Consider the following 288,358-nt stretch of genomic DNA (forward strand, 5'->3'; position numbering starts at 1 on the left):
GAACTGTAAATTTACACTTAAGCAAGAAAATGGCTTTGCATTTAGGTTGAATCTCGTTCTCACACTGCGGCTGACAGAACCAGTCATAACCGCAAGCCCCCAAAGTAATATGGGCAAGCAGAATCCCAAGCGAGGTACGAGAAAATAATACAAATCACGGACATCTGCCATAAAATCATTCTGCTGGTCTCTTAAGGTCACACTGGAGAACATTATAACTCTTAAACCTGTCTGTGTCCAATCCAAAACAGGGGGAAAGAAATAACATTAAGTACTTCTGGCTATACTGGCTGTGTTGAAATCTTAACATCTTGGGTTTGCACCATCTGCGATTGGTCGGAAAGCGTTTCAACACTCGAGAGAGAGGCTGTGGAGTTCAAAGTTCAATTCTCCCTTGTGCCAAAGAAAGTACAAATCGGAGCCAAGAAGTGTGTGGTGAAACCTATATCCCTCAACGGATTCATACAGCCGCTATTTTCACATGATATTCTTAATATGATGTGGGTGACTGTTATACATGAAGCGTAAGCTGTTAAATCGAATGTATGCTTTTGCATTAGAAAAGAATATTGCAATATCGTGAAATAGATGAGCTGTAGTATGAAGTTTAAACCGTAGTAACTGCCACCTACTGCCCCACTGCGCTCAAAACATTTATTTCAAGAAAGTGTAGCGCCAATACCAGCACCAGGCAGAATAAGTTAAGAGCAGATAAAAACAAGGTAGAGCCAATGATGTCTCAAGTCCCCCCTCCCGTCCTGGAGGAGCCTCAAAGCTCAGCCTGGAGCCAGAAATATCTGTTGAGTTCATGAAGCCTTTGTGGTGAGGCAAAAAGTCCTCAGTACAAATCACAGACTGTACATTAAGAATGGACTAAGTGATGGTGGCTTCCCCCATAGCCATAGGGCTAACTGAAGCTCATTCATGCTAACAATTTGACTGGTGTTTGGAGCCAGCTTTAAAGGCCACAATGAAAATAGCAAAAGGAAAAAAAATGGACGATGTTGCGGGTGTGTGACAAACACGTGGAGGTCAGAATTACTTAAAAGTACACTGCTTAACATTTTGGACTATACTGTTGCCATCAGTACAAAACATTCTCCTAATGAGCAGCTCGGCAAAGAAAATGCTATTTTTGCAGTGTGTAATCAAAGACTGGGTTTGAATGAGAACCTGTAGCTTGTTTCAATCTAAAATTCTGCTGACTTTAGTTGACATCTCCATGGCAACGAGCTGAGACGTACCCACTTCAGGTAAAGTTATAGTCATGTCTTTGGAGAGCTAAGCCGCTCAGAGCAAAATTACATGTTTGTTTGTATATTTATAAAATATGTTTCAATGCTGAAAATATCTGTCATAAAATAAAAGCTTATATTTCAATTTAATTTTTTTGGTAAAATTCTACGCGGTGTGGCTTTAAAGAGGGGCAAAAGGTTTCAATGGAAAGTCCATTAGCACGAGGGACTTGGAGCCTGTTGCCATTTCCTTACAGCTTCAGGAAGCAGGAGGAGAGGTGAGGGTGTTGGGCCAAACCTTGACCAACTGCACTGCCTCATCGGAGACAATGAGCTCCTAACCCTAACAAATATTAGACATCAGTTCTTAAAACAATAACACTTTAAAGAACAATCTTTATCACTAGTCTCCAGCAGAGCCACAAAAAAGTGCACCTTTAAGTCATCACCATTTCATGCGATCTGAATATCATTTCACATAGTTTTCCCTCTGACTTTGTATGAGAGATTGTTGCATTTTTCACAGCAGACATCCAAACCTATAAGTGGCGGCGGCTAACATTCTTGGCAGGCCACTTTTGGCAGATCAACGCCGTCACTAGCAGAAGCAGTAATTATATGTGAATGTGCTGATGGCCCCACATAACATATTTGAGTGGAGCTCTGGGGCTCGACTCAACGTTGCCTGGTCGAGAGTGCTCGGATCTCAATCTTCGTAGTTTTGATCATTGAAAAGCAAAAGATTATAAAGAATTGCAAAAGGAAACAAGACGTGTATCTGTTGTTGGCTATTTCTAGCTATTTGATGAATGGATAGACAGACCTCGGGACATTCTAGTAAAGAAAACATAAAATAAAATAATGCTGGCTGGAAAATGTCACTCAGCCCTATTTTGCAGAAAGTGCTCAATGTTTATTATGTTTTCTTTATGTTGGCCGTACCTCATGACAGTAAATTATCATTTTTGGAAAATGACTTTGCAATTTCCCACAGCATTCAGTCATGATTAGTGCACTTTGGGCTGTTGAATGAATTAGTTTTGTTGGCTCCTTTCCTTTTCAGCTTCAAATAATACATTTCCTGGAATGACCTGTCCTCGGAAAGTAGTTTAAAATTACTTTCTTTAACTATATGGTCTGTATGATTTAGCTGTGCAACTAAATGCATGTGTTTTCTCTTATTTATTTAGACTAAGCTATAAGTGTTGTTAAATGCTTTGGCATTTTGTGGGATTGGCATGGATTTCCAATGCATTTCCAAGCCAATCAAAAGTGAATAATGTGAAAGTTTGTAAGGTTAACAATGATGGGGACCTGGAGAGGACCTTACAGGTACCCAGCTGGATAATTATTTAGTTTTATGCGACTGGAGTAAAGTAGAGAAACATGGAGAACATGCAAAACTCCAGAGTCAAATTATGTTCCAAACTGATAACTGGTAAATTTCCTTGTCTTGGAACACCATTAGAACAGGTAATCACAACTAAACTCGGAGATGATCTGAGTGGTCCCAGTTAAAAACAGAAACAAAAACACTGCATCAGTGATGTGAACATAGATAGGTTATACTGCAATGCATTGAACCCAACCTGGGGACAAATCTCCAGATATGGAGCCAGGCTAATAGATACAGACGGCATTGTGTCATAGAAGGGGGCGTGGCTTCACTGAGGGGGAAAATACAATCTTCTGGGAAACACAGTTTGCATTTTCTGGTGAAATATTAAATTATTTATCCCATACAAATAAAGTAAAGTCTAAATCGGGTCCATATGGATGTTTATTCACAGCAGATTGTTCAATAGAAGCAAAAAAACGGCAGTCGTAGCTAGCTTTTTATCTTTATTTAGTAGAAAACTATATTCTTAATTCAGCATTTGTTAAAGTAGTTTTTGAATAATTAGAGAAAGTGTAGATTTTATTCCAAATTGTTTTCCTCCTTAGCTGTTCTCAAACATTACCAGATATGGGCAAATCCAGAAATGCCGTCTGTATCTATATGGTCAGAAGCACCAAGCTGGAGGATTAATCTATTGTACATGTTTTTAGCAGTTGGGGTACCGGAGAAGAAACCGGGAAGAACATACAAACTCAGCACAGAAAGGCCTCCTTCAGCCAGGGACATCAAAGCTGCGAAGCATAAGAGCTAACCACTGCGCCACCGTGCCGCTTGTCAATATAATCATAATAGTAATGTATAATGCTATTGATAACGTTTCGAATTATATCTGGTGCAAAGAAAAGTTTATATAACGTCAGCATGTTTTTGGCTAACTGTTGTAGCATTAAGAGTTTTGTTTACGACTTTATTCAGCTGGAACGCTCTGAGGTCGTATTATGATTTTAAAGTGGGAAAAATCACATTCATCAGTCGCCTGAAATGCAAAGTTAGAATCACCTTGATTGTCATTGTGCAGGCCTATTGCTGTACAAGGAAAATTCGAGGCAGGAGATGAAATAAGTATAACACAGAGTATAAAAAGTACTCCTTTGAGTATTACCTTTCACTGGCTGTCATTGAGTAATATAGGGGACATGTTTGCCCATTTTCCAAAAGGTTGCCAGATGGTTTTGGCAATGCTTACTGCTATTCCGTCTTTGAACAGGACACTTCAGCCATCTTGCCTCCAGTGTCTTCAATCAATATATTTACATAGACAAAATTATCCAGCTTTACTCCCTGATTATTATGGAATTTCTAAACCATGATTATGTAGGTCTGCTGAATATTTGGCATTTGGAGATATATCTTTGAGTTCTAATGCTTATTCCCCATATAGCTTTATTAATTAGGACTTTTTCCGCTGCATGCTTGTAGATTGAGACAAACGGTTTCTGACCAGTTTTCTCAAAATATCAAGTCAAGCATAGTCAGAGTACCATGTGTGATTTGGTCGCTGGATCTTAAAGAGGTAGAAAGGTGCCACAATGGCTTAGTTTGTGTCCTGTTCTCCCAAATTCTCTTGGCCTCATTCGGTGACACAGTTCTCCTCTCAATGCTCTCCACTTGCTTCAAAGATATGAGATCAGACAGCTGCATGTCACACTCATTGTCCTTTGTTAACAAGTCTAATTTGTGGCCCATTCTGTCGACCGGCTCTTCCAAGATTTTTCAGACAATGGATCTGGCTCCCAACGGGAACTGGAGAATCACGGCTGCTGGCAGACATATTTGCACCATCTGTGACGGAGAGCTACGCGCTAACAGATCCTTCACAAACATGCACAATAACGCAATGTCTATAGAAGTAATAACATGCCGGTGTTGAAACAATAAACGGAACCTGCTCAATACGACTGCGCTCCATTTTCCTGCAGCATGTTTCAGTTGTTTTCTTTTTTTTTTTTTTAAGCCAACAATTGGGAGCTTGTTAGAAAGGGGTATGATGCTAATCAACTTTTTGAGCTTTTGACCACGTTACAGTGTCGTTCTCTCATCAAAAGCATACCTGGAACTGTGTTTTGACCCACTTGCGCATCTTTGAGTAATCTTTGGCTCTTCACCAATGGCCATTTTTTTTGAGACGGCTGCTCATCGAAGGGAACCAAGGGGAGGAGTTAGTGGGAGGGGTTTATAGGAAGATGCTGTTTTCGGTCAACATTGCATTTTCCAATCAACCAAGTGTAAGATAGTGATGTGTGTTTGACATTATTACCAAATACCCGCAAAAAGCAAAATACCCCCTTTCTAAGTTTGAATTGCTATCAAAGGGATAACAATATGTTCATAGAAACCTTTAGAAAACTTTTAGGTTCTTGATCGCTAAAATTGCCATATCTCTCACTATTTTTTTTTTAACAAATATTACTTGAAATATGTGAAAAATGTACCTATTACTCCCCCACCTGAACCGGGCGCTTTGTCTCCAGTTCAGCTTTACCCAAGTCTAAAAGCTTCTTGACTGGAGAACATTGTTAATGCCTCATATGAAAGATCTACAAAAGTGATTGTATACTTTATTTGTCACTTTTTTGTCATATATTTGTCATGTTTTTGTCACATTTTTGTCATGTTTTTGCCATGTTTATTGTTGTATTTTTGTCATTTTTTTGTCGTATTTTTGCCATATCTTTGTCACTTTTTTGTCATATTTTTGCCATATTTTTGTCACTTTTTTGTTGTATGTTTACCATGTTTTTGTCCATTTTTGGTTTTATTTTTGCCATATTTTTGTCACTTTTGTTGTGTTTTCACCATCTTTTTGTCACTTTTTTGGTACTTTTTTGTCCTGTTTTTGCCATGTTTATTGTCGTATTTTTGTCATGTTTTTGTCGTCTTTTTGCCATATCTTTGTCCCTTTTCTGTTCTACATTTACCATGTTTTTGTCATGTTTTTGTCCATTTTTGGTTTTATTTTTGCCATATTTTTGTCACTTTTGTTGTGTTTTCACCATGTTTTTGTCACTTTTTTGTCATGTTTTTTGTTGTATTTTTGTCATGTTTTTGCCATGTTTTTGTCATGTTTTTAACCTTGTTTTGGTCACTTTCCTGTCTTGTTTTAACTATGTTTTTTGTCACTTTTTTGTTGTATTTTCATTGCATTTTCGTTGCTTTTGCAGCACGTCTTTTGTTGCTTATTGTCATGTTTTTGTCTCTTTTTTGTGTGCGTTTTTCTGTCACATTTTTCTTGCGTTTTCATCCTCCTTTTTTGTTACCATTTTTATGCTTTTTTTTTAGGCTTTTAGTTTTGGGTAATGTCAAACTGGAGAAAATGTACTAAGAGGTTAAACCTGTGACAAAACATTCATCATGCTATTTTCCTTCATATGTTTTGGCATTAGAAGAGACTTGAGGAACAATCTAAATACATTATAGTCAAATGCAGTGGCAATAACTATGATTAGAAACGCACTGGTTTGTTTTGGTCTGAAATGGGAGCGTGTGGGAAGGTGTCTCTGGGATTTGTTGTTCCGATGTGCATGTATCTTTTCGATCACTTCTTGTAAAACGGCGCCTCGTAACAAATTGAATGCCCCATAAAGTGACTCAGATGTTTTTACACGTTACTTACTCATCAGTCTGCCATTAGACTCGATGCCACAAATTCCATGCAAGTATTACACAATATTGTAGTACATTTTTGGAGGTTTATTTTGATTAGTCATTAACACTTCTTTTTTATCCATCCAGAAAATAGATGACTTCAAAATAATCCCGTTTATTGGGTCATAAATATCATCAGCCTAGTCGACATAAATTTGTCTCGAATGTTTGCGGCCGAGAGCTTGTTATTCCACATCTGGTGCGGCATATTTTGGAAAATGGGTGCTCATGTTTTACTGCTGAGTGGAAGTGCTGTGATCAGTGGTATGTCCCGAGTTGTGCATTTTATTAGTTTTACTTGATCAGATTTATAGGAGATAAAAGAGTGGTCCCATCTCTTGTCAACAACATAAAAGTCGTTTATACTTTTTAAACATAATAACCCACTTAAGGGCGAGACACGGCAGGTTTGAGACAGTTTTCTCCTTTAACATATACATAAGTTTTAATGTGAGAGTAACTCACCGTCAATGATGCTTGTTTTATGATGTTTTGTCTTCTAGCGAGCCGGAGATTTCCCAGAAATATTTTTAAAAAAATATCGCTGCACACTGGCCTGTTTCCCGTGCAAATTAATTCACATATATTGACATGTCTGGTATCCATATGAAGGCGACCGAGATGACACTGAAATCCAAATATGGTCATTTCCTTTCTGGGAGACCGCCATGGCTAAAGACGGGAGAAATACGTATACAGGTATATGCGCATGCATTACAAAACTTTAGAGCCAGTTTCTTACAATATCTCCACTTATGTAGCTCTAGGGGCGGATCTAGGAAAAACATCCCGGGGGGAGGTCAGGGATCATTTCTGGGGTGGTAACACATTACAATGTTGAATGTTTACACCGGGGGTACGCAGGTTTTGCTTGATCGCATGGCAATTTTTTTCCGTTAAAATAGTAGCATTGTGCATAATATAAGTAGGGGTTTCCTACTCAGGTAAAATTAAAACTTTTGTAAAATCATCATCTTGGGCCCCAAAGGAGTTGGCACTTGGCTCCTTATTTAGCTATAAAGTACATCTTTGTCCCATCAAAAAAGTAAGAAAAACAGAGTGTGAGCCTCTGTAAGCACCCAAGTAGCTTCTAGCACCCAAGTAGCTTCGTCACCAATGTGATGTTTCACATCTACATTGGTAACAACAACAAAAATCAATCAAACAGGCTTTGAAGATCTGGATTGCAATTAGTTCTTGAAACAATGCATTTATAAAGTGCCAGGTTGATGACTAGAATTTAGACAGTTCCAGACAAGGACAAAACCTGGCTGAGATCAATGGGGTGCCACCCCCTCTAGGTCCGCCCCTGTGTAGCTCCGACAGACCCCAAACTTTCAATTTTGTACATAACATATTTTGAAGGATATTTCTGAGGCCTTATTTTTATATTAAAACATAAAAAAACATACATTTTTGAAAAAGGTTCATACTGTCTTCTTAGTCTAAACTATTACAGATTGTTCTTTTAGTAAACTTCTTACTAAAAGAACAATCTATAATAGATACAATGACATCATCCTCATATTCATATCAGTATCAAATGGATATCTCAAAAAAATAATCCCCTAATCACCCTAATCGCCATTATAGTGTACAATATTTAATTTGAATGCGGTGTGAGAGTAAAACTATCTTTGAATCACATGATACATCTCTACATTTACAGATGATGTTATCCCACATGTTGTCCGTGGCAACAAGAAAGTCCCAAATTCGATGCCAATTGGGTTCTGATAGAGTTTTCATATTCTCCGGTTTCTCTGGGGTCAGGACTTCACTGGAAAGAGATGCGAAATCTCAAAGGGAAGGGTCACATAACAATCCTTCTGTTTAAATATGTACAGTGTATATAGTTAAAAGACTAGGATTTGAGCCACTGCTTCTAAGTGTGTGGTCCTCTTCCACAAAGGTCGACTCAGACAATGAAGATAATTCCCATGAAAGTGAAAATGAGGCACATCTTGTACTTGTTATTTCTGCAATGTTGTAATTATTGGCAGTGCATTAAAGTTTCAAATACAATTTATGTTTTATACACAGTGACTTTTGTTGCTCTTGGAAACGGCGACTCACGAAGATGTGTTTAGAAAGGCAGACTCCTATTATTGTCATTTGGGTGATGATTACATTAGCCACCACCAAGTAACTGCTGAGGACAAAAGGCTTGTGTTTATTCCAAGTACAAACCACTTAGCACACGTCGACTGAAGTTCTCTTAAAACATGTTGAATATTGAACTATTATATCTTACTGGTGCCATGTCCATACCATTGGTTTGGTCATAAATGCAATAAGGAAAGCTACAAGGTCATGACCTACTTTATAGTGTATATTGTCAACTTGCAAGTTTGAGTAATGATACTCTAGAATCTATGTCCTTTTCATGTCATGTATGAATTTTCTGTGGTTTCTCTATCATGTACATGTTATAAGATGATGTTTTGTGGGCATTGGATGTTTTTCTGACCCCATAAAAAGCAGATACTTAGAAGAATATGATTTTAGTTCAGAGGCCATCATGCTACAATCTAAAGAAAACATCTCAAAAGATCTGTATTCAGTAATGATTTCTTTCCAGCTCAAAACATCTGGATCGTTCATCATTTGGGATGCTTTATGGCTAAATGCTAATGTTTAATTGAAAAAGGTATCGAACAGCGAAAGGCTTCCCGGACTAGACAGTTTGCTAACTGTCCAGATGTGTGGTGGTGCGTGTCCGGTGTCTAATGGGCTCGACACACGGGAGGCAACAAACGACAAACTGGCGAAACTCATTGCCCCCCGAGGTGAAAACCAACACACGGGACGCGACAAAACTGCAGCGGCTAACTGAAGCGGCTAATGGCAGCGGGTAAGTGAAGCGGGTAAGTGAAGCGGCTAACAGCAGCGGCTAACGGAAGCGGCTAACGGAAGCGGCTAACGGCAGCGGCTAATGGCAGTGGCTAACGGCAGCGGCTAGCGCAGCGGCTAGCGCAGCGGCTAACGGCAGCGGCTAACGGCAGCGGCGAATGGCAGCGGCTAACGGAAGCGACGAACGGAAGCGGCTAACGAAAGCGACCAACTGAAGCGACATATATCGCGCTGTATTCCTGCATGGATCACAAGTTTATACAGATTTGTTGAGCTATGACGGTTTACGGTATTTTAGCTACTTTGTGTAGATATGATGGAACATATAATCATTGATGATTGTTGCCTGTCGCTTAGCGGGAGGAGGGATGGCGATTTTTGCCTTGTCACGCTAGCTCCATTGGAAATTAATTGAAGAGGAGCGATATCGCCTCCCATGTGTCGAGGCCATAACCCATAACTCCTTGCAGTGGGAGGCAGGGAGCTAACCACTCTGCCACCATGTTGCATATATAGTCACCCAAATACTTGAATTGCTTTGGCCTTGGTTGGGGGTGTTCTCCTTCTGTGTTTCAACTTTCATGTAAGCTAAATGGCGAAGAATAAAGTTCAGACGTTGAGTTCTGTTATCATCATGACTGCGTAATAGTCTTGGCGAGGTCACAACAGTCACTGCAGAAGAATGCGCGATAGCATCTGAACTTACAAAGTGCACTTGTAAGCATACATTTGTTTGGGTATGTGGCTGACGTAGCTCAAACAATAGTCTTTGTTTTTTAATGGAATCTGGGTCAGTGTCTAATCTAGGCATGCAGACTCTCACCCTCCATTTCTCTCTCCCTCTCGCTTTCTGTCTGAGGTTCAGGTGGTTCTAATGATCTCTTGCCGTCATCCCGTTCCAGACTTCGCACTGACTCTCTCCTACACGGGACACATCACACTGATATGACTCAGCACAGTGGACTCATGGACCACACCCATTAAGATATTCAAAGAGGGTGTGAAGCAGTAGGCCCCACACACTCTAGAGAGATATTTGGTACTTACTGTTGTTACATTTTCCAGACCAACAGTTTATTTTGACTCCGTTAATTCCTGATTTGATTTTTATCTTCTTTCTATCTATATACTTTGAAAGTCAGATATTGCATGTGGTGCATTTGGTGTGAAAAGTTTGATAGTTAAAAATCTAAAGGCCAGAGAATATCCCGAACTGCATGCCTTTAGAAAATGTACCCCATTGAAGGGGGGTATTATGCAAAATCGACTCTTTAGAACTTTTTACCTTGTTTCAATGTCAATGTCTTTCGTCAACAAAATAAACAGAGTTGTGCTTCAAGCCGCTTGCCCTTCTTTCAGTAATCTTTGGATCTTCACCTGTGGCTATTCTCCCGACAAGCTCCTCCTGAGGTCCTACGTATCAAGGAACGCTTAACTTACCTCCCGATCTCTTTCTAACTTTAATCCTTTCATTGCAAAGTGAAAATACTTGCTATCGCTTCACTTGCCATTTCTTAGTAGTATATATGATTCTTTTTTTGCACTGTATCGACAACAAATCCAAGGACACAAAAGAAGTGTCTTGGAGTCATGCCCCATTGTCCTCAACTATGGAACGCAATTGTTCTTATTTCTTCAGATGAACAAACCGTGACTGAGGTAGTTTTTGGTTCTACTCCTCTATCATTCAGAATTTTGGAATCAAAAGTCACTACTTCAAAGAACTACCCATAATGATGGCATTTAAATAGAAAGCACCCCCACATTAGTCTGGGTTCTGCACCAACTGTTCCTTTTGGACCTGGATGGTGGTGAAACGCTCTTCAGCACATTTCCTCCTCGGCTAATATCTTCTGGACAGTGCCAGAGCCAGTAAAAACACGCTCATGATCTGCAGGCCTTCAGGCTGGGTCACTTCCAACGCTCTTTCACAATTTATGGAAAAATATAAGTGGAGGTATACCAGGAGACAAAAACGGTTTAAGCGCTTGCACTGGGTGATGGTATTTGACTGGCACAAAAAGCGAATGTAGCTTTCAACTTTGGCTGTAATAAATCACAAGTGCAGAGGAGAGAAATTGGACTTCTCTGAAATATCTCTCTTTTGACAGAGTGTGAGAGCGAGATTTGTTCCAAAGAGTTGTCATGGCTGCTGGGGCTCCATTGAAAAGATGGTGTGCGGCGATTTTTATAGAAGCTTTTTGCAAACTGCAGAGACAATGGCACTTCATAGCAGTCATGAACGGCATGCAGGTATTTGGCCAACGAAACAATGTTTTTACATTTTTGTCCGTAAAACTCAAGGTGACCTATTGAGGGGAGACACTGCAGATGTGTTTTAACGTCAGAATAAAAAAGAAACCAAACTCACCCTTTGCGATGCTTATTAATGTTGTTTTCTTGACTCGACCGCCATAGTTTATCAGGATGTCAGTACCGCTATGCTTACATTCATAAATATTTACATGTTTGGTATCCATGTGTAGCACGAAAGGCAATCAAGATGACCCTGCAATCCAAATATCCAAAAAAGAAAGAAGATATGGTTGGTCACGAAGATGCTTTTTGCACTAAAATCCCTCGGTAAAGGTTGAAGCAGTACTAAGTAACTCTTGCCCCAGAGGCCATAAGCGCAACTGCAGGTGTCGTAGCAAGTTGCGATTTTTTTTTACTTAGTAATTGTTTTAGAGAATAAATACTACGCTGACAGAAAAGGCGAAGGGAGAGAGGGATATTGTACATCCAATTATACAATGGAAATATTTTTTTTCACTCAAACTTTGCTGTAAATACTGTTTAAAGTGAGGTTAGCCCGCAGTTAGCTTTGCCCGTTAGCCTGTTAGCTTCTTCTTCGTGATTCTATTAGTGTGTATTGGTGGCTCCGGTCCGGTGCCAGTCAAGTTGCAAAGATGGTTTTCTGGCCAGAGACACCAGGGGGAGATGAAAGACCCCCCAATCATCCCATAAACACTTGTACTACCCCCACAGGGACTACGAAAATAATAAATAATAATAATACATTTTATTTGTATTGCACTTTACACATGAAAAACACATCTCAAAGTGCTACAATTGCCACAAAAAAGGATTTACTAAGGTAAACACATTACTTAGTACTGCTTTAAGTGAAGGAAACGACACACTTCTATAATATTGTTTCCATAAAGAAACATCATGACATAAAAGAAAAGAAAAAGTAGAATAAAATGGAACCTTTTCTCAAAACTCAAAATCATCCAAGCAGTTCAACATTTTACATCTAGATCATCATTAAACTTTGGAAAGCTTCTTGATTTTGGATGGAAGATGTCTCAATGGATAAGCCCTTTCTATACTGGTGTTCTCGTTACAGTCTTCATGATGTTTTGACATCAGAACCGCGCTAAATGAAACCGATCTCTCGTCTGTTTGGGCTCTCGGTGGATGTGTTGAGAGCCACAGCCCAGACCAGATTCCCCATAGCCAATGCACAGACCTCTACTGCTTCCTTCCTGTCTCCTTGTTTCCTTTCCTCGCGTCCTCCCAGGGACTATTGCGCCACTGGAAATCCCCGTGTCTGTTGAAAGACAGCTTTCATCAAAAGAACACGGGACGGAGACTGAAATGAGGAAAAGTATCTCAATTTTTCAAAATGGCTCCTGGAGGAAAATGCTGTGAGAGGAAGAAAGGAATAGTTATTCTTATAAAGGATAAAGGTTTAGAATGCCCAGTAATACCTGACAAGGGGGGCTGATGATAATATTATAGCAAAAGAGACTTTAGCACATTTGTGTACAGTCAACTTCTTTTATGGTCATTCTGACTGGTTTGGAAGGAGTACATTTATTTACTTTATTTATTTATCTGTCAAAAAGGAAACATATATATCACAGATTGAGAAAATGTATTACAATAATGATAAAAATAAAAATAAATAAAAAGCTCTTTATAGTCCAAATGGCTATTTTTAGATACTGATCCTTAAATAAAATACAATGATTCAAACTGTCCTCGAGCACTTGAGAGACTTCGAAAAGTTTTTGTTTTTTTTATTGTGAAACTAGACACTCTAATACACCTTGTGTGGTTTTGGTAGCTCTGTGATGAACAGAAGTGAAATAAATGACGTCTGGTGTTGCTTAGGGAACAGCTGTAAACCTGACACTTCTCTCTCACTCTCTGGAGCACGTTAGACAAAGCAGAGCAGCTTCCCATGGAAAGATCGAAACAGTTGAGATTTTAAAGTTTCTCTGAGTTTTTAAATTGTTACACTCGGTCCAAGGACGGCTAGAAACATCCTTAGATTCTTCAATCCGAGAACCAGGCTGTTTAAATGCACACGCGATAATGATCGAAAGCGATCGATAACACGCACTGTTTCAAAACGTGTGCAATGTTGTCCTTGAAAATTGACTTGAAACGAATATATTTAGGTATTTGCCGCTTCTTAGTGTCTGTCCAGAGAGGAGAGAGGAGTTAATCAGAAAGGGGAGTGTTTCATAAAACTCCATAGCTGTAACATAGAATACGCTGTGGGGCTACAAATATCATGAAAAATGGTCTGGATTGTTGGCACTCAATGTGTTGATATACCTTGAAATGGAACCGAAGAAAATCCAATAGAATTGAATGGAAACACTATTTGTCTGATCCACTAAAGTGACAGTCTGTAAGATTGCAAAGTGAGGAAAGAGAAATTTCAAAAGTAAACGATCAAGCTCCCACCCCCTTCCCTCCTGATTGGACCTGACAGACCGGTTCACAGGAGAGCTCGTCTCATTGGTTAAGGCACAAGGATTAATCAAATTAATCGCCAAGATCAGCAAAGGAAGGGACGTAATATAATTGTTCAATATTTGCAATCTTTTCTATGTGTAAAACATTTAAGCTTACAGACTATCACTTTAAAAACAGAAAATTGTCACATCGGTCCCAAAACACTTAAAAACTGTGTAACACAAACAAACAGAAGAAACTGAAACAAAATCCACTGGCACTGCCAATCACTATAGCCAAAACTATTCATAGGTAGATAAATATCCACCCTCAAAAAGAGAAGTTATCCAATACAGGCAGTATGTTAGCAGGTTTGCTTGTCAAGCCGACGATAACTCAAAGTTTTTGTATTTTTACAAAATGTTTGCTCTTTTCATTGGTGATTAAAGAATAAGTGTTGTGTTGTGACATCTTGTCATGAAGCTGAAATGTGTTTGTTGATGTAGCGCGTTTTCAGAATGTTTGAAATTGAATTGGCAATTGACTTATTTTTAATTCTAGCAAGTTGCTTTTTTCATCTTTTTGCAAAAAAACAACAACAATATTGTCCAGAATGATCTATTGTTGGCAACCAGGGTGAAATATCAAGCCTATCAGGGTATGTTATTCACGTTTAAGTGCACTTTTAGCATTAGCAAAGTGGGCGAACAACCAACATTCCTACCTTGCCATTGAGAAACGAAAACAGAACGGAAACCACTGACTAATAAAACGTCTGCGGCGGAGGGAGCAATGAAAGCCTCCGCGTTTATTCAGCGTAATTAATATAAAACTATATGAGTATCTGTGACATGTGCCGATGCTGGGCCATAACTTCGCAAAGTCAGTCTCGGTTTGCACATTATTTCAAATTACAGCTTATATAACGCTGTTTACAATCCGCTTCCTTTATTTTACGAGCCGCGGTATCGAATAGCTCTGTCTGTCTCCGTCCTCCAAATCTGGTCTTTATGGCCAAAGCTTTTGCACTCAGAAGAAGAGCGCACATTTACCAAGATTTGCTCAATTATCTTTTGTGGAATAAATAGCACTTACGACAGACATTTGATCAAAACATCCTTTAACCTCAACATGTCTTTTCATCCTTTCAAAGAAAAAGTACTCTCATTTAGTCCCGGTAGTGCATATTCTATGTTAAAAGATGTATACCGACCTTTGCTTTATCTCGTATTTCAAATTACCGTAGTTTACCTCAACTCAAAAAACAACTTCACCTCCATTGCACTTTAAACACATTCTAGTCTGAATGATTAGATTAGATTATCCTTGTCTCTTTACTGAGACCTCTATGGACTTAGAAAATATTTGACTTCCTTTGGTAAGTCTAAGCGGATCATTATCATATCCAAGCTGAGGTCCCTTAGTTTTCGTTTCTTGCGCAGCACATATGGAGGCACATTGGTTTGTGTTTTGTGAGGCCGATATCGCGTGGCAGTGCAGCAGTAGCGAGGTGGCGCCCCGGAGTGAGACTGTGAAACGTTATTACGTAGTTCCATTCCAGTGATCAGTGAATGTGTGAAGGACAGCAGGGCACAGGGAGGAGAGGGGGGGGCGGGGTAGTTCTGGACTCATGGCGGTCATTGTGTGCATCGCCACAATGTTCAGTTTGTCCATTTGACCCATCCTTCGGTGTTGTTGACGATTTCCAAAGTACGCACTGGTTTATGCTGGTTTGGATTGGTTTAGACCTGGCTTGGATTGGTTTGGACTGGTTTATGCTGGTTTGAACTGGTTTAGACTGGTTTAGATCAAGTTTGGACTGGTTTTGATCAAGTTTAGACTGGTTTATACAACTTTTAGACTGGTTTAGATCAGTTTTAGATTGATTTAGACTAGTTTTGGACCAGTTTGTCTCCCAAATGGTTAGAAAATACTTAATACTTAATAATTATTCAAAAACCCAAACAAAGACAAACAAACAATATGCAACAATTTCAACAGTTACAATATATTTGAGAAACTAACTCCAAAACAGAATTACAAAACAACACAAAATACAGTCTTGACTAGACAAACAAAACAGCACTTCAGCACAATGCATTCCAAAAATGCATTTCTTTTGCCTGACACAAAAACCAACAGAGCTGTGTGATGATGTCATCAGACCGCGCAGCTCAGTTTGCTTGCGCAGGTGTGAGGGCTGGCCAGCAGGGGGCAGGCGTGAAACAGAGACCTCTCCTCAATCGAGGCACACTTGAAATCATTTGTACTTTTATGGCTGTTCAGAAAACAGAAAATATTCAGCATAGATTTTGAATAATACATAAATAAAGTAAACAGAGACTTTTTTTTTTAAAGGTAACAAATAATCGTTTGAATAATCGTGATTTCAATTATGAGTAAAATAATCGTGATTATTATTTTTTCAATAATCGAGCAGCCCAGAAGTAACCAAACAACTACAGGGACAGCGTGCAAACTTCACATGGAAAAGCCAAGACAGGTCCAGGAATTCGAACCAGGGACCTTCTTGGTGCGAGGTGTGAGTGCTATGGTTCCATTTGTCAGTATTGTGGCACTATAAAACATGACTTCAATTTCAGCTGCTTAGCTTATCTGGCAGTAGTTCGATTGGTTCAAAATGACTGTTACATAGCTTCATGCCTTGTCTGCATTCATTTTACGACACACGGCCGTTAAAGGGACTATACAGAGTTTACATTTTTTTAAATTATGTATTTTCCTCCCCCTACATTTTCCAGCCATGTCCTAATGTGTAGAATGAGCCCAGACCAATTCGCCACAACTGCCTCTAAAATCCTGCACTGTCACTCAAAAAGGTGTTAATTCGGGTGCCGTCATGCATGAGCTTAATATAGAAGCTGCAGTTACGCATGAGGCCTGAGATGGCAGTAATGAGTATAAAATCACGAACTTGGATCTAGCCCCTATAATATAATGGCTGATTTACGACGTTCGACATGGAAATGAAGTGGCGATGGGCGCCCTGCAGATGGACCTATTGTTTTGGATTATGCAGACAAATTTGAGCTTTGCCAAATGGATGCTAAAAATTGCCCGACCAGACGAGTGAGAATCATTGAATAAACAGTGTGTAAGCACGGCAAGTTCTATGACAGGAGGATGGAGGACATGTTTATTCTGTGTGTTAAAGTCGGGCTGTGAATGTTGCACTCCTTTGACATGAACCACGTGTTATCAATTGTGTTTGGCGCGATAGATTCTGTCCGCGTTTGCTTTGTGTTACACAGTGACAGTAGGATGTTTGGGGTTGAGCTGGTGTCACAGTCCAAAGGAGGCTGGTGTATTTGGTTTGTGTAACCCTGTCACGCACTGATATGACCTCGAATAGAGTTTGTTGACGGTAGAGGTTGGTATAGGTGCAGTTTGCTCAAGACTAGGAGATGTAGGGAGTATACAGGGACATCATTATATATCATACAGTTTCAGCAATATGAACCGTTTCAATGCCCTTTTTGCAACGTGGGATGTACCCTGTTGCTTGTGTGGAGTCAGAAGCATGTCTGAAACAGGGGCTGATTAGAGCAGAAGACTCATGGCTGTGACCCCAACTAGGGGATTACAATAGCCCCATTTCGACAGGACCAGACTGGAATGGACCGAGTTGAAGGTGTTTCCACAGCCAAAAGTGAACTGCTCCGCTCCAAAAGGGGGTCCAAAGCGCTCCAGTCCCAGACCACTTCAGCCATGGGGTCTGGAGCGGTTTGCAAACTAGACCGGTTTGGGAGGATAGAGGAGGGGGGCCTGTCACCACTCTGATTGGTCAGGCCAATTGTCAGCTTGCATATTCAAAGTTTCTTTCTCTTCACGAGGCTCTATCATGACTGGTTCACAGACAATATAGTCATTTTTTACCATCTCTACTCATAGCCTATGCCTGAATACATTATATATTTTCCCTCATATTTATGTCAGCAATCTACTGCTCAAGTTTTCAAGTTTGATTTTGCACAGTTTTTCCATACATTGTTTCTTATTGCCCAAATTATTTTTCTTTTTTCTCAATAACTGTTCCTCTGGCGCTTGAAAACTGTTCAAACACTAGAGCGCTCTGTCCCTCCTAATGGCCAAAGTTTGCATATACAAAGGTGTTTTGCTGCAGGACTAAACCTCAGTGATATCAGACTGTGGTTGTTACCTGTCACATGAATATGAATGTCCTGGGCCACTCCCATAACGACCCAGACCGCTTTACCCTAAAGACACTTGAAACAGAAACTTGCGGGCGATGCCCCCCCCTAATCGAACCGGTCTGAAGTGACCCGAACTGGTCTAGTGCTGTCGAAGTGGGGCTTATGCGAGGATCATCAGACCTACAGTGATCTCGGTAAAACATGTAGGCCAAGGCTATGTGATAATACCTGGACACCTTGGCCAACCCTTGCAAAAATGTTCTGGCTCTATACCACTGTTACTCTAGTATTACTGAGATATTAGTTGTCTTGTTGTTTTAGCTCTTCTTGCCATTGCCCTCTGTGATTCTATGAACACCTGGTCAAAGTTAGTGCTGCAACACATATCAAAATGTTTCTTCTTATTTTTCTTCTGCCCAAAATTGCCTGATTAAAAAAAAACTTTTCCCCACTCTCCTTACTACTATTTGTAGCGTAGGATCATGTTCCCAGTAACCTCTGTGGTAATAGCGCCAATAACTCACCATTAGCCACAAGTGTTAGCTGCACTCCACCAGCCCTGACTAACTGTACTTGAAGGTGGAGTTTCAGTTTGAGGACAGATCACGGCTAATGTCTGCGGCTAAGCACACTGACACAATTACTTGAACCATTAAGGCCGGTGTAGGCTTACACTACAGCGGTGATTAAATTAATGCTCAGGGAGACGAAGGCGAAGGAGGGGTGGGCGTCTCCTAACTGCCAATTACGGCCCACTCGAACCACTGGACCGCATTATCTAATGAGCATGTATTTGAAAGTGACAAAACAAAAAGAGAGGTGAGCGGTCGGCACGTGCACCACCAAACTTTAACTTCCTGGAAAAACACTGGTGACAGGCTGGGATTTATACATATTTTTGTAATATTATTTTATTTTTTATTGCACATAAAATAGTTTGTTTTACTTGTTTGGACATAGTAGTAGTAAACACACAGTTTAAGTGCACCTCATGTGAGTTAAATGAAGTTGAATCTTCTTTTGTATCCTATGGCAGACTATATAAATATGCGTATATTAAGAATCTAAAAAGAAATAGAACTTTCAACAGGGCAAATTGATGAAGTTTGCAGACTTCCCACTCACAATTATTTTGAGATCATGAGTGTCAAATCATAACTGCATTGCGTATTCACATTCCAGTCAAATTAATTCATGTAAAATGGTTCCAGTCTTATTTCCCAGTGATACAAATCAGAAAACAGGCAAAATTCTAATACTCTAGAGTGGAATATGTATTTTTGCATGTTTTAGGTTATTGATATGATCTAATTTATTATTTGATTTGGAAAAAATAAAAAATAAAAATCTGAACGTAGGCTCAAATCCTATGACCGGTCAGGAGGCGGTGTATATATAGAACATGGAGAAACTTTGTAAAGTTTACACAATCAGCTGCACAAAAACAAAAGTAAAATAAATGACAAAAAGCTCTTATTAAAGTAAATTGAACCCGTGTAGTGCTTTTCAAGATCCTCAAAGTGCTTCACATTCCCCACCTTCAAACAGATGAGGTGGATGAAGTGTTTTGCCCAAGCATACGACAGTGCGCATGGCTCTCAAAGACTATGTGTTGCCAGACTGGCCTTAAATCAATATTTAGACGGGAAAAAATTAACAGAGCCTAAAGATTCAGCTTCTAGGGAGGAAGGAGGTTACAACATTTCCTCACTCTTGTTTATTCTCCATCTATTCTGCTCAGAGAAGTCGTCTGGACACGCTGAAGTTGAAGCCGTTTGAAAAGGCGGGCCTGACATGCACAGACTGACAGTGAATTAAACCATTTTTGGAAGTCAGACCCCGGCAGTAGACATCAGATATATGAATTAAATGTTAGTGTGGATGGGCAGGTTAGAGTTGGAGATGTCTTCCCCCGGAGCCTGGACACTGGTGGTGGCATGAAAGGCCTGAGAAGGATGCAGTAGGGAGAGCCGTAGACTGAAGAGGCGGAGACGGGGAGGAGGTGGGTCGCAGCACAGCCGGGTGAAGCGAACGAACCATGAATGCCGGAGGCTTAAAAGCAGAACCGAGGGTTATGATTGGCTGCTACGAAGGTGTGGCTCTGTGCTGATAGGCTGAGATCTGATAGACACGATCATTAGCTGGAGGTAGGTGATGCTGGAATTGGTCTCCCAGGTTGAATTTACGCCTATACTTCATTTTTGATGACGTTCTATATTGACTATGGACAAAATACACTGCCTGGGGAAAAGGTGGCCACCTGGGTTTAACATTTTATGGTTCAGCAACACAATGTGCTTAGAGAATGAGATCAACTGACTGAACTAGGGCTGCTCGATTATTGAAAAAATAATAATCACGATTATTTTTGTCATAATTGAAATCACGATTATTCAAACCTTTATTTGTTGCCTTCCCTTTTATTTATATATTTATTAATAAAAAAAACTATGCTGAATATTTTCGGTTTTCTGAACAGTCATAAAAGTACAAATGATTTAAAGTTTGCCTCGATTAAGGGGAGGTCTCTGTTTCACACCTGCCCCCTGCTGGCCAGCTCTCACACCTGCGCAAGTAAACTGAGCAGCGCGGCCTGATGACATCATCACACAGCACTGTTTGTTTTTATGTCAGGCAAAAGCATGAGCCATGGCACATGAAATGCGAAGGGAAAATAATCCCAGCACCTTTAAAAAAATGCAAGTCTACTTTGCAAAAAAATAAATAAAAATTAAATACAAAAAATAATAATTTGAAAAACAACAAAACAATCGTTTAGTGTAAAAATCGAAATTGTCATCGAATTTTGATTAATTGCAAAGCCCTAGACTGAACATACTGAAAGAGGTTATTTCATCAATGGATTTCTTCTTCCCTGATGGCACGGGAATATTCCAAGATGACAAATCCCTGGATTCATCGGGCTCACAGTGTGAAAGAGTGGTTCAGGGAGCATGATGCATCATTTTCACACATGGATTGGCCACAGAGTCCAGATCTTAACCTCATTTTGAGTCGGGATGTGCTAGAGAAAGCTTTGCACAGTGGTCACACACCCCCAGCATCAAAACAAGGTCTTGGTGAATAACGTATGTAACACTGGGTCTTTTGACATTGCAGAAGATTATTGAAACAAAATATTAGAGCAAACTTTTTTTACCGGTCAGGCAGCGTATGAAAAATACTACCATTGGCCTGTAGTACTCTGTAGTGACTTCCCACGCACCACACACCCACTCGCATGTGCAGAGGGGTGTATGATCGTTAAACATGGTGTTCATTAGCGCTAATAGTATCTGGTTTGAGTGCACACTTGATATGAGGAGGCAGACCACGCTTCACCTGCGGGCCCCATGCTCACAGGCTCCGGGTTCACGGTAATGGAAGCAGGTCAGTAGTTACAGGAGACATTTTTAAGTGCACAATTTTACAGGGTCGTAACGGGATACTGTGGTCTAAAACAGCACCCGGCAATGAGGTACAGACAAGACCTGGTTTAAAAGCAAAAGCACCTCTAAGAAATTATTAGCTATCAGGTGTTTCGAAAAAGTTAAAGGCCCTGTACCTTATTTATTTATTTTTCCAGTGGTGGAATGAGGAATGTGTTTCATCCACTTAGTAGTATTCAATAAAGGTTCTTGAGTCATCTTCTGTACTCTGTAGTTCAAGTGTAGAACGTTTCGCCTCTCATCCAAAAGGCTTTGTCAGCGACACTAAAGTTTAAAGCAGTACTAAGCAGCTTGTTTACTTTAATAAATCCTTTCCGTAGTCCCTCTGGGGATAATACAAGTGTTAATGGCATGATTGGGGGGTCTTTCATCTCCTACTGGCCAAAAAAACACAATTGCAACTTTGCTGCCTACGGGTCGAACTGGCCAACACACACTAATAGAATCACGAAAAAGAAGCTAACAGGCTAATGGGCAAAGCTAGCTGCGGGCTAGCGCAGCGTATTTACATTTCCAAAAGTATCTCCATTGTGTCATTGGACGTACAATATCCCTCTCTCCCTTTGTCTTTTCTGTCAGCGTTGTCACACCTCCCACTGTGGCTGAGTTTTCCTCCCTCCGAGTGTGTGTGTGTGCATGGGCGGAGTTTTCTGGATAGCACCTGCGAAAGATCTGCAATCAAGCTGATTCAAAGACCATGCTCTCCAGCAAGACTCTGCCAGATTGTTCCGTCCTGTGAGATGGTGATTTTTGATCGGCTACTTTAAGAGATTCTGAATACTTACCTGTTTTGTGATACTTACCTTCGTTTCTTGTTTTTTAGTTCACCACCTGCTCCGTACTGAAGACTCCAGTCCAGCTTTAAATAAATCAGTTGCATTTTTGAGCTCTTGTGTCTATTTTTTGGGTTCTCCATTTTGAGCCGTAACAAGCGTAGTATTTTCTCTCCTGGACAATTAATGAGTCAAAAACCGTAACATGCTACAACACCTGCCTCTAGAGGCATGAGTTACTTAGTTCTGCTTTACGCTCAGCCCGCCAACTAGATATTGACCACTGGGAGGAGTTTAGCTTGGCTCCGTCCCTCCCCTCTATTAACGACTACTCTCACCTGTAGGTAAACATCTGTATGGTTCTAAGTCCTAGTTCTAAGTTCTAATGACCTAACTCACACCTGTTCGTATAATAATACTGTGCATTTAAAATTAAATGTTATTTAATGTTAATAATGTTATTTAATGTTGTTAAATAACGTACATGTATGAACTGGCAGGCTAGATTTCTGGCATTTCTGTGAAAGTGACCCTGAAAGTTGTTAAACGGGCTCAGAAACTCCCTGTGAAGAACTGTGAAGTTACAAATGTGTTAGGAAATGTACTGGTCCCTTTTTCATTGTTTGTTATAATTATTATTTTTAATTTCAACTTGAATTTCGACATGAAGGGGAAAAAATGTATTGTTTTGCCTTAGCGCTCCATATTTCATACCGTAAAGAGTAATGAATGAAATAAAACAAAATATCTCAGAGTTTCAATTCCTGTTTTTTACACAATCTCAAAAATAACTCATTTTCGGAGCCCTCGATAATGGATGATGGAGAAGAGTCACAGATGGCCCAAAGGTGTGCACATAGCTCCAGGGTTGTTTTTGAGGAGAAAATAACTTTGTAACAAAGTTTTAAAACGTTAATTTTGCTTAATACAGTCCTTTTAATATAGTGTATTTTGTTGGATAACAGTTTCAGGGAAAGCTTGGATTAGCTGCTTCCTCCCTGGGTTATGGAGCTGAAGTGGCTACTGTACCAGTGACCACCTGTACACCCATTAGCCACATGACGCTAACAGATTCAGAATTTGATTAACAAAACTCAACTGCTGGTTAGTATTGAGATGCAATGTTCTGAGATCTTTGAGAATTAGATGACAAACACAGGATTAGACATTTGAGAACAAAACCAATCAGCAAAACCAATCACAACCAGTTTTTTTTAAACAAATGCTCTGAAGTTCAAAAAAGTCTATCCAGCTCATTTTGTACATCTTTAAGAACAATAGCGGCTTAGATGGAGGTCCATATGGTGCGTTTTCTTTGTTGTGGAGCCAAGTCGGAGAAGCGCTGGACCACACCGGCGCTAATCCCTCGCTTGCAGCTACCGAGGATCCAAGATGTGTGATGAATGGAATTAATTTATTTCTAATCGCTCACAGATCTAAGTGGGGAGGGATAATGAAAAGTGATCAGGCGAGCCGTTCCAGCCGACCACATCAGTAACAGGGAGGTTGGCAGCCTCTGTACTCCTGACAAATCTCTAATGCCTCGTCTGTTCGGTGGTACCTGGTGCAGATTAGGAAATCTGGCCCTGCATGATTAATTATGGGATTTAGAGATCACGTCGAGGAAAAACCAAATGAGAAGACTCTATCAATCATGCAGCAAGTGATGACGATGGTGCTTGTGTAATCTGGAAAAGACTCTCCCAATCAGGATTTTGTTGGGTTATAAAGAAACCGCTTTGATTATATCTACTAGAATATTTCAGAAGATCGAGATTTTGTATTATGCAAAGAATAAAAATGGCGGGATTCTCCGATCCTTGATACAAAAAGACAATACGTAATGCAGAACAATATCAAATACATGTACATAAACAATAAGGGGAAGTATAGAAAGAGGGAAGGGAGAATTCATTGATCTAGACGAAAGGGCACTGTCCAGATCATTGTTGAGCCAAAAGCACATGTCTTACTTGCACAGTCCACTGAGAAAAGCATTGTCCAGCTTGATATCTGCAGAGCGTAGTGGCTTCTACATTAGGGATTGGTGGCTTGTGCAGATTAGCCTGGTCTGAAAAAACGTACATCCTCAGTTTACTCTCACTGTTTGACCAATGAATGTTGGTCAAACTGTTTACTTAGTACTAAGTAACTTGTTTACCTTAATAAATCCTTTTCGTAGTCCGTCTGGGGATAATACAATTGTTAATGGGATGATTGGGGGGGTCTTTCATCTCCCCCTGGTGTCTCTGGACAGGAAACTACAATTGCAACTTCCCTGCAATTCACACTAATAGAATCACGGAGAAGAAGTTAACAGGCTAGCGGGCTAAACGTGGGCTAGCACCACTTAAACAGTATTTACAACCAAGTTTGAGTGAAAAAAATTATCTACATTGTGTAATTGGATGTACAATATCCCTCTCTCCTTTTGTCATTTCTGTCAGCGTAGTATTTACTCTCACAGACAATTAATGAGTAAAAAACCACAACATGCCGCGACACCTGCAGTGGCGCTTATGGCCTCTAGGGGCACGAGTTACCTAGCTTTACATCATGGTTGCTGCTGTCATAATCTATATCCTCTTCTTATCAGAGTAGAATGTGTTTTTATGAAGCAGCAGAAGAAGCGTATGACCACTGTGTGTGAGTGAATGAATAATGTGCTATTGTGAAGTAACTCATATTGTGTCCAAACTGCAGACTACAAATATATTTACAGACAGCGCAACTGTGAGGAGATATTTATCTTCCAAAGGCCAACCTGCTACGCCTTGTCAATAAAGGCTATTGGCATTTTTCTATTGACATGCTGAGGCCACACTATCCCATATCAAAACATACAGTCAAGGTGGAGCAAAAATCTATTCATTGCTTCTAAAAATGCTACACGCTTGACATCATTTCAAACCCCAAAGTTCAGAACGTACTGTATAAACGAGGGCATATACCGTAGTGTGTGGAAAAAGAAGCACAAAGAATGAAAAAAAACCTTTTTGGCACCAGGCTCATTTTTAAGTTGATGTATTCAGCACAGTGATGTGATTACAGAGTCCCATCTCGCTCCTCCAGACCCTATAAATACTGATGTGTGACTGCATGGCCCAAGGTGAATGTCCCAGAAATGGCCCCAAAAATACACTCTTTTGCACAGCGCTGCGGATTCCGTGGGCTCCTGAACGCGTCGGCATAGGATTCCACACATATTTCCCATGGTTTTAGCCGAACAAAGGCGGAATCACATGGCATTGCTTGGCTGGAAATAAAGAATAGCTTGATATTGACCTGTCTGCGCGTCCCCGAATAATCCGTTATGCCTGGGCTTTGTTTGAATTTTGATAGAATTTGCTTCGGAGGAAAAGAGAGGACACCCACTAGGTAAAGAGAAAGGGAGTCAGCGGGAGTAATCCACAACAAAAGCTTCACTTCTTGACCTTGACATGGATATTACTATAAACAGAAGGCAGGGGAAGACGGAGAGGGGTTAGGGCGAGGGCAGACCCGCCAGTGCCTCATGGTCACACTGGAAAATGACCATTACTGCAACAATAGCTGTCAGTACATTACTTTTTTTATATAGGCACATTTTCAAAGGACATATTATGCAGAATCAACTTTTTAAGGCTTTTCAAAGACGCATCAGAGGAGACCCACTCTGAGCAGTTCTGCACCCAAACTATGATTATGAGCTTGTTTGTCTTCCCCTTTCAATGGAACCAGAAACAAACAACAATATGCAAACCAACAAGGTTTCTGGTGATAAAGTGTCCTTTCTATACACAGAAATAATTTTGAGTGATTATAAAACGTAAATTGTTGGCAAGTCCCATCTCGCAGCTGTGGAAACATTGGTATGACTGCCTCTTAAAAAGTTTTTAATATTTGTTTTTATCTGTTTGTTTGGACCAAGAGTCTGTAATAAATCTATCTTATCTATGTGAATAGGGAAAATATTACGTTTTGAGATATCAATTTGCCGTAAATTACTGATATGAAGGAGGAAAAACTGTATTGTAAGTTTTCTGTTATTTTATGTTTCCATATGTGACCTGACGGGGGCGCAGGGGGGTGCATTATCTTACCATGATGTTACCATTTAAAACCAACAACGCCAGCCCAGTGTTATACTGGGCAAATGAAAGTATTCCCACGCTTAAGGCACCACAGGTTCGTATTAACTTGGGACAGAGACAGTAATACAGTAGGTTAATTTATTAACGTTTTTGTTGCTTTGCTTTTAAAACATAGTTGTCCATAGACAGGTTCACAGTTTCTTGATTTACTGACAGGTATCATTTCATGTTGTTAGTCAGTCCAATGCACAATGTCCATGTTACCAGTCCGATAAGAGTCTCGACCACCACGAGACGCCGTGTGGCGGAGGAAGGACCAGGTGACAGAAACGAGACAGAGAAAGGGAGGCTCTCCCGCCGACCAGCAGCCTAGGAGGTTACAATATAATTAGTCTAACAGTATAAATCTACGTACATAACAGGGACAGTAAACGTGCACATAGCGGGTGGCTGTGACACATCCAGACACACACACACGCGAGGGCTACAGCCGCGACGCCGACCTCGCACAGCCGAGAAGCTACAAACAATGCTAGTGTTAGCTCAGCGCACAACTGATAGTTACGAACAATAATGATCTCATTGCCACTCACCGAGAGCACATGCTACACCGCATGCTCCGAACACTGGGCTTGACGCCTTGAGACAGTGACATTTCCTCTTTCTTAGCGACAATCTTCATACATGTTACACGAAGCTCTGACAGCCATGCTAGCTCCTGGTCGGCGGGTGACGTCACGGAGGGGAGAGGTCAGGTGGGACGAACAAAAGGGGAATGCTGCCCTATTTATACCCCGCAGGCAACCACGCATCATTCATACTGCCACACATATATATATAATATATATTTAAAAAAGGCATTTTATATGATAATATGATTATCTAATAGATAATGAATCGAGCCAGTTTTATATTTATGGTTGTATTTTTTCAAAATATTACTTACAAAGAGTGAATTTTGGATATCGTGGGACACCACGTAACATTTTGGACTATACTGTCGCCATCAGTGCAAAATATGCTCCCAATGACCGGCTCGACACAAAAAATGCTATTATTGTAGTGGGAGATCAAAGCTGATTTTAGTCACATCTCCATGGAGACGAGCTGGATATGTACCCACTCCAGGTAAAGTTACAGTCAGGTCTTAGGAGAATTGAGCCGCTCACAGCAAAGGCTCATGTTTGTCTATGAGGTATTTTTCAATGATGAAAATATCTGTCATAAAATACATGGTTCTATTTCAGTTTTATTTATTGGGTGAAATTCTGGCGGGGTGGCTTTAAGTTAAGTAAAAAAATAAATAAAAAAAAATCATGATTTAAAATTAATCTGGAGAGGAATTAGATATAAAAACTTAAAACTTTGTTTGAAAAATCAAAAACGTAAAGCATTGTTAAATACAAGGCTAGAAAGTCTGGAGTCTGCAGGAGCTTCTAAAATGTAAATATTGTTGCAAGAGTGAAATGAAAACCTAATGTTGAGAAAACAGGACCAAAAATGTTCAAACATCAGCACATGTGCATGTAAATCGCTGCCAGTTTGTTTTTGGGGGTTTTCTACCACTCTGTTTGCCAGTCTCCCAGAAAGGAAAAGGAAATGACCATATTTAGATTACAGCATCATCTCATCACCTTTTGTGCTACACATGTATACCGAACGATATTTGTGAATGAATGAGCTTGGAAAAAACTGGGGAGTTGTTGTAGTGACTTCCTGGAATATACAGAAAAGCTTAACTCAACAAATCGTCATAAGTGAGCAGTGAGTTTGGTCTATTTTAGTCTGACACTAAAACTAAGATGTTAAAGGGATATTTCAGGATTTTTGACATAGGGCCTCATTCCCTATAGTTATCCAGAGTGTTGCTGATTTCTGGAGATGTTTTTTTTTGTAATTCAAGCAGTTCTTATATACGTGGCGGTGCAAAGCTAGTTCATGTCTATGGTATCAGCTAGCCTGCATTAAAAACAGATGCACTGTGGCATAGTGCACCTGAGGCAAATCACTTATAACGCCAGACTAACCATATAAATGTCTGTGTCGATAGAATAATTTTGACCATTTTGCATTTAAAAGAAGTTATATTTGAGCAGCATCAGCTTCGTGGTTGTATAAGCTACGCAGCGGCGGAGTGATCTGCTAGAAAATAGTCCCTCAAAATGCGATCATTCATGTGATGCAAGGTCAGTTATATTCCAAAAATGATTCTATCGACACAGACGTTAGTCTGATGCCACAGTGCATCTGAGGCAAAGTGATTTGCCTCAGATGCACTGTGGAGTGTGTCAGACTGTTTTTAATGCAGGCTAGCTGATACCATAGACATGCACTAGCCTAGCGCCATTTGAAGAGTTAACTTCAAATATAAGAACTGCATGAATTACAAAAATAAAATCTCCAGAAATCAACAACACTCTGGATAACTAGGAAATGAGGCCCTATGTCAAAAATCCTGAAATATCCCTTTAAGGGAGAAAACTAGAAACAAATCCTGTTTTCAACTGCCATGTCTTAATGCTACGAGGTTTCAGAATCACCTAAATAGGTCAGGTTTAGAATTTACTCTTTAGATTTCTATATAGATTTGATAATTTATAGATTCTGAGACATTCTAGATAAAGACATGATATTTCATACAATATTATAATAAGTATGACGAGTTACTCCCTGTGGGCCATCATGTAACAGTAACACAGAGAAGCATTTTCCCCCATTTTAAATTTCTTCCAACAACAATATTTATGCAACAGTTCAACCAGCGCACGGGTTAAGGAAACTCTCCTGTACGCTCTGTTCTCGCACAGAATGAGGGCAGGAAAAGTGGTTCAAGGGCCTCGAGTGGTCTCCTCCAGTGAACAGCCGTACACATCTCAATTAGTCCTACTTGACAAGGCCCGGAAGAGCGGGGCTAAAAGCAGTGGACTAAGAGGAAAGCATTACAAAAAACCAAAATCAAAGACGTTTTCTGGTGGAAGAGCGGCCTCACCGTACTTCGACGTTGTATCCTTTTATAGCCGGGCGTATATCTCGGATACATGCTCGGAAAGCCTTTTACCTCGACATGGAAAGTAGATTCGGCAGCCTGCGCTTCTAATAAGAGCCACATTACTGCCATGGCAACCTGGAGCCGAATATAACGCAGGGAAACAATACGTGAGTAAATAATTGAGATCAAGGACGAATGGAAAAAAAAGAAGGAAAAAAAAAGAAAACATGTTCCCTGGACGGAGCGTGTCATCTGAAGTAAAAGAAGTTTGCGGTCTAGTGGAACCCGCAGGAGCCTATTAACCACATAGAAGACGTATGACTTTCCCGTTGAATGATGCAGGCGCACACTGGTTTCTGGCTTTTAGTACAGTGAGACTTTCCGCCATGTGCTGCCGTGGCGCTAAGCTGACATGATGAAGTGTCACGAGCGCTCGGCTGTGGAAAGACACCCAACTGTACTTCGCTGAATTTGGAAATGTCGTTTGCCAGTTTTAACTCGCCGCGACATAAATCCAATAGTACTTTCCCCCCTAAAGAATTAATATTTGACTTTGTTGACCTTGTACTTGATTTCATTACTTAAAAATACATATATCCATCCATCCATTTTCTTCCGCTTTATCCGGGGCCGGGTCGCGGGGGCAGCGGTCTCAGCAGAGATGCCCAAACTTCCCGATCCACACACACTTCCTCCAGCTGTTCTGGGGGGACCCCGAGGCGACACCAGGCCAGCTCGGAGACATAGTCCCACCACCGTGTCCTGGGTCTTCCACGAGGCCTTGTCCCACTAGGACATGCCTGGAACACCTCCCGCGGGAGACGACCGGGAGACATCCGGAACAGATGCCCGAGCCACCTCAGCTGGCTCCTTTCATATATACATATACGATTGGTTAAATATTAGGGCTGGGATAAAATATCGGATCGGATTTGGATCGCAATACTTTGTGCTGCAATACCAAGTATCGATACTATATCATGTATCGCAATACTTGTGTTTGAAGGTATTTTTATCATAAACTCCTTTGTTTATCAGTAACAGCACATTGTTACATTTTGTGTTAATGCATTTTTCAATCTTAACACTTCAATAAGTGACCGTTTTCTTTTTACACAATTTAAGATAAACATATTACTTGATCCCCTCCTGGAAGCGCCACCTTAACGTGGTGGAGGGGTTTGATCACCCGAATGATCCTGGGGGCTCTGTTGTCGGGGGCTTCGTGCCCCTGGTAGGGTCTCCCAGGGCAAACTGGTCCTAGATGACGGGTCAGACAAAGAGCGGTTCAGAAGCCCCTTAGGAGAGACCAACAGGCCCGGTCAGAACCGTGAGGCCGTCCTTCTGTGGACCCACCACCTGCTGGCTCCTCCCGAGCCATAAGGGGCTGGTGCAATGTGATTTGGGCGGTGCCAACAGCTGCCCCCACGACCCGGAAACGGAAAAGTGGAAGAAGATGGATGGATGGATGGATGGATGGATGGATATTACTTTATTATCATAATTACTTACTGAATCGTGATACATATCGGATCGTGATAAATGTGGATCGTTCCAGCCCTATCAAATATTATTCCAATACAAGTAAAAGTTGCTCTGGCCAATTATGTGAAAGTATTTAGTACGTTCACTTAATTGGCCGGAGCAACTGGCCAATTAGAAAATACTGTAGAAAATACTGTACTTTGTGAAGTATTAGCAAAAATAATGCTACACGTTCAAAAACACAAAAATGAGAACGGCAACGACGTGGACAAACTTTCTTCCTTGCTGCGAATCAGTGGTATTTCACTGTACGCCTGCACAGCGCCACCTACTGTTCCGGAGTGTGCCTTATTAGGTTTTAGAAGTGAACAAAACACATGGGTAAATTTAGCTTTTTAGCTTTTCTTTATTTACCTCTTCACCCCTGCCTTAACCAAGCACATTTTTCCTGTTCAGCTTTACCCAAATCTAAAAGCTTCTTGAAAATAGTCACAAAAACGAGGAGGGAAATGCAATAGAAAATTGACAGAAAAAGAGCAAAAGAGCAATAAAAAAAAACACGAGCAACATAAAGACCACAAAAGAGTGACAATAAACGTGACGAAAATGTGATATGCAGATATTATCATGTATCTTTTAAAAGTATCAAGTTCTCAACAAAAAGACTACTCAAGTAAAGTACTACAAGTCTACTTCAGTACAGTACTTGTTACACCTCTGAAACCATGTTATAAAGTTTTGCTTCATTCGCACATATAATCCAGTATATTTAGCCTGTTTTGCATTCAAAAGTCCAGGCATCCCACACTCAAGAGTACGTCACGCAGAGACTTGAACAAAGCTCCTCTATATGTTTTAGTAAATCGAAACTTGTTCTGATCATTTTTATAGACACATTACCTTACCTTAGCTTTGGAAAAAAAAAGTCAACTTACAGTATTTTCATTCTTGTTTTAAAATAGCCTTAGTTCAGTCTATTATGTTTTCATCTTTGGTTATCATCATGGCACTTTGAAACCCGCTCATTTTCTGTGGTGGTTTTCGGTGTGAAAGATTTTTAAAAGCCACTGCATTAGACGGTCTTCCAACAGTTTCCAGTGGAATGCGAGATTGAGACTTTTATGGCCTCTATGGGAATGGGTTGTTTGGACGGTTGATCTTAAATAAAGCCTTGCTGCTATGAATCAACAGTCACTATGCAAAGATTTGGCAAAATGTCGCCCGGTAATTGCTGTGGAAACACATGATTACAGTACTTAGATTTATTTCAAAGTCAAGGAAACGCGCAATTATAATAATATATTTTGAGTTGTGTTCCAAAAAGCCGGGATTCGAGGTGAAATATGCAGCTAAATGTTGCATCCAGAGACCAGTCGCTTGGCTTCTGGCTGTTGGACGCTTTCCTGGCCAGATGTAAAAGTGCCACTAAAGTTGAAAGGTTGGCAGTTTTGCAGTGGGTCTAATAAATACACGTTCTTTGTTGATCCATAGCTTGTGTTTAGGGAAAAAAAGTCCAACAACATATGGCATAATTGCAAGATATTAAAACAAGATAGTGTTTATAAATATGCATAAGGAGGGGTCATATACAATGGTCTTATTGTACTGGGGTCATGTCTCCTGCATTTATCCAATCGGATGTAGGTGGTTTGCTATAAATGAACCCCGTTTTTCCATATCTGACCTCCCCTCGCTCGTCACATCCGCCATGCAGCACTCGAGCTAGTCCTGCAGTGCGGAGTTGTTTACAAGTCATGTTGGAGCATCAAGCCTGCGGCTAAAGGCATAAAGGCCAGAAACTGCATTAATAGTTGTAATGTTAGTAGTACTCCATATATATTTTTCGCTGATGTTGTAGTTGCCATTTTGACAGCATAGAATATTTTATTTAGATATTTTGTCTTTGGATGCACTCGAATCATTTCGAACTTCAGTCTGGGGACCATGGCTGAAATCTTTGCATGGATTTGGGGACCAATCACAGAACGAGAAGGAACGGCAAGACGATGACGCACTATTCGACATACGGAAGCTTGTAGTTTGTTTACGGATCCAACATGACAGCAGTTTAAGTTTAGCTCGTAAGTCATCGGATACAATTGATAAGATTGGCTATTTCTATGTGCAGACACATACGATAGACATTCGTAGCCCAATAAACAGCTATGGACGATCGTAAACCACACCTCTCCTACGAGAAAATGAATTGGTGGTCCCCTAGTGTCCTGCTGCGTCACCCGGTAAAGTTAACCAGATTCAGAATCAGAATTGTTTAATTAGCATTGTCATGATCAGGTTCACAACTAGGAATTTTTTGCAGCTCAATCGTGCAACATGAAATGAAGCTTCTGCGCAAATTCGACTTGGAAGACCTACCAGCTGCACCATCACCAGCAGCTCTCTCCAATCGTCCAATCACAGACCCTGGTCAAGCCGCACCGTCACGACAGCCAATCACCGCAGCCGCTCATCCCCGCTCCAGCCGCTCATTGCTCAGGATCCCCTTTTAAAGCTCCCCGGTCAATCACTCAGCCGTTTCCCAGCCACGACCCTCCTCCACTCCTTTTGTCCGCCTGGCCTCTCCTCGGCTCTGCCCGTCACCGACTGGCCAACCCTGGTCTCGTCTTCTGCCACCGCCAGGGTCCAGCCTCCGGGGAAGATTCTAGCTATAGGACTATAAGGGCATGCATAAGAAGATTCCATGTAAACTATGATAAAGACAACAACGATTTGAAATGGAACAACAGCGTGAGTGTATTCACAGATGTGCATTAAGTGTTGAGTGTGGACATGCCACAGAGTGCAATAGAGCAGCGCAAATGTAAACTACATTGATTATGGAGTGGGTGTATATATATATATAAGGTTCCTTGCTTCAGCCCACTACTTTTGAGCTTCCATAACTGTATAATGAGAAAAGTAAACAAGTACTATTCAAGAAGTGCGTTCCAACTCATGCGAATGGACGGATTCACCTGAACTGATGCTGACGTAAATGACTGGTGTGAGACCATGAATGACCAGAAAACTTCCAACTCCAAAAAATGTTTATATATCGAATTGAGCTTAACGTGAGTGAATGAACCTTGTTGGCGTTGTTACAGGATTTGTAGGATTTCAGCAATTACGTGGTGCGTTCAAATGATCTACCTGTCCTCCCCCTCGATATGCCACACAAGTGAAGGCTTTCAAAAGTACTTTATAGCGGTGAGCCATCCAGATATTAGGACATCACATCACAAAAACTCAGTCAGAAGCCCTTACAAATTACGAAATCACAGCGCTCCTCTTTCCCTGACTGTCGCTCGTTCACAAAATGCATCTGCAGAAAGGGAATCAGAGTGGGGTAATATCATCATTTACATTCAATCAAAAGTCTTATCAAAACAGCGCGTACGAACCGGCTCTTCTCGCGGCGCCACGTAATCACCGAAAGCAGCGAAAGGCGAGGAAAATCTGATTTGTATTTCAGATCTGATAACTCAAGCCTATTCGCCACACTGTACGAGCGACTGGGCCGGATTATTGTGGCGCACTGATGCAAGATGGCTAATCTGCATTTATTATTACTGTCATAAAGAAGCCATGTATCGCTGTATAGATAGCAAATCCACTAATGGAGCTCCGGCAGCTCATTGTTCATGTATCAGGGTTTTTCATAAAGACTGACAATGGCCCACAATGCACTGCAGGGTTGACAATAAATACAGGGAGAAAATATTCAAGGGCCCATGTAGTGTGGTGTAGTGCTAAATCTTTGAACCTTCATTTTGTTTCTTTTAACCCCCACCTTAAAGGAACAGGCCACCGTTTTTTCCATACTGAGATATGTTCTTACCTGAGCTTAGATGAGTTGATGTGTACCTGTCTGGTCTTTGTGCGTGCCCGTGGAAGAGCGTGGTAGCTTCTAACTTCATCCCGTTTGGAGCTATAGGAATACATTAGGAGAGGACAAATGCTAGCAACATCTTTGGTGGTTTTGCGTGACTGAGGGCACGCACAAAGACCAGACGGGTACGCATCAACTTGTCTAAGCTCAGGCAAGAATATATCTCAGTATGGAAAAATGGTGGCCTGTTCCTTTAACCAAGTGCATTCTCTCCAATTCAGCTTTACACAAATCCATAATGTCACAGTCTATAGCCCATTTGAAACCTACAAAACTCAAAATATAAATGGGTCTTTGCCCTCGTGTTGTCGTCACTTTTGATATATATATTTTTTTTACGTTCTTTTGTCATTCTTTTGTTGCATTTTTGTCATATTTCTGTCACTTTATCGCAGTGGTTCTCAACCTTTTGGAGCCGCGACCCCCATTTTAACGGTTAAAGGGGTTCGTGACCCCCCGCCTGGGTCACACCGTGAGAAATCGGAACATTATTAGTCTACATAATTCTTAAAAAAGAAAGAAAAAAACATGGCTAAAATCAAATTAATAAAAATTATGGTAAAATAGCTCACACATGCGACAATAAAATATTATAATACGCGCTAATAAAAATATGTATATTTTATCTACATGATCTGGCGACCCCCCAAATTTGTCTCGCGACCCCCTTGGGGGTCCCGACCCCCAGGTTGAGAACCACTGCTTTATCGTCACGTTTTTTGTCTCTCTTTTGGTTCATTTTTGTCACTTTTTCATTGCTTTTTTGTCATGTCTTTGTTACTCTTTTGTTGCATTTTCCTCACATTTTTGTCACTTCTTCAGCGCCTTTTCCATCACATTTTTGTCCCTTTTTGACACTTTTTTCAAGAAGCCTTTAGATTTGGAATAAGCCAAACTGAAGAAAATGTGCTCAGGGTTAAAGGAACAGGCCACAGTTCTTCCATACTGAGGTATGTTCTTAACTGAGCTTAGACGAGTTGATACGTACCTGTCTGGTCTTTGTGCGTGCCTGTGGAAGAGCCCCTTTGGAGCTATAGGAATACATTGGGAGAGGCCATCTTTGGTCGTTTTGTGTGTCTGAGGACACGCACAAAGTCCACTCGTCAAAGCTCAGGTAAGAACATATCTCAGTATGTAAAAACGGTGGCCTGTTCCTTTAAGAGGTTAAAGTAAAGTAAGTGTTTTATTGTACAAGTGTACAACGAATAAGTGTTCAGGTGTCAGTCCTGAGCTGCTCCGGCTGAGCCGCGCTGCCACATTAAAATGATACTCCTTGTGTTTGACATGCCAGGTTATGCCCTGGCATGGAGCTAAAGTGCTCCACTTTGTTTTCCTTCATCATTCAGTCATTTCAGTGCTACAAGTGCCTGCAGTACAGAACTTTTCTTCTGCTAATATCTAACAGCTATTGTTTTTAACCTTATTCGACTCACTGTAGTTCAGTGCCCTTTGCAACTATGGTGTTTTGTGTGCACGGAAATTAGGATTGATGTATTATTGTTGTATTATTCTTATTGCTGTGTTGTATATTCCCTTTGAGTAATCTTTGAGCATTATGGAAACAGCAGCTCCCAACGTATCAGGATCAATATTGCATTTTCTAACCAACAAAGTTTTTACATGCATTAATTGTTCACTCACCACACTAGTAAACTATAGCCGCTGCTGAGACCAAGGCTACCAATCTGTGCCACAAAACCAAGCTATCTGGTGTTCCCTCACAGTCTCCCAACTTCCAATTGCTAACCAGGCTCAGTCCCTCTAAGCCTCCGAGATCAAAAGAAGCTGGTAGTCGTTCATATTACATGTTGAATCCTCCAAATTTGTCCACTCACCCCTTTACTCTTTTGCCCGGGAACGTGGCCAGCTCTTTCCCTTTATTTAACCCATAATCTCCACTACGATGCCTTCTTCTCTTGGTGCACTGGAAATACACCATAGCCATTAATCAAACACTTCACGTGCTATGAGGGGGGGCAATAGAAACAGATGAACTGAAAACACTGTTAACAAGCAGAGATGACAAAAAAACAAGCAATTATTTTTATTTTGCCAGCTCACACTCCGTAATGGTGCTTGTAAAGTGATTATTCCTCTGTAATCCTCCGAGCTTCAGGGGCGTTTTAAGGCAGGCCTGTTGTTGATTATACCCCACACAGGCGGCGCTGCCCAAAACATGTGTTCAAACACTTCACACAGACTTTCCATGGCAGCAAGATGAACTGCCATTCCGGCTTTTTTTTAATGCGCCCAATAAAAATTCACAGTAGTCCATTTCTCAGGAACGCCGGTGCGGCTGGCGCGGCCCGATGCGTGCCACACTGCCCTGGTGGATTCCACAAAGGCATTTTTCCCTCATTAGGCAGGACATATAATGGCAATATGTTTCTGCTCAAACTATTCTCTCGTCTAAAGAGGCTCTTCTGGTTATATTGGGCTGCTCTGGCCAAGTCCGATATTTAAAACTTGCAAACAACTGTTCTCTCAATTGGCAGGGTTTGCACATTTTATTTCTTCATTCTTAAAATTGTGTCGATCCGTGAGCAGGAGTAAACTGTAAGTTAGGATGAAACGAACATCCTCAGATAAGCAACTGCATTTGACCGTTAAAACTGTACAGTGCTAAATCAGGTAACTTAAAATGCAGGCCGATAACATAATAATATAATATATATAATGATATATATATTATAGATAATTTTGCCGTCCCCTGCTCAATAAAGGACTTTTATCCACCTGTTAGAGTGCCTCAGACATTGCATTTTGCCTCTCAGGCCATATAATAATATAATTTGATTTACAAATATCTACTTTTAAAATTTACTGACTGGGGACAAAATTGTATTCCCAAAGCAGGAAAAATTCTCGCTCAGCTCGTCAGAAGGCAAGGCAAGGCAACTTTATTTATACCGCGCATTTCATACACAAGGCAACTCAATGCGCCTCTTGAGCCTCTTGGTTATTAAATATGCCTCAGAATTGGTTCCCACTCTGTTATCATTGATAAACTAAACCTGGATAAACTGATCGCTTCTACAAACATAAATGAAACAAACTAAACCATTCTGTTTTTGTTTGATACTTGATACTTCTTACCCCACTTATTTATTTATATGTTTATTTGATGGGGACAGAACAAGAAGCATTGTTACAATAACCAATGCCATGTTCATAGGCCGTATAGCTAAAAGCTAGTTCGCAGACCTGGTCCCTAACGGTTGAAGCGAGTGCATTTTCTCCAGTTCAGCTTTACCCAAATCTAAAAGCTTCAGCCTATAGGTCTACAGTATAGGCCTCATTTGAAAGCTAAGACCTACGAAACTGATTACAACTTTTTTGGCATGTTGTCGCCACATTTTTGTCGTGTTTTCATCTCTTTATTTGTGATGTTTTCATCACTTTTGTGTTGTTTTTGTGATGTTTTTTGTTGCTTATACGGCACGTTCTTGTCACTTTTATTGCTTAGTAATGTTTTATTTATATTTTTTTAAGCTTTTCGGTTTGAGCAAAGCCAAACTGGAGAAAATGTGCTTGGTTCAGAAGGGGGTAAACAGATGAAGACTCTTTAAAGCAGAACTAAGTAACTTCCATTAACTAGCATAATAAATCCTTCTCGTAGTCCCTCTGGGGGTAATACAAGTGTTAATGGGATGACTGGGGGGTCTTTCATCTCCCCCTGGTGTCTCTGCCCAGAAAACCACAATTGCAACTTCACTGCCTACGGGTCGTAGGCCCCAATACACACTAATGGAATCACGAAGAAGAAGCTAACAGGCTAATGGGCAAGGCTAACTGTGGGCTAGCGCAACTTAAACAGTATTAACAGCCACGTTTGAATGACAAAAATGATCTCCATTGTGTAATTGAATGTACAATATCCCTCTCTCCCTTTGTCTTTTTTGTCAGCGTAGTATTTACTCTCACGGACAATTAATGAGTAAAAAAAAACACAACATGCTACGACACCTGCAGTGGCACGTATGGCCTCTAGGGAGTTACCTAGTACTGCTTTAAGTGACTCTTGGTCATCCTCACTGAACGTAGGTCAGCACGTTCCTCACACAACAAGACGCCCACTTCTCCCCCTAACATGAACTAATTCTGTTCTAATTGATTGAACTAATACTAGTGAGATGTATTTAATAGCAAAATCAAAGCTGCCCAATAAAAGCAGTGCCATGATGTCACTTTGATCAATACCGTCTCGACTCTGCCTCTGAATTAAAACAGCTTTACGGCGTTTTGGAAGAAATAACATCTCGGGGCACTTTGCCATCCACATATGGGTATTATTCATGTTTACTGCAATGGCTGCTTCAGTCATATATTCATTAAATAAACGCTTGGACACGGAACAAATTCGAAACGGGGCTATTGCATTTCCCTTCCCTTGCCAAAAGGTTATACGACTTCTTTTTTTTTTGCTCCCCTCCTTCATTTGAAATTAATAAACTAAAAAGTGACGGTGAAATAGGACAAAATCAATATTATAATTCCGGAGCATTATTTAGAAGGAGAAATACAAATAAATCAACCACTTGAGTGCGCCGAGCCGAGCCGAGCGATAAAACTGGCTGACGTCAAGTGTATTAACAATAGCCCCGCCACACTTCCTTTTTTTTTTTTGTTTACGCTATGCAAATAAGACGCTGAACTTGGCGCGTTTCCACCGACTTTATATTATTTATTACCCATTATCATTATGATCAGAGCAGCGGCAGTCCTGTGAGTGGGAAATAATTTTGCCGCTAAATGGGGTTGCTCGCCAAATAGACGTAACCAGGTCCGCTCGCGACTGGAGCCGGGTCGTGCCAAGGCTCTGATAGGGGTCGCAGGCATAATTCAAAATCCCCACTTAAGCAACGACACAGGCCGCGCAATGACAAAAACACTTGACAGTCTGGCGGTACATACTCCATGCACTGGTAAGAGCGGTTGTTGTTATTACTGGATTGGTTTTCAATTAATTTGGTGAATGGGGTCTGACGTTGGTTTTATGATCTTTATTAGAACTGCTTTCATAGATTTCCGTCCACTATCGAGTTGCAAAGACGATGGTTATTAAATATTGCAGGGAGCAGCTGCTGTCCCGGCTGCGGGGATAATAGCTCGGATTTTTCCGTGCTTGATAGGAAATGAGAAATTGCATGTGTTTTTTTTAATTGAATCTTGACCTTCGTGTCAGTGAGGCATGGGTCAACATTTTGGGTCAATCCAAGCTTACTGATAGGGGGGTTAGGGATGGGTGATACGGGTGATTTTAGTTTCGATCCAAGGTCCAATTAATACGAGAGAAAGTCTGGTATTTAAGAACAACAAAGCGTTTTACAATAAGGCGAGATACGGCTTATGAAAAGACTGAGGGGTCAAAGTTTTTTGGGGGGGTCACCTTCCTTGCACGATTTATTGAATTTTCAACGCCAAGAAACAAGGCCACATTTTTACAGATTTGTTCTATATAAGCTTATTCAAAAACTAAAGAAGATATCCAAGATCTCCTCTGAAAAATCTAACTAATATCAACATGATGAAACCATTTAAACGTCGATGCTGAAAAAAACAAGGTGTTAAAGCAGTACTAAGTAACGTGTTTACCTTAATAAATCCTTTCCGTAGTCCCTGTGGGGGTAATACAAGTGTTTATGGGATGATTGGAGGGTCTTTCATCTCCCCCTGGTGTCTCTGGACAGAAAACCATGTTTGCAACTTGACTGCCACCGGACCGGAGAAAGCAATACACACTAATAGAATCACGAAGAAGAAGCTAACAGGCTAATGGGCAAAGCTAACTGCGGGCTAACGTCACTTTAAACAGTATTTACAGCCAAGTTTGAGTGAAAAAAAATGTTTCCATTTTATAATTGGATGCACAGTAACCCTCTCTCCCTTCGCCTTTCCTGTCAGCGTAGTATTTACTCTCCAAGACAATTAATAAGTTAAAAAATCGTGACTTGCTACTACACCTGCAGTTGCGCTTATGGCCTCTAGGGGCAAGAGTTACTTAGTACTGCTTTAAGGTAGGGTAGCGGTTAGCACTCATGCTACACAGCTAAGGTCTCTGGTTCGATTCCCAAAAGAAACAGGTCTGCGTGGGTTTCCTCCTGGTACTCCGATTTCCCCCACCACTAAAAACATGTACAACAGGTGAATCCTCCAGCTCAGTCTGGCTGAGGCAGGTCCCCGGGCGCGGTACTGCAGTCGTCCACTGCTCCCTACAGCGTCGAAGAATGGGTCAAATGCAGAGGACAAAACATTGTACAGTTGTTGTATAACGACAAATAAAGCACCTTAACCTTAAAGGGGCTAGATGCAAGTTGGCCAGTTTATACTCACTACTGCCACCTCAGGTCATAAGTGTAACTGCACCTTCTATATTAAGCTCGTGCAGGACGGCACTTCGGACCCGAAGAAGCACATTCTTGAGTGACAGTGCAGGATTTTAGAGGCAGATGTGGTGAACAGGTCTGGGCTCATTCTACCCACTAGGACATTGCTGGAACATATAGGGGGAGGAAAATACATAATTTTAACATGTTTAAACTCCGTATAGTCCCTTTAAAGCCATTTTATGCATAAAGTGCCTTAGAAAAAATTGTATCAGAAATCTATAACAAATGCTTCAAATTGATATCTTTACATTTAACTGTTTTTTCCCTATTTGCACACAGTGTCTCGTCTTACATTGATCATCATATCTCAGTCCACACCTTACAATTATTGAAAAGAAGTAAGTGAAAGTTTGTCCGATACACTAAACACAGACAGTGAAAAGAAAAAAGAACAAAGGAGATAACAAATGAAACTCAACGATTCAATACATTTTGACGTGACTCATCTTTAGATAAAAGAACAATGTTGTCATGACAATGTGCGTGAAATACAAGCAACAAGAAGACGGTTCAAATTCCTCTTTGTGACCGACAAGCGAGCGCCGCATTAAAATGCAGTGTTTCTCGTAATCTTAATTGCTAATCATATTGTTGTTCCCAAAACCATTTCCCGCATCACCAAATGTTACATAGTCAAATAAAAACCTGCTCTCTGTGAGTGGCTAATTTGAAACAGGATCTCTGGTGTTTTTCCCCCTCAAAATGCTGTGTGATCTACAGCGGCCCATATGATCCTGGCATGGGCCTGTGGTTTGAGCCTCCCATTAGTGCAGTTTGCAGCGCTTTCATCTGGAATTAGTAGCTAAGCCAGACCTAAGAGGTGGTTGTCTGCCTGATTAAAGTATATCACCCTCCACACCTTTGCTCTGTCATCGTCGGCCGAGCCACCAAAGCCACAAGCATGCAGCTCCAGACGCACACCCCGCGCTTCACTCAACGGCCAAATTCCAGGTGGGTTAGTTAATTTAATTTTCAGCGTCTAGTGGCTCGAGTTCTCTTTTGTCCTTGACCTCTTTCACTGCTGGTCCGTCGATCCTTTCCTTTGTGGGGGGCCGCATAACTGCCCGCCCGGCAGTCATATTTATATCCAAGCCCGGGAACAGCAGCACGGTGAGTGCTAAGCTAACGCAAATGTGCAGCATCTGCCAGGCGCCATTCCATTTAAAACAATTACACTATATCTGTGGATGCTGTAATGGAGCAAGATCTAAGGAAGGTTGGGTAATCAGTGTAACAATACAGGACAATAAAGCATGTATTCCTATTTCCTTTGCAAGTATTTGGCAACAATCTGTTTATCATTATATCCTTACTTTGTTGGTTAGAAAAGGGAATATTGATCAAAAGAATTGAACAAAATATCCAGTCGTTTCACTTCCTGATTTTCAACCGATTTCACCATAAACTCGGGCATTAGCAGACAAGTCGACCTCATTTTAGAGTTGACTAGTTGTGTGTTAGTCTCTCCTTCACTCGCTCTCTCTGCCTGGTTTTAGATAATAAGCTAAGAAAATAAGCTGCAAAACCTGCTTTCATGTGAGTCGACATTAAAACATGAGGGATTTGGACGTGGACTTAATGCACTCGAGGTAAATATGATGACGTCATCACACCACTATCAACTTGACTTTGACTATTTTGAGTCGACCTTTAATAATCAGTAGTCGTTAATGCCCTTCCGTAACCCAAACCAAAATAAATAAATAAACAATAAACACAAGACAATTGTATTATTTCAGCATTTAGGCAAACAAAAATGTATAGGACAAATTCCCTACGGGGACAATAAAGTATACAAACAAACAGCTTGATATTAATGTTGACCCAAAAATAACCTATTGATTAAAAAATATAATGTTTGGGGAATGAGAGGGACTTTTGCAAATTACTGCGGTGATCCAGTGAGCATCTATCATTTTTATTTCAGCATTTCCATGATATTTTAAAAATGATTTGCCAATTTAGGCATTTATTTTTTTATTTGGCAGATTTAGTCCCCCATAATGGAATACTGTTTTGTTCAGCTATTGAGGTGGTTTAGTGTAAAAAAAAAAAAAAAAGGTTGGTATTGGATCAAATCCAAAATCATTTGCAAATAAACAAATAAGCTTTTTTTCCTCATTCATTGTACTTATACTGGGAGATTAACATAATTCAATTCAATTCAATTTTATTACGGACTCAAGGTCCAAAGAGACAGAGTGACATCTAGGGCTGAAACGACTAATCGATTAATCGATGACTAATCAATTATTGAAATAGTCGACAACTATTTTAGTAATCGATTAATCGTTTTCTGGTTCACACAGACTAAAATGAAGCAAAAATGACATAAAAATGTAGTATTTTTTATTAAATCCTACTTTATTGTTTATATAGTGTCTGTGTACATTTTGTTCATTGTAAATTTCATGAATAGAGCCTCCAACAAACATTTCCCTTTAGTTAATTCCATCAACACATCTTCAAGCAGCGCCACTTAAGCTATTTGTGATTAAATAAAATAGAAAAAATACAATTTTCCTACACCATTCACAGCCAAACGATTTCTCGATTAATCGTAAAAATAATCGATAGATTAATCGATTACAAAATAATCGTTAGTTGCAGCCCTAGTGACATCACAAACAAACTTTGATTGATCAGTCACTTTAAAAAGACAGCTATACCAGTGCTCGACTGACAGCAAATGGCACTACAGGTGACATCAACCATTGCCTGTTTTTAATGTTGCCTGTTTTCTATTTTTTGTTACTGTCACTGTGTAATAAAACTGATTAAAATTAAATCTAAAATACATCAGATTGCACTAAAGTAAATCTGATCAATAAAAAATGTTCCTGGGGGAGGGCCTCCCACACCGACCACTAAAAAACCTCACTATTTCTAAAATCCTGGCCACGGCCCTGCCAATCGTCCAGTACTCCAGACTACGGGAAACTCCCGTACAATCCTGCCCAAACATATCACACGCTCACATGACCGATGACTCACAGCCTGTGAACAATGGCACTTTTAGGACAGACACATTGCTGACAATTAGCACTTAGTGATTCATTGGTCTTTTACAGGAGCTGTAGCTTTGGCGTCCGTCCATTTCCAAATTATTCATGAAAAAAAAAACAGATTCAGTTTGATTCTCATCGATATATACATCCTCAAACAGCTCTATGCTTACACACACTCCTAACACTTCATCGCAGCTTGTAAACAAAGGCATTTCTAGGGCCGATACTTCCTGACAATTAGCTTTTATTGTTTTCCACACTGCAGGCCAGGTGTCCTATTAGATCAACGCTGTAAAATCTCAACAGGACTTTGCCACCTACACTCCATCCGGCACTTGTGTGTGTGACCAGGAGGCTTTCGTCATGACAGGTATCCGAGTGCAGCCCATTACCTCACACCACGTATGTAGACTCCTTGTCATATCGGCGGCGCACACACACGCTGAGCCGGGCCTACTGCACCTGTCTGATAACATCTGTTCATCTGTTTTCTCCTCCTCCTCGGTCTCACTAGCGCCGCTGACAGAAAGGCTTTAGGATAGTCAAAGCTTTGTTTTAGCAACACCAGATAAGGGGGATTTGTGTCGCAGTGAGAAAAAGTGTAAGAGATACTGTTGGTTGATTTCAGACTGTGATGTCATGCCATCAGATAGGCCTCTGGAGTCAGTTTTCCTGTATCGATTATGTGGCATTTTTATCATCTCCATCAGGAAGATCTTGTAAAAATGCATTTTAAAAAATCTATTGAATCTATTTCTGAAGTGACAAGGCATATTGTTCTCTACGTCTTTACCACCAGGCGTCAAAAGAGAGCCACGGCACATTGATGTAAGGCTTTGTTGTGCCAAGGAAAACAGAAAAGTGTTGGTGAGGGGTAAATAGCGCCCTCAGATGGAGTTATTAATAAGGAATGCCAACAATGGGCGGCATGAGAGGTATCCGCTGTGCAGGGGGTAGAAAACTCTCTAACATGAACCAAACCAATTATATGAGAAGTGAACCAACACTGCAGCACAGTGGAGGTGCTATAGAAAGAGGAAAGAGGAGGTGGAAGAGCTGACCAGTGCAGGACACCACGCTCTGAAACGGGGACAAACCCAGGAGGTGGTGCACTGTTTCAGAGGAGCACTGAGGGCAGCCAGTCGGGTTTCCTCCGGGTGCATCAGGTTGACCCACTATGGTGGCGGGCAGCAGCTTAGGACTAATCCAACTTAAAGGAACAGGCCACAGTTTTTTCCATACTTGCCTGAGCTTAGACGAGTTAATACGTACGTGTCTGATGTTGTTAGCGTCTGGCCTCTCCCAGCATATTCCTATAGCTCCAAGCGGGGGTGAAGTTGGAAGCTACCACGCTCTTTCACGGGCACGCACAAAGACCAGACAGGTACGCTTCAACTCGTCTAAGCTCAGGTAAGAACATATCTCTGCATGGGAAAACGGTGGCCTGTTCCTTTAACATGACTACAAACAGCTGAGACCCGCCTCATGCACTGGCCTTGTCAAAAAGTCTGTTGTATTTCACCACGCGGTTGGGGAGGCTAAAGGAATGATGAAAAATGTAGACTTTATTGACTGGACTTGCTATTTGAGGATAAAATGTAGTAGGCAATGGCTCTAGTGCAAACAACAACCTCAGATTACACTGTTTGTGTGCACCTTATCTGCCCCACACACTTTTGTGGTGAAAGCATTTCAGGTTACTGGTAGCACTTCTGGTGAACAGGGATTTCATTTGTCGTCTATCAAAAAGAGTGACGAAAATAAAATGGGTGTAAACAGAAAAGCTCTGGAAAAAGCTTAATTGAGATTACTTTGCCCGTGCCTAAGGCTAATAAAAGAGTGCGAGATGGCATGAAAAAGTGCCTTCTGTTGTTACGCTGCATTGAAGGCTTGGCAGTGAGGATCTAAGAACCGAAGTTAAACAATTTATTTACACAGCGGTATGTCAGAAATGTCACATGTTTGATCGATATCATGATGACGCCGGCCATTACGAGTTCCTGAATGAGGTGAAAAGATTGCCGGGTTTGTCGCCCATCACACATTGTGGGGTTTGCGCTTCAACTGCAGTTCATGTTTTTTCCTCTTAAAGCAGTACTATGTAACACTTGCCCCTAGAGGCCATGAGCGCAACTGCAGGTGTTTTTTTAACTTATTAATTGTCCTGGAGAGTAAATATACGCTGACAGGAAAGGCGAAGGGAGAGAGGGATATTGTGCATCCAATTACACAATGGAAATATTTTTTTTCACTCAAACTTGGCTGTAAATACTGTTTAAAGTGACGTTAGCCCGCAGTTAGCTTTGCCCGTTAGCGTGTTAGACACTTCACCCACATTGCTCCCAGTGTCTGCGTACATTGGTGTATGAATGAGAGTATGAATGGGTGAGTGGATCCTTGCTGTAAAGCGCTTTGAGTGCCTAATGTAGGTGGAAAAGCGCTATATAAGTTGAGACCATTTACCATAAACACTTGTACTACCCCCACAGGGACCACGAAAAGGATTTATTAAGGTAAACACGTTACTTAGTACTGCTTTAATATTGTGAGAATGAAAACTGTTGTTATTTGCTTCCAGGGAGTGCAAGTTGCCTCTTCATCATTATTAATGTCATATGAAATAGCCTATCATCTAAGGAAAGATAGGAAAACATTTGCCTTATCAAATAACTGGCTCTGATTTGTATCCATGCCAGAAATAAATTGTTTCTCCGAAGTCTCCATGTAATGTTTTCCGCACAAAAGAAGCTGTTGTGAATGGACAGACTGTGGTGTTGCCCTGTACGTGAAAAAAGTTGCTTGCATTTGTGTCATTTCAGGTACAGGCTCCCCAGAATCCAAACTTCGATGTGTTCTTTGGAAGATGCTAAGAGTAGGGTCGCTCCAGCTGCTAATGAATGTGAAATGTTTACTTACTCCAAACACACTCTCACTTGATATGCGTCGCACTTTTAGAGACTAAATAATGCAGTGTAATGTGATGAAATGGTAATTACTCTGTTTCAACAAGCAGCGCGCAGCCTTGCAAGTGTCCGGACATAACCGCTGATAATTGTGTCTACTCAGAATGGCTCCAAACAGTTCCTTTGCTGCGGTTGTTAGCAAAAATGGCCTTTAATTTATTCCTGCCCGAGTTTATCGCTATAGCAGACAGTTGCTTTCTCGTTACGTGCAGAGCTGTGTTCAGTCTTCATAAGGGCCGCTTCAAAGAACTGTACAAGAAATCTTCTGCAAAACTTTTCAGGTCTTCTGCGCTCGATTGTAACAGGAGAGCTTGTAAACGCTCCGGTCTCCGTTCTTACCAGTGGTTTCATCAGCCTTACCTTCAGATTGAAGAAGTGCATTCACTGCTTTTAATAAGAAGTGGACAGGAGCGCATTTATTCAAAGTGCTTAAGAGATTGCATGTGGGCTTGGACTGTCTATCTCGCACAATATTTCTGCCAGGCCAAGATGCATGACCTTGGGTGTTTAATAAAAGATGTTTTCTTGTAGATAACTGGAATTTTCTGAAACCAGCTAACCTTGTTAAGTAGTGTGTTCCTGACCCTTAATTGGCATTTTTGGGTGCTTAGCCTATGATAGACTGGTAGAGACTTGGAGATTTTAATCCTTTGGTGGTGTTATTTCCTTTTACAAAACATCCCTGGAGCTGGGGTTATGATTTTCAGTTTTTCTGTTGCATCAATTTCTTCACTTCCCCTGAAAGACATTTCATATGCATACTGGGGCTTAATAGCATTTCAATCTTCTCTGCCATATCCTGTGTGAATGCAATGCTAGGGCACATCTTCTGTGATGTTTCCAGGGCCCATGGGACCCCGGCCTGTGCCCGAGCAGCAACCCCCGGATCTTCCCTATTCAACCGGAGCCACCTGGACGTTCATTCCACTGCGTCTGTGGCAGTGGAGATGGCTCTTGATTTCTTCTGCCCCACCAGGCCAAGTGTAGTGTATGCCTTACTGAGTGAATGCCCCAGAAAGCCACAGCAGCCGACCTCGACGGGCCCAGCCAGCCTCTGCTTTGGCAGTTGGATTTAAGGTTCTCGTACGTGTCCCTCTTCCTCCCATGGTCTTCATTCTCAAAGGGTTTACAGTAAATATAACTGCTTTAGAGCTGTAAACAAACATGGTGGCTTGTATTTTCTACCATCCCTGGAAAAGTAATGATTCTAATGAGCACCATCACTTTTGTCAAAGAGGAGGCGAGAGCAAGGCAGTAGAGAATTCCATGCGCCAGCTGGAGGCAGACCTGGACAAGCAGCTGCGGTGTCCACACCACATCACAGAGACAACACCGCGTCCATGAGGGTGGACTCATCAAAGCAGGTCCTCTCGATAAAAGTCATGGTACCATGGGGGTACCATGACACTAATCCGAATCCATGTTGCCACCAATAAGACGAGCTTTTCTGTGAACCTGTCAGGGCCAATCAGGAGGGGAGGGGGAGGGAGCCTTACTGTTAACTTTTGAAAATGAATGGCAAACTAGTCATTGTAATTAAAAATCGTGCTCATCTCTTAACCCCCGTCTTAACCGCATTCATTTTTACCAGTTTGGCATTAGTTGAATCTAAAAGTTTCTTGAAAGAAAGACTCAAAATAGCGGCGAAAAACGAGATGTAAACAAGGGTGAAAATGCCACGAAAAAGCGACAAAATAAGTGATGACAAAGTATCAAAAAAGAGTCAAAAACGCAACCAAGACGTGACAAAAACCTGACGAAAAGTGACAAAAACGCAACAAAAAGAGCGATGAAAAAGGTGAGGAAAAACAACAAGAAAGCGTGAAAAACGCAGCCAAAAAGTTACAAAAGCAAGACAAAATCTTGACAAAAAAGCAATGAAAAAGCATGCGGCAAAAAAGTGATGACAACGTGGCAACAACGCAAGGAAAAATCTTAGCTCACTTTGTTAGGCCTTAGCTTTCAAATGAGATGTTCCCCTGGTCTAAAGGCTGTAAGCTCCAGTGAACCTTTTACATTTGGGTAAAGCCGAACTGAAGGAAATGTGTTTGGTTAGGTGGGAGTTAAGAGGTTAAACTCAACCGGCCTAAAATGGCAAAGTAAAATGGTTATTATCCAAATAGCAACTGCATTATCCATCCTTATCACTTCTGTTGTGTATTGATGATAAAAGCACATGCTGCATTCGTTTTCTCAAAAGCTTAATCCAGTGTGTTCAGAAAAAATGAGACATAATATTTTATTTTGGACACATTCACCTTGGCAGTTCATACATGGACCCACTGACCGCTGACATTTCGGCGATAACACAATAGCGCCTATAGCACCAAGAGGTCAGCATAAAGCTGCACTTATGTAAGCCCAACATGATGCCACGACCGAGGGCTGGGCTGTGGGGGTCAATAAGCCTGCGTGAAACCCAGGTTATGGTTTCTGTTATGGCTGTGAATATTAAACTAAAGCAAGGGCCTGATCAATATCATCGATTAGCATTGGGCTTTCAGATGGTATACATTACACAGATGAGTGGAACTTGGCCAAGGACCATAGGCGCACGAGGGCTATTAGACTCAAGTCATATTTGATTTGAAACAGTGGTAATGTAGATTTAGTTACGCATTATTTATGTTGCATATTGATTTAGGAGAAATGAAATGAATTCGAAAGGGTACTGTGCTTTTTAGGATTGAGATCTTTCATGGTATGACAGTCATCCACTTTTTATGGTTTGGGAATTGGATGGATGTATCTCAGCTTCCCTTTCTGGGGATAATGCTGAGCAAAGAGCTTTTTCCTAATCATATTGTCATGAACTGTATTCGCTGCTGTAACAGGGAAAAATTGGTATGCACTGCCACTTTCATTTTGGATGTGATTTTCCTCGCGTTCTCTCCTGTTTGGTGTTTTCTAGGTCCGTTTTCGAGCAGTACTTCCTCTCACTTATTAAAGCAGTACTAAGTAACTCTTGCCCCTAGAGGCCATAAGCGCAACTTCCGGTGTTGCAGCAAGTTGCGATTTTTTAACTTATTAATTGTCTTGGAGAGTAAATACTACGCTGACAGAAAAGGTGAAGGGAGAGAGGGATATTGTACATCCAAATATACAATGGAAATAATTTTTTTCACTCAAACTTGGCTGTAAATACTGTTTAAAGTGACGCTAGCCCGCAGTTAGCTTTCCCGTTAGCATGTTAGCTTCTTCGTCGTGATTCTATTAGTGTGTATTGGTTGCTCCGGTCCGGTGGCAGTCAAGTTGCAAGCATGGTTTTCTGGCCAGAGCCACCAGGGGGAGATGAAAGACCCCCCAATCATCCCATAAACACTTGTACTACCCCCACAGGCACTACGAAAAGGATTTATTAAGGTTTAAAGCAGTACTAAGTAACACTGTACACTGTAATTATTAACAGTAGATTGTAATTTGACTGAGGCTATTTGGTAAAGTTGGCCAGCACTCATTCTCTGCTGTTTGGAGTTCTCAAGATGCCAGGCCAGTCTGAAGACAAGTCGGCTGCTCCACTGTGACTGGGTTGTAGTGCCAGATCAGTGCAGAGACCAGAAGCCAAGGGCGGAGCAGCCACTTCCAATCGCTCCATTGATAAGGACTCTGACACTTGATTCTACTGTTTCAAGTGCCTGCTGCTGCTTCTCCTCGTCGCTCCAGCAAGCCCTGTTAACTTTGAACCAAAGATTATAAGATCAAACGTTAAACCTTTACAGACACCATCGTCTCAGTGCAGCTCTCTGGTGATGTAGCTTCTGAAAAGACTTCACACTACACCAGGTAATGTGCACGGAATAAATATGGCCTTTATTTGGTCAGAGCCGTGCATGTTAAGGAACACACATGCACTCAAAAAAATGATTCATTGGACTAACTCAATTTAATTGTGGGCAGAAGTTCCATCCAAAAAATATATTTCAACTCAAACCAAGTTTTTCTGTATATGTTAATATTGTTTAGTTTGACCAGAACTATATTTCTTCATTTGGCTGACTAAAAGGAAAGGCTTTCAAGTAAATAAAATGAAATGGGTTTGGGCAATCAATTTTTAACAATTAATAGCTCAACTAAAAGGTTTTTATGTAAATAATTATAAATGAGTTTGGTCAAGCCATTTTTAATAATTATATCTAAAGCTATTTTATATTCTAAATGTATTATAATTTGTGGTTGTTCAACTCAAAAGTTTTCATTCTAAATAAAACATACAAATTTGATTCAGACAACCCTATTTGTTCTAAAAGATTTATTTCTTTTAACACGTTAAAACTTTACTCTTAACAGTTTCTAAAAGTTGTTTTTCTTCCAGAAAGTCAATTTTACACTTAGACATTAGAAATATGAGTTTCTAATCTAATAAAACTGTATTCTGACAAAAATGAATTCTTAACAGTCAGCGTTAAATGGAGCGAGAATCCCCACGAGGACGGCATTTTTATCAGAACTAGTATGAATGCCAAAGTCACACTCTCAACCTTGGAGTTGTTGTATATTTGACTGATAATTAACGTTGCTCATGTCCAAACCCTAGTAACAATTTGGCTTGTTGCACAATGTGGCTACGCTAGTTCCTCTGAGCTGAAGTTGTAGGCGCTAGTACGACCCGTTCGAATCATCCTATTTCCTACAGGTTCTGTGGTGGACAGTGAGTTCCTGGTAGATGATCACTTCCTGCAGGTGAACGACTTGCTGTACAGTGTACAGTGTAAATGTTTCCGTAGAGGAGAGGTCTATGTTCATAAGGATTAGCAAGTTTGTCTTGAAGCTTAAGGCTAGCATTAATTTCATGCATTATACAATTTGAAATAGTATATAGCATGCTAGCCTATAGCTTCAAGACAAACCATCAATCCTTCATGATCACAGGCGTCTCCTCTGAACTCTACATCAAGATTTGAACACGCAGTAAATGATCATCTACTGGGAACTCACTGCCCACAACATAATCTTAAGAAAATATGATTATTATTCCAGGAAAAGAATACAGACAGGAAGTACTGGCGCTCAGAGGAACAAGCATAGCCATATCGTGCAACAAGCCTGCAGACTTCTAGTCACATGCTGGGATCCAGAATAAAAAGTCCCATTCTTTTTTTTTTTTCGTTCTTCCAAAAATACTAGCACAGAGCAGATTAGCCGGCGCGGTGCTTTTAGACTCAAACATTAGAATTTTCGAAACATTAATGCAAATCAAAGAATCAGATGTTTTCTTTCCGGACCCCAACATGTGACCACAAGTGGCTGGGAATGTTGAGCTCTATAATCACTGTAAAATCCATTATTAACAGGTGACGTTTTGAATGGTTACAAATGAATCACAATATCTTTTCAAGCAATATATGTCGCCATCAACATGGGATCTTGTGTATAAAATCTCACTAGCTTATGTTCAAAATTTACACAAATTGTAAACTCTCCCTTAAATTTTCACTGCTCTTGAACAAGTATAAAATTAGCACAATTAACAAAATATTTTAAAACAAATCATCTTAACAGATCAGTATTTCCTGTATTTTCCAGTTGTTGCGAACTCTGAATTTTTTTGCCGCAGTTCAAGTTCCACCTCATACGGAAATTTTGGGATGACGAACACTCGAGGCCAGGTCATTCTCAATTCTGGTGATGAATGGGGAGTTTGTAAAATGATTGTGTCATTGCTGCAGGATGAAACAAGGGAGGAAACTGTTTCAGGTCTTGAAGTGCTGGGCGTTGATGTCAATACTAGATCTGGTGCGTTTGTCATTTCCACAGAGTATAGCGTGATTAAGGTATCCTCGGAAGGTAAATAGGCCTCTTTTATTGTGGCCTTGGAGCTGATTTCAAACATTGAATCCAAGTTTATATATGCATCTAAGTCTGTGTCCATATACTGGATTCTAAAAGGTCTGTGCACTTGAAAGTCTTTAATAACTTCGTAAAGCTCTTCGGTTGTCCCAGGAATTCCTGACAGTAGAGTCATTTTTCTGGAGTCTGACTCATCTCCAAATAGGACACTCAGAACGGCCGGAGACGCCATCATACTCCTTTAATCTAGAAAATAAACAATTGACAAAAAACAAAATGAAATTCTTTCATTATTAAAGAACTGCAACAGTCAACATACAATGTTTGGCAAGTATATACCCTAAAAAGAAATACAAAACTAAAGGCCCATATCAAGACCTGGAGACTGATCTGCTCAAGGAGATGTTCCAGAGACCAGGTAATCTCGGTGAAAATGAACATCAACTTTCGATTTCAGCGGAGACCACATGGAGACTTGACAAAGTCTCTGCATGACCTTGAAGAGGTCTACGCGGTCTCAAGCAGTTGTGACAATGTTGTGAATACTATTTGTTATCATAAACCTGTGAGACCTCTCTGTGATGTCCCCCCAAATGTCCCCCAGACCCTTCGGATATCAAGGAGATCTCAAACAGACTCCACACGACTCTTTGATATCTCCTTTGTAGCCGACATGTCTAGGAGACATTGCGGGGACGCCACAGCTAACATTGAACTGGTTGATTTTCACCGAGGTTACCTGGAGACTCGCCTTATCTCCAGGGGAAGTCTCAGAGACATCTCCGTGACCAGCAGCAACTCTAGTCTCTAAGTAGTGTTAAGGCCGGTAACATAGGCCCTTTGAATGCGCGCAATCCAAGTTTCAGAGACGTTGCAAGTGCAACATCACGAAATCCTGGATAGACTGACTCTGTAATGCAAGTTTTTTTTTTAGAAGATAATAGAACCCAATGAAATGTAATTGCTAGATATTTATTATTTGTATCCCAATTTTTATTTTAATGACTGAACTTTGTAAATGTATTTGATTAAATCCAGAATTAAACAAAGTATTTTCTTTATTTAGAATTTTAGAGAACGTTTACATTCTCAAAACAGGAAGAACATGTTTAAGGTAGACCACATTTCATACCCCACTGAGAAAATTGTAATGTTTCCTAAGCCACCACGCCCATTTTAAAAAACATACCAACCTTCAACAATGACGAATCTTTTCAACATCAACATGCGCATGCTCCCAACCAAAAATAGCTTGGTAACTTGGTGCGGCAAGCGGGGACAGCCTAAAAAAAGAAGACAGACATTAAGTACAGATAATAATAATATCACGTTTGTCAAATCAAACACAAAATCCGCTTGGAAACAGCATTACAGTTTTTGCAAGGCCATAGTCTAATAATTTGACATGCATGCTTTCAATTTAATGTGTAAGTAGTAGTTGTTATGCTGGTAACATTGTAACAAAGTATGTCATTTAATGCATTGTAGACCATAATTTTATAATTTGTTTATTTAAACATTCCTTTAAAAAAGAGACTATACGGAGTTTAACAATGTTAAAATTATGCATTTTCCTCCCCCTACATGTTCCAACAATGTCATAGTGTGTAGAATGAGCTCAGACCTGTTCACCACAACTGCCTCTAAAATCCTGCACTGTCACTTAAAAAGGTGTTACTTCGGGTCAAATATCCGTCATGCACAAGCTTAAAGGAACAGGCCACAGTTTTTTCCATACTGAGATATGTTCTTACCTGAGCTGTGACGAGTTCTTTAGGACCTGTCTGATCTTCAGTCACGTAAACACAGCGCAGATGGCGTTAGCATTTAGCCTCTCCCTCTCTCCTCTATAGCGTTAGCATTTAGCCTCTCCCTCTCTCCTCTATAGCGTTAGCATTTAGCCTCTCCCTCTCTCCTCTATAGCGTTAGCATTTAGCCTCTCCCTCTCTCCTCTATAGCGTTAGCATTTAGCCTCTCCCTCTCTCCTCTATAGCTCCAAAACAGGTCAAGATAGAAGCTACCAAGCTCTTCCACGTTTTCCCTATTTAAATATGGTTACGTGAAGTGTTGCACTACAAAGTATAATTACACACAATTAAACAATGTGGATTTTCTAAGCGGATAAAAGGGGGAACTATATTGTAAGGCGTAATAATACCAGGAGTAGTTCGAAATCCGCGCAGTAATCTTCACTTTACTGCGCAGTAATCTTCACTTTACTGCGCAGTAATCTTCACTTTACTGTGCGGATGCCAAATTACTCCTAGTATTACTACGCCTTACTATATAGTTCCCCCTTTTATCCCCTTAGAAAATCCACATTGTTTAATTGTGTGTAATTATACTTTGTAGTGTAACACTTCACGTAACCATATTTAAATAGGGAAAACGTGGAAGAGCTTGGTAGCTTCTATCTTCACCTGTTTTGGAGCTATAGAGGAGAGAGGGAGAGGCTAAATGCTAACGCCGTCTGCTTTAGGACCAGGCAGGTCCTAAAGAACTAATCTCAGTATGCAAAAACGGTGGCCTATTCCTTTAATATACAAGGTGCAGTTACACGTATGACCTGAGGTGGCAGTAGTGAGTATAAAATGGCTAACTTGCATCTAGCCCCTTTAAATGGCATTTGTGGCCTTAATTTTTGGCCCAATTGGTCCAGGAATAATTTCAATTTGTGATTGAACTGAAATTAACATTGTTCAAACGTCAATGTAGATCAAGGTGTGATGCATCTCCCAAACACAAATCATGACTTGCCTTTACAGAGCTTTTACTGGGATGAGCTTTGTACTTGTACACGGCAGGAGAGATCTGCAAAACAAAAACCCTCTTTTAGCTCATGCAGCTCATACAGAAAAAAAGAAAAGTACAATGAAATGTAGTTAACAGACATGCAAACACATACATAGTAAAAAAGGTGACACTTCACGGTCCGTGGCGGAAAGCGCGGTTCGTGGGAATTTTTTAACAGAACATGTAGATTCTACATTAATTAGCTCAACAATCCACTTTATGTAGTGCATATGATGGACAACTATATTAATTGAACACTGAAGTTCCACTAAAGTTTTTATTTAGAACTGTAGTTCTACTTATGGCTTCAGTTTAATCACAGAGTGAATAGAGTAAAGGGTTTGTACATAATGTGGGATTCCAAAAAGGTTATATATATATAACCTTTTTGGAAAAAAGGTTATATATTTAAAAATTTTCAATTTTTAAATCTGGATTTTAAACTTGTATTGATTATTTATAGGAATATAGCATACACTTCAGTATAAAATGGTATCAGTTTGTTTTTATGGCTACAGGGGCTACTAAAAGTTTACAAATGGTTTGGCATATAGTTGCAAGTATTTTTAGACACGTTCAGTTTTAGTAAACTTGCCAACGTTAACATCTCTGATCAGCAGAAACATATCTGTGAGCACCCAATGACCACACGGTCCACCTGAGGAGGTCAGCCCTCTCCTCGCTGACCACACGGTCCACGCGCATCAAACCACGACGTGCTGCCTGCAGACCTCCACTGCACTCAAACGAGCGCAGAGCGTGCGCAGAACCACGGGCACTTGCCTTGTCAATTTAGCCTCACAGTAAATGTAGCTGTTAGCTTTGCAGGTTTTAGCTTGTAGATCCTCTAATGTTTCACGCGGGTATTGTCAAATATGAAAACTACAGTCATCACAAAACTTGGATTAGTTTTATGCATAGTTGCGCACTGTATAGTTGCGCTTTAGCCGCTACCACTATAACTACGAAGTGAAAAGCAGTAAAAGTGCCCATATACAGCGGTATAACTTTCACCTCAGCGTCAGCGCGATGTCTCGTGCGGTTCATCGCCCTCAGTGGTGCGTCTGTTGGACCGGGGTTAGCGAGTAGACGAGCCTACAGTCAGCCGGCGGATGCGGGCGGCTGTTGCGCTGCCCAGGTGAAGTGAGCGAGCGCACGTGGGGCAGCGGGGCTCACGCAGCCTCGAGCTGGAGGCTCCTCCAGCTGCAGCCACGGGGAAATGGCATATTTGGCGCAACAGCACCAGTGAACATTTAACAAGCCTCAGCCAGTGCATAGCTTTACACGCCATAAACCCCCTCTCCCCTTATTTTTTTTTTTTTCTGATGACAGATCTTTACGATTCACGTGAACGGCGAATATCTTTGACTGACTCACGTTACTGCGCGAGCCGCAGGCGAGAAACTTGAGTTTGAGCAAACGGCTGGATAATGATTTTAGCTGAACACTAAAACAATGAGCAGCTAAAGCGTCTGTCCAAACGTGTGGCCTGACCTGATATACATCTTCAAGACGGACCTCGTCTTGCTTACATCCAAAATCTGGAATGATTAGCTTGACTTGCTTGTTTGAAAAGTTTAGTTTGTATCATGCAGCCTGAGCTAAATTATCAACAGAAAGCGTCTTACCACGAGCGAGACAATTACTCTTGTACAACGACCTATATGAGTTTTCATAATGCTAAATACATTTGCATATTCGTTCATTAAAAAAAAAGAAAACTTACCATTTGGGCATCTGGCCTTGCCTGCCAACCGAGTCCAACGACGCACATGGTCAAAATGGCCGGTGATCTCCTGGAAGTGAAAATTCAAATCCCGCCCTCCTCGCCCAATCTCTTTTAAATGTGTTGGGGCATGTCCAAAGACTCACATATGAACGTATTTTAGGTTAGAATTATTTAAACTATTTAGGTTTTAATGAAAAGTGTTTTATGTTTGTTAGGCAAACTATGTGTGAATGTGTTTAGCCTGATTGATAATGAAAAACGTTTTGGTTACACGGATTAACACTATTTGGTTATTAACAAAATCATATGTTTTCTTTAAGCAAATGAATGATTAATGTGTTTGCATCTAAGAGGGGCTCATTTAATGAAAATATTTTAGGTTACATTGAATACACTTTTTCGGATGCTGCCAAAATAAATGTATATGCTTCAGGCAAATAAAATATAAATGTGTCACCTCAAAGATCGGCTGAACAAACAAAAATAATTTACTTTACAGTGAATAGTTCTTTTTAGGTTTGGGTTATACTTAATATAGTATTATCCAGATAATTAATGTTTAATGTGTTCATTTTAAGAGTGGCCTGAGTCCGTTTTTTGAGTGTGGGATTCATGCATGTAATCCATCCACTGTCCCCCACTCGCACTCTCAAACACACTCTCGCTCAGACTACCCTATTGTACTTGTTTTTAGTGGTGGGGAAACAGGGGTACTCAGAGGAAACCTACGCAGACACGGGGGAACATGGAAACTCCACACAGAAAGGATGGAACCTGAGACATTCTAGCTGTGAAGCACCAGTGCTAACCGCTAACATAACATAATAACGACTCAGATTAAAAAACAGAAGAAAAATTAAATAAATGTCAAGCCGAGCATGTTCAATAAATTGTGAAACAATTTTACCATCTTACATCTTTACCAAACTTAAGCCTTTAGCTTCAAAGCTATAACATCTACATGTCAGTATAAACACGCAAGTATCCAGTGCAGCATTTGCATCTTGTGTTAAGTTTTAAATGTGTTGTCAGCAATTATTAACAGCTGCATGGTTCCTGCCATGTGCTGTTTAAATATATATTTATTTCAACAAGACAAGAACAAAAAACCGTTACCCCCGGATGTTGGCAGGAAGTTGCTATGCAACATTCCATACACAGCCTATATACAGTATATGTAGTCTATTTAGGGATGTAGCGATGCACGCACATCCTTATTCAAATGGATTTTCGATTTTAGGTTCCCAATTACAATTTTTTAGATTTTTTACCTATTCTTTTACAAAATTGATATCAATACAGTATATAAATTTATATGACTCATTGTGTAACCAAAATATGTACATTTTTGTCCTTGCAACAATTGTCAACTATTTTTACAGTGTATTTATTCATTTTTCAACATTTTTACAGATATTCATATTTTAAGCAGTAAATAATTGAAATCAGTTTTAAATCAGTTTTGATGAATCATTGCATCCCTAAACCTAATTTTTATTTCCCAGTGTCCACAGTGCCCTGGCACCCGGCCTTCTCCAGATCTTTGTCCAGAGTAGAGCAAACTCGAGAGGACTTGGTCCAGATTTACAAATATGTCCCATCAGTGCAGCTGGGACAACTTGTTCGGAGCAGTGGGTGATCGCTGTGCAGTACCCGAATATTGTGAGTTATAGATTCTGGGTCATGAAAGTACCTTTTTAGCCTATTACAGAAGTTTTGAGTTGAAGAAACCTTGCAAGACTGAAGGACAACAAGCAGGAAGGCTTAACACAGTTCTGGAATCAAACCTGGGACCGTTTGTGAGGCAGAAGTGAGACCTTTAATGCCGCAAACTGGCCTGAATATAGATTATTGGAATTTGAGCTGTTTCCCTGTCAGTTACTGATAAAAAAACATAGTACAATAATATGCCCAGACTATAATATGTGGCAATGCACAATTAGCTTATTCTTCTCTGCTAATTAAAGCTGGACTGTAGCACTTGTGAGAAATGACACTGAACAGGGCCCACAAGTGAAGAATATTAGTCCTGGTGTATAATTGGACACATTACCATATCCGACTCATTTTAATTTTTCATTGCCCAGCGTTAAGGCCAATAAAAGTGCCATTAAAACCATGACTTTTATTAATTGGGTAGAAATTAGCAGTATTAATAATTCATATGGAGTGGCTGCAGGTGGATGATGATAGATTTGTTTGCTCATTTGCTTCCTTCAAATGCTGCAAATGGAACTCAATATGGAGCACGGTGATCATCATGGGCGGGTTATATGAAGTGATCAGTGCCGTGCAGTCAAGGCCAGCAGGAACTTCTCTGTGGGTCTTGTTTGTAATCAAATGTATTGAATGTCATGTCCTAATAATATATATAAAATCTTACTTGAGGTACTGAAGAGACTGAAAGTGAGGCCCGCACGAATTCATCAATAAGATGGCACTTGGAAGGAAGCTGTTATTAAAGCGCTTATTTTTACATCTTGGAACTAAAAGCCTTTGTCCAGGCGGAAGTATTTGTTCAAAGGATGCAACTCAAGATGTCCCTATAGCTACAATATGTTCAGGAACAGCCTTCTGAAAGGGTTTGTAGATTCTTATTTTTGAAGGAACTGAACATACTTATTTCTCAGACTCATTAGCCAAAAATGCCGCACCTACTGCTAAAAAAGTATTATTTACTAAAATCGGTACTTCCGGTTTTGCGGAGATAAATGCTAACGCCGGAGCAGCTACGCTAACCCCGGAAGTACCGACTTTACTTTTTTAGAAGTAGGTGCAGCATTTTTGGCTAATGAGTCTGAGAAATAAGTAGGTTCAGGTACTCTCCGTTGAGTTTCAGAAATATTGATTGTTTTATTAACAAGTTTTTAATGGTTTTTTTCTCGCATATTAGCCAGTATGCTACAGGCAGTATAGATACAGGCGGCATCTCGTCGTAGAAGGGGGCGTGGCTCCACCGAGGGGGAAAATAGAATCTTTAGAGAAACACAGTTTTTCACTTTTTTTAGCCATTTTCTGGTGGAATATGAACTTATTTATCACATATAAATAAAGTCAAGAGTAAATCGGGCCCATATGGATATTTTCTCACAGCAGATTGTTCAGCAGAAGTGAAAAAACGGCAATCATAGCTAGTGCTAGCTAACCGTTAGCATTAGCCCGATGCTAACGTGTACCATCATGTTAGCATTCTCTGTTATTTATGTATTTATGGGCAGTTGAACCACTTTGCTCCTGTCCATGTCTTTGTATCTTTATTTAGTATAAAACTATATTCATAATTCAGCATTTGTTAAAGTAGTTTTTGAATAATTAGAGAAAGTTTTGATTTTTCTCCAAATTGTTTTCCCCCTTAACTGTTTTCAAACATGATCATATATGGGCAATTCCAGGGATGCTGTCTGTATCTATTGTAATATGAGACTTACGCTAAGAAGAAGCTCTGTAGAACAAGGTCATCTTGGTACATTCAACATAAAAAAGGACGGCCTTCGTAAACAACACTCGAGGCCCGTTTTCACCACTGAAGCACAGGAGGAGACACCTTCAGATCTCCAGTTTGATGAACGAACCTCTGGTCACTAAAGGAAGTTTCACAGTAATCTCATCGGAGACACACAATCTTACCACTTCCAACTACAACGCGCCGCCATCACCTCCGAAGCAATAATCCCAAATGCGCCCACTTGTGAGCAGAACTGCTTTGAAATATCGACCCGGGGAAGAAATCCTGAATTAAGAATCGGATTAAAGTTATGGCGAGCCCCATGAATAATGCAGCCGCGCTGTTTATTTCCGGGGAAGTCGACTGTAAAACATTGTCCCCCTCGCCAAGTTCTCCGGCGCTCTCTCCCACTCCCTACTTTCATCCCGCGGCGCCGGTGATGGATGGCGTCCTAAAGTAAACTAATTAAATGCAAAAAAGAAAATGAATTGTGACGATATTTCATCCAATCAACATCGTAATGACGAGAGTGTCAGCCTATTTCATGCCATCAAAAAATTAAACGCATACATCAAAACCTTCTGCGAGTGTGGAGCGGGGAGAGTGGGTTTGGAAAGTTATTGTATTAACAGGACGACAAAATCATTAGGAACAAATTTATGACCCCAAGGCCTGTAGAGTTTGCCATGATCTAGTGCTGGCATGTGGCTCTAATATCCCTGTCGTCGTTTTAAGCTCATTCTTTCGATGGGCACTGGCAGGAAATGCACTCATTTTGAGCGGCACACTCACCGAGAACAGAGGGGCTCTCATGGTCGAGACCCTGCCCGCGGCTAATGCTGGAGCGAGGAGGCAGAAATATCATTTGTCCTTTTAAGACATTAAGAGATAGATGTGCATGGCGTAATCCAATTATTACTTTGTGCAGTTCAGAGCAAGTGTCATCAGCGCGGAGACATGTCCTTCCGACTTCTAAGACAGTTAACTTTTTACAATTTGACTTTTGGCATTCAGTGTATGTTTGATAAAAAGAAAACATTATATTGTGTTTTAATTTTATTTTACTCACTGCTATTGTAATAAGCAGAACACTAATCTTCCTATCTTCCACATTCACTGAGCAGCCATGTTAATTTCACAGACCACTCGGGATCATTACTATGAATGGGGCTGAAGAGATAATCATCGATCACTTTATCTATGGCTGTGAACAGCGCAGACTACAATGAGAGCTTCCTCTTTGCTCTCCTCTTCTCTACTTTAACATCGTGTCGCGCATCTTATTTAGCGATTTCAGGACAAACTACAAACAATTTCTCCCACTGTGAGTTCAATCAATCAAAGTTTTATTTCTTAAGCTTTACAGCCACCAAAGTCGAGCAAAGTGCTGCACAAACAGTGCTGGGGAGTAACAACTGTATTCCGGTACAGTTACTCTTTAGTCAGAGGGTATTTAGAATACAATTACTTTGCTTATACCAAGGGAATACATATGTTGTTAAAATGTCATCATCCGATCATACCGCACGTCAATAATAACAAAAAGAAAAAGAGAAAATGTTAAATTGATCTAAATAAAGGGGGGGGAGAGAACCCACAAGGTATAGTGACAGTAAATTTACACCAGATATCAATTATTATACTAGCACATTTCTACACCCTTTACTTTTAAGGTCTGGACTTTTATTTTGAAATGTATGCACAAATATGACAGTTTATGGATAATCGTCAATACCTTCTACATTTTTTACTGTAGTGGCACCAAATTTATACTAGTTACCAATTATCATACCAGCAACTTACTACAACCTTTATTTTATGGATCTGGATAATACGTCAAAATATGACAATTTATGGATGGCAAATGACTTACCTTTTCACTGTGTTTTCAATCATTTAGAGTGAAAGTTGGTTGTTGTTGTTAGCAGAAGCAGTAAGCTATGTTACCGGGTCAGCCGCTACAGGCTGCAGTTTGTCTCACATTCCCAAACTCCGCTGTCGAGTGGGATGCAAAGTAATGCAGCAATTTTCCAATGGTTCATAAAAAGACTGTTCTCCCAACATAAAAATAAAGATGAAATGTAAAATCTGAAATAAACTGCTGTATCTAAAACATTTCTTCTGATGCCTGTGATTTCATATGGACAATATTATAAATGAATATGAATAATTATTCAAAATAAATGAATTGGTCATCATAATCATTCTATGTGTTTCTGTGCATGGCCTAAGGGGCTAAACACATAAGTGCAGATTTAAAGGTAAAGGTGCTTTATGTGTCAGCATTACACAACGAAATGTGTCCTCTGCTTTTGGCAGATGCCACTGGGCATCGAAGGACGATTCACCAATTGAAGATTCACCTATTGTGAATGTTTTGGGGTGAACATAGGGAGAACATGGAAACTCCACACTGTAAGAACCAACCACCGTGTCGCCCATTATACAGTAAATCATAGGCAGAGCATACTGGAATATTAGGAACATATACTGTAAGACCTTTTGAATCAAGAAAAGGTCTGTATCATACTAAAAGCTTCTTTCTGATCTGTTTTGTGCCTTCAAGAGCTACAGGGACAAATGTGATCATTTAGGACAGTGCAAGTCAGCAGTAAAAAAAACAAACAATAAAAGCACAATCTTTTCTCTTTATGTCTAAAACTGCGCAGAAGTCTTGTCTAACGTCTGCATTTGTAAACGCAAGATCGGCCCAACAAACTACATTATTATGTTATACCCTCATCAATAACATACCAGGGCAGGTATGTTGCAGGTATGTAGCATTTTGGATTGGTTGGTGGCACCTAAATCTTTTCAATTGGGTGCACCAGGACATAATGAGCACTGAAACAGTACTTCAACAAACTCTGTTACTGACCACCTCTGGTCTTAGATGCAACCTACCATCTATTTGAGATCACAACATCAAGGGCACTAACTAATGAGTCTGTGACACAGCCCAGGTCAGGACAATACATGCTTAATGAGCACAGAGTTGTTTATACAAAAGGAGACCATTGAACTAGTTGAGGACTGTTTCCAAAGCGGATGGATGGTGGATGGATGGATGGATGGATGGATGGATAGATGGATAGATGGATAGATGGATAGATAGATAGATAGATAGATAGATAGATAGATAGATAGATAGATAGATAGATAGATAGATAGATAGATAGATGGATGGATGGATGGATGGATGGATGGATGGATGGATGGATGGATGGATGGATGGATGGATGGATGGATGTATGTATGTTAGTTTTGAGAGGAAGGGTAGGAAAAAAACTCTAAGTTGGCATTGACAATTGTGCTTAGATAAAGATAAGAATAAGAATTCAAACCATGTTCGATCAATTAACTATCTTTCTCCTGTGTCTTGTGGCTGAAATACATCCACTCAGAAGTAGATACCTTCCACTTGGTAGCCAGAAGCCAAACCCACTGCTCTAATATTGCCTAAAATGACACATTATAAATGATAGCATACATAGCATAGACAAGACAAAATGGCTTGATCTGTCAAATTCATGCAGAATCAAGAAAGATCTCCGTGCCTTAATATCCACAATACATTTGCTATTCATGACGGCATAGTAATGAACAGATATTGGACTTGACAAACAGTTTGACTGTTAATCTCAGTGGTTATTTTTCAAAGAGAACAAGCCTGCCCTGTTCCCGCTCTAATCAATGCTTTGAAAGCGAGTTTCTCCACGGCATTAATATTTTCACAGTTCCCCAGGAGACGTGTTGTCACTTGAAATGTGGAAGCCGTCAGTGGATGTGTGTGAAGAGACAGAGTAACACGTCGGACTGGTGTGAAACGCTGTGCGAAAACCTGCTGCTTCCAGCTCCTGTCCCCGAATCCTCCCCAATTCCATTAAGCGTAATCTACTCATGACACGTTCTAAACATAAACGCTTCTAAAACAAATCAACAGCATAATTATAAGGCCTAAACTGCAGAAATATTGATAAAACACACACATACAATAATGATTGGATTGGAATTAAACCTGCATCCAGGATGTACCTCCAGCCCTTTCAAGCAGCTCATGGGCTTGATGATGTTTGTGTGCACCAAATGTTTAAGTTATGAGAAAGTTGAAAACAATCTTAAGTAAATCTAGTAAAGTATTTAAAGGACTTTGTGTTGAAACACTATATCTAACTGCTGGGTGTACTTTGCCTAAGACCCATACCAAAGTATTCGCTCTCCATTATTCTGTAAAAGTGTCTCATTGATAGAAAATTGTTACTCCATCCATCCATCCATCCATCCATCCATCCATCCGTGGGTCCACAGGAGGATGGCCTCGTGATAAACCGGGCCTGTTGGTCTCTCAAAAGGGGCTTCTGAACCACACTTTGTCTGACCTGTCACCTAGGACCTGTTTGACATGGGAGACCCTACCAGGGGCTCAAAGCCCCCGACAACAGAGCCCCCAGGATCAATTGGGTGCTCAAACCCCTCCACCACGCTAAGGTGGCGGTTCCAGGAGGGGATTGTTATACTCATGATTGTTTATTGTAATCTTTGATAGTTAATCCATATCACAAAAATGGTTGGCTGCTCAGACCCTGAAGATTGGACGGGTCTGCCATCTCGTCGCCGTGACGACATCTATCAAGCCCCAACTTTGTCCCAAATAGATATTCATTGTATTAGAAATTGCCGCCATTATAATATCGCTCATCAATTGTAGGCTATATTTTTGAACATTCTGATCAAGTAATTAAACTGTCTACGTTATGGTTTTCAGATCGATGCCCTGGTGTTCCTTCATTTACACTCATGGAGAAAACAAAGTTGACAATCCTGAATCAAGATGCATGTTTTGAAAGTCATCTCAAGTAAATATTTCTTGCAGTTTGTTCCATTCGAGTGTTGCGGCTGATAGTTTGCAGTGGCGTCACATCTCGGGCTAATCCTGCTGTGGATTGGCTGCAGCCGCTCATCGCTCAGGCCTGAAGGTCAACACGTGACACGCATCAGTAAAGGAAAATGACCCGGGCACTCACCTGTGGCACGGAGACATATAGACACAAGGAAGCACTATTTTGTATTGATTTTGAACTCACAACAGTATCACAATGTGTGGCTTACTCTTTGTGCCCCAATGTTTTTTGGACAATGTATTCATATTCCAGTGAAAAGTAGTGTGAATTATTTTCTTTCTACACTTAAGTAGCACCTTAATATAATGTACCTTGAGATGACTTCTGTTGTAATTGATGCTTTACAAATAAAAATTGTATTAATTACACTCCATATGTCCAACACGGCGATCCTTTCATGCACCATCATTTATGACCTTCAGCAATGTGTTTACATTACGCTCCTCGAAAACACATTGTTTAGGCCTCATCAGTTATTTTTAGCTCCAAACTGGCCCCTCCCCTCAGCAACTCATACTATTCTCAATAAATACAGGGTTGACTAAGTTGATATGCCTCTGAGGCATTTTAAATACTAACCCCACCCCCCAGCCCCGAAAAAAATATCTCCTCTTACAGCGAGGCCTGGTAATTGGCTGATTTATGACCTTTTCACACCACTGAAGCGATTAACTGAAGACATCATTCGCAGCTGTCACTCAAACTGATTGTTCACATGGAAACCAAACTGCACACGGCCCCCAAAAAAGGCAGCGGCAACAGTGGGTGACTGGAGAATGATGCGTTCAAAAGCCTCTGCCTGAAGTGGCCTCTTCTGGAATGTCAGCTGCACTGTAGCCCTGTGTAAGATAGCGTTTCAGCGCAATTACTGAATGTTGTTTTCGAACAGGACTGTGATGGTGATGGCTTTGGAGCGGGACATGAGTCAGTGAATGACCCATCGTTGAATATTGGACAGCATGACAACCTGAGATATTATTAACTGCATTCATACAATTAAGGCACTCTAGTACTAGACAACTGCACGCTTTCCTACTCCATATAGAGACTTGTAGTTCATCCTCATGGACTTGAATGACTGGTGGACGAACGAATCAGAGAAATGCATGTTTCGTCCATAACAAAAGAAACATGGCTGAAAATGCTGAAAGCCTGGGGTGTTGCTGGGTCCTGTCTAAGCAAGCACGTACTATCATTGAGTCAATGGGCAGAACATGTCAACCATTATTGCACCACAAACTGACATGTATTTAGCCCACTAAATAAAAGCGAACCTTTAACTGCACTAAGGTCAGTGTACCGCTGTCTACCACTGAAACCACACTCCCTCGCTCTAGACATCTTTAATGCACAAAAGTGGAAACTTGCTCGTACTTTCTTTCCAACTAACCAGTAAATAATCCAGTATCAATACTCAATTCTGAAAAATATTTAGTTAACTTAAAAAATCCATTTGGAGTGGAACTAAAACCGCTGCATTAGCGTCAGACTCGGAGAGCAATAGCAAGAGGCTTTTTGTAGCATGTCTGATGTGATGCCCACAAACACTCTGCTCACAGCTCCATTCTCTCTCAATGGTCCACATGAGAGCCATCTGCACACAGCCTCCATTACTCTGCTGTAACAACCGCGCGCTGCCATTTGTCTTTATAGCTCCTCTCTCACAAACTACCTGCATCTCCAGGGCCTTCACTTGGTAAAAACACGGGGAAAAAACAACTCCATGCTAATTGGCTTCTTCCATTCTGCGTCATCCTGCTTCATTTTGAGCAACCAAACCCACCCACTTGAACTAACTCAACGTCAAATGGCTCCCCGTGTCTGCGCAGCTTTTCTCCAGGTGCTCCGGGTTCCCCTTCCACTAAAAACATGTACAATAGGCTGGGATAAATCAGAGTGTGTATGAGTGCGCAAGTGCGGGACAACGGATGCAAATAAACCCAAGGCTCATTCACATGCACTGTCAATCTCTCTATAACAGAAGGGCGTGGTTGTTTCTGATTTCAACATCTCACTATTTGACATACTTAACAAACTTTTGAATGACTTTATATATATCTCTGACAGTGGCCCAGTTACCTGCTCGGCCCAGTTTAAGCCCATAATAGCACTGCCAGCCTAAAAGTGGCCCACCAGGACTCTGGCCATGACTAACCACCAAACCTTTGGATGGGGAGACGTTTCATGCTTACCTCGTTGTCATCATGCAAACTTCACATATCACACTGTACTTTAAAATGTCAAGAAAACTGAACTCAACCAAATGGGGGCTTTTCCTGTCTGCTCCTTGGGGCCCGCAGCCTCTCAGTGTAATTAGTGGAGATAATGGAGGGTGAAGCTAAATGGCACTGATGGGGTCCAGCAGAAGGTTATTAGGTGTCCTCATTAGTGGCCGATTGAAGTGCGAGGGGTTTTAAAGTCTTATTCTGATCCTGATGGATGGTCTGCAGCCTGCGCAGGCAGGTGGGATTCGCTCACAGGGGAAAGGCGAAAACAACATGGTGAGTGGTGTTAGCAATCAATTTAGCACATTATGAAGATGATTTCCGCATGTACAGCAGGAGTGTTACTATCTGTGATGTGTAACTTAGCAACGGAGTTTGTGCTCATGGACAACACTGTCAGTCAGGGTAAAGCCTGAGCTGTTTCATTTTGCAAGATCCAGTTAACTTATCAGGAAAGTCTATGTCACGGGAATGCATGTGCTAAAAGGCCACTTTGTTTTTCAGGTGCTTTCATTCAAATTAAGTTTGTCTGAATAAAATGGTTGCAAGAACTTCGCTACAATGTTCTGCTCAAGTTTTTCAGTATGTTTAACACTTTACAGCAGGGGTTATCAAACTTTTTTCTCTGGGGGCCACATTATCGTTCCTGACTGTGATGGGGGACTGGGCCGGGTTGGCTACAACATAGAATTGTATGACCCAGAGAAAAATGCAGCAGGCGTCATTGTGAAGTAGAAATTACTAGCCTGGCACAGTCATCCCCACTACTACTATTTTCAAGTAAAACATCATTGCGTAATATTGCGCTTTACAAGCCTGCGTCACAAGTTTCTCGGTAACTCTTTATAATAATGGTACATGAGTTCATGTATGATTTTCATGAAGTTATGTATGAATTAATGAAATGATCAACCAATCATGATCACGAGGCTCATACATGAACATCATGACTCATATGGAGGAAATCTACTTTTTTTCTCAATTGGAATTTTTGTGTGAAAAACACAATCAAAAAACTTTTAAAACAAATTATTACTAATTAGTACAAGTACAGCATCACCAAATAGGATCTCCAGAGCTGGTCTTTAACAGGTTAAAAAGTTTAGGATAGTGCACCACCTAAGTTGAGGGGACATAATCATAATGAAATCATGTTGTATTAAGGATTAGCAAATGATACATTCATGATTGCTATAAATTGTATCCTATAAAGTAATACTTAGTGTTTTTGCCCATAATTTGTAAGTTGATTTCCTCCATATGAGTCATGATGTTCATGTATGATCCTCATGACATGATTGGTTGATCATTTTATTTTCAAGTCATTGCTGTTTTAGTAAATTCATGCTATTCTTATGTGATCTAAATGTTCAGATTTTCAGATTCATTACAGTAGTTACACGTTTAATTCAGGGATGAAGTCATCCATGAACCAACATGTAATCATGTTTGTTCCTGAGAAGTCATGATTTAGTAATGCATGAATGTATCATGAATTCATTAATTAATTCATACATAAGTTCATGAAAATCATGCATGAACTCATTATAAAGTGTTACCAGTTTCTCAAAGTTCACTGTAGTCATGATTCATTCACTCCACACTCTGTGGTGGTAAGCTTCATTTACCACGTGGCTATAATGTGTTGTTTATATCCTGATCTCTTATTATGTCAGTGCCCTCTTTTATATTTATTTAAGTTGCCCCCTAGTGGCTGGAATAAGTATACTGGTTATTTAGTTTAAAAAAAATCATAACTCCACACAGGAATGGCCTAGAGACTTACTTTTTTTAACATACTGATTTGTGCTCTATAAGTCAAGGGCCAGGTTAAATCATCTCACGGGCCGGATTTGGCCCGTGGGCCGTAGTTTGAGGACCCCTGCTTTACAGGCAGAGGCAAAGTCAAACCTTAGTCCGTTTTCAATCACATAAGCCCACTGAGCTCGTGAATGGATAGAGATCAGTACATTTTCCACCGCTCAAAATTATAATGGTCCGACCCATACCTTTAAAATAGCTTTTCTTAATGATATTTTGGCACACATTCTCCCTGACAAAAACTCACACTACAGCGAAGGATGTGGGTGTGGCCAGGGAAATTGATGAATGCCAGCGAGGTCAGTGGGATCCTTGAGGCTGGGGGTGAACTTCCGTTAAAAAAAAAAAAAGTAAAGCACACAGACACAAAGCAATGTATTTCCATTTTATTGTATTACTCATAGTAGCTCAGACACGTGTATATACAAATACAGATATTTTTTGTCATTTTGTGGTTTATATACTGTAAAAGAGCAGGTTCAAAACAGACCCCACCAATGGCAAAGTGGGGGTTTGGGTTCAAAACTGACAAAGAGGAGACGGCAGGTGGCGTTGGTGGAGGTTATACAAGCACGGGGAGAAGAATGGTACGCTGTAGGTGCCCTAAAAGAAGTGGCTCTTGCACAACAACAAAAAAGCGAGGGGAGACCAAGGGGGCAGCGGCCTTTGAGCTCAGCACCGAAGGATGGGCATCGCCCCCGCTCAACAGTCCGCTGTCAAATTTTGGTGGAACAAGAGGCGCGCTTAATCCTTCCAACTGTGCCCAGGGCGGACATACAAGCACAGGGAGAAGCAAATAAAGAGGGTTGTTTAAAAAGACAAAAAAAAAGACGAGGGGGGGAAGGTGGACGGCCCTGTCTGTAGTCTCTTGGACGCCAGCAACCGTTGAGTGTAAAAAACAAATGGCAGAAAGCATCTAGTACACAATCGTGGCTGCCAGGGTTGAGGCTCAAGGGCTAAGGCATGGGAAACACTCTTCGTTGCCAAAGAGGGTTGCCGCTTCCCATTCACTGCGGCGACAGCAAAATGAGACACACACACCGAAAATCTAAAGAACTCACATGTTTTTGTTAGTTTTTGTTTTTGTTTTGTTTTCCCCAAGTTCACACATCGATGTCTACGCGAACAATGGGACACTGGAGAGAAAGACAGACTGGGGATGCGTTTAAGTAGATGGGTACAGAAAGGGATCATCGGTAAGAAAATAACTACAAGTGGCCAAACCCTTTTTCCAGGAAACATTACAATGGATTATGTTATGTACATTTTTGACATTTGTCACGGCACAGATTTTATGACACCACTCGAATGGGGGGGATGCAAAAAACACACACACGCACACACACACGTAGAGTGATCTAAACTTGAAAAACCCAAATGGAAAACAGAAGGAAACTCCTAACATGTCATCAAGTTCATGCGCATGCCACAAAATGAAAAAAATAAAATGACAAGATCCTTCGGTTAAGTCCACTCCGCGGCAAAGCTCCCGACGTGCTTTCAGACTCTCAAGGCAAAACAAGAGAACAAAAAAAAATAAAAATAAAATCCGCCAATATTGTCCCGGTTTTTTCGAGTGTCTTTGCAAGGCAGGATCCTTTTCGTGAAGATATGTCAGAGGGTGGTTTTTTTGAAGACATGGAACAGGCGAGACACCCTCCTCCTCAAAATGTCCAAAACTGTCTGCACCATATTGCCATGTGCAGCTCCCCGACTGTACAATAGCTCAATAAAGTTTTAGTAGGCATTGAGGATATACCATACCATTTTTTTTTTTTTTTTTAGAAAAGACATAAGAACCAAATTAATATCTTAATATCAAACACTATTTACATCAAGAACTTCTCCTAATAATAATAGTCATAATCATCATAACAATAATAATTACACTTTTTAACAATGATGTATCTTTTTCTATTTTGTCTTCCAGAAAGGTACAAAACGGATACTAACCTAGCTCTACTTGTTTTTATGGTTGACTACCTCAGGATACACGGTATCCACTTAAAAATTTGATCCTCATTTCCCAGTTGAATAAACCATGGTGCATTAGCGATAATGGCAAATATTGGTAATTAGAATAGAGTACAATCAAAAAGGCTGGTTTTTCCGAAGCTGCTGACAAGTGTCCATTTTGATTTCGGGTTGCGTTCCCTGTGGTAATCTCCTGAAAATTAGTACCGCATTAAAATGGCCTCATCTCCAGTTACCGTCCACGCAGCTGAGCCACTGTTCCACTGTGATAGCATTGTTAGCGCAGAGCAAAACAACAAAACCGAAGACAAAGTAAAAAAGAAAAGAAAAAAAAAATAGTCGAAGGCAGTCCATTGTTAGATTTAAAAAAAAAAAAGGCAGCTGGTTAAAAACTATTTTGTATGTCTGAATGATCTCCCACTGGGGTTTAGTTTAGTTTAGTTAGGCACTACATCATGGGTCTTTGTCTACTCTTTCCATCTCCTCCACTGGCAAATCCTCTCAAACTGCAAGGTCACTGGTGCTGGACCCACGCACGATGGAAATCTACACCCTCCCCTCCCGAGACCTCCCCCCGCAAGCCTTCCACCATCTATTTTTAATACGAGATATAGCTCCATCCCCCCCTCAACCCCCCCCCCCCACCGTCGCCGCGACATGGGGTTCGAATGCCGGTCATTTTGAACCTCATTAAAGAGCGACTGAAACCGAGTAACGCAGGGAGTCGAAGTTACGTCATTTCCGTCGCATCGCGGGGCAAACAGGCGACCTGCGGAGGGGGGGAAAAAACAGTAGGGCAAGTCTATCTTACTACAATGGAACTAAGATAATGTGACTGAGAAAAAAGTCTCAAAGTGGATGTGAAAAGTTGGCAAAAAATTGTTAGAAACTAAACTCATGCGATATGTCCTAAAAAGTTGTATTTACAATAAAATTACATTAAATTAAATAACTAATAACTAGAGTTTTGCTAACTATCTGGATGCTGTCTGCTACGATTGTGTACTTTACTCCTCCCCGATTAACAATAACTTAATTTAGATTCACAACTGACGTTAGCTGACAGTGTTCTCTGCACCAATAACAGTTGTGATAAATAAAGAGTGAGGCAACCGCTTTGTAGGTTTGGCAAAGAAATATACTGAATATACGAACGCTCCAATGTTCATTTTGATAGTGAGAAAACCTCTGCTTTTGGAGTTTTGGCATCACTGGGCATTAAGGCGACACACAGCAGGTGAAAAGGGAGAAAGAAAAAGGCTTTAGATTACTCATATACATTTTAGGGATTTTGTTTTTTCTATCACTTGATGTTTTCATATAAAATCAAATATTTATGCATAAAAATGGCCAAAATTGAGAAAATGTTTCAGCAAGGAAATCTATATAAGAAACAAAGCCAGGTTTAAATGTATGGTTTTATTTTGTTGATATATATAGGCCTATAGAGATCTGTTCTGAGGGAATTTTGGAGTTTTTGAATAAGCTATTCATAGGCACACTTAATTTTTTTATTATTATTTTTATTTATTTGACAGGGACATTGCACAACAAAAGTCTTATAATATACTTATAATTTGATCTTTTCTTGACTCTGACATTAATACTAAAGCAGTATTAAGTAACCCATGCCCCTAGAGGCCATACGCGGCACTGCAGGTGTCCTAGCATGTTACGTTTTTTTACTCATTAATTGTCCGTGAGAGTAAATACTACGCTGACAGAAAAGACAAAGGGAGAGAGGGATATTGTACATCCAATTACACAATGGAGATCATTTTTTTTCACTCAAACTTGACTGTAAATACAGTTTAAGTGGCGCTAGCCCGCAGCTAGCTTTGCCCGTTAGCCTGTTAGCTTCTTCTTCGTGATTCCATTAGTGTGTATGCAAGTGTGGTTTTCTGGCATCAGGGGGAGATGAAAGACCCTCCAATCATCCCATCAACACTTGTATTACCCCCAGAGGGACAACGGAAAGGATGTATTAAGGTAAACAAGTTACTATTTAATTTTAGCACTGACCAATGTGTAAACGTCGCGGTTTTCAGTTTTTCACCTGCCGTGTCTCGCCTTAACTGTTAAAGGAATAGGCCACCGTTTTTACATACTAAAATATGTTCTTACCTCACTATAGTCGAGTTAATATATCCCCGTCTGGTCTTTGTCCGTGCGCTCTGTCACGCAAACGGAGCACATACGCAGCCTCTCCCACATGTCACATAGCTCCAAAAAAGCTCACGATAGAAGCTACCAAGCTCTTCCACGTGTTCCCTATTTAAATAAAGTTACGTGAAGTGTTTTCATGCGAAGTATATTTACACAGAAATGTAACATGTCGATTTTATAAGCAAATAAAGAGGGGGACTATACTAAAGGATATTGACGGAAGTGAGCGGGGGAAGTCTTTAGGAGTTACTGCGCGGACGTTTTGCTCCTCGTATCATTACGCCTCACAATATAGTCCCCCTCTTTATTTGCTTATAAAATCGACATGTTACATTTCTGTGTAAATATACTTCGCATGAAAACACTTCACGTAACTTTATTTAAATAGGGAACACGTGGAAGAGCTTGGTAGCTTCTATCGTGAGCTTTTTCGGAGCTATGTGACATGTGGGAGAGGCTGCGTATGTGCTCCGTTTGCCTGGCAGAGCGCACGGACAAAGACCAGACGGGGATATATTAACACGTCTAAAGTGAGGTGAGAACATATCTTAGTATGTAAAAACGGTGGCCTATTCCTTTAAGAGAAACCGAAATGAAATTAAGTGCTTTTCAACATTTTATTTATCTTTTTTGTATCTGTGGCTCAGTGCAGTGCCGGCTCGCGTTCTGAATTTACTCCAAGCCAGGTTATAAAGTTTGACGCATGTGGCCCGTTCAATAGCGCCTCTTAATTGGGTGTGTTGGCACGTGAAAAAAGGGGGTTGCTTTCGGAGACAGCCTCTAACATTGCTAACTGTGAGCGTAAATGGGAATTAAAGATCATCAAAACACAGTGTATTCCTTTCATTTTAAGTGCTATCATAAAACTGACCACACTACATAAAGCTAAAACTCCATTGCCAGAAAACGCATACTAAATATTCTGAATGCTGCACTATAGTTGTGAATGTGACTAACGTGGGGATCTAGTTCTATTGGACTATATCATAAAAAACTTGCATTTTACTGTCATCTATAAAACAGCGCAAAAATGCAAAGGAAAAAAAGGGAGAAAATACAGTGTCTGCAACGCCGTATAATTTAACGTTCTAGAAAAATATAAAATGTCCAATTGAGCGTTTAACCGCGAAAGTATGCAAATGTTTATGAAGTGTTAACGTCGGCTCCGGTAAACATTGGCTAAAACGAATGTGACAGACGGCGTGAAATTGTGTGATCGGCTTTCAAAAGATATTGATCCTTCATCTCGGGCGGCTTGCCGAGTCAGTTTACAGAACCGGCTTACGCTTCAAATCTCGAGATACGCAACGCTTATCGTCCTTTTATACGTATATGCGCTTTCAATTCAAGGGGGGACGTGCGCGCATACCTTTTTTTTTTGCATCTCGTAAGGTGCGTGTCTTTCAGTGTTGACCTCGGCTCTGAGCCATTATTCTTTGAGCTGCGCCGGCGTTTGGCCAAAATGGAGGCGCAAAAATAAATAGCCTCGTGCCCCAGCAGCAGGCCTCCATCAAATGCTTATATAAAAGGCTTCATGAGAGGTCTCGGGATAACTTTTCAATGAGTCTACACAGGCATTTTGAAAAGAGCTAAAGTAACGCTGCTACTGTATAGGCAATGGACAATCTCTCTATGGGTTTTTAGTGACCGGGCAACTTCTATGTATGCTGAATAAATGCCAATGGTGCAGGGATTAAGAATTAAAAAGGATGTGGAAAAAGTCACGGGAAAATAAGAATCACTAAGTGTCAAAAAAAAAATGGCATTTGGCATCTTAGTTTGAAGGTTTTACAAGGGGGGAATTGTCTCTCCCGCATCCAACTCGAGAACGGAGAAAAAGACCACCGAAAAATCTTTTTGAACGTTGGAATAAAGTCGAGGGTTCCATGAGAAGAAGCTTGTTCTGACTCTTTCCAATCAGGCTGGCACGCTCCACCCAAATCCCGCCCCCTTTCCCTGCAGAATCAGGCCACGCTAGGTGTAGTTTCCCCCTTCAGGAAAAAAAAGGGGGGGAGGCGCTATAACGTGTAGAGAGCCGCTGCTAGGCACGCCAACGACGCGGCCAGAAGGGGAGTGGGTTTCCGGAGATGTGACGCAGCGTTTGTTTCTTCGCTTCGAGAAGGCTCGGCGGATTCGTGGCTGGTGTCGTCTGCGGAGGAGAAAGAAAGCAACACAGAGTTTTGAGATGTGCGCGTCAGCTTGTTTGGAAAATCTGTGAAAAGTTAGGAGCCATTAGATGCATATCAAATCAAGGAAGCGAAGTCTTTGTAGCCATATGAACTATCCCGAATGTCTTTTGGTGTATTTACTACCGTGTCACAAGGAGCGAGCAGCTGAGCATGCACAGCCAGAAGCTAAGCGAACACTTCACACCAAAGCATCAGCGTGCAAGTGCAAAAGAAGAATCACACAAGCTATGCACAAGAAAAAGAAATGACACTTTGTGCGGAACACTTATGAGCCTTAAGGGAATGGAAATAGATGCCACTGAGAGACTTTTAGTTTCCAGCTAAACAGTGAGCTAGTAGCTTTTTTCTTTCCATTGACATTCATTCCATTTCAGTGTAGAATTTTGACAGTTCTGGTAAGGAAATCAATTTAGAAAAAGTACTTCAGGAATAAAATGTCACACATGCCGTAAATCACGATGATTTATGAGAATGCATGTTTGGATGGCTCATGATCTATGTGTTAATCAATAGAACTGCGTGGAAACACTACAATATCAGGGCCAAATTTGATCATGATTTGAGGAAATTCTTATTTATAGTCGGGTCATGCCTTGTCACTGATGGTCGGTATTACAGATAAACAGTAAAAGCATTTACACATTCATTCATAGATGATAATGCATATCCATAAATGGGACACCCTTGAAGCAACATGTAGTTTATATATAGGGCCCAAGATGATACACAATATTAAAAACACAAACATACATTAATAACCAGGGATACATATTGCCTTAAATACCTACCAACTAACCTTACCTACTCTAATTTAAAACTGCCTTACCTTACTTTTACTAGCTTAGAAGTGCATACATTTTACATAAAAAAAGGTACATATCTTTTGCTTACACACATAAGTGCATAATTACTATCAGACATGAGTCAATAAGTCTTGTTAGAAATCATCAGCAAGGATTTATTAGAAATTCCTAGAAGCTCAATTTTTCTTCAATTCTTCTTTTTTAAAGTGGCCAGAGATGTTGCGGTTTTAATGTTAATGTTCAGCTGGTCCCAAACTTGTGCACTTGAGGTATATATTAGACAAAATGCATTTAAAATGAAAATGCAAATGGGTGATTTGTTTTTTTGCGATGACAAAACAAACATTGAAATCATTCTCAGTCAGGTATGCAGGGAAAACAGTGGATTAGTCAAACTAATGAAACATGCACAGCTTTGCAAATACATGCATCATTCATGTAGAACCCCAAAACCAACACTACAAATCAAGCATTCACATTGTACGTTGTAAATGAATTTTCTTGGTATAATTTGAAAACAATAAACACTGTATCACCACAAACAGCAACCAGCAAATGGAAACGGGACACACGGCACAACAGACAGACGAAAAGGATAAAAAAAAAAGCAAGAAGCCATACTAACCTCGTGGTTCTAATGTATTGTCTACTTTGTCGTTTACGTCAAAAACGCGGTCATGTACACCTATAGTTTTGATACAGGTGTCTACAACAAAGAAAGATAAGAAAATAGATTAGCCAAAGTACGTTAGTCACATTTAAAGCTCCCCATTCCCAATTTTTCCACATACAGTAGCAACAGGCTCATGGCAACATTCAAGGGAGGCGCATTTTAAGTTCAAACACATTGAAGCTATTTTTATTCTGAGATGGCTAAAAGACAAGAGAAGCGGATTTACATTGTTTGGATTTTGTATGTCGGAAAGCTGCAATTACTGTGCGCTCCGAAGCCTAGAGAGGTTCGCAAACACTTACTTGATGGTCGAACGAAAACTTTGAGCTTCAGGCATGTTTTCCTCCCATCCTCAGCAATGGTCGACGCTGCAAAAAAAAACATAAAAGGGAGAACGTTAAGATGTTGCAGATCTAACAGCAAGAAAATATGTGACATCAGACGTAATGAAGGTACAGTCAACATGTTTATAGATATGTTCTCTGAGGGAAATACATTCTTTTGATAAAGTTAAATGGAAGCCAAATACAGATCATAACGAAGGTGTTGGATTCAACTTGAAATGGTAAAAGTGTCAGTGCCCAGACAAAAATTATCTTAGTTTAAAGGGACTATACAGAGTTTAAAAATGTTTTTAAATTATTTATTTTCCTCCCCCTACATGTTTCAACCATGTCCTAATGTGTAGAATGAGCCCAGACCTGTTCACCACAACTGCCTCTTAAATCCTGCACTGTCACTCAAAAAGGTGCTAATTCGGGTCCGAACTGCCGTCATGCACGAGCTTAATATAGAAGGTGAAGTTACACATAAGACCTGAGGTGGCAGTAGTGAGTATAAAATGACAAACTTGCATCTAGCCCCTTTAATGTCTTGAACTATTTAGTATATTTGGCCATGCAGTTCTTAAAATTTTGAAAATACAGCCAAGAATGCTATGAATTTTGTTTTTTTGTCTTAAACATTGCTTTATTCAAACATAACTAGTTCACATGTGCAGGTCAGATCACAGCTGACCTCTCTCACATTCACTGTTTGACCTCCTCTCCTCAGGCTGGAGGCTACAATCCATCCAGACCAGAACCTCTCACCACATGAACAGCTTTTTCCCCTCTGCCATCAGACTCATCAGCACTAAATAACTCATGAACATGTCGTGCAAATGGCACTACCTGACGTGTATGTTCACCTAACATCTGCTGCTTTTTGTACATTTGTAAATCCACCATTCGTGCCGGATGTACAGCGGGAGGAAAAAGTGAGTGCACTGTCTGGAATTTCTTACATTTCTGCCTGAGTTGGTCATAAAATGTGGTCTGATCTTTATTAAAATCACAAGAATGAGTGAACAGTGTCTGCTTAAACTAATACCACCCACACATGTACATTTTATCATATTTTTATTGGCCATAACATGTAAACATTCACAGGACAGGGATGAATAAGTGAGTACACCGTTAGATTCCTTTGGCCGAGACAATGCTTACTCATTCTTGTAATTTTAAAGATCAACTCACTTCTTCCTCCCACTGTATATCCCAAGTTCAGCTCATTTTACCGTATCATTTTACCATATAGATTTACCATACCATATTGTTTATTTTTATCCTATTTTATTTTTTGTTTGCTCATATATACTTACTATTTGTTTTATGTTGGACAGAAACTGCTTGTGAATGTGATGATAAAACCTATTCTAATTTTGATTATCTTAAAGGGGCTAGATGCAAGTTGGCCATTTTATACTCACTACTGCCACCTCAGGTCATACGTGTAACTGCACCTTATATATATTAAGCTCGTGCATGAAGGCACCTGAAGAAACATCTTTTTGAGTGACAGTGCAGGATTTCAGAGACAGTTGTGGTAAATAGGTCTGGGCTCATTCTACACCTTAGCACATTGCTTGAACAGGTAGGGGGGAAATACATAATTAAAAAAAATATCTCTGTATAGTACCTTTAAAATAATGTATGTGTCAAGAAAAAGCCCCAATATACAAAAGTAGTTCTACGGAAAAAAAAAAAAAGAAACCCAAACTAGCACATTAGCCTAAGTAGCGCTCTTGAAAAAAAACCTAATTGCCCACTTCTTAGAGCCCAGATCCCTTTCCACATGTTGTTTACTGTTCTTCCAAATGTACAGCCTTGAGTGCTCCTTATGGGACACAGTGTGCATTTGTATACGGGCCTGCGGTTACTTCCAAGAAATAGATCCCTTCCTGCCGGGCCCATGGGGTGTGAATCTCAGAGAGTTAGGGACCCAAGCGCTCGTATCTGGGCGCCCTAAAAATAACCCGCATGGGCCGAGTGTGTTGATGTGTTTGTCTGGCAGAGCACTAATGGTGTCGCAGAAGGGGGACCAGGTGCCGTCTGCGGTGGACAAAGCATAGGGGTCAACCGCATGTCACAGACAACACCCAGACCGCTATTATATACATCCATCAGCGCATGTAGGGACGAGTGTGGAAGGTAGTGGCACTAGTGAGATCAGGATTGTGTCATCGTAACGGAATCAAGAGTCCCAGTCAGTGTGATGTTAAAAAGAGACAAGCAAGCAATGTGTCCATACATTTAACATAGATACAGACGGCATCTCTGGAATAGCCCATACATGGTCATGTTTGAAAACAGTGAAGGGGGAAAACAATTTTGAAAAAACTTCCCTAATTATTCAAAAACTACTTTAACAAATGCTGAATTATGCATATGGTTTTCTACTAAATGAAGATACAAAGACATGGAGAGGAGCAAAGTGGTTCAACAGCCCATAAATACATAAATAGCGGAGAATGCTAACACAATGCTACATGTTAGCATCGTGCAAATGCTAACGGTTAGCTAGCTTTTGCTATGACTGCCGTTTTTTCACTTCAACTGAACAATCTGCGGTGAGAGAATATCCATATGGACCTGATTTACACTTGACGTTATTGGTATGTGATAAATAAGTTTATATTCCACCAGAAAATGGCTAAAAAGAGTGAAAAACTGTGTTTCCCAAAAGATTGTTTTCCCCCTTGGCGAGGCCACGCCCCCTTCTATGACGAGATGCCGTGTGTATCTATACTGTACAATGTAAGGCTGCCATGAAGAGACATCAACACTTCAGCACTAAAATAATGTTGCTGTCCCCCTAATAAAGGCTTTTGTTTGTAGTGTGCGGGATAAACATTGGGTTGCTCCCTCGTCGCCCATGTACCTGCCCAGAAGTAATTAAAAAGTCTTTCATCCAGTTGAAAAAAACTGTCAGGTAAGGCTAGAAACGTTTGGTATTGGCATCTTACTCCAAACGTGGGAAAATGTTTGAATGAAATGCACGCTCACTGTATTATACAAGTCAACCAAACCGCATCCACACACCAGCAAAGGGAAAAAGGATCACTTAACGATAGCAAGAAAAACCCAAAAGCACAGATACCCCTTGAAAAGCCCCAAGTGCCCTCGATTCTAGGCACTAAAAGTTTGGAAACACAACATTGGAAACTTAAGCATTTTAAAAGCTCTCGAACGCCCATAGCAGCCCATAAATTCTGCGCTTGGAAACGTATCCGCCATTTGCTGAAACATTTAATAGAGGTAAATTTATAGGGGTCTGAGTTTCAATATCCTTTCCCCGCACAGCCGTCAGTTAGGTTTTGATGAATGGGTACGCACATGCTGACAGACGAGAGCGGGCGACGCAGCTGGGAGCGGGTGCAGCGCGGGGAAGCGGGTCAAGCGCAGTGAGGGGGTTTTGCAGGCAAAGGCTAGAGTAGAGAGGAGCTGACAGATCGCAAATGGTGGTCTTGGATCGGCTGGAGAACGATCCAGAATCGCCTTGTACACGTGAGTATGTGTGAAGTCATCAAAGGGGCTGGATTAGATCGAATTGCTTTCAAGGAATGGCATATAAATAAGATGAGGTACAGCTTCGGTGGACTCTTTCTGATCATGTTCGTACCCAAACTCACTGCAGTTACTTTAAAGTGGGGAAAGTCACATCTTCTGCCTCGTTGGACTGGAACAGGATTGACAAAACCCATGCAAACTGGAGAAGTTTGAGGCGATCAGGGACCAGCCTGGGACGATTGTTGTCTGGAGCCCATTGAATTTGCTCAAAGCAAAGCCCTGGAAGCAAGACGGTTGGCTGTCGAAAGGAACTTGAACGCAACTTTGTGCTAGATACTTCGGAGATACCACTGTCCAACAAATATGATAGGAGAGCTTACTTTACCAGTAATACCCAGAAGTTAGGGCTGTGCAATTAATCGAAATTCGATTACAATTTCGATTTTTTACACTAAACAATTATAAAATTAGCATAATCGAAAAAATAAATATATATATATATTTTTTCAATTTTTTGCAAAGCAGACTTGCATTATTTCATGGCGCTGGGATTATTTTCCCTTCGCATTTCACGTGCCATGGCTCATGCTGTTGCCTGACATAAAAACAAACAGCGCTGTGTGATGATGTCATCAGGCCGCGCTGCTCAGTTTACTTGCGCAGGTGTGAGGGCTGGCCAGCAGGGGGCAGGTGTGAAACAGAGGCCTCTCCTTAATCGGGTTATACTTGAAATCGAAATCAAAATAGTTTTTTTTATATTCATAAATATATAAATAAAATAGACCTTTTTTAAAGGCAACAAATAATCGTTTGCATAATCGTGATTTCAAATAAGCAGCCCTACCAGAAGTAGTTGAGTGCAAATTTTGAATGATGCATAATACAGGAATTTAAACCTGCGGAAAAAGTGTCAAGGATATGCTCATTACGAAAGCTATCGACAAATAAAAGAGGCTGAGGCTGAGATTGAACCGCTGCGCTTCACTCCGTCTTCCAGCGGCTTGATCTCTCCATTCCGCTGCACTCGATGCGTCTTATCAAATGCGTAGCGTGTGCTCCTTCAGTCATTTTGATTTCGCGGCGCCTGTGCATCTCATCAGTGCCGAGGCTTCATTCTCCCTTCCCTACCCTCTCGACCTTGCCGCCGCTGTCTTTTAATGTCGGCATTTCATCGGTCGTTATCAGCTCCTTAGTCATGTGTCAGCGGCGGATGACTTGCGATCAGATGCTCTTTTTCTCCTTTTTTTTTTCTCTCTCTCTCTCTCTTCGCCTTTAAATTCAACAGATGAGAGAAAATGCAGAGGGACAAGAGTGATGGAAGGGCCTTATTATCAGTCGCCGTGGAGGTTGCCATGACACGCTAACGAACCTTGGCCACTTTCACTCTCCCACACACTCGCAGATCGTACACCGATGCCCACATGACTCGTGTCACTCCTCTCATTGCTATGTCTTAAAGAACCTCACATACAGCATAATGGTCACGTACGCTATTCGAGCACATGTGCAATGCAGATTTTCAACAGATCTCAACTGTCGGTACTGAGCGTCGACAAATCATGCAGAATGGACATGACCTGAAAGTGAGAGCGAAAATGATATCCCAGTCAGTTTCCAAACCAACAAGAGGCAGGGTTACAGCGATGAGAGAGAAAGTCCTGGGTTAGATTCCCAGGCTGGGGGGGGGGGGGCCTTTCCGTTTGGAGTTTGTAAGTTCCCAGTGTGTCTGCATGATAGACTGTAATAGCAGTGGACTAAGTGATGGGGTGGCTAACTGAAGTTCGTTCATGCTAGCAATTTGGCTGGGTTTTTGGAGCCGCCTCCTATATTTGGAATAGGTCAAAAATAAATAAAAAAAATATTGAAAGGAAAACTATAGAATGATGTAGTTTGTGTTAAGACAAACATTAGGGAGCCTGACCCAATTTCTTACAGGCTTTCTGCAGCTAACAGCGAAGCTAAGTCCATGTTTTTCACTGGCTAAAATTATGTGCAGTCGGCTAAAATCTCCAGCTGTATACTTCTAAATTGGAGTCTAACTGCAGAGGACAAATTTCCCTACAGGGACAGTAACACAAAATCCATCTAACATGATTGCAAATGTTGAAAAAAAAAAAAGATTGCAAATGTTTCATAAACACACAAACTGATTAATGTCAAAAAACAAAGAAAGAATTGTTTAAGAACATTTGCAATTTAAGCAAACAAAACTAACAAATAACAGCGAGTCGACATCCAAAGTGGTGGGAACTGAACACACAGATCGCAACACAAATGATGCTTGTTTATGTGCACTTGCCAGTACATTTTATCACTGCTTATTAATATAAGATGTTTCAGCGCCGATAACAATGGCGTTTCCATAGCCATATCCAACAGCTCCGGCTCACAAGCCCCACACATACGGCATTTGCGCTCTCTCTCTGAAGGCCTTATCTTGATCTGCGTGGTAGGCCGAGCTGAGTCACTGCCATCCACACCAGCCACTTAGCCCTGGGCAGCAGCTGATCGTTTACACAAGTACAGGCTGACGGAAGAGACACAGCCAAACATGTAGGAGGTCCTCTGTACAGCAACATAAAGCTTTCCGGGCGTTGGGATTGTTAGCATGTGTCCGTGCCATAAACAAACGCATGAACGGTGAGCACTGGATTGTTTCATTAGTGATACAGCTAAATTATCTTTGTTTAGATGGACACTGCACTGGGGTGGGGAGGTCACTATTTTGTGCTTTTTGTTAACCCTTCATTTTAGGTGGCAATTGTAAAAGAAGGCAGGCTAAATGTTAACAGAGCCACTACTGAAGGTGGTGCCCATGTGGTAGAGGCGTAGAACATATGCAACTCAGACCAGCTTTGATAGTGTTGGAAGTTCAAGTCCGGATCCCAAAGATCCTGCATATTCTTGTCTGTCAACAAAGCCTGATGGCCAAATAGTCCAAAATTATCAAGGGATTGAATTGACAATTGTCTTAAGAACCCTTAATCAGTGTCACGTTTTTGTTGGAGGAGTGATGAAGTGAAAAGCAAGCGTAAAGAGGGAGCTTAGATCTTTGTTAATGTGAGAAAGATGTGGCAGTAGTTACTGCGCTGCTGCTAACTGGTGTTCAAACACTGCACATTCTTGACAAGTCCAGGACAAACAGCAGACTTTGATTCTTTTGTTGGATCACGCTGTGTTTGACGAGGCTTTCTTCGCCTGAGCCCAGCGCGTTCATAGCGCAGGCTGTTTGTTTTGGATTAACATGCTGCACAGGGCCAGTGTATTGTTCTTTTAGGCTGGAACATCAACACCTGCTATTCTGGTTCTCATCAGGCCCACAGCCCCAACCATCAATCTATCCAGAGCGGGCAAGTGGGCGCTTTGAAGGACAGAGCCCTGAAAAGATGTCCCAGAGACGGGGAGGGGGGCAGCGAGGAGGTCAGGTTACACCTCCAGCTCTGGTAATGGCTGGTCCCCTTAGTGCACTGCATTATGCATCAGCATTAAGGCAAATGGAATGAAGCAGAATCCAATTACGGAAGAACAAACAGGTGGGCTCAGCGCAGCTTAGGCACAGCATTGTTTCAATCACAGCTCAAGCCAAGCTCTATTGCAACTGTAATGTTATCTGGAAAACACATTTCCTTTGTCTGTCAATGGACAATTCAACAGCACATTCCAGACATGAGGACATAAAACTGCGTGTCTATACTGATAGGACGCTAAAAGTCAAGTTTGGGTCGAGCATATTCCACGGATAATATCATGGTAGAAAATTGATTTCCTGGTCGTCATTCAAAAAAACATAATGGTTTGGTTGTAAAAGAATATTCAGGGTCACTCAACGAATCGCTAAAAGAAGCTGTTTTTTACCATTAAATCTGATGCTTGTTGGGATAGACTCACATAGTCGCTGCCTGCCAACGTTTTGACGTTTGGCTGTATCAACAAGCTCCAGGCTGAAATAATGTCGCAGATTAGCCAGAAATAGTTTTTCATGAATTAAGAGAAAATGTACAGCAAGCATTACCAGTGTTGGAAAGATTCATCAAAAGTACATTTGTTAATGGCTCGATTCAGCCGGGGACGACTTCTTTCAGACTGTGTGGGAGGGTAACTCCAGGCGAGTCAGGCACAAGTTAATCGACAGAATTTGGAATTTCAGATAGAGCTAAAAATATTCAACTGCGGTAAAGAGAGTTCAAAATAAAAGCTGAAAACAAAGGTAAGCCATGAAAAAAAAACAAGCAAACAAAGATTGGACAAACTGAGCTAAATATAGACAAAAAAAACAAAACACAAGACATAGGCCAGGATTTACTTTAATGGTATGGACACATTTTGTGTACTGTTCCTCATTGACATATTGTACATATTTGCTCTGGCTAAACCCTAACTTGATCTCTATCCAAACCCCAAACACAAACAGCATTAGCATAAGCTTAAAATATCGGAATCATTTATTCTGCGACATGAAAGCCTTATTTGCCATTATGTATCGACCGTATAGCTCATGCAGTTTCCAGCTGGTTTTAATAATGTGACTATAATCCTTTGATCCACGCCCATTTGTTATGTTGCAGCAGGTTAAACAGTGTGGCCCATGCACTGTTGCTCGCAGTACGCAGTTGTGGCGAGACTAATTTTCACCAGCCTGCCAGTAATGTCTTTGAATTTACTCGGGTTAAGACGTAGGATGGATAAAAAACTCAAGATTATCCAGGAGATCATGCTTTCTACCAATCACCAAAGTAGCTGCACAGTTTTGCTCATGACGACACGCTCATTCAAATTGGTGTTATACTCCGTTTGCTCCATTAATTACAGGCGACGGTGAGAAATAAGTGAATCCTGACATCCATCCGAAGAACTTTTTTTTTTGCGCATGTGATGGAGGCAGCCGACTATCCAGTGGAGAGGCCCATTTAGCAGATGCTACGACGAGAGCACACAATGGGAGGGGAAGTGAAGATGATTTCTGATGGAGCTGTGTGAAGAAGGAGGGCTGGGTAAATGTCGCCCATTCACAAGTGTCCTCTAGTTTTGAGTCGCAGCCAAAAGTCGTTCAGAGCAATTACTGTCCACACACTCAGATCACACTTAGTTGAGCTATGAATAATTTCAATGATGATTCCAGGGACACGATTCCGAAAAAGTCGAGCTGGAAAATGGCAAAGAGCACAAAGGAAAATTAGCGGTTCAGTTCTTTTGTTTGGTTCCTGTGTGAGGTGGCTGAACAAAATGAAAAATAAAGAGCGGTTCTTTAATTGTAAAGCTCTTTTAAAAATGTAATGGTGGACCCTGGTCTGACCGGTGGAAACACAGGTAGACCTGGCACTGGGCTGGGTAGGAAGTGCCAGTGGAGAAGCGCATAGAGCTCAATTGTCCCGCCCACTTCCAGTCACCTAATCCGCTATGTGCCAACTACCGACCATCACGAAAAGTCAAGGCTAAATATGTATTTATTTATTTATTTGACAGGGACATTGCACAACAAATGTGTTGCACAGACCAGAGATAGCTACAAGCTAATTTTCATCTGTCGTCCCTGGGCAGAGGCAAAGTGACAGCAGGTTTACACAGTGACCAATGAGCATCTGACTTTAGAGTTCGTTCACAATATAAAATACATATAAGGCACCGGCAAAAGGATCACCTCAAACATTCAGATACAATATTTACAGTATTTACAATAGCAATTACAATTATATACAGTGATATGAATGAGATTTTTAATTATGGACCCCGGGCACGTGACCAGTTGAGCTCTATTACGTGCCAAAGAATGAGAACAGCTGACTACCTTAACCTCTTAACCCCCACTTGAACTCAGCGCATTTTCTCCAGGTCGGCAAATCTAAAAGCTTCTGTAGCTTGCAGCCTATAGGCCAGGGTAATGCCTCATTTGAAAGCTAAGACCCACAAAACTGATTGTAACTTTTTTGTCGCGTTGTTGCTACGTTTATGTCACATTTTTGCAGTGTTTTTGTCGTGTTTTTGGTCACTTTTTTTTTATTTTATTGCGTTATTGTTGCTTTCCCGGCATGTGTTGGACCTCTTTTGTGGCTGTATAGATTTGGGTAAAGCCAAACTGGAGAAATCATTCTTGTTTCAGGTGGAGATTAAGAGGGTAATACTCAATTCTTCTTCCCTGATGGCACGGGCATATTCCAAGATGACAATTCCAGGATTCATCAGGCTCACATTGTTAAACGGCGGTTCAGGAGCATGAGACATTGTTTTCACATGGATTGGCCACCAGAGTCCAGATCTTAACCCAAATCTTTAGGATGCGCTGGAGAGGGCTTAGAGGTGAAAAATTGACAGTGCTGCAGAAGCTTATTGAAACAATGCTACAGCAAATGTGTGCTGTAATCAAAGCTAAAGGTTGTACGTTAAAATATGAGAGCGTATGGCATTTTTTACTCTCATGTCCAGTCTTTGTTATGGTCTGCCAGTTCCATACACCGCCCTCTGATTCACTGAGCAAAGATGTGGGCGTGGAGAGGGGGACAAAAATGAAAAATCTCCAGTCAACAACAGTATAATAAGGTGTTAATAGCTTAATGATGTCTTTTCTTGACAGCACTAAATCAGCCAAAAAAAAGAGGCCCATTCAATTCATGAGTGGGAACCTTAATGCCCTTTTCCAGGTGATGACTACTTTATTGCCGGTCAAACGCAAGTAAGTTGATTAGAACGTTTATGGAGGGTCTTACTTAGCGCTCTTTGGCCTGTCAGCGCATGACTTAACCCTGGGCTAATAATAGACTGGTTATAAGGCTAACGTGGAGGGTGACATAGTGGTTTATTTTTAAAGGGTGACCTGTGGGACTTGACTTGTCCTGGTGGCTATAATGAAAGCCCGTCTGTTACGACAACAAATAGCAAGTGCTAAATGGACGGTAAAGCCTTTGCTGTTTGGAGTTGAGGATGTAGAGTGAAGAAACTGAACAAATACAGAAAAGCTAAAACATTTTGACATAGGTTTTTATGTCACATTTCAGTGTTTTCTTTCAATAGAGAACGACGTGAAAAATGCCTGCGAACGTGTGGTCTCAGTGACATTGGACAGTGGGTTAAATGCAGGGAAACTCAAGGCAAGAGATGGTTTCTACTTTGTTTGCTACAGGCTTTGTTTTCTCAAAGATGAATGTACAATAATACAGCTGTAATATCTCAGTGTATCACTAGATGGAGTAGAGAGGTATTGTAACTTCCAGCGTTGAAGAAAAAGATTCACTTAGTTGAGGTATTTTGAAATCTTGCAACAAGGATTGAAAAAAAGAACACCACTAGGAAAAAAGAAAACGGAGAGATTTGCTTTTATCTTTTGTTATTTTCACCAAACTCTGTCTTACTCTTGCGCCACCGACCTTGATTGAGAAATGTACCTGCTTGTGTACAAATGCCGAAATGGAGCCGTGAGAAGAGTAAAATGTCCTGCTTAAATAAGCTGTGACAGTTTGCAGTTGTCAATTTTTATCGTTTCTTTCTCAGCAATATCTTTATTCATTACAAGTAAGTAATTACAACTTAAAAACTTAAAAAAAAAAAAAAACAATAATAATGCAAACGCAATAGAGTATGGGGTCGACTGTTCAATGTTACCATAGAAAGATGCCATTTTAGGGGCAACTTGCAAACACTGTCCATAAACATTTGTGGAAAACAATATAAAGAGGTCGAGAAAACAGCTGTGCAACAACTCTGTCAGCTGTCAGGTAAATAGACACAGGCTAGATCTCACACAGTGCTTGTATATGAATGATAACTTCAGGATTTTATTTAGTAAAATCTCCATAGATACAAACGGCAACATGTCACACAAATGAAGTAAAGTCAAAATCGGGTCATTATGGACGTCTTTTCACGGCAAATTGTCCACTTGAAGTGAAAAACTGGTACTCAAAGCTAGCGGTTAGCATGAGCATGAAGCTAACTTTAGCGTTTAGCTTTAACGGCACAAATTTGTATATATAGGCCTAACAATGCAATTGTTACAATGTAAATGCTAACCATAGCATTTGTTGATGAGATGATTGGGGGGGGTCTTTCATCTCCCCCGGTGTCTATGAAAACCGTAATTGCAACTTTGCTGCCTCCGGGTAGTAGCGCCAATACACACTAATGGGATCACGAAGAAGAAGCAGGCTAACGGGCAAAGCTAACTGCGGGCTAGCGCCACTTAAACAGTATTTACAGCCAAGTTTCAGTGAAAAAAACTATCTCCATTGTGTAATTGGATGTACAATATCCCTCTCTCCCTTTGTCTTTTCTGTCAGGGTAGTATTTACTCTCACAGACATTTAATGAGTAAAAAAGGCAATATACTATGACACCTGCAGTGGTACATGCTAGGGACATGAGTTACTTAGTACTGCTTTAAACCACTTTGTTCCTTCCCCTGTCTCTGCATCTTTATTTGGTAGAAAATACAGGCATATTTCAGCATTTGTTTAAGTACTTGTGGAGTAATAAGTAAAAGAGTTCTTTTTCGTGACCATTGAACGTTCCGCTTTAACAACACTATTCTTAAATGTTAGTGTCTTCCAGCCGCTCCGGATGCAGTAATCAGTTTTATAGTTTGCTGAGTGATCACTGTGGTAGAAGTGCTTTGCCCCAGGACACAAAGCAAGTGTGTGGTTGATGAGATTTGAAATGCCCGTGTCTCTGATTTACAATGGAGTTAGTACTGCTGAATATGAGCTAATACTTTCTGTCATCTCTCCTCGACATTGTATTTATTGGGACAAACACCATTCAGATCTACGGAAATTGTTTCGAACAATGTTTATCAAAAACACAACAGAAGTAAAGGCACATTTGCAGCCATTTGGACAGCGCACCTTCCTCCACGCTCCACTTTCTCGAATAACCGCCCAGAGATCAACATCTGCAAAGCCCATTGAATATGATTAACATCCTTTTCCATTCTCAGCAGACCATTCACTGACCCCTTACGGCCCATATATGCAGGCACTTCCTTCATTATGTTTTGCCAATAAGTTAACGCTGGCTTTCCCTTCAATCCGTCATCGCACCGGCAAACCAGGCACAACCACATACATTAGCCCTCAAAATGTCTTGTAGCGGGGGCGAAGTATGGCAGCGATGAGATTTACGGATCTTTCCTGGGAGCCCAATCTTTGGGCCAATAGATACAGACAGCAATAGGGGGTGTGGCCAAACGAGGGGGAAAGAAGTCAGTGATGAAAATCCTAATTTGCACTTTTGACGTTTTCTAGCAGACTATTAGCATTTTGCGCACACAAATGAAGTCAAGTCAAAAGAGGGTCATTATGAATGCTTTTACAGAGAAGATGTAATAAATGGACACTCAAATGTAATAGTGGCGCATTATGAGTAGCATTGTCCGTTATTTATGTAGCCTGTTTATGGGCTGTTGAACCACTTTGCCCCTCTCAATGTCCATGTGTCTTTGTTTGATAGAAAATACATCATAATTCAGCATGTGTTAAAGTGGTAGTGGAATAATGGGTGAAAGAGTTATTTTTTTCATTCCGTAACAAGCCATCTGTATCTTCATTAAAAAAATCACCTTACATTCTGTCAAGTTACGAACCACACAATACAGATTCTAACGTTCATAAGCTAATGATATGTCCGTTTTAAATGACCCGCGAGTGGGCGATTGAGGTGGTATACTGCCCCCCCCCCCCCTCCAAAATAAAAAAGGCCAAGATAGATGAAAAGCCCAAAGATGAAATGATGAGGCAGCCAAAAGCGAGGGAGTGGAATGTTCGATCCATCTATCAGGATTAGGGTAATGCACTCCAGATGGTATATGTACAGTATTGGTGCAGCAGTGCCATATATCTATGTGTGCGCGCGCTTTTCTGTCACATTACTCTATGTTACCGGATCACTTCTGAGCGCCGCTGACAGCCTTGATTTTTCATGTGAATGGATGAAAGCGCTGACTTATGATGGTGTCCACATGCAGGTTCCCTCCTCCAACCGCAAATAGAACAGCGCCGGGCTCTTTATCATTATTAGCAAAGGCTCCCTCTCCAAAAAGCTTCCAACAAAAATGCACCCCTCCTCTCACTCGCGGTGTGTGTCTCTCTCTCTACATACTGGGTAATTTGTTCCATTTCATTTAGACACATCCTGCCTTTCTGTCTCTTTTGCTGTGAAGGTGTTAATATCTTTTCTGTAGTTTTTTGTGTGTGTTGTTGTTATAGTAGCGCAAGGTGTTAGAGCGAAAAAGGCTTTTTAAATGAATAAAGGTTTGGTAAATCTAAAAACATAGATTTCTGTCTCTCTTTTTCTCTCTGTACGCGCTCATTCTCTCTATTATATTTGCCCATTAACGCCTGCTTACCACCACTATCTCTCTCTCCTGTTCTTACTCTTTTTCACTCTCACAAATGAAGTTTCCCTTCATCCATCCCTCTCTAAATATACCCCTTCTCTATCCAGCACACTCTCTGTCTTTGTCCCTCCCTGTAGAGCCGCATTTTGTAATAACATCTCAAAATGTATACGAGATTTTAAATGTATTAAAATCTCTTATCGATGTAACAGGATCACATTTTGTAATAATATGCCAGACTTTCCTCTACTACAATGCAATCAAATGTAGCATGACATATACATATCGACTTTTTTTTTTACTTTAAAGGAACAGGCCACCATTTTTACATACTGAGATATGTTCTTGCCTGAGCTTAAGACGAGTTGATACTTACCTGTCTGGTCTTTGTGCGTGCCCTCAGTCGTGCACAAAGACCAAAGATGTTGTTAGCATTTGGTCTCTCCCAATGTATTCCTATAGCTCCAAACAGGGGTGAAGTTGGAAGCTACGATGCTCTTCCACGGGGGTGAAGTTGGAAGGTACCACGCTCTTCCACGGGTACCCACAAAGACCAGACAGGTACGTATCAACTCGTCTAAGCTCAGGTAAGAACATATCTCAGTATGGAAAAACGGTGGCCTGTTCCTTTAAATTAAGGTGCATCTTCTTCTACGGTGTCAGCCCCTCGTTCTGCACGTCCTGGATAGAACCGCATCTTGGTTTAAATCCAAAACTCTCCTCCACATTTTAAAGCCCATACTTCAACGTTATATCTGAGCCATTCAAATGATGAATGAACTGTTCACCAATGCATTACAAAGTGCAAATGTAATGCAAAGTTACCATGTTTTGTTCAAAAATGTCATGAGAGTTTATTACAAAATGCGGCACATTACTGCAAAATGTGGTTTTATTACACAAAACGGTGGACATTTCATTACACTTTCACCTGTTAATACAAACTGTGGTGTTGTTACAAAATGTGGCTTAACACTCCCTCTTTTATCCATCTCACCCCTCACTCTTCATCTCTCCCTTTCTCTCTGTTTCATCAGTCTTTTAATGCTTGTTTTGCCCTCTCTCCCCTTCCCTTCTCACTCTCTAACTCCGTCCCCCTCTCCCTTTCTCTCTCCCTCCCCACGTGTCTATTTCATCTGTCCATTAATGCCATTCCCCCACCACTATCTCCACTCCTTTCTCCCAAACCCAGACCCGGTGCATCGCCGGATTTACGATCAATCAAAACGGGACAGGTCCTGTGGCTTGGAGAGTATGTCTGAAGCTTTGAATCGCTAGTTCAATATAGTACGAGATGTGGCCTTATGAATATAAAATACTTTTTTTTGCTGGTGTGTTCGTTTGGTATTTATGATAAATCGGGTGTCACATTATGCACATGCCCTGTAGGTTTGTGAAGGAGTGACGGAGCAAGAAAGCAGTTTGTGATCTAATATGAGAAAAGGCGGTGTGTTTGTTCTTGGACTGTTGGACATTCTGTTGCCTGGTTGAACCAAGTGCTTTTTTTCCCCCAGTTGTAATCTGGGTTTGATTTTGCAAAGGGCAGCGATAGATTTTTTTATTAACATAACATTAATTCCAAAAGACATGAGAAGGTGTTTAACAATCCAGATTTCATTCATACTCTTTCAAAGCCAATACGCCGCTATCTGGCCACATACAGACTCAACTAACATATTGAAAACACAACAATAATATGCATTACCAAGCTCAAACCAGACAAAGAAGGTTTAACGTACATTTGATCAACTAGTGGTCAATTAAACATCACTGCTGCACCTCTTTACCTCCGCCTGTATCGGGGGTCGGCCCTAGCCTGGCACGAGCCAGACTCTCCTCCATGTTAAGAGATACATAGGATACAGTCTGGAATTGTGCGATTTGAATTTCGCTGACTTCAGCAAAACCAAGACGAGCCAATCATAGCACGGGAGGCGGGAGTTAATGGTGCGTCATCTTCCGCGCTAGGATTTCCCATCAAACACCAGTGCTCCTCCGGGCCATAACCAAAACAGTGAAGATGGCGGCCATGACACAACGATCTTTTGCCAGTGCCCTTTCTTCTGTTTTAAATGAGCTGGACTGCTCTGAGGGCTTACACTGGAACATTTACTCGACTGCACGTGTGGACAACAAACAACCATGGCGGAGGACGTAAACAAAGTGCTTTGTATTTGACTGGTTCGCTCTTGTTCAAACTATGATCGTTAGCCCCGCCTCCAGTTTCGATTAGAAAAAAAATGCCATTATGTTCTATGCATCTAATTATAAAGCATTTTTATCAATGGTGAAACAAGCAGGGTACTTGTTGTTAGCATGAGGCTCCTCTTTGCTCTCTGAAAGCTGCAGAACCTGTTTCTAAACTCATCCCTGCGAAGAATTACAATGTTAAGAAACTTAGGTTTGGACCACAACTAACCGTTTGAAACTTAAAGTAACAGGTCTACAGTTTTTACATACTGAGATATGTTCTTACCTTAGCTTAGACGAGTTGATGCTAACTTGGGAGAGGCTAAATGCTAACAACATTTAAGTGACTGAGCACAGGCACAAAGACCAGACAGGTACGCATCAACTCGTCTAAGAACATAATATGTTCTTACCTTAGCTCTGCCTATTCCTTTAAAGTGATAGTCTGTAAGTTTGGAAAGTAAGGAGCGATAGAGTGAAATTTGAAAGTAAAGGCCTTCCTAGTCAAAATGAGTAGCGCAGGAACAGAATTTTCAAAAGTGAACAATCAAGCTCCTCCCCCTTCTCTCCTGATTGGACCTAACAGGCCAGTTCACAGGAAAAGCTCGTGTCATTGGTCAAAGTGGTATCCCGTAGATTCTGATTAGTTGCTGAAATCAGCAAAGGGAGGGAATATTATTATTTAATAATACTTACGTTATCTTAAATTTCAGACCCAGGCGATCAATTATACACAATCTATTACATTTGTGAAATGTTTAAACTTACAGACTATCACTTTAACTCGCTCCCTCTTTCATTGTTTGAGTAAGTGTACAAATGGTGCTCTTCCTTGTGACCCCTTGTAGCTAGTTAAGACATTTATATACAGTACTACACAAGACAACATTCTCCTTTCTGCCATGCTAGGCTATAAAGAAGCGACGTCGGTTATCCAAAGGGGAACAATCCAATCTACAAATAAAATGTAACTGCGAATCAGAGCATAAAACCTGATAGGGGGAAAATAACATCTTTTTCTGCTGTAACTCAATGATACACTCACTGGCCCCCGCATCTGATACACCGGCTCCTCCACGCTCTCATCTCTTACAGCAGGCAGCGGCCGATATTGGATTTCTGCCCTGTTCCGATTAAAATCACTCAAATACAAGATTGTGAACCATATTAGAAAACATGCTAGCGTCGGCACTCGGCGAGATGGGTTTTTGCTCACGCTACACAGATGCGCGGATGAACTTTGGCCTCTGGATGGGGCTCGCGCCGCCGTCCCGCGCTCCTGCCCGCGACACATGTCAAAGAGATGGACACTTGCATTAAGCCGTAGCTCACTGCTGCTAATATTGCCTTTTGCAGGATTGATCCCATATGTGAGCTGCGATGGAATGGTCCAGGACGTTTCGTATTTAAAGACTATCCGTCTGTGTGGAGGGAGGACAAGAGACAAGAGATGGCTGCTGATAACAGGAATGAGAGAGAATTACAACGACATGGAGATGGAACCGGTGCTGTCAGTCTTGTACTATATGGTAACTATGCATTTTAATGGCATATTTTTTAAGGTCGACCATGTCATTCGTTGTTTATATTGCCTAATAATAAACGCAGAAGAGTTTATCGCATAAGTATTCCAGTCAATGACATGTAATGAAAGCAAAGATTTGAAATATAGTTTACATATTTTTACATATCACATGCCATTTTTGGCAGACACTGTGCCAAACCTTAAAGAGCATGTGACAGGTTTTAATGCTTTTGAAAATATGACTTATTTAGAAGGATAACATCAGTTGCATAGTGATAATTTTATTTCAGTGAAACAGCCATTTTAATGACGAAATGTTGGGCAGGAAAGTTATTTTTATTTGAACTTTTAACTTACTAGGATATATAGATACAGACGGCATTTCTGTAATCGGCCATATATGGTCATGTTTGAAAACAGTTAAAGGGGAAAACAATTTGGAGAAAAATCGAAAACTTTCTCTAATTATTCAAAAACTACTTAACAAATTCAGAATTATGAATATAGTTTTCTACTAAATAAAGATACAAAGACATGGAGAGGAGTAAAGTGGTTCAACAGCCGATAAATACATAAATAACAGAGAATGCCAACATGATGCTAGCAGTCTTAGCAAACACTAGCTAAGACTGCCGTTTTTTCGCTTCTACTGAACAATCTGCTGTGAATAAACATCCATATGGACCCGATTTAGACCCAACTTTATTTGTATGTGATAAATAAGGTTATATTTCGCCAGAAAATAGCTAAAAAGAGTGAAAAATTGTGTTTCCCTAAAGATTCTGTTTTCCCCCTTGGCGAGGCCACGCCCCCTTCTATGATGCGATGCCGTCTGTATCTATAGATAAAGGTAAAGTTCCGCAGCAGTTTGATTCACTCATTTCCCATTGACTTAACATGGGTGCACGGCAACAGTTAAAAATTGTTTGCCTTTATCTATGTCACTTCCTGTCAGTGTCTAATGAGGAAGTGAAACTAAAAGCATCACAAAAAATGTCAAAATAAAGAAAGCTTGGTAAAGAAAAAAATTCTAATGTGTCATATGCACTTTAAAGGCCTATCAATGAAAGAGAGAACACATATTTTTTTGTTCTTAGTTAAAGTCAAAACTCATTCCTAACTTTCCTAATGCATTTCACATCCCAATTCTTCACAGGGATGAGTTTGCGACTTTCAGAGAGCAATGCTGTCGCGGCAATGTCAAAAACAACAACCAGCCTGTTCATGGTAGATAATGGTTCATATTTAGATACACAATGGTCTTTTTTTCCTCAAACGTCTACATTTATAATATACTGGAGGGCACAACCATTTTCATGCTCGCACAAGAAATAAAATCTTTTCATTTGCATGGTTGTGAGCAACCGATATTAAGCAGTATCTCACACTGATGACGGTGTACTCAGTTGTAAATAATATCTAGTACATGGTTAGCACAGACAACTAGACAATCAATCACAATCAAAACGGCATTTTCTTTCAGCAGCAATTACCACATTGGCTGCTATTATTTAGATGATATTGTCTCTATTGGGATTTATGATGTGTAAATAATACTAACTCGGTAGTGTTGCCATCTCTCGATAAAATCTTTTAAACCTTGCTAAACCTCATATGATGGGAACCTATTCCCATGAGCTTATAAATTGTCTGTGTCCAATGGTGACAGTGTAGGTCACGCCGACGCTTATGCACAACATAATATTAGCCACCGAGAGATCCCATCTGCGTGGCACACAGATGATATCGCCGTCGCTTGCACTTGGATGTATTAAGCCTTTGGAAAATGAGTGCGCGCTGGTGTTGATTAAGCTGTTGTTATTTTGCCGGCAGATGACAGCGGACGCCTGTCTCTCCTCTCTCGCTAACATTATCAGAGACACAACACAAATCAAGTGCCCGGACTCGCAGGGCGCAAACACCATTAACGGCCATTTTCTCCCCAGGAATATGAGTTGACATCTTAATTTCCATTTACAAAACAGCAAAGCTAATCAATCACCTCAACCCTGGGCGGATTTCGCTCATGCGGCGCTCCCTCCGGTCATCCCGCCACAGAATGTTATTACAGACAGACAGGACGAGGGATTAATATTGCAGTGTTTATTTACAAATTTTGCAATGTTAAATTAGTGGCTTATCGGTTTCGGAATAAATCTCCCGTCCCGTCTAATTAACTTCATTGCATCGGCTGAGCAAGAGAGTTATGCGTTTCATGCAAGTGTGCAGCCTTTCCAGTGCCTTTGCGGTAATTATGGCTAACCCCGCGCATGACCTCCATCCAGAGCGATTGACATTTTCATCTGATGTACGAGCGCTACATCGTCTACATGGGATTGATGCACGCTCTTTTATGCTAAGCACGTCACAGCACATTCTAAAAAGTCATAAAGAAACTAACTTGTGCACTTAAACAACGATAGACTCACTTTTGTAATGCAGTGTGTGTGCTGATTTTATGTAAATAAGAAAAAAAAAATCAGTTAACATTCATTTATCCTAGCTGAGTTACACCTACACCAATGGCCTTGAATAATGCAACTGTAAATGCGTTGGTACACGACAGCCCACTACAACAGCACTTACAGACACACTGTGTGTCAGTTAATAAATTCAACACAAATGTGTGAAATTCCAACTTTATGTTACGCAAACTTAAAGCAGTACTAAGTTACGTGTTTACCTTAATAAATCCTTCTCGATGTCCCTGTGGGGGTAATACAAGTGTTTATGGGATGATTGGAGGGTCTTTCATCTCCCCCTGGTGTCTCTGGACAGAAAACCATGTTTGCAACTTGCCTGCCACCGGTCCGGAGAAAGCAATACACACTAATGGAATCACGAAGAAGAAGCTAACAGGCTAACGGGCAAAGCTAACTGCGGGCTAACGTCACTTTAAACAGTATTTACAGCCAAAAAATATTTCCATTGTATAATTGGGTGCACAGTAACCCTCTCTCCCTTCGCCTTTCCTGTCAGCGTAGTATTTACTCTCCAAGACAATTAATAAGTTAAAAAAATCGTAACTTGCTACTACACCTGCAGTTGCGCGTATGGCCTCTAGGGGGCAAGGCAAGGCAAGGCAAGTTTATTTGTAGAGCACAATTCATACACAAGGCAATTCAAAGGGGGGAAGAGTACTGCTTTAAAGAAGTACTGCTTTAAAGCTTAGTACTGCTTTAAAGAGACTAGACGCAAGTTGGTCATTTTATGCTCACTACTGCCACCTCAGGTCTTATGCATAACAGTCTCTATATTAAGCTCGTGCAGGATTTTAGAGGCAGTTGTGGTGAATAGGTCTGGGCTCATTCTACACATTAGGACGTGGCTGGAACATTTAGGGGGATGAAAATACTTGGTTTGAACATTTATAAACTCCATATAGTCTAAAATAAACTAAAAGAGTAATGAAATCATAAAACACTACTTTTTTAATCTGTGCTACAATATTCTGTTCATAGAATGGTAGTAAAAAGTAGCCAGACCTATGCTTACCTAAATATGCCAAAGGATTTCTTGATTTGTATAATTGATGTATTGATGTATACCTAAAATGAATAATAGCAACGAAAATAATTAAGGATACTTTATTGTCCCCATAGGGAAATTTGTCCTCTGCATTTGACCCATCCTTCGATGCCGCTGGGGCAACCCATACGGAGAAGTGGACAACGGCAGTACCGCGCGCGGAGACCCATCTCCAGATTATTATTAATAATTTAAAAAATGATTTATTGGTTTATTTGGTAGGGATAGCGCAATGAACACACCACACCGGACTGTAACCATGGGCTAATTTGCATCCGTTGTCTCACACTTGCACTCTAAACACACTCTCTCATTATCCTGGCCTATTGTACATGTTTTCAGTGGTAGGGGAAACCGGAGTACCTGGAGGAAACCTATGCGGACATGGGGAGAACAAGCAAACTCCACATAGAAAGGCCCCGTCCAAGTGGGAATCGAACCCGGGACCTTGCTGTGAAGCACAAGCGCTAACCGCTGTGCTACCGTGCTGCACTAAGGATTACATTTAATAAAGGTAAATCCCTTTTAGGTTATACAGTTACCAAAGAAATACAGATTCCTCCCACAATAATCCAATAATTTGACAAATCATAACATCTCGAACACCTTTGCGACCATGCGACCAGTAAGAATAAACCAGTCAGATTTAGTTTTTTTCAGTCCAGGCTTTTATGTGGTTTTAGACTTTCACAAGCAGAGCCTCTTCACACCTACTCAATGTGAAGCAAGGTGTAACATTGTTCGGACCATTTCTCAACAGTTTAGCTGAATCCAATGTGGTGTTAGTCCGACTCTCGGTGCTTTCTCTCCTCTTCTCAGGTGGATTTTACAAGCCAAAAGATGTTACTATACTGCTCAAGGACTTCAACTTGCTGTGATCAACTCAAAAACTCCCCAAACCAGTGAGAAGAGATGGTTTGAAAGGAGATGAAACGTACCAATTTCAACGTTGACAAAGCCCTCATGGTGAAAGGCGATGCATCTACGACTCTTAACACTCCAGAACAACTTGATCAAGCTGTCCTTAACCGCCGTAGTTACCGGTGCCAACTAATTTGGACTCACAAGTATCTACGCTATCTATTTTACATCGAATATTCCGAGCCACACTAAATATGAAAGTTTTGTAGCTTGATGGGGGTTAGCGTGAGGTTACGTGATTCATCCACTCTCCCGAGTCTCCATTTCTATGCTTTTTTCCTCTTCGATTCCCATTGAGAGATGCTTGTCCTAGGGGCTGGATTAAATTACACAGCGACCAACAGGGCTTCCATGCACACATCCATTCCGCAGCGCCGTGCCATATTGGTTTAGTGGCCCGCGGCTTCATTGGCTATTGAATGATTCGAGCGTCGCCGGCTACTGTGGCGGATATTAAAGTCATCTAGCATGAAGTTGTTCGACATGTGATTTCCCAGCGCCTTTGTGTCGGTTCGGAGTGTCCGCGGCGCGCGCATGGGGAAAGATGGCCGCTGATGGATTGGACAGCCTCTTCAAGGGACACTTCGGAGCGGGCGGACGGAGAGGCATTAGTCCACCTGCCAATACGGTGACAGGATTGGTTTCTGTGGTCGCGATCATCAGAGAAATATCCTTCTCATGGCTGGACAGGAGATGGGTTATATAAGTAGGAGTGGCATCACGGTGCTTTGATGTGCAGCATTTAGTCAAACAAATGGTAGTGACGGATAGTGAAGAAGAGTTTTATGCTGGTCAGGTCAATACAGTGAAGCTGATATAGGTAGCTTGGAAGGGTGAGTGCTGCTAGCATTAGCGGGTGTTGAAATTTGTTCTTATGCGAGATCAGATGGTTTTGACACTTATTTCTGTTTGTTTTCTGAACTCACCTGCCCCCATCTGTGCCTATATCCTCTGACTCATCTCAAACTAAACAACTTCCGTCTTCCCCCTTGGTATTCTTCTTGACCTCTTACCTGGCAGCTGCAGAACTCTTGCACCAATATCCCCTAACCCTCCCTTAAGGTTTATAAAGCCTGTTCGTATTAAAACCGATGTGGGCATTAGACATATACTCCCCAAACCTGCACAGACTGAACAATTTCTTTTGTAGAGGGGAGATAACATAACAAAGAGCATAGGAACAAAACTATCTGTGTTTTACTATGGAGACTTAGCCTGGTCCCGCTGAAATAAAAACAGTATGTGGCAGAAAACAAGCAGCTGTTGAATAATTACGTACAACATATTTGAAAGGGTCAATGTAGTTCATATATCCAGACAGAGATACTCACATAGTTCTTTATTTCGGCATAAGCCTTCTTCAGAGCGTTTGAGTTGTAGTCAAATAAAGAACTATGTGAGTATCTCTGTCTGGATATATTAACTACATCGATGTGCTACTTTTCTAAAATTTATTATTTTTTGGGGGGTTTCGCGCTCAGAATTTTCCAAGACAGGGGCAACTCCCCTTCCTGAATACAACACATTTTAAACTTTACTCGGGATGTACTCCAGTAATTCACTGGAGAAGTTTTTAAAGCTAAAGGCTAAAGTTAATTTTGAATTTGCACCATAATCTGAACACATTTTTAATGAAACACACTCAGCTTGGAGAAGAAGATAAAATGGACAGAAAGTAGTCGCTACCCTACAGTACGTTAGTCAATCATCATTAAAACCTTTAAAAAACAATTGTGCACATAAGTAGTGAAATGACTGTCACTTGTTACCCCCAGACACCCCTGTTTAGTGCACGAGTATGTGTGGGCCACTGTGGAGAGGCACAAACCCACGTTTTAACTAAAAGGCAGGCCTGCCATCATTGGTTATCCCTGTTCTGTATTTGCGTTAGAATTGAATTTTAAAGATTATACACTGAATGATAACATCTCACTTTTTTTTCAATTTACAAAAAAATACATCTTAGTACTATACAAAATACAAGTACTATTTAAGATAACCAGCCATTTTTGCTTGAGTTGAAGAGCAAACACGAGCTGCATTGTCCCCTTATCTGCGAAAAAGTTCAGGTATTCAAGCTGTTAGCAATAAACCAACAATGGATGCTTTCAAGGACCGCTTTTGTTAACTTTATACGTCTTACCGGTGCACACATTTTCAAGTAAAACCATGCCGAGCAGAGAAGAAACCATCTTTACTTTTATAGCACACCAGCTGTTGAAGTCATAATACTTCAAGAGAGAATAATCCACCCCCACCTACATTAAACTTTTCCAATTCTGTATTATTGGCGTATCGCTGTGACAAATGCTAGTAAAAGTGGCTACGCCTACTGACAGTGACTGCTTCATCTCCCGTATGTATGGCAGGGGGAGGAGAGCGGACCCCTCTCACTTCCACTCCATCACCTTGCTTTGATAAAACCCTAATTTCCCCCGGGCCTCAACTTCAGATGAACTGCCTTTGACTCAGTTCCGACGCCAAAAATCTAAGACAACTTAACCACGAACATGAGCGCTGAAGGCACATAAAATAGCGAGAACATGGCATTTTTTTTACACCAACAAAGCCGTATTGTGCGCAGCGGGGCTATAACTTTCAAACTGTCTCAATTTAGCGGTGCCCCATGTGAATTCCATGGCCATTTTAGGAGTGGGTTGAGATGAGAGCCGCGTGAAGAGCTGAGGCTGGGAGCACGTGCATGGGTTTATCAAATGGTACTCTCAAAACGCAGTTGTCAAGATGGGAAAATAGAGAGGTGGTGTGTGTGTAGGAGGGGGATTAAAGTAGGTTGAGGATAGATCATCTAAGGATTCTCCACTCAGATCGAAATGCACGAGAAATGTACAAAAAATGTACAATGAGTTGATGGAGAAGATGCAGATCCCACCCTTACATGTGGATTATGTAACTGGGTGGAGGGACCATCTCGACACAATCCTGATCTTTCAAACAAGTCATAGAAAGTGAGTGAATTCTGTCAACAACTATGAACTATTACTATGTCTTCTTATACTAAGACATTTCTCTGTGGTTCTCCCCAAGGACACTCTTTTACCCCACTGTTATTCATTTGAATTGAGTCCCTATGAGGCGATAATTGTCGATTTAATGGGCTTATTTAGACAATTGATAATATCCTAGATGGGGCTAGATGGCCATTTTATATTTACTACTGCAACCTCAGGTCATACATGTTGTGCATGACGGAAGCAACAACTTTTTGAGTGACAGTGCAGGATTTTAGAGGCAGTTGTGGTAAATAGGTCTGAGCTCATTCTACACCTTAGGACAGTGGTTCCCAAAGTAGGGGTCGGGACCCCTTGGGGGTCACGAGGTCTTGGGTGGGGGTCCCCAGATGATTTCAAGATGTAATGAAAAGAAAATTGCTACTGTTTTTAGTATAATTTTGAGTGTATAACAGCATATAATTTGTGAAAAGCATTCAAATGGTTAAAACAACCAGTTTAAATACATATTAACTTGATATTCAAATGTTTTTCTTCCTTTAAGTAGCATACAACGCAATAACTTTATACAATGGGGGTCGCGAGTTGTTTACGTGTCAATTTTTGGGGTCCCAGTCCCAAAAAATTGGGAACCCCTGCCTTAGGAACATATAGGGGCAGGAAAATACATAATTTTAACATATTTAAACCCCGTATTGTCCCTCTAAGTTATGCGGCATAAGTCTAGATACTCACAGATATAGTAGTATTCTCGTCCCGGTCTGAACTCAAAGCCCAGGGAGAAGGGGGTGAAGAGCTGGAACTTCTCAGAGAACTTGAGGGGTCCGTTGGGGGAGTGCGGCCGGTTGCACTCCCAGCGTTTGAAGCCCTTCGCCGTGTGGTCGCACGTGCTGTAGCCGTCATAGTTCACCATGTAGAGCACGTACCGCTCGGTCCGCTCCTCCGGCACAGTGTCCTCATAGTGCGGGCAGTACACATCCAGGTAGTCGTTTATGCACACGTCGATGTGGTAGTCCCCACGATGGAACCTGGGTGAACAAGAAGAATTATGTTTAGACTCTAAACTCAGTGGTTAGGTTAGGATCACTGCCATTGTAAACTAACAATATAAAATAACTAAAACAGTAACATGGCAGTTTGGCGGATTTGTATGTTCCAAGCTCTTCCTAAGACATCACCGACTTTGCCTTTACACACATTTCATTTTAATGAGACCAGGGAGGAATCAAAGATAGCTTTCCAAAAGACCTAGACCCCGAGGGCACGTTTGACTGATTTACATTTTAATTTAAACATCTAAACAGATCTGCGACTTGACTCCAGACCAACCCTTAATTACTATTGAGAAATGTTATTCATAAGCGGCACATAGACGAGCAATACAGGTTTGATCTCTGTGTGCTCCGTCAATGTTATGCGGAGATTTATGAGCAACAAGGTTCTCATCTTCTGCCTTCAATAAATTTTGGCGTAATGGATCCTCTATAAATCTATCACCGCAACAAATATTTGCTTACACAGTCATGCGGCAGAACCACTTTCAGAAGGTTGAATGAGACCGGTGCTGGGAATGCCAACGAAACTTTGATTATCTAAAACTACGGAATATAAAAAAGAAAAGTAGAAATCCACCAAGAGGCCTTAAGCCACATGAAACGTAGCAAAGGTACAGGTTGTGCAAGCTGAAAATCAAAGGGGATTTGTTCAATTCTTCTCATTTTTTTGCTCTGCCTTTCGGATCGGCATCATGTTTAGTAATCACAATGTTGGAAGCAGCGCTGATACATATAAACCTATTCTTATAGTTGGAGATTGTTATGTTTAAACTTTTACTGTGGTCATAACTAATTATTTTTGTCATTGTTTGAAAACGGGTACAAGGCTGGGACTGCAAAATAGGAACTGTGGCTGTGCAGCTGACAGAACTTGTTTTTGTTATTTCAACTTTTCCCTTCTTCCATCTCCTTTCAGGTGAGAACTCGAAGTCACCTGGCTCACTGCACTTTCATCTGTCCCCCGCATCAAAATTTCAAACATCTTTCTAATCAGTGAAAAGTTTACAGTCAGAGAACCCATGGGAAAATACACTTATATCTGAGGAAATTTGCTCAGTGGGCGGAACACCAGTAAATGTCATGATCGACCTGGCTGTCTGCGAGGGCATCTTTACAACTGCAATGATCTAGAACCGGCCGCCCAGGGTCAGCGGCCGTAATACACGGAGGAAGATTCATCACAAGGACAGGCCATGTCACACGCGCACCATTCACCTGTGGAATACTTTACGGCCGGAGGAAATTAAAGTCCAGCAACAGTGGTCGGAGCGCTCGTCTGAACTGTGTGACCCCGAGCTGGAGGTCACGGAGGAGTCTGAAGTTAGATAATAAAGCGGCTGTAAAGTTGGAGGAAGGTGGCAAGTGATACTGTACGTGAGGGCGCCAGGTACAGAGAGACAACTGAGGCCAACCGGGAAAAAAAGGGTGCACCAAGTAACTGGGACATTTTAGGATCTCTAAAGCTCTGGCTTAGTGGTAAAACTAAGCCATAGGCAGACTCTTGACACTACGGAACCGTCATTTCAAAATAAAACACTGAGGCTATGTTATGCGCAATATCTTCCCTCTCATCCGGGTAAACAATCGATGCATATGGGTCAAACGTATGTGGAAGGCTATATAATCAAGGTATAGCGACCACAAAGGCATGATGACTTGAGACCGGTGATTTATAATAACTCGACTTCAAATAAAACTTTTAATTGACATCTGCCACTTCCCGTGCTTACCAGAAGTGCCACGAGGGAACAAAGCGTGTAACTGGCTCAAACCGTTTCTGCTGCAGAGCTTTCGGATTACCATTGTTGAAGCAGCCCGATCCGCACCCGGCGCCACATGCACATTTCTCTGGCCAGTCTTTGAAGTCACCTCATCTACATGTGCTTAAAGATTCATGGATGCCGGGCTCAATGGGGGAGAACGAGATTATAAGGGCCATTTTCTCAAACATATTATGCTGTTGTTATAATAGAGAGGGGGGAAGTAATGTGATTTCGATTGGCTGACAAAATGACATCTGTAAGAGCGGGCAAAACGGGCTACTGCCGGAGTCATTTCACCCATGCGTTTCCCTTTTCCTCACAAAAATATTTGCTGAAGTTTTAACTTGAAAAATTAGCTTATGTTGTTATGAAAATAGAGTCTGGAGAGGGATGTGAAATAGGCCAATTTTGGTTGTTCTGGTGTCAGATAGTTTTAAATTAGTTTGCTAATGACTTCATCCATTTACAATGTTTTGTGAGACATCTAATCAATCACTGCCTGTTGTCATTAGTTGGAATGTATGTTTTTGTATAAGATAAGGGTACAGTATTGATTGGTTAGCCTATGGTGCTTCGGGCTGAACATAAATCAATATTTGGTCAACTGTAATTTTTATTCTGTCAAGTTAAATAATTCACATACAGTGCATTTGGAGGAATGTTCTCTTTTTTTTGTCTTGGAAATGTGAGTAAAATGTGTGAGATAATAGTTTGACGGTCCCGGATTTTGTTGTAGATTTTGCTTGATTAATTTGGGATGGCCTAATCCTAACCTGATCTAACCGTACTGTACAAACCGATCCTGCAGCGTGTCCACGTCTTGTGCCAGAGCGTGAGAGCTTTGTCCCCTGCACTGTGAGTTAAATACCAGTGTCACTGTGTTTACAAGTGAACTCCATCTGTAACATCTCAAAAAACGTGTCCGCCGAGGCCCGACAACATCCATGCATCTCCCTCACCGCTTTCAAATGTCAACCGACTTAATGGTCGCGACCCACAGCGGGCTGCCCCTCGCCGCCCCCGCCTCAGCTGGCCCTATAGCGGCTTATGGCCTCAACTGCTAATGAAGCATGGGATGTTTGGGAGAATGGGCACAGAGAATGGCACAGCACAGGGGCATTTGTGGCATGTAGGATGCTCTGGGTTGCATGATGTAGTGCAAAATCGCAATATTGGCGATTTTTAATATATCAAATGGTCGCAATGTATATAGCACTTTTATCCAAAGCACTAAACAGTAAGGAACCACTTACCCATTCACACTCTCATTCACACACCAATGTACACAGACACTGGAGTATATGTATATATTATTATGTATGTATATGCCTTACTATACTATACTGCCTTTGCTATGCCCAATCCCATCAGACCTTCGAAGCTAAGCAGGGAAGGGCCTGGTTGGTCCTTGGATGAGAGACAGTGTAGCTCTTTGAGAAACTTGGTAATACCGGTAAAGTGCAATACAAGTGTAAGGCATTATTATTACTATTATCAAATGATGGTGTAATTACTGCTATTGTTCTCAAATTAGATTATGCGTTTAATGGTTTTGTGTTGATAGGTCATACAATTGTGGAGATATTAGCCTTAAATATGACAAGATGTCGGTAAATCTATGTAATAATTAGACTTCATAATAGACGTCAAGATAGTGTCGTCCAAACCTCTAAGATTTCTGATTCCTGGCGCAATCTATAAACCGACAGACATAATAAAGTGTAAAACAATAAAGTTCACACTGTGTTAGATGTATTCAGTAGTGATTCAGCAACTAACTATTTTCTAAACTTAAAAAATTTCTAAAGCTAATATCATGTTCCATTTCCAAACTCAGCACAATCTTATGGCATTACATGAACAACATCTACGCATGACAGGCTATAAAATGATCTGCATGCAAACAAAGCAACTTATGTTCCTTGCTATATTAACATTCAAACTGAGAATTCCATTTGCAGCTCTGTTGCAAACAATTACACATTCACACACACATGTACCGGAGTACATTATGCTGGCAGTTCGGTAGGCTGGCCTGGCACATTGGCAGTAGCAGTGTGGTGAGACATGAGCCAAAAGCTGCTAATGGCACCGAGTGAGTAACACAATGAGGGTGTGAAACAGACAGTTGAATTTGAAATAGCATCCAAAGCTGAGAGGAGGGAGAGTGTGTATAGTGTAAAACGTGCAGCTGGATCCGGAGCGTTGGGAATAGCGGGGATGACTGTGGCCAAATTGTGGCTGGAGTTTGTCGTTTGCGCCGGTGCCGGTGCCGCCAAAAAGAACTGATTTGGAAGGATATTGTACAAGAGCTTTTGCAGGCGTCATCTCTAATGTCTGTTATTTGTACATAAAGGAGAGTCATTGAGGTGTGTTTGACGATACAGTAATGCATACGTTTAGTTGCTTGCTTTTGGAAATGGATGTATTGGGTAGGATGCCGTGGGGTAATCATGGAGGCCTGTCGTCGTTCAATGTTGAGACCATTTCTGTGAATCCCTGCGAGGTTTGAATAGAAATAAATCCGAAATGATCTCTCACGTATATACGGATATGGATGCAATATTATTTTACTTATATTTATATGCTGCTATGGAGCTTGAAAGATACAGGTAGCTATAGAATATAAATCAAGGCAGTGTTCACAAAGAGAATTGAGGGCAAGATACCAGCTCTGTAAGACTTGACCCAAAAGGACTCTGAGTGAATCTAAATTAGCCACCGTCCGCCAGTGTGACTCGGCAAGAAGAAATAAAGTGGTCAGTATTCAAGCCGGCAAAAGGAACATTCACCCTGAATGCTGAAAATGCCGGTTATGACCCCATGTAATGAGTGCAACAATGTTTTCCTAATGGCGCTGAAAAGCAGCACACACTGCAGATGTCAGGACTTTTAAGGCTACGCACTGTACGAGTAAAAGGAAAAGGAAAAGCCCCCATTAACTAATTTGTATCTTTTTAAGCATGATAAAACATTAGCCTCATTAACACAATTACTGTTTTCAGTAAAAATGACTCTTTAAAACCACCACACAACTGTATGAATCTGGCAACGCCTTCATTTGTCTATGGTTCGGTGCCATGTTGCTATGTAAACAAACAGATGTGCTTAAAGGTGCATTATGCAACTTTTATGTGGAAAAAAAAAGTTGATATTTGTGCTTATTTGACCTTGTAGTGACCCAGCAGTATGAGTGGTCAGCATGGCGCCTTTACTCTCGATCACAGTGGTCTCTACGATGCTCCAGGATCAATTGTTCAGAAGGTTTTCACTGCTGACGGACCCTTTCACAAGTAAACCTACAGAACAATGAATCCTGGAGCGTCGTAGTGACCACTGTGATGTAAAGCAAAGGCGTCATGCTGAGCCGCTGGGTCACTACAAGGTCATACACACAAATATAAAAAAATGTCTTTGCATAAAAAGTTGCATAATGCACCTTTAAAGCTGAACCTGCTTTGCCGAAATGCCTATGAAACGCTACATGTTCATCAGAACGTTCTGTACAGGACTGACAGCAGACTTTGGCACAGATTAAAACATTGCATTGCCTCGTAAAAGTTTCAGAACGCGAGATTACAACCATCTTGCACTGCGCCCAATTGTTCTGGCAGCTTTGCGTGGAAGATATGTTTCCCCATCTCAGGAGCAACTGCAGCTCACAGTAAAATTGTAATTAAGCCGCAGTGTCAGATGGCAGGCTAATTGTGAAATGATGATAATTACTTGTCTTTGTTATGCCACGGAGCCGCGGGTCGCAAGCACAAAGCCGACGAAAAATCATCTGGACATGAGCAGAGAGGCGAACCGGCGAAGTAATTAAGCCAAGGGAGCGAGTGTGGGGGGAGAGTGGTCACCGTTATTACCAACTGATTACGGAATTGTACTTTATTTTATTTTTTTAACCGGCACTAGCTGGGGCAGACCATTGCTGGCACTTGCCCATAGAAAGTCACAAACACGAGAGAAGGGGGGGGGCTTGCCAGAATGAAACCTGAATGAAGCCAATGTGCCGGCGCTATACGGCGGTGTGAGCACTGCAGTCGCTGATTGGCTCATTTCCATTTCAATTACACAGACCAGTGACACTGCTCGCACGCACATTCGGACACACATATAAACCACGGGGTGAGGGAGGGCGAGAGCGAGAGAGAGAGTGTACCACAGAAGTCCTATCAACCACCTCTCCAAGCCATGCTCTGACAGCTACAGAATGAAAGCACAGAAGGATATGGCAAACCAGAGAGCCAAAGGTGTGTGGCGCAAGACGAGCAGTGCAAGCATTTAACAGGCTGAATGGAGATGAGTTAGCAGAACAAGACATCTTTGAATGTGGGCCATGGAGGAGACTTTCTCTATAGCTGCATAAAAAAAGAACATTGCGTGAAGAAAAGAAACTGGCAATGTGATTCAGACGTTGTACCAAGAAGATACGTCCGAATCGCATCCAACCATATGTTATTTAGATTCTCCCGATCTTCATGTCAGCGTACAAGCCCTTTCCGACAATATATCAAGCAAGTTGTCAGAGCAGTCTCTGAAGATGATGCTACCACACTACAAAGGAAATATATCTCGTTTTGAGGGGTTTTCACTCATTTAGACCTTTTTCCTGATCTGACCAAGATTATTTTTGCTATTTGATGACATTTCAGACTGGTTCTATGGTAAATCTCGCTTGAAGTAAGAAAGTAAAACTGCCAATGGGACAAGACCATTTTTCTTACCCCATTGGCAGAGAAACGCACTTGAAGTAACGGTGAAATGTATTGAAACGAGTCAGAAACATCTCAGAACAAGTGAAATAATCTAGGTCAAATGCCCAACTAAATGTTAACTAGTCAAAAGAACTAGAATTTGGATTATTATGCTCAAATTGAGACATCTAAACTAATCTAGTAAATGACTTTTTGCAGTGCACTTTCTAGAAAATCAAAATATGTCTATAGATTAATAAGAAAAAAAGTATGCCACGCCACCAGTATCAGAATGAGAAACCATGGGAGAACACTATAGGTAGCTTGGAGTGGAGTGAGTGGTTGGTGGTGGTCGTAGGTTGGCAGTCGCAGTTCCGTCAGTCTACCCCAGGGTAGCTGTGGCTTTGGATGTGAAAAGTGCTATGAAACAAAAAATGTTCTTCCCTATTTTTGTATCTCTACCATAAATAGATATTGGCAGCGTTCTTCTTAACTTCGCAACTTTATGAGGCGTTCTCACACTTAAGTATGTTTCTTTAAAGTCTTCATCTCTTAAGCACTCTATAAAGTACATGCGGTTTTGTCAAAAGTATTGTAATGACATCGATGACACGAACTTGATAAACAATCCAAAAGTATGGAGAGGCAAACGTGTAGTAAAAACGTAGTCATTCTTCATGTTCCGCAGCCTGGAAGGCTCTTGACAGCCGACTTCACAACTGCAAGCACTCGCACAATGCTGACACCTGAACGTTCCACAGAAAGGTCTATTCTACCCCGAGAAATCAAATGTAATCTCGCTTTGTGTCGCCTTCTTTCTCCTCTGCGCTCTCTTCGCCTTCTCATTTTTGATTTATCTGCCTGAGAGACTCGCTCACACGAGGCAGCCGCGCTCATGACCCCAAATCAGAACTATTTACATTATTTCGCCCCTCGCCGCTGAAATGCGCACATCTGATATATGTTCAATTCAATATCCTCAGGCAGCGTTCCGTTTGGCTGATAAATTAAATCAGAAGAAAGCCGTATGTGCCGGAGCTTTTAAAAGTCAAATCGGGGATTGTTTTCAAGGGCCTTGTTCCCAGTCGTCGTTCTGTGTGGTTACATGTAAGTAGAGAAGTTTGGGTTATTGCCTTTGACCCAAACATTGAAGCTTTTAAAACAGATCTCATATGTTTCTTGTATGTTAAAATGTATCTGTGTCTGAGATATGGGTGAAAAAAAGATAAATCCATGCACAAAAGGCTAATATTCCTGTGGGATATAGGCCAGTTTCTGAGGTTGCCCACTTCTTCTAATTTTGGGCCTTCACATCAAAGAAATATAGATAGATGTTTTAATTAAAAGTCATTATATCTCTAGCTATAATGCTCTATTATAGCTCTAGGTGCAGAAGGTGTGTGGCTTAAGGTCGGTCAGAACCAGAGTGGTGTCTGAACTCCACACCTTAGCGACAAGTTCAGAACGTTCTTGATTGTTATCTTGGGAGCATTTCATTAAAAGGTCCTGTTAGAGAAAGAAGAAAATCAATGGTGTCCGAGAGGATAGATGCAAAATAGTCAGGAGTCTGGAGGTCAGGAGAACTTTTTTTTTAGAATAAGTACGGAATCTGGACACATGAATTTAAAGGAACAGGCCACCGTTTTTCCAAAGTGAGATATGTTCTTACCCGAGCTTAGACGAGTTGATACGTACCTGTCTGGTCTTTGTGCGTGCCCTCAGTCCCGCGGAACGACTTGAGGTGTTGCTAGCATTTGGCCTATCCCAATGTATTCCTATGGCTCCAAACGGGGTGAAGTTAGAAGCGACCAAGCTCTTCTACAGAGTATCGAAGCTCAGGTAAGAACATATCTCAGTATGGAAAAACGGTGGCCTGTTCCTTTAAGACAGTCTGACCCATTCAAGTCTGGCTATGCTTCCACATGAAGAGGGATAAATAACCTCTGTCGTGTGTCACACTGATCTGCAAGTCAAAGCACACAGTGGTGCCTATACGAGACAAAGTTATGGCTCTACTACTGCGAATCTCCATGGAACCCAAATATCGTAGTCACAGAATATCTTAACGGGTTTCATAAAGATGGACTTTTTGTTGGATGACTTCAACCACACTTTCCATATAAACACACTGAACGCTGGAGGGAGAGTGCTTGCAAATGCATTTGTTGATTCAGATCCATCGCACATAAAAAAAAGAAAAAAAAAGTGTTTAACCACGAAGAGTTGAACTTTGATTGAACCCTGGTCATAGCGAGAGCACGAAAAAAAAAGAAAAAGTACCCCCATATGCCGCACCTTTCAGCACATCGGCACATTGCTAGCGCCTCTGTCAGCCGGCCGCGCAGTTGTCTAATTACACATGATTGGTTTAGCCTCGCGACATGAAAGGGAGGAGTGAGAAAACAAACGATGGACCCAGTGAAAGACATACAGTGGCAAAAGGGAGAGGAAGCCACCCGCGACTAATCACGCTCCAAAAGCCGCCACAAAGGCCTCTCCACTCACCTCATTACCGGAGTGTGAGAGAGGGGTCAGGAACAAGATAACTGCCGCCAATTTTTCCACTCCACAATCATCTTGACTGTTGAACGTAATCCTTAACAGAGCGGTTTCTCCGTTTTTGGACAGGGCCGAGATGGAAAACATTTTGTCTTTTCGCGAGTAATGACAATACCACCTTGCGAGCGGCTCGTATTACGGATCGTGATATTGCACCGAAAGTCCGTGTATGGGTTTGAAAAAGAATAGCGTGTCAACATGGAGCCGGGAATGGTGTTATGAAGACGTACTGGACATTGGGAGAGGTTTTGGCTGGTTAAGGAAATGGAGGAATTCATATTTATAGCTTTCATTAACCCCAAAGTCCCAAGGCATCTAAAGTTACAGAGTACACGGCAATGATGTAGCACTCAGGCAGCATTCAACATTTAATAAAGGTTCTCTGGCAAATGACTTGGAATAGTTAGTATGTACTTTTTGTCCTCTCCACAACATTGTGGGATACATGATCATTGAGTAGCATTTGCAAATGTTTAATAGCAAAACCTCCAAAAAACGTTTATTGGTTGCTTTTGTCCCATGAAGAGTTCATTTCAGAGATACAAACCCTTGAGGGTTGTTATCCAAAACATATGGGATTACCTATGAGTTCTACAGGATACAGTAAAACTTTCGAGTAAAAATGTAACCTAATACTTATAGGTAAAATCTGGTCTCCACATGTTGCTTTACCTTTACTCTAATATTAAAGGAACAGGCCACCTTTTTCCATACTGTGATATGTTCTGAGCTTAGACGAGTTAATGCGTACCTGTCTGGTCTTTGTGCGTGCCCGTGGAAGAGCTTGGTAGCTTCTAACTTCACACCATTTGGAGCTATAGGAATATACTGGGAGAGGCCAAATGCTCACAACATCTTTGGTCATTTTGTGTGACTGAGGGCACACACATAGACTAGACAGGTACGCATCAACTCGCCTAAGCTCAGGCAAGAACATATCTCAGTATGTAAAACCGGTGGCCTGTTCCTTTAAATAACGTTTATAACATGGCCTTCAAGAAAACAAATAGCAGGTGACAAAGAATAAAGTTTGTGAAAGGGTAAAATGTAAGAGAATAAGCAAAGAAAAGTCTGTGTTCCTTTGGATGAATGCTTTGTATATACAGTACATAACGATAACACTTTTCAAAGACTTTTCTTGTATAATTCACTGCACAAAGCAACCGTTAACCATTGGTATCACTTTTCAATTCGCCAATTCAGCAAAATGCAACAGGCAAGAGTCCTCATGCTGCTCTAATCCTCGCACGCACTATCTGTATGCATACACAAACCCACTACCAACACATAATACAGTCCGCAGCATTCGGGTAACGCGCGTAAATACTGTCTTTGAGGCGCTAAAACTCCACCGTGCCATGACTTAGTAGCTTTTGAAATACAAGCAACGCGATAGCCGGCGACGATGAGCTATGCGCGCCTTGAAATACTCTCGTTGAGATAAAGCAGTAGGGGGAGAGGAGGAAAAAAAAGAAAAAAAAAAAGCCTATGAAGTCAGAGGAAGAGCCTTTTGAGAGTGTTACTTGTTATCCGAGTTGACAGGCGCATTCCTCCCTTGGCTAACTGGCTGATAGGCTTACAGCTCTCCCCCAGGGGTATCCTATCCGGGGCAGGAGACGGCTGGGGACATCAGGCCTATTGAGTATCGCGTATGACGATGTTTTCGAGCTGCGAGAGCGCCAGGGGAGGTCCGAAAAGGTGCGAGGGTTGAATGTGGATGTGTTTTTAGAAAAGGGATTAGATGTACAGTAGATGTGCCGTTAGCTCGGGCATAAGTCACGGTGTGTTTTACCGTGTCCGCACGGGTTTTATGCGGGCCTGTACTGGAACCGATGGCTGAGCAGGTGGTCCGGTATGGGTGATATATTGGCTGTCAGCGCTCAAGGAAGCTTGCAGGAATTCTTGACTTGCTGTAGCCTTTTTCTGAAACACACCTCACTGACCATACACTAGAACCATTGTAAATTATAGATGGCATGCACACACGCCATTTTCAGTGTCAAAACAAGCAGTTCTCTTCATTGAATGGGGTGATTTACTGTAAACAAAGCCACGTGGATTCCTGCGGGATGCTTCAGGTTTAGGCTACTTTCGGTTTCTATTTTGCTGAACAAAGTTGTTGTTTTGTTTCTCCTGTTGCTCTGAGCAGCGAGCTAACAACAGGGGAGAGGAAGGCTGCTCTCTCTCTGCCCAAGACTACTGATTGAATAATTACACAGCCTCAAAAACAACTTTCTGGGCTTACACAGAATAAAAGGAAGATAAAGATACTCAGTTCATCGATCCCAAAGTCTATAGCAATGATTAACTTGTTCCCTTATAGGTGGTTTGTTAGCAATGTCAGTTGGTTTCTGATTGGTTGCTGAAAATGCCAGTCTTCCAGTGATCGAAACCTCATGATCGTTTGCTTGGAATCTCACCACTGTAACTTTCAAACTTTCAAATGTGTTTAAAAAGGCAAATTTAGAAATTACGGTTATGTATTTAGCTGAATGTTTGTTGCACCTTTTGATCCAAGCATATCTTCTCACATGATGTTTAAAGAAAGTACAGTATCATTTGCATGGACAGCAATTTTCTTCAATTACATGCAAAACTTTTTTGGCAATAACGGTGTTTGACATTGTTCTAAACTCAATTATTTTGATGCATTACCCTGCCCGTAGATGCAATCACTACATATACACGGCCCGACGTAAGAAGAGATTGTTTTGGAGATAATTATTGTTCCAGAAGTTTTACAAGAAAAACACGAGGGTATAAACACAGCTATCAGGAGAGCCCATTGACTTGCCTCTTTTACAGTCTTTTGTATAAACAGCTGGCAGACACAGATGACAGTGTTCAACCAAATAATAAAGAGTGAGCTAAAAGTACGTCAATTCTCAGTTCATCCCATGCCCTCCACGAGGCTAGAATATGATCTTACGATATCCATTTCTGCCATTTATGTCTGTCAACGTGCTCATTTCGCCCCGAGGGGGAAGACAATGAATTAAAGGCATGCAACAGACGACTTCTTGTTCTCCGCTCTGGGTGCTGGAGTGAACAGTCCCTATGTCGGGCATCGCTGACTGTTTGATGTGTTCAGCATCAGTATGTTGCAATTCGGCTTCAAAACAAAAGTGGGGAGAAAAAAAATCCTTTCCTCATGACTCTGAGTGAAAGGGATGGGTCAAAAAGCAGAGACAAAATTGTGTTGAGAGATGGCTGAAATTCAAGCAATTGTAATCAAGATTTCAAAATTGTCAGCTGGACTGGGGTATTTAAGGATCCTTCAGGTGATGTGAATGGATTTAGTTCCCTTTAGTTATGTAGGCGGAAAATCCTGAGATGCACGAGTGAAGATTGCAATGTGATTTTTGTTCTAACTCTTCCCATTAAAGCGCCTCACAAGAATCTATTGTGCAATGCGTATCTATACATTGTCAATTAGGGGTGGGAACCTCTGGGTACCTCACGATTCAACACTGCGATAATCGATACATTGCACAAAAATAACCTACGATACATCTCGATTCATTTACTTTTAGCCTTCATTTTAACATACTACATATCATTCATCATTTACATTTATTTTCATGTGATTTGTTCTGTGTTCTGTTCTCCTTTTTTCTGTGTCTAAAAATGATCCCTGACTTACACACTGAAAATGGGTCCGTCAGTGACTTAATTTACATTTAAATAAACAAGAAACCACAGTCCTGTTTAAAAAGGAATAAACTAACCCCAAATAAATCTTCTTTATGAATACAAAATAATTAAAAGTATATTATTTGTGCAACAGTGTTTGGTCCAAGTGCTTAAAACTGGAGTGCTGCCCCCTGCTGTCCTGACTGAATTCTTGATCATTATTGGCCTTTATTGATTGAAAACAGTGGAGCACTGCTGCCTAATTAATATGCACGACGTCATCAAAAGTATCGATATTGGAATAAAAAGTCATGCAAAATATCGCGATATATTGGAAAATCGATGTATTGTCACACTCCTATTTAAGAAAACTAGACACTCAAATCCCAGGTGAAGATCTGGAGATGATCATTGATGGGCATTGATGGGTGGGTTTAAAGCAGAGACACAAAAGTACTTCACAACTGAACTGAAAAGAAATGGATTGTGCTGAGAATTAGCTGTGATTCTGTCGAGCAAAGCCATTGGAAAATGAGTATTGATAGTCAATAAGTCTGAATCAGTATGCAGCTACTCGGTTTCAAAACAGAGACGCACCAGGCAAGACAAAAAAAAAGAAAAGAAAATTACAGGCTCCTGCTTCCTGTGAGCTCATCTACCCTGCCAAACAAGCATCTTTATTGGCGTATAACACTGATCTGTGCCGGCTATATGCAGCCCAGCGAGTGTGCGTATATCTTCTTCGGTGTGTAAAAGGCCTTCTTTATGTCTCCCCATCGTCGCCATGGGATTCAGGGGAAAAATGACACATCCCCCTCCGACATCCTGTCAGCGCCCGGGGCCATTCTCGAGAATCATGACCGCCCCAAACTCACTTCGATCCCCGCGATGTGTTTACAGAGACCGGAGCGTCTGGTGAGATGCGACGGCATGTTTATGCACGGTCACACATGAGCAGTTAGTGTCAATTATTAGTTATACATCAGCGGCGGAAAAGCAGTGCGGGCCGTGTAAATCATAAGGTGCTGTGTTGCAAAGGTAGGACAAGGTGAAAACACGGTGCCCACTAAAGTATAGTTCTGGTTCTAAAGGAGTAAATAACAGCCACTGGTGAAGTTCGTTGACACAGTTCTGTCTAGCAAATGAACGAACCTTTCCACTTATCACTGACCGATCGCGATAATGCCGTATTGTGAAGTTGACCAGACATTCCCTCGTCACTGCTTCTACCTTCATTCATCTCTAAGGCATGTCCATGGACCTTCAGAACCGAGGAAACTTCTTGAATGATTAGCGAAACCTGATCAATTCAATACAAGTCCTGGACGACCTTTGTGAAAGCCTTTGCTACAATGGCGCATGCATGGATGAACTAGAGGCTACGCAAACATCACCTCTCAGGCTATTCATACAAGACCTTGACCTGCTGTGTCTCCACTGCAGCAGCAGAACCATCAGCCTCCGCAGACTCTCCTTCCTCACTTCACCTCACTGCTCCAACACATTTTTCAGTCGTTGAAACAGCCTTGAAGCATCTTGATCTATAGCCACTAACTGTCCTGGGTGTACTCTGTTCCATTTCATCTGCCATATTTATTTTGTAAAAGTAGTTAATGTGGGACAAAGGGTTTGGGATCCCCTGATCTACAGTATCTTGTCAATGGAAATGCAGTAAAACGGTGCATATGTGGTTTCAAAGCAACCTTTTAATTTTACTTTCAAAGCAACCTTTTGATTTTACTTTTGCCCGGCAAAAGAATGTTATGAACTCCAAGGTTAATTCATACATGCTTCCATCTTCAGCCAAAAAAAAATGCTTACAAAATATTGTACTATAAAGCCCTTTGTTGCTCTGCCACTGAAGCAACTGTGTGCCATTCACGTTATACACTGGGCAAGCCACTGAAACAGCATAATAGATTGGCACTGTATTCACAATAACACATTTCAAAAAGCTCGCAAATGCATGACTTTTGCAAGAGAATATTATGAAAAATGAGTGTGCTCGAAATGTTCCTTGGCTCCGCTCGCTTGTGAACGAACTGCCATACAATCCCCTCGGTGCGCTGTCCTTGTCGGGCGCGTTTTTCTCTTTGAAGACTTCAACGTAACAAGAAGAAGCACGAGTTATGCCCAGAACTCACACATCTATAAATCTATCAGGGGAGTGTGAAACAATACACCCACGGGACTAGCTCTTCCGTAAACAGGGTTAAATATCTAAATTTAACACACGCTCGTATTGGAGTCTTGGCCTATTTCCTCCCATTTCACTACAAAGGAGACAAGATAAACAGAAACCAATCTAGCTGTGCACGGTGCATTAGCGAAAGAGCTCGGTAGTGCCGGGGACAATGATGAGCAGATCAATGGAGGAGTTTTGCTCAAACGCTCGCAAAAGTGGCAAAGTGAGGCATGTGGGAGAAAGCCTGGTGGTGGGAGGAAAGAGACTGAGAAATCTATGGTTTAAAAGCACTGGAGGAAAGGTTACAGATGACATCAGAACATTGTATAGGCGTGCAATGTTTGATTTGAGATGACAGGGAAGAGGGAAGAGAAATGCCAAATGTGCACAGTGCGATATGGTTGGATAAATATAGCGCAATAATATACGTCATCAATATATTCTTGTAGAATTGATAAAACTGTCTTGATGATTCCGTTTCTGTATCGCCTGTTGCTCAACAACATTGATGTGATGTCAAAGCCTGGTTAAAAATCATTACAGAATATGCAAACCTTTTCAGATTTCGCTGTTGTTCATAATTTGTAAGTAAAAGTAGCATCTTGACTTGATACCCTGTGGCTACAAGATCACCTTTATATGTACGAATACTGCCCAAAATCTCATAAATAGCTAAAACCAACGCGCACACTTTTGACCATATAGATACAGACGGCATTGTGTCATTGAAGGGGGCGTGGCTTCACCGAGGGGGAAAATAGAATAAAATTTTTCTTTTTAGCCATTTTCTGGTGGAATATAAACTTATTTATCATATACAAATGAAGTCAAGTCTAAATCGGGTCCATATGGATATTTTCTCACCGCATTAATCAGTAGAAGTGAAAAAATAGCAGTCGTAGCGAGCGCTAGCTAGCCGTTAGCATTAACACGATGCTAACATGAAGCATCCTCTGTTATTTATGGTAAATGGTCTCAACTTATATAGCGCTTTTCCACTTACATTAGGCACTCAAAGCGCTTTACAGCAAGGATCCACTCACCCCAGTCATACTCTCATTCATACACCAATGTGCGCAGACACTGGGGGCAATGTGGGTGAAGTGTCTTGCCCAAGGACACAACGACAGTGTACACTTTCAGGAGGTGGAATTCGAACCCCCGACCTTCCGATCATGAGACAACCCACTCTACCATCTGCGCCACTGTCGCCCCATGTATTATGTATTTATGGGCTGTTGAACCGCTTTCCTCCTCCCCATGTCTTTGTATCTTTATTTAGTAGAAAACTATATTCTTAATTCAGAATTTGTTAAAGTAGTTTTTGAATAATGAGAGAAAGTTTAATTGTTTTCCCCCTTAACTGTTTTCAAACATTACCGTATCCATATATGGCGATTCCAGAAATGCCGTGCTGTGGCTATAGTGTATCTATAGCCACAGATAGCCGCCCTTACTGCTTGATTTCTTTAGGAATTCTACAGCAGAATAGTGAGGAAGGAAAAGCGAACCGTCTTCTGTTTGATGTTAGCGAGAGTCGTCACCACGCATCATTAAGACATAGCTGCACAACACGACCACAAACAGCGAGTCTGGCCGTAACCCTGCACTGTAAAGGTGTACGCACGCATGGTTGAGCGCGCTGACCTTCAAGACAGGTTGCCATGACGCTGGCGCAAGGAGGAGGCTGCACTTCTGTGGTCATCCAACGGTTTCACAGACCGCTGACAGGTATACTCGCTAAAGCGCTCATGTGGCGCCGGCGTCGGTCAAATATGCTTGATGTCGAAAGCATAAAAGGTCAAACCTTATGGCAAAGTTGGGCTAAGTAGACGGACAAAACAAGCTGGGACAAAAGCCTGAAGAATACACAGTCCGACGCTTGTAATGTCTCGTTTTATGACTTTGTTGTGATTGAACATTCCAGGTTAATTGGAACAACAACAACATCTCCATTGGTGACGGGCTGTTGTCGCCACTTCCAAGCAAAAGTTATGAATCAGGCATGAGGAGAGGAGGCGTGTGCTTGTTGAGAAGCAATGACTAACTATTGTATCGTTGCCACATTCACAATGCATATTAATCTTTTGAGTGTAAAATCACTATTCAAAAGCATGCAGCTGCATCTTACTTATATTACCATGCTTTGTTGTTTATGCTTCCAATTATTTCCTTTCCCCCAGTATCGCTGCATATAATAGCAGTCTGAACATGTGAATTACGGTTGCGATAAAATCTCTCAGTTCTGTTTTATTAGCCTTATAGGAGCCCGGCCCTATTGAAACTATGACGAAGCTCGCTGGCATTCTCACAGAAACATTTGCTCAAGGCAGTTAGCGCCATATTTTTCTGCTCACTCGCGCACTTGTAAAAATATGCCTTTTATTAAATTGGGCTTGTTCACATAATGAGATCATACATTAGCCCCTCATTTACTGCTAATTGGTGTCTTAGGGCAATAATAGTCGGCGGCATTAAGTAATGTAATACAACAGCTTACACTAGAGTGAGCAGGTCTCTGATCTCAAAGCGACGAGATTTATGTGTGTCAAATACATGAAGGAGTTGGAGATATGATTAAACAAAATGAGCCATTTAGGGTAGAGCTTTTCATGGTGACTTCAAGCTTAGGCTGGAACATTACAAGTTATGCAAGTTGGGGAAGCCATGAAACGACTGTCAAGAAACAAGTTACTATTGTTGGAGTGACAGCAGTAAGATCGGTGGTTTAGTTCCTGCTCCACGGCTTTCTGTCACTGTGTCTTTGAGCAAGATACTTCACTCGAGTCGTCTCCGGTGTTTGTGTTTACACTGTATGAATGAGAGTGTGTATATGGAGTGCAAATGCAGGACAGCAGATGCTAACTTGTCTGTGGCTGCAATCCAGCGTGGCTCGTTTACATGAATGTGTCTGCATTTTTCTTTCTGCAGATATTTGGAAATAATCTCAAACACATCGTTATTGTTATCATTTGGTTAGCAAATGCACAATTGAGCTAAAAAAGCTGAAATACAATGTCCAAACATTTCACTCCCTGATTCTTCTTCTTCATTAGCCCCGTCACCCTTCCTCCCCTTAGCTGTGCAGCTGTTTTAATAGAGAGAAGAAGAAAAAGACAAGAAAGACGGGGCGGCCTCATGTGGCTGTAGTGAAGCTATGGCGAGTCTTTTTACCTCCTGGTGAAAGGAGTAATCATAGCAAGATACTGAGAAGTTCCTGGATACATAGGACCTCAGGAGGAGCTTTTTAGCCGCCACAGTGGTAAAAATAGTCACCGGTGAAGATTCAAAGATTGCTCAAAGATGCACGAGCAGGTAGAAGCACAACTCCAGGTATGTTTTCGAAGAAAGAACATTGCAAATGTTGCACACACAAAAAAAAGTTACATTTTGCATAATGTTTTCAACCATGCTGTGTCTTCACCCACATTTGACTTTTCCAGTCACCAAGCTGTTAAAAACACTGTGGAACTGGTAGCAGCTCTTGATGCAAACCTTTCAAGAAAAAAAGGGCCTATAATAATTGCAATTAGCTCACCGCAGCTAGTCATCGGCATCAAAAACGCATGATAACGACTGCGTGTGAGACTATACCATCACAGGCCTGTACGGTCCACCGCTCACTTACATATCAGCTCATTTCTATCTTCTGAAACGATCTAAAACCAATTTACTCCCCTGACGATGGCTCATATAAATAGCTAATCACTTTCATGCTAACAGTGGGCTTTTATCAGAGATTGCAATTGCATTAGCCCAGTCATCTCGACACAAAGTTACCAAATTCGATCAGGAACTTTCTTTGGGCCAATCGGAACGCTCGCCTGGGTTATGTGTGATTATTGTTATTGGAGAGCAGGGAGAGCGGCAGACAGTAGATAGAGCGCGAGGCAGCAGCAGTGGCAGCGGAGAGGGTAATTTCCAGACATCTGCTGATTGTAAACGCGCCCGTGCTTTAAAAGCAGATGGTTATGGGAGGGATGATGGCAGAGGACCACACTGGTGCTGTTTCCCCAAATATGGATGCGTCTGTTTGCACTGTGCGGAGAAGTGCATTTAACAGACTGCAGCAGGCACCCATGTAAAAGTTGTAAGTGGAGATCACTTTTCAAACTGCAGGCTAATATATACTGTATGTATTTGTTTTTTTGCATTATGCAGACACACATGGAAATAATTGACAGATTTACACTTGTTTTGGAATAAGTACAGTGAACTAATTGGGTACAGTGAAAGTACAGTGAATTAATTGGGTTCAAAAGTTCACAAATACTGTCAAAGCCGTTGTCACATAAATTAACAATAGCCAGTGAGTCAAATGCACTGCCTGACACAAAAAAAACAAAAGAAAACTCTAACTCATTTGGTTGGACTGTGGTTAAGCTGTGGCATTGTTTCAATAAGCTTCTGCAATGTCAAAAAATCCAGTATTGCATTATGTTTCACCAAGATCTTTTATTTATGATGGGAGAGTGTCACCACTGTGCAAAGCCTTCTCTTGCACAATACAAAGATTCTCAATGGGGTTAAGATCTGGACTATCCCCGTCTCATACTCCCTGAACCACAATGCGAGCCTGTTGAATAACTGTCATCTCGGAATATGCCCGTGCCATCAGGGAAGAAGAAACCCATTGATAGAATAACACATACAATGTACAGTAAACTATCAAGCGTGACTGCCTGACAAACCAAGGGGAAACCAATAGGATCAAGTAAACTAACCGACTGCAAACCAACTTTCCCCACACTCCTGCAACAGCCCCGCTCATACATACATGCCACATATCAGTGAGTAGTTGAGCTCGCGGTATGCGTGTCTGCCACACAGAGATATATGGAGGTGTGGGAGAGGACAAAGCAGTAGCTGTAACTCCAGAAGGATCAGTCTTGTGTTTGTGTCACACATGGGGTCGAGCACATGGGGGCCCCCCGAGCTAATTCCTCATGCCTGTTAGCTAACACCACCGGGGTAGCTTTTTTTTCCACACTCCGGTTCACATATGTGTGGGCGCCCCTGGTATGAACAAAGCATTTTCGGGGGTCAGCCTCCTATGGCGAAGCTGTCAAGGACTCCAGCGGGGGGCTAAGTGCTGTGTCCCATTGAGCGTTACACGGGCCAGCCAGAGGTCATTATCTAATATACACATTAGCATGGGCGCTATCACGTCGCGAGACACAAATCTAGATGCATACGTACATGTGACAGTTGTAAGGCAGTCGTAGCTCAAAAGTTAGCGCGCGGTTCAGGGACGGATCTCGCGCTTGCCCTTGTGTTGCTCTCATTATGAATGGCTTACATTATGGAGGGCCTTGGTATTTATTGCGGATAGACCTTGTTAGGTGGAAATATGGCGAGAGTATTTTGGTATGTCCGGAGATTTAGAAGCATTAAGTGTTTTGCTAACCTCCCCGTACACAGATGTTGATCAGGTTCTTGGAATGTGGGATAAACCTATTTGAACTGTGCTGGGAATTAAAGACGCACTTCATCCAAATCCGTGTCGAGTTTTAATGGCGCCAATAACTTTTTCTTTTTTTTTTTTTTGCTTTGCTTCATTTTTACATCACCCTGTGTCTAAGAAGCTCTTGCACTTTTGGTGAACTGTGGTCATAAATATAGCGAGTCTACTTTCTGTGTTCCAACAAATGTTAGCTTTGTAAGATGGATAATCGGCGATTTTGTGAACTCTCAACACTCACAAGAATCCATGTTGCTCCTGCGGAATAATAATTAAAAAAAAAATCCAAATGTTTAGCTCAAGGGTCCTCAAACTTTTTTTCTCGTTCCTGACTGTGATGGGGGGCCGGGCCAGTTTGGCTATAACGTATATTTGCATGACCCAGACCAAAATGCAGCAGGCCTCATTGTGAAGTAGAGATGACTAGCCTGGTACAGTCATCCCCACTACTTTATCCACTTGATTCCAGACACATATTTGTTTAGCTGTACTGGTTTGCAAAAATAGTCATCAAGTCTTCACACTTCACACACTTCACAGGTATTCAATTTATTTTAATTTTAAAATAGAACATCATTGCATAATGTGACCAAAGTAATAACTGCTTACACTTGCATTGTGCTTTACAAGCCTGTGTCACAAGTCTCTCAAAGTACTGTAGTCATTATTCATTCACTCCACACTCTGTAGGGTTAAGCTTTATTTACCACGTGGCTTGTAATGTGTTGTTTATATCCTGATCTCTTATTATGTCAGTGCCCCTGCTGGACACTTGTAGAATTATTTTTCTTTTATTTAAGTTGCCCCCTAGTGGCTGGAATGAGTATACTGGTTATTTAGTAAAAAAGAAAAAAAAAAATCATAACTCCGCACAGGAATGGGCTAGAGATTTACTTTTTATTTTTGACATGCTATGGGATTTGTGCCCTACAAGTCAAGGGCCGGGTTAAATCATCTTGCGGGCTGGATTAGGCCCACGGGCCGTAGTTTGAGCACCCCTGGTTTGGCTTTTCAATGACAACTGAAACTGCACACTTCACTTTTAACTACATTTTATAATGATGATCTGTTTTTTATTAGTTTGATTTGCTTTCCAAGCGTAATTGTATGTCGCCTATTTTTATACCATTCCTGTTCTGTAAATCCTTTGTAATTACTGTGCTCAACAAATGTCTTGCCTAGCTACAAGCACATTTCAGTTAGTTAGTGAGTTTCAGCTGGATTGTGAACATACTGTAGTAGCTGATCATCATCTTCATCAAGATAATTAAAAAAAGCATACCAAGAACAGCATTTCCCTCCAAATTGGCAATTTCTAACTAAAACTTTTCATGCAAAACAAAAGCACAGATAATTCCCATTTAGCAGAACAAAACCCCCAAACCACATGCTCCAACATTACAAATCCCTTCCCATTATCACCGCTCTGATAATATAGGTCCAAGCAGTGTTACATTCTCTCTAATTGGCCTGGTTGAGCCTTCTCTGGGGACGCTTAAGGAGGTTTTTGGCACCAGAACAAGGTCGTCAGGTCATGCCTTCGGAGGGCCCGGCTCCCATTCTGTTCACACTACACTCCCAACCGCGAGTTCACGAACTTTTGAACCTTGCCTCGGCGCGCAGGAAATTGCAACAATAAGCTTGTGGAAAAACAGAATGAAAATTCAAACACGGAGAGGAGGGGCATTTGTTATACTAGCAAATGATGTGATCGTTTATTTATGCATACTCAAGATTGGACAAACAGTGAAAAGCCCACGCGCTCCTCCAGGCACACACACACACACACAAAAAAGAAAAAAGCTGTGGAGGCAAGTGGTGACACGTTACGGACAGGTTCCGCCCGAGCTTTGCCGACATGTGTGGTCTAAAGTTAGCGGCTATATGTGCACCCAAAGTGCCGCGCAGCTGTTTGGGTCTCATCGCCCTGGACTGAACTGGCTTGTCAGGGGCAAAGACTATGGAGTATGGGAGTGTGGAATTATATGGAAAAGGGAAACTCAACATGGACGACAATGCATGAGCTTCTAAAAGTGTCTGACTAAAGAGACTCGCGATGTGTTGTCCCGAATGTAAAGTGTTTCAGGTGTTTGTACAATTGCTAAAAGTATTTCACAGTAAAATACTTCAAAACGTCATGAAATGTTGCTTAAACCACAGTATCTTAAAGGTGCATTATGCAACTTTTTATGCAGGAAAGAAAAACGCTCCATTCGTGTGTATGCGACCTTGTAGTGACCCAGAGGCTGCATGAGTGGTCAGCATGGCACCTTTACTTTCGATCACAGTGGTCACCAGGACTCCCCAGGATCAATTGCTTTTAAGGTTTTCACTGCTGACGGACCCTCCCACCAGAAAACCTGCAAAACAATTGATCCTGGAGCATTGTAGAGACCACTGTGATTGAAAGTAAAGCACCACGCTGACCGCTCATACAGCTGATGGGTCACTACAAAGTCAACTAAGCACAAATGCCAACCTTATTTTTTCAAATAAAAAGTTGCATAATGCCGCTTTAACTTTGCCTGTCTCATTCTAATTAAACATTTTAGACTTAGTTCCATTCCCAGAAATATTATACAAGAGCTGACTATGCAACATTTTCCACCCATACGAATTGACATATCGGGACTATTATAAATGTTCCATAGTCCACTCCTGACCCATCCACATCGCACTTAAGCACCAAACTGCGAGTAGGTTCTGCAGAAGCTCATAAAACCCGCACTGCTCTCAATCTGGAACATAAAATCGGCCCTAACGACGACTTAACAAATACAGTCTGCGCCATATGTTCCGCGGGCGTGTACGTATGGAGCATTATTACCATTATCTTTTATAGTAGGGTGGATAATTCGATTGCCATTGGCATTAGGGATAGGGCCTTTTTGGAATGGCAGCAACGCCGCGCATGTAATTCATGTGCACTTAAATACAATTATCAGTCTGTCCCATGTTATGTGCGCGCTCCACCTGCTCCCCTCTCTCCACACTCGGATGGCGGTGTGTCGAAAGCCGAAAGCGCCTGGCATTGACGTCCACATTGCCTCACAGTGGGGGCCCCTTCATCACGCACCCTCGCGCAGATGCTTGGGTGAAGAAATGCCCCGGTTGAAGCCTGTACGCCGCAGCTTATGCCAGTGCGTGTGTGTATGTGTGCGCATTAGGTATGGCTGGAGCGACCATATTGTGTTAACAGGCAAAGCAAGAGCGAGCAGAAATGTCCCACAGGTGTTGCGGATCAATTGGAACACAAATCATTTTGGAAGCAGCCCCCGAACACGTTCTCACCCCGGGCGTAATATACGACGAAAGGTCAATGCTGAGTGTCAGCGGTGGACAGAGGTGGGAGCGCTTTGGCGTACTTTGTTGACACACAAGTTCTTAATTTGGAAGCTTAAAAACCAAGGACGTCGGAGCGGGCGGTGCTCGGTGAGGATGACTTGCTTTCTGGAGGGAGTGGTTGTAAATGCACAGCTTGGTCTTCATTCTGTTTCTTTTATGCGACGCAAAGTCATGGCCAAGGCGTCAATACAAAGTGTGCTTAGAAAAGCTGAGAAGATAATAATAGAAGGATGATTTTTTTTTTCTGTTTTATGCACGCAATAAGCAAATCATTAAGACTGCTATTGCTTTTGTCCTCTGAAAACAAAAATAATCTGTCTGGTATTGGATTTATTCTGTACAGAAAAACCTGCCATCAATGTAGTTTCGACCTTGAATAGAATATTTTATTTCGAGCCACATAAACAAAACTATACAGACAGTGTTCAAGAAGGTACATGCTGAATCTTCAACCGTCACAAACATGTTCTGAAATGCATAGAATTTGTGTATTAGTTTAGGAAGTCGTATTCCAGTCTTTTCTCAAGTGTTCACGCTCCTGAATCGGCTTAAAATATGCACTTTGAACAATTGCAGTACTAAAAATATGAATAAAACAAAGTCATGTGTAAACTTGTTTGTGCGTTTGTGTTAGCCACATGCTACTCCAACAACACTCCATACATTTTCTACAGACGCACATCCGACAATGCCTTTACTGTTGCCGCAATTGTTATTCTTGCCCCGGTCGTTTCCCCTCACCTGAGCATACTTAACTGCTAACAAAACTCCGCGAAATTCCTCTCTTGTTTCCCCCCAACTAATGAAAAACAAGCTTCGAGATAACAGACACGAATTCCCATAAATACTGCTGACCTTTTATTTGCATTACAGGCAAAAGAAACATTACGGAGGTTGCATGGATCGAGATGTGGAACCGAAATAAGGCGATATGATCCAAGGTAAATACAATGGGTTTTTTTTATTTCGGCGCTCATGAAAGGCAGAGAAAGTCATAAAGCATGGCGCACAAAGGAGGGAGCGGGTGGAGAGGCATTATCAAAGTGCGGAATGGAAATCACACGGCGCTATCTAATTGACCATCTCTCGCCAGTTCAGCACATCAGCATGACACGTCGGGGTTGGCCAAATATCACTTACAGAGGCGGGCGGCGTGCTGCTTGGCTTGCGGTGGAATCACACCGACGCACAACGCAAGGAGACTGTCAGAGAAGAAAGAGGCAAGGTCTTTATTTGAGTAAGTCTGACACCGTTTAGGAAAGCCCTACGTCTTTCCTTCAGTTTGTTCAACGCTATGAAACATGGCTGATTGAAAGCAACAAGAATATGCTATACATTCATCACATTGTCAAAGCAAGACTTAACCAAAACAGGTTAAGGAATACAAGACTAAAACTGAACTAAGAAGAAAGGCCTCAGTGATTCTGCGATGTTTTCTGCATCCTTGAGAAGTCGATACTGCGCCAACGATAATTTGGCTACAATCAGTTTTTTGTGTGAATTTAACAAGCCAAACCACTGTACCAGACGACAAAAGCAAAGATGATTAGTCCAAATTAATAGAAAGATGTTCCAGACAATCGTAGAATCTCTCCTTGAGGCTTTAACTCATACAGTCCTACGTGTGTCTCTCAATCGCTGCTCAATATGGCTATAATAGGAGAAAAAAATTGACCTTCAGCTCCCGTCTTTCTTTGTTGCTTTCGTTGTGTCCACTCTTGGTACATCTTGAACCCCGCCCCCATGTTCCACAATATGCCGTCCGCAGCATATTGTCCTAACGAGGCTGTCTATTGATCACAAGATGCTCTTTGTTCAGGGCGACCAAATGGACCTTGGGCCACTCTCGCCGAGCCTTTATGAGAGCGCTTATGGCTCAGGACTGATTACAATAGAAGCACTTAGGATGCTCAGCAGCTGATGTTTTATGCAGGAGCAGCAGCGCTGGCTTTCAGGACCGTACGTCTGCTATATTACTTCCCAGGGCTAAATGCTGTGTGTGTATAGCACTCTTGGTATAGTTTGTAATTTATTTAGTTTTTCGGAATGTCGACGAGACGCGCTAGTCAGAAATTTGTTCTGGTGCATCAGTCAAATTTTGTACTTAATCGCTCCATCGATCCAGCATTAAACCTCCCATAACATAGTAAAGTTCGTGGGCAAGACACTTCACCTTCCACGTGTTACTGAGGAGTGAATTACTGATGCAATGTGAGGCACTTTTGAAAGGGCTAAAAATCAAATAATCAAAAGAGTATGCACTGATACCAACTCCAAGTACAAGGACTCTTTCCAAGGAATGTAGCATAGTAATGATAATAATAATGTGTTTTATTCCTTTGGAGAGTTAGCAGTCCTTTTTTTTTTTTTTTTTAAACAAATACATATTTAAACAAAGCGTGGCAGAAAACAAGCAGCTATTGGATAATTACTTACAACATAATAAAACTTCACTCAGGTTAATACTTCCACAGAGGAGTTTTAGCTTTGAAGCTAAAGGCTAACGTTAATTTCATGCTACATATCTTAAAATACCAGCACCATCTGAAGTATTTGTTAGAAAACTTGGCTTAACATTTATTTAACTTTTATTTTTTTATTTGTTTTAAATCTAACTTTATTGTTTAATTTCTGTTAAAATGTTGACAGGAAGTGGTCTTTACCCACCACTGGCCAACAGGAAGTTAGCCAAAAACACTCAGTGCGCAGAACCCATTGTTATGTTATAGTGGTTGTGTAAAAGCAAACTCCATAGCAGCATAAATACTCCCTCCAACCACCAGGGGGCACAAAAGAAATCACATATTCCTCAGTAATATTTTATGTATTCCATTTTATACTTTCATATGAAACTAAAGGTCACGATGCGCATTTACGTATCTCTATGTAAGCTCCTGTACTTTAAAAAAAAAAATTCTTCTGTGTGACATTTCTTCTTCATGGGTGGACTTGAGCACTTTAAAGCATGAAAAAATGTTGTATCTTCTGCTGTGTCTGGTTTAATTTAAAGCCAACCAAGTGTGACCTCCAAACATGTGAAAATATTACCCAGAATCCCGGCGGGCTAACTCCCCTGCATGTACAGATCACCCCACCTCTGGCCTGAGGTCTCTGTAAGGTTTAGATAAACAATGTTTCCATTTCCCACTGTTTATTCGCTATATGTCCGTACCTGTGCCTTTCATTTAAAAAACATAGTCAAGTCCATGTTGGTAATTTACGGGTGGATTTGAATTTGTTTGGTTACCTGGAAGTTTGTTGGGGTGAATTTTTATGTATAACGTGGCTTTCGAAAAGGTTCAGTGTTTCTTTGACTACCAAAGTCGGAGGCTCACACTTGGAATTCATTATTACGCACATAGGACAGCAGCTACCTTATTTACAGCTGACTTAGATTTACAGACAAAATACCCTCCTGCCCCTTAGACCCTCAATCAGAGGAAGGAAAACTCAAAGAAGCAAGCTATGTAACCTCGACCAGAATCTCACGAGAAACATATTCCCTGGATGGGCAAAGGTCATCAAAAATATGCATCCAGGACAGGTAGATATAACGCAAAATAACTAAAAGCGTATTGAGAAATAGGACAAAGAGTCTGCCAAGAGTTTGTCAATACTAAGGGGAATATCTGTCGAAAAACCTGCTTTGTATCTTTTCTCTTCCATTCTGTGGCGAGAGAACATTTTTCAAAGACATCTTACTGTGAAATTAGCAAAAACACATCTGGGTTACAGAGGGGAGGGACTTAACCAAGCGAAACTCCTCCCCTATGGTCTCTATCTGGACTGCGGGAAGAGCTGATCTTTAATGCACTGACGAAGTCTTTTGAGAGGCGGAACGTTCGACACTGCAACAAAAGAGTACAGAAGACGACTCAAGAACCTTCATTGAAGATGGACAACTCCTGTACGACTGAGAGCCAACACAGACACATCTGGGATATAGAGGGGAGGGACTTAGCCAAGCGGAATTCCTCCCCATGGTCTTTATCTTTAGTGCACTGACAAAGTCTTTTGAGAGGCGGAACGTTCGACACTCCAACAACAGAGTACAGAAGACGACTCAAGAACCTTTATTGAAGATGGACAACTCCTGTACGACTGAGAGCCTACACAGACACATCTGGGTTAGGGTTTGGCAATCTGGCAATCTAGGAATGTGGAAAAAAGACAAGACAACAACAGGAAGCTTCCTACAACAAACTGCTGAAAGACTTCCTCAAACTTCCAGGTTCATCATTTCATTTCTAGCCACATTACGCATCCAATCACCACCGAAGTGCACTCCGCTTGTAAAGAAAACACCCTAATGAGGGCTGTGCGTGTGTCAGTCCGGCTGTGCCCATTTGATGGAAAGCCACTAAAAGCTCTTTAGAGGCACCCCAGGGAGCAATCCGTCATGACTTATCAACTACGCAGACGGGCAAAAGTGTGCGTACGCCATGAACACAAAGACGCACACGGAACGCACCCTTAATGAACCCTCCTCAGGTTGAAGGGAACAAAGGTTAAGGGTGGCGAAAGAGGAGGGATGGACGCTAGGAGATAGGAGTCAGGAGACAGGAGGCAGAAGAAGAAGAAGAGGGTGGTAGGGGTTGGGGGGGAAGGGTGATCGTTCCCCAGGCTGTTTGGCCTTGGGATCGATCGCTTATCACTGTCACATTATCCGTTCATCTCTCTCCCTCTCTCTCCTTCCCATTGCTGAATGAAGGAGGTGCGGGGAAAATGAAAGGTGGACAGATATATAAGGAGACAGAGTGATGGAGCGTGCGGGTTTGTGAATAGAATTAGCGAAGAGACTAAAAAAAAAAAAAAAAAAGGTGGGTAAAGGCAACCAGAGTAGCACGGAGAGGCACTTGGAAGGGGAAAGGGGAGGGAGCCGAGCAGCTACAGTGATGAATCTGCTGTAAATCTTTCCACAACGGCGCAGCAAGAGCGAGAGAGGCAAAGCAAACAGCACAGCCAGTTGCTTGTCGTGGAGGATTAGTAATAGATGAGGACAAGGCGACGTGGGCCATTGAGCTCTTTGGTTCGTGAGGGAAACAGGGCATTGCAACAGGTAAACCGACTGGGCTTCATCCTTGGTTTTAATATGGACTAGTTGGGGGAAAATGGATGGATGGATGGATGGATGGATGGATGGATGGATGGATGGATGGATGGATGGATGGATGGATGGATGGATGGATGGATGGATGGATGGATGGATGGATGGATGGATGGATGGATGGATGGATGGATGGATGGATGGATGGTTTACAAAACCATTTAAAAATGCGAACCAAATATCTCTCAACACTTTTTCTTTATAATGGTTTATCTGCTCTCCTCACATGGGAATAACAACAAAGGGACATATCTGTGAACATAACAAGTGTCTGCTGTTGCATTCTCTGCACTCTTGTCAGAACTTCGCACAATAAAATCCCATTCAACAGGCCGAAAACTTTGTCACACTCCACAATGGCCCCGCAAAGCTTCCTGTTCCCTTTTTATTCCTTTATTCTCTCTCCATCCTTTTCGGCCTCACTCTTCTCCTGCTCCCTGTTATTACTCCTCTCCTTCCTCCTGGCTGTCTGCTGGCCCGAATGACAGATGAGCACAGAGAAATAGGACACGGGCGCATCAGGCTGGGAAAGAATGAGCTTTTGTTTGCGGTTACATCTCAAGACCATTTTCCATAGCCTTACAATTCCGATTCCAAGAGGCTGAAGAGGGATTCACTGTGCAGCATATGGTACTGCTATTACTCCCTTTACGAGTGCTACAACTACGTCTGCACGGATAATACCATTCTTATTCTTATTTTATCTTTATCAACTGGGTCACTGAGATGTCTCCGTTAATACTGTGTGAGTTACAAAAAATATAGGAAATGTTATTGCTTCTCAGTCAATAGTTTCTCATGTCCCCTGTGCCTTTGAAAATTAACCTTAATATAAAACTTACAGCTATAATAAGATAAACACATTTAATCAACGAGGACCTCTTTATGCTCATTTTAAATACATTGTTAAGTTATGTCACTCAACCCCGTTTCCAAAAAACGTTCTGCCCCCTCATATGTTAATTCCTAATCACATGCTTCTTAATCAAACCCCTTTACTAATTTGAATGTGAAGCTACACCATTGAAATGTGAAAATATTAAAGCTCTTTTTTGGACAGTTCTTGTGGAATTATTCAAGTATTGGATCATATGATTACGAGTAAAATTCCTACCTTTCTGTCATATGTCATCAGAAATGTAAGTATATTAATACACATTTTACTCGAATAGTCCAAAATAAAAGCACAACATTGAAAATATCTGCCCGAGTACAAACTCAGTAACAGTTTTCCTCCACTACACAGAGCTACTAAAGCTTAACAAGCAGCAGTATGAGTATTTTTCCAACAGGATGACAAGCCTGAAGTGGTTTTGCTGAATCCCCAGAAGGCCAACTTTAAAACAATAAAGACCAGATGATGGGGCCAGTGAGGAGAACGCAAGGCATTAAGGACGGTCGCTTTTCCAAGGGGCTCCCATTTCGGGGCACAATTAACCCGACCACTTGACCCCCTTCAGGGGGAGAGACGAACCAATGCAGGGAGCAGGAAAAGAATGAGAAATAGTGCATCATTTTCTCGCTGAAAACTATAGCTTTTAGGTGACATGAACATCTGTTATTTCATAGTAATAAATAATCATGTCTTTTATGAGGGTACAGCAATATAGCATATGGTTAAGGTGTAGAATCTATTTTTCACGCAGTGGTCAATGTTGAGATTTTTAGCCATTCTCACAGAAAACTATTCAGGCACAGACGTTACAAAACTTAAGGGCTCATTTTCTCAAAATGAGAATTTCTTCACACTCTTGCAACAATCTCTACTTTAGTAGCACCCACAGAAACTAAACTTTTCAGTCTTGGTCTGAACTTTTAATCAAGGGTTTTTAAGAGGGATTTCTAATATCTAAGTTGTAGCCTAGTTAATTTAGAATTTGAACCGCAAAAAAGCACGCCAAAATTGTAATTTTTTCCCCACTGTTCCCTCTGAAAATATCTTTGTAACCAATATTTCATAAAAAAGAACACTGTACAATTAAACCTGACTATAAATGGTTTAGATTCCATCCCAATTTTTTGCAATTTGTATGCATACAACTGATAACTTATATCAGTATCAGCAAAAGTTTAATATCTCTATCTCTCTATTTGTCCCCCCTCTGTTCACCTGCAGTGACTTGACAGCGTAAAAAGGTCAATTCAAGAATAAAAAAATAAAAAAAACTAAATTCATAATGATGACTCTACCCCAAGAAGCGAGACCTCCCAAATTCATCAAGCCGTCAATCCAAAAACCATCTCAAAAGTTACAACCCATTTGGCCTATTTTGTGTCATCATTCACTTTCCCATTTTCTCCAAACAGCCCTCAATCCTACATACACAGAACATCCTCTCCCTCTCCAGGCCTGGCTTCCTTCCCACTCCATTTCACTCGGCCCCTGTTATTATCCGACACTTGTCCAATATACGCAGACGAGTCATAACGTCCTGTATATGCGCACTCACACACGCCGCGGGACGTCCCGGCTGCGGTGAGGCGCAAAACTTGACGGGGCAGGAAGCAATAAAGTCCCAACGTATTATGAGCCTATACAAGCTAGCACGGTGGATTTAGCGTAGCTGCGGTTTACGTCTTATTACCGATGCTTGCATGACCTCATCGTCTTGTATTGTCAAAAAGGGAGGTCGCGTTCAGTATTTTTTATAGACGTCAGGGGAAGAAATACAGCGGCGAGGAAATAATGGAGGAGCCGGATATGTGTAATGACAGGGGCTGGTATAAGAGATGAGAAGCCCAATGCTGCTTTTATGACGCAGATAGTAAATCTATACTATCACACTGTAAACATGCACATTAGTTCACACAAATTTTAGTTTGATAATATGGAAATAGAGCTACAAACTAGGTATCTCTAATTACTGTGTTATTGTATTCTATTACTATCTAACTACGTAATGACTGCACTGTACAGTTAAGTGCATCTGAAGTGTTGACTCATGTTCTTATTAGGTCTTTAGAATGAGCATATTTATGACTGGATTCCACCGTACTCTCATTTCGCCCTTGTGCAGATGATTTAGCTTGAATATATAACTAAAGTATTATATCTCGATATTGATCTATGGTAATAAACTTGGATGAATAACGGAACGGAAGCAAGAGAACTCAGAACTCATTCTTACACATACTTTTCTTTCTTTCTTTTGCAGCACGTGTGCATTAAAATCCCACACGGCCACCCCGGGATGCTCCCCTACTGTCCTAATCTGGAATCAAGTTAACGTACAACAGCAAAGCGTAATCGGAGACGGCTCATCTGCGTAATATATGGCCAAATACCATCTGGCATGGAGCGCCACGGTTAACGCTTGACAGTAATGACAATTTAGATCAGGGGGCCTTATTAAATAAAGAGCTCATTTGCGCAGACATATGGCCAATCAGCCCATCGCTTGACACTTCATCACAGTGCCGGCAATCAAAAAATAAAAAAATAAATAAAAAAAACATCCCTGGAAGAAGTACGGGCAGATGAGTGTACATTCAGATACAGGCCTTATGGCTGACAAGGCCACTGGGGTGTTTTTCGATTTAGGATGCCCTGACACGTGGGAACACGGGTTAACATGATGCATCTTTGTCGCTTGGATGCCTGCGAGTTGGTAACATCCACACCAATCACTGTCCCCTCTCCATATGGTTTGTACTTCGTAGTCTTTTGTCCTCTTTTGCTACAACCTTCCTCCACCCCATCTCCTCTACAGCAGCGGAAACAACAGCCACCTCAGCCCCTTGATCCCCACCTCTTCACAGTCGCTTCATTGTTTCATTTATAGCGGACATATCCTACAGAAATCAACTTTTTTGAGCTTCAAACCATTTTGTAACATCGGTCCCATACCTGGACTAGTACTTTGCTAGACTCAGGCAGGTTTGGGGAATCCTATTCATCCCAGTTATTTCTTCTTCTGAGCGCTCTAATCTGTACCTACCGGATTTTGTTGTGTAGTAGATATAACCCAGAAGTGTTGTTTCCATAAACCAGGGAAGGCAATGTCAGGCCTGTGGGCCCTCCAGCATAGTACCTCTGGCCCCCAAGATGAGTTTTAGAAATATAATTAGGCAAATGATTAGGCGTACAATGAAATAGTGTCTAGGTATTAGTCCTGAACCACTGCGACTGAGTCCGTATACCTGATAAAGTACCCTCAGAAAGCAGGAAATACTGTCAGTATGTTTTATTCCCTGGCAGAACATCCCAATAGCTTATATATAATGTAAAAAAATTGGCTTCTCTACCTTGGGCTACAATGAGGTTCGGCCATTGGTGCTTTGTCAATAATGAAAATCGTCCCCTAACCCCGCCATAAACCATCACAGGATCTGTTCCGTATACTAAGTGCATTTATCATGGCGCTATGCATTTGTTATCATACCTTTGGCTGGAAACAGTGTCTCGTATCTTGTTTTTACCAGCAGACAGAAGACGTTCTAAGTCACATTAAACTGTCCTTACTCCAACAAGTGTAATGTGAAATATCAAGGCTGAGGAACCCAAAAAAAAAAATCCCGACATGACTTTTAATGTCTGGCGTGTTAGCATTTCATCGCCCTTGTTAACCTTCTCGGATACGGCTTCCGCACGTACATTCCGGCCGGCGTTAAAACAGGAGCTGCGTCACGGACATTCGGCGCACATTTTGTAGAGATCAACACCTGCACGCTGCCGGGCCGAAGCCATCACGGGGACGCGGGGACAGCCGGGGCAGACAAACACTTGGGGAGTGTTTATGGGGAATCCAATAAAGACGGGCCCAGCTGTCTGTCTGTCCTCCACGCTCTAAGTCTCCACGGCAATAATCACGCAGGGTTTTCAATCCGCCGCCGAGTCTGGCGTCTGGAGGGAGACGAGGAAGCGAGAGGGATGAGGATGTATCGGAGTGTTCTGTCTCCGAATTCTTTGTAATGTGAGATTTTTGTCTGGTAGTTAGGCACATCCTGCAGAAAGCACGGGATATGAGAAAGGGATTGTTCAAACAGGTGAGGGTGCACAAGCCTGGCTCCTTTGCCAAGCTTGTGCACATATATGTGGGCGGAATTTTGATTTCCGTTGTGAATTTGGGAACGCACCTCATTCACCAAGTGCACGCACATACTTCAGTCAGAAAGCAGAAATTGTATTGGAGGATTGTAAATAGAATATGATGAATATGTCATTTTTTGTATATGTCATGTTGTCGTCTTAAATGTATGAGGACTGTGGATAAAAAGCAGCTCATGGCTCACTTAAGTAAAGTTTTGACTGAGCAACTTTTACTTTTAGTCATATTTGAGTATGTACTACTGAAATCAAGAACTTTGACATCCACTGAGGAAAGCATACAATGAAGGAACACATCAATCACAAGGTTTTTCCTCCTTTCGACAAAGCTGTCAAATTTTAATGAGAAAAGTATCACCTTAAAATTAAGAAGCGCTCTTATAATAATAAAGTATCACATTTTTATGAGATATTTTCTCATTTTAATGGAAAAGCCTCATATATCGGTTTTATATAGCGCCTTTCTGGACACTCAAAGACGCTTTACATTGCACTATTCGTTCACTCCATACTGTGGTGGTAAGCTTCTATTGTAGCCACAGCTGCCCTGGGGTAGACTGACAGAAGCGAGGTAACCAGTCTGCGCCATCGGCCCCTCCGACCACCACCACCAACTCACTCACTCACTACATTCGCTAGGCTTCCTGGTGTTACCAAACGGTCTCCCATCCAAGCACCGACCAGGCCCTTCCCTGCTTAGCTTCCAAGGTCTGACGGGATTGGGCATCGCAAAGACAGTATGGCCACAATGGCTTACATCACATTTGACAGTGCAGCGTTTCCAAATCTTTTTTTGTACAAATATCTTATTGAACTACTATACTTGTGCTATGGCATTGCATTTGTTTAGCTGGCAAAAAATCTTTGATCAAAAGGAGAAATTCGGCTTTGAGACTTTGGAATAGTCCAAGAACATCTTAATCCAAAGCATAACTTTGTGCACGCTCCCACAGCGTACGCACTTGCTTGATCCGAGTGCTTTTGCATCTGTCTTATCAGAGCAACTGTGAATTGTAGCGTCTCAGACAAAAGGAAACGTTGCACTTAACTGGTTCGAGAAATTGGCAAGAAATTGAGCGAGGTTTACTCATCGTCCTCCGCAAACAGCCGCGGTATTTTTTCATATTTTGTGCGCTCAGGAGAATAAAAGGTGATTCCAGCTTTTGCTTTTGTTTCTCGCGTTTGGCAGCGCTCCAGTAAAAGACAGAAAGCACTGATTGGACGGTGGCCGCACTTAGCTGGTGGCGATGTCGATTTGTTTGTGTGATCCAGCGATCAATGGCGCTATTATCTCAAGAGTGAGGCAAATCAGAGCAGGTGAGATTGATAGGATAGTGTGTTTCTCCCTGATCAGGCGACAGCCTCTAAACAAGCCAACACATCTGTAAAGTACTGCAGCAAACAAATATTTCAGAACAATAGCAGATTCTCACACCGACAAATCAGAGGTATTTCTTGGAGTAACTTGTCGCAGGCATTGCTTCAAAAGTTCTGTGTGTTGTTTATCTTTGGGCCTAAGCACAAAGGGAGGAGGGTGTTGACACTTGTATGAGTTGTTCTTAAGGCTTATATCCCCATTTTAACTGGATTATGTTCTATGGATTTCCATCTATGAGAGTTTACACACAGCAGCAATCTTCCTTTTCATGAGATGCATCACTCCCACCCACTGACGCATTTTAGAAGCTAAAGTTTCACAACAACCTTCATCATCATCCAGGAGCACTTGTGTGGTAAATTACTGACATAAAATGTACATCTCCAGTGGGGAGAAAAAGTATATGGTCAGTTCCCCAAAGACTTTCTATTGGATTTCGGCCAAACACTTTTTTGTATATGTATGTTGAAATGGCTACATGCTGTTGTTGTGCCCCAGGACAAAACACAAAACAGTATGGCTAATATCTAAATAGCTTTTAGAGAAAATACAGCCGACACAGGGACAACATTCAAAACTCCTCACAAAAGTCTCACTTGGCCCAGAATTAAACCTCGGAGCTTCTTGCTATGAGGTGTGAGATGCTGCCCATATCACTAACATGAAGGTAAATCTCATACAGAGCCTTATAGGCCCATGCTCTTCATGAACGTATGACATAAAACGTTCTCGAAAGTGATCTGAACGCAGCCCATTAAAACTGACCAACTGACTCTTGAGCCTCATTTTAAAGACAATAACTTCGTCTTTTCGTCTCGCATTTTACACCCAGCGTCTCCATTCACCTGCTGCGGGAGCACAAAAGCAAGGGCACACTCTCACCTGTGTAATGAGCGCGTCTGCCTGCCCTAGTTATGAACCGAATCAGCATAATCCCTTCACACTCCATTAATCAAGAAAAGGCACAAAGCAAGGCGCCTCGCGAAAGTGCGCCGTCTCCGCGGCCCGTGTGGTCCGCCAAGTTTAGCAAGAGAGTCCCCCCCGGGTGGAAATTAGCACTCGGTTTGAGCTAAGGGAGCTGCAGTGTTCTACAGGTAGTAAGGTGTGAGCGAGCTTTTATATAGTGATTCAGAGGGACTGGATGTGAGGGGATAGAATGACGTAATAGCCTTGTTTTCAAAAACCAAAGCAGATGGCCCTTGTTATTGTGGCGTGTGACATCTCTGAACACGGTTTGAGCTTGTTGATAATATCTATTATTATTCGCATCTCATGTATCATGTGTCTCTGAAAATGTCAGTGGAAATGAATAATTATGTGTGTCATGCTTAATTAAAAACATGCAAGAAAAAAACAAACATTCACAGCTAATTCATGGAACTTCTGTTTGTCAGAGGAGACCCTATTCCATTTGGTTTGAATGTTTTTTTTTTCAAGTACCAATAAAGCAATAAAACGTCTTTACAAGGATCGCCATAATGGGACAACACCCTAAACTGGAGCTAAACCAGGTCAAAATCACCATTAAAGCAGTTCTGAAGAAGAAAACACCCAGGAAACCTAGACAGACGCGGAAAGAACACACAAACTCCACAGAAAGGCCCCCACCCATCCATGGAATCGAAACTGGGACTTTTTTTGCTCTCGAGCCGCTGTGCCATCCTGTTCGAGGGCACATGAGGCAGCTTGCTTTATTGTTGTTGACTGTTTATACACTAACAACAGCCAAACCAGTCTGACCAGTGTGGAGTCTCCCTCTTAAATATACTGTATTTACATAAACACAGCTCAGGGGAGGTCGTGTTGTTTCTGAGGGTGGGGCTGGAGCAGCTGACTTCACACCCTTCTTCATTTACAATGCAAAGTCTTTCACTTTAAGGCTTTTAAGGAAGTACAGACTGTTGAAATATAAACGGTCAATTGAAGGCGATCCCAACAAGTGACCCGGAACTTTTGATGCTATTTTCTTTGATTCATGACATGGAATTCACATATCTGTACAGTGTTATTTAAAAAGTAATGCCAAAAGCTGGACAAAGGCAGAGAAGGAAATCCTATGGATAAATATGTGTGTGTGTAGCCTTTGTTGTTTCTGTGGCCCCACAGATCAGATCAGCCGGGGGCCCGCAGGCGGCAGTGCACTGTGGGTAGGAGAGGTGTCAGATAATCCGCCGTGATTGATGTGCCGGGCTGAAACTGATGAAACTCTACTGTGGTCGGCAAAGGTCTGAGCCAAAGACACAGAGCAGAATATACAGCAGCCAAGCATATGGGTTAGTTGAGGCAAATGAGGTGCGAACATTTTTTGGGGTTGAGAAAAAGAGTTATAGTAGATTAGGATTGTAAGAAAGCTGAAGTTGGACAGTCAAATTCACACACTTTATTCCTCTCATGCAGCAGGGGAGCAATGTTTAGCTCAAAACCTTGCTATAACCTAAAATAATCACAAGAAACATTATGCATAACATGTCCCCTCTAAGTGTTCTTACTATTTATTAAAGTTTTTTCGAATGAACACTAAAAAAATATCCTAAATGTTTCTCTTCATCCAACATGCCGGCCTACTTCCTGTGCAGAAAGTAAACAAATTCCAAACATTTCTGTGAGTAGCACAATAAAATTAACACAAGAAAGAAAAAAAAACTCATTGCCACATGCATTTGCCATTGTCTGACATTTCCCGCCGTCGCTGAGGTTATCGCTCAGGCGTGCTCTCCATTTCACCTAATTGGCCATGAAAAATGAATGACAAAACATAAACAGCCAGCGCCATTATGTCATTACGTGCTATAGTACACAGGCGGGTGTGTGCGAGCCGCGGTGTTTCTACATGGGAGACGGGCAGGAGCGCGGTGCCGCCGTATTGTATTTGCTTTTTAGGCTAATTGCCGAAATAACAGTGTATTTTCAAACAGCGCCAGATGTGGTGAGCTGGCCCCGGACGGTTGGAACACCCACACAGAACACACAGAGGCTGGAGGTAAATACAGACAGGAGAGAAAGTGATTGTTAAGCTGTTTGTGATGAGATATTGTCACATGAATGGAAGCAATTGCAAACAGCGTGGAAAATGTTGTTTGAAGGCCCTGCAACTGATTTTTTTCAGAGATAGAGCTCATTCTGATAAACTTTACAAGGGAGCAAATGAACAAACTGGACAGTGTATACAAATGATAAATGACTGTAAATCCTCCACCGGTCCAGGCGGTCGAAGCTTCTCAAAAGAGGCATTAAAGTTTATAAACCTAGTCCAGATGAATACTTTATGAAACCATAAAGTTAACATACACATTTTGCCAGCTCAATCTCGAACTATGTCTCCATCTCACTCTCATTTTATGCAGTATGGTCTTCACCTTTGGCACTGCCTTTGGTCATGTATGAAACAATGTTAGAGCTCTGAAAATCCTTTCCAAGAAGCAGCAGCCACATTTTCAGAGAAGCGTGATGAAGAAAATATCTCCTTTGAGTCTGTCTTTGTGGGCTGTCGCACACAGGTGTACAGTACATCAACCTTCAGTGACCCTGGCGGTTCAGTCCAGGCTGGGTGACACACACACACACACACACACACACACACACACAGACACACAAAAAGCGTGAGCCCAACGAGAATAGCTCGAGAGAGAGTGGACATCCTTGACTACGCTCCTGTCGCTGTGTCCTCTGGTGTTTCCTCCCGTGACCCCGGCAGATTGCGCTCAGATAGCACCACCTGCATTCTTTACAGCACGCTACACACCAATACTGGGGGTTGTGAAAATGGGTCGTGAATGGAAGTTTGCGGTAATTTGGGGGTTTAATGCAGAATTTTTAATGTGCAAGATATAAAGTACCATTAGGGGAAACCTTACTCTTGATTGATGCGACACTTAGACTTAAAAGAAAGAACAAATTGAGTACTATAAGAATACAACACACCAAGAATTCCTTTCAAAAACATCTAAGAATCCCTCCATATATTGATTGAATAATATTTCACTTAAAGCAGGGGTGTCAAACTCGTTTTTGGCCGAAATTCCGCATATAATAGAGAACACTAAGCTGTGATTTGGTCAAAGCCCCAACTTGACTGTGGCTTCGTTAATAACAACAGCTTACACTTGTATTGCACTTTACAAGCCTGTGTCACAAGTTTCTCAAAGTCCTACACAGTAGTCATTATTCATTTACTCCACACTCGGTGGTGGTAAGCTGTTATAGAAGCCACAGCCGTCCTGGGGCAGACTGTCCATTTACCTCGGGGTTATATAATGTGTTGTTCATATCCTGAGCCCTTATTATGGCAGTGCCCTCTGCTGGACACGTGTGGAACTCTTTCCTTTTTTTTTTAATTTAATGCCCCTTAGTGGCTAGAATGAGGTTATTCTTTAAAAATTCATAACTCCGCACAGGTATGGGCTAGAGACTAACTTTTTCCCTACATACTCTGGAATTTATGCTCTACAGGGCAGGGGCCGGATTAAATTATCTCGTATGGCCGTATGTTTGACATCCCTGACTTAAAGGAACCGGCCACCATTTTTACATACTGAGACATGTTCGTGACTGAGCTTAGATGAGTTCATACGTACCTGTAACCAAAGATGTTGTTAGCATTTGGCCTCTCCCAATGTATTCCTATAGCTCCAAAGGGGGGTGACGTTGGAAGCTACCACACTCTTCTGCGGGCACGCACAAAGACCAGACATGTACGTATCAACTTGTCTAAGCTCAGGTAAGAACATATCACAGTATGGACTGTACTGTCATATGTTTTTCAACCACTGCTATGTTTTCCCAAAGAAGCTACTTGTTTGATTGCAAAACGTGAACTTTAAACCGGGTAAATCCGGCAGGTTTTTAATTGCTTCGAATTTACTGTTGGATGTCATTGAACTTCCATAATTTTCAAGCTGTATAAATAGTGAGCTGAATGAAGGAGTGAATGAATGAAAGAAATATGTACATAGAAAGAAGCCATTTACTCTAACATTGCAAATGGAGAAGTGCACACACACTCACACGAACGCACTCAAAAACTACTTAAGAAACATGAGTCCAAACTTTCAAGTGCAGAATCCAAGTTCTTTTGTTTTGCCGAGGAGGTCTCTCAAAAGCTAACGCAAACCACAATATCCTCTCAAACTTGTGAGGCGCGTCTTTGAAACAATGCTCCATTTACAGAAGCGCATGCGTGGGCGGCCGGGTCCGTCAACTTTTCACAAATGTACATTATGCAAGAATGTTTGTCTCCTCACATCTACCAAAATTCCCACCAGTCTTACACTTGCATCCCATTTGCTCTGCCCTCGAAAGCTGCTTTTCTTTCAACCGCTTTGTATTTTTTGTTTTTTTTCCCTCTCCAGCAATTAAAACCGGACAAGAAAAACAAGGCGCCAAATGCATAAGGCGACGCAAATTTCACAATCCCCCTCCAAACAAAATCTTTTAGCCTTTTAGTTCCCCTGCTGGAGCACAAGGGGCCTATAGGAATGGATTAGAATGTGAATCAGTAGCGAAAGGGGGCATTGACATTCTAGGAGCGGCGCGGTGATGAAAAACTTTGGCAGGCTCGTTGGCTTCGGTGGCGGCGAGGTGGGAATTCTTGATGAGTTGATGTTTATCTTATCTCGGGGAGAGATAGTCATTTTTGCATGTGTTTTACATCAATTGGACTAATTCAAACAGGACGTGTACACACCGAATCCGAAGGCGCAGGATCCAATCAGAGCGGAACTTCATTGACATGCGCAAAATGGCACAGTGGACAAATGCAGTGGAGTGTGTTCCCAAGGATGCGAGGGGGGAGGAAGAAGTGTCCTAGCTTTTGGAGTCCCATGGGGGGCAATTAGTTAGGTAGACAGAGCACAGCGAACTTTATTTTCTTTTGATGACTTTTACCTGCACAAACATAGTCAGCCGGACAATCTGAAATAAACAAGTTGTTTTGATTCCAGGGGCGAAAGGCCTAATATCACGGTTTGGTTAAGTCTATTATGTAAATGGAATGAGAGCATTCACGGAACTCGTATTCATTTCACTAACTACTGTGGAATATATTACTCAAAGAGAATTGTAAACCGAAGCCAAAAGAAGGGCTACACGATATGCCATTGATAACAGTCTTATGATAATGATATTATTGCAACACGTAATCTCGAGGCGAGACACTGCAGCTGAATAGGGGAGATTTTAAACTTTTGCTGTAGATTGCTAAATATATGTCATTTTCTGTTTTCGTATAAAATTAAGACAATATTTTGTTGAAATATTAGTTACAAAGATCTTTTTCGGAGGGGATTCGGGATATCTTGTTAAGTTTTTGAATAAGCTGTTCATAAGGGGGAAATCTGCAGTTCAAAGCTCTTAAATTAGATATAAAACAAATATATTGTTAGTACAAGACTAGGATATTGGAGTCAGCAGGAGCTACTAAACTGGAGATTCTGTTGCAAAAGTGTAAAGAAAGTTAGTCATTTTATGCTCACTACTGCCACCTCAGGTCTTATGCGTAACTGCAGCTTCTATATTAAGCTCGTGCATGACGGCACTTCGGACCTGAATTAACACCTTTTTGAGTGACAGTGCAGGATTTTAGAGGCAGTTGTGGTGAACAGGTCTCATTCTACACATGAGGACATGGCTGGAACACGTAGGGGGAGGAAAATACTTATTTTTAATATTTTTAAACTCTGTAAAGTCCCTTTAAGCCATAAAGTTGTGTAACGTCCACGCATACGCCTGCATTTCTCCGGTCATGCTTTCCCCATGTCCCATAGTCGATGTCAACTAGAGCAAGCTTTCAGCAAACAAAACACTTTTTTTTTACATGCCAAAGCTTAATCATGGAAAATGCAAACGCCTCGCATCAAACTGAAAACAAATGATTGCATTCTAACCATAGGGCTATAGCACCCGATTGGTTAGCGCAGCCTTCCATTCCCTCCCACTCTCACTTTCTTTCCTGGTGCAACAAAAGTAATTACCAGAGACCTCTACCTGGCCCTGGGGACATAGGGAGAGCATATGCCTTCACACACACACATGCACTCAGCTGTCCAATACTCCAGCTCCCAGGCCTCTGAATGACAGCCTGGCTAATTAGAATCTGATTCAAGCATTTAATGAAAAAAGGAATAATTAGATAGGTAGATAGCAGCCAGGAGACATCTATTCGGCATTCATTTAGTGTCAGGGAGTCACATTGTGTGGGATCCAGGGGGGACGGGACTTTGGGTAATGGGACGACTGATTGCACTGCCCACATTACGGCTTCCTCTTTTTTTAAGTGGGGGTAGTATGAAGTATTGAGTAATAATTTCAAACACATCTTGATCACTTATACTAAAGCTGGTAGAACGGCTAAAATAGCTCGAGTTTGAGTGCAGTTCCTCAGATCCAGGCTACTGCTGTGTTTAACGTGTATCAACAATGCTTTGTCACTCACTTAATCATTTATTTTCCACTTTACTTCCTCGCTTGCCTCTCAAGATTGGTTAGTGTTTCCACATCAGATTGCGATTGGACACAGTCTAATTTGATTTCGGAATGAGAAATCACCAGCCAATTATTTTTGAGATGGCAGACTTGCGTGCGCTGGATACCACTAGTTTGCCATGATCGAAAGGCAGGGGGCGGCATATCGAATCAAAATAGTTTGTAAAATTGTCACAGGGAATCGCGGATGCACTAAATGCGCTCGTGTGGTACTGCAGAAAAAAGGTTGTTTTGTTTTTTGAGACCATTGTCATGTGACGGCCCTATATCTAACCCAAGCTTTCACTGTGAAAAGAAAGAGAATCCGCCCTTGGAAAGACGCAGAGGTGTCCAAAATGATTCCAAAAAGCCTGAGGAAAAAAAAAAAGGATCCCTGATACACAACAAATCAATGGACTTGCTTGAGCTCCAAATTGCATAAACATTGCGTACGGTATATTTTTTTGGGAGAATGCACAGTGAAGCTCTGCATTTGAAAACAGGCCAAAAGAGCATTTCACTCCCAAGGTCTGATGACAGAAAAATCAATACATGGCAACCTAAGAATGAGTAATCAGAATTTGGTCGAGGCTTGAATAGAGAAAGGTTGTTGGATGTCACGGAAAATTAGACCTTGACTGACATTTATAACATGCCAACCCAAAGCTGTATTGAAGCCACGTCGTAAGAAATTGAACAAGCAAACGCACAAATGGAATTGTTTTGAGAACCTTGGATCAGATCTCTGTTTAATTTGGGTAATGGTTCAAGACATGCAAAACAACTCTTTGATAATCACCCTTTTCATGCAGTTAGTAAAAAAAAAAGAGAAAAAAAAGCAAAGAAATGCTGAGATACTCAAATCGCCATTCAGATGCACTTAGCAGCATTTGAACTTTGCCCGCAGAAAGCTTTCAGGTGTCTCAGGCATTAGCGAATTACAATCTCGTCTCTTCTTTGCTAATGCGTTCTTAGTTGGACTTCCAAGCCAACTTTTACGCAAATTGCGTTCCAGAAAGAAGGTCAAACCAAGCTGTTTCGGGATGTAGAATGAGCGCCGGGTTAGTCCTTTGACTTCGGGCTTTCCATATGGTGTAAACAAACGGAAGGGCGGCGAATAATGAGATGGCGTTGCTACAAATTCTCTCAAGTTCGATGGACATTAGAGGACTTGATGCCTTTCATGGACGTAGAGAGGAGGGGAAGAGAGGGGGGGGGCAGCCTGGCATGACAGATTAGAGGTAATGTGTGAACGTGTGGAGGTGAAAAACAAACGGTGTCGAGAGCTGCCAAGGAAACACATGCTTTCCAAGTGTACAGCACCAGCCGGTCTGCGAATACTGCAGTACTGCAGGCTGGAGTTGTTATGGACAGTGTATGAAAGACAAATGCACTTCAGTAATAGGTTGTCATTAGTTATTAGTTGAGACCAATTGTCGGAAGTAAAGTTTCTAGCCAGTAGCCACCCACACCGCAAGATCCTAAATTTTGGAGATTTCCTTGTAAACATGAAAAAAAAGTCAAAGTGTGTTTATCACTGCACCATTGATTTGCCAGCATGCCTTTGGGTAAAAGTGAAAGCTTGAATTGACTCTTTTATTCCCACTGCTGCCTGCGGAGGGCACTAGTCTCTTCCTTATGTGGATCATTTGAAGCTAAAACGTATCAATGCTGCTTTGAGGCATCAATTATGCATGATACAGTGGTATGCAAAGGTTTAGGCATTCAGGCTAATTGCATTAGCAAAACCAAATAGTGACATTTCTATAGCACCTTTCTCCCTACTTTAGGCACTCAAAGGTTTGCATCAAGGAACCACTCACCCATTCACACTCTCATTCATACACCAGTGTATGTAGATATTGGAGGCGGGTGATGTGTCTTACCCAAGGACACAACGACAGTGTGCACCTGGGGGATTTGAACCGCTGACCCTCCGGTCACAAGACAACCCGCTCTACTCTCTGCCTCTCAAAACCTTTTATTTCAACCCATGTAGTTCATTGGATACAACTCCTAAACTGCATTTAAATGTATACTGTACTTGTACTTGCCTTATCCCTCCTATAGTACTGTATGTCTGTTTCTAAGCGTACAGTTTTTGACCAGCATTTTCTTCAAAGCCAAGTTCACACTATATTCTAGAGTCTTGCCCAGTCAGAGGATGATCCAGCTCCCGCCTGAGTGCGTGAGACTACTGTTGCGTGGCGGAGAACACAGCATATGGGAGCGAAATACAAACAGATACCCAGCGCTCTCCTCTTCTCTGCATCCTGCCCGTGCCTGCTCAATGCTAGGGGCTGTTTCAGCTCAGGCGGGCTGAGATGGGTCCCCAGCGGAGCCCCTTTTCCACCCTCCCCATTCCTCCTACCTTCCCTGCCCCTATCAATCATACCTCATCATCGCTCCGACTGTTCTACCACTCTTGATACCACAAGAATCCACCGCACTTGGAGTTCAGCCTTATTGCCTGCATACAGCTCGCACACTAGACACCTGGTCGAACAATACTTCCCTTCTCAGCCGTTGGCCTCGGGCGCTCTCTCGGCCTGTCAGGTAAACCGTCTGACGTTTGAGCCAAGCACGCCCTGGAAATAACCAAATACCACTGCTCAGAATGGGATGTCCGAGAGGATGCCAATGAAATGACATGGAGGTTGTTGAAGCAGTTTGATACATTCCTGAAAATACGATGATTATACTGTCCATGCAAGTTGTTTTGTCTATCGGAATCAAGGCGTGCATGCGAGTTGTGTAAGGTTTGACTCATGACTGGATTTAACTGCGTATGACACATAAGACTTACCGCCAACGTCAGGATTTTGCCAAAGAAATGTCTTGGTTTTCCCTTTCTTTTTTGATGATGGTGATGTTTATTATTGATCCTTGTACAAAGGAAGTGACTTAGGAAGAGGTCAAATTTCCGTTGCTGGAGTTTTGCAACCATACAGTATTGTGCCACTGAGAAAAGACTGAGTCAGGAGGTTGGAACTCTTATGTCTCTCTTATGTCTCTACGTCAATTGGTGCAAAAACTATGATTAATACTGACGCATATACATGCATTATCCCACGAAACTGTAGTGCAGGCTGAGAGGTACATTTTCAAGTGAGTAGCTTTTCTCAGGTTGCTAAAGTAATCTTCTTAAAAGCTGTTCTGTGAAGACATAAATCCAGAAAATTCATCTAAATCTCCCCATCTCAAACCATCTGTTAGCTCTTAGCTTCACAATGCTAATGACAGTGATGCTAGCCATTTCAAAAATCTATTCCTTCAAGAAACAAGACAGTTGCTTGAATGCTGAAACATGGCGAGGTTGTGCAATTTTGATTGAAAGTTGATTTGACTTGAGGAAATTGGTTAGTGCAATTTGGGCTGGATAAGGTTTTAAGTGTTTGTGACAAAAGCCGTCCTTAAAACAGGTGTTTCAAGTACACCGATGACACTTCTCAAAAACACCTTGTAATTTGATCTGGTATCGAATCAGATTAATGACAGCAGTGCAGGTGGATTGACGGTTATGTCCCCAGGGCTCATGACTAGTTCACTTAACACAGCTGCTGGTGACTCCGCACCTCACCTACGAACATTCTCTCAGTATCAATTTACAAAACTCATTACGTACAGCGCAGAGTCACCTGATCATAGCGTGCCATTGAGCTCGTTTTGGCTCCTCGGAAGCAACGTTGTTTGTCATAAACGTTGAAGCCTGGGCGGTGTGCGTGCAATGACAAGTGTAGCTTACAAGTGAACAGCAAGGTTTCTTTTTTTCTTTTTCTTTTTGCTTCTTTCCTAAGACTGGCCCGGAGGCAAAGAGCTGGCTTCAAGTCGCAGCGTCGAGAGGAGCGGAGCCGAGTGCCCGGGTGATTGGCGTGAGGTTGTTTACTGTAAATACGAACAAGGGCTGGCAGGCAGGCAAGCAGGCTGGCTTTGACACAGGAATGCATTGGGAACGCAATTCTTGGCCGTAGCATTAAGATCAAAACAAAGAAAGGAATTATTATTATTGTCAGGATGTAAATTACCTTCCAACGCCTGGCCACAATGTCTGTTGAGAATACTTGTGTAAGCGGTATGGGAAAATGGACAGTTAAACTACTTTTGCTTTGACAGCCTCTTCGATCAGTGCCACTCACACAATCACAAAAGGTAGGAGGGGAAGTGTTTGGCCCGATGATACAACAACAGCACAGAGAGGAATTCAAAATCTCTGTGGGTTAGGGTAGTAACAAAAGTAATAATAATAAACAACATATCCAGTTGCCCTGAGGCAGAGCAGAGTAGCGTCCGCCAATCTGTGCCTATAGCTGCTTAGGACCTCAACCCCCACGTAGTCAAACTAACCCTTCCAGACGGGCAGGACGGGATAATTGTCTTGCCCAAGGACACGACACAATGCTAAGTGGAATCAGACCACAAACGTTTTGAGCTGTCAGTCCCAAAAACTAAAACAGCCAACTCGGGCTGTCACGATAATTACTATATCGAGCTATCGTTCAATAAATGGCAGATAAATTATACATTTTTGGGCTCAGTATCGATCGTTTGTATATTTATTTTCACTTTTTCCCTATTTTTCTAATCTAATACGTACTTTTTTGCCCAGAAGTAAGTTGCGTCTCATTGTATATCATGCTCATTCTGGGATGTTTTTAGATTAAGTACTTTTTGAGCAGAGCTTTATTGCCATTTTTAAGGTTTAGAGTTAGTTTCTGTTGTAAGGTCTTCAATAATATCTTTTATCGTGATAGTTTTCTGCCTAACATAATATCTGACTTACAATGCATAGCCACTCACACAAATGTAGCCTTTGCAGACTTTTAAGACTGAAATTACTCTTCCATTTAAAAGCTATCAAAGACGAACAAGCTATAAATATTGATCTCCGAGTACCAAGGGGGACTGGCTCATTCAACAACATTTAAAAACACATTTCAAAAATATCGAGTTGAACATTCATTCATCTTATGTGTTTCCGCAAACTCTTGTAAAACTACCCTTACAATCAAGAACAATCACATACAAAAGGAGCTGGAACTCCCATTTAGCCACAAATATGTCAAGTCTCTTGCCACAAGTGTCAAACAAGTGGATCACTCTTGTTAGAAATAGTTATAGTTATCTCTACTCTACTTCACAATCATATACACAAAGCACTTATTTACAGCTCTGACTGCGAGTGTCTATTAACTCCTCTGATGTGCCTGCCAAGGCGCTTTTCCCTTCTTCTGGTCTGCGGCAACATGTTCATTATCTCGAATCAAAGGTGGCACCATCAAGTCAATTTGGAGACATCATCTAATCTTTTTGGCTTTCATAGGCTTGTGCCTCTTCCTGCTCCTGTGCCAGCCGCAAAACGTGCACACCTACTGGGGAATGAAGGCAAAAAATGAAGGCAAAAAGTAAAAAATGCTAAATGTTGGACGACCCACCAATGCAAAAGAGTCTTTGTCTGAATTCAAAGGATCATGCTGTACTCTCCGTGTAATTTCAAACACAGTCCAAGTCAAATAAACAATACCCGGTGACTTCATTGTGCTCATCCTATTATCTATTGTTCTTTTGCGGAAACGGCCTATCTCCTTGGCTTCCGCGCGCTGGCGGAGAAGAATACTTAAAACATACACAACTGATTCCACATAAGCTTACTCATATATACAGATGGTGTTCCTCTGATCTCCCAGCCTCCCAGATGACTTCCCTCACTCGCACACAAACCCCGGCTCTGCAGAACCAAACTCCGAACATTTGTTCCTTGTATACTCCGCGCTGTTGGGTTACAACTAAAACAAATCTTTGAGCAGCCGGTTATCATATTTGCTTCCTTTTTTTTTTTTTTTGACACGCTGTGGGTTTTGACAGGCAAAGGAAGAACATACTGGGAGGAACTGTGGAGGATAGCGGAGATGTGGTTACGCTTTACGTGCGGAAAATGAGTGATCTGCGAAAAACAGAGGGGGGTAAAACAACGGGGCTAAGAGGGCACGCTCGCATTGTCTCATCTTGTCTGTGCACTTCCTTCGCTCAAGCCACGCCTACTCAAGTCTGCTGATGGCCCACCTACATAGGAAAGACTCAGGGGTATATTTGCAAAACAATCTCCTGACAATCGAAAGCTTTTGCAAGACAGAATAATAACACGACTTCAAATAATTTATACAAGGACTGCACGATCATTCAAATGAAAACTGAAACTGTATTGGTCGGAATTAGCAAACCACAGGCTATATACGGTCTTCTGAAGAAAAAATATTCATCTACATGCTAACTCAGTCGTTTAGACCTCTACGAGCACGTTCCGAGCTGATTTATGCAATTAAAGTATTAATATAGCAATTCATATTCAAGTTTTCTCTTGTCTTAATCATAGACCATCAATAGTGGACTAAGTATGAAATAATGATACATACAGGGGTGGGACTTTATAACTTATACTTTCTCTCACTCCTTTTAAAGAGACTTGATGCAAGTTGGTCATTTTATGCTCATTACTGCCACCTCAGGCCGTATGCGTAACTGCAGTTTGAGTGACAGTGCAGGATTTTAGAGGCAGTTGTGGTGAATAGGTCTGGGCTCATTCTACACATTGGGATATGGAACATTTAGGGGGATGAAAATAATTAGTTTTACATTTTTAAACTCCGTATAGTCCCTTTCAAGTTTAATTATGTACAGTATTATGTTTATACATGAATGAAAGTATGTTGAAATATTGTAAAAGCTGCACATGGAAATTTGAAAAAAAAAGTCATGTGTGCAATGTACATTGAACTCGGAATAAACAATCAATCAATTATAATTTTTCCGGATACCATAGGGAAGTGTAGACACGGACTTGAAGTACTTTGCTCTATTGGACTTAACACCGAAATGTTTTATTATGTGCAACATCGTCATATATTTTTTCTTGTGCTATTTTTATTTTCTCCCAATTCTAAATAATACAATTCTAAATTATAATTACACTTTTAAATGACTTTGGAAATACAGTGCAGAGCATAGCAATCAAAGTCTTCCAAGATGAAAATATATTTGAAAAGAAATATGTGATTTTTTTTTCTTTTCCCCCCAATGTCGGCAAAACTTTAATTCAAGGGTGAAGAGCAGTAGTTTTTGCACAAGTCTCGCAATGGTTCGAATAATTGGCTTGTTTTGGGTATGTTTTTGAATAGAGAATTCCCATTTCTTTTGATTTTCTTGAAGCATTTTCTTTCACCAAACCAAAGCAAAGTCCACTCTTTGGTCATAGCAGGGTGTGTCCCTCATGGCTTCATTTTAGGGCCCTTTATGTTCACAAGTTGGACCTTCCGTCTCTCTGCAATCCCTTCTTCCCACTCATCTCTCCAAGAATCTCTCCAATTCCCTGTTGTCGCCCTATTACTTTTCCGTAGAGACACAAAAAAGCTATGTACCCTTCCTCTAATCAAAGTGTATTCACTCTTTTTTCGTCTCTGTAAAGCAAATCAAATAAGAACAAACGCATTGCTGTAGCTGCCGGTTGCCAGGCGACCATGTGTCCACGCTCCGAGCAGCTTATTCACGAGCTTTCATTTACTCCTGTCTGCTATGCCTCCGTTCCTGTTGTCTTCCTGTTCCTATTTGACTGTTTACTGCCCCGCGACAAGACACGAGAAAGACGGCAAATGAAAAGATAAAGGGAGCGATGGCTTTTAGAGCGTTTGATGCACCGAGATGAAAGTAAACTTGAAGAGGAGCAGGAGAAAGTCAGCCTATCGATTTTCCCTTGGTCTCGCGCCGTGTGTGGCACAAAGGGGAGCAGTGGTGAAATCAAAAGCCACCGGGTCGTTTCTTCTCTCTCTTTCCAATTTTTCAGTTTTTCCGTTCTTTATCGCCAAGTGGATAATCTTCTCAATGTAATGTCTAGATACTTCAAGGAACAGGTAAAATGATACCTGTGGGGATCATTCTAAAACATGCACATGTGTTGATCCCACATCTAGTGGCGAAATCTAGAGCCAGGATTCAAGTGTTGTAGTTGTGCCCTACAACTAACAGGGAGCTAAATGTTAATTACAAATAAGTGCCTTAGATAGACTGGTTTGGAGTTGAGGTATGGTTGAAATGGCAAAGCAGTCAAAAGGCAAAGGAAAAAGAAAAACAAAGAAGCAAAAACATGGGAAAGTGAAAGTAGATAGCTTTTTTTTAAATAGAGATGGTACCAATAACCGACTAACGCCCTCCCAAGGAGATCATTCAGCCTGCAGCAAAAAGATCATTAGTAGCTGATGAAGCCTCTTGAGGTGAGAAGAAACTTTGGCAACACTAAAACAACCCTGCATGATGAAATATCTTTTGTCTATGATGGAAACTCTCACATAACAAAAAACATAGGAGAAAAGTTGATATAGATTGTTAACCACACACACATATTATGTCTCGCTGTTCCTTTTGATGATCACATAATACACCATACTATTTTTCAGACTTGTGCATGTATGTCCAGCATACACACTTCGTCTTCCCATGAAACTATTTAATTGCATCCATCTCTTTGCTGTGGCAGCGTTGGAGCCTGGTCTGTCTGCACTTCCCTCCCCTCGCAGTCACCGGTCCATTCCCACCCACCCCCTCCTCCTCCTCCTCCTCTTCCCTGCCAGATCTTTCATCCAGACAGCGACGCTTAGGGCCCGGGGCTGGTGTGAGGGAGGTGCAGATGAAGGCAATGGTGACTGTACGCTGCCACCGGGCTGGAAGGGATGAATGAAGGATGGGTAGGAGGATGAGAAGCAGAAGCACAGGATATGGGCAAGCTTTATCGCGAGGATCTCGAGCTGCATTTCCGCTTTCTGTTTTCCGTTTCGGTCTCGTGTCCCTGCCCTCGGCGTGCTCCTAATGGCTTCCTAATGACAGCTTGCAGGCATCACACGCAAAGGCATTTATTAGCATCCAGACAGAGAGACTAGGTGTTCAGGAGCAAGCCAGGAGGGCACACAAAAGCAGATGCAACCGAAAAGCAACCTCAAGGCACACTGGTGTTATAGGCAACCGGTTTCTTTGGGGGTGATGTGAGGGGCAGCAGTGGTGAAGAAGGTTTAGGCTGGTGGTTCAAATCTTGCTTGAACATGTACATGTACAAACAAAAGGTTTTCTGACATGTGCCTTTTGTTGCCGTCATCTGAAGCTATAAAGTTTCTAAAGGCAAAAAGTCAGAGGACCAACCGAAGTTTCAACAAAAACATTTTTCATAAAGTTTTTTTTCTTATTGCTCTGAATAACATTTGATTCGATTCCACCTGTGCAATCGCAACTCCCCCTTAGGCAATTCTACAGCAACCCAGAGGTGACATAAAGGCTCCAAGCATTTTACATTTCACAACTACCAACCATCTTAGCCACATGTTGTGTGCAGATCATTAGCCGCAGGAAGGTTGTCCAAAGAGCCCTGGGCTTTTTCTTCCAGTCGATTCACTATCTGGCTCCTCTACCCCATTGTAACACAGCAGGGTGCTAACAAATAAAGTCACATCTTGGAAACAAAGTGTCACGTTTTTCACAAGTAGTTGCCAAAAGTGAATGGTGGCTTCTGTGCACAGTGGAGGAATGTAGCAGCTCTCCAAAGATTTAACTTGCCCATTTCGAGGCAAAAGACGGACTAAAGTGCACTTTTGTGTTGACATATGGGCTGCATAACTTGAGGAAAGATGTTGTAAAGTTGATTTTATTGGCGGAGGGAGGGACCAAAGACGCCAGATTCCTAGGTCTGGAATCCTTTTCTTCCACAACACCATCCACAAATTAATCACCAACACACATTTACACTGTTACTTTATAATCGTACAGTGCAAGTGACATGGGCAAGATCGTATCAGTGGCTGAAAACCATTAAGTGCATTCCTGGTGAGCCAACGGGAAATCCCTTAGCAGATAAAAACTTTGCATGCACGGTCGCCACGGCTCCAAATCAACACCTCCTTAGCGCCTCTTTTCAAATGTTATGCCAAGTGTTGAAAGAATACCTCACCTAAGTCAATTTGCCGCCGCATATTTCGCTATTGTTTGTATCTTCCCGCAGGTTTAATCTGTAGCCGCACAAATCACGTTTATGTAAGCTGATGCATAGCCTTTAACTTAGCTTATAATACCTGCAGATCCGCCTTCCTGCAGCCTCCCGAGATTGTCGTTTGGGGAAAGCACATCCTCAGCTGTTAGCTTGACAGGTAGCGGCTACACGACCCGAGTGTTGACAGAAACGCATGACCTCATCCTTTTGAATCCACTTTCAACACAAAAGGTAAACGAAGGGAGGAAGAAATTGATGACTACAAGATTTCGCTGTAACGCGCAGAATGACAAATTGGCAGAAACAACAGGAGGAAAGTGAAGCCAAAAGAGATGGGAGTACAAGAGACTAGGAGGAAACGCAGTGGGGGAACAAAGGAGAGACCGAATGAACTGGAAGTCACAAAGAGCACCTGGCAGAAAGTCACAATGCACAGACTTCAAAGCATTGTTGCCAGAGGTAGATCAAGTAAGGTATGCTGCGCCCGGGCTTTGACGATGTGACAGAGAGACACTTAGGCTACGTACTAATACGGCAAACAGGTCACGCATTCTTCCATGCAAAATGGCTAATAAAAAATGCAAAGAAAGAAGAAAGAAGCGAGAAGAAGAAGGGAAAGATCGGTATTGTTTGATCACAGCAAATGCATTCTATTTAACTTTCCATGGGCGATACGCTTCCCTGTACCTCGCCTGTATAAATGGTAAAAATTAGTAAAGTCCTAAAGCTTGGTAGTCTTGAACAAGCCTAGTTCAAGAGATGGGATGATTGCTGTACCTGACAGGTTGCAACAACATTGGAAGACGGATCTAAAGCAAATTTCGTTATGGTGGCTGAATAAAATGTCTTATCTCACGTCTTTCAAAAGGAAAGTTGAAATGTTTGATGGAGGCTTTTACTTTCAGATGGAGGAGTGCCAGTCCACTGTTGATTTCTTTGCGACCACAGCTTGCTTGCATCCATCCACGTCTTAAAGCAGTAGATAATAAAACAGCCTGCGACCCTCCTCCACTTACAATCCACTGTCCATTACCTAAATGGACGCCACTCATCCCTATCGATCACAATAGCTCCTCTTTTCACTTCTGGTCTATTTTGTATTCTGTTACCTTTGCGTTCATCTGCATTGCTCGCCCGATCCTTTCCATTGCCCCCGACGGGACCATAAATCAAGGACCACTCTTTGTAATTATCGTCGAGAGACCAACTTAACACCTAACGCGTGACCCCCCCTTTCCCTGGAAAACTCCACATCGGAAAAGACGTCTTCCCGGCTACACTCAATGACCAGTCGTCCTCTGAAGCTCTTACACTTCTGCAGAATCGGCGCGAGACAATGGGTTATGAATTATCGCTTACAAGAGCCGTAATGGAGGCCCTTCCTCGATGTGCGCGGGGCCCGGATCATTCGCGGAGCCGTCAGCCGTGAAAATGTCAGTCGTGATGGAGTGTGGCGGGAGCCACTTTATATGACATCATCAGTATGCTGCCAAAGCAGGGGGTGATGACGGGTGGGATGTTCCAACCACAAGGTCTCGCAAGTGTCACAAAGAAAAAAAGTTTGATAGCTGATATTGGAAAAAGTAAAGATTTTTTTTTACAGATATGGAAAATGGAATTTGACAAAAACAACCGGGCCGACCTCTGAAATTTTGACACAGATATTTGGAAAAGCTACGGCTGATCAATAGTGCTGGCTTGCTAACAGTGGTACAGCGGATTTATTCACTGCAGAGAGTCCACAGTGTTCCTGAAGAAAGCAGCTTGCCTACAAATTTCTTCTTCTGAAATACTGAAGAGGCACCAAGAGCCCCCGCGCCTGCAGCATAGCGGAGGCTTCACAAAAGGCGCTAGAGGAAACAAAAAAGGGACAAACGAGGAGGTATCCGGGCAAGACTCACAGCTAAGTCACACGAGCCTCTATCCCAACAAGTGTTCCGGCTAATGGACGTTCACTGGGGGAAAAAAACGGATGAAGAAGATGGTGGAAGACTGGAAGAGGGAGGAGGAGGAGGTGGAGGAGCTGACCAGTGCAGGACACCACGCTCTAAAATAGGGACAAGTCCAGGCGGCGCCGTTTCAGAGGAGACTGAAGGCAGCCAGCCAGGTTTTCTCCGGGTGTTGTAAGCTTGTACAAGGACAGATAAAGCACTTACTTATTATAGCAAAGAAAAGAACCACGTGGAGTCAATCATAAAAGGTGTTCACATCTTGTCAGACAGGAAGCCTACAAGTGTACAGCGTGGTAGCACAGGAGGGGACACTGGATACAAGGCTATAATCCCGGTATTTAGACTGTGGCAAACGCCCTTCTACTCTGTGTCTGCTGCTGGTGCCATTTTTTGGTGCCAACTCAAGCAAACTGTGAAGGCTGCAATCAGAGCGGGCCGTCCCAGCGGATTAATACAAGTGTGCAGCCTTCACCACACAGGCACCGTGAGACTGTGGGGCAGACGCGCCGACCGGCCCCGCAGATGTGTACAGTGAGTCGGCGGCAAACTCCGGTCGAGTGGCTGTTTTCAAACATATGGTCAACCATATTAGGCTTGTTGAAATGCAAGCGGTTGTCGAGAGAGTTGTGTTTTTCTTTGGTGTGGGAACAGCAGTGTCTGTAGCAGGTTGTGAGATTATTATTTTAGGATTATTTAGTTGCGTTGTTGGGAGCGTGCACCTTTCAAAAATGTAGGTCCTTTCCTGCATGCTTTAGTCATTGGATCTTTTCTAAATGGGTAAAGGGCTTAACTTGAACTGTGCGTAGATCAACATTACATTGTTAAAAAAAAAAAAATGGATTTAACTAACTGTTATGATATGGGGTTGCTGCAGTCAGATCTAAGCTTATAGGCTTAGTCAGGCGGCACATGTACCTCACCTTACACTACCTTAGAATGAAAGAAGATTAGTTACACACGCTAAAAGTGCATTTGAATGGAGAAGCTTGTTTTAATTTGCGTCAACGTAGGAGGAAAACTACATCTTAATTTCAGACTATTTACTTTGGTATGACTGGAGCGCTCTGTGATTTCCCGGGTGATCGGCCAATGCCACAGAGTGTTACTCGCTCCCCGTCTTTTACGCGCCACACACTTCATTCCGTGTTTAGTCTTTCTTCATTGCCATAGGACGGTTTATGTTCATTGGAGAGCCCGCGTACTACTGTGAAAATCGCGGGAGCCTGACTATTTCCATGTGTCGGCTTTTATTGCCAGCTTCCTCCCCTTTGGCTAATGTGGATTTTATCAACTCAGCATGGGCATATTGAGAGACGGGACGCTTTTTTTTTCTCCCCCCCCCACTCATAGGTTTTTCCGAGCTCCACCGGGATCGTATCCATATATATATATATATAAAATTTTAAAAAAGGCCTTATAATAAAAGCATAAACATTCACTTGCCACATTCGCACTTAGCAATAATGCGCTTTTGAGGTAAAATAAATCACCATTAGATCACAAGCCCGAGCCGCCTGACTGTCAAAAAAAAAAAAAAAGTCTTGGCCTCGGGTCGCGCCGCTATAAAGGAATTTCATAGCCCAAGAAAACATGCATTACCGTTTCCCTCTATATTTCAAGCCTGTCAAAAGATGGGGGATATGCCGTACAGCTGGTAAAAGTTTCTGACCCGATGCCTCGAGTGGAGCGCTCAAAGCGGCGGGGGAAGCGGGAGGTAAAGGGGGGAAAGAGAGTGAGAATATAGCTAAATGTGGAAAACATGAGGACTGGCCACGCTTGCAAACGGGGCACCCGGGGAAAAGAACCGTTTTTTCTGACATGGCTCTGTCAAACCAGCGTAATTACTAAACACCACCAAATTACATAGCCTCATTTGGTTGCACCCTGTCATTTGCCTGCGCTAGCCGCACGGGCGCTCTATATACCCGCTCGCCTCCCGGTCACATCGCTCTTCCTTTCTCTGTCTCTACCCTTTCCACTTCTTCAAGATATTTTCTTCCCCCCCCCGACATTTATGACTCTGCGTTCGTCCACCTGCGGTTCTAAGACCTTCGGTATTATGGCGTGTTGTAAAGAGTTTATTTTCGAGTCGGCTCTCTGTGAGTTTTCTTCTTTTTTTTGTGTCTTTCTTTTGGTTCCCTCCTCCGGCCGTGCAGGCGTCCTCCCATGTACAAACAGGCACACAAATAGGGAGCTTATTTGAATGTGTTGAAATGATGTATGGCAGTGATCTTCGGCGCTGATAGCAGTGTGGACTCCGAGCGTTGCTGTGGAATTCGGTAAACAACAGCCAGCGGAGAGGGTGGCGTTTGTCTAAGTGGGATTCTTTATCTTCCAGTCGAAGAGCACTGCACTTGTAGGAATTGTAAGCGTATATGACCCACACTGAGAAATGCAATGAATGACACAAAATGGCACCCGAGGTATGTATATGGTGAAATTATAGCACTATAACATGCATGATGTAGGACCTTTAAGTACACTGCAGGCGAATGGGAGGGGGGTTGGGGGTATCAATTTGAAACTTCTGTTGTAGAGCACTGGCATAGATGTGATGGGGGAAAATGTATTACAAATGGTCTGCCATTTTATGTTTTTATAGCAAAGTAAGGCAATTTGTGCCTAAAAATGGCCAAAATTGCTTTTCAGTGACAAAATGGATCAAGCCTGGGGGAATTCATGGTTTTATTTTGTTGATATATTACTCACAACACGACTTTTAGTTTTTTAGTTTTTTTAAACTAAATTTCACCTTGTTTTTCTGTGATTCAGGAATTAGGAATCTGACAATAAAAAATCCCTGTGAAAAACCCATTCATACAACCCATGTAGGAGTTGTTGTTTTAAGACAAAAAAAAAACTGCTGTCGTTTAGTTTAGTTTGTTGCTTTTTGCCGCTGTCGTCTCCCAGAAGGGGAATTACCATATTTGGATAACAGCATCATCTTGGTCGCCTTTTGTGCTACACGTGGATACCAAACATGGCAATATTGGTGAGTCAATATGTGAGAGAAAAATAAGATGTCATAAAATAAGCCTTGCAATGGGTGATTTGGTATATATACGTATACATGTTGTATATATCTTTTACTCATTAAAACTAAGATGCTAAAGGAGAAAACTAGCAACATTCAGCACTGCGGGAAAAATCTATGTTTTCACCTGCCGTGTCTCGCCTTAAGCTCCAATAGGAAACACAAGTAGGTTTTACGTGCATAGCCAGGCAGCTCAGATCATAAAAATAGTATTACTTTAAAATCCTCCAAAAGTACTTCCATTCAATACCTTATCCCACAACCTCAAATCAAACCACACCTTTAATAAAACGCTGCTTTGCTTATAAATGGATGCCAGCAAAACAAAACATGTGCAATTTGCGTCGGGGTCGTTCTATTTGACCGCCCGGAGCCTTCCGCAGTGTTTGAACTTTCCCCTTGTCACATTCGAATGAGTCTGGGGAGGGGGCGCGGGGGGGGGGCTTCCGAGGGTTCCACTTTACATGGATGAGGTCGCCCAGAGCTCGTCCCCCCAGACAAAAGCCCCAGTTGTGGGGGGTGTCCACGGGTCACGGGGTGGGGTCGGCCGGGTCAGCCGCACATCCCGGGTCCCTCTCTTTCTTTCTTTCTTTCTTTCTGTCCGTCCAAGCTTTCCTCTCTTCTCTTCTTCCTCTCCTCCATACGTCTCGCTTTTCAGCGGCGGAGGAAGAGGGAGGAAGAGCGAGAGAGAGGGACAATGGGATTCTTCAGCCCCCACCACCGTCACCACTGTCCTCCCCAACAGCGGGACGCAGGGGGGACCCTCTGGCAGAGATCTTCTCATCTCAGCCTTTTCAACATTAAACCCCCTGCTTTCTCCTTCTATCTTCCCACAATCAATTCAGCCTGGTCTTATTAAGAACAGAAATACCAGGTCTTTTTAATTCCTTAAGGATCATAGGATACAAAAAAAAGGTTAACTTGACCCCGTCTTCCAAACAAGCCTCACTGGCTTCATAGCAAGTCTGTGCTGCTACATTTCACCAAGTAAAATATACATTATGGATGAAATACCCCAGGAATTCATGTGTCTTTTCTACGAGTGGGCTCTCCTGTCCTCAGACCCGACTTCTACCTTTGCTGGGAGTATGACATCACCAGCTCGTCTTCATGGAGATATTACAATGGAGTCTTGCTAAGCTGTTTAAGTTTTGAGTATTACGATCTGGGTTTTAAATAAAGCCCATTTCTGGTTATTGACAGTAAAATATAATGCATTAGGTTCCATTTTCTTCATTGGGATTTTGGCTCCGGGTCTGGAGAATAAAAATCAAACAATCAATGCCTCTGAATGTCACATTTCGCTCCCTTATTCACATTGTATCACCCAAAATAAGCATAAATTGTTGTCCACATGCAGATAAATGTTCCAGGGTCATATTGCCTCACCTCGCATATGGGCTCTGCCAGGCACAGGGGGGGGCCCCATGTGTTGTGCGCAGTTTGACTGACGGCTCAGACACCGTGGCGTAAAGCGGTGTGATCTTTTCTCGCTTCTCTGTCATCAGTATTTTGCATCCATGAATGAAATTATACGTAAACACCGAAAAAAAGAATGGGTCATTAAAATGATTGTTTTGCCACATTTGCAAAGACTGCAAAGGGAATGGATTTTAAAAACAATAATGCCGAAAATATGCAAAAAAAATGATTGCAAAGATGAACCAAATTAGCCATTGCTGTTTCACTTAATTTGTCATGTGACCAAAGTTCAATACCGTTCTTTATTTGGCAGCGATCCACCCCTACTACCCGCCCCGCTCTTACTTTTCATTCAGCCCGTTGTCTAAGCAATATCCCGCCCCCCATAGGCTTCCCTCCAGCTGGCACTACAAGCTGACCTTTGCCTCCACCTAACCACCCGAGCACGCACACGGAAACTAGCACGCACAAATCCAGCGGGGGCGCGAGCAGGAGCGCCAAGAGAGGCCACGGCCCGCTACAAAATGACACCCTTGTTTCGTCTTTCAGTTGGGAGTTCAATCTAAATCGCGGCGCCCCCACTTCCCCCCCCCACACCCCCGCCCCCCATGCCCTCCATTTTGTGCCGGGTTGACCCTTGCGGTGCTTGTAGTTGCACCTTCGCGAGGGGGGCTAACGCTCGGGAAAAAAAGTGTCAGCCATTCCGGGGTCGAAATGTGATTAATTTGCCGCATTCAGTGGAGTTGTTCGGCGGCACATAATAGAAATGAACTGTCGAGGAGTCCATTAAAAAACGCTTGGCAAGCCAGAGGGCCCCCATCCCGGGCACTTGGCAACAAGCGGGAGGTCACGGAGCAGTCAAGAAGTTACTAAATGTGAGGGCTCGCGTGTGGGAGGGTGAGAAAAAATTACACGGCGCAGCGTGGTATAGTTCGGTAAATTCTTTCCCAGGAGATGGACTGTTTTGTTAGTGCTGCGTGTCATAATATCTCACAATAATGCGGCGGAACAAGTGGAGTTTGGGCTCTGTGATGGAAGCCCATTAGAGGCAATTTCTGAGGTAACCAATCATGAAAGACAATTAATGCGGAAGCCTGGTCCGCCATATTTCAGAGGGAGGGGAAAAGAACAAAACAAAACAAAAAACACAGAAGTTGGGATAGTTGTTGAGCATTTTTTCAATTGCCACAGATATCAATTAAGCAAGCAGCATTCTGTATGTATGTATGTAAGTATTTGAGGAATCTTCTTTCCAATTCAGCACTTGGCACTCCAGCTTCTAAAGGAATGAGATCAAATAATAGTCTTGTCAGTGCATTTCCCGAAAATTCACATTCTGACAGAATTTTTTTTTCATAAGATATACGTAACACCCCATGTCACACAGACATGCCTAGAAAATGCTCAAAATCCCATGTAGCTGGGCAAAGTTTGTGTCCAGTTTGTTGCTACCATAGATTTTATGGAAGATTTCTTGTGTCATCAAGATGTGAATTTTAAATGTCTGTGAAATTGAATCTTTTTTAAGGGACTATACAGAGTTTAAAAATGTTAAAATTAAGTATTTTCCTCCATGTTCCAGCCATGACCTAATGTGTAGAATGAGCTCAGACCTGTTCACCCCAACTGCCTTTAAAATCCTGCACTGTCGCTCAAAAAGGTGTTAATTCGGGAACAAAGTGCCGTCATGCATGAGCTTAATATAGAGGCTGCAGTTACGTGTAAGACCTGAGGTGGCAGTAGTGAGTAAAATGACCAACTTGCATCGAGTCCGTTTAACATTGAAATAACATGTTTGATTTTTTGTTGTTCTTTTTTTCAGTCACTGAATATTCACTGCTGAATGTCCATCACTGGTCACTTTCAAACTGAACCTTAACAGTGGATGAAAGACAATCAACTGTGCAACCACTTTTAATCCGGCCTCTTATTTTTTTCTGTGTCACCTGCCTGGGGACTGCAGATGGAAATTAGCATGTTTGCTATAATCTGGTTATTTACACTGTAACTACAGGTGTTCATTAATAAGCACTGTCCCTTTATTAAATAATAATGGCTAATATTTCAAGGGTTTTAAATTGATCAAATCTTCCATAAGATTTTCAGTATCAACATGTCCTTGTCGCACAAACATGTCCAAAAATACCCCAAATTTCACTGAAAGCTTGGAACAGCACAGTCCCCAACTTGCGTTCACAATAACTCTGGTTACAGAATGGCGCGGGGTGAAAATCTGCACTCAAGTATACAGTCAATCAGTCGAACGCCTTGAGACCAATCGTCGCCGCAGAACAACTCGGAATGTGTTGTCGGACTGATACACTAATTACGCACATTTCACTTACATTTGTTGTTATCTAAACGTTTATTACGGCTCTCGCTTTCCCCCCGCTCGCCGATGCTTGTTTTTGTTTTTTTTTTACGCCGAGCGCTGGAACAACGCCGTAATTAGCCGTGATTGATGTAGCATATTAAGCGGCAAACAATTAGCATACAGCATATTGCTACTCTGGCCATCGGAGAATGACTGATGTGGCTAACCCGCGCTGGGCCACCGTTCAATAGCGCGGTCGGGGAGGGAGAGAGCGGCGGCACGAGCGAGCCACACTTTTCTTTTTTTTAAGGTTACTTTCTTGTAACTTTTTTATAGTCGATTTGTGCATGAAAGCTTGAAAGAGCGGAGGATTGAAGGACTGCACTGAATTCATCAATAGTGTATGATGCTTAGATATAATGATACTGTTACCCGTCACTTTCTCTGGTGTAATCCATGTTTCACTCCCGATTGAATATTTTGTAAGTCCTGTTTTGATACAATTTGATCAGAAGCATACTGTAAATCAGTGGTTCCCAACCTTTATTGTCTTGTGTACCCCTTGGGCCTTTCAATGGTCGTCCGTGTACCCCCTACCTCAGGGGTGTTGCAGTTTATAGAAAGTAATTACTTAAAAATGGTATTTGTAAGAAAAAGGACAATGTTGCGGTCAAAATAAACCTAAAATTCTCCCCAAGGCAACACATTTTACTGCAAAATATAGCTTTTCCTTTAAAAATGATGTTAAATTTCCCAATTTTTTCAATCTGAAATAGTTTCAAGTACCCCCTGCTAGGTCCTCAAGTACCCCTGGTTGGGAAACACTGCTGTAAATAGTTAGGTAGTAGGATGTCACAACAATATTCAAGACAGCTATCAAATATCGCAATTATTTCTCATATTGAACTAATGAGTTAATACTACAGCTACTTCCACGACTACAACGGTTTCCAAAACAGGCGCTGGAGTACTTAAAACATCTTCATTAGGTCAACACACAAGCACCGTAGCTTACATTTCCAATTGTCTTCCCTGCAGGTAAGTTCAGTCTATCATTAAGTGGCGCTCCATTGAAAAGCGGTGAAGGGAGACGTCGGCCTATTGTGCGCTCGTCTGTCAGGTGGATAGTTTACACAGGGCCTGCTGTTGTATAAAAAGCAGAAAAAAGATTACAGCTGTGCACTGGCTGGACGCTGGTCTGATAGACACGGGGAGAAGCAGCACTGACGGGGCTGACACATAACCTACGTTTCACTCTTGCACCGGGAGAGAACAAGTGAAGAGTGGAGCGGCGTGGACATGTTGTTTGCATTTGGGTGCATGTCTGAGGGAGTCCATGTGTAAGTGATTAGTCACTGGGAAATAGGGCATGTAGGAGAATAGGGCAGTAGTTAAACGTGCACCGGGTCAAAGCCGTCGAAGAGTTGCGTTGGTTTAACAGGTTTTGTGTTAATACTTGAAAAATAACCAGACAAAGAACCATGGTGAGAGACAGATTTCCAAAAAGACTGTGCTTAAATGAAGACTCTGTTTACGCTGTGCATTTCCGTGAGTGTTGACATTTGAGAGAAGGCTGAGAAGTTATGAAGTTCTAAAATAATAGAAAAACCACATGCAATTCGAAACATGTTTGCAGAGCTCTTAACAGCAGGGTTAGCGAGGTTTGTTGAAATAAGCCACAACGGGGAAAGGATATTTTGTCAAAAAGACATTGCCTGAATGAATGCAATCCTCCACCACCCCAGTCTACTGCAAGTCTATTATGATAACCCCTTTCCAGCGAAAATTGATAAACCTCTCTTTCCAGAAACAAAATTCTCTGGTAATAAAAAAAAGAAGCGAAGGATTTTGTTTAACCATCTCTTATTTTTCATCTTTGCTCGGTGTATTATAACTAACTCACTACAGGGTCTCCAGAGCAGGCAAATCCCTGGGAGGGCTCCTTTGGCAGCTCCAAACCCAGCCCGCAGCCTCCTACCTGGGGCTTTGCTTCGGATATTTCCCCCGGGAGTCCGCTGAGGAAGTCCTGGAGGTATACACATAAATTGAATACTACTGGGAGGATTTAGGGAGGTGAAAGAGACCGCGCAGGCTGTAAAAGCAGATGAAAAGAGGAGACAGTCAGAAAAAATGCGGAAAGGTGAGCTCCGGAGAAGGATAAGTGAACTAGTGGCTGGCAAAGTAGTCTTTTATGTGCTATCAAAGCACGGTGCAATTCCCCCAGGCGTAGGCAGGTATGGCCGGGCATGTTTCCAAAAATGCAAATGAGACAACAGGTGAGAGAGCAGGTGAGTAATGTGGTCTTTTACACAACAATGGGAAAGCTATTGCCTTCTGGGGTCTGTGGCTATGTGTGTTTTTCTTCTATCTTCATGTCAAGCGGTCAGGCTAGCTCTGGTCGCCCTGTTCACACCTGGCCTGGCACTGGATTCCCTTTGTTGAGAGAAACAAGTCAGCTCCGAAAAGCACGGTATGATCCATGTGCTGGGTAATGAGCTTGTGTATGATGCGAGAACGCTCAAACTGTCACAGCAATGACACTTCTGACAGGTCTTCTAACAAAGTCTTTAACCTGTTGATGTTTTACTTGAGTGGATCATCGTGATTCAATGTAAGATTTCATGTTTCTGGCCTGACTTTTTTGCCATGACACTATTGAAAAATGATGAGCTTTATCCTGGTTAAAGGAACACTGCATAACATTTTGGATCATACTGTTGCCACCAGTACAAAAAGTCTATTTTTACTTTTGCTTTACATCATTTAATACAGTAGTTCTTTAACATTAAAGTACTGAACTGTAATAATGTTTTACTGCAAAATGATTAAAAAATATAGCCTAGTATAGTTATCACCAGCTTGAAAAACCTAAGCAATAAAAGTCAAAGTGTGCCTTGTAAAATTTGTAGTGAAGTAAAAACACCCGATTTTACTTCTACTGTTACTTCCTGTACCACTACAGAGGCCGGGCCGAGGAGCTAAAAACTGACATTTTCCACAAGCTGGTGTGTGGGTGGATTAGAGTGTGTGGAGATGCCGACTTGCTTATATGCACGGCTAGGCAGATGTGTGTGCTTCCTTTTGATGCTAGGTTAAAAGAAAGCTCTCAAAAAACAGCATAGGGGACAAAGGGCAACCCTGTCTCGCGCCAGCCGATAAAGGTCAAACTCTTCAATATTAACTCTTACTCGGGTCGCCACGCTGATTACCCTACAATAACCATTTTAATAGACTTTCTAGACCCCCATAAAACATCAGACCGTTTTTTTTCCTTCTCTGGACATGTCCACTTGGAATTGGAAACCCATCCCCGAAACAGAGTATGCTTTCGGCGCCCTCAATCCAGACAGGGTATAAACACGCTCTCAAAACAATCGGCAACAATGAATGCCCCGTTAGGGAGGTCTTAGGGCCCGGAATGACCCCTATAAAGTGAAATGGAAACAGAACTCGATACAGTGTGAAAGCATATGCATACAAACACGTACAACAGGTATGATGCCATTAAGGCTGGGAGAGATTGGCATCGGTTTTCACTCGGGACAAGTCTAAAATGTCCAGTCGTGGCTTATCAGCATATCTTCACAGAGTGCCAGACATGAGGTACACTTTACACCCATCAGCATGCACCGAGACATTTCTGTTCTATATGTGTGTTATATTTATATATATATACAAAAAATGCATACACTACTGGTCAAAAGTTTGGAGACACTTTGTTTAGAAATTGTTTTTTTTCCCTTTATTTCAAGTCCATCTACATTGTAGTTTCTTACTGAAGGCATTAATTTATGAATAAACATATATGGAATGTTTTAGACAAAAAAAAGTTGAAATTGCTTTGGTTACTGCTTTGCCTTTTGATATATGAGAAAATGTCAAGAATAAAGGATATTTTGAGTTATTTCAACTTTTTTTTAATGCCATCAATGAGAATCACACAAAGTAAATAGTGTTGAAAATAAAGAAAAGCCAATACATAAAAAGTGTTTCCAAACTTTTGACCGGTAGTGTATAAATCACATAAAATATGTATTTATTTGTAAGTGATTCACGCATGTGAGTTGTACCTGTAAAATATATGTGGTATGTTCAAGGTTGGTAGCTAAATGTACTATTGGAACTGAATGTAAAGGGGAAAAACATATTGATTAAAGCAGTTTAAAGTAACTCATGCCCCTAGAGGCCATGAGCGCCACTGCAGGTGTCGTAGCATGTTGCGTTTTTTTACTCATTAACTGTCCGTGAGAGTAAATACTACGCTGACAGAAAAGACAAAGGGAGAGAAGAATATTGTACATCCAATTACATAATGAAGATATTTTTTTCACTCAAATTTGGCTCTAAATACTGTTTAAGTGGCGCTAGCCCGCAGTTAGCTGTGCCCGTTAGCCTGTTAGCTTCTTCTTCATCGGATTAACAATTGTATCACCCTCAGAAGAACTACGGAAAGGATTTCTTAAGGTAAACAAGTTACTTAGTACTGCTTTAAATGCTTGAATAATATCAACCTTCTCCCGTCTATTGTTACAACCTCGATGTGACTCTTGGTGTTAACATGCCGTCCTATTGTGAATGAGGTTAGCACATACTTAAAGGCCACACCAACGTCGCCATTGTAACACTCATGTCACAACCCTAATAAATGTTGTTTATTCAAATACGATTTCTGTCAAACCGGTTCTGAAACACGGCCGTTGTTTCGCTGACGCTCTCCAAACTTCATAAATCATCTCGTGCCGTTGACAGAGCAAGCTTCCACAGGCTTCGCAAACGATTGGGTGTGCACGCTCCTAATACTCCCTCTGCCTTCCTCCTGTCAATAATTAGAATGACAAATAAATCGACGCGTTGTCTGTTCAGCTGCTGTGCTTGGTATTCAGTCACGTAAGAGAGAGTGAGGCGTTTTTTTCGACGAATAATTGTTCCGCGACGAAGGTGCTCGTTGATGTGGCCTTCATTTCAAGGGGATAATTGATTTCAAAATCTTAAAAAAAAAAGACATTGCGTGCTGGGCGTTTATTTATCCCATATGTAGCCACTTCTGCCTGTTGTCCACTGAATATTGAAACATGAAAACAGGAGACAAGAAAAGATGTGTAATACCACTAAATATAAAAAAAAAAAAAACTGCGCTTTCGAAAAAGTGAGTGAATTAATTTTGGCACAGCGGTGGGTTTGGATGACACCGTCTCAAACGCGCGGTTAAAGCTGTCAGCTGTGACGCCTTCTTTCTTGCGCTGAATCACCCTAATCCGCGCTAATACGCCACTGCTAAATGTCTGTCTTCTCGGCTTTCAGCGCTGCGACTCATATTAGCCCGGTGTTGTGTTAAATTAGGAGGCAGCGCTGCTACTTTCATTGTAGTAGCAGGGTGGAAAGGCACTGGTGTGAATAAAAAAAATGGCAAAGTGAAGGCAATTTTACTGGTGCTGAGTGATTTGTATTTTTTTTTTTTTTACTTGGCAAAGGTAAGCGAGTTATAATTGGTGCATTCCCAAGTCGAACATGCTTCCTTAGCAGATCAAATAAGTCTACTCTGGCTGTAGAAAATTATCGTTATACTTGTCCATTTCCTTAAATTGCTTGTTAAACAGCACTGAGACACAATATTACTCTTAAAAATGGGATTCTCGCCTTTGATTAAAAGTGAAAAAAGTCTGTTGTTTTCTTTTTCAAACTGAAGTTGGATGAAGTGGGATTCTTTGAAACTGAAGTGGGATGAAACAAGGACTTGACCAACTGCTAAACCAGTTCTCAACAAGCCAGAAGCACTTACCCTTTGGTACCAGTAATGGAGCTTGAGTATGAGATGGGGCTTTGCCTTGAAGTGAGGTAGGTAAAGTGCTTAAAGCTGACTTTGTATTGGCAAGCTGCAAATTCGTGGGCAAACACTTTACCACTGAGCCATTTGCAAAGATCCAAACCCCGTAGTGCTTTCACAAGTCCAACAAAACTTCTAAATTAAGCCATATCGAAGACATTTTTTCGTCCGTGGGGCTTCCGCGAAAACAAGTTGGTGAAATGCTCTCAGCGCGTTTTTTTTTTTTTTTTTTTTTTGTAAGTTGGCCACCACCAATGCCACCCCTTGTGAATAAATCACATTTGCCTGTACGAGATGCCAAACACCGTGCTATCTTGAGGCTAAAAAATTACTTCTGGCCGCATGACGGATCTTCTCCCCGCTCCTCTATCTGCTGCCTTTCCGAGATGTGGGCCATTCCTGCATGAGGAATGAGGCCAGAGAAGCTCCACAACCACTCCATCATGGCCGACAATCGCAGAAAGACTGCCAAGTAACATTAACAGAATGACAGGTGGCAAATGAATACAGTGGATGGGGTTTTATACAAAATGCGCGCGCCAAGTCGAGATTGTTGGGAACGCACTTTCAACCGTTTTCTTTAAAGCGGGAGTATTGCGGTTCTGACAGGCATTTGGTGATCATTTCAAACAAATCTTAATTGCGAGATAACAAGGTGTTGGTTTGAGATTAAGTAAATGAAATGAACTGCACCACCTCTTCTGTCACCTGGTTGTTTTTTACTGTCAGAACATCGGTGCTGCTCTTCACAGGAGAGGTGAGGCCAGACTATGGATCGGGAGCCTAAGCCGAGAACTTCCTGGTTACGCAGACCAGCCGGAGGAGGAGGTAAACACATTATACAAATCCAATGGAAGCACGAGGGCTGTGATGTATTGTTCTCAGCATGTCAGATTGGACAGGTCATTTTCCATTCAAATGATGCTATGGTGAAGGAAAAATAATACGTAGATAAGGTAAGAAATACTGTATTGTCCGCATTGTGCAGGACAACCTGCCAGAAGCAATGAGTGCCTTTGTTAGAATTCAACTTGTACCAGCTGGAGCAATACCCATTGTGCGTGTTTGTTGTTAGATTACTATACAAGGCTGCACAAATATAATTTTCACTTTACTTTGCTGTATACAATGCTTTTTTTTATACATTCGCAATTACAGCGCCCGCCGTCTCATCCCCCCAGCGTCTTTTCTTATTTCCATGCGCATAACAATTTAATCGGATGTTGCGACCACCTGGGAAGTCGCTAAATCACAGACGAGGAGAGAATGAAATACCTCGATTTGTGTAGAAACAGCTGTGAGCTCTCGGAAACTGTACGGCATCGAAGAAGCAGATGGGCATGAAGCCATGCCGATGACCTTGTATCTACCGGTCTTGTATTATTGTGACTCTGCAGTATACGCAGCGAAGCCCTTCATTAGGAGGAAAGGCCGGGAATACTGCGAACTAACCCGATTCGCAAAGCCCCCATTCCCAGGCTGTGGGTTTTGCCGTTGCAAAGCACATTTCTTAATTTGCATTGATCGAGGGAGATTGATGAGAAGAGCAGAAGTGCCGAACAAAGTTTTCACCCTCCTGTCAATGCTTAAGGCTTTCCTCACTGTATCGAATGGAGACGGTTACAAAGAGATGTCTTGTTAGCAGCCTTGAAAATTCTCGTTATGTCAAGAGATTATACATAAACACACCACAACAATCTCCCACACAACCCGGGAATCAAAGTCCGAAGAGATGGATGTGAATGTGAATTTTTGTAGATTGATGGGTGGCTTTTGATGTTTCATGAAAAGCATTTAAAAAAAATTCACACAGTGGTCAATGTTGAGATTTTTGGTTTGTTTTCTCCCATAACATCTTAATGTTGTAATGTTTTTGTCGACCGCGATGGCCTTTCGTCTTTCCCACGCTTATTCATTCACAAATATTGATATATTTTCAATACTTATATTATTAATAGTTGGATGGATGCGAAGGCGTTACAAAACTTTAGGGCCTGTTTTCTCAAAATGACGTTTTCTTTGGACTCAACAATATCTCTACTTAAGTAGCTCCTACAGACTGCAAACTTCCCAGTCTTACACCTAAAAATATCTTCAAGTTTTTGAAAATCATAATTTATATCTCTAAATGATAGTTTTTCTTCCTATTCACCTGCAGTGTCTCAAGCGTTGAATATAGATGATGTCCGCTTTGCCTCGTGGTACCAGCCCAATTGACCAGGCAATCCTTCATTCTGGCCGAGACAATAACAAGTGTCACCTGAGGACAAGGCGGGCCGGAGAGCGGACTCTGCTGTCTCACTGTACGGAGCGTTGACGCTGCAGTGCTGGTGTCAGCCCCTGTGTATTCCCGCGCTCATTTTACCGGTGTCTATTCCGCTGTCAGCATTGTTTGTGTTTTTGCTTCGCCTTCCCCTTCCCTTGTGTGTACCGCCCGTTTCATCCTCCCTCCTGCGGGTCGCCCTGCTCCGTGGCCGTTCTGAAGGTCAGGGATGACACCGAGGGAGGGGTCAGCCATCGGGCCCTCATGCCTCCCCCGTCGCTCCCTCTCGGCTTTCATGTGCTCTCATTTCTCTCCTGGTATGTGGACTTTATTAAATTTTCCTCCGGGTGGGTGATAGAGAAGACAGGAGGGGATCAGGGGAGTCATCCCTTCTTAGCCGCTTTCATCTGTCCCTTACTCTTTCATTCCGTCGCAGGGACACGGGTGTGGAGGGCCCTCGCTGCGCCCTTCTCCGGGACAGGGATTGGCGACAGCTCCCCCCCCCCTCCCCGATTTCATCTGGAGGTCAGAGTGGAAGAGCTGATAAAAAGTCACTCAATCTCCGAAAATCGCTTTTTCAGTGACTGTCAAGGATTGTCATGGTGCTAAAGGGATGCATCCGATGTAGAGTTCAATGTCAAATCATTCTGAACTGAAAGGAGATGTTGTTAAGATGCACATTGTGAGAAATAACTTAGCAATCAGACAAATATGCATTCTATGTTAATCTAAATTGACAACACTATAAGACACAACGCTGACCAAAAACACCATTGTATTATCATCCCATGGGAACTGAGAGTGGCCCGTCTCTCACGCAAAAGTATGCGGCCATTTATTTAAGTTCAGCATCAATTTCTGCAAAATTGCCCGGGGAGGATTATCTGCCAATTTTAAAAAATAGGATTTGAAAACTATGTCTGTGAATGAGCCCCATTCATAAAGACGCACAAGACTCATGGGATCCGCAGCGGCCAGTCACTTGAGCACAAAGCCCGCAGTAAAACGTCTGGCCCAGGTGCCCTTGACTGACTGGGGGGGAAGACTTTGAGGGGAACAAATTGGGGCCGGGCGGCTAACTGCGGAGGACCCAGACAGGAAGAGGTGCGCTCATAGGGCCGGCAGTGTTAGCCGCCGGCTGGCATTAATGTGTCCTTTCAGACATGAGGGGGGCATCGCTTTTAATGACAGTCGAAAGGCTTTGGTCAGGACAGTGAGAGACAGAGGAGAAAGAACGAGGGAATGAAGGAAAAACTGTAAGAGAGAAGTTTTAAAGAGAGAGGAGAAAGTTTTAAGCACTAACAGACTGTCATAATGATTTTGAGTGCAGCACTATCAACACATAATGGACCGAAAATTATGGCCCCGGTACCCATCATTAACGGTTCAAAAGTCCATGCAAAACAAAGCGGCCATATTTGAACCCAACGCAACTTCAGCAACTTCGTGTTTTTTGATTGATCGTGGAAATTTGAGCTCCCGGCAAACAAAGGCAGACAAGCGCAATCCCCCCCCACACACAGACCTGGATTTCTTTGATCTAAAGCGAGATACTGTAAGCAAACAAATTAAATGTCGCGGTTCAAAGTGATTTAAAACCAAAGCAGGAGCAGATGAGCAGTGCAACAGATGTGTCACTTGTTCCTGCGTGTTTGTGTGGACAAGTGGCACTCAGCAGATGGTGCCTAATCTTTGGAGGGCACCCCCCCCTGCCGAGGCTCAGCGGGAGCCGAGGACCCTGAGTGCTGCTAAAACTCATCAACCGCCATTAGCAATCACACGCTAAGGAAGAACAAAGACACGCACGAGTCAGGCCTATAAGACAAATCCACTCCAAAGATTAGGACGGCAACAAAAGGGCGACCGTGTTGTTGCAAGAAAGGAAGAAGTTTCAAGTAGTTTTATTTCATTTAAAGCAACGCATACAGACGGTTAACAGGTAAATGAGTTTTCTGCAAGGTGAAAGCACTTGAAATAGCTCTGGCAAGTGTGAGCGTCGCTGACCTATAATGGCGCGATCATATGGCCTGTCAAAGGTCATTGCTGCTTCTTTTGCAAGTTCCCGAGATATGTGAAGGACAATCCAGTAACGGGGCAGTATAAATCCACTAAATTCCATTGAGCTCTGCGGAACCAAAGTATAGGGGGGGGGGGGGGGAGAAAGGGAAGATGATGGAGATCTGGTAACATTAACACGTACGCTTCGCATGACCAGGTTCAATTTGAAAAGTAATTTTTGGAGAGGACATTCGGGTGACTTTCCCATTTATGTTTACTCCTGGAAAATATTTGGAGGGAAATATTTCATGCGAACAGGAATGAAGGAAGGTTGGGAAGGAAGGTGGGAAATGACAGAAACATGCTCTGGAAGGAAGCCGTGGCAACGGACGAGATGCAATATTTGTGTCCGGTGGCTGTCAGAGAAACCTGCACTTGTGTCCCGTAACCAAAGGGCTGGCAAAGGGTTGTTTTAGAAGTGCACGTACGCTACATCCTCCTATGTTTAATGCTTAGACAAAACAAATAGTGTCACAAAATAGACTGTTCCAAAATCTGGACTTCTTCGGCTCAAGTGGTCGAATAAGTCGCGGCTAGTTAGCGCAACAACAAGCTTTCAGCCACTAACCTATTTTTTTCTTTTGGCAGTTGTTAGATACATGCTCACTCCTATATATTTCAAGGCACAACTGTTGAGCGAGTTTTTTTTTTTCTTTGTCCCTAGCGCAGTTCTGCTGAGGAATGACTTAACACTTCTACATGCTTGCTCACTCGCCTGGAGCAGAGTTGTAAGCTTATGTCTGTCTCTGTCTCTGCATATCCCTCCCCCCCCCCCCCCACACACACACCGCTGATGCTACCATTTGAATCAGCACAAAGACTAGATCCAGGAAAGCCCTCCGAGTGAATGTACAGTATGTAAATGTGTGCCATTGTCATCAGTATTTCGCTAGCACTCCGTGGATTCCAGGAGGCAGGAGGAAAAATCCACTCCCCATGTGCAGCCTGTTAGGCCTCACTGACTGATATAAAAGTAGATCTTGAAGGGGTTGTCAAAAGCCTTGGATGGAACAAAGGAGAAAGTCTTAGTCACGGCGCGCTCTGGTTGTCTTGTCCTATGGCTGGATCTCACCGTGGGTCGTTTTCTTTGGAAGCTCGTTTTGCTGCTATAATAGGTCGAAATTACTCAGCGCTGCTCGTACTACAAGCTATTTTTCCGAGGTTTGACTCAGAGAAAAGTGTCTCCCAAACTGGCCTTAGAGGAGACAGATCATTCAAAATCAATTGTCCCGTTATCAAAAACCTACCTGGACTGTTTTTTTTTGTTTCATTTACACTACATTTTATAGGTCTTGATGGTTGAACGGACAACAATGCAATACTTTTAATATTGAAAGTGATTTAAAGTGATACTCTGGAAGTCGAAATGTATTACAAATGTTATAAAATGTGCAAAGATCTATCACCTGGTCCTGCATTTTGATGTAAAGTAAGTATTAACATATATTTTTTGTGAAGTTCCTCCTTCCCGGATCTTGGCAACTAATCAGAGTCTCGCAACCTCCCGCGTCGACCAATGAGACGAGCTTTTCCTGTGAACCAGCCTGTCAAGTCCAATCAGGAGGGAGGGGGAGGAGCTTGATCGTGTAGTTCTGGAAATTCTGTTCCTGCTCTCCCCATTTTAAGGGAATTTGACTGTTTACTTTCAATTTTAACTTTATCCCTCACTTTGCAAGACTTACAGACTATCACTTTAATGCAATGAATATGCAATTTCTGCTTTCTGATGGTATAAAATCACAAAGCCGATGTATAGTTGCATTGAGTTACCCTGTGTATGAAATGCGTGGTATACAAGTAAATAAAAATGCCTTGCCTTGCCAAAAGTTTCTCCCACCTGAATTTTAGCGTATCCCAGAGTTGCCAGCCCAAACTGCCAACTTGTTCTCCAGTCATTGTTGGCACGCTATTTTCCCACTTTGTTCATTGTTATTTGGACGAGAAAGCTTCATTTAAATTCAAGAGTGACTGTTACTAACGCGACAAGTTCTCGTAAGCCAGTGTCATACTTTAACATGTTTCAACACCTCTTTTATTCCCAACCGAACTGGAGAGGGGACAATTCCCTTGCACTGACAGTTTGCAGGTAAGTACAAAGCTAATCACTAGGAAGCAAAAAAAAGAGTTGAAATTTGCAAGAATAATGCCACTTTTTGCCAAAATTGCTGAAAGAAAAACGGGTTTCGTACCCTTTGATTTGTAGCTTTCAGTCTCAGCCAACGGTATGCTAGCAAATCAGTCTCGTCCTGATTGACGCACTTTGAGCACAGAACTGATCAGTATGAGTGTGGTGATGTATTGTGGGCTTTAAGGAGGGGGTGTTATGCTTTTCCAGGTATTTGGTGATAATCTCAAATGCATCTTTATCTTCCTCCTTGATGTAGGAAAAAAATGCCGTATTGATCTAAAACAGCTAAAAGAAGTAGAAGAGGAAGTAGATGAAGAAGAAAAAGAAGACAAAAGAAGAAGAAGAAAAAAGAAGAAAGAAAAAGAGGGAAAAGAAGAAAAAGAAGAAGCAGAACGAGAGGAAAAAGTAAAGAAAAAGAAGGAAAAAGAAGAGGAAAAAGTAAACAAGAGGAAAAAGTAAACAAGAAGAAGAGGAAAAAGTAAAGAAGAAAAAGTAAAGAAGAAAAAGAAAAAGAAGAAGAGGAAAAAGTGAAAAAGAGGAAAAAGTAAAGAAGAAGAAGAAGTAGATTATTTGTAATAGCCTGTGAGTTTTGTTTAGCAAGAGAGGTGTGGACGGAATTTCCCGGATGCATAGGACCTCGGGAGGACCTCTATGGGCGCAGCTAATAACCACTGGAGACGATTCAAAGATTGCTCAAAGATGCGCAAGTGGGTCAAAACACTGCTCCTGGTCTGTTTTTGATAAGAGAACATTGTGGTGTAAGCAAGATTACTAAAAGTGCATGAATGTAGCCAAGTATGTTTTTTTCACGAGGGATTGCTTGCTTTGCTTCTACCTCCAGGGAAACATAATCTAAACCGCAATACTCGTCACAATTGCACTTACAGCATATCCAAAGTCATGAAGACCCAACACTATCCGCTCCAGCTGGAAGATCCATGGCTTTCCATCGCCAAAACGGCCATGTTCGCGACTCGAGGTGACTAACCAAACAGAAAGGTGAATGGGTTTCCTTGTCATTTCGATGTGTCCATTCCTCACCTTACACCCATCATTCCTCCTTTCACGTCTCATTTTCCCACCCTTTACAGCCTTTCGCTACCGACCGCCTTTTTAAAATTCAGCCCATATAACCGAGCACTTTACACTATTAAAGCCCCGCTCCAACCCCGCCCCCGCCCCATCCCCCGGTGTCTGATGTGGAGACACAGGTCATTTGTCATCAGAGAAGGGGAGCGGGTGGAAACAGCAAGCCCAGCACGGGGAGCTCTCCACACCGGGGTTTTGACAGCTATAGGCTCCGAGAACTGCTGAATATAGTCAAGGCGAGTCAAGTCGCGGGGAGACAGAGATGTAGCGTCGGTGTCGGTACAGCGGAGGGCTCGGTGTCGCCCGGTGCGGCTGGCGTTTTTTGGCGTTTTCTCACAGAGGGGTTCGGGCGGAGAGAGACAGGTGGGGTTAACGCAGCACGTCCCGACTAATGTAGTGTGCGCTCCGTAAATGGGGTAGACACAAGCAGTTACGTCCCGCAGATTTTGCAGCAGAGGAGGTGGCGGTTATAACAAATGGTATTATTATGAAGCGACGGTTGCGCAGTTTCGGTAGACAATAGTTCACTCCCGCTTCTGAAGGTTTGCCTTTCAGTCGCCGCTTTCAGTTAGTACACATTGTTGTTGTATTATCTTATTCATTCATCTATGTATTCGGTCCCTGTAGGCTTTTATAGACAGGGCAGTGCAGCATTGTAGTACATTGTCATGACGTTCAGGCCGGTGAAGTGCCCGGTATGTGTGTCGCAGCCTGCGGCCTTAAAGGAACAGGGCCACCGTTTTTACACACCGAGATATGTTCTTACCTGAGCTTAGACGAGTTGATGCGTACCTGTCTGGTCTTTGTGCGTGCCCTCAGTCACGCAAAACGACCAAAGACGTTTTTAGCATTTGGCCTCTCCCAATGTATTCCAATAGCTCCAAATGGGGTGAAGTTAGAAGCGACCAAGCTCTTCCACGGGCACGCACACCAGAGACCAGACAGGTACGCATCAACTCGTCTAAGCTCAGGTAAGAACATATCTCAGTATGGAAAAACGGTGGCCTGATCCTTTAAAGAGGGCGTACTATGCTTTTTTCCCAGGTACAGCTATCACTTTGTTAGGTAGAGAATGCTGTATGGATCTAAAAAAGCTGAAACCAAAATATCCAGTAGTTTCACTTCCTGATTTCCACACAATCTCCCCATAAGCCCCTCCCACTCATCCTCCTCTTGCTCCCCATCGAATACTGTAATAAAGAAAGTCCTATAAAGTACATTTTGCACAGTATCTGCCCTTTATCCACTTGGTACTCGAGCTTCTTCAGGTGGTACTCAAGAGTCTGGCATCTTAGTTGGTAATGCATTTATATATTTTTTTCAGGTTTAGACATTTTTATCTCCGCTTTCTAGTTTTCCAATGTTACATCACAGAATTTCACAATGTACAAACACTTACAGTCCAAATTTCAAGGGCACGCTCTTTCCACAACCCGTCCTGTTCCCCGCACTGTCTACACACGTTGTTGCTACACCCCCCACCCACCCACCCACCCCGTCTCCCGCTTTCTGTCCCAACGCCAGACGCACCCCCCCCCCCCGCCCTTTTCTATTGTGCTCCCCTTCTCTTCCACTGACCCCATAAGAACCAATACGACTCCCATTACTTACCCACGCCCACGCACTCCAATTCACTCAGCCACTCATTACAAGGCATTTCAAGGTAGGAGAAGGCGGGCGGGCGGAGGCGAGGTCCGCTGTAAATGCATTCTCAATCTCTTAACTTTGTCACCTTCGCGCATTACGTTTTCCGCGGGTAAGGCAGGGAGCGCGGCTGGAGGGAGGGGGGAGGCGGAGTGAACGGAATAACACAGAGAGAGGGGAAATGATACGAAACAGGGCTTAAAAAGGTCTTAATGGTGCATAATTCTGTTTGTTTTGGGACACCTCGGGATTTTTGTTGCAGGGCTATCAAAAATACGCCGCAAAATGATTGTTATGACACGACTGGAGGATGCAATAACTACGTTTGTGTGCTTGTTGCTATAACTGCAGCCTCTAGAAATGCAGCCGTGATTAATTTTTCCAGCCCAATATGAAACGGGTACGGCAACACCCGTCGCCTCTGCTCCCTCCGCCTTGACCCATCTATAGAATGCAGCTGTATTTCTGTTCCAGCGTAAATGCAGGTGCCGCATCGATCCAGGCCGTGAGAGGTGGGCGATGGCGGAGGAGTGTTCAGTAAAAGAAAAGAGGGAAACAACGAATGAGGAAAATCCATTTGCTTTAGTAGCAGATAGAAATGACTGTGTTGTGGTCAGAGGGCGCTTTTACGTACTCCTGACCACACGTTATGGCCTTGGTCGGGGCATGTGCCGGTCAGGAGGTTCAGGTTGGTCAAACTCTGGACTCGGAAGGGAATTATTTGAAAGCAATAAATATAAAAACTGCTATTTAGATGAAACATAGCTCCTATAGCACTGTTGCTTCTTGTATCGTAATATATCGCAAAAAATATCGTAGCGCGATATTAGGTGATGCAATATCCGTATCACAAAAAGCCACAAAACTCACTAAAGTCTTCATCTGACGAAGACACGAACAATGCATTGAACCTACAAATGTGTATGTCCTAGTTTAGCTACATTTTAAAGTTGTTTTGGTCCTGATGTAGTGTTTTTAAGTCTTCTTCCGACACAGTTTGCTGAAAAACTAGTTAGGGATTTGTGTTTAATTCAAAAATACACAGAATGCATGTTGTGCTTTCAAAATCCAATAATTGCCCCCTTTGTACTTTTAATATGTTTCCTTGATGTTAGGTGACCTTGAGTGCTTAGAAATTATATGCACGAGTCGAGAGTAGCGTACGAGTTCTGCTGCATGTTCATCTCAGTCGCTCTTAAATGTTGATTGCTAATCATTTGTGGGCAGAAATATACATTTTTGAACCTGGAGTGAAATGATGTACTGTTTTAGTGACGCCCACCCCTTCCATTTGCCAAAAATGTGATGACTTTTGTAAAAAAAAAAAAAAAATTAATTACAATCAAATCGGAATTGCAGTTTAAATGGTTACGAACAATTGCACTGAATCACAAAGGCTGAAGTCAAGCAACAACATGTCTCTTACTTTTGGCCTCTATCACCTTTGGAAATGCTTGTAAGTTCATTTTTCAGTCTTCTCTCAAACGTTAATACACTGCGCAGCGTGCACTGACTCTTGATTTTAAAACAAGCTTGCAGATCCAATTGCGATTTCATCAGGCACGGCGTAACTGAAAAGAGCGGCTCCACTTTTGTCCCGCCCCAGTACAAGATGCCAGTACTTAACATGTCACTTTACAAACTTGGGCCTGATCTAACATCGCGGGGCCTCTGTCACCGATCTGCCCGTTTGCGTGCCGCCTTCGGAGATCGCTCCCGACATCGCGTGCCAAAAATCACCCCCTTTTTTTTATTTTTTCATGCGACCCAGCCGAGACTGACAGCACAAGCCAGACATGTAGCACTTATCTCCACCCCCCCCCCCCCCCCTCACACACACACACACGCACGCACACACCGCCCTTCACGACGCTCCACCAGGCCCCATCAACCGACGGCACATGGGACAGGGCAGGCCAGGCATCAGCCGAGCACACACGGAATAATGTGCCGTGTGGTTGGCTGCTGGCATGCAACTCCTCGCCGAAACCAGGCTGCAGCTGCCGATGAGGCGACGCTGTATAGGAAAGGGAGGGGGGGGGGTGAATGGTGTCAAAGCAACCATAAGGTATTAATCATTCAGCCCGTTTCAAGAATGTGTTCTGAAATCCATGTGATTCTTGTCGTGTAGAAGCTTGTATTTGTGAAGAATTGTAGGACAAATGGTCTTATATGTTGGGCCTTCATAAAGCAACAACAACAATTGTATTTCAGTAGGCACTTTAAAGCATGTTTTGCAAATTTTATTTTTTGTAAAGTATGTAATTGTAGTCCTTTGAAGGACTCCAGGAAGACTAGCTGCCATTAAACGGGCAGCTAATGGGTATCCTAATAAAACAATAAAACAACACGACCACATAAGTAATACATTTAAAGCGCAATATTCACTACATTTCTCTATCGAATTAGAAAGAAGTTATTATTATATATTATTTTTTTTTGTATTATAGCCCATATATAGAATCTTAAGTTTATTTATAAGAAAGGGATGACGCAGCTAGTAGTCAGTAATTCTGGGCATTACCTTATGTCAATCCAAACATATTTGATCAAGGTTACCAGTATGGTTTTGAAAAAAAATCTTAAAGGCCCTTATACCTGATTTTTTTTTTTCATAACTAACTTTGCGAACACATTTGTAGCATCCAAGTTTAAAGGCACATTTCATGACTTGCAGGGTCACTTTTCAGATCACATTCACAAAATGCTAGAAAAATTGCCCCAAAGTTCATGAAATTGATACAAATGTATAAATCAGATAGTTAATTAGATAGCACAGTGTTTTTCCCACAAAAGGACGAAAAACATTCTTTTTTCCATTTCTAGAAAGAAAATCAGGTATTGCTGGGTTGCTGGTGACATCACAGCATTCTAAAGGCCTATAATATTATATAGAGGCGAAATTATTTTGTTTATGAGGACATTTTTGGTCTTGTACAGAGAGATCGTGGACCCAGTGACTGATCATGATCATTTTTTTGTAATTCATACATTTTCTTTTTAGATACGACCTGTGAAAGTGTAATGCAGTTAATAGGAAAAACTGGCTCCTGCCCCCACTAGGTCCTGTGACATCATCACATTCTAGAACCTGCAACCAAAATAATAAAATAAAACTGGGACTGAAAAAAACATTCATTTTAACACAGGAAGTTTTGATGGGTCCTTAGATGGCACTAAAGAATGTTACATGATTGTTTTCAGCTCCAACACGAGATACGAAAATGAAAAGAATTGGTCTTTTATGGAATAAATTTAACCATTATTGTTTGAGGGGTTTACACGATGAATAATATAACATTGGTATTGGAAAAAAAGTTACATATCAACGCTTATCCGCAACTTCTACTCCTCATGTACACATAGGTTGAATCAAGTAATCAAACTTTCCAATAGGGACACAAAATAGACATAAAAATAGGTCTTTTTCGCTGTAACAAACATTATCCTGAGTCTTCCTGCAAAACCTGTCGAAGTCACTGTGTAAATTAAGCCGTTGTGTCACAGACCAGAATTTTTAACACCACAATTGGCTGTCGGGATTGTCTCCATTCCGTCTTTTGAAGCTTAAGTGAGCACCATTGTGTCCACAGCAGTGCCCTTTTCCCCCCGCACAGACGCACATTTCTGCCCATCACGCCAGATATTACGTATTCTGATGGCTAATATAATAACTAGGGAAATGAGATCTTCATGTCTCCGGGTGGCTTTGGATAACCTTTAAATCCGCGGTACACGGCTGATCTCTTGCTACGCTCAAACGCATCCCCCTGACCTTCCAATTAGGAGCTTACTACCCAACGGCGGCCGGGCTCGCTAAATCAGTTCGGGCTGCAAGCTCCGGACACGAGTATAAAACAGCCCGCTATAAAATCATTACTGGGCTGTAAAATGCTGGGGAAAAATTCACTGTTAAGAGACAAGCCGAGAAAACAAAGCCGCGAGCACATACTGGGGGGAGAAAGAAACCGAGCTGCCAGATGAGTAAAATATTTGCTCAACAGAAATAGAAGCAATTCAAGGATAATCTTATAAGATGTTCAAATAGACCAACACGGATTTCATGATTTCTTAAGCTTGTTGATGAAAGTAACACATAATGTACTGTACAGGGCACCGAATATTCTGTAAATTTGATGAATAATTCTTCAAAGTTTTTCGGCTTATAGCACTCAAACACATGCCTCAACACTGGAATTTTAGATAATGCTATTTAAAAACCAAGGCTCACTTTTGTCTGCACTTGAATTGATAAACAACAGACTAAATTAGTAAAACTTAAAATTGCAAACATGATAAGAATTCATGCTGATTTTTGGGGAAAAATGATGATAATATTTAGATGGAACGAGCATTACAACATTCAAAATGAAAGACATTCACTTTTACTGAGTAAAGATCCAAACTAAGAAAAGAAATGCTAGTTCTGTTGCAATTAGGGATGCACCGATCCGATACTGGCATCGGATATCGGAGCGGATATTAGAAAAAATATAATATTGGGTATCGGCTGCAAATATCCGACACCGACCACGTTTTGGATCTCACCGCTTTAAAAACACAACTTTCCCAATGAAATCTTGATGAATATGGGCATGCTGTATGTCATTTTGAAGCAGCAGCATGCTAAAGTTAGTGGGAGCATGCTATTGCTAACTCATCAAAGCTGGGTCAGAAGTAGCCTAATAAAATAAAATCGGCCACTGCTGCAGCGGCCAAATGTTTGTATTTTAGTTTATGAAATGCTGTTGGAGAATAACTGATATACGATATTTGTAATGCACATGTTGTAATGATCAAATGAGTTGTTTATATTAAAATAAAATAGCCTGGATAGTGTCGGAAATCCACTGATTGGTGAACATTTTCATTAGCTAGTTTATCAATAAATAATAATAATTGATCTGTAACATCATGACAAGAAAATATAAGACTTTATTGATCTCACAATGGAGATAAGAGGACCATTAAGAAAGTCTCTTGGTATCGGTTAATATCGGATATCGGCAGATACTCAAACCCCCAGTATCGGTATCGGCGGCAAACAAGCTGGATCGTTGGTTCTCAGTGTTATTTCTTTTTATTTACTCACATTCACAGTAAACGATCTGAAGTCATTTATATAACAATAAAAAGATATCTCTGCAGTTAAATTGCATCTCAGATGGTCATTTACTCCCAGGTAAAACGCAAACACATTTCGAACAATTGAAAAAATTAAATGTCATTCCAAATCTCATCTAAGGAATCGTTTAGTGTACGAGCCGCGCGGTTTGACATGTGCTCATACTTGTACTCGTTTGAGAATGAACGTGCACAAAATGGTTTGCTAAATCTCTTCACATAGCTAATGCATGTTCGCGGAATGCTTACACAGTTCAATGCAAATATCCTTTAGCCCAATTAGCGGGTGCAATTAAAGCTAAAGGGGGGGGGGCGGTGATAACGAAGCTAACTGCCCTACTGTCTAATTAGTGACTCCATAACAAGTCATTACATCATATTAATGCTGGTACATTTATGCGAGGGGGGTGGACGGGGAAGGGGAGGGGGGATAGAGGAAAAGGTCAAACAGAAACAATTGATCAGAAATGCATCAGAGCTGGAGACGTTGATGAGAATAGTAAAAACGCGAGACAGAGATGGGGCGGGTCGAGGAAAGGGAGTTCCTGTAGCAGCTAAAGATAGGATGACAAGCAACTTCTGGTACTTTGAATGAAAACCATGGCTCAAGAGTGTAAAGTTTTGGAACGCATCGACAGTATACGAGCGATCGCTGTTATTGTTTACTTCCGCAATTTTCGCCGGATGTTTGGTAGGCAGCTGATGCAGACAGGCCTCTAACTCGGTTTTATAAAATGATAGATCTGTTACAGCGCAAGAGAAGCAATGCCCTGTTTATGGACATTGTTTTTGCTGATTATAGGATTTTAATAAAATGTTTATCAAATATGAAAATGTAAAATGCCTACCACGGCCAACGGATGTGACGACATCGCGATCGCTCGTATATCTCTGCTACTTTTTTTTGCCTCCTTCCTCCTAGAAAGGAAATGCTACATATGGATACGAAACTTGTCTATATTTCCGAATCAGAAGCGACAGTCAATAAAATAAAGGGTGAGTTTGGTCCATTTTCTTTCTCTGGCACTAAAACTAAGAGGTTACGGCAGAAAACTAGCTATAATTTCAGCATTAACCTGTCTTAAGGCTGTCACGATAATTACTATATCGACTTATCGCTCAGTGAATAACAGCTAAACGATACATTTTTGGGCTCGATATTTATTGCCTGTACATTTATTAGCATCCTCCCCATTTTTCCTTTGTAAAACTTTGAAATCCAGATGAAGCAAATTGAGTTCCATTATATTTCATGTTTATTGCAGCTTGTGTGGTGTTTTAGGATATGATGATGCATTTTTAGAACAAAGGTTTACTGTAATTTGAGAGTTGACAGTATCGTGTATCGTTAGAGTCAATAATATCGTTTATCGCGATACTTTCCCGCCTCAATATATCGAACTTCAAATCTTGTCTTAATCAAACAACCTTTTGACAACTTTTCCCCCCCTTTTTTTCATCTTGTGCAAACATTACAGCTGATAAGACACCGGGGAAGGAACCGGCCAGGCTAACGGCTCAACGCGCTTACATGGCCCGTAGGCATAAAATGACTAACAAATGGGTGCTTGGGTTTTATTTTGGAGAAAAGGCCACTGCTAAAGTTGCAGAGAAGCGTGAGGGGTCTGGGATTAACAGGCCTTCTATCACCTATCGATCGGGCTTTATTACTTTTAAACCTGGGTAATTGGGGCTATCTCTGTCTGCATCTTTACAGAATGGCTCCAGGAGGCGAGCGGAGCGTAAGTGCACTCGTAAATTGGGTTTATGACTTTCTGAGACATATCGCGGCTAATGTTTCCAACCGGCGGCTTTTCTTTTTTTTTTTTTTTATGATCACGCCGCGTAGGGACTCCAATGCTTTCTAGTGTATTACACAGGTGAGGCCGAAATTTGTAGCGTCATTTCGAAGCTTGGCGCTCGTAGCGAAAGAGTGGAGAAAGTGAGAATGCAAAAGTTTTTCAGGGAGGGAAAAAGTGAGGAAAAACAATCCGTATGAATCAGAGAGAATTTATTTACAATTATTTTTGATATGGATGCCAGGGTAGACGACTTTCAGGGTAACGGAGATGCAAACAAACTAGCGTGCGAGTTCATGAAAACGATGCAAAACGTCATGCGTAAGGCCCCTGCTTGTCCCGTCCCTCCATCATCTCCTCGCTCCTCCTCCCCCCCTTGTTCTTGGCACCACCCGATCCCACCATCAAAGCGGCCCACTTTACCAAACATGATCTGCCGCTGTTGTCCCGCTATTGTCTTTTTCATGGGTAACGGATTAAAAACCTTCCCAGCGTTTCCCTGTGATGTGTGGTGTGGACCTTATCTCGGGTTTCTCTCGCTCGCTCGACATGACCGGTGGTGTGTGTGTGTGTGGGCGTTATTAGCGGCTAAAAGGGGCTTTGTTACGGAACACAAAAGGGGAGCAAAGCCTGTGCTGCAGTCTGTAAGGGTCACGGAGGTGTTAAAAAGACTCCACCTGTGGGCGAGTTAACACCTTCACCTGAAACGCTAAGGTACATATAGCACGGAATGTGACAATCTCTGTGGGAATCGAGAGCTCGGGAGCGCTGTACGAGTTAAGAATGAGTAAGAGAGAAGTTTGACATTCAGTGAGTTTGGGGGAAGTTTTCTCCAATCAGCTACTTCATCAAGGAAAACTCTTTCAGTACATACAGTAGATAGGGCTGTTACACTTAAATACAAGATCGACTTATCGTTCGATAGAAAAACAGATAAATGATACATTTTTGCACTCGATATTTGTCGTCTGTTCATTCATTCTTTGTAAAACTTTTTAACTGAAGCAAATCCAGTTTCATTATATTACATGTTTATTGCGGCTTGTGTGGTATTTCAGGATAAGATTATGCACTTTTAGAACAAAGGTTTACTGTCATTTTTATGCCTGAGAGTTGACAGTATCGCGTATCGTTAGAATCAATAATATCGTTTATCGCGATACTTTCCTGCCTCAATATATCGAACTTCAAATTTATTATCGTGACAGGCCTATACATAGAGATGCTGCATATGGTCATTTCCTTTCTAAAGGGACAGCTGCGGCAATAGCTGTGGCTAAAAGCAGGAAATATACAGGTGCTGCACAGACGTTACAAAACTTTAGAGCCCTTTTCTCAAAATGAGGTTTACTTCACACTCTTGTAACAATTTCTCTACTTACTTTTCAGGCTTGTACTTTTTATTTTGTATGTATACACAATTCCTTGCCTGATTCATTTAATAAAAACAAGATAAACTAGAATTTTTAACAGATCTTTTCACTTATAAATAGCTTTAAAAACTAAATCGTATATCCAAAAGTGGAAAAAAAAATCTTTGCAACTAATATAACAAAGTACAACCATAAATTTAACCTCCTAGCCCCGCCTTACCCTATATGCATTTTCTCCAGTTCGGCATTACCCAAATCTAGCAGCATTTGAAAGCTAAGACCTACAAAACTGATCTAATCAGATCTTTTTCCTTGTGCTGTTGCCACGTTGTCGTCACTTTTTTTTACATTTCTTTTCATCGTTTTTGTGTTTCTCTTTTGGGTTTTTTTTGGTCACTTTTTCATCGCTTTGTTGTCACTTTTTTGTCGCTCTTTTCCTGATTTTTCGTCACATTTTCGTCACTTTTTCATTGCTTTTTGTCACACCTTTGTCGCTCTTTTGTTGCATTTTCATCCTCGTTTCCAACTCATTTCATGACACTTTCGAAGTTGATCAAAGCCAGTCCGGAGGAAAGGCACTCGGTTAAGGCGGGGGTTAAGAGGTTAAACCATGACTCTATCCATCATTTCGATTTTGCCCATTGTATATGCATAACATTCCTTATAGTTCCATGAAAACATAAAATGCCATTGTAATCTACATCAAACGTTTCATATTGATGAAACTATTCCTCCCTGTTTGCCTGCAGTGTCTCGCCTTAGTGGAGATTTTGCAGATACGGATGAATAGAAACACCCTGACACACGTGTAATCCCAGGACGCGGCGCTAAAATGCTCCTGGGTTGCGTTACTGGCGATGCAGAATTGGTCTTGATACGTTCCCCCGCTCGGCTGACGTCCTCCTCTTTACTGTTGGACAGCGGCCAATCACTGCTCATCTCTGGGGGACGGACTTCTATCGATCCCCATCACATGCTTGTAATGTGATGTCAGGGCTTTTTTTTTTTTCTTTACCAACCCCCCCACTACCCCACCCCCACGGCGGATGGCAGACGCGCTCCTGGACCTGCGCCAAACGGACTCCGAACATCGGCGCTCGTGGAAAATGAGTCGTGAAGGCTTGCGAGGATGTGTTTTGAAGTCTCGCAAAATGGAAAAGGAAAGGTCTGTCACTTCGAAGTAAGAGAGTTACCTACAATCGAACAAATGGCCAAAAGTGTTGCACAAATTGCGATGTTCAAGAACTGTCTTTATAGCGAGATTTTAGTCAACCATTTCAGCGCCGTGCAACAAAAAATAAATGAAACAAAGCTTAGAATAATACTACATTAGGTTGAAAACAAGGCTGGAGTAGAAAAACAATATGGCACTTTTTAAAGCAGTACTAAGTAACTCTTGCCCCTAGAGGCCATAAGCGCCACTGCAGGTGTTGTAGCATGTTAAGGTTTTTTTACTCATTAATTGTCTGTGAGAGTAAATACTACGCTGACAGAAAAGACAAAGGGAGAGAGGGATATTGTACATCCAATAACACAATGGAGATCATTTTATTCCCTCAAACTTGGCTGTAAATACTGTTTAAGTAACACTAGCCCGTAGCTAGCATTGCCCTTTAGCCTGTTAGCTTCTTCTTCGTGATTCTATTAGTGTGTATTGGGGCCTCCGACTCGGTGGCAGGAAAGTTGCAATTGTGGTTTTCTGGCCAGAGACACCAGGGGAAGATTAAACACCCCCCAGTCATTCCATTAACACTTGTATTGTCCCCAGACGGACTACGAAAGGGATTTATTAAGGTGAACAAGATACTAAAGTACTGCTTTAAAGGTACCATTCGTTGTTGAGTTGGGCTGCATTAGGGGGGACAAAAGTCTAAATCTAAGTCAGATGGAAAACACCGCTGATTTTGTGATATTGCACCACCTATAATTGCAATACTGATCATTTGACAAGGTTTTGTGCATCTCGAATGAAGTCAAGAGAATGGGGAGTAAACCAAGTATAAAACAGGTCGTAACCATGACCCAACAAAGAGAATAAAATAGAAAAAATAGCAATATAAAACACAACAGAAGCTTGCATCCCGCCTACGGTCTGCATGCCTCGGTTTGAGACTCCCTCACGTAGCCTAATCAGATCACGCGCCGCTCAAGAATGGCCTTTCATTATCATCGTTACACAGCTGTCAATTTTAATCCTTCCTTCGGCGACCCGCGTGAACCTTTGCGAGCGGGAGACGCGGCGACATTCTGGGTCGGCTCAACGTCAGGAATCGTTAGCCTTGTCCCGCCTTCTTTCAACCCCCCACCCCTTCTCAAACCCACTCCCCTCTTTCTTAGCGCGCTCTTGGACGAGTCTGGGTTGACCTATACACGCGATTCTTGAACTGGCAAAGCCTAAGCCCCTACAAGCTCCGAAATGGAGGGAGGGGGGGGGTCTATAGGAAACCACATCCTACTGCCACCACTACCACTACCACTACGACGACCAGTGCCCCCCCCTCCCCACACTTTCGCTTTGCATTACTTCTGCTATTCTAACTTTTCCACTTCTGAGCGCTATCAATTATGCACTGGAATAACAGAGAGGCCCCGGTGGCGGCAGGGGGACATAAGGGCCGATTATGAGTGTGAATAATTCAGCCATCTTGGTGCAGTCGTCGCACTTAAGAGTAATATAGACTTTGGCGGTAATGTAAAGCAATCGAACTGGCTTAATGTGTCAGGGGTTTCTGTGCAATGTATGAATTTTCGTCTTGTGTCTAGGTGGGTTTCCTCCACTTCCTATTTGGCTAGTCATCCAGCGAGGCTCTGGGGAAGGGTCAAAGGATGGCACCAAATTTGGCTACAGAGACAACATTGGCATGATAAGCCAAAGAGACTGAATGGAAAGAACAATTAGCATGCAATTTCACAATGAATTTCAGAATATAATGTTCAAAATCTCTGCCAAATTAGTATGGAGACTATTGCACAGCTACTGGCAGATGATTTGCCATGGCGAATGTTTCCACACATGACTCGCCCAGCAAACTGAACAGGGACCATTGAGCGTTGAACTGTGTTGTAGCATCTTTCCATCATCAAAAACAAACCAGTTTCTTTTCTAATGACACGTTTTAAAGTATGTTTTCACTAATAATAAGGCAAACCAAAAGGGACAAACGCTGTGCAAGCCAATGGCGAGCGCCGTCCGTCACCTTTCACCGTTTTTTGAGAATTGCGTGCGAAGATTCCGTCGTCTTCTCGGAGATCACACACGCGGACATGAATATTTCATCGCTTTCTCAAAAGCCAAAGCAGGGCCCCGTTTAGCCAGAACCAGAATTACAATGCGCCTTTCTCCAACGAGATTATAAACCACTTTCGCAAAAGAGGCAAAGCGAAACGTTTAATTGAATACTATTGATTCGGCAATTGTTGGAACTGCAAAATAGCCCGAGGGAACACTTTGCATTAAGGACCTTATAGTAAATAACTTTCTGGATATGTTTACCAAAAAAATATCAGTGGAAGCTACAACTACAACATAGCACTGTGTTAATATTAAGCACCAAACTTTGTACAGGCATCAAGACCTCGTGCAGTTTTACAGCAGTTATTCAGGTATTTTTGAGCTTTTTAATTCAATATTTCTGCACTTACTTTGCTCATACAGCATGACTGTTTTAGACAAATAAAAAGCTCTTTCTTTCTTTCATCTCTTTTGACAAACAAGTCTCGCTTCGAACCATTCACATTCAAGAGCTGATTCGGTCATGAACGCCGCATGGCTGCACATAATTGTGGCAACCTCAGTGATTTATCGACTGCAACCATCCAAATTCCGCTTTCAATTGGATACTGATCATCCCTTCAGCCTTATGAGGCTGCCAGTGTTAGCGGAGGACACATTGTGGATGCTTTTCCCATTGCGGAATGAGAAAGAAGAAGAAAAAGAACGCCCCTCTTGCTCGCACTTCCGTTGGCTCTTTGGTCTAATCCTGGCTGGAATGTCTGTGTCCGTGCAGTCTCGGCAGCCCCCATGGAAGTCCTCAGCAGGTGAAACTCAACTCTTTAAACGGGACCCACCAAGCCTCCGCTGCATCGGGGACATAACCGCGGACAAAATTACAAAGGAGCCACAAGTATGGGACGACAACCGCTGGGTATTTATGCTCTGCACACACTGGAAAATTGTTGGAGAATAGATTTTTGTTTTTTGTTTGGCGACTTGTCTGACCTCTGACTTTTTCGTGTTGAAGATTATTACAGATTATGGCCATGAATTTGTTTAAGAAGGTTATCCCCACTGAGCGGATTGAACTGCTTTGGTCTAATTAGTGTGTTTGTTTAATTTTTCAACTGCTGAAATCCGGCACACTCCCCATTCTTGTGTTTAGCTTATCAAAAGTAAAACAATGTGTATATCCCACATAGTACTGGTTCAAAAGAGGAGAAAAAAAGATAACCTTGGGATTCTTTTTACTACAACTTGAAAAGGATGTGTGTCTGGAAAATACCCCTAGGTTATCATGATGTTATAACAGTCAGTCGTACCAAACGCCAGCAGAGGGCACACTTTCTCCTTTTGTACACTGGAGACAAGCAGCTGTGCAAAAACAAAACTAATGAAAAGGTTTTACCGCTTTATCATCTTAAAGGCCCGGTACCAGATTTTTTTTGTGTGTGTGTTAATATACAATAAAAAGTGTTTATTCATCTTTTATTAAGGCTAAGTAAAGTGTAATTACTATAAAGTATTCTTCATGGGAATGTGTTTATAAGCACATTTTGTAACTTTTAGGGGCCAATACTGTCACTTTAAAGTAAACAGCGACAACTATAGCTAGTTCACTATTGACAAACAGGCTTTATAACTAGATGCACAACAAATGTCTGCTTTTATAGTGTTCAAAAGGGCTAAACAAATTTGATTCCACTTATAGATTAAAAAATAAATAAATCAGGTAGAGATCTTTTTAAACAGCTGCGCCTCCACAATTTGAGACCCCCATTTCCCCTTTCGGACGGGCACACGCATGCATTTCAAAGTGTCTGTGAATTTCCGGAATGGGGTTACACCAACACCAATGCTCGCGAGCGCCCGTGTAGACATGAAACAATCCGGAACTGGAAGAAAAAAGTATGTGCCCCTTTTTTTTTTTTTTTTTACCACCGTCCCCCGATCCCGACAGTAGGTCACCCCAGCGGGACATTATGATCCCGGGCAAGTACAGTCAGTCACAGATCTGATAATCCACCCGATGGAGAAGAACGCTGGGACAAAGAGGGAGGGAGGCTGCAATAGATTTGGCCTAAATTCTATAGGGATTTATAGGGGGGGGGGACAATAAGGAGGAGGGAGGTTTGGAAAATGCTGGATGTACAGGAACCAGACATGTACACTTATCCCGACTTAATACGAAGTACTCAAGACTCAGGGGGATAAATGGAGAAATATGAAAGCCTTTGAGACGTTTCCCTCGACGTCTGTTTATGCGAAAATAAGTCTTTAAAATGGTTGCGGTGTATGCATAGTGCACCAGGTCGTAAAAGACCTTTAAAATGTCGCTAATGGGACAAAAAACACATAGTATTGTTGGCCAATCTTATCGTTGGAAATACCTTGCACTTGGGCTGCTGCCTAACCCAAAAGGGCGCCCATAATTCGGCACTTATTGCTAAAATCAGAAGATGCAGCAACTTTCCTTTCACAAATGTCCCTTTCCTTTGAGTTTTTGATGTTTACATTCTGTTTCCATGGACGAATGAGAAGGTATTTGCGGTCATTACTAGGATTAGCGCCTGATTAAAGGTCTATGTCCCTTATGCAGTTTTACATACAGTATATAGCCCAATGTATACAATTAGTTGATGCCACTTTTGCAACTTCGGCTCCCCTGGATATTCCGAGACAAAATATCAAAAATCCCCTATAGTGCTCTTAATCGGGATTAGCACTCGATTTGGGACCGGGCTTACCGTGTAATTTTGCCTTTGCATTAAAAAAAAAACACTAGGTGGCTATGATCCTTTGGGAGTTTAGCACTTTAGTGATTTCTTTTTTTGGCCCTTGCTGCTCGACAGTGGGATTAGAGACATTAAAAGTGAGTGAAATGCATAGGGCGTTAGAAAGTAACCACAGGCCGTAGTCATCACCTCTGTCGCTCGGGGCACTTCGGAGACCCCCTTTTAAGTCAGACTTATCTCATTAGCCCCTTAAAACTGTTGAATATGAATGGGTGGGTAGAAGCATTCTTGAGGAAAAACGGGAAGCGGAGAGGATCTCATAGCGGGGGCTTCCAAGGATGGCCTTTTATTTTTTTTGTTGTGCGTCGGGACAATAAGCTGAAGGCTACTTAAGCTTCTCAGCGGAGTCATGGGATAGGGTGCAGTTCAAAAGGCTGCTTGCCCTCCTATAGCCGGGCCACTTTCAAAGCCCCAAAATAAACACTCGGGATAAATACCGCGCTATCTCCTGCAACTCGAACCTCGCTAAAGAAATAATGAAGTGCCCCGCCAAATCCTAGCCATGTTTTCACAGAGCAGGATATTTACATTTGGTCGCCTGCATAAAATATATGGTTTCAGTAAAAAGCTGTGATTTGGACGTTTTTCAATGCGGCCAGTGTCAACAGGCTGTTCTTGGCTTGATGGGGATTAAATGATACCGCTTGCGAAGCTGGATGTAACTTGTTACTTTTCGAAAAGGGAGTAAAAATAAATAGGATCCCGCAATGAAGAATGTCGGATTCGGACTCGGTCAGTCATCTGCAGGCGACGGCTTTTAGAGAGGCATAAAACCAATGGCCGCTGGTTGCACTGCTTTAAAGGAACAGGCCACCGTTTTTACATACTGAGATATGTTCTTACCTGAGCTTAGACGAGTTGATACGTACCCGTCTGGTCTTTGTGCGTGCCCTCAGTCACGCAAAACGAATGTTTTTAGCATGTATTGGCTTCTCCCAATGTATTCCTATAGCTCCAAACGGGGTGAAGTTAGAAGTGACCAAGCTCTTCAAAGACCACACAGGTACGTATCAACTCGTCTAAACTCAGGTAAGAACATATCTCAGCATGGAAAAACGATGGCCTGTTCTTTTAAGACCACAACACCAGCTAGTTTTCCATTAGATAGCATTGCACTTTACACACGATTTAAGCAACTGTAAAGGCTGGTCTCTAATTCTTTGGAACTTTCTACATCTATCCTGTGATAATGTTGGGTTAGTTACAATTACAGAAACCAGGCTGGTTTTCATAAGGTACATTTTAGAAATCTCGTATACTAATAAGGGCCGGACTTTGATTGACAGGACGATAGCATTACAGCTAACAGCACGGGCTCGGTTACGATCGAACTACACGAGGGCCGAGTCTACAGTGAAGATCCCGCCCTTATGACCTTTTTAGGAACATGCTCCATCAGAGCTGGATAGGAGGAGTCTGTACATCCACTATGATTTCCCTTTCAAACATGATCATTGTGGTAAACTGGGGGAGGAGTGAGGAGACGGAGTCTATTATCACTGTGACGATGCATAAAACTCTTTTGCACTACACTCGCCGACCTTTTGACCATTAAGCAAAGTGGGAGGACCGTTTTAATAAAAGTTGAAATTTGATCCGTTGAAGGTCGGTCCCGAAGCTACAACAGTGGAGAATCTCGGATATTGAAAGGTTTAATCCAGCCTTGCACAAACTTTGGTCCGTACATTAATTTTTGGATAGCTGGGCGTGGATCAGACGGCATAGTGAAGATGAAATTTGTCACACATTTTGGGAATCCTTCACATCCCCCGTAGGGAAGTCTAGTTTTTGACAGTCTATGCGATGCCAGACTTTCACGCCGCAACATCGAGGAATATGTAACGGAAGCGTCGCATCTTTCAAGAAAACATGGCGACCTTTTTCTTAAAGCTGGGGAGATCGCACGATAATTCAGCTGACTCCTATCACGCTATCAAAGACGTGTGACATCATTATCAAACGCTTGCAAAAAGCATCACCCCCCCTCTTTAAGTGTGCCTATTAGTTTTTGAGTGCGCACTGCGAAAATAAACTTTGCAGCAGCTGTATTATTTCCATAGTCATAAAGCCAGGCAGAAGGCCCCCATGACACGAAGGCAGATTGCTGTGAATACATTTAAATGGGACAACGGGCTCGTCCAAGGACACTCTGGATGCGACATTAGTATCCTATAGCTCCGGCCCCTGAGTAAACACGGGGCTGCGGGAGGGTTTGTCTTTGGTGTCACAAGAAACAAAAGCAGGGGTCTAAAACCTGAGCCGCCTTAATCCGCTCTCTGTGGATCTTAGCCCCGGTGTCACCGAAAACCCCAGCCCGACGCAGACGACACCTCCTCTGGGTACGGACCCGGAGGTGTGTGAGGCCCCCGGAGGAACTGCCACCACCGACCGGTCGACAGATAGACTCTCCACTGATACCAACTGGGGAGCTTGTTTAAACGGAGCCAAGGACACACAGGGCAAGCTGCTCGGAGGAACATTTAGCAGCGCTTTTTTGTTTGTTTTTTGTTTGTTTCAGGGGAGATTTGACCAAAAAATGCTAAAAATCCTGTTAATATTAAGAATTAGTGGATAAATATGCAAATACATGTTTGTGTAAGCTCTCCTTCTCCAGCTGAGTTTCACTCAACAAAGACACTGGTTTTAGAACAATGAAAAAAGTCCTAATATGCAAATGAAAATGAATAACATTTTTATTCTAACGCTGACACGCCATGGCATTATGACCTTAGATCAGGCGCTTCCAATCTTTTCAGGCTGTGACCCCCAAAATCCCCAGACTAACTACTAAGGACTCCCCGTAGTAAAATACAATGAGCATTTATCTGAAGTTCAGGTGCAAAACAATCAAAATCCCTTACATGGGACAAAATATTGGATCGGATCAGATCGATACTTCATCAAGTATCGCGATACGTTCAATATTTGTGTTTGGAGGCATTTTTATCAAGCACTCCTTTGTTTTCCAGCAACAGCACTTTTCAATTTTAACACTTCAATACAAGTCAAATTTGTTTTATAAACTTTGGACACATGAATGTTGTTGTTGTCTTTCTTACACATTTTAGGGCAAACACATTGCGTATCATAATTACTTACTGTATCGCGATACGTATCGGATCGCCCCCGAGTGTTGTGATACGTATCGGATCATGAGAAAAGTGGATCGTCCCGGCCTTAATATTTTGATACATGGCTCAATTTCAATCAAAAGTACTGTGTTATACATTTTTGAAAATATTGTCCTGTGACCCCAAAAATCTAGGGCTAAAGCAAATCTACAACTAATCGAGCATTGAAATAGTCGACAACTATTTTAGTAATCGATCAAACACAGACTCAAATAGAGCAAAATATTTTTTATTTGTTTTTAAAGTTAGGGTCTGTAGTGTTTTGTACATTGAAAATTTCATAAATAGCCGTCTTTGTCTCATCCAATCAGAAGCAGAATTAGCGCCAAGCGCCTCCAACAAACACTCACTTTAAGTTTACTCCAACATCAAGCGATGCCACTTTTTAGCTTTATGTGATGATAAAAATTGAAAAAATAAAATTTTCATACACCATTCAAAGCCAAGTGATTAATTGTGAAATAATTGATAGAATAATAGATTACCAAATAAACTAAAACATAATATAAAATCTAATTAGCATTTATAATAATTTAAGGTGTAAGACATTTCAAATCTGGTTTGGATACTGTATTTTGATGGTTGGCTTAATTTCACAAAAATATGCCATTTTCAATCAAATTCAATATCAGAAATTTGCAAAAAAAGAAATATTGCCTCTAACTCGTCTTGCGACCCCCACTTTGGGAACCACTGCCTTAGCTAACGCCTTGTTTGTGTAATGCTAATATACAGTTCATTGGAAAATCCCTGCTTTGTGCACATGAAAGGAGTGGGAGCAGCAATTACCTTTCCTTTACAGTCCTGCACAATGTAAGCAGAGCCCCTTTCACGCCTATAGAACGTAAACCAAAAAGCACGTCACGAATGACCACTAGATGTACATCCCCACTCCAGTGCAGCTGATCTCAAAGAGCTTCTTTTTTTTCTTCTCCCTCTCCCTTTCATTTGCTGTGCCAGCGCCGACTGCTACTACATGCCTCTCCCCTTGTGTCTGGCACTCACTCTATACTCCTCTCCTCCCTTTTTTTTTTCTTCCTTTTTTTTCCCCTCCCTTCTCCCTCCTCTGTCCCAAAGCGCGCTACTAGCTACTACAACTCTCCCCTTAGCCCCGGCCATTCACTCCCGCTGCTCCCCTCCGCGCCCTCTCACTCCCTCCGATTCAGGCGCATGCATTACTTTTTGAGCCCCGGAGTGGACCGAGGGAGCGGAACAATAGACGCCTTTCAGCCTGAGCGAACCGGCATCGGAGAGAGAGAGGGGGGGGGGGGGGGGGGGAGAGAGAGAGAGAGAGAGAGAGAGGGGAGGCAGGGGATGTGAGGGGAGGAGGGGGGGGGGACTAGTATTTTCCTCCTACTGTCAATTCAAACTGGCAGACGCGGCTAGCTTACTATTGGCACGTCTAGCCACAACGGTAGACTGGGCAGAGTGAAAGCAGCGCCGTGGGATTGTTTATTTATTGAAATGATGTTCACCGGGGGGATGATTGCACAGAGGAGCGTGGTAGACAATGGTGAAAAAAAAAAAAAAAAGATCCAAATCAGGCCAGTTAACAGTTTGGAAACAAGAATAAAATATATCTCATAGAGTGACATAAATATCCAGAGACTGTACTGTACAGCTGCATATAACAATCTTGTCCTGTTTTTGTACACTCATAAAAATAGCTTTGTGGTGCATTTCTATTTCTATCATTTTTATTCTTCTTGTAGATCAAGAGGGCATTTGTAAAAAAAAAATGTAAAAAAATTTAAAAAAAATCGCCCATATCTGAATTTCTGGGATTTTGATTTAGTCTTTGAGGAGGGGAGTTTTTACTGGGGTTGAAAAATCTGTACAAATGGAATAAGAACAAAAACCTCTTAACCCACAACTGAACCGAGAGCACTTGATAAAAGTAAAAATGTGCCTGGAAAAGCAACAATAAGTCATTTTTTATTATTATTTTTAAAAAAAAAAGATTAAAAAATCACCAAAATCATGACGAAAAAGTGATGAAAAAGCAACAAAACGTGATATAAAAATAATAAAAAACATGACAAAGAAAACTACAAAAACACGACAAAAAAGAGACAACAAAGGAACGACAAAAATGTGCCGGAAAAGGAAGAAAAACGCGATGAAAAAGCGACTAAAACACAACAAAAAAAGAAACCAAAACAGTGACGAAAACACAACAGAAGAGCGGCAAAAAACGGAGGAAAAAACAAGAACCACATTTTTTATTTTATTATGAAAAAAAAAAATCGGCAAAAACACGACAAAAAGGTGATGAAAAAAAGAAGTGACAAAAACTACAAAAACATGACGAAAAAGCAAGAGCGACAAAAATTTGCCTGAAAAGCAAGAATAACACGATGAAAAAGCGACTAAAGCACAACAAAAAAGAGGCAAAAAAAAGACAAAAACACAAGAAAAGAACGGCAAAAAACTGATGAAAAAGCAACTACAACAGAATGAAAAAACTACTAAAACACAACAAAACAGTGGCAAAAACATGACAAAAAAGTGATGAAAAAGCAAAAAAAGACAAAAATAAGTGACAAAAACTACAAAAACACGACAAAAAAGCAACAAAGAAACAACAAAAGAGCGACAAAAATCTTCCGGAAAAGCCTAAAACACTTTTTCATTGTTGAGCTTTGTTTGCAGCTCAACAAAAAGAGCTGCAAAAAACGAATGAAAAAGCAACAAAAATGCAACAAAAATATGTAAAAAAATAAATAATAAAACACAACAAAAGAGACAAAAACACTTCAAAAATGTGATAAAAACGCGGTGACAATGAGACACTTACGTTACCATCAGTATTGTAGGTCTTAGCTTTCTAAATGAGGTGGCCTATAGGCTCTAAGCTCCAGTCAAGAAGCTTTTAGATTTGGGCAAAGCCGAACTGAAGAAGGGGTAAGAGGTAAAGTACAGAACTGGAGAATGAATTGCCGTAAAGTGGGAAAAACGGCATCTACAAAGTCTCTGGAGAAATGTTGAATCAGACCAATAATAAAAAGAGCCTCTTGTGTGACTGAGATGAAAGCGGACGTTTCAAGATAACAAAATGACCCCAAACCCTCAAAGCTAAAAAAAAAAAAAGAAAAAAAAAAAAGCTTTTGTCACAGACACGTCTCGCCGGTCGACTGGGCAAAGCGAAAAGGGGGATTGTTTGTTTGTTTGTTTGTAGAAATTATGTTCACCGGGGAACGATCACACCGAGGAGTCTGGCGCACAATGGCAAAATGATCCAATTAAGCCGTTTAACAGCCCAGACAATTCGCACGAACGAGCAGCGAGCCACGTCAAACACACACACACAAAAAAAAAAAAAGAATCTGGAACCGTCCCAAGAATGTCAGTTTTTAACCAACACGGGGCCCGACCACACAACGGCCAGAAAAGCGATGCGTCAATGCGAAGAAGACGTCCTGTGCCGTGAGTCATTTACAACAGGCTGCACAACCCATCAATTAGGTCTTTATTTGAGCTGTGGAGATGTGTTCTCTTCTGGGATCTGTTCCTCACACCGCTGCCCAGCTAGAAAAACATCACCCCCCCCCCCGTGCCCCCCCTCCCCAAGTTAAAAAAAAACGGCGGCGCTAGGAGCATAGGGGTTCGAGGCCAGCCTACCATGAAAGGAATTATCTGTGGAAAATGTGCCTTGTAAGAAACAAAACATTTTCCGGCTCAATAGTGAAGATTGGATGGGGGGGGGGACAAAAAATATATATGCTTCACCTTTGTTATGTGTACCAGGTTTTAGCCTACACCGGACAGGGCGACTACTGTATGCTCGGTAAGTTTAAAGCTGCATTGTGCGACTTTCGATGCAAAAAAAAAAAAAAAAAAAAAAAGATATCTGTGTGTATTTGACCTTGTAGTGACCCGGCGACTGCATGAGTTACTTTCCGTCACGGTGGTCACTACAACGCTCCAGGATCAATTGTTTTGCAGGTTTTCTGGTGTGAAGGTCCGTCAGCAGTGGAAACCTTCCACACAATTGGTCCTGGAGCGTCTTAGAGAGCACTGTGATGGAAAGTAAAGGCGCCATGCTGACCACTCATACAGGAAAATGTAAAATGCACACACATTTCAACTTTTTTTTCCACGTAAAAAGTTGCATAATGCGCCTTTAATGTGAAAAATTAGACCAACTGTTGACAGAAGTGGGTAGACTGGCTAAAATGGTTAAGCGGATAGTGAAAATGTAAAACTCAAAATACTGAGTAACTTTCAGTAGGCCTCTGTATAGGTATATTTTTATTATATTTATAAATATAGTGAAAATTTGAATAAAAAAAGAAGTGCTGTGTGAGAAAACTAGGCTGAGAGGCACCATTTCTACAATAAGTTACTACAATAAGGTACATGATGTACTTGGGAAAATGTAGAAATGTAACCCAGTAGTAAATATGAACAAATGCAGCAACAAAAACACTAACCACAAAGGGAAGAATGAAACATTAAAGTAACAATAATAAGCTTAACGTCAAGGAAATAGGAAAAAGTAACAATGTGGCAGTTGGGTGTAAATGGACAATGGACTTCAGTGAAAATTTCCACAAGATAAATGAACTGCTTTAAAAACCTTCCGCGAAAAAAAATCTAAATTACACCCAAAAAAATTTAAAAATAAGAGAAAGGCAATAAAAAAAAAATGCAGCATGGATTATTGCTATTTAAGTATTCATTAAATATTTCTCTACGATGAGTTTAATGACGACAACCCGCAGTGAATCTGATGCAAAGATGGCGCATTGTGCTGGAAATGAAAAAATCCGACGTGTACAGTTTGCAGCTGAAAATAAAGAGTCCACAAGCACAGTGCAGTGGTGTACGGGACGCTCTCAGTAGCGCCCCGCTCTGGCCAGGGCTGGTAGCACCCCCCCGCCCCGGCGTTTCTACAGTAACAGCTGCTTCAAAGCCTCCATCTTACAGAGGGGAGCAGTGGAACGATATAGGAGCGCCATTTTCAGCCAACAATGAGATACAAAAAGGCGCTCTACGCGAGTGGGCCTTATCAGATTCAAACCTTCGGAAATGTTCCTCCTTCTCCTGTCCTCGGGATAACGCTTTGGCCGGTTCCCTTTCGTTGCGTATTAACACGTCTTCAAATATACTCAGGTGTTGTGGCTAGAAGCTTGGCTGGGGGATCGCTTTCCCACAGAAGCTTCGGGGTGGCTCAGTGTAACTTTAGGAAAAATAAAGAAACAATTGGAAGGGGGGGAAGAAAAAAAGGGAATGAACATTCACATAACTCCAGATACGGGATGAAATCGAGACGGTGGGACCAAGGCGAGTGGAGAAAAATTAGCCTCTCAATCAACAAACTTTTCTATACAGTCAGCCAAAGGGAAGCGCGGTTGTTGTCTGAGAATATATGCAAGCTAAGTCAATGTAAGCTAAGTTAATGCTTTATTGTTTCCAAGTGAAGCCGTATGGAAAGTTACGGGCGAAAGCGGCGTTTGGGCCGAACGGCAGCTTGACGGCGCTCACTCTGAAAACCAAAACCTGCACATGAAAGTTGTCTCCCCCGCAAAAGAAGCACGAGCAAGGCCAAGGCAGCTGCCGCTCAAAACGCCCTTCCATTAGCTCTCATTTAGAAGTAGTAGTGCTTCCTCAATCTACTTTTTTTGTTTCTATTTGAGTGTTATTTTGAAGGGACAGCACTCTCACTTTAGTCAAACTTTTGGTTGCTTCTCCCACTGTGAGAAGGTCTGTAAGTGACAAAAGCTCCATGTTGACATATGAAAATGACTTTAAGTGTAAGTAATTCAAACTTGTATTATTTTTCATGTATATAATCTGGAAAAACACAATATTTTTTGGGGAAAAAAATCAAAATTCTCACATTACTTGGTAATCCGTCTGGTCTATCACATCAGCGCTACAACATAAGTCAGCCTCAGTGCTTGGTTAAGTAGAATTTTCACTCAGTACAAGTACTATGATTGTGATAACCACTTTTTACAACTACTTGAGTGAAATCATTTTGAAAGAAACATTTCTCTTACTTGAGTAACACTTTTTACGACTTTTTTTATCCACTTCTGTTGATTATAAAGAGAAACCGGATCCTATTTTTGAAAAGAAGCCAAGAATATGTTTGAAAAGTATATACACTATTTTTAAAAGGAACTGCAGATATAAAACAATAATCCAAACTGATTATTCGATTTCCTCTAAACACGGTTCTAATTAACAGTTTAGTAAATACAGCCGATTCATCCACAACATACACCATCATTCATTTGGATTTTTTTACGAAGTGTTTAATAAGTGCAGCTGGATGGACTTGGGGTAACATTTAGTGAACACTTTTAAAACAAGTGTAAACTCAGAGCTAAATGAGTTAAAGTAATAAAAAGGAGCTTTGTGCTGTGGTTTCAAAGCGCTCCCCGGCGGTCTGTGCGTGCCCGAGCGGCGGACGCCCAGCGCCGGCCGCCCCACTTACAGGGCTGTTTCTGGGCCGCTTCTGTTGTCGCGACCGGCCCCTGCCTGGTCAGGGTTCAGGGCCGGCCCGCGCGCGACGACGGGACAGCTGCTCTGCCAAGCACACAAACTTAACTCTGTCTCCCCGGCTCTCTCCCTCCAAAACATCAACACGTCTCATTTCAGCTAAAGTGCCACGCAAATTACCCACACGCGCTAATAAAAGAACTTCTCATTTGCCCTGACACGGCTCTCGCTCACTACGTTTTTCCCCCTTCATCCGGACTGTACCAACTCCAGATGAGACTCGGCAGTCATTTAAGTTTAGCCCCGTTTCTAGGCAGCGTTCAGCTTCCATTATGCTGGAGCAAAGTGAGCACTGGCAAAACAACACGACACCTCAGACGAACAAATATTGACACTTTGCAAACCATTAACAACCAAATCAACGGCCGTAACGGACAATTGTGAAACAAAGAAAAGCTACAAAGCAAAAAATAAATAAACGATAACCATTTGAAGCTATGCTATTTCACTTACTGGGGTGTTTATATCTCTGTCCTATGCATAAAGTAAAGTAAAGAGTAACAGGGCAAAGGGTACGGCACTAATAGAGTCTGTGAGGAAAAAGGCTTGACTCAAAAACAACTACACATCTGACTGACAAAAAAGGGGGTGAAAAACTTTTGGAAGCTGTTAAAGCAAATAAAATGAATGTGTGTTTTCCTTCTACTGCTATTTAAAATAAGAAAGTACTAACACAATACAAGAAGATGAGTTTTCGCAAAGTGGGCTCGTGAACAAAGAGCACGTTAGTCATGTTTCGCTTCATTGCTTCTGCGGACAAGATTAAAGCCATAACCTTTCTATACTGTATGAACTGTAGTTCCAACAACAGGATAACTTCATTTCTAATCCTAAAAAACATGTACAATTTGTATCATTTGCAATGTGATTACTCGTGGATTGGTTTTTGCCTTCATTTTGGCATAATGACTATATTTGACAGGGAATGAACCAAGGCACTGTCTGGAAATCCTAATTATAATACAAAAAAAATGGGCATTTCAGAACTATTTCAGGCTAGAGTGAGGGAGGGCTCTTTAATACATATAGCCGTGTTCATTGAGGGAACGGAATGTCGAATCCAATGAAGAAGTGCCCCAAAAAAAACAAAAAAAAGGGCTATGTGTGATGGACTTCACAGCGGAGGCATCATTAAAGCGTCTCTCCGTCCCCTCATTAGAATAAATAGTCACAGGCTAAGATGGGGAGGCCATAGAGTCACACAGAGCTGTGCATTTGAAGTGGGGCCGTTTTTTTTCTTTTTTTTCCCCACATTCTCGCAAATGACCCTTGAAAATGAGTGGTTGAGGGCAGAAGGGAACAGAGGAGGGACGGAGCCCGACGGAGCCGCGGCGGGCTCCGTCCCTCATTCAGGGTGAGGGGTGGGCGGGTTTTTACGGGGAATTTGCGAAAGAGTCGGGAGGGAAGCGAGGCTGGATTGAAGGCAAAAAAAATATCCAATAGGAAATCCCCATTGAGCAAGGCAAAAAAAAACACACAGCGAAAACCGGTTTGTCGATACCGCGTTTTGAATCATCGTCATTGAGGAAAAGCGAAGGTAAACGGGGCCATTACACGTCTTTTTTTTTTTTTTTTACAACACTCAACTGTCATTTCAGCCAACTCCTAGATGCAACAAACAGGATGTAACTTTGATTGTGTTTGGAAAAAAATGTGCAGAATTGTAAATGTGTAACCAATTCACAATATATATTCTGTCAAAAATGGAAAAAGTCATTCAGCGTCGCAACTATAGACACCACTACATTTTTCCATTCATTTCAGAGATTTAAAAAAAATATTTGAGTCCATAAAGTGCTCAACAATAAAGCAGGATGTACCGTTTAGTCCTCCGTATACAAGATATTAACAACTGCCGTTTCCAAAACTAATAAAAAGAAAGTCATCAGTGAATTGTCAAAAAAAAAAAAGGCATTCACAATATCGATCAAATTGCCAATTACTTCCACAAACCCGACACTTCCTCCAGTGGGGGAGCCTTCCATTTCCCTCATTCACGATCACATCGCGTGTACTCAACGACGCCAACACAACCAACTCGGGCGCCCATAAATTATAAAAAGCCAAATGAATTCTGTGACAAAACGTGGTTGCAAAACCCCAAATCTTTACCGTGATGGATTATCTAGCTACGGGCAATTGTGTGGAGCAGGCGGCAGATTCATAAGCTGCAAGCGGACAGCGACAAATTGCTTTTTTCATAAGGTGCTAAAGTGAACTGGGGGGAATCTAGTGTCGAGTTTGTTGCAATTTGTTACCCTTAAAATGTCATGTGTCTGATAAGTTTGGCCGGGGAACATTCTCTGTGAAGAATGTTGTAAAAAATTTCCAGAACTTTACCATTGAAGATCACGCTCGAAACGCACTTAATAAACAGACAAGGTTGCCCTTCGCACCGCTTCTATTTTGGTTTTGTTCTAGTCTTTGTAAAGATAAGAACAACATATAAATATCTTCGCTTTGCATCCAAGCACAAGAGCGTGATCTCAACTTTAGATTTTTTTTTTTCCCAAAACATAATCACAATTTCCATGCAATTTCTTCTCAAAAACTTGCCTAGAGTTCCAGCCCACTCCCGTCATGCTGCATGGTCTATCGGACCAAAGGATCTGCCGACAGCGCTCTACCCTTGTCCCGCTTGAGGAGCAGGGCTCGCAGCAGCCAGTACGTCCCGCGTCTCTGCCCCTAACCACTAATTGCCCCAGTAATAAATCTTGTTTGCCAAATAACTTTAAGCTGGGTATAAATAGTTGTGCAGTTAATTCAGCGGGTGTTAGTGATGGCTTTGTGCACAATCTGAAGTTGATTTTTAACCAAATAAAGGGATTATGGGGTGAAAGATAGGCTGCGTTCAGTGGGAGAGTGAGTGGGACGAGGCAGTGAGGGCAGACGGCTTGAGTTTTACACACTACGGCACTGAGGAATATTTAGCTTCACAGCAGTGCTGCGCTTGCTTGGGACAAAAAAAAAGTTTAAAAAACTTTGTGGCTCCATCTATTTCAAACAGAAATTGATGTAATCAACTGCTGCAATTATTTGTAAACAAGAAAAGAAAAAGAAAAGAAAACTTGATTTCGCTGTGCTGTGGTTTGATTTCCAGGAACCACATAAACCAAATCACAAAAAAAGGATTTGGAAAGGCAAGATTTGAAATAAGTTTTCCAAAGCGTTGACTCACGCTCCGTGCACACAGAGTGGACTGTAGTGTACGGTTTTTCTCTCTTTGAATCACTCAAATTAACTTTTATGGCTCACATTCAAACACATTTCTATTTTGGAGTAATTGAGCAAAGAAATTGATTATTTCTTTCTTCTCCAACAGGATGGAAATGGCTGAGAATTTAAATGAAATGTCTTCGATGTGCAGTGAGCTATTGCAGAGTCATAAACAGCACAAACAGCTTTGACAGACGGACAGAATGGACAATTAATTTAGTTTTTCTGCCTAATGTTGTTTTTAATTCCATTTTAATTGTTAAATAATTAATATTGCGTGTTTAAGTCAAAAACACAGTTTAGGTGCTCTCAGGGTTTTTTTAAGACTCCCTGTAATACTCAAAGTGACGAGAGAATATTATCATGACGCGTTGGAGTCAAAGCGCACAGCTCTTTCTGTGCGTAAAATGTCGTAATGTAAAGTTGTAATGTATTTTCTCGACGTACAAATTGCGAAGACGCAAGACACCAACATGTTAAAGACCGAGACACTGCGGCCAGGTCCTTGTCCAAAGCAGTCCCATTAGCGGAGCGCACAGATCCGAGAATGGCTGTAATAACCCGGGCTGAACAGCGCTGTGAGCAGAGGGTCGGGGTTTGGTGGGACGTGGAGTTCGGGTTATGAAGCCGACGCGTAAAGACGAAGTATAAAGACTACAGTCTCCTGAAGGCTGAACCTCAGATCAGACTCACTGTCCCCGTCACCACAGCAGTGATACCCGCTCTCGGCTCTGCTGCGCTCGGGGTCTGGGCTACTATCCTCGGGAGAATTTACGTTCAGCCTGAAACACAACAGTGTCACTCTGCCTGTTCCGAGCAGAGCCGTGGCCTTCACCCACAGCCAGAGGCAAAGCAGCGCACAGCGACCCAAGCCGGGTTTAGCGAGACATCGGAGCAGGGCTGCCCGCTACAGGACACTTACCTGGCGTTAGTCCGGTTCCAGAAGACGGCGTAACGATCAGCCACCACTTTGGAGCTGGGCTCCTGGCTGAAAACACACATCCAGAGCAGCAGACAGGCGAACAGCACCATCTCCACCTCCACAGCCAGCATCACTATCCTCGGGTCTGGGACGACTCTTCTGCGGGACGGGTGACGGCTCTCGTTCACATGGGCACGCGCTGTGGGCAGTCACACAGCCGCCCGCAGTGCGAGACAAAGCGGAAGAGTGACACGCGGGTCTCGGTGACACTTGTTCACGGCGTCCGGGTGCGTGCTCAGTCAAAGCAGCCTGTCCTCGCAAACACAGTGGGCTCCAGCTACAGCCTTCAGTGCGCACGGAGCTCCAGTGGCACTTAAGTCCACAGAGCACAGTCACAATCAAACTGAAACAAATCGTGCAGAGACACAGCGCGGCGCACGTCAGATGTCCATGTCCTCGCGGTAACTTTTTAAAGCCATACAGTCCCGCTGTGGTCCCTGCTCAGTCCCGGTGTAGTCCCGCTCCTGTGCTCCTGCAGCTGTTGTCACGCGTGGGGAGGAGTCCGTGTCCGCGTGCACGGACAGTGGCTGATCCAAGGTGATGTTTATGTCCGTCTCGTGTTGTCCTCGCTCATTTATAAGCCATTGCGCGACACGTAGCTAAGGGGAAAAAAAGCCCAGTCCTCTGTGCGTGCGGTGCGTGGAGTTGCAGCGAGTTGTGCCGAGCCTCAGACGCAAAAGCCCGAGCAGTGAGAGAGTGGGTTTGGTGACGGAGAGCGGGGCACCGTGCCATTGGCTCCGCGCGGTTTGAATGGGCGTCGCTGGAACAAAGCCCTGTCCCTCCCCCCGCCCAAAACACACTAATTCAATTAGAGCGAGGTAGAGGCGGACAGGCTGGGCCGAGGAGAGGAGCAGGGGGAACGGCAGACAGCGCTGTCACACACCGCTGTGGTGGCTGTCTGATGGCTCCGATAAGAGCCGCAGATTGGGTTCCAAGCGAAAGGACGCAGCGGAGCTCAACAGAGAGGACTTGAATTACTGTCTTTATGTGGACTTCATCTGCGTCACAAGTTCCACTTGTTCGGAAAAGGTAGATCACAGTTTATCGGGGGTGCGCAAAAATGTCCCTGTCCATTTGCGCACGAGGATAACATTTATTATGATTTTATTTAAATATTTTCTCCCCCCCCCAAAAAAAAAAAATACCGAATAGCATAGCCTATACCGTGTGCCTGTGATAGAGCACAAAGTATGCGCGAGATTTTTGGAAGGAGAAGAGAGGAACAATCGACAAGCTGCACTTCAGCTTTAATTCTACTTTTGTTGTTACTTTACTTAAAGGTACTATACTGGATTTTTTTTTTTTTTGTATTATTCCCTTCAGTTGTTTTCATTGTTTAAATTCAACTTCCTTTACTTTTCGGTGTTCGCTGTCACAATAACACTCACAAAACCTTGCTACTGCTACTATAGTATTATAAAGCCTATATATAGGCTTTATAATTTGATGTACAGTTTTTTTTGTTGTTTTTTTACTTTTAAAATGTACTGAAGGACAAAAGAACAATTTCATTCAACTACCGGGAAATAATATCGGGGCCTTCCAGTAAATTTTATTATGCATGTTTTGTTTTTTCCTGCAATGACCACTTTAGACACATGCAAACTGTAATAAAGTATCTCAATCCGAAACATCAGAAAAATAAAACAGCAGCAGCAAATCTGTGAGTACTTTTGTATTTTTAGTCCAATTTCCATCCGACATTTTATCTGCCTCTTATTAGATTTTCAGTAATACATTTGTTGCTCCTGCGCTTTCTCAGACAGTACCTGTTGCACCACAAAAACTTTGAATAGGCTTTTTATTTTCATAACTTTTGACTCCTCTATCAGCTTTTATTTATTCGCAACTCAAAAAAAAAACCCGACTCTCTCACTCCCCCAGCGTTCTTCTTCCCGCGTGACATTGGCCTTGCCTTAACCCTGGCTTCCCATTCTATTTTCTCATAAAGTTCCCGCTGTGTGACTTTGCAACAGGTGCCTCTGGCCTCTCGCGCAGATACAGAAGCCCAGCAGAGACGAGGCAGCGGCGCGGGCCTGGTGGGGGGGGGTTTGCCGGGTCAAAACGGGCCTAATATTTTAAGATAATCCCCTTGACCTCCTCTACTCGGGATCGCGTAAACTCCGGCTCTTATCTCCGCGCGCATAAACACTGCGCGGTCGACTTCACGGGTTTCCCAGGGAAAATCTGTCGAGCGCTAACAGCATAATTCTAGTAAGAGGAATGTTTTAATAGAACCACTTTGTGCTGATGTTTTCATACAATAATTAACTATCACCAAGAGACAGAATATACCTTTAACCTTCATTTTATTGAACCATTTCAATCAGAAAAGTGTCAAATAGCACCACGTTTGAAAGTGAATTGTGATCGTGGCCAATAGAGGCGAGCAGGATAAAACGATCTAAGAAGTGAGCAGTATTCGACATTACTCGATCAACATTAAAGGAATAGTTCACCGTTTTTCCATACTGAGATATGTTCTTACCTGAGCTTAGACGAGTTGATACGTACCTGTCTGGTCTTTGTGTGTGCCCGTGGAAGAGCTTGGTCGCTTCTAACTTCACCCCGTTTGGAGCTATAGGAATACATTGGGAGAGGCCAGTGCTAAAAACATCGTTGGTCTTTTTGCGTGACTGAGGGCACACAGTTCTTCCATACTGAGATATGTTCTTACTTGAGCTTAGACGAGTTGATGCGTACCTGTCTGGTCTTTGTGCGTGCCCTTGGAAGAGCGTGGTAGCTTCCAACTTCACCCCGTTTGGAGCTATAGGAGTACATTGGGAGAGGCCAAATGCAAACAACATCTTTCGTCTTTTTGCGTGACTGAGGGCACGCACAAAGACCAGACAGGTACACATCAACTCGTCTAAGCTCAGGTAAGAACATATCTCAGTATGGAAAAACGGTGAACTATTCCTTTAAGAAACAACTTGAATAACAAAGGAGATAAAAACACAAACCTTTACTGCACCGGAGCGAATGGTAAAACAAATGGCTTTTTGATGAATAAATAAAAGAAAAAAATGTCAAGCACTATCCTGCAAGGCACTTGTCTGGGAGCCTGGACCCCCCAATCGGAACCATGCCAAGCGACGCCTAGAACAGGTGTAATAATGAATGAGCTATTTCTTTCTTCACTTTAGACCTATCTGATATATTCTGTGGAGGAGAATTGGCTTTGTCTTTCAAGCAGACATTTGTGATAAAAGACCTTTATGCGCTGTGCTTCTATAATAACGCATTTCCATCAATTATGAACTAGTCGTTGTTGTTTGCATCAACATGGTCCATCCTTGACTCATTCTTGAATTGGGACGTTTGAAATGTGAACAGTGGCAGATATGGGGTCATCAACTGGCGGACCTGGGTCCAGATCCGGACCTCCAGAGGCTTTAGTCCGGACCCCAAAGCCTTTTGATCCTCTCAATATACTTATTTTCTTAGGCTGAATTAAAAATGATCTAAACAATTTGAATAACTTTGAAATAAGATGGCAACATTTTTGATCTGCTGTGGACCCCTAGCCTACACTGCAACTGGGGTGACTATACTACATAAGATGGGGTGGCCGCTCGATGTCTGTGGAGGGTGGGGGTTTCTGTGTCTCATCTGCTCATTAATAACATAACAATGAGTTTGAAGATGAGACACTGCAGGTGAATAGAGGAAAAGATTCAATTTCGAGATATCAATTTGAAACCTTTGCTGCAGATTACTAATGATGATGATATTGCAAGGTTTTTGTTATTTTATGTTTTCATATAAAAAATATAATAATTTAAATAAAGGGATAGAAATTGCCTATATTTTCAGCAACAAAATCTAAATAATGGATAGATCCAGGTTTGTAAAGATATTTTCAATGAGATTTTGGATATCTTTTTTTTTTTTTTTGCAGTTCAAAGCTCAATAAATCAGGCTAGGAATTAGATATTTTTTAAAAAATCCTCTGAAAAGTTTGAATTTCAGGAAAAATTATTTTAAGAAATTAGTTTAGACAACATATGTTTAAAATATGCACACTCCCTCTTCCATAGTTTGTATACAAAAATAGCTATAGGGCCTTTAAATAGGATCTTAACACCATCAAGCAGAACATGAGACATTTGGAACTACTTTTGCACTTTATAACAAACTACAATCAAAATATGAAATGAAAGTAAAAGTGTTACTCGCCAAATTTAAAAATATACCAGCATTTGGAAAGTGGTTGGTGTTAATGCATTCACACATAAATAGATCCGAGCTGAAGAGGTCAGCCCAGAGGTCGCGAGTGCATTCCTCTCCTGCTGCGCTTGTCTCTGGTGATAACAAGCACATATGACGGTCTCCCCCCCCCCAGACCCCCAGCTGTTTCCTTTTTGCACCCCAAAACTGTCCAAACCGCATCTCCCATCCTCCCACAGACACTCCTGTTCTTGCCCGGGCATCTGTGCACACCACCTTGATTACCTCTCATACGTGGCTATTTTCTGCATCACATCCCTCCGCAATATTCCGGTGGGCTAGCTGCGTCTATGGCTTGAACTCTATTTCCACAAAGATGGCTTATTTTTTCTGCTTGATTGATTAGCGGGGGGAGAAAGGAAAACAATGCTAGCAAAGAGCGTCAACAGCATCAGTCGGACTGAAATAAATGCAGGGGTTTATGTGTGGGATACATTTGGAATACATTTTGGTTAAATGGTGCATCACTGTTTGGTTTTCCTGTTGCTATAAGACAAATACATGAGCTAGCCTTATGGTCATGGTTAGCCTTCTTAAAGTCGTAAGTTAATGTTCAAGGGCAAGCTAGGTACCACATTTTATTAAGATTTCACTGCATTTCAAAATGCTTTTATGACCACAAGACAAAAACGTCTTTCACTTTTTCACTAGAAGAAATCAGTAAAATTGCATTACATTTTTGTTCTTTTGTTTTTTTACTGGTCGCAAACCCCTTGCCTAAAAATAAACAAATATAAAAGGGGTGGCAAGACAACATACTAAGAGACATCTTATTTTACTTGCTATAACATTGGTATTATAATTTAGACAGTTTAGGATAACAGCAACTATGACATAGACATTGGAATTAAACAATAGCGGGGTTGAAACAGGTCCCTGGGGTACATCTTTTAAGGTAGAAGCTTCTTTCTGTTTTAACAGATAGTTCTTCCATTGGTCATAGTACATTCATTACAGACATTATGTCACTGCTTCAAGAACATGTTCAGTTGAGTGGTTAGCATCGTCACGATTGCCTGAAAAATGTAAAATTGTGCAGAATAGCCACGAGAGACGTCCACTGGCATACTTTTGCTCTACTTTAAGCATTTATGAATTTAGAACAGGCTTTGAGAAACCTCTTGCTCAATAGAGTGGAAGAAAACTCTTAACACAATTCAAATGTTGGATTTCCTTGGCCTGGAGATAATGTGATTTTCTCCTATCCCATCATAAATCAGTGGAGTATTTGACGTGAAGAATCACCTCCGCCCACTGCGCTGGACGTGCTCCCAAGCTCTGCGCGCTCCACCTGGACTCTCTTCTGAAGTTCAGTTCCCAGGCGCGGTCATCTGCTCCCCGTCTCTACAACATTATCTGTGACCAATAAACAACCATGTGCAGCAATCTTCGGGAACAACGAAGCCAGATCAGTTCCATTTAAACGGGAAAACAGACATGAGGATTAAGCACAGAAAAGAAATGAGACTTTTGAAAGATAATAAAAGTCTTGCATGCTGTAATTACTCTTTCCAAATCCTGCCGGTGTGTGACAAACTTTTAAGTCCACATACATAAGATAGTAAAATCGTTTTTCCACCAATTACTTTACAACTCTTCGAATTTATTGACATGGCTGCTCTTTACTTCTACTTCTAACGCAACACTTCTGTTACACGAGTCTATAATTCAGCTACTACCAACCATGTTCAATGGGATCGATTTCGTCCTCCAAGTTTTACAGATACAGACGGCGTCTCTGGAATTGCCCATATATGGTCATGTTTGAAAACAGTTAAGGGGGAAAACAATTTTGAGAAAAATCTAAACTTTCTCTAATTATTCCAAAACTACTTTAACAAATGCTGAAATCTGAAAATAGTTTTCTACTAAATAAAGATATAAATACATGGGGAGGAGCAAAGTGGTTCAACAGCCCATAAATACATAAATAACGGAGAATGCTAACTTGATGCTTCATGTTAGCATCGGGCTAATGCTAACGGTTAGCTAGCACTAGCTACGACAGCCGTTTTTTCACGTCTACTGAACAATCTGCTGTGAGAAAATATCCATATGGGCCCGATTTACACTTGACTTTATTTGGGGCAACAGTGGTGCAGATGGTAGAGTGGGTCGTCTCATGATTGGAAGGTCAGGGGTTCGAATCCCACCTCCTGAAAGTGCACACTGTCGTTGTGTCCTTGGGCAAGACACTTCACCCACATTGCCCCCAGTGTCTGCGTACATTGGTGTATGAATGAGAGTATGAATGGGTGAGTGGGTCCTTGCTGTTAAGCGCTTTGAGTGCCTAATGTAGGCGGAAAAGCACTATGTAAGTTGAGACCATTTACCATTTATTTATATGTGATGAATAAGTTCATATTCCACCAGAAAATGGCTAAAAACAGTGGAAAATTGTGTTTATCTAAAGATTCTATTTTCCCCCTCAGCGAAGCCACGCCCCCTTCTATGACAAGGTGCCGTCTGTATCTATACCACCTATCACTTGCTACATTTACATGTATTTGCTCATAATCTGATAGAGTTCTCAGATTACTGTAAACAGCATAATCTTACAAACAGTACATTATCTGTTCAATCTGATTTATTTCCAATCTTTCACACTTGAAATGAAAGCACTTTTAATAAAAAAGAAATGGAGAAAAAAAAAAGAAGTTAGACATGAAATAAATCCCAAATCTGTTTAAAAAGAATAACATGGAGTGCAGTTTATAGGTAGTGGTTAAGGCTGCACATACGGTTAAACATTCCATCCTCAGCATTGTGGGTTTGAGTCCCTCCTTAAAGAAAGAAAAAGCACAGTTTGTGTTATTTTTCATTGTGCTGAGATCACTACAATTACATAAGAAGCTAACGAATCTCTAAACCTTTAAGTCACTAAACACAGCCACTGTTTCAACACTTTTAAGTTCTAAAACGGTTATCGTAGGAGCGATCAAAATGGACACGATTCGTACAGGAGGAGCTCAGACATTTATAAGATGGAGGATGGCAGAGTCAAACCTGATGAGGATATGTTGAGGGTGGATAGGATTAGGAATGAGTACATCACAGGTACAGTTTGTGACAGATAAGGGGGAGTCAGAGGTCAGAGTGAAACAGTCTGGACATGTGCAGAGGAGGGATAGATTTCAGAGATGGGATGCTGAGAGAGGCCTGTAAATCAGCAGGCGAAATGTGAGCTTTGTTCCTTGAGAATATCAGATTTCTGTTGTTTTTCACTTGAGCAATAATTCGAATGATTACTTCTTCAATATCATTTTTAAATAATGCCACTCTTACTCATTTAAATACTTAAGCTACCCACGTCTGCCTGTTGGGAACTGCACATCAATGAAACATTCATTCAACACAGGCACAGCGTTGAAGTGTCTTGCATTTCCAGACGCAGGGATCACACCACCAACCTCCAAGTCATTTCTAAACCGAACTGGAGCCAAGAGAGGATGCATTAGTTTCAGGGGAAGAATGCATGAGTTACATTTAATTAACAGAATGACAAGGTGGCTCCCACAGGTTTGGTCTAATGGCCGGCTTTCAACACCATAAACCATGTAAGAGCTTTAAACGTGCTCTCATGACACCTGTAAAACCATCTTGTCCGTGATGAAATTTCATATAAAACGGCTTTCCGATTTTTACAGTTTCCTCTTCCTTTTTAAAGCTCCCTCATGAGGCTGTATTGACTTTATCGTCAGTTTTTTTTTTAATATTATTGTTTCCTCATAAAAACAAACCTGTGTATTTAGCCTCCTCAAAAGCTCACCTGATGAGGTCACAAAGTGGTGTTCCTCAATGAATTCGAAAGGTAATAATTTTGATCATTTCAGTGCTTCAATTGCTTCCACTAATAGCAATTTCTAGCTAATGTAGGGAGACCGGGGCTATTTGTCACACGGGGTAATTTGTCACATTGCTTTTCATAGCCACACTGGAGGGCGCTGTTTGCTGGTACTGATACATAATATTGTGTATTGGAGGACAGGGCACATTTGAATTGTTTTTATGCCTTTTCCCAAACTTTAATGTTTGGGTTATTTCTGTAGCTTTCCTTTAGTCAGTGCCTTAAACAAAAGACACTGATCTGAAAGACTGAGATGCTAGCTACAATTTGAGCCATTTAAGAGCTAGCATGCTAATGCCGTTTGCTAGCTAGCTTACATTGTTGGTTAAGTGAACACTCGGGGTTATTTGTCACAAAAACTGAGGGATCATTCACATATAACATATAACATGGTGGGACATTTTTAGTGGATTTATTCATTTTACACTTCATAGAGCATTTTGCAAAAAAAACAACAACAGTTAGTTCAAATGAGTGTCATGAACACATCTGCATTGCGACTGTTTTAAAACATAATTTGTCCTCTTATCTCAAAAAGCAAAAAAAAGTTACAAGGGTTTATCAAAATTCAAGGTAACATAAAAAAAAACACCATTAAAAACAATAGTGACAACCAACCCCACACCTTGTGACAACTTGCCCCGCACATGGGGCACACTGTCACAGTCGATTTTGTTGTGTTTAATGGTTAATAACTATTTACTGCAATATGATAGAAAAAAAGAGAGCGAGGTCTACTTCAAGTCAGGGGTTCAAGCTTTCATTTAATGCAGGTCTGACTCTTTAGGACTTTCTGTTGATCAGACGTGAACTCTAGAAAAAAAAAAGTGTGACAAATAACCCCGGTCTCCCCTATTGCTTTTGAATTTACTTTGTTTATTCCTTTTCGTGCCAGCAGAGAATGACTTCGAGCAGATTAAATTCTCAGAAAACAGGGCTGATTTCTCTCATTCGTTTAGATTATTTATATTATCAAATGTAAAACACAAATGCTAAGGTGTCCAAGAGTACTTTTTAAAGAATCACATCAAACCTTTTCAGCCAGGCCGACACGGGGACCGCCGACTCCAGATCTTGTTGATATACAGCGCGCACTTTCATAAATATAACGCCCAGGTTCAGCCAATGGGACATTTATCAGTCCCGGTGATAGAGAGCGGCGCACAGACCGCGGCGCCCTCCTGACCCCCTTCTCTCCATCATATGCGCCAGATGCAGATCAGAGGCAGGAGACGGGAATGTGCGGCCACGCGGCTACACATGCGTGAGATCATTCGGCCGCATTTCTGAGGACAATGATTATGATTTACCAGCAGCGCAAAAAAAAGGTGAAGCAAGTGAGGCGTGACATAAACGTCAATATGCGCTGCTGGTTGATATGTGGAACTGACTTGTGGCTTTGCAAGTTCTGCTATTGTAAACTAACAAACGCTGTGAGCTAAGACTGGCTGTAATGAATTGTTAAGTGGTTGATACTCACTGACTGCTTGATTAATGTGCATAGGTTCATTTGTAAATAGGTACTTGACTAGAGGAGACATTGGTTTATAAGATGCAGATGGAAATTAGCTCTGAGTGCTAAAGTCTGGTACAAAGCATCTTCTCATATGCTGATTAATGCTCCTGTACATGTCCCTGTCAAATAAATAAAATAAAATAAACAGAAGTAGGATTTTTGTTTTGTCTGAAAGCTAAACAGCTAACAAGCTAACATAACATTTAAAAAACAGCATGAATGACATACATTCTCCTTCATTCAGGTATAGTTCAGGAGGAGGAAGCTATGGTCGCATGTATCAGATGCAGCTTGTCCCACTCAGCTTAAGTTTACCTGGAGGCTCAGTCCTGTCCACGCTTCACACTATAGACAAGTGCATTTGAAGATGGACCTTTCCACAGAGTAGAAAGAGTAAAAACCCTAACCCTAACCCGGCATTAATAAGGTTTAAGGTTTTGTTAAAACAGATTGGATAATTAAAATATCAATTTGTATAATCACTGCCACCGCTAAAAGGTAGAACTGATGAATAATACACCGAGGGGGTCATTTAACAAGGCAGGTGCTAAATAGCGAGTGCAAGGTGAAACATCAAATATGCTATTTGTGGGCATTTTGCACAGAATTTACCATTTAAAACGTGTGTGTTACAGAATTAGGGCCCGAATCTGATACTGTATGTAAGTGAGAATATGCTGCATGTGTAAAAAAGGTTAAAAATGACTGCTGTCCCCCCAAGAGAAACGGCTGAAATGTGTGAAACATTTGTCTTAAACTTTCCAATTAAATGTGGCAAAATTGTATAGAAACATTAGACAATGAATAAAACAAACGTACCAAAATTTTTCAATACTCCATGTGTGCTGTTACATCTCTATGAAATAGATTTGAAAACCATTGGACACACACAGGTTGCAGCCGTATTTCTAAATGATGAAACATCGAGTTGATGTTATAAACACAACAATGTCAAAATATTTAGCCTGAATTTATACTGTATATCGAAGCCTCACTGTCTACAGCTTAATCTTCAAAAAGTAAAATAAAAAACAAAACATTTCTATGTTTCGGGTAGTGTAACTAGCTTAGCATTTTTGTGCCACAAGCTAAAGGAACTGGATTCTGCACGTGTTTGTATTACAAAATTGTTTTTGAAAAACCAATCTAAAGACACCTGAAGGCACATTACACAGAATTCCAATTATTAACATCATTCTTAGACAGAGGTTGTCCACCGCAGTCAGTGATTATGACCAGGGGGGAGGATTTGCATTTGAACCCAGCAGACAATCACAGAGCAGAAAAAAGAAATCTAGCCACATGTGACACTAGTGACATGGGATTGGTAAAAGAGAACATTGCTGTTTTTATGCCTCATATATGAAAGCCCTGCAGGTGCTACATGTTGTGGTCAACGAAGTACAGCTATGGGTCTGATGGAGATTATACATTAACATGGACATTCAGAACCTCAGCAAAGGCATTAGGCAACATGGTTACCCATTCTGTTTCATTACGCCCCGAGTGACGGGGTTAGCATTTCCCAGTTTTATCTCGCACATGTTGACGTCAAAGTGCTCAGGCAGCCAACACACCGTCAATCTTTACAAATAGTAATTTATTCAAATCTGCTGCAACATTACAGCACTGGGGCCTTCCAAAGTGCTCAGGCATGAAATAAATAAATCGAAGGAAAGAAAAAATATGTATGCTGACCTTTATTTAGAAAACAAAACAAAAAACATGTTTTTGTGACAACTGAAGTCAGGTGGACTGATTTTGGTTGTGTGCAACTAAAGATCACTCTTCACAGGGAAAGTTGGAAAATGATGGTCGTGAAGAATTGAAAATGGAACCATTCTACAAGCATGATGCGAGATGGAACAGATATCAAGCAGTGTTGGATATTTTGGACTGCTGGTCGCAGAGTGAGCCATCCTCTCGCTAAAACTACAATCTCTCTCAAGTGTGCAAGAAATAAAAACACCACGAGTGCACGCAGAGTTAAAGAATTCAGAATAACTCCCAACCATGAATAAATAGAAGTAAAAGACAGAAGTCTGAAGAGCAATCTAAAAAAAAATGTGATGCGTAATCTGGTTTACAAGTGTTTGAAAACATCAACAAATCAACTATAATTTAAAACTAAACCAAAGAAGCAAAAGATCATGTCCCAATAGGTTCAATAGTAACAATTATCATATCCAAAATTCATTAGGATCAGTTCAATCAAATCTGGTCTTTCAAACAGTTTGTGAACAAGTTTAACGGTTGCCATTTGTGAACATTTCTTTTTTCAAATCAATTTCACACAGATTGGTGGTCAAAGTACTTGATTTTATTACTTGAGTAAAAGTACAGTTACTACATGTCGAATATTACTCCAATAAAGGTATAAGTTGCTTAGTCAAATTAATTGAAAGTACTGGAGTATTTGATGTCAAAAATAAGTTTTCACAGTAGACAGAAAATCAGTCTGTTTAAACACACTCCCAAATTCACCCTCTGTACGGCAACACGACAGGGACAAACCTTCTTCCTTGTCGAGTTGGTGGCATTTACATCTTATTTCAGTCCATCTGCACAGCACCACTTCTGTTCATAAAGTGTGCTTTGTCAGCTTTTAAAATGAACAAGACACTTTTCAAATGTACTTTTTATTTTGGAGCCTTAGTGTAAACGTTATGGTGTAGAACAGGGGTCTCCAACAGGCGGCCCACAGGCCAAATCCGGCCCACGAGGTGATTCAATCTGGCCCCTGACTTGTAGAGAACAAATTCCTGAGTATGTAAAAAGAAAAACAAAGTAAGTCTCTGGCCCATTCCTGTGCAGAGTTAGGAATTTTAAAGGAAATAACCAAAATGCTCATTCCAGCCACAAGGGGGCAACTTAAATAAAGAAAGGAAAGAATTCCACACATGTCCAGCAGAGGGCACTGACATAAAAGGAGATCAGGATATAAACAACACATTATAGCCACGTAAATGACTTGGACACAGGCTTGTTAAGTGTAAGCCGAGGCAACAGTCCTGTTTCCTCAATAGTATATTCCCAATCAAAACATATTTTACTGGAGCTTTTGTTTATGGACCTTGACAATACACTCCTGATATATTTTGGCCCCCAGCAAAATTTACTTGGAGACCCCTGGTGTAGAAAGTCTTTTTCTCTTTCAAATGTAGTGGCGTAAGTGTGATAAGTTCTTTCCAAAAAAATGACTAAAGTTAAGTACAGATCCTTCAAAACACTACTTAACTTTGTTATTGACCACCTCTGCCATGGACTAACACTGGCTAAAAGCAATGTGGAGGGGTGTAGAGCGGAGCCTGGTAACTTACTAGTGAATATGTCTAACACATCGATCAAACTATTTGCCATTTTGAAATCATCAGATTTGTATTGGCATGAAATCTGACCTTGTTCCCAAAAACATGCCGACATACCCTCGAGCTATAATACATGATGCGAGTGTAAGGGTGGATGTGAGTGTGTGTGACGGGGGTAAAGCCTGTTTTGTTATGTTTGCCTCTAAAAACCTATAAATAAACAAGATTAGCAGTCTGTCCCATAGATAAGTTCAATTAAAACAGATGCCAGTAATTTGAATCACTCTTTGAAAAGAAAGGGCAAAGACGGTTCTCAAAGGGCCATAGTGTACCCCTAATTAATTATAATGACAAATCTATATATCAGATAATATCTGAATGTCTTCAGTGTGGCAGATGATTTCACACTGGCGCCCCCCTTCGTCCCGCCACCCTATTTAAAGGGACTATACAGAGTTTAAAAATGTTAAAACAATGTATTTTCCTCCCCCTACATGTTCCAGCCATGTCCTAATGTGTAGAATGAGCCCAGACCTGTTCACCACAACTGCCTCTAAAATCCTGCACTGTCACTCAAAAAGGTGTTATTTCGGGTCCGAAGTGCCGTCATGCACGTGCTTAATATAGAAGGTGCAGTTACACGTATGACCTGAGATGGCAGTAGTGAGTATAAAATGGCAAACTTGCATCTAGCCCCTTTAACCATTCCAAAGTCATACTGTATCTCAATGGCAGCGTGCACCACAGGTGAACGTCCTGTCCGTCACAAAGCTTTCTCATTACATCCACATTATGGGGAACATTACCCCCCCCCCCTCCCACCCTTCATCTTTTTATTCCACCCTCTTTAGGATGCATATTAGATTAAAGATTTTATTGTCACACTCAATGCACTTAGAACACTGGCAAACTAAATCACGGCGAGACAGCGTGTCATAGGAGGAGACACCTTGGGTTGAGTAAGTCATGACGAGCTGGCACAAATCGATGAAGGGGACTAATCGGATGTATCTGGGATCCGGACGCGCCCCGCTCTGAATGGTAATAACGCGCACCAGGTTGGGGAGGGGGGTTAGGTAGGAGTAGAAAGGCGCATAAGGACAAGGGGCATTCAGAGAGGCTGCAGTTCTAAAGCGACGTCCAAGGTCTTTTCTTTTATACAGTACAACGAGCAGCGTCTGTCTCTGTGTAGGAAAGCAAAATTAGAGCCTGAGAGAAAAAGTATGTCAGGTTTTATTTACAGAATAGTAGTTGCTAGTTTTGGAATAAAAAAAAGTTTTTAAGATTGGTCCCAACTCCAATCCAATCCAATCCAATCCAATCCAATCCAATCCACGTTATTTGTATAGCCCATTTAAACAACAAACGTTTCCAAAGTGCTGCACATAAGATCATAAAAACTATACATCAGAATAAAACAGATTAAAACAGATAAATAGAAATAAAGCCAGATATACAAAGCAATATAAAAAGCAGATTAAAACAGATAAATAGAAATAAAACCAGATACAAAAGCAAAAAAAATAAAAGACACAGGACCACACAACTCACGCAGAGCTAAAAGCCAGAGAATAAAAGTGTGTTTTAGGACGAGATTTAAAACACTCCACAGTGGCGGATGTACAGACGTGAAGGGGCAGAGTGTTCCACAGCTTCGGGTCAACAACAGAGAACGCCCTGTCCCCTCTGGTTTTACGCGTTGTCTTAGGGACCACGAGCTGGAGCTGGCCCTCAGACCTCAGAGCGCGCGGGGGTCGGTAACTCCAAGTGTACTGTCCGATTGGAGTGTTGGTTAGATACGTCACAGTCGCCTTTTGGACCTTCCTTCAAACCTGTCGGACACGATTACTTCAGAGGAAGATACAACACCCATACACAACCTCTGCAGTCCTACTAGTATCAGGGAGAACACTGCAGAGTTTCAAGCTGGGCCAGGTTAAACTGACTGAAGAACATCTTCATACACCTGGTTGTCAGGAAGCCATCCATCCATCCATCTTCTTCCACTTGTCCGTTTCCGGGTCGTGGGGGCAGCTGTTGGAGCTGCCCAAATCACATTGCACCAGCCCCTATGGCTCCTCGTGCAGGTGGTGGGTCCACGGGAGGACGGCCTCACGATTAACCGGGCCTGTTGGTCTCTCATAAGGGGCTTCTGAACCGCTCTTTGTCTGACCCGTCACCTAGGACCTGTTTGCCATGGGAGACCCTACTAAGGGCACGAAGCCCCCGACAACAGAGCTCCCAGGATCATGCGGGTGCTCAAACCCCTCCACCACGTTAAGGTGGCGGTTCCAGAAGGGGTGTTAGGAAGCCGAACTCCCGAATTCCCTCCCTTTGCTGCATTGGATCTGATGGAGTTGATAAAATAGCAACTTTGTCCCCACCATAACATGTTTGGTACACTTCCCTTCCCCTATAAAAGGCCTTCCTCTGCTTCTCCCCTCACGTGACCATTTATGTCATAACCAAGCAGTGAATATGTGGGATGCAAAAGAAGTTAGCTCAATGATCTGCTTGTGAAGTGAGGAAATTGCACTTGAAATAAAAAATATCATACTTTGTTTATAGAGGGAGGTGAATCTCCGTAGAGAAATTGAAACAGTGTCTGTTTGCTGCATGTTTTAGAATCCTGGCTCAGTGATAAACTCTTCCTCAGAAAGAGTTTTGAAGCTTATCTTTTATCACAAAGTAAATAATCCAAAAGCTGTTTCACTTGTCAAATAAATATAAATGTCCGTGCTGCCTTGTTCTGCTCGGGGGTTTGGGACGTCCCACCAGTTGATAAGAATTAATAAGAACATTCTTGCGGCAGTCCTTATCTGGCAGCGTTGGTGCCAAAACAGCTGTCGGACCTGGGCCTTACAGTAAAGCTGCAGCAAAAAAACCGAATGAAGACACCAAACCTTAACAGAGTTGCTGTTCTTGTCACTGAGACATATTTGTTTAGTAGTATATTATAGTTGACTTTTATTTGTATTATTTTCTTTCTCGAGTTTATTACAAGTATTGAGTAATACTGTGTGTGTAAATTGTAACATGTGCTGTGGTTTAAACTTATTTCTAACTTTTATAACATATTTTGAACATTCCAATTCTTAACGCTAATTCTTCTGCTAGTTCACTATCAATACAAAGACTTTGTAAGTAGTCCTAGACATAGGTTCTTGAGTCATCAAGATATGACTTAAAGGAACAGGCCACCGTTTTACATACTGAGTTGATACGTACCTGTCTGGTCTTTGTGTGTGCCCTCAGTCACGCAAAACGACCAAAGATGTTGTTAGCATTGGCCTCTCCCAGTATATTCCTGTAGCTCCAAACAGGGTGGAGTTAGAAGCGACCAAGGTCTTCCACGGGCATGCACGTGGAAGACCTTGATGTATACCAGACAGGTATACATCAACTCGTCTAAGCTCAGGTAAGAACATATCTCAGTATGTCCTTTAATAGAGTGTCACCCAACACCTGCGAAAAGCATAACAGCCAATGTCAAACGCGTCTTTATCACTATCTCACACTGTGTTAGTTAGAAATTGCCATATTGATATAAACTCATGCCCCTAGAGGCCATTACCATATAAGTCAAAGCATGTTGCATGTGTTTTTTACTCCGTGTGTCCATGTGAGTAAATACTACGCTGACAGAAAAGTCAAAGGAAGAGAGGGATATTGTGCATTGTGCCACAACTCAATGACACAATGGAGATAGTTTTTTCACACAAACTTGGCTCTAAACACTGCTTAAGTGGTGCTAGCCTGCAGTTAGCTTCGCCCGTTAGCTTCTTCTTCTTGATTCTATTAGTGTGTATTGCGCCTCTGACCCAGAGGCAGAGATGTTGCAAATAAGGTAAATGAGTTACTTAGGTCTTCTTTAACTTCCTGATTTTTAGGCAATCTCACCTTCCCCTTCCCACACATCCTCCTCTTGTTCCCCTTTGCTATGCAGCTGTCTCAATTAAGAGAGAATGCTCAGGTCTTTTTATTTTCATCGCAAATGTCTGCTTTTACAAAACACTAAAGGACAAATAACTTTCTAAAACAGGCCTTAAGAAGCTAAAAAAGAAGTCCAACTGCACTCAAACCACACTTTGTGAACCACTAGAACACACTGTATGGGACACATTGTTATCCTGCCATCTAATTCAGGAAAGATTTCATTACTGAGACCTGTGGAGGAGCGAATGACAAATCACAGCATGTAAAATAAAGGTGACACTGTGAAAATCCTCCTGGCCCACCTCTGTTTCACCGCCTTGCAAGCCTATTATGGGCCTAATAAAAATGAATTACGATGCAGCCGTGTCTGATATAGATATGAAGAGCACATTGTCCCAAACTATTGCATAAAACGGGAAGGCTCAAATTTGGAGATCCTCAAACCCATGAGTGCACAGAATCAATTCATTGAGGAAAGGGAGTGAGCGGGCTCTTTCATTGTAGCGATGAATGCAGAAATCCTTGATATTCCCGGCTGCACCGCTCAAAGGCGTTCTCATTTGCTTCCATGAGGCTTTGACGTTAGCTTTGAACGACCTCATGCCTTGTCCTTTCAACAGGAATATAGATTCATAAAGCTAACAGCAGTTCTGGTTCAAAGCGTATAAACATAATTGACCCATGTGTTGGAACCGCACATAGCCGATCCCCTGTCTCTCTGGTGGATGTCTCTCCGAAAGGGTATAAGGCCACCAGTGAAGCGCCCCGGCTGTACATCATTGATGACTGTACAAAGGAATTAGCGTATGCTTAGCCTGCTAATTCCCGCGCGCTATTGTGTGAAGTTTTCTAATCGGGCCTCGCTTGTAATTTGCGACATAAAAGGATGAGCCAAGATCGGGGCTGGCAAAGAGGAGCTCACGACGACGATTGAATCAAAGTTGTTCTCATGCCAAAGAACATACCTGGAGTGGAGAGGGAGTGGAGAGAATCACTGGCAGGGTGTTGATGTACAAGAATAGTTATTGCCTTAAGGTGGACTGATTTATGCTATCCATACTTTAAACAATTTATCCATGTAGCTATCTCAAACATTTTTGTATTAGCTTGTTTGTGTGTGTGTGTGCGTGTTCTTGTACTTACGACATTGTGAGGACCAGTTTGAGTTTTTAACCAACAGAGTGATGATCAAGATGTGGTTTTAGGGTTAGGGTTAGAATTGGGTTTAGATTAGGGGGGGGGTTTAGGGTTCACGGTAAGGCTCCGTAATACATTATGTCTATGAGTGTCCTCACTAAGATAGAGTTACAAGGATGTGTGTGTGTGTGTGTGTGTGTGTGTCACAGTTCCAATTTGCAATCTGTTTATTTGTCAACTATCCGGTACAGGCTATTCTTTTGCATGATTCTACATTTGCATTTCAGATGTGGGAAACATAAGATGTCTTCCGAATGAATGTGATTTAACATGTTTTATTGGCAGATCACGGCCCCATTGTGTCACCCTTGCATTCCTGACAGGTTGCATGAATGTGAAAATGTTTTGCATCCCCTGACGCCGCGGTAATCCACCCTCGCCAATACGTCATTCATGTTCTGAGCTAGACCAGCCGCACGTCGTTCCAAAGCAGTGAATGCACGACACGTTGTAGCTGTGGGTAAACTCAAGCTAATCCATGGACTGGGTGGATGTTGGTTGGCAAACGATTCAAAAATGACAAAATGAGATTTGCAAAATATAGTCAAAACAGATCATATGTTGTTCCTAAAAGACATGCTAAACATGCTCATGGGTGTTAAGAAAGGGTGCATATTTTGGGGGGTTTACGGTACATTAAACTGTGATGTCAACCATGGAAAGTTGAGATTTTGCAGAGGTTTGACAATAGTCCTTATACGCAGAGGTCAGAAACAAAGTAAATTTACTGTAGTTTTTAAGGATTTGTATATAGATACTTTACAAAAAAATAAGTAGCGCTTAGTAGAGTAGTAATTATGTTAATACTGTTGTTGTTGTTGTTGTGGTTGTTGTTACTACTTATCCTCCACTACATTTGAAAGATAGCTAATATTTTCTACTCTACTTCATAAAAAAAAGTAAAAACGTAAATTTAGGTTTCCTCTACCTCCAAAAACATGCTGCTCAGGACTAACACCTGAACACAATTTTGTTGTACGGTTGTACAATGACAAATAAAGCACTTATTTACTTACTTACTTACTTACCTACTACATAGTAGGTGGTGCTGTGCAGACTGTGAAATATTTCTAAATCACAACAAGGAAGAAGGTCCCCGTCGTGTTGCCTTGCAGGTGGGGAATTTGGATGCAATTTTCTTGTTTTGCTAATTTTTCACTCTTAATTAAATTGACTTGTTCTTTCTAGTTTGAATACTTAAAGTATTTTCCACAGCAAATACTCCACTACGTTCACTTTACTCAAGTAATTAAGAAAAGTACTTATATCACCACTAGCGAATAGAAAGTGCGAACAATGACGGTCACAATACTGGAGCTATCACTGTTAGTTAACACCATTGCCATCATTGTGCTCCTGAGTTAAACACAGGGACAGAGCAGATGCAACACTAATATTGAATCATATACTGTATCATTGCATGTGTTTTGATAAGATCCATGTGCTCGATAGGCTCCATCCTCTTGTCACTGAGAAGAAGAAAAGGCAGGACAAAAACGACAAAACGAAGTGTCTAATATAGACATTGGAGAGAAAACTCCTCTTCACTCAGCGCAGACGAGCAGAGGTGTTTATTTGATCAGAAAAAAGGCTTATGTCAACTGTTTGACACTACCTTTCACTACAGAATGGGCCACTGTTGTCAGAACAGGATTAGCGGATTAGCTCAAAGGAAAGTGAGTCGAGAAGGCCTTTTAGAGGGTAAGTGCCGTGCCGTTTGGGTGACAATTTGATTTTACCCGTTGTCGTACATAGCTTTGAAACAAACTAAAATGGCAACTGCGTGAGAGAAGAAAATACTACATGTCTCAAAGTGGATATAGCTTTATAAATTCATTTTTTTGGTCCATTCCCGTGCATTTGCTAAAATCTGGCATAAGCAAAGCTCAACTGAATTTATTTTTCACACTTTATATGCCACTGCAGCCTCCCTGAATGAGGTGGCCAACTTACCCTGCCTGGCCAAAAACAAAGTCGCCATCTGGATTTAACTCTTTGTTGCTATGGGGTTGCTGCAATTGGTAAGATCTAGGTTCAGCAACACTAGAATGCCATCAGCTGACTACCTATCTTGAATGACTAGGGTACTCCATCAGTGGATTTCTTCTTCCCTGATGGCACGGGCATATTCTAGATGACAATGCCAGGATTCATCGGGCTCACATTGGGAAAGTGTGGCACAGGGAGCATGACATTGCAGAAGCTTATTGAAACAACGCCACAGTGAATGCTGTAATCAAAGCTAAAGGCGGTCTAACCAAATATTAGTACGTTAGACCTTTTTTTTCTATTGGTCAGGCATTGTAGATTCCAGGAAAGGAAACCTCTGTAGACATGCCCTGTTGAACTTTATTTAATATACTGTAAAACCATCCACAATGACTGTTAAAATTACATAGCACATGCTGACTAAAGATATAAAAAGTGTGTGTAAATAAATAGTAGCTTGCCATCCAATGAAAGCAAACAAAAGCCAACTTTAACCAATTCAACATCGGAAAGTGCTCTATATCAGCACACAACTTAACCTTTTATAAATGAGCAGAACTTCACTGCTTCCTCCCTCCAATGCCCCGCCGTATGTTTTATGTATTTAATATCCGGCATTAATATTGACTGCTTCTGTCTCCAATGTTGTAACTTATTCAGTTTTGGGGAAGCGACGCCCACCACACCTCTGCGCACACTGTCATCACTCAGGGCCCTGTCCCGAGAGAGGGTCCAGGCCCGTCTGAGCTCACACCCAACGGGAGAGCTTCCCACCGCCCGCCCCACCAGAGCCTCATCCATCAGGCTGACGGCAGCATGGGCCATCTTCCTAAACGCATACATCAACTAAGTCATGTCACTGCTATTTAGATTTAATCACACGGCAGCCCCTATATCACCGCAGGCTGACACTTTAATTACGATCATTAGCAGTGTACATGTTCAAGTAGGGCTCCTGGCAAAAGAGTAGAAGAGCAACAGGTACCGAAATGTTCTAGGTTTGACATTAGATAGTGGGTGGAGATGCTGTTTAAGGCAGAAGAAGTATTTCCAAGAGTCCAACACAATTTCCCTATCCTCATAATGGTTAGTGCACACACCATGATCTCAAACAGAGGAATTTGGTTGTTAAAGTGGGGCCTCTGTGTTGTGATGCTTTCCCATGTCTGGAGAGGTTTACTACTTCGACCTAAAACATTAGGCTAATCCTTCTGGATACTCTTGACCAAGGTTTAGGAACAGGAGACAGGTCACCACACTGCTAAGGCTCATCACTTCTGACAGGTTTCAGGGCACTTTCTGTTTGTACAAGTGAGGATTATGGAGATGAACACAAGAATCTTGCGCCATTAAGCTCTCACCAAAGCTGGGTTTAGCAAGAGAATGCTGGGAAAAAAATCAGAGTTGAATAAAGGTACAGTTAGATAATGGGACATTGTAAAAAAACTTAGAGCCATTGAGGAAGAGTTCAGGAATTGCAGCTCCTTAAAATGAAATAGTCGCTTTTTCAGGGGCTCAAAAGCTATTTTATATAAACATTACGCAATTGTTGTTTGATCCAGCACGGCAAAATAAAAGCACACAGCTTGTCTCATTGATTAGTTCAGAAGGTACTTGCAACCTTACATTACAACAATATAATTAAATACAAACATTTTAAGTGTTTTGTCTGTTAATAGTTAAGCAGAAAGAAAGTTGAAGTAATGAACTGCTGAACTAATGAATAAGATGGTGCTTTTATTTTGGTGTGCTGGATCGAAACAGGAAGTCACTTCTTGGGCGACGTTGTTATGATTTTAAGCTATGCACAGAGTGAATTTAGGGATTTTTTAACTGTATGGACAGGTGATAGGCTCTGTACATGAAATGTTTTTGGCTAACTTCCTCTTGGCCAGTGGAGAAGAAAGGCAACTTCCTGTCCACATTTTAACAAGAAATAAAACATAAAATAAGATTTAAGAAATAAAAACATAGAACATAAATAATCATCTGGGTGAGTGTGTTTAATAAAAAAAACAAAATACTCCAGATGGTTGTACTTTCTTAACCTTTGCTAGCATCAAATTTACATTAGCCTTTAGCTTCAAGGCTAAAACACTTAGCTATAAACACAGAAGAAGTTTTGAACATGTTGTAAGTTATTATCAGCTGCATGTTTTCAGTCAAATACTGTTAAATTATTTATTTATTTCAACAAGATACTGCTTCTTATCCACAGGAATAAAACACAGGAAACAGTCCTTACACTAGACAGTTAGCATCATGGTACTATGCAACATTCAGTGCTGTATGGAATATGGAATATAACATGGAATATAAACTGACCAACCAGGAAATGAAACAAAGCCCTCTCATTAGTAAAGATAACTGTAGCACCATGTATGAGGCTGCTAAATTCATGAAAGACAAAACTTATCAAAACTTCCTAAGAAAGTGAATGAAAATCTGCTGATGAAAGTAAGCAAATATTTAATTGATGCAATTTGACACATCCCCGTTTCCTCCACTTTTGCAAGCATGTCCTCACCTGTCGAGAGAGTCCTGGTTCACAAAGGCGTCCTGTGCACCGCCATGTTTGACTAATACCAGCCTGTCAGCACGGCCTGCCAATCCCCGCACGTCAGGATATTGGAGAAATTACCTCCCAGCATTGCCGGCCCCAATCCATCAATGGGACCCCGAGTCAAAAAAGACCTCCGCACCTACTTGTTAGCGGACACGCCACCTGTCATAATTAGCTGTGACATTTGCTGACAGAGGTTGGGATATTTTAGCAAAAAGGTGCAAAGATCTATGAGACGCTGCAAGGTCCCGACTGGAGCCACTGCCTGAGGGCCCATTGTGCCAGTCATCAACTTCCAAACCAAATCATTTGCATCATAAACAGTCTGTCACCACGCACTGGGAATTAATGTGCCCGTTGGTTTAATGAGTTGGACTTGGAGATTGTTCTGTAAGTAAATTATTCATGATCACACATTCCTGTTTAGTAATTACCGCACGGAAAAGAGGCAAATTACAAGGGCCTGCGAGTATTTGTGTTTTCAGGATGTGTGTGATAGACCTTCGTATATACAGTATGATGGACATGCTGTTTGGAGACAAAATTCTGCCATTTTTTATTGGCAAGAATAAGGGTAGGCACACTTTTTTTTTTTTCTGCTCCTCTGTATTTGACCCATCCTTCTAATGTCACTAGGAAAACAATGTTAAAGCCAAACGCGTTATTGTTCTCACAGTTCCTCGTGTACATCCTGATTGTTCACGTGAGCCAAGCAGATGCGCATTTCAGAGGCGGTGGTGAAAAGTAAACTAAACAGACTCCCAAAGAAATGTACTTACTTCTGCTTTTGTGATCGATAAAAATGCGCTATATTCAGACACACACAGTGCATGTGGTCCGGTTTCTTTCACAAAGACCGTGTTTTACAATATAGCGGGAACCAGATGTTCACATACACTTCAAAAAAAGACACATTTGCATTTTTTTCTCACTGTCTGACTTGAAACCAGACTTAACTTTGACTTTTTTAGGTCAATTAGAATTTTAAAAATAATTTCTGTTTGCTAAATGCCAGAAGAATGAGAGATAGAATTTTCTACACGGTTTTATATAGCTTTTTAAAAAAACAAAAGTTTACATACAATTCATTAATATTTGGTAGCATTGCTTTTAAACTGTTTAACTTGGGTCAAACATTTTGGATATCCTTCCACAAGCTTCTCACAATAGTTGGGAGGAATTTTGGTCCATTCCTCCAAACAGAACTGGTGTTTTGATGGGGGTTTTTTGGGAGTAAGGGCCTCTTCCTGGCAGAGGACCCTATCAGCCCATGTCGGTACAGTATTTGTTTCACTCTTGATAATGACAAACTCTTACCAGTTTCAGCACCTTCACCAGGCCTTTTGCATTTGTTCTTGGGTTGATATTCACATTTCAGACCACAGCACGTTCAGAACCCGCCTTCTTTCTGATCTTTATGATGACTGGTGGTCATTTCCATCATTGTTTTAACCACTGAACCTGGCACCTTTAAGTGTCTTGAAATTGCACCCAAGCTGTTATTGTGTTAAAAAAACAACATCCACCTGCTATTTGGCTGCTTTACCAGCAAGGGAATTCTGAACAAAAGAACTAAACAATGAATGGTTCAAATTGACACATGGTCATGTACAGTCAGCATATAAGAGCACCACAATAGGCCGGTCTTGGTTCAAAGCTTGTGGAGCTGATGCAATACTTGGCATTCACACTCATAGCTATAACTGAGAGGTAAACGCAGCATGTATCCTCATGGCACCGTGACCAAACGCAGAAGAAATACATTTTGGGAAAATGAGTGTTACAATATTCGGAGTGCACATGGGGAGCGCTCCATAAAAACACATCTGGGCTCCATCACAACCTCCACTCAGGTCAAAGGCCACGGGATATCCAAGGCTTCCATCAAAGGAGGCAGATGACAGGCTAATGTCTCGGACTCAGACGCGGCCTCATTAAATACCTCCTTATGATCCGCGGAGAAAAATGACACTAATCATTTTTACTACTCCCAAGTTAGGTTTGCTTAAGCCAGAAGCACGCACAAAGGCTTTTCAGTTGCAGTTTTGTACTCTAAGCGCAAGTCCAAATAGCAAGTCGAGTCAGTAGCACTTCAGGCCTCTCAGAGAAGCTCCCCACAGACTTTTTGCATTTCTATAAACATTAACTGTGATTATAAGGAGGAATCTCAAGTCAACTTTAATTGCATTGAAATACACTGCCTGACCAAAAAATACATGAAAACGTGTCCACCTGGATTGAACTGTTATGATCCGAGGTCGCTGCAGTTGGTCTGGTCAAGGTTCAGCAACACTATGTGCTCAAACAATGAGATCAGATGACTACATGAACATCCAGAATGACCAGGTTATTCTATCAATGGATTATATTTTCCATGATGGCAAAGGCATATTCCAACATGACAATGCCAGGATTCATTGAGCTCTCTTCCGTCAGTCTACCCCACGGCAGCTGTGGCTACATACACCTGAATGACAAACTCGTACCAGGTTCAGCATCTTCACCAGGTCTTTTGCATTTGTTCTTGGGTTGATGTTCACATTTCAGGCCACAGCACGTTCATCTCTGAGACACAGACCCCGCCTTCTTTCTGATCTGTGTGATGACTGGACATCTCCATCATTGTTTAAACCACTGAACGTGGCGCCTTCAAGAGTCTTGAAATTGATGAACCAGACTTGAACTTCCGAGGCCATGACATCGTCATCTGGGCTTTCCCAAATTGTTTATTTTATTTATTTATGGTTTATTTGGTAGGGACAGTGCAAGTTAATGAACAAGCCACACCGGATTGTAGCCTTAGGCTAATTTTCATCCGTCGTCCCCCATGCGCACTCTCAATAAAAAGGGCTAGATGCAAGTTGGCCATTTTATACTCACTACGGCCCCTCAGGTTCTATATTAAGTGCATGACAGCACTTAACTAAGTAACAACTTTTTGAGTGGAAGTGCAGGATTTTAGAGGCAGTTGTGGTGAACAGGTCTGGGCTCATTCTACACATTAGGTCATGGCTGGAACATGTAGGGGGAGGAAAATACATAATTTTAACATTTTTAATCTCTGTGTAGTCCCTTTAAAGGAATAGGCCACCGTTTTTACATACTGAGATATGTTCATACCTAACCTTAGCCGAGTTAATATATACCCGTCTGGTCTTGGTCCGTGCGCTGTGTCACGCAAATGGAGCACATACGCAGCCTCTCCCACATGTCATATAGCTCCAAAAAAGCTCACGATAGAAGCTACCAAGCTCTACCACGTGTTCCCTATTTAAATAAAGTTACGTGAAGTGTTTTCATGCAAAGTATATTTACACAGTAGCATGTCGATTTTATAATGATACGTAATGATACGAGGAGCACAGCGTCCGCGCAGAAACTCCTAAAGACTTCCCCCCGCTCACTTCCGTCAATAACCTTTAGGAGTTACTGCGCGGAAGTTGTGCTCCTCGTATCATTACATACTGCGTATGGGCTCCGTTTGCGTGACAGAGCGCACGGACAAAGACCAGACGGGTATATATTAACTCGGCTAAGGTTAGGTAAGAACATATCTCAGTATGTAAAAACGGTGGCCTATTCCTTTAAAGGTATAGTAATTTTAGTGTATGTAAACTTCTGACTTTCTATCTCTCATTCTTCTGGCATTTAGCAAATAAAAATAATCCTAATTGACCTAAACAAGCAAAAGTAAATTCTGGTTTCATGTCAGACAGTGAGAAAAAAATGCAAATGTGTCTTTTCATAAAGTGTATGTAAACATATGGTCCCCGCTGTACATAGCACTAATAATGCACAAAATTGTAAAGCAACTCTGAGCATCTGGAAAAGCGGTAAATTCATAAGACTAAGGCATTATTATTATTTTAATACATGATCAATTTTTCAGGGAAAACTTGTACTTGTAGTTGCACAAGTAGTGCATCTCTGACACAACAAAAAAAGATCACAGGGTAAAAAATCTTGAAAACCCCTGCTTTAAACTCTCTTTGACCTCAAAACCACCATTAAAAAAGTGTTTCTCGGTTTATCAAAGCGCATATACACGGGTCGGCAGTGGCATGGACTTGGTCCGCACTTCTAAGTCCATGAGTGAATGCTTTTTGCACTAAAATGATCTGGTTTAGCACTTGTAGTCCGTTTCCTTTCACTGCAAGCTTTATTTTACATACTGGTATTTCAAAGGGAAAACCACTGTTCAACTCTAAATTTCAAAATGAACAGATCCCGAAGATTTCAAAGACCTATGATTCCCATTGCTACTTTCACGCCAAAGTACACATTTCTTGCTTTCTATAGTTTTTCACCCCAGGGCAGGAGTGCAACACCCATTACACTAAATATAGGTTGCTTTCTTACATGTGCCATTTTTCAAGCATGTGTCATGTCTGAGCCGCTGTAAAACAGAACAGATATCCGGGATGTCAGTCACTCTGGTACAGGTGAAGAAAAACGCACACGGAAAAGAAAGTGTCACCTTAGAAGATAGATCATCGCAAACATGATGCGATTGCTACCTGCCACATGTGAGGAATGCGCCGCTTCTCTTCATCTGTACCAGCTCAAAGAGGAGGAGGGTGACGGAAATACGTTTTAAAGTAAAAGATGGTCTTTAAAAAGTATTGGTGAGTAATGAGACAGTAACGGCCTGATTCATCAACTGCCGTGTGCACGCTAAATGAAAAAGGCGTGAAAAGTGAAGTGAACCATGAACCATCTCTCATGTCGATGGTTTATCTCTTTGACCAGCACTGAAGGAGGAGAAAATTAACTGTAAACCTATTCATGTCTGAAACTCAATTTACAATGAAGACTAGCAAAATTTCCTCTGACCGCAAGTTTGTCGATCCTGGTTGGATTTGACCAGGATGTCAAGTAAGTTGAAGTGGCAGATTGCAATAGATTCACTCTCGCCGCAGTTTTATGAATTTAATAATGATGGCATTTTCCAAAATCTGCAAAGCGAAAGCTTACTGGAAGGACAACAACAGGTTTATCTTCGTTTCTGACGCTATAAATAGTACATGTAATACCCTCGAAGCGATCAACAACACATCGTTATAGTTCCTTTACTTTGATGTGAAAAGGCTTCGTCTGTATTTTTTTATGTGACAAGCACAGTTAAACTTTTTTGAAACGATTTCAGTTTGTGTAGGACTATCAATGCTTTCTGAACATATTAACACACATTTTTTAAAAAATACCGCGATAATACCGAAAACCGTGATAATTTTGGTCACAATAACCGTGAGGTAAAATTTTCATACCGTGACAGCCCTACATACAGGTTGCGCTAAATTACTGGACAGGGCTAGACTAAATATCACAAGTTATATTTAGTCTGGGGACCACCAGTTCATGTTCTCATAGGAGAGGTGTGGTTTACAATTGTCCATAGCCGTTTATTGGGTGCTACAAATGTCTATCATTCTATATGTGTCTGCACGTAGCCACAGCCAATCGTATCAATTGTATCCGATGACGTATGACGTACCCGCTGGGAACTTTTGAGCTAAACTATTTCGAACACGGTTTAAAGCAGGGGTAGGCAAGTTTGCTCGGTGGAGGGCCGGGTTTCTTCATCATCAAAAGACCAAGGGCCGGACCCTCCAATTAAAGCAATTAGTAAAGCATCACTTTCTACATATGCCAGCATTGTACATCATATACACTTGAAAAATGTCCATCTTAAATTAGATTTTTTTTTTTTATTCAAGCAAATTTTAATAATTTATGTTCAATTTGAGTCTGTTTGAACTAATCTAAGATCAGATAAAAACACCAATGCCAATGGAACAAATAGAAACCCCCCAAATTAACTTACTTACTACTTATTTTATTTTTATTTTTCACTTGAAATTATACAAAATAATCTGAATTAAGAAAAAACGTGTGCTTGTTCCATTGGCAAGAATAGGTTATATCTGCTTTAAGGCCAGACCAAATCTATTCAATCTTTAGATTTAATCTCTTAATTCAAGTAGATTTAAGTCATTTCTTAGTATTCTTAGAGTATTCTTTTAGGATTATGGCCTAAAAGGGTGCTCTGCTAAGACATTTTAAGGAATTGACAGTATTTTTCACATTTCTAGAGTACATTAACAGGCATTTGATCTCTGATTTGGGTCATAATATTTCTCAAAATCATCTCGAGGGCCAGAGTTTGATGATGGAGGGCCGGTTTTGGCCCCCCGGCCTGACGTTGCCTACCCCTGGTTTAAAGGGACTATACAGAGTTTAAAAATGTTAAAATTAAGTATTTTCCTCCCCCTACATGTTCCAACAATGTCCTACTGTGTAGAATGAGCCCAGACCTGTTCACCACAACTGCCTCTAAAATCCTGCACCTGTCACTAAAACTGTGTTACTTCGGGCCGAAATGCCGTCATGCACGAGCTTAATATAGAAGGTGCAGTTACACATATGACCTGAGGTGGCAGTAGTGAGTATAAAATGGCTAACTTGCGTCTAAAATTTGATCGAAAGATGCTGTTGCGTCTGCTGCTGTTATGTTAGATACGTAAATAAACCTTTTTTTTTTTTATCTGTAAACAAACTACAAGCTTCCATATGCCGAATAGTGCGTCATTGTCTTGCCGTCCCTCCTTGTTCTGTGATTGGTCCCCAAATCCATGCGAAGATTTCGGCCATGGTCCCCAGACTGCTGTGAAGTTCAAAAGGATTCAAGCGCGCACAGCAGCATGGGTATTCCCAAAATTATAATCGGATCTCTCACGGAACAAGCTTTGTAATACTATTGTCAAAGAAGACGCAGTAGCATTGCTTCACTTTGAGAAATCTAAACAATGTTCCCTTCCCCCAATCGGAGTTTGGTGTTTATATCTTAAAATCCTGCTAATATTGGAGTAGGTCAGTAATTTGGATTTTGCATCTTAACCAACTCTCTAGTTTAAATGTTAACTTTAAAAACGTTTTGTTTCGTCAACCATACATTACAGCATTTCATTTTTTGCCTCTTCTGTGCTTTTTCCCCCCCGTATAGGTCTACTTCTAGTTCCCTTTGAAGCCCTTCCCCTTCATGTAAAAACGTACACATAAATGCTTGTAACTAGTAATTATCTCCTCTCAGCCTTGTTTGTTGACGGCGGTTTTGCGAGTGTCTAAGTGGTTTCCATACCTGGGGCACAGCACAGACCACCTGCCTATAGACCAGACAGACCAACGCAGAGCGGAGGAGAGGCAGCAGCCATGACAGCGTCCGGGGGCTGTGAGCTGAAAGACAAGGGGAAGTGCGGTGTTACAGAGGGGGGAGGAATGAGCGGAATAGGCCCCAACACAGTGTTAAGGTAAAAAGGCCTTGGGGAAACTGTTAAACATGTGAAAGTTACATATTCTTCTAAATGGCTGTGGGAGAAGTGACACAGGCACAACGTAGAGTATTTTATTCCTATAGTATATTTATGAAATGGGCATGAGCGAAGTAAAACACAATTACAGTTGACAATAGGCTCTGTGCATGGAATGTTTTTGGCTAACTTCCTGTTGGTCAGTGTAGGGTAAAGACTATTTCCTGTCCACATTTTAACCTCGATTATGAATGAAATAATATAAAAACAACCTGGATAAACGTCAAGCCAAGTGTGTTTCACAAAACGACATTTTAGATAGTGGTGCTATTTTAACATCTGTTAGCATCAAATTAACGCTAGCCTTTAGGTAAAACAAGTACCAAAGATGTATTAACATCCTGAAGACACTTTTTAACGTTCAACAGCTGCATGTTTTCTGCCATGTACTTAAAAACATATTTATTTCAACAAGGCAGGGCCAACTCTATCGGAATAAAACTATAACAGGAAACAGTCGTTAGGAGGTTAGCATCTTGTTGCAATGCTAAAACCTCAAAAGCAAAATTGAGCACATAAGTAGCTTTTTTGCAGGAGACAGACCCCTTTCAAAGTGCCTTTAATCAAAATGCACATTTCAAAATTACGAGGAAAAAGAGGACAGACTTTGCTATGTCTGCACGGTTGTCCCACTATTAAAGACACAGCGTCCCGTCAACAGACAGCGTGTGGATGTGGAGGATGTGGGAGAATAGCAGAGGACAGATTGACGAGAGTTTGGAGGGGACACAGGTCATTGTTTTGGCAGGGCCACAAATAAAAGCTGAACTTTTGGACAATGCGAGAAGGTCAGTGCGGTTCTATAAAAAATAAAGGCATGGAGAAGGATGTGAGCTAAATCCACAAAAATGTGCTGCTTTTTTTTTTACAAGTCACGATGAATGACACAACCGTGCGGTGCTGCGGAGGGAGAGCTCTGAGTGATGGATAGAGTTGGTTTGGGAAAATCTGTCCAGAAAGGTTAAGAATGTTGCCTGAACGTATCAAAATGTTTTGTTAGAGGATTCCACTGTTGGCATGGTTTCCTGTTGCAACTCACCACATACTTGGACATATGTGGGACAATATGGAAGACAAAAAGTTCACCATCCACAACTCAACATTGACAGATGGGTCCCCAGGCATTGCGCTTCGGGTCACACACTGCATTTGACACTTGGCCAAACTGTCATTGAAGGATGGCTTAAATGTTGAACATACTGTATTTCCCTATACGCGGACAATAAAGTACTTCTTATTGTGTAGTATTACTCTGCCTGTCAGCTTGGGGCGCCATATAAAAAGGCACAGCCTACGTGCGTTCAACCTCTGACCTCTTGTCCTTCCGTCTATCTGCCTGGTGTGGAGGTGGTGTAGCCTCGGGCTCTCGTGAGCAGGTAAAAACACTTTTCTGTAGTGTAATTATAGTAAGTAAGCAAGTAAGTAAGTAATCTTTATTTATATAGCGCTTTTCACAGACAGAGGTCACAAAGTGCTTTACAGTGGACAGCAGAAACAGAAAATGCCTTGGAAGCTTCATCTGCCGAGAACCTGCGAAAACAACAACCACTGCTGCTTTGTTTACACTGAAGTGCTGCTGAAGAGAGTCTGTGTGAACCTGTGGAAACGACGAGGAAACGTGATAATCGGACAAAGGACATTTGCTAACCTTTGCATGGTTTAAGAGAAAAACAGACTTAACTTATTAATCTGGAAATAAACTACATAAAACTATTGGAACGACTTTTAATGTTATCTGTACCTGAGTAAAGTTTAAACACCCAACCAGTCACATTATCCTTACTGGCTATTTATGTTTTGGGTGCTTCGAGTGTCCAATTAAGGTAGAAAAGTTTTTAAACCAACCAACCAAACATGATACATTTTTAATTATGATTATTCATTATTTATGATCCCCCTGTATTATCTGCAAGTTAAATTACACACAATCTACACGCTACTATTGAACAGTCTCAATAAACTAGTATGGCTGCATTCTGTGCTTGCACTGTCTCTCCCCCATACAGCACCTGTTGTGTACATTTCCTTGTGTCGCCCAAAGCTGCTGGAGCAGACAGGCTGGAGCTCTCTGCACAGTGGAGCCACAGGCAAACCATTAATTAAGCAAAGAGATAGGAATTGACCCAGCTGGCTACACTACGAACACACACATCCACACACCCCGCAAAGGCACTTTCAAATGCATTTATATGTGCCAGCTATTCCACTAAAGCTCCTAAGATGCACAGAGATTAGCATATAGCAAGTGTAAGCATGTACCCGCAAAGCTAACATGCTGCCAAGAGTCTGTCCGTGGGCAAAAACAATTACGGAGTTTCATTCTGAGGAGGTCTTAAACGCTGGTATTAACCTACTTTATAGCATGACAACATCTCCCTGATGTATACAGGCAGACTGACATCGCATCAGGATTGGAATGCGAGCAATTTTCCCGTGACTGGTGCGAGCTGTACACCTGTAGTGTACAGAGATGTTATCTGGACGTCTCTGCACTGTGAGATAAAGCTGGAAAAATCGTCCGAGCTAGCGATACAGCCAGGTGGGTCGTCATTACAGATTTCTTGCAGAGAAAGTCAAAATGTTCATCAAATTCAATTTAAGACAACACATCATTAACACTGAATGTGATGCATATTTGATTGAAAACAGTATATTTTAATCAAATTAGGCCATATATTTAAAGCAGCACTAAGTAACTTGTTACTCTGGGGGTAATACAAGTGTTAATGGGATGATTGGAGGGTCTTTCATCTGCCCCTTGTGTCTCTAGCCAGAAAACCACACTTGAAACTTTGCCTGTACCAGGTCGGAGCCACCAATACACACTAATAGAATCACGAAGAAGAAGCTAACAGGCTAACAGGCAAAGCTAAATGCAGGCTAGCGCCACTTAAACAGTATTTATAGCCAAGTTTGAGTGAAAATGTATGTACAATGGATATTGTACATCCAATCTCCCTTTGTCTTTTTTGTCAGCTTAGTATTTACTCTCACGGATAATTAATGAGTAAAAAAACGCAACATGCTACGACCCCTGCAGTGGCGCTTATGGCCTTTAGGGGCATGAGTTACTTAGCACTTCTTTAAGTTTAGTATACAAAAAAACATGAATAAACAATTTTTTTAAATACATTTTTCACCTGAAATTATTGTAAATGCCAATTTCATATGACAGTACGAGGTCCCCAGTTACCAAGTGATTTTGGAGGTAGTAGGAAGTCCCAGAAAAGTCCAGAAAAGTCTGTGGAACCTCGAAGTCCCGAAAGTTTGAGCACACGGTGGCAGAGTTAACACTAAGCAAAAATTTGAACATTCAGATATGTTAACTTGAATTTGCATAGCATGTCTCTGCAAGGCTACAATGGAATGGAAGAGGGAGAGGAAGGTTATTTGTATTACGCTTTTCACATGACTCCAGTCACCCAAAGTGCTTCACACAATGTAGGGGATTTGCAATCAGCATGTTATACACTATTAAATGCATGTTATTAAAATAAAAACAATTTGAAAGTATCTTGGAAAGGAAAGTGCATCTCTGTCTTAGACTGCTGCTTCATGGCCTGGCCCCAGACGAGCTTCAGAAAATGGATGGATACTGGAAGTCCTGACCATTCAAATGTCTTTGTGCTGGGAAGCGACCGTCATTAACAATTTAGTTTTAAACAACCCGACAATAGTTTATCCCTGCCTTTCGATCTTTGTCCCATGCATCTTAGTAGCTGCTGACATTGTAGCTATTTTCTCCAGCCGGCAGTGTCTCAGCCTCATACGCACCTATCCTCACACGCTGGAGGAGGAGGGGGTAGAAGTGAGCCCGGGTTGTTTAGATTGGCTGTCTCAGAGTAAATCCTGACTGCTGGACCCTATGGGCTGAGGTCATGGAAGAGCAGTCAATAAGGATTAGAGCAAATGGCCGGCTTGTCTATGGCAGAGGAGTCGAGCTGATAAAGAAGTACAAAATACAGGTAGAAGTCCAAGCAGCATATTTGGGTTGGGGTGCACCGAGAGGAAGAGATAGTTATTTGGGTGAAGTTCTTTAAGGTAAGCAGCAGGGTAGTATTACAGGTCCTGCTACTGTGGACTCTTTACTTTGACAATATTTGGACATTTCTTTCAGGAACTAACATATTTTTGACCCACAATCAAAAGTTAATTTGTTATTTTACACATTGATTAACTCAGTTCTAACCCTAACACTCTATATCAGGGGTGTCACTTATTTTAAGATAAGTTAGCCTTTATTTTGGGTCGTGGGCCGAAATTCAGCTCCCACAGCGGGTCGCGGGACGCCTAAAATGTAAACAGGAAAATGCTATAGAAAACACTTTTCCAATAAATGAATAATAATAATGAGCTGTGATTTGGTCAAAGCCCCAACTTGACTATAGCCTAATCAATAACAACGGCTTACACTTGTATTGTACTTTACAAGCCTGTGTAACAAGTTTCTCAAAGTGCTACATTGTGAGTCAATTATTCATTCACTCCACACTCGGTGGTGGTGGTGGTGGTAAGCTGTTATTGAAGCCACAGCCACCCTGGAGCAGACTGTCCATTTACCACGTGGCTATAATGTGTCGTTCATATCATGACCTCTTATTATATCAGTGCCCTCTGCTGGACACATGTGAAAATCTTTCCTTTTTTTTTTTCAAATTTAAGCTGCCCCCTAGTGGCTAGAATGAGCATTCTGGTTATTCTTTAAAAAATCATAACTCCGTACAGGATTGGGCTAAAGACTTACTTTTTTTTCACATACACTGGAACTTATGCCCTATAGCAGTGGTTCTCAACATTTTGGAGCCGCGACCCCCATTATAACAGGTAAAGGGGTTCGTGACCCCCGCCCGGGTCACACCGTGAGAAATAGGAACATTAGCCTACATAATTCTTAAAAAACAAAGAAAAAGAACAAATGGCTGAAATAAAATTCACGAAACTATGAACAAATAATGGCACTCTGGTACAATAGCAAACACATGCTACAATAAAACATTAGATTATCTAATGAAAATATGTATGTTTTATCTAAATGATCTGGTGACCCCCCAAATTTGTCTCGCGACCCCTATGAGGGTCCCGACCCCCAGGTTGAGAACCACTGCCCTATAGAACAGGGGCCGGATTAAATCATCTCGCTGGCCGGATCAGTATGTTTGACACCTCTGCTCTATACAGTGCCACACTATATGTTGCACTAACTCCTGTCTGTGCAGGCTCTCGTTCGTCCAGGAAGTATTCAAGAGAGAGAAGCTTAAATCGTCGACTGGACAGGGTTTGGTTGAGTGGAGGGCATTTAGCTTCTATTCGCAAAAGCCTTGTTCAACAGTGTCACTGTAAACAACGGAAATAGGTGGGTGTTAGCAGTTTTGTCCTCTCATCTTGGGAATCTGAAGGCCTCTCCAGTTTGAGTCGAGTGTCATATTCTGATCACAAAAGCTGAGAGGAAAGCTGTGAATGGAAGCGAAAACTCAAATAAACAAGGTCTCGTCAACAATTTAAGCTTCACTACAGTTGCGCTCATTCATTTGTCGATTCAGACACACAGCTCACTGCTCTGAGGTAAAAACAAAGTTTGCTCACTTCCACTAGAAATGGATTTCGGCAATAAAAATCTACCAAGGTCAAGTGAACCTTTATATCTAAGATTGAGTGTTGGTCTGATATGTTTTAGGAGGCAAAACTTTATACTAGAAAAACTGTCAAATGTGAATTTCTTAATTAATCATGTGTATCTGATAATTTTTTACTTTGCAGAAACATTACCTATCTTCGTCTGAAGCTATAAGGTAAGCATGTTCTATGAATATTGTCATTTAATCACAATTACAATTTGACATGATGTAAAAGTTGCTTGTTTGTCTGTGGCTTAAACCAGTATGCAATAAACACAAAAGGATTTTCAATATTCACTACCAAAATCCCAGCACCAATCACCTGTCAAGTCCTAATTAATGCGCCGCAGTTCTCCATTTAAGCTTCGAGCCTGAATTTTGTCACTGTCATTTCACCAAAGTGACAGCAGTTTTATTTCTAACAATGGCAGTCGAACGTCTAAGCATGTCGTTCCTTTCCTTTCAATCGCATTGTACTTCATGTTCACTATTACTGCGCCAACGGGATCTTCGACCACTACCAATCACTCGTCTTGCCCGAACACATTAAGAACAGTGTGTATAAGGGGACCACTCTACCAAGCCACCATTGCCCCAAAATCTCAACGCTCAATGCTCCAGTTCCCAAACAAGTCCTAACCCTTCACAGTCTTCTCCCGGGGCCTGCCACATGTTGCTCTGGTTTGGATTATCCGGGCATCACCAGAAAGCACTCCTGGTGACACTTCCAAAGATCTGTCACTTCCAAGTCTTTCAATATGTCTCGTGGAAAAGTTCCTCTTCCAATAGCACAAAAATTGTCCGCCACCGCTGTCTTTCCCTCACACGTTCACAAAGCTCCATAATGGTAATTGGTCTTCATGCGGTGATTAGAACATGTGCAGGGAGTGAATGGGCAACAGATGTGGCCAGATAATCCCAGCGTTCAGGGAGGGAGATCATTGTAGCCTTGAATGCACAATCACCCTCCTTTTGAGACACGGGCCGCGGTACTGTTAAGCCGGACTGTTCTCGCCATGTTGAATGGAAATAAATGAAATGATGGTATATCTTTTTTGGCAGATTTGGTCATTGTCTGCAAAAGAACACCTGAAGGTACCTGGATCCTCAAGGGGTCTTTTACTGGTCAAGCTTCAGGAGGTTTGGAAATGAAATTTGCAAATTCCTCATAGTCTTTATAGCCCTATTGGTTTTGGCTACGTCGGGAGGTTTTAGTTAATTTTATTGAATTGGTGCAGCCTGTAGACTTGGCATAGATCTAACCCTAACACTTTTGTTTGTTAGAGGTCAGCACATTTATTCTGGTCAGGTTTACTTTTGACAAACATAAAACAATTGGATTTCGGTTTGTCTCCAGATTAGTCCCGTCATGGACATAATCCTTGTTTACACCTTGTTTGGTTCAACATTACTCCATTTTTTGTCTTGGTCTTGGTGTAGTTGATTATTATTTTAGTCATAGAGCTAAGAACTGGTTTAGACTTCATTTAGTTCAGCTTTTGTCTTTACAGTCCATTTCATGAGGTGATGTTTGGGGTCAAACTTTGTAAATTACGGCTTTATCAGAACTGAATTAGTCCAGCCAGCCAATTGTTTTATTTCTATTCTAGATTCAAGGCACCTGTCTTCAGTTCAATCAGAGAAGCGCATGGTCTTTTTTTAAAACGAACACAGCGGCTAAAGCTATATCAAAATAGAGAAACAGTGCTGATAAATCATCATACGACATATTCAACACAGGTAATCAGAAGTCATAAAGTCGACTCTGACAGATAATATGTGGATATTTGAGCAGAGATGCATTGGAAAAATGCACTGCAAATAATCAGATTTATTTGACAAATTAATTGTAATTTGTGTTGCATCTAGAACCATAGCCCTTGCAAATCCTTTACTCAGACAAGTTTGGTGTTGATTCACTCATACACATTTGTAAAGCCCCTTTCAAATGTGAAAGACTCTCTCCAATCATTCAGAATGAACATCACAACTTCTCTCTGACTTCACCAGTTGGTCTAGCAGAAGATGGCGACTTTCCAGTCTTATAGTTCTTCATTCTCGAGTAAGCCGCCATGTTTGTTTTGATATGGATGATGTGATTCTCTGATTGGAAAATCACGGTCAATCAGGCCTATCGGATCTGACGGCAATAACACCAGGCCTCGGACACACAAATTTTTTTATAAAACAGGAAAGGTCACCCATTTGTTGGATCCTGATTTGCTGTGTGGCCAGAACTGTACGGGATGATGTGTCATATTTCTCTGAACATACATTTTTTTGAATCAAGTACATAACAGCCACTTGTCCGATATCGCTCTCACTGAAACATGAAATGGGGGCATGTCCTTATGTTCCGCAGCACATCTGCCTGTCCTCTGCCCATCAGAACCACCGGAGAGCTTGGAAGGCATGTTTGCTTTGGCCAGGGGCAGCATGTACACTCACTTCCTTATGTTTCCTGTTATTGTGGCAGCCCGCCCATCTGCACCACATAGCGTTCACTTTCTAGTCAACCCGGGCTGGAAAATTGAGCTTCACCCAGTCTGACCCACATGTTTTCCATATTCGGGAAGACGTTTTGCCAAGAACAAGGCTAGATGGACAGATAAGACGCCAAAGATGAGCGACTAAGGGAGGAACTCAAAATACATTGTCCAAGCAATAGATAGGATCTGAATAAAATGATACCGCGGCATTGGAAAAATCACAAGACAATCGTATCTGACATATCATGACATTTGTGTAACTCAAGATCAAAAATATTATTCGAACAGAATTCCACAAAAAAGGAGGTTCAACAAAGCTATGTGCACATAGCAGACAGAACTACAGCGCGGAAATATAAACAATCAGATAGCATAAACCTCGGCCAAGGCAATAGCTCAATCATGCAAGAGCGCATTAAATCTCTTAGATACTTCATTGATCCTTTCCAGGAAATTACACGTACATCTCAATCGTGTACTTAAGTTAAGATCTTTGGCCGTGTTGCTTAAATATTTTGGGATATAATGTCGGAAAGGTCAAACTGAAATGTTCCTGGAGTATTATCCAATCACATGTCATATGGGGTCACGCAGCAGCCACACTGACGCCGCACTCTCTGGGATTTCTGAAAGGGCTGAATACCTATTACCCATCAGGCACTGGGGCTATCCCGGGCTCTCCATCACAAATGAACCCATCTGCCTCTGCCATCTGCACCCCTCGTCTGCAGCGTTCTCCCGCCAAAGTCAGCCCAAACACTTTGACTCCCATGTGCTTGTTGTTTACACGCCACCGTTTAAATGCCGCACTTACTGGAGATGGCAAACAGCAACGTGCAGCAACCGCAACTGCGCGATGATTGGAAGACACTTTCTTGGGTGTCAAGGAAATTACCTTTTTGTTGGTAAAGTTGCAAAGTCCAATTTACACTTTACACTATAAAGTCAAAGATGATTATGATGAGAAAAATGTGTAATTGAAATGCAATGTCGAAGGAGCTGTATCGGATTGTTCACCTTATCAAATTGATTGTAATTCGCAGCAGTGAAAAACCTTGTAGTGTAATGCAAAAAATATAGCAACAAGTGTGTGCCGCTGCTGCATTTTTAGAGCCTGTACAACTGAAGTAGAAACAGGGCTTCACATTAACACCCGCCAAATGTGGGTAGACTTTGGTTGTGGCGGGTAATGCCGTTTCCCTAACTAGCCACAGCGGCTGGTTAGTCCACTCAAAGACGCTCATAACTCTATTCTACAACATTTCAACTCCACTGTAGAGTGTAGATTCTCTCCCTTGAGTTTTCACTGTCCCTTTACGTCCTTGGACCGGCTGTGGTTTGGGTCTGTGCGGTGGAGAATGCAGAGCTTGACCCGTGTGACAAAGCCTCTTCCTCGCTCTGTCCCCTTTGCGTTCGAGTCTCCGTGTGCGACTGAGGAACTTTATCTTTACTCAAGACGTTTTCCCCCCCACCAGTTATACACAGTTGCAAACACGTTAAAGCATGTTAAAGATGAATGAAAGCGCAGACGACACGCTGTGAGTAAACACCCTCGGAGCGATGATCAGAGGATGAGGGAGGCCGCTGTGAAGGGGGCTCATGGGGCTTTGATACCGGTCCGTAGAAGGCTGCAGGTTGGACATCATGTTACACATAAAGCTCTAGACTGCGCTTCCTGTGCTGCACTGTGGTGAAGCCCTGGTCAAATATGTGCCCAGTCACAAGTCGGCAACCCAAGTTTGGAGAAAAAGGCAAAAGATTTTTTTTTTTTTTTTTTAAATTGGTGATTTTTGCAGAATTGTTCAGTTGAAGCCAGGAAGAAGCCGCTACATGTTTAAGCTAGCAGTGTTGGTATATTTAAAAGCGTAAACTTTTGGGTTCAATCTGGCTTGTTTTGGGAGATTTCGGAGCGTGCAGTAGGGGTGTGACTTTGTCTGTGTGTATTTACATACTGGGTAAACAATGCGTTGTGTTGGATGGACGCCGCAAAGATTGGATTGGATTTAATAATCACGGATTATGTGGCGCCGCTTCCTCATGAAGAGCCTTGATGGCTTTGCTTCCCAGAGAGAACGACACTTTCCCGCCAAAGCACCAAACACTAAGTTTTGAATCTTTATTACGGTGGATTTTGCGTTTGAGTTGTCTCACTCTGACAATAAAACATCCGCCTGTTTCCACGTTAGAATATCCTGTTTCCGTTTGTTTGGGGAGGAGGCACCGCTGCTTTGGTTTGCATTGTTGACACATCCTTTAGCGAACAAATGCTACGCAAAAAAGGCAGTTTTATACAGACGCCTATTGCCCATCAGTTTATGTGCGTGTGAGTGAGTGAACTCAAGGCCTGAGGACTGAAACCCCACACATGACACGACAGGGGAGCTTTACAGCGGTTTGGCTTTTCTAAATGAGATGCAAATGAGCCCTATTGTCACCCCGAGAGAGGTGAGAACAGCCCAAAGGTTTAGAGGCCGATTCCTCTCTTTGACATATTTCCAGTTCCTAAATTCAACTTGCCACATCTTCTCCTAATAATATCAGATTTCCATGTGTTACACATTGTTGGAAACTATGGAGACTACACTTTCACAATCTATGTCCCGCTCAAAATGCCCCAAAAACCGAGTCGTGTCCCCTGTTCTCGTGATGGGTCACATATATGCAATTGTCAATGAACTTGCTAAAACCCATAGGTTGCTTTCACTTATAGGTTTTCTATATATAATGAAACTTAAAGGAATAGGCCACCATTTTTACATACTGATATATGTTCTTACATTAGCTTAGACAAATTCATTTGTATCTGTCTGGTCTTCACGCGTGCCCTCAGTCATGTAAACACAGCACAGACAGCGTTAGCATTTAGCCTCTCCTCCTCTCCTCTATAATAATACTAATAATAATACCAGGAGTAGTTCGACATCCGCACAGTAAAGTGAAGACTGCGCGGATGTCGAACTACTCCTGGTATTATTACGCCTTACAATATAGTTCCCCTTTTTATCCGCTTTTAAAATAGGGAAAAGTGGAAGAGCTTGGTAGCTTCTATCTTCACCCCGTTTGGAGCTATAGAGGAGAGGAGAGGCTAAATGCTAACGCCGTCTGTGCTGTGTTTACGTGACTGAGGGCACGTGTGAAGACCAGACAGGTACAAATGAACTCATCTAAGCTAAGGTAAGAACATATCTCAGTATGTAAAAACAGTGGCCTCAACCTTGCTCTTTGTGTTCACTTTAAACCATGGTATAATATTCTTCCCTCATAAACACCTTTCCGTTCTCTTTTGCTGTGCCTGTATTCTTGCATATTCAGTCCTTTCCAGAGCTCAGACTGTTTTGTTCCGAGGGCTGATGTCATGATGTAATCCACACCCTTTGTATATCTTCATATTGCTAAATTCTGTCCGGAACAAACACTTATTTTTTTAGACCAAAATCCAGGCTACCCTCGCGCAGCTGCTTTGTGTAATTAAACGTAAGCATTGTGGGTCCTTTGCTTTTTTTTTTTTTTTTTTTTTTTTTTTTTTTACTGTCCTCACGGTGCTATCGGTGTGTGGTCAGCCATGCAGCTCGCCGCGTCTTTCAGCGTTTTAATAAAGATGGAGATTGCATCGCGTCCCGGCTTATTAATGCTCCGCGCACAGCTGTCAGCACCGCGCACGTGGACCGGAGTGTCAGCGTATATTAAAGTTCAGAACGCACGCCGCCTTATCTGATTATGTGATTAACATCTTCTCAGGCTTTTAGGATCGGGCTTCAACGGCAGATACCTGACGTGTAATTGTTTGTTTTGGTTTTTCACTATCATTTGTTTTGTTATATTGCTGGTATTTTTGGATATTGGCCATTTTCAGCGAAGGAGGTTGTCAATAATTGCTGTTATTGTTGTAGTTTGGAGCTTTTATCTGCTGTCCCTGAAAAGCTTTCCTAGTGGCCCAAGAGTTTTCTTCAATTTGTGCTGGTGGAGTGCAGAGGCTTGCAGGGTCATGAAGTCCGAAATTCTCCAAAGCCGCAACGCAAAGTTATCAACTACATCACAGATATTATCAGGAGCGCCAATAATAAAGGTCCTGTACCTTTTGTTTCTTGTACGAGAGAAAACTCCTATTTGTCACAAAGAGGAGCCTCAATTGAAAAAGTTAGACCATTTCTTGCTGCCTGTGTCATACAAATGGGTCCCATGCCATTGGTCCGATAACCCATTAGTCCGACGTCTCATTATTCCGAAAATTTACCATTGAGCAGAGGTGCCATTAGCCCGACATCTCGTTTGCCAGAAAAAAACAGGCCCATTGGTCTGAGGTCCTGTTGGTCCGACCATAAACAGCGGAGATGAGTTTACCAAGTCCACTGAAGAGAATAGCTATTTCACATGACCCTAACCCTAAACTCTGAGCACATCTCCGCTGTTTATGCTCGGACCAATGGGACTTCGGCCCAATGGGTCCCCAACGAGACATTTTCGGACTAATGAGACGTCGGACTAATGGGTTGTCGGACTAATGGGCCGATTCTACACAAATGTTATCTTTATTCATGTATTTATTACGGACATCGATGTACATATGCAACATTTGCAATGTAATTATACCAGATTATAGCAAAGATGCTAGTTTCCATTAGCCTGATGAGACCAGAATCTTTTTTTTTTTATGAAGAGAAGGATATCCGTCTGGGTCCGAAGCCTTCGTTGGCGGTAGTAGAAAACTCAAACAAGCCCGTGCAATCAGAGCATTTATTTGCGGTCGTGTTTTGTTTGCGAGCGTCACTCATGGGACGTGCAAGCCCCCTCAATAACAATCTATGGACGCCACATGGGAGAGTTAGAGCTTTCTTCCAATCGGCGGTAAATAACCAAAAATACATCGACAGTTGGTGAGTTTCGTGATTCATAATGCCGTGCAAACATTATTTAGCGCACAACCGCCAATAACACCACATCAACGGCTAACACCCGCCCTTCGCTGATTTGTTTACTCTGCTTCCTGTTTTCTTGCATATGTACCACTATGGAAATGTAGTTGATGCCACAGTCACCAGACTCCATCACTAATACAGCAGAAGTTGTTGCCGTCATAGTAGAGTTTGGTTCACCTCTTGAAGACAAGACAACACAAATTGAAGGGTGGTGATAAGTTAAATTGTTTGTTTATTTATTCGGATCCCCATCGGCTGTATCCTTGGGCCAGCTAATCTTGCTGCGGAGTCCAAAGTGAAGAGACATTCAGCAAATTATTGGAACTGGATCTCAGACCAATAGCGCAGAGGACAGGACACTGTTCGGCTATGTACGCAGCAGCCTTGATCACTAGTTGATAAGATTTTGATAAGATTGCCATTTCTAAGACGGATAAAACATGTTACAGACCCAACTTTGTGGTCACAGCTAAAGCCTATTTGGGAAGTTGACAAATATTGTAATCATTCGTTTCCATGCAACAAGATACACAACGTTTTGTAGTTTTACTGACTTTTTTTGGAATATATATTTTTAACCGCGTGGAAGACAGAACCCAGTAGCGATGCTGTTATTTAAAGTTGCGCAGTTGATGAATGTGTTAGAAAATCACCAAGACAACCGAATGGAAAATGTTGTACAATGTGCATGATTGGCGAGGGTGTAAATAAAACCGTGTAGTGTTTAGCGTGGATGGAAGACCATGGAAAATCAACCAGTGCGTGCGTGAGATTGATTGGGTAATGCCGTCCCAAAGCTAAATGAGTACAAAATTCCATGATCTGACCATGCTTGGACTGGGTGTTGAAATTATCACATTTATTTTAGCAGTAATTTTATGTTCAAAGGTAAATCTTAACCATTTTACGACCACATGATCTGCTTTGTGTGGAATAGAAGTTTGGAACTCATAAATTGAAAGCATGCTCGGCCAGCAGTCCTGTCTCCATATTTCCCCCAGTGCACTGCCAGCTTTAACAGAGGTGTACCTTTACAAATCATGAGCAACCAACTGATGAACACATTTTGAGAGCAGCACAGGTCCGGCGATAGATTATGGGCTTCCAAACAGTGGAGTACACTTTCAAGCTCTCCTTATGACACAAGGAAATCTGGGAAATACAGACCTGAGCGCTTCAACAAGGACTAGATAAAGTAAACAGGATTACTCTGCATGAAGTGAGAGTAAATGAAGCAAAATTCTTCTCCAGGTATGTCTGTAATGCTGGGTAAGGCAGGAATAGTGCAACAAACCTTTGGACGAGCATCTTTATTTACAAAGATATTAACCCACTTATTACGTCTAGTCCAACTACGCTAAAGATTTGATGCCAAATTGCTTTATTGAGAAAACCAGTCTTGTCTCAATCTACAGTATTTAAGCTCTCATACATCTAAAACCCTTGAACAAAGGCTGATTATTTGTGTTTTAGCGCTTGTGGCTAGCAGCAACAATGCTACAGTAGGCTCAGAGCCGGTTCTTCCTATACGCAGACTACGCAAGGTGCGTAGGGCCCCCGCGGCTGCAAGGGCCCCGCATTTCAGTCAAACTACCGTTTTGTTTCACTGATTAATCAACACGTTGTTACGGGGACAGGCGCGCACTCACTCTCCGCCTACTTTGCCGCATATAAAACCAAAACGGAGCAGTCTGCTGAAGTGAATGAGCAGGAGAGACCGACCGCCTTCCCCCTGTCACTCCCAACACACGAGTACTTCTCCGCTCGTGTCCTCGCTCGGCCGTCTGTCTCCCGGTTCTCGCTTCGCCTCATGCGCGCCTCCTCCGCGCTGCTCTCATGTTTTCTCAGCGCGGACTCGGGCCATCGGCCACACACTCATTTAAACTCTCTTCTTGTTGTGTCTAGCGGAGAATCAGCACAGTAGTTTGATGAATATACGAGAGTAAAGCCGTGTCCGTGGCCTTTTTGTCTCAAAGAGGAGTTGAATCCACACGGTTCTCACGAGCACAGTAACTTACAGTAACTCTGGTTCTCTGAATGTGCACAGTCTATAACGAGTTGGGCGACTCACAGGCTAATTCTCAGTGGTCAGACAGAAATGACCGTCAGGAGCAGGTTTCAGTTAGTTTTAAATCAGCGGTTCCCAAACTGTGGGTCAGGGCCAGAAGTGAGAGAATGGGCCCATTTGCCATTTTCCATTTTAAAAAGTAGGGGAAATAGAGTCGTCCTAAATCCAGTTGGACAATGGCTTAGTGGTTTGTGGTTCTCACACAGGGGCAGGGCCTGAATTGAGGTAATTATTTTCCACTTCTGCCTTGCTTTACTGTACAGTGGAACTGTTTTTGACCGTAAATAGGTCCGCCCTTTGCCGAATAACCATGGGATGCCTACTGTAGGGCCCCCATGTGGATTTTTGCTTAGGGCCCCAGAAGGGCCAGCACCGGCTCTGAGTAGGCTACACCAAGCTACAGCACTTTGTTGATGAGGAGTATGTAATAAACTATACTTGAACAAGCACGACAAAATCTCACTCACACTTGATAAAGTCTACGCAAGTTGGTGTATAGTTTATTTGCTCTGGTTTACTCACCTTTCAGGCAGTGGCCATCAAGCATCCATAACTTCCCTTTGTTGTGATTTTGTGGGGTTCTACTGTTTTTACTGCAAAGAGTCCATAATGGTCCTGAAGAAAGCAGCTTCTCAAAAGTAAACAAGCTAGTAAACTAGCTTATGAGCTAAACACATTTGAGACCTGCACATTTCTTCTCTTGAAACACTGAAGAGGCACCAAGAGAACCCCACACCTGCAGCACAGTGGAGGAGAAACAAAAGGAGCTACAGGAAACAATAAACGGGACAAACGAGGAGAAGATGGTGAACGACTGTGGAGCGGAGGGAGCTGCAGCAGAGGAAGGAGGAGGTGGAGGACTTGACCAGTGAGTGACACCACGCTCTGAAACACGGACACACCCAGGAGGCGGGGCATCGTTTTAGAGCAGTGTTTTTCAACCTTTTTTCAGCAAAGGCACATTTCTCTCATTGAAAAAAAACATCTGTAGCCTATATTCACAATAAAAAGTGGATCTCATCAAAGGGTCTTGAATATAAACACATTATTTGCAGATAATTAATATGTTTTCAAAAAATATTTTTTAGACCCACTAGGTGAAATTGGATAAGGCAAACCAGACAATATCTCATGGCACATAGTGAGATAGTGGTTGAAAAACACTGTTTTAGAGTATCAGAGGAGCACTGAAGGCAGCCAGCCAGGTTTCCTCCAGGTGCAACAGTTTCCATCCATCCATCCATCCATCCATTTTCTTCCGCTTTATCCGGGGCCGGGTCGCGGGGGCAGCAGTCTCAGCAGAGATGCCCAAACTTCCCGATCCACACACACTTCCTCCAGCTGTTCTGGGGGGATCCCGAGGCGACACCAGGCCAGCTCGGAGACATAGTCCCACCACCGTGTCCTGGGTCTTCCACGAGGCCTTGTCCCACTAGGACATGCCTGGAACACCTCCCGCGGGAGGCGACCAGGAGGCATCCGAAACAGATGCCCGAGCCACCTCAGCTGGCTCCTTTCGACGTGGAGGAGCAGCGACTCTACTCCGAGCTCCTCCCGGGTAGCTGAGCTCCTCACCCGATCTCGGAGGGTGCGCCCAGCCACCCTGCGAAGGAAACTCATTTCGGCCGCTTGTATTCGCGATCTTGTCCTTTCGGTCATTACCCAAATCTCATGACCATAGGTGAGGGTGGGAACGAAGATCGATCGGTAAATCGAGAGCTTTGCCCTCCGACTCAGCTCCCTCTTCACCACGACAGACCGATACAGCGACCGCATCACTGCTGACGCTGCACCGATCCGTCTGTCGATCTCACGCTCCATCCGTCCCCCACTCGTGAACAAGACCCCGAGATACTTGAACTCCTCCACTTGAGGTAAGGACTCCCCACCGACCTGGAGAGGGGAAACCACCTTTTTCCGGTGGAGGACCATGGCCTCGGATTTGGAGGTGCTGATCCTCATCCCGGCCGCTACACACTCGGCTGCAAACCGCCCCAGTGCGTGCTGAAGGTCCTGGTTTGTTGAAGCCAACAGAACAACATCATCTGCAAACAGCAGAGATGAGACTCTGAGGCTCCCAAACCGGACACCCTCCGGCCCCTGGCTGCGCCGAGAAATTCTGTCCATAAAAGTAATGAACAGAACCGGTGACAAAGGGCAGCCCTGGCGGAGACCAACACGCACCGGGAACAGGTCTGACTTACTGCCGGCAATGCGAACCAAGCTCCTGCTGCGGTCATACAGGGAGCGGACAGCCCTTAGCAGAGGGCCCCGGACCCCATACTCCCGGAGCACCCCCCCACAGGGCACCACGAGGGACGCGGTCGAACGCTTTCTCCAAGTCCACAAAACAAATGTGGACTGGTTGGGCGAACTCCCACGAACCCTCGAGCACCCGACGGAGGGTATAGAGCTGGTCCAGTGTGCCACGACCAGGACGAAAACCGCATTGTTCCTCCTGAATCCGAGGTTCAACTATCGGCCGGATCCTCCTCTCCAGCACCCTGGAGTAGACCTTACCGGGGAGGCTAAGGAGGGTGATTCCTCTGTAATTGGAACACACCCTCCGATCCCCCTTCTTAAAGAGAGGGACCACCACCCCGGTCTGCCAATCCAGGGGCACTGTCCCCGACCGCCACGCGATGTTGCAGAGACGTGTCAGCCAAGACAGTCCTACAACATCCAGAGACTTAAGGTACTCAGGGCGAATCTCATCCACCCCCGGAGCCTTGCCACCGAGGAGCTTTCTCACCACCTCGGTGACTTCAGCCCCGGTGATGGGCGAGCCCACCTCCAAGTCCCCAGCCTCTGCTTCCTCATCGGAAGACGTGACGGCGGGGTTGAGGAGGTCCTCGAAGTACTCCTTCCACCGTCCGACGACATCCCCAGTCGAGGTCAGCAGCCCCCCACCCGCACTGTACACAGTGCTGGTGAAGCACTGCTTCCCCCTCCTGAGGCGCCGGATGGTTTGCCAGAATTTCTTCGAGGCCGACCGATAGTCTTCCTCCATGGCCTCCCCGAACTCCTCCCAGGCACGAGTTTTTGCCTCTGCGACCGCACGAGCTGCAGCACGCTTGGCCTGCCGGTACCTCTCAGCTGCCTCAGGAGTCCCACAAGCCAACAAGGCTAGGTAGGACTCCTTCTTCAGCTTGACGGCATCCCTTACTTCCGGGCGCCACCACCGGGTTCGGGGATTGCCGCCGCGACAGGCACCAGAGACCTTACGGCCACAACTACGAGCAGCCGCATCAACAATGGAGGAGGAGAACAGAGTCCACTCGGACTCCATGTCCCCCGCCTCCCCCGGAATCTGGGTGAAGCTCTTCCGGAGGTGGGAGTTGAAGACCCCACTGACAGAGGGATCCGCCAGTCGTTCCCAGCAGACCCTCACAACACGCTTGGGCCTGCCAGGTCTGACCGGCTTCCTCCCCTGCCAGCGGATCCAGCTCACCACCAGGTGGTGATCGGTTGACAGCTCCGCCCCTCTCTTCACCCGAGTGTCCGAGACACGCGGCCGGAGGTCAGATGACACAACTACAAAGTCGATCATTGACCTCCTGCCTAGGGTGCCCTGGTGCCACGTGCACTTATGGACACCCTTGTGCTCGAACATGGTGTTCGTTATGGACAAACCGTGACTAGCACAGAAGTCCAATAACAGAACACCACTCGGGTTCAGATCGGGGAGGCCGTTCCTCCCAATCACTCCCTCCCAGGTCTCACTGTCGTTACCCACGTGGGCGTTGAAGTCCCCCAGTAGAACAATGGAGTCCCCAGTCGGAGCACTATCTAGTACCCCTCCCAGGGACTCCAAGAAGGCCGGGTACTCTGCACCGATGTTGGGCCCGTAGGCCGAAACAACGGTGAGAGACCTGTCCCCGACCCGAAGGCGTAGGGACGCGACCCTCTCGTCCACCGGGGTGAACTCCAACACGTGACAGCTGAGCTGGGGGGATACGAGCAAACCCACCCCAGCCCGCCGTCTCTCCCCGCGGGCAACTCCAGAAAAATGGAGAGTCCAGCCTCTCTCCAGGAGTTGGGATCCGGAACCCAAGCTGTGCGTGGAGGTGAGCCCGACTATATCTAGTCGGTATCTCTCAACCTCCCGCACAAGCTCAGGCTCCTTCCCCCCCAGCGAGGTGACGTTCCATGTCCCGAACGCCAGAAGCTGTGCATGCGGACCAGGTTGTCGAGGCACCCGGCCTCGACTGCCACCCAGTCCTCTTAGCACCCGACCCCTACGGATCCCTCTGCGGGTGGTGGGTCCACAGGAGGGCGGGCCCACGTCGTCCCTTCGGGCTGTGCCCGGCCGGGCCCCGTGGGCAGAGGCCCGGCCACCAGACGCTCGCGTTCGGGCCCCAACCCCAGGTCTGGCTCCAGGGTGGGGCCCCGGCTGCGCCATGCCGGGCGACGTCTCGGTCCTTGATTGGTGTACGTCCAACAACAACAGCAACAGTTTCCCCTAACTCCAAAAACATGCAGGTCAGGTTGGCCCACAGTGGTGGCGTACTCAGTCGCAGCGACTCAGGACTAACACCTGAACACTATTTTGTTGTGCGCTTGTACAATGATAAATAAACCACTTACTTAAAGCAGTACTAAGTGACTTGTTTGCCGTAATAAATCCTTTCCGTAGTCCCTCTGTGGGTAATACAAGTGTTAATGGGATGATTGGAGAGTCTTTCATCTCCCCCTGGTGTCTCTGGTCAGAAAAGCACAATTTCAACTTCGCTGCCTATGGGTCGAAGGCCCCAATACACATTAATGGAATTAAGAAGCTAAGCTAACTGCGGACTAGTGCCACTTCAACAGTTCCACTTAAACAGTATTTACAGCCAAGTTTGAGTGAAAAAAATATCTTCATTGTGTAATTGGATGTACAATATCCCTCTCTCCCTTTGTCTTTTCTGTCAGCGTAGTATTTACTCTCACGGACAATTAATGAGTAATAAAACATAACATACTACAACACCTGCAGTGGCGCTTATGGCCTTTAGGGGCATGAGTTACTTACTACTGCTTTAAACAAATAAGTGACACCACTCACACCACTGTGACAATTTAGCCTGGTCTCTCTTATCAGCTCTAAAACACTGCGAGACCCAACCGTCCTATGACCCAACCCATCCCGCTCTCCCCAACCCACAACACTTTACATTCTGTACATATTTACACAACAACACACAATGTCAACAGCCTTAAATGACTTGGGCAACCTTTCTTTTTTACAAGAACGAACAAGTCCAGCATGTGAAGCGACCAAACATTGGAGACAAAGGGCGAAGACGGTGTTAAGTGCTTGTAAAACACAACCTCATAGTATATGTCATCCTGAGATGTGCTCCCGGGCTGCTTATCCCGTTTTTACAAGTCGTTCCAAATTGTCCGGTTCGGTTGCCTCCTGAAATACTAGAAAGTGAGCTGCCCGACAAATCAATAGGGCTGAAAATGAGATCATAAAAAAAGAAAGAGTGATGTGTCTCCCGCCTCGGATGTTCTTTCACATTCAAGCCAACAGATTAAGTTGCTGATGAAAAATGACAAACAATACAAGATAATCTATACGCGAGTCAAACAAGGCTATGCTGATGGCACTTGATCTAGACTCATAGTGTTTTCCTGTTGGAGGTGTATTACTGTCACTTTATTTCATTTTACATTTAGAAGAGTTTGGAAACATGGCATAGGAGATAGCACTACCTCGCCCCCAAAAGGTCACAGGTTTGTCACACTGTTTTTTGCAGATAGGCCGGCATGAAAGGGCAGCTCACTGACCCCACTTATATCGTCACATATACTGTGGTTGTCAACTGGTGGGTCGGGACTTAAAAACTGGATCATGGAGACATTTTCGATGGGTTGTGAGACTTTATCACAAGACATTAACGCTACACTGTATTTGTATGTCTTGACCACTATTTCAGCTTTTTAGGTTTAATTAATTCATAAATAAACAATAAACGGTGGGGAAAATGGGTTCCATTGAAAAGCACTAATAGCCCAAATTGAGTCTTTAAAGGGACTAGATGCAAGTGGGTCATTTTTATACGCACTACTGCCACCTCAGGTCTTACGCGTAACTGCAGTTCTATATTACGTTCTCTATTATTGTGACGGCACTTCAGACCCGAATTAACACCTTTTTGAGCGACAGTGCAGGATTTTAGAGGCAGTTGTGGTGAACAGGTCTGAGCTCATTCTACACATTAGGGCATTGCTGGAACATGTAGGGGGAGGAAAATACTTAATTTTAACATTTTTAAACTACATATAATCCCTTTAAAGGTGCATTCTGGAACTTTTCATGCAAAAAAGCCCTTGATTTTTGTGTGTTAAAAATGTATCCTGGACCATAGAGGCCACTGTGATGGAAAATAAAGGTGCCATGCGAAACACTGGGTCACTAAAAGGTCAAATATCCATGAATACTATACGTATATTCTCTCTATATATACTGTATATATTATATTTTTATAAATATATATATATATATATTTTTATTACTATGACTATCATGCCAGCTTCCTCACCTTTGCATTCTCGACTCCACTCTATAGCCTCACATTATTTATTTGCATGTACTTCCTTTTAAAGGACAAACTGCTGTATCTAGCTCACTGTGAATTGGACAGTCCTGAGATTATCCCGCTGTAGCGCCGCCATCAAAGAGCTGCTCTCTACGCTTGAGAAACGGGACCCATAGCCTAATTAAGCATGTGTTTGATTCAAGGCTGAAATCATATTTGATCGCTTGACTTTTGGTGATCTCACATTTTCCACAGATCTTTCCCAAAAACGGGAAGTGTATTAAAAATCCTCTTGTGTCCATGGCCCTAGTCAGAATGTTAAAAAGTTTTCAGATTTTATAAACCTACTTAATTCCTGGATTAGATGTTTGTAGACAAAGTAAGTCCGAGATGGTTTAGTCAATAGAACGTGACGAAATTCTCTAAAGGGTAAAGCAGACCGGAAAGCAGCAGCAGTTTGTTCAAACTTTGATGATATATTTTTCCCCCCATATGAACTGGTCAAACCACCTTTGCTCTGCCCAATCCCGTTAGATCTCGGAAGCTAAGCAGGAAGGGCCTGGTCGGTACTTGGATGCGAGAACCAGGAAGTCTGGGTGAATGTAGTGAGTGAGTGAGTGAGTGGTTGGTCGTGGTCGGAGGGGCCGATGGCACAGACTGGTCAGTCTACCCAAGGGCAGCTGTGGCTACAATAGCAGCTCCGGTATCTTAAAGGAATAGGCCACCGTTTTTACATACTGAGATATGCTCTTACCTCACTTTAGCCGAGTTAATATATCCCCGTCTGGTCTTTGTCCGTGCGCTCTGCCAGGCAAACGGAGCACATACGCAGCCTCTCCCACATGTCACATAGCTCCAAAAAAGCTCACGATAGAAGCTACCAAGCTCTTCTACGTGTTCCCTATTTAAATAAAGTTACGTGAAGTGTTTTCATGCGAAGTATATTTACACAGAAATGTAGCATGTCGATTTTATAAGCAAATAAAAAGGGGGACTATATTGTGAGGCGTAATGATACGAGGAGCAAAACGTCCGCGCAGTAACTCCTAAAGACTTCCCCCGCTCACTTCCGTCAATAACCTTTAGGAGTTACTGCGCGGATGTTTTACTCCTCGTATCATTACGCCTCACAATATAGTACCCCTTTTTATCTGCTTATAAAATCGACACATTACATTTCTGTGTAAATATACTTTGCATGAAAACACTTCACGTAACTTTATTTAAATAGGGAACACGTGGAAGAGCTTGGTAGCTTCTATCGTGAGCTTTTTTGGAGCTATGTGACATGTGGGAGAGGCTGCGTATGTGTGAGCGCACGGACAAAGACCAGACGGGGATATATTAACTCGGCTAAAGTGAGGTAAGAGCATATCTCAGTATGTAAAAACGGTGGCCTATTCCTTTAAAACGTGCAGAATAAACCAGACCTCAAGCCATAGGTCCCAAATCTGGCAAACAGGGACAAACTTTCCTCTTGTGGCAATAGTGACTATTTTATTATTAACAAGATACATGCAATCATTTCCAGTTCAAAATTATGCTGCTTGGAAATGGCCTTGGTATGTAAGCACACAACTCATCTGCCTTTGTAACATTCAACTCTGCTGAAAAAAAAAAAAACCATAATCAATTAACGACCTTATTCCAAAAGGAGCTCTGTGTTGACTTTCAATAGGGCAGACTTTGTAAAACAAACTGTTAATGGCTTGCATTTACAGCGAATGAAAATGACTGCATCAGCCGACTCCACAGGGGAATAACTTTATTGTACCAGGTCTATTAAGATCTTAAGAAATAAGCACATGATAAAGCACAGTTGAATTCACATAGAAATTAAACCCACAGCTTTGCTCCTATTAAGTCTTACTATATAAAAGTCAATTACAACAAAAGCTATAGGCCAAAACACTAGTCAAGTAGTCAGTTGTAAAGCCTAAAGAAAAGAGTAATAAAACTGTTAAATAAAACAGCGGTATTGATGAGTGTACAGCAGTTTAGGATCCATTTGCTTTATCCACCATAAGATATAGGTTTATTTAATATTAAAACTAATGCTAGTATGGATTGACACAAAATACACAAAACAAGGGTGTATTTTATCTCGACAGGGGCTAAATAGCAAGTTATTTTATCTAATCTTAACCCTGCTTAACCCAAAAAGTCCTGTTGAGATTCAGAAGTTTTCAGCAGAGTCCAAGTTCAGGAAAGCACCCTGTTGTACATGTTTACGAGAAGAACACGGAAACACATGAAGATCACCCGAACATTGAGAATCAAGCCCAGAACCTTGTAGCTCAGAGGCGAGAGTGCTACCTCCTTCACCAACGTGCCGCCCAAAAGAGCTGGTCTTGCAACTTTCATCAATGCCTTAACCCACGTATCCAGTCACTTGTGCATCATTTGGTTTGTTATGCATAAACCAGGAGAAAGCCTCTCTCTGTGGCCTGTCACTCAGATGGGGAGCAGAGAGCAGAACAGCGCCTCTGTATAATCCTGTGTGTTTATACTCTGCTGTCACTGCTTCTGTCTGCCCCCCCCCAAACCTCCTCCATCCCTTCATGATGTCTCCTCACCCAGTCTGCCCCGATCTGATCTTTATCTGATTTCTTTGATTTCTTCTTGCATAACATCTTAGACATTCCTCACTCTCATTTGAGGTTATAGGGGAAGTACATTTGTGCTTTCGATAGAGGCGGCAGGGGCGTGTTCACACTGTCTTCATTGGGATGGCCCTGTGGTGACACCTAATAACAACCACCAGCTAGGTCAGGCTAAGTCTTTGTAACATGTTTGTTATTATTATTTTCTGCTACATGGTATGCACCCATTTATGACTTGGTTAAGACAGGACGGGTAACATTTTAACCATTGTTCTCTGAATGAAATCATAATTACCAGTGTGGGTGAGGTAGCTTTAAGACCATATGTCAATGACTAACAGCACTTGGAATGCGACAACACAGTTAGCAACAACAGACATCCCAAGGACTAAAGCTGTCAGGACTGTTATATCTGCATGTTTTGCTGTTTTATAATTGCATTCACTGTGCAAACTGAAAATGATGCAGCCTTGATACTACCAAGATCAGGGCTAGAGGGTAAACTAGTTAGCAAACATGAGACATCATTAAAAGTAGCCTAATGCTAATTAAAGATAATTAAGCAGACGGGGTGCACAGTGGCGGAGCCATTCTGCTAAGCAACAAGCTACTGACTCTGTTTAAATGTTATTGTCTCTGTATAAAATGTGTCCTCTGCGTTTGACCCATCATTCATTACCACTGGGGGCAACTTGACCGAAGCGTTGGATGACCACAACGCAGTGCAACTGAATGTTCACATAGGACACAGACGGTGGCGAGTGAGCAAATCTGCCTTTAGGCTCTGTCTTTAATGCATTTTCTTCAGTCACAATCAGTGATGGTGAGCTACTTCTGTAGCCATAGTTACCCCAGGGCTGATCGAGTGTCTAAACAACTTAATTCAATAGTTTGTTTTTTTAGAGGCTAATATCACTACAGAAGTCGCCTCACAGGGCTTCATATAGTGCTGATTCGATCAAACAGAAGAACAGTTTGAAAGTCAACACTGAGATGTCAAACCAGGGCCGGCCCTCGGTAAGTACTTAACTTTTGGACTATCCCCAAAATGTATTTCCATTCATATTTCTGTGTGTTTCTCTAGCACACATGCACAAAGCCTTTTTCAGAATTTTCATGAACCAAATAGCATTCTATATTTATTTATATATTTGTTGCCGTGTTTTCTATCTCAGTCCTTTTGGGAACACTTTGGATGTGGAGAAGGCTACTTTTATCTTAAATTATTATGATGATGATTATTATGATTATTATGATATCTAAAGCCTTTTAAACAGTCATAAAATGTCAGGCTAGTAGGCATTTTTTCCAGTGAAGGGACCGTTTTTCTCTCTGAAAGTTGTGAAACCTGGTTTAAACTCAGTCCCTGTGACGAATTGTCACTGAATGATGTTGTAAATGCATTAGGAAAGTTTGAGATGAGTTTGGACCAGAAAAAAGCAATTTGAAATTTGAGTGACCCTGTTTCTTTGTACAATCAGGTATAGCTCCTTTTATTAAAGCGCAATTCATTGCCCCCTTCACCAGATTGCCTATGCGACCCCTGCATCAAACTGTATACAGTAAAATATGATCCAAATGTCCACCAATCAACAATGAAACAATCCCACCCTCTCGACAAGAAAAACTCAAAAACCCAGATGGACAAAGAGAAACCTTGAGGACAACCAACAAAGCAATTGGCTTGTTGCACAAGTGAGCGTGTCATTTTCATTTCCTATTAAAGTTATCCTAGACCTATTGGAATATGCATATTTTCTTAAGATTATGTAGTGCAACAGCAAGTTCCTAGTCAATGATCACTTACTATGCGTTAAGAGCTTGCTGTAATAGGAAATAAATAGGACGTGAAGCGATGGCGCTCACAACTGCAGGTTAGCCAAAGCAGCATAGTCGCATCAAGGCAACGAGCCAATTGTTGCGACAGCGGTTGATGGGTGGATTAGTGCACCTAGTGGAACCACGCCCATCCACAATGAGACTTGCAGACCCTACACAAAAGCTCGTGCATGGCCTTGGAATCAAACCTGGAGCTGGAACGTATACACAGTCAGTCATTTGAGTCTCCCCAAGCCGCTGTGACATGGCCTTTTGTGCATCTCAATAAAAGAGAGGCCCCACCAAACTCCGTAGCTAACAGCCGCCTGGCCCGTCTCCAGAATCAGATTTCACTTATCAAAATAGATGATAAACACAGTAAGAGTCAATAACAAGCGATTGCAAAGTTATTTCACATCAGCAGTTTGGTGGCTGTCTGGAACGAGAGGATAAATGACTCTCCATCAGAGCTCTTAAACACTCCCAGGCCCACAGAACGCCAAGGCGACGACGGACCGCCACTCAGGTTTATTTAAAACGTATCGATTTTGCGTCACGCGGCGAGAAATATGACGCGCTTACTGTAAACACCTTAAGCATGTGTTACGATGCAAATGAAACAGCAATAAATATTTTTAAATTCAACTCAGCGGATGTAGCAAGGCGGCTGGGGAAGTGGCGAGAACCGAGCCAAGTTGGATGGGGATGTTGAACACCTTATTATGGTTCGGAAAGAGCCCAGTAACAAAGCTTTGGCCTTGCAGAATGGAGATCGGGATTGGGTTGGTTTGACCACCTCAAATTCTCAGATAGAAGAAATTTAAAGGATGGATATTATGCAAAAATGACTTTTTAAAGGTTTATACCTTGTCACAATGTGGTGTTTCGAGGCACAAACACAATCTTTATGAATCTTCTCACGGCAGCTCCCAACAAGCCCCTCCTATTCCTGAAAAGTTCCTCCTGAGGTCCTAGGTAATCCTTTCATTGCCATAGCTTCACTTAAGCTGCACAGACTGACTAACTCCTTTTTTGTCTTTGATGAAACAGCGGCACAGCAGGTGGGAGCGGTTTACGGGGAGATTTCGTGACTATCAGGAAGTGAAACAACTGAATATTTAGTTTCAGCTGCTTTAGATCAATATGGCATTTTCTAACCAAGATAGGGATACAGATGTGTTTGAGACTATCACCAAATACCAAATACCTTCTGTGATAGTAATCCAAAAAAGTGTCTACAAACTCAGCCTTGTGAAGAATTTGAAAGTTAGGAATGTGAAAGTTAAGAATGAGTTTGGACACAATCAAAATGTTCTTTCATTGTTTATAAACTAAAAATCAAGTACACTTTGTTTTCACACAGGCTCTAGTTAGGTCGACCTAAAGGGGCTCTCGACCCCAGAGCAACACTTTTGGGTCAGTGTGAATTGAACCACAGCACTTTATGGCGGTCTGGCTGAAACAGGTGGTCTTGGAACGCCCTGAGCCACATTGTGGGTCACAGCGGGTGTGGTGTGAATGTGGCCGAACTCGGGCCAAACTACTCTCGCTTTGACACCTCTTTATTGTGTGAAGAAAGAATGAGTACACACTGCATGAGGACGGTGGGCTACTGCTCTGACGAGGCACAATGGATCAACTGTAAAGCAGTACTAAGTAACTCTTGCCCCTAGAGGCCATAAGCGCAACTGCAGGTGTTGTAGCAAGTTACGATTTTTTTACTTATTAATTGTCTTGGAGAGTAAATACTACGCTGACAGGAAAGGCGAAGGGAGAGAGGGATATTGTACATCCAATTATACAATGGAAATAATTTTTTTCACTCAAACTTGGCTGTACATACTGTTTAAAGTGACGCTAGCCCACAGTTAGCTTTGTCCGTTAGCATGTTAGCTTCTTCTTCGTGATTCCACTAGTGTGTATTGGTTGCTCCGGTCCGGTGGCAGTCAAGTTGCAAACATGGTTTTCTGGCCAGAGACACCAGGGGGAGATGAAAGACCCTCCAATCATCCCATAAACATTTGTATTACCTCCACATGGACTACGGAAAGGATTTATTAAGGTAAACACATTACTTGTTACTTACTGCTTTAAATCATGGGAATAAGTTTGTCGAGCAGCTAATCGTTGTTACGTGGCTGATAGTGCGATGTTTGGTGCGAGCATGTGTGAACACGGACTGAAATAACTTTGAGGAAATACAGTTGAAACTAGGGCGGTCTTGGCTCAACCCACAAGGCGCTCCAACATGTGTGAAAACGGCCTCAATTCATGTGAGAGTTAGTGGCTCAATCCCAGCAACAACATACTGTCATTAGTGGTGGTCAAAGAAGTCACTGGTGTCGACGGGCGGCCACGTACAGCTTATGACCATCCAGTGTGGAGAGCGAATGAATTATGACCAACGAACGCGCTAATGGTTGAATGTGGGCACACTCTCAAATTGAGCAAAAACTGCTGACCAACCCTTACCCTGACTGCATTTAGAAAATGGGTGGAGAGTCTGTAGAAAGCATTTTAAAGTTCCAATCTCAAAGACAGAGTCAAGGGTAGTTTCCAGAGGCTTCAGAGGATATACAAATGTACTGTAAGTTTACCATCACGTCAGCTGAAGTACAGTAAAGTCATTTTGGATGCATTAGCTCCGGCTCGGCAGGATGCCAGTCAAATAAGTGGCCCATGGTGTGTGATTATTCAGAGCAAACTTTATTAGCAGAAGGTTTATGCCCAAGTCAGAGCTCTTTTCTTCATTTCCTTTTGCTTTAATGCATCTGTTTAGGGCATTCTGTTAAAGAGCTTGGAGAATTTGATTAAGCCCAGACATTCTACAAGCTCTACATTCAGCAGTGTATATGGACACATCTGATCATTTTCTAATTGTCATTTACGCAAAGATGTTTGACTTTAAGGTACTTCATTCTACACAACACTTTTGGAGATGCTCAGACTCGATCCAGTCAAAATCCTTTTCCCTCCCGAGCATTGGTTCTGCTTTTGAACTTGTCCGACATGTGAAGAGCGACAAAAGACGGTGCTGAATGTGATCCTTTACAGAAGGCCCCATTTATCAGGAATCTGCAGTGACACATTCTTATTAATTATATGAAATGAATGACTAATTGATTTGACAGATTAAGCTCTGCCTTAATGTCGAAGCGTTATGCTATTACGATCTAAATTGATTCACTACGGCTCCTAGGAGTAAAAATTTCACAAAATACCCAAGGCCAATGTCTCTAGTTGGATTTCTCATTCCTCTCCGGAAATTTGACCATTTATTTATTTATTTTTTGCCTTGCACACTGTATCAAGAAAAAAAATTGATTGCTTCCAAAAAGGAAAAAAGTCAAAATGAGAACTTCTATAAGCCCAGATCTGCAATTCAACAAAAAAGCGAACTATTCTTGATGTGATAGAAAATCCAAATAGATAAGATTATTAATAATATAATGCATTGGTTGGTCATTCAATCATTCATATAAAGAGACTAATAGAGACATATAAAGACACGTATGCTTCCTGCCAATACCGGCTCTCATGCGTCCCAGACAAAAATCGATGTCCTCGAGACACTTTCATTCTTTTGTGACCCCTGCGACGAGCCGCCGTTTCCAGCCGCCGATATCCGCCGTGGTGTTTACTGCTCAGGTTAACTAATCAGACAAAGTGCACTGACGGCGCCAATCTCTTCACTCAATAAACATGTTATTGATCTGCATTGACCACGGCCTCCTCTGGTCTGACTGTCTTAGAGGAGGGATGTCAAACACGGGTTGAACTCGTCACATGGGGATGAAATCGAAAGGACGGTGACATTTTGGGTGAAATTCAATAATATCAAGTTAAAGGTTGTTATAAACTGTGTTAATTGCACAATACACGTGTAGTATAGCTCATGCACTGTGGTTCTAAGAAGAAAAATGATCTGAAGAAGGCCTAAAATGCTATCATTTACAAATAATTCTGGACATCGGCTACCTGAGTGTGCGATGCTTTCTTATATTTGAATAGTACAGGTCATGGTTAAATACTTATGTTTTAATAATTGCCAATCTCAGTCAGTAAAACGAATACTTGATTTGAACATATATAAATAGGTTTTCTTACATAGTATAATACTTGTTAAAAATGTGTATATTTGACAACAATCTGATGATCAAAGGGACCATTCTAGTATTCAGAGAGAGAACATTAGGGGCTAAGGCAGTCTCTCATGGCGTGGCCTCTGTCGCTCTCTGGGACGGCCAACCTCGGACCGAACTAGCTCCGCTTTCATTCGTCTTTTTGAGCAGAAAGAAAGTCCATATTAACATGCACCGGCATGACAGGACGTTCAGAAAACTACTCCGACAAGGCTAAATAGATCAACTTCATACCAGCGAGGTATGCACATTAAAGCTTTCCTCTCCATTTTTCAATTTAGGTGAATCTCTCCTCTGATTCCCGTTGCCATGGGAACAGGTTTGGCGAACAGCTGATCGTTGCTTTGTGGCTGATGGTGCGACTTTATGAGCGAGAGCCTGCGAATGAGCATGTGACTCAACTTTGAAGTAAATACAACTAAAAGTAGAACGTCTTGGGTCGGCCCACAGAACAGTCCAACACGTGTGAAAACAAATACCATCTTTTTGCGTACTACATTTGGAAATATACACTTTTTTTTCCTAGAATGCGATTTAGGTTTAGGTTCTCCTAGGTTCATCCCGTGTTATATCAGCGGCTTTCATCCGTCCAGGGGTCAACACGGCTTACTATGAGCCTCCTCCCAGAACAATGCATAAATGAATGAGCGCGTGTGCCTGTGTGCTCGAGCAAAAAAATAACAACCATGACCCACCGACCTTTTAAAATCTGACCCCGCCGTGACCTCTGAACTCCGGCCCAGATTAAACAGAGTGTGTATTTGCTTATTAGGATTCGTGACACACTGACATAACCTTTTTGTGCTGTGTCTCGGTAGGGGCTGCAGTGCGGTCTCTCGGGAGCAGAAGAGTGCCTGTAGAAACAGCATGGTCCACTCAAATCAAAAGGGCAGCAGTGAAGATATAGTTTGTGTGTGCATCAATAATTAAAAGGGAACATGCTTTACTGAATATCGTTATGATCTTCATGAATATTGTACACTTAAAAATGCACCGGTATAGAAAATGTTTACAGTGGCAGATAAACAACACTTAGATTATGTGTCCTCTGGTAGGAAAGTCTTTGGATAAAAAAACAGAAAGAAACTTAGCTAACTGTTTGTCAAGTTAAGCAGTAAACGCGGTGAGCCAGGAAATACCTGTCAATGTCTGTGTGACAACGTTAAGCATTTTAAAAAGCTGACTACTGCCCCCGATGCATGGAGGTAGTATTACGCAAGATATTTATTTTCACTGATTTCTTCCCGTCGTACTTCATGATAACAAATTCCTGGGGATTTTAAATGTAAATTGTTCATATAAAAGCACTTAGATACTACAGTGTGTTAGTTACAGCTATTACTATGGACAATGTTTGCTACGTCACTTCAAAATGCTGAATTCAGAGGAAACAGGTTGGTTTAAGGTTAGGATTATGGTTAGTATTAGGGTTTGGGTATAGGCCATGAAAAAGCATTATTGTTCATGTCCTGTATTAGCATGTTGATAATAGTATAATGAGCATGATGAGTATAATGATAAATGGAAGGCGGGGGTTCGATTCCCAGCTCCTGCATGTGTCACTGTTGCTGTGTCCTTGGGCAAGACACTTCACCCACCTTTCCTTACCATTGGTGTATGAATGAGAGGGGAATGTGGGAGTGTTTCCTTGCTGTAAAGCACTTTGAGTGCCTAACGTAGGTGGAAAAGCGCTAGATGAGTAGAGAGCATTAACACTTTTTAATATCTTTACAAAGGACATTATTAATGGCTGACTAGTTTGTTAATTGATAATAGTATAATAAGCAGCTTATTCATACCTTTACAAGAGTATTATTCATGGACTATTGCTAATGTTTATTAATACCTTATCAATATTTAATGAGAACCCCCTATTTTTTTCTTTTATGAATAGAAACCAACAAGGCCAATTACGTGACCTGGAGGCCCGGTAATAAGCCTGAAGGGGAGGCTTGGGAATGCCCTTGTATGGACCCACCCCCCTGAGGGAGGAGCCATAATGGACTGGTGCATTAGGATGCAGCGTGACTCTGCTGCCCCCGTAACCCGCCAACAGCCACACGGAAGAAGATGGCTGGATGGATCCAAAACTGTATCACTCAATATCAAAGCTCCTTGTTCAAAGGCATTAAAATGACATATAAATACATATATTTCTGTAGTTACTTTACACTGCCTGACCAAAAAATGTTCACTACAAAAAAAAGGTCACATGCTCTAATGTTTTGCCTGACTGCCTAACTTCGTTTACAGCACACATTCGATGCAAGAAAGAAAAATAAATAAATCCAGTGTTGCATTCATTTCTCGCCATTATTTTGCATTGATGATGGGAGAGTGTGACCACTGCGCAAAGCCTTCTCCAGCACATCCCATAGCTTCTCAATGGGGTTAAGATCTGGATTCTGGCATCTTCGGGCATCTTGGAATATGCCTGTGTCATCAGGGAAGAAGAAACCCTTTGAATGAATAACCTGGTCATTCAGCACATTCAGGTAGTCAGCTGATCTCATTCTTCGTTGCTGACCTGACCCTCGACCTGACCAACTGCGGCAGCCCCAGATCTTATTTTATCTATGTCTTTATCGGTCAGTGTAATTTGTCGCTGTTTTTTGTGATGACCTTCTCACAGGATGCGTTTATTTTCAAGCAACAGTGTTACATAAAGTTTGCAAGCCTCAATCTAGTTTGTATTCCCATTAAGAATACAATTAAAATGTCCCCCTTCCAAGAGCTTCTTATAAAACAGGATCTTAACTTTTACAACTGATTAGTATTCATTAGGAAACGTTCACTTGATCTAATGAAACCCCACAAACCAAAGCAAATGAAAATTTAAGGCAATTACATTTTTAAACCTCTCAATTCACAATACCCTCTTCCAGGTTTATGTAAGATTAACCAACAGCAACACGTAAAGAACATCTCCTCAATTTTAAGATGCTTATTTATTATATTATATTGACTGGATAAAAGATGCAAAGATGCCGTGTTAACAGTGGATTACTGTTTCACAAAGCAGCAGGCCTGGGATAATAGAATGTAGAGACACTTTGTACTTTTGCTGAAAACTATAAATGAATCTCGGCGCGAGATTTTTGATTAATCTAAGAAGAAGCCTGAATGACCACTCCATTTCATCAGATCGACAGCAACCTCTTCTGACAGAACCAATTTTACTACCCAACCTGTATTTTTCTGAAAATTGTGTTTTAAAGTAATATTTTAGAATCCTAGCCAGCCAAGATTTTTCGTTTATTCTGAACAAAAACTGCTCTGTCTGTATTGATTTGAGTTTGATTACTAAGGGAGGAGGTAGGAAAAAACTAGTCTGTGCCCGGATTGCACTTGGTGTGTTGGTGTAAGCACTATATACTTTCAAATTGAATTACAGTGGGTAGAAGGTAAGTATTTTACCATACTACACATAAACTAATTGATGGACATATAAAGTTTAATTTCTTTGTATGGGTTGTTACCAAAATATGATAGAAAATAATATCAATATTTCCTTCTTTGTGCGGCCAATATTTAGCCGATTTAAAGGTGCGTTATGCAACTTTTTATGTTAAAAAAAAAGTTGCCATTTGTGTGTATTTGACCTTGTCGTGACCCAGCGACTGTATGAGCGGTCAGCATGGCACATTTACTTTCCATCACGGTGGTCTCCAGGACGCTCCAGGAGCAACTGTTTGGAAGGTTTTCGCTGCTGACTGACCCTCTCACTAGAAGCCCTGCAAAACATTTGATCCTGGAGCGTTGTGGGGGCCACCGTGAGCTAAAGTAAAGGCGCAATGCTGGCCACTAATACAACCACTGGGTCACCACAAGGTCAAATACTCACAATTATCAACTCTTTTTTTCCGGCATAAAAAGTTACATAATGCACCTTTAAAGCAATACTAACTTGTTTACCTTAATAAATCCTTTTCCTAGTTCCTCTAGGGGTAATACAAGTGTTAACAATATGATTGGGGGGTCTTTCATCTCACCCTGCTGTCTCTGGCCAGAAAACCACAATTGCAACTTGACCGGAGCAACCAATACACACTAATAGAATCACGAAGAAGAAGCTACCATGCCAACGGGCAAAGCTAACTGCGGGCTAGCGCCACTTTGAAGTGAAAAAAAATATTTCCGTTGTATTATTGGATGTACAATATCCCTCTCTCCCTTCGCCTTTTCTGTCAGCGTAGTATTTACTCTCATGGACAGTTAATAAGTTAAAAAATCACAACATGCTACGACACCTGCAGTTGCACTTATGGCCTCTAGGGGCATGAGTTACTTAGTACTGCTTTAACTCCCGCTTCAACTTAAAACGAGCTCAAAACTTCAAGCTAGGTATAGACAAAAGATATGGAGATGGACTCTGGGGTACGCAATTTTGTCTGGAAAACCAAAAACATAACATCTACACTGACCTGACCAAAAAAAAAAAAAAAAACACTATGATATGGGGTGGCTGTAGTTGTTCAGGTTCAGCAACACAATGTGCCTAAAGAATGAGATCAGCTGACGAGCTGACCAGGTTATTCCATCAATGGATTTCTTCTTCCCTGATGGCACGGGCATAATCCAAGATGGCAATGCCAGGATTCATCGCGTTCAGATTGTGAAAGTGGTTCAGGGAACATCAGACATAATTTTCACCCATCGAGTGGTCACCACAGAGTCCAGATCTGAACCCCATTGAGCATCAGTGAGATGTGCTGGAGAAGACTTTGCACAGTGGTCACACTATCCCATCATCAGTCCAATATCTTAAAGAAAAATATATGCGATCTTTGACATTGTAGTAGAAGCTTAATGTGACAATGCCTTATTGAATATGTTATAGTCAAAGTTAAAGGCGTCCAACTTCATTTTAAAGCATTTGAGACTTTTTGGTCAGGCAGTCTGTTTACTGGGACAGTGAAAGGTCTCAGTAAATCTGAGTCTCCCCTAAACTAAACTGCTGTGTGTTGTTGCGTGTTTGTTTAACTGGACCTCGGGTCTATAATACAAGTTTGATGATGATGATGATAAAATGCATCACCATCGGGATCAGGGACCGAGGATTTTATGCCAAAAATTGACTGACGCAAGCAATGACGGCTGATATCATGATCATAAGTCACAATCCAATTGAGACACAATCTCATCACATTCTTTTCAAAGGACAGATTCTATTACACATAATGTCAGTAAGAAAAAAAAAAAAAAACATCATCTGCCACCCAATCAAGTTCGGGGAAAGCCACTTTGGTACTTCGACAAGCGTTCCACCCCCGCAATCCCCCAAACAGCCCAAAGGAATAACACATGTCAATCAGCAGCAATGGAATGGTCACAGTCCGTCAAAAATGTTTCCTTCCTGGTCCCCATGGGTGGAAGACAGAGCATTAGAAGTGTTAGGATTTGACGTTACGCTAGTCCGGGTTGTAAGTGATATCTGTTAGTTTCTTTTGCTCGGCTGATGCTCGCTAATGTCACTTTGAAATGTACTCTTTGACGCCCCAGAATGAAAACGTTTCATCTCCTCGTCAATCATTTGTATTCTATTCCCAATACTTTTCCTCTTTTTGTAGGTTAATACGTGTCATACGGTATTGCTCCTGTCACAACAAAGACAATCGATTTTTTTTTTCTCTTCGCCGATTCCTCTTGGCGACGACCGCGCGAGGAGTTCTCGAACGCTGTATCCAAAAGTTGGTTTTCTTGTTTTTGTTTGCCTAGCCGCTTTCTGGTGCGCAATCATCTCAGGACTTGTATTAAATATGTCAGTCAGAAGGTGAGACGGTGACAGGAGCCGGGATGCAGATGCGGCGTTACGCTAGCATTGCCGGGTCTTAGGGGAATGGTGCCTGCGCGAGGCTTCATGTGCACATCCAATGCTTGAGCTGTGTTTGGCTTCTCTGTTTGTCGTGGTGGAACACAAAGAGGCAGAGGAGAGCAGCGGCTGTGTGTGTATATGTGTGTGTGAGGAGAATTTGACAATGGTATTTTTGGAATGGGGAGCAGGACAGCGCTCGAGCCAAGTCACCTTAGTCACCTCATAGCAGTGATTATTTTCAAAACATTTCTCAGAAACAAAAGGTAATTGGTCAATGGTCCGTCTGATGCCAGTGTCCGTGATGCCAAACAATAAAATAATGTACGATTTAAGCTATTGTGGCAATTCTAGGGTGTGTGTGTGGGCTGCACAGTGGCAGATAGGCACATCAATAATGTGACAGGTGTAGCCCTCTATTATGTGGAGGTAGAACAGGATATAAACAAGTAAACAAGCGGCCGTGATAGAGATAGCACTTGTAATGCTGCACATTAGCAAGGGGATGTATTCATTTTGGGAGGCACAAATACGATACAACCAAAAATCTATACTTGATTGAGATTTTACAAAATCCTTTCACAGCTTTACAATTTCAGGACCAAAAATAAGGCTGAAATGGAGCTAAATTGGGAAAATCATGAACAAAATTGATTTGTTTGTCGGCAGTGTGTACAAAATTGTATAAATCTCTAAGATGGAAGGATTTTGCGATATATTGTGACTTGTTGCCATATGGATGTTTAAAGGAATAGGCCCCCGTTTTTACATACTGAGATAAGTTCTTACCTTAGCTTTAACGAGTTCTTCAGGACCTGTCTGATCTTCACCCGTGCCTTCTATCACGTAAACACAGCGCAGACGGCGTTAGCATTTAGCCTCTCCCCCTCTCCTCTATAGCTCCAAAACAGGTCAAGATAGAAGCTACCAAGCTCTTCCACGTTTTCCCTATTTAAATATGGTTACGTGAAGTGTTCCACTGCAAAGTATAATTACACAAAATTAAACAATGTGGATTTCTAAGCGGATAAAAGGGGGAACTATAATGTAAGGCGTAATAATACCAGGAGTAGTTTGGCATCCACACAGTAAAGTGAAGATTACTGCGCAGTAAAGTGAAGATTACTGCGAGGATTTTGAACTACTCCTGTTATTATTATGCCTTACAATATAGTTCCCCCTTTTATCCGCTTAGAAAATCCACATTGTTTAATTTTGTGTAATTATACTTTACAGTGGAACACTTCACGTAACCATATTTAAATAGGGAAAACGTGGAAGAGCTTGGTAGCTTCTATCTTGACCTGTTTTGGAGCTATAGTGGAGAGCAGGAGAGGCTAAATGCTAACGCCGTCTGTGCTGTGTTTACGTGATTGAAGGCACGGGGGAAGACCAGACAGGTCCTAAAGAACTCGTCAAAGCTAAGGTAAGAACATATCTCAGTATGTAAAAACGGTGGCCAATTCCTTTAAGTCACAATATTCATCTCTAACATATGATTAAACTGAACAATTGCATCGTTTTTTTGCGCACATTTTTCTGAAAGAGGACTTCCAGACCCCCTGATATTCTATATTTGACTGTAACTCTCCACTTGCTTGCTTTATCACTCTCATTTGGAACATGTTTTTTTATATGTTAAATATTTATATTTTACAGGTCTCCTCGACATAATCCTACATTTTACAAAGCAGGTCCAAACTCCATACTAGTCAGCGGCTTTGTAGCCTACAGGTATACTTCAGAATGTGCATTAAATAACATTGGATATATTAAAAAGTTAAACGCAGGTATTTGTACTATCGATATGCAGAGTAAAACATCCCTAGCAGTGTTTTCTCATCATTCTGAAAATTCTTAGTATTATTGTGTGCTGTTTGTCTCATTTTGTGCCTCTAAATGAAGTGAAAACATTTGTAAAGGATTTCTTCATCTTCATGACCTGTTCAGTGCCATACTGTCATGTAGCCATATTCATTAGTCATTAAGGTCAATGGGGAAGAAGATGGTTGTGCATCAGAAGTTGAGCACACTGAAGCGGTGTTGGAGAAATATGAATATAAAACATGTATCCACAAAACTGTGTGAGTCAGTATACCATCTTTTATAATGAAAGTGAATAGGCCTCTGTGTTTTCACTGTGCTTTCTGAAGGATAAAGTGACAAAAGTGTCTTAATGTGCAGTTTTAGAGACACAGATTTGTTCATCAGCAGAACTCAGTGTCGACCTAAAGAATATTGTGTAATGTACTTTCACAAAATATTCTATTTTTTAATGTACCATGCAGACTTCAAGCTTTAGTTCACCTCTTTATCCTTTTCTATATACCTTTTTCCATCACTGTCTCTTTCTCAATCTCATAACTCACTCTCACATCATCCTTCCCTCTTTCCTTCTCTCCTTCCTTCCTTCTTTCCTTCCTTTATCTCTCTCTCTCTCTCTCTCTCTCTGTCTCTCTTTCCCCTTTTTTCCACTCTGCTCTGTAGGTCCCTCAGCAGCCAAATGCTCAGAGAACATGGAGGTATACGCGCACTGGTGCATTCATCCGCATATTGGCATTCTAATACACTGGAATACATTAGTCATTCCCTTGCAGACGGGGATACAGGCTCTCACAATGGGCCCCACGCAGCGTCCTCTACGGCGGAGGAAAAGTCACGGGTCGCTTTGTACAGTAGTCACAGCTCATGTCCCAAGTCACTTTGGACAAGACCAAACACTGCTTAATGCGGTCTGGCTCGCCGCGTGGATGTGCAAAGACTTTTCTACACCTGTGACTTCAGAAGTAATGATTTTTGCGCCAAAATTGTGCTCAAGTTGAAGGTTGTTCTGTTCTGTGTATTTTATTGTGTTGTATAACTTGTGTGTAATTACAAATGCAGCAGTTAACTTCCTAACAGTTCTTATGTTTCCTATTTAAACATGTATCTATCTCCGGTGCTGTTTTACCTCCGGGCTTTAATAGCAGAGCTGTCTCTTTCCTGGAATGCATCACTGGTTTGAAGCATATAGATCTGTTTGTTTAGCGAGCCCCAGGGGAGAGCCTTAACCTGAGACGAAAGCATACTAAGACATAATGAAGACACGCAGCTCAATGGGCTTCTCTACTGTACTTGTTGCTCTATTGCTCACTCTGGCGCACCAAGATGATTGGGATTAGAATTAAGATGTTGCGCTGTTCCTTGAAGCTTGCCAGCCGGGTGCTTTTGACTATTGTATTACTGTGCTTCAGTCTGGAATGTTGTTGTAAGCAGATGTTTCAGGGATTTCTAGATGCTGATATTCTCTGAAGGCACCAAAGCAGGAGCATATGTTTGCTGAGGTCTACTGTGTGGGTTTTGCATAATGCTGAAAGATTACCTCTAATCAATTCTGTTTCAAAAGAATTGCATAGGGCCTTTATCAAGAAGATGAGGTTCTGGTTAAGTACACTCTTGAACACTATTTAGGGCATATCTGGGCAGTGATGTGCAGTCAGGAGAGGCAGGCGGTCAGGAGAGACAAGGGAGGCTGTGGCTCACCAGTTATCACAATGAAAAAAACAACAGGGGTTAAAAACATTGTAGTGGATATCGTGTAAAGATTATGAAGCCTTCAGCTCATACAGTCAGCATTCTTTCTCTTAATCTGTGCCTTTTTTTGCCACAAAAAATAAAAATAAATTTCACCAGAGATGTTTAAGGCACTTTTTGTGTGGGAAATTACAGTTACACTTTTAGAGGAAAACATTAAATCGCTATTTATCATACAGGGTCAACCTGTAAAGTCGTACTATCCATGGGTCAGGCTGTACAGTCGCATTATCTCTGTCATAGCCTTGACTGTGGTGCTCAGGTGTCCACTCTCAGCCACTGAATGTTTGCTTGCGTGTCAGTATGACGGTCGAGAAGGTATTCATCCCTTTTCTGTGGAAGCATAGACAGACATGAATGGTAGGACTAGCACAATGTCTCTGGTTCATGTCTCCGGGTCCCCCACCGATATTCTTCATCTATCCTCTCGAACACCAGTGTTAATTCTTAGTTTAGTTTAGTTTAGTTTAGTTTAGTTTATTTGAGCAATTTCAAGTTCCAAGTTTTTACATTCTCTAACATACACCTCAACAATACCAATATAAGCAACTCGACTGTACATTATAGAAATAAATTACAAATTAGATATACTATTAACACATTTACACTTCTTTTTTCTTAATTTGGCCAGGGGTAGCAGAGAAGGCCCTGCTGGACCTGATGGCACCGCTGTCCAAAGTGATACACAAGAAACATTACTAACCCTGTTAATGGCGTCACGGTGGCGTCACAGCCAGAAGGTCCCGGGTTGGATTCCCATCTGGACCGGGCCTTTCTGTGTGGAGTTTGCAATGTGTCTCTATGTCTGCGTAGGTTTCCTCCGGGTACTCTGGTGTCCTCGACCACTAAAAACATGTACAATAGGCCAGGATGAATGAGTGTGTGTTTGAGAGTGGGCATGGGGGACGACGGATGCAAATTAGCAATGCATGTATATTCATTAACAACCACTGCCCCGACCAAATAAAGCAATAAAGTAATGTGGAAAGTTTCACCGTGTTTTGAAGGACCAGATGAGGCCGGCCTCAGATGCACTACCCCTGACGATGCAAGGAGGCGCTGTGTCTGCACCACACATTTCTACAAAAAATGTTGACTACAAGTTAAAACCTGCCTGCTATATTTCTCCGCACAGTTTAGTCGAGGCGTTTTAAACATAAAGGGATGGCTTTTTGAGAATGAAATGTGATATGTCAATAGTGCAAATAACAAAAACGACACACGCTGTCCGTGTGGTGCATCAGGATTGAAAGCCCTCGGGCGGGTTTCGCACCCCATGCAGGTCAAGTTATCTTTTCAGTTTTATTTGCAATCACATTTTGAGTTAAAATGAACTTTTTATTGGAGAATGCGGTTATTAATTCAATGTAAGGAAAGTTTCCACAGCTACCATCTTCCTGCAGTTTTGTTGACAACAGGTGCCTCACCTGCTGCACCACGCGGGACAGTATCTGGACATACACCTTGCTCTGGTTAATGAAATATTTGTCTTTAAGTGCTTATCAGAAAGTAACATTGTATGAGATTACTAGCGGTTCCACAGTAAAATCCTTTCTTATAACACAACACACAATAGGTAGAGCCAGAAAACAAGGGAACCATACCCCAACTTTTATAACATTACGCCCTTTGTTAAGCTGCTAAATGTTTATTCCCTGATCTCTCTACAAGAAAATGCTTCTTCATATCAAATACACAATACAATAAATACAGTTAAGTCTTATTTGTGTTTGATATAGATAGTAAATTCCATATAGTCTTTCAGACTAAGCTTCCAACATACAGTATATTCCATTACGATTCTTCCTAAAAGCTTTAACAGCACAAGCCGCACATATTGTCAAGCTACACTCCAGCACTCTCCTCTCTCTCGTCCTTATTTGCAGCCTTGAAGAACAGCCGTGAACGCGGAAATGGAACCAAAGTAGCGTTTCATTCGTTCCTTTCCTTTCCTTTAGGCAGTGATTGAATTTTCCTGTTGCCTGCACAAAGCCCGTCCCCACAGGAGCGTTGGCATAAGTGCCGTTGGATGCCTGCCTGTTAATCCGCTAAGGGGAGGCATGTGATGAGATGTATCATGTTGGTCATGGCTGCAGTGACACACACAGACATGAGGTTTTTGTGCCCAGGATGGAGCACAGGCATCAGCTGGTCTGGGGGAAATAAAGAGGGCCCTACACCCTTGTATCAAATAGTAATATGGTGGTCTATGGTCTCACTGGACTTTCACAAACCCAATTGGCAGTTTTTCTGCCATCTGTTGTTCAGTTCCCATTAAAAAATAGGGCTGCAAATCACATGATTTGATATGGAACTAGAATAGAATAATGTGGAACTACTGTGTCTTGGCTCTTTGAATTTGGTAATGATCACAAACACCACTTTCCACAATGCCAAAGTACAGTCCCACAATAACTGACTGTGTGAATCATTTCAATGAAATTTGACTATTTTTTTCCAAGACAGTAGTCCGCCCAGGGACATCACTCACTATGTTTACATGGTCCCAGAAATCAGATCAGAGAAATGGGGATTTCCACTCGAAAACAAGTTTAAAAAACGGACATCATAGCAACAGCGTTGTCATGAACTAACCTTATAATGACTTTTACTCCAAAATGCTCTGCTCCAAGCAACAGGTGACACAGAGAGAAGCACCGAGGAAATAGCCTCCATTCGGTCTGTGGTTTTGGTTTTGTACAGGAACAGTCCGGTCACTGACAGCATTCCTGCTATAGTCCAATGAGATATGAAGCATAAACTCCACCTTCTTCTCTTTTCTGTAGATGTTTAATTTTACAGCGGTGTAATTGTTTTTATTCCGGAAACTGGTGTTTTCTACGGCCTATTTCGTTCAATTCCAGACAACTTTCTGTAGCAACATCACAGCACCACACACAGGCCTGACGTCTGTAGACTATCACAACATTTTCACATGCACTTACTAAACTGGCTCCTGTTTATAGACAACAACAAAAACTATAAACGTTTTTCCTTCATGTTCTGTTGAACCATCTGCTCACTCTTCCCTTGAATCATCTCCACATGCAGCACCAGTGGAGCCGATTGATGTGATTGGATCCTCCAGGTTTGAATTTAGAGTCAAAGGGCTCTGACACCTCACGATCTTCGTCTGCACTTACACAACTGTGCTTGCGCTGTGCTAATTCTTCACACTTTGACATTTATGTTAGTCATAACAGTGATCGAAAATGATCACTTTAATTCTGATGGGTACTGAATACAGTTGCGTTTTTCCGGTTGAAATGGTTTTATAATTTATGGCCTCAGATGAGAGGTGGAGCTACAGCATCTGGCTAAGCTAACCTTTTAAGAATAGCCGATATAGACTTAAGAGTTTATGCCTCTGACGACAGACTCAAAGTACATCCATGCGTAGGTGATGTGTACAGAAAGTGCTGCCGACTACACACAGTGGCTGTGTTTGAGACACTTTGTGTAAATGTATGTGTGTGATTGGGGATGGTCTGAAGGACTGGAACACTGTGCCCACCACTCCGTCGCCGTTGCACTTTTGCTTAAATAGGCTACTGTCGGTTGCTGCTGCTGTGTGGAACCGAAGCACCACTCCGAAACCGTGTGAGCAACAATCTGCTATCTCTCCAGGCATTTTGTGGTTTTCCCGAGAAGAGGTGCTCAGTACCAGCGGACTATATGCACAAGGGGAGTGTTTACAAGCATTTACCCAGGAGCCTGTGTTCTTTATAGGGGTCGTGGTCACACTGTCTCTCCCCTCTATCTCAGTGTCTTCCATCTCCCTTTGATTCTGTGCGGCTCCCTTCATGCAAAGTAGTAAACAAAACATAGGACCTACAAAGGGTCCTATGGTTGTTGTTTTTGTATTTCAAAGGTGGCACAAGGGCATTTCAATAGAGCTTGATGTGAGGTAGACTCCTAGGGATTGTTATTGTATAGGCACAGGTTGTATCAGGTTGTCTTTTTTTTTGTAAGAATGCCTGGATGAAAAGAAGTCCAATGTTTGTGTTGTCCAATGTTTTATTGGACAAGAAGGACCTAATTTAACAATGACGACAGTACACCCAGGGTTAAAGCAAGAAAGCATCCAAGCTAGGTCATTCTGAAGAAATTGTACTTGAGTTGATCCACGCTAAAGAAAAATCCTCAGAAAGGAACTGGAGTGAACTCACAAAACCTTCTCATTTAAACAAAGTGGGTCCAACATAGAACCAAATACAATGTTAAGATTCAGGCAACTCTGACAACAATGATTGATGATCTGCTTATTCATATTTCCACAGATTGAAAATGATTGTTTTCGGCGTGGTTCGAGCTTTGGCAATATCATGAGCCAAAAAATATGAATTCTTGTTTTTGTGCATAGCAATACAGCAAACCCGCGCATGTTTGACAACCATATGTGCTGTCCAAGTGTTGTGCTTTGAATTCTAAATTATTGACCACGCATGTTCAAAGATATGTGTGTGCAGAGGAGGAATATTGTTATTTTCCTCCCCGTTGATAGTTGCAGGCCTCCAATTTCCAGTCCACTCTCTTATGGTTCACAGATCAAGTCAAGACACTGCAAGTAAACAGAGGGAAAAATACATTTACAGACTTTAATGTGAAGCTTTTGCTGTAGATTACTTATATAAATGTAAGGAGGGAAAATGCATTGAAACTTTTCAGTCATTTTATGATAATATGTAAAAAATAATTAGCCAAGTAGAAAAAAACACACACACATTCAGAGGTAGGTAAAGCTGGATCCAAAAATGAAGCAATACTAAAAAATACAGTAGAAAGCTCCCAAAATGAGTTAGGGATGTCTTCCCCTGGAGTCTGGACACTGGTGGTGGTATGGAGACCCGTGAAGGATGCAGCAGGGAGAAGCCGAGGGCAGAAGAGGTGGAGACGGGGCGGAGGTGGAACGCAGCACAGCTGGGAAGCGAACAATCCATGATTGCTGGGGCTTAAAAGCGGGACCGAGGGCGATGATTGGCTGCCACGGAGGTGCGGCTCTTACGCTGATGACTGAGGTGTTTTTTTTACTTTTTTATTTTATTTAAGGGACAAAACGCTAAAAAAAAAATCGAAACCCTGCGTGAAATATAATTTTTTTCACCTGCCATGCCTCGCCTCAAAACGATGGATCAAAAGTTCATGTAAAATTCTGTCCCTTGGCTCTTGTGGATTAGCAGTATCCTATTACTTGATGGCCCCACCTGGTTGTTTACCTACTCCAACATTAGAAGCCCGTTCCACACCGCTGCACCAGAAAGAACAGTCGGCTTTAACAGAGCAATTGCAGTCAAGGCAAGTCAATAGGACTGTAGGAAGTTGATTGGATACTTACTGTTGATTAATCAGCCACCAAGTAAGAGACATGCATCAGGGAGCTCTGTTTTGACTGCCACAGTTTGAAATGGCCAATTTAAATGCAGACTCTGTCTCCCGTATGTTAATGGTAAACAGTCACATATATTTTACAGCTGAACATGAAGGAACCATTCACTCAATCGCAATCACAGCCAAGAGACACGGGAGGCAAGGCAGACGGACTATGTGGCTCAGCAGCGGCGTGAACATATCGAGCACCCAACAGCTGCAGGTGAATGCTCTAACCACTGAGTCACATTAAGCAATTATGAATTTACAATTTTTTGGGGACAAATGATGTTTCTTTACTTTGTGTCATCATTTTTCATCTTTTTCATTTCTATTTACCTTCTGTCAACAGTATCCGAGTACTGTATTCATTTAATTTAATTGTTTTCTGGTTGTACAACCTCATCACAAACACAGGTGTTTTGAGTATTATGCCACTGCCAATGTGTACTATACATAATCTAAATATCATCCAAACCACAGTGCTGTCCATAAGTCATACTGCAGGTGCAAAAACATTAGAATTATTCAAAGCATCTGTGTTCAACGGTAATGTTTATCAGGCCTTGGTTTCTCCTTATTTGGCCTAATTTAAATCAAAAGGCCCACAAACTGTGAACATAAACTTGACTGGTTGCCCTACAGTAGCCCTCAACTGCACTCCCACATGCCGAAAGAAGCTGTTATTAGGCGGCATGTGTGTAGAATAAACAGTGCAGCCGCTGTGATAAACCATGAAGCTTGTATTTGAATTTGTATATGTGAAACCCATCCGCCATGAATCTGCTGGAAAAGATTTCTCTGCTGTTGTAGGTTTTTGACCCCAGGGAGGTCTCTGAACTCCTAGCCTAATGGGTCTGTTGTATCCAATTTCAATTTAGGGAGGGGGAAAAGATCAGTATTTTTTTTTGTCCCGTTACGTCTGAAGAATAAATTCACCTCTGCGTCTCTTCTGTACATAGATCGATGGATCTGTTTCATTTTCACTGTTTACATTCCACAAAAGTGCACTGCGCTATCTACATCTTGTTCTATTATCTATAATAGCGTCACAGCGCCACACACAGGCGTGGCAGATGAATTGCAGCGGTTTTACAGACATGACTACGTCTTCTATCGTTCTTTCATTGCAGATGTTCATTAATGTGCACTATTCCAAATGAATAAATATATAAAATAATCCTTCAACAAGTGCAGTAAGTAGGATAATGGCAGTCCTGACCACTCCTCCCACCACTGGTCATAGAGAATAGGCCTCTAGATTGTGTGTGTCCAGACTGACAACAAGAGTGAGAAGAAGCCTCTGAAGATTGAAGCGAAACGTCCTCAACTCAATCCACCCAACGCAGTCGTACACTAACTTCTGACAGTTAAAAAACCCACAAAAGTAGAGTCTCTATGCATTTGAGACATCCCACACATTCATGATGCTTCGAAAGCTGAACTGTTCAGCCTCTAGACTCGCGCACACATTTGAACTAAACGGGACCTTGCGAGTGCAGTTGTATGTGTGTGTATTTACTGGCCTTTTGACCTCAGGCTCTGTCTCATGTCTGCTCGGCCCCTGAACACTTCTCCTATAGGCTCGAGCTCTGACTTCACACGCATCCAGGCCAACACAAACCAGGCTCACAGTCAGGGCAGGGTGACAAATGACTGGGGATGTTTAGTGGAACGTGCAGCCTGAAATCCAAAATATTATTGCATGAGTCACTCGAAGCATTGCGTTTTGAAAAAATATATAAAACATGAATTGCTGTTTGCTGCGTTAAGGCCACACTGCGCAGTATGCAAGGATATATGTTGCTATGCCACAAGAGCAAAACTGATTGACTATACAGACAACCATACGACTGCCGGTGTCAAAGCAAATTATCAACATCTCCATGGAGACGAGCTTGTGATGTCCTGTCCCACTCGCACCTATATGACCACGAGTCAGGTCTGATGAGAGGCACTGCAAATAAGCATTCTGAGGAATGTTCTAAATGAATAAACTAAAATAATGACATGAATGCTTTTATTTTATTCACTGCCTGAAGCAGAAAAAAACAACAAAAAAGTTGCCACCCGGAGTTGGTCAGGTCTTGGTTCAGCGACAATATGTGGCCAAAAAATGAGATCACCTGAACATCCTGAATAACTAGGTTATTCCATCAATGGATTGGTTCCTTCCTGGTGGAACAGACATGTTACAAGTTGATCCGTTTTATTTTTTTACATAGCAGAAGCTTATGGAAACAATGCCACAGCAGATGTGTGGTGTCATTAAAGCTTAAAATCCATCCATCCATCCATCCATTTTCTTCCGCTTTATCCGGGGCCGGGTCGCGGGTGCAGCAGTCTCAGCAGAGATGCCCAAACTTCCCGATCCACACACACCTCCTCCAGCTGTTCTGGGGGGACCCCGAGGCGACACCAGGCCAGCTCGGAGACATAGTCCCACCACCGTGTCCTGGGCCTTCCACGAGGCCTTGTCCCACTAGGACATGCCTGGAACACCTCCCGCGGGAGGCGACCAGGAGGCATCCGAAACAGATGCCCGAGCCACCTCAGCTGGCTCCTTTCGACGTGAAGGAGCAGCGACTCTACTCCGAGCTCCTCCCGGGTAACTGAGCTCCTCACCCGATCTCGGAGGGTGCGCCCAGCCACCCTGCGAAGGAAACTCATTTCGGCCGCTTGTATTCGCGATCTTGTCCTTTCGGTCATTACCCAAATCTCATGACCATAGGTGAGGGTGGGAACGTAGATCGATCGGTAAATCGAGAGCTTTGCCCCGACTCAGCTCCCTCTTCACCACGACAGACCGATACAGCGACCGCATCACTGCTGACGCCGCACCGATCCGTCTATCGATCTCACGCTCCATCCGTCCCTCACTCGTGAACAAGACCCCGAGATACTTGAACTCCTCCACTTGAGGCAAGGACTCCCCACCGACCTGAAGAGGGGAAGCCACCTTTTTCCGGTGGAGAACCATGGCCTCGGATTTGGAGGTGCTGATCCTCATCCCGGCCGCTCCACACTCGGCTGCAAACCGCCCCAGTGCGTGCTGAAGGTCCTGGTTCGTTGAAGCCATCAGAACAACATCGTCCGCAAACAGCAGAGATGAGACTCTGAGGCTCCCAAACCGGACACCCTCCGGCCCCTGGCTGCGCCTAGAAATTCTGTCCATAAAAGTAATGATATATATAAAATATAAAAAATCTGATTGTTAGTCATGCCAAAAGACACGAAAACAGAAACTAGACCAAAACCAGACCACAGACCAAGTACAACGTGTACAACATTCAGGCTCTTCCAAAGCTTAAAGGGACTGTACGGCGTTTAAAAATGTTAAAATTATGTATTTTCATCTCCCTACATGCTCCAGCAATGTGGTGTAGAATGAGCCCAGATATGTTCACCATAACTGCCTCTAAAATCCTGCACTGTCACTCAAAAAGGTGCTAATTCGGGTCCGAAGTGCCGTCATGCACGAGCTTAATATAGAAGGTGCAGTTACACGTGTGACCTGAGGTGGCAGTAGTGAGTATAAAATGGTGAACTTGCATCTAGCCCCTTTAAAAAGAAAAAATCTACTGTCTGAATGAGCCGTCTCTTTTGTAACAATTCCTTGTTTCTTGTTGGAGTTTCCACCAGTGCAGAATCAAAACAATCAGAAAGAGAGGACAATTTTGATCAAAGCAGCACAGCAGCGACAATGTAATCAACGACGCTAGCACATGGAGCCAACCGCGCATACATACTAAACTAATATATGCACAAATAAAAACATGCACATATGTCCAGAGAGTGAGAGGTTGCTGTAAAGTACCGTCTGCGCTTGCACACCTTGCATCTTAACAAGCCATATGGTCGGGAATTGGTTTGTTGGTCAGAGCGAGGAACACCCACGTGTGATCTGTAACACATCTGAACACTTTTTTATGCTAGCCCTGTAAGTACACAATGGGTGTCACCTTTCCATATGAAAAAGTTTTTGAGTTTACACAAGCGTTTGAATAGTTAAGAATGGAACAAAAAAATGATATTCAGAAGTTGTGTTTTGATGAACAGTTTTATGTAGTAGAACACAGGAGTTTTTAAAAGCTTGTTGCACGATCAGTGGCGGGTAATGTGTTTGTTTTTTTTGTTAAAAAACAGATTTTACTCGTCAAAAATGACTCTGATACCAGTAAAAGTTGCTCGGTCACATTTTTACTTAGTTTTTGCCGTTGAAAATACTTACATATTCAAAGAAAGAGTACAATATGTTTAAATGAATGTCATGAAATGTAACTGTGCGGCTTCAAAACCTACTGTTCTGCAGTCGGCAATAGAAGGCCTATTTTGGACAATTGCTGCCAAGTTTTTTTTTTTTTTACTTTTTTTTTATTCAATTTTTCAATTAAAAAGATATAAAACACAAACACTGCCAGTGCCGTACAGCAAATATTTCTTATCAGTCCATACCACTAGATGAAATATTTATAGAGTAAAAGCAACTGTCCTTCAGTCCTTAGAGTGCGCAGGTTGAGTCCTCTTCTGTTTGATATGTTCAATAAAGGATCCCCATTTTTTTGTAAATTTATCATGTTTGCCAGACAAATTATATCGAATGTCCTCGAGGTACAGACAAGACATCATATCATTCAACCATATGTAATAACTAGGTGGCGTGGTGGCCTTCCACTCCTTCAAAATGACCCTCTTTGCAATGATCATGCCAAACATGACAGCTTGTTGTAGGGCCTTAGAATAAGTCAACAACAACAACAAGTATCTGGTTGTTCAGATACTTGATCTGAACAACCAAGTATCACTATCAATTGCTGCCAATTTGATACCATTTAGCCTTTATACAGAAATCTATTATACTCATTACCGCAATTTTGGTACTGTAAGGCTAAAGCTGCTACTTTTTTTCCACACTTTGAACCTTGTGGCTTATTCAACAGTGCGCCTACTTTATGGATTTTTATAGTCTTACTGAATATTGTGTCAAGTGTCACTCTATGACTGTCTTAGTTCCTCCACCTCTGTCCGCGGTGTTTACGGCACACCGGAGCGGGGGCAGCAGGATTCCCACCTGCACTACAGCT

The 288,358-nt window shown here is 42.0% G+C and overlaps 1 protein-coding gene across 1 annotated transcript; it reads right to left on the minus strand.

The window, feature by feature from the left end:
- Positions 1 to 75,872: 75,872 nt before the first annotated feature.
- On the minus strand, positions 75,873 to 209,050 carry efna5b (ephrin-A5b). The gene is made up of 5 exons (XM_079572067.1): positions 208,332 to 209,050; positions 103,546 to 103,838; positions 77,829 to 77,894; positions 77,479 to 77,559; positions 75,873 to 76,010 (listed from the first exon to the last, which is right to left on the minus strand). Exons 1-5 carry the CDS (start codon positions 208,460 to 208,462, stop codon positions 75,880 to 75,882), a joined length of 702 nt encoding a protein of 233 aa, XP_079428193.1. The 5' UTR covers positions 208,463 to 209,050; the 3' UTR covers positions 75,873 to 75,879.
- Between the last annotated feature and the right edge of the window lie 79,308 nt (positions 209,051 to 288,358).

The sequence above is a fragment of the Gobius niger genome (genome assembly GCF_951799975.1).
Source record: "Gobius niger genome assembly, chromosome: 1".
NCBI classification, from domain to species: domain Eukaryota; kingdom Metazoa; phylum Chordata; class Actinopteri; order Gobiiformes; family Gobiidae; genus Gobius; species Gobius niger.

Excerpts from the sequence above, each read along its gene's own strand:
- efna5b (XM_079572067.1), bottom strand. The coding sequence starts at position 208,462 with ATGCTGGCTGTGGAGGTGGAGATGGTGCTGTTCGCCTGTCTGCTGCTC. Across the intron at positions 77,895-103,545 it reads ACGAGAATACTACTATATCT|CGTCGACCATTGCTGAGGAT; the intron begins GTGAGTATCTAG and ends TTTTTTTTGCAG. Across the intron at positions 77,560-77,828 it reads AGTTTTCGTTCGACCATCAA|ACACCTGTATCAAAACTATA; the intron begins GTAAGTGTTTGC and ends TCTTTGTTGTAG.